At 36.4% G+C, this 243,088-nt stretch overlaps 19 protein-coding genes and 1 non-coding gene across 57 annotated transcripts in view; 8 read left to right on the plus strand and 12 right to left on the minus strand.

Moving 5' to 3' along the window:
- plaat1l (phospholipase A and acyltransferase 1-like) overlaps positions 1-12,431 on the plus strand; it is a 15,647-nt gene extending 3,216 nt beyond the window's left edge. Inside the window, exons 2-7 of one of the 6 annotated variants that reach the window (XM_022673023.2) lie at positions 3,079-3,172; positions 3,500-3,599; positions 4,870-5,076; positions 7,695-7,824; positions 9,131-9,384; positions 10,903-12,431. In XM_022673023.2, the coding sequence (XP_022528744.1) occupies positions 5,062-5,076; positions 7,695-7,824; positions 9,131-9,384; positions 10,903-10,968 (465 nt within the window). In that variant the 5' untranslated portion in view covers positions 3,079-3,172; positions 3,500-3,599; positions 4,870-5,061 and the 3' untranslated portion in view covers positions 10,969-12,431. Of the gene's footprint in view, positions 1-3,005; positions 3,173-3,499; positions 3,600-4,869; positions 5,077-5,213; positions 6,549-7,694; positions 7,825-9,130; positions 9,385-10,902 lie in introns of those variants that run through there. The other 5 variants (XM_022673024.2, XM_022673025.2, XM_049464199.1 and 2 more) reach the window with 5 other exon arrangements.
- A 19,266-nt stretch (positions 12,432-31,697) lies between these two features.
- On the minus strand, positions 31,698-57,336 carry ephx2 (epoxide hydrolase 2, cytoplasmic). 2 transcript variants are annotated; one of them, XM_007252027.4, is made up of 19 exons: positions 57,123-57,335; positions 56,955-57,039; positions 56,623-56,779; positions 54,923-55,113; positions 54,562-54,684; positions 51,334-51,402; positions 50,481-50,576; positions 50,262-50,340; positions 47,962-47,996; positions 47,836-47,862; positions 42,922-43,007; positions 42,520-42,631; positions 41,476-41,550; positions 38,950-38,989; positions 38,330-38,432; positions 37,162-37,231; positions 36,654-36,734; positions 36,457-36,515; positions 31,698-32,014 (listed from the first exon to the last, which is right to left on the minus strand). In XM_007252027.4, the coding sequence occupies exons 1-19, from the start codon at positions 57,218-57,220 to the stop codon at positions 31,930-31,932; spliced, it is 1,671 nt and encodes a 556-aa protein (XP_007252089.2). In that variant the 5' UTR covers positions 57,221-57,335; the 3' UTR covers positions 31,698-31,929. The 2 variants fall into 2 exon arrangements, with proteins under 2 accessions (XP_007252089.2, XP_049319925.1); XM_049463968.1 differs by lacking the exons at positions 31,698-32,014; positions 36,457-36,515; positions 36,654-36,734; positions 37,162-37,231 and adding an exon at positions 37,453-37,604 and having other exon boundaries at positions 57,123-57,336.
- A 4,179-nt stretch (positions 57,337-61,515) lies between these two features.
- Positions 61,516-69,573, plus strand: chrna2a (cholinergic receptor, nicotinic, alpha 2a (neuronal)). The gene is made up of 6 exons (XM_007252026.4): positions 61,516-61,847; positions 63,533-63,675; positions 64,180-64,224; positions 64,626-64,735; positions 65,589-66,696; positions 67,253-69,573. Exons 1-6 carry the CDS (start codon positions 61,778-61,780, stop codon positions 67,376-67,378), a joined length of 1,602 nt encoding a protein of 533 aa, XP_007252088.1. The 5' UTR covers positions 61,516-61,777; the 3' UTR covers positions 67,379-69,573.
- Positions 69,574-69,897: 324 nt separating this feature from the next.
- On the minus strand, positions 69,898-104,251 carry ptk2ba (protein tyrosine kinase 2 beta, a). 3 transcript variants are annotated; one of them, XM_007252023.4, is made up of 31 exons: positions 104,089-104,251; positions 94,107-94,328; positions 93,011-93,186; positions 92,826-92,913; positions 91,876-91,955; positions 91,703-91,765; positions 91,507-91,561; positions 90,252-90,392; positions 87,487-87,561; positions 87,115-87,216; positions 86,486-86,603; positions 86,162-86,201; positions 85,788-85,822; positions 85,614-85,664; positions 85,398-85,492; positions 84,483-84,564; positions 84,293-84,393; positions 83,827-83,942; positions 81,681-81,781; positions 81,223-81,312; positions 80,629-80,833; positions 78,388-78,481; positions 78,225-78,272; positions 76,747-76,866; positions 75,483-75,632; positions 75,254-75,289; positions 75,123-75,147; positions 74,066-74,112; positions 73,308-73,442; positions 73,080-73,160; positions 69,898-70,544 (listed from the first exon to the last, which is right to left on the minus strand). In XM_007252023.4, the coding sequence occupies exons 2-31, from the start codon at positions 94,296-94,298 to the stop codon at positions 70,314-70,316; spliced, it is 2,973 nt and encodes a 990-aa protein (XP_007252085.2). In that variant the 5' UTR covers positions 94,299-94,328; positions 104,089-104,251; the 3' UTR covers positions 69,898-70,313. The 3 variants fall into 3 exon arrangements, with proteins under 3 accessions (XP_007252085.2, XP_007252086.2, XP_007252087.2); XM_007252024.4 differs by having other exon boundaries at positions 75,123-75,144; positions 104,089-104,220; XM_007252025.4 differs by lacking the exon at positions 76,747-76,866 and having other exon boundaries at positions 104,089-104,220.
- A 3,587-nt stretch (positions 104,252-107,838) lies between these two features.
- Positions 107,839-122,722, plus strand: LOC103035024 (transcriptional-regulating factor 1). 3 transcript variants are annotated; one of them, XM_022673018.2, is made up of 17 exons: positions 107,839-107,993; positions 108,126-108,178; positions 113,087-113,244; positions 113,673-115,180; positions 116,440-116,486; positions 116,592-116,739; positions 117,425-117,607; positions 117,722-118,016; positions 118,334-118,394; positions 118,920-119,056; positions 119,179-119,282; positions 119,387-119,462; positions 120,051-120,139; positions 120,252-120,365; positions 121,432-121,563; positions 121,790-121,974; positions 122,091-122,722. In XM_022673018.2, exons 4-17 carry the CDS (start codon positions 113,900-113,902, stop codon positions 122,359-122,361), a joined length of 3,123 nt encoding a protein of 1,040 aa, XP_022528739.2. In that variant the 5' UTR covers positions 107,839-107,993; positions 108,126-108,178; positions 113,087-113,244; positions 113,673-113,899; the 3' UTR covers positions 122,362-122,722. The 3 variants fall into 3 exon arrangements, with proteins under 3 accessions (XP_022528739.2, XP_015461984.3, XP_049320001.1); XM_015606498.3 differs by having other exon boundaries at positions 113,087-113,231; XM_049464044.1 differs by having other exon boundaries at positions 113,087-115,180.
- A 2,255-nt stretch (positions 122,723-124,977) lies between these two features.
- On the plus strand, positions 124,978-127,528 carry dusp23b (dual specificity phosphatase 23b). Of its 3 annotated transcripts, none has more exons than XM_007252019.4 (3): positions 124,978-125,064; positions 126,937-127,215; positions 127,315-127,528. In XM_007252019.4, exons 2-3 carry the CDS (start codon positions 126,946-126,948, stop codon positions 127,498-127,500), a joined length of 456 nt encoding a protein of 151 aa, XP_007252081.2. In that variant the 5' UTR covers positions 124,978-125,064; positions 126,937-126,945; the 3' UTR covers positions 127,501-127,528. The 3 variants fall into 3 exon arrangements, with proteins under 3 accessions (XP_007252081.2, XP_022528742.2, XP_007252080.2); XM_022673021.2 differs by lacking the exon at positions 124,978-125,064 and adding an exon at positions 125,980-126,087; XM_007252018.4 differs by lacking the exon at positions 124,978-125,064 and adding an exon at positions 126,216-126,428.
- Positions 125,936-126,018, minus strand: trnal-cag (transfer RNA leucine (anticodon CAG)). Its single transcript has one exon. It is a non-coding gene; the product is annotated as a tRNA-Leu (tRNA).
- LOC103046279 (afadin) lies at positions 127,246-138,758 on the minus strand. Of its 6 annotated transcripts, none has more exons than XM_049464040.1 (26): positions 138,440-138,758; positions 137,460-137,613; positions 137,220-137,332; positions 136,931-137,085; positions 136,710-136,819; positions 136,580-136,623; positions 135,575-135,678; positions 135,420-135,484; positions 135,132-135,337; positions 134,880-135,025; positions 134,666-134,757; positions 133,361-133,629; positions 133,114-133,257; positions 132,831-133,029; positions 131,931-132,025; positions 131,710-131,784; positions 131,522-131,587; positions 131,339-131,412; positions 131,141-131,259; positions 130,791-131,003; positions 130,620-130,711; positions 130,256-130,420; positions 128,817-129,671; positions 128,267-128,369; positions 128,116-128,176; positions 127,246-127,930 (listed from the first exon to the last, which is right to left on the minus strand). In XM_049464040.1, the coding sequence occupies exons 1-26, from the start codon at positions 138,587-138,589 to the stop codon at positions 127,813-127,815; spliced, it is 3,987 nt and encodes a 1,328-aa protein (XP_049319997.1). In that variant the 5' UTR covers positions 138,590-138,758; the 3' UTR covers positions 127,246-127,812. The 6 variants fall into 6 exon arrangements, with proteins under 6 accessions (XP_049319997.1, XP_049319995.1, XP_049319999.1 ...); XM_049464038.1 differs by having other exon boundaries at positions 130,256-130,414; positions 137,460-137,652; XM_049464042.1 differs by having other exon boundaries at positions 128,817-129,677; positions 130,337-130,420; positions 137,460-137,652.
- Positions 138,759-139,157: 399 nt separating this feature from the next.
- Positions 139,158-145,587, minus strand: slc22a3 (solute carrier family 22 member 3). The gene is made up of 12 exons (XM_007252011.4): positions 145,474-145,587; positions 143,644-144,192; positions 142,893-142,996; positions 142,647-142,801; positions 141,786-141,954; positions 141,527-141,644; positions 141,219-141,325; positions 140,725-140,939; positions 140,517-140,625; positions 140,283-140,395; positions 140,080-140,176; positions 139,158-139,913 (listed from the first exon to the last, which is right to left on the minus strand). Exons 2-12 carry the CDS (start codon positions 144,043-144,045, stop codon positions 139,850-139,852), a joined length of 1,653 nt encoding a protein of 550 aa, XP_007252073.3. The 5' UTR covers positions 144,046-144,192; positions 145,474-145,587; the 3' UTR covers positions 139,158-139,849.
- A 2,536-nt stretch (positions 145,588-148,123) lies between these two features.
- On the minus strand, positions 148,124-154,459 carry txlnbb (taxilin beta b). Of its 2 annotated transcripts, none has more exons than XM_007252013.4 (10): positions 154,355-154,459; positions 151,948-152,176; positions 151,753-151,844; positions 151,416-151,586; positions 150,334-150,528; positions 149,875-149,994; positions 149,696-149,770; positions 149,520-149,612; positions 149,275-149,370; positions 148,124-148,764 (listed from the first exon to the last, which is right to left on the minus strand). In XM_007252013.4, exons 2-10 carry the CDS (start codon positions 152,159-152,161, stop codon positions 148,159-148,161), a joined length of 1,662 nt encoding a protein of 553 aa, XP_007252075.3. In that variant the 5' UTR covers positions 152,162-152,176; positions 154,355-154,459; the 3' UTR covers positions 148,124-148,158. The 2 variants fall into 2 exon arrangements, with proteins under 2 accessions (XP_007252075.3, XP_007252076.3); XM_007252014.4 differs by having other exon boundaries at positions 151,948-152,173; positions 154,355-154,456.
- A 1,876-nt stretch (positions 154,460-156,335) lies between these two features.
- On the plus strand, positions 156,336-158,900 carry LOC103033209 (gap junction epsilon-1 protein). 2 transcript variants are annotated; one of them, XM_007252010.4, is made up of 3 exons: positions 156,336-156,676; positions 157,564-157,746; positions 157,846-158,900. In XM_007252010.4, the coding sequence occupies exons 1-3, from the start codon at positions 156,638-156,640 to the stop codon at positions 158,239-158,241; spliced, it is 618 nt and encodes a 205-aa protein (XP_007252072.1). In that variant the 5' UTR covers positions 156,336-156,637; the 3' UTR covers positions 158,242-158,900. The 2 variants fall into 2 exon arrangements, with proteins under 2 accessions (XP_007252072.1, XP_022528738.1); XM_022673017.2 differs by lacking the exon at positions 156,336-156,676 and adding an exon at positions 156,866-157,274.
- Positions 158,901-158,955: 55 nt separating this feature from the next.
- Positions 158,956-181,693, minus strand: hivep2b (HIVEP zinc finger 2b). 2 transcript variants are annotated; one of them, XM_007252008.4, is made up of 8 exons: positions 179,751-181,693; positions 169,575-169,672; positions 165,201-169,474; positions 164,946-165,097; positions 164,460-164,635; positions 164,275-164,370; positions 163,455-164,173; positions 158,956-162,321 (listed from the first exon to the last, which is right to left on the minus strand). In XM_007252008.4, the coding sequence occupies exons 3-8, from the start codon at positions 169,239-169,241 to the stop codon at positions 161,887-161,889; spliced, it is 5,619 nt and encodes a 1,872-aa protein (XP_007252070.3). In that variant the 5' UTR covers positions 169,242-169,474; positions 169,575-169,672; positions 179,751-181,693; the 3' UTR covers positions 158,956-161,886. The 2 variants fall into 2 exon arrangements, with proteins under 2 accessions (XP_007252070.3, XP_007252069.3); XM_007252007.4 differs by lacking the exon at positions 179,751-181,693 and adding an exon at positions 172,488-172,722.
- Positions 181,694-182,336: 643 nt separating this feature from the next.
- fuca2 (alpha-L-fucosidase 2) lies at positions 182,337-187,453 on the minus strand. The gene is made up of 7 exons (XM_015606544.3): positions 187,057-187,453; positions 185,401-185,588; positions 184,412-184,751; positions 184,090-184,300; positions 183,369-183,559; positions 183,050-183,155; positions 182,337-182,936 (listed from the first exon to the last, which is right to left on the minus strand). The coding sequence occupies exons 1-7, from the start codon at positions 187,242-187,244 to the stop codon at positions 182,799-182,801; spliced, it is 1,362 nt and encodes a 453-aa protein (XP_015462030.2). The 5' UTR covers positions 187,245-187,453; the 3' UTR covers positions 182,337-182,798.
- A 1,487-nt stretch (positions 187,454-188,940) lies between these two features.
- LOC103031209 (putative deoxyribonuclease TATDN3) lies at positions 188,941-192,314 on the plus strand. Of its 6 annotated transcripts, none has more exons than XM_022673013.2 (10): positions 188,941-189,185; positions 189,379-189,411; positions 189,629-189,702; positions 190,020-190,104; positions 190,203-190,265; positions 190,608-190,717; positions 190,848-190,903; positions 191,020-191,132; positions 191,246-191,320; positions 191,432-192,314. In XM_022673013.2, the coding sequence occupies exons 1-10, from the start codon at positions 189,081-189,083 to the stop codon at positions 191,573-191,575; spliced, it is 858 nt and encodes a 285-aa protein (XP_022528734.2). In that variant the 5' UTR covers positions 188,941-189,080; the 3' UTR covers positions 191,576-192,314. The 6 variants fall into 6 exon arrangements, with proteins under 6 accessions (XP_022528734.2, XP_022528732.2, XP_022528733.2 ...); XM_022673011.2 differs by having other exon boundaries at positions 188,945-189,185; positions 191,240-191,320; XM_022673012.2 differs by having other exon boundaries at positions 188,946-189,185; positions 191,243-191,320.
- Positions 192,315-193,888: 1,574 nt separating this feature from the next.
- Positions 193,889-203,957, plus strand: coq8ab (coenzyme Q8A, genome duplicate b). The gene is made up of 15 exons (XM_007252000.4): positions 193,889-194,310; positions 194,450-194,587; positions 195,614-195,943; positions 196,128-196,194; positions 196,333-196,407; positions 196,688-196,813; positions 198,047-198,132; positions 198,267-198,407; positions 198,524-198,605; positions 198,721-198,814; positions 199,153-199,294; positions 201,471-201,578; positions 201,659-201,724; positions 201,846-201,932; positions 203,382-203,957. Exons 2-15 carry the CDS (start codon positions 194,474-194,476, stop codon positions 203,670-203,672), a joined length of 1,809 nt encoding a protein of 602 aa, XP_007252062.3. The 5' UTR covers positions 193,889-194,310; positions 194,450-194,473; the 3' UTR covers positions 203,673-203,957.
- Positions 203,958-204,061: 104 nt separating this feature from the next.
- LOC103045971 (zinc transporter 2-like) lies at positions 204,062-208,738 on the minus strand. Its single transcript, XM_022673010.2, has 8 exons — positions 208,451-208,738; positions 208,097-208,287; positions 207,493-207,639; positions 206,372-206,525; positions 206,094-206,244; positions 205,722-205,827; positions 205,486-205,620; positions 204,062-204,402 (listed from the first exon to the last, which is right to left on the minus strand). The coding sequence occupies exons 1-8, from the start codon at positions 208,513-208,515 to the stop codon at positions 204,257-204,259; spliced, it is 1,095 nt and encodes a 364-aa protein (XP_022528731.2). The 5' UTR covers positions 208,516-208,738; the 3' UTR covers positions 204,062-204,256.
- Positions 208,739-208,895: 157 nt separating this feature from the next.
- On the minus strand, positions 208,896-214,643 carry dnajc5gb (DnaJ (Hsp40) homolog, subfamily C, member 5 gamma b). Of its 2 annotated transcripts, XM_007251998.4 has the most exons (7): positions 214,463-214,643; positions 213,798-213,938; positions 211,924-212,137; positions 211,654-211,804; positions 211,358-211,414; positions 211,131-211,193; positions 208,896-209,982 (listed from the first exon to the last, which is right to left on the minus strand). In XM_007251998.4, exons 2-7 carry the CDS (start codon positions 213,908-213,910, stop codon positions 209,900-209,902), a joined length of 681 nt encoding a protein of 226 aa, XP_007252060.3. In that variant the 5' UTR covers positions 213,911-213,938; positions 214,463-214,643; the 3' UTR covers positions 208,896-209,899. The 2 variants fall into 2 exon arrangements, with proteins under 2 accessions (XP_007252060.3, XP_007252061.3); XM_007251999.4 differs by lacking the exon at positions 211,358-211,414.
- A 629-nt stretch (positions 214,644-215,272) lies between these two features.
- On the minus strand, positions 215,273-219,480 carry tp53i3 (tumor protein p53 inducible protein 3). The gene is given in 8 exon segments (XM_007251997.4): positions 215,273-215,711; positions 215,830-215,922; positions 215,924-216,027; positions 216,739-216,951; positions 217,443-217,710; positions 217,808-217,948; positions 218,072-218,128; positions 219,410-219,480. Coding segments are annotated over 7 exon segments (1,029 nt in total). The 5' UTR covers positions 218,099-218,128; positions 219,410-219,480; the 3' UTR covers positions 215,273-215,528.
- A 1,170-nt stretch (positions 219,481-220,650) lies between these two features.
- cenpo (centromere protein O) lies at positions 220,651-224,991 on the minus strand. The gene is made up of 6 exons (XM_007251994.4): positions 224,830-224,991; positions 223,410-223,558; positions 223,182-223,317; positions 222,793-223,061; positions 221,911-222,070; positions 220,651-221,742 (listed from the first exon to the last, which is right to left on the minus strand). Exons 1-6 carry the CDS (start codon positions 224,849-224,851, stop codon positions 221,633-221,635), a joined length of 846 nt encoding a protein of 281 aa, XP_007252056.1. The 5' UTR covers positions 224,852-224,991; the 3' UTR covers positions 220,651-221,632.
- Positions 224,992-225,059: 68 nt separating this feature from the next.
- On the plus strand, positions 225,060-237,862 carry slc5a6b (solute carrier family 5 member 6). Of its 12 annotated transcripts, none has more exons than XM_049463914.1 (16): positions 225,063-225,368; positions 226,181-226,632; positions 226,836-226,901; positions 227,006-227,057; positions 227,202-227,269; positions 227,371-227,525; positions 227,639-227,779; positions 230,154-230,283; positions 230,413-230,501; positions 233,024-233,136; positions 233,294-233,364; positions 233,518-233,604; positions 233,697-233,881; positions 236,778-236,884; positions 236,995-237,116; positions 237,239-237,862. In XM_049463914.1, exons 2-16 carry the CDS (start codon positions 226,285-226,287, stop codon positions 237,368-237,370), a joined length of 1,866 nt encoding a protein of 621 aa, XP_049319871.1. In that variant the 5' UTR covers positions 225,063-225,368; positions 226,181-226,284; the 3' UTR covers positions 237,371-237,862. The 12 variants fall into 12 exon arrangements, 7 of the variants coding, with proteins under 7 accessions (XP_049319873.1, XP_049319874.1, XP_049319875.1 ...); XM_049463915.1 differs by having other exon boundaries at positions 226,283-226,632; XM_049463916.1 differs by lacking the exons at positions 236,995-237,116; positions 237,239-237,862 and adding an exon at positions 235,257-235,294 and having other exon boundaries at positions 225,060-225,368; positions 236,778-236,864.
- The last annotated feature ends 5,226 nt before the right edge of the window (positions 237,863-243,088 follow it).

Here is a 243,088-nt window from a genome sequence, read left to right on the forward strand (position 1 = left end):
ATTGTCCCAGATTAGCATTGTTAGTGATACCAGTTGATAACAGTGCATTATTAGTATGTTCCACATCCATACACCATGTAAACATCTCCACAAATTGAAGTTAAATGACCGAATTAATGAGACATGCATAGATAACTTTGAAAAAACTGTATAATACTGCAGCTTTCACTACTCTCGATGTATGGTACAGCCATCTTGATTTCTTAATTTTGGGTTGGTAGATCTTAAAGATCTTAGGTCAAGTAGTAAATCTGGCTTGTGGGTTTGTTTCAGCTGAAATTTTAGTTCAAACGGAAGCATCTGACCATAAGGAAAACAAACACGAATTCAACTAGGCTAAATGCTAGATAAACAAAACTGGAGCTAATCACTTACCAAAACCGAAAATGTCTTAGTGGATATGAACACTATGCAAGACTCAGGAATAATTAGTGTTTTTGTTACTGTGTTAAAACTGTGGAATATTAACACAGCTTTTGTGAGCTGTTGGTGCCTAAAATAGCCATTTCACTGTATTTCATTCTGCGGCAAAATAACAGGGCTGTAAATGGACTTGACTTAACATTAACTAAATCCACACTTTATATTTGTACAATAAGAATAACTCTAACAATGTACTTTTAAAAAGTGCATTTGGGTCACTGTGTCTTTAATTACTGTGTCCTAGAAAACGATAATCATTGACCGCTACCATGTCTCTGGAGAAATTAGTCAATTGCAACTTGTCCATTTAAAAAAGTGAAATATTTCACAGATGACTTTCACAGAGCACACAGAATGTGTTTAGAATACAGAAGTTTGATTGTTTTAGAAACAGATTTCTTAAATGTATAGTTTAGTAGCCGCTTTGGTGACAGATCATCATAAAACTCTGTCACTGAGAAGGCCCCACCCTCCCCCATGCCACAGTTGAAGAGGCAGCTGGGGAACTGCCCCACCTCATTTAGGGAGCTACACATGGTCCTCAGAGCAGAGCAGAGCAGAGCAGGTGGAGCCTGAGCAGAGAACCGGCCTCCTACAGCAATGTCACCTCTCTCCAAGGCCAGGCTTTTCAGCTGGGGATGTGATTAGTGTTCGGGTCTCATGTGCCTCATCGCTTAAGTTCCTGCGAGCTTTGAGGGGCAGCAGACATGCGCATTTAGCACATTACCCAAATCTCTGGCATGCCATGCAGGCCCTACTGTTTGCTCTGGCCCACGACTGCTGTTTCTTCCCTTGGATACTTGATGACAGTTGTGAGGTCATTTGTTTTAAAAGACACATTAAACTGCATGGGCATGTGTTACGTGGATCTGTGGAGTGACAAAGCAAAATATTTGAGGCAACACAAGTTTTTTTTTTAAAAAGCTGCTAACTTGTAGCTAACTAGCAAGCTAAAATATCTGTCAGTAGGGGTTGACTGAGTGCATTATCTATGACATATTAAACTTCAAACCAAACTCCCTGCTGAACAATCCAGCTCAATACCAGCTGTTCTTAGTAGCCAGTTTCAGGTGGCCTAAGCTGGTCTTTGATAGTAAAGGTGGTTAAAAAGCTTGTCATACATGAGAAAACAGGGCTAGCTGGTTAACCAGCTCTTGACCAGTTTGGTGTATTTAGCATTTAGTAGTATTTGGTATTTCTGGTTTTCTGGTCGCGTTTTCATGCTGGTTGAACAACTTCTGAAGTCAAGCTTGGCCATACCGGTTGTCTGGTTTGGTCAGGTTGATCATGCTTGTAGAATAGATACACCATCAAACTCAGGCAAAAACATATGCTATGCTGGTTAATGCTAAGCTAGCCAACCATCTTAGAAATAGAAAAGAACAACAAACTGGAAAGTAAAATTAGTTTAGTAACTTTGAGTCATGCTTCTTCAATATAAACAACCTTTTTAGCTTCACATGTTTGAGAGTTGATGATAGAACCACTGACTTTACCAATCCTTTGAAGAACTGTATTTTTTTAAGAGTGTACACTGTAGCATGTGTAAGGCATAATTTGTTAAAGAGTAGTCATGATAATTTAGCCTTCTTTGTATGTTGATTCACCTATGAAACCTTGAAATGCCAGCTAGGAGTTAGGAGATTGAGCTGATATAGTTTTTCAGCAGAATTCTGTTTATAGGAATCTCAGACACAAAATAAAAAGGAGCATTTAAAGAAAAAAAATCTTTATCAAACCTATTATCCATACACTCTAAAAAACAGAGGTACGATATGAGTACTTTTTTGTACTCGAAGGTACACTCTTTATAATTGTACCCTCAAAGGTACAATATTGGTCTTTACGGGGTCAGATTTGTTCCCTCTGAAGTACAAAGTCATTTCTAACAGCAATAAGTACAAATTTGTACCATTTAACCAGCCAAAAGGTACATTCAGTATTCTGCATCACTGTACTAATGAACAATATATAGTTAAATAGCACATTTTTTATTTGAAAGCCAGACAATTTTGTATCATCAAGTTTTTGAGCCATATTTAGTTGATGATAACGTTTATAATCTTTATGATCTTTACTGCCACAAAAACCATGGGTACAAAAAAGGACTTTCACTGAAAGGAACTTTTTTGTGCCTCAATATAAGGTACAGCCCCAGCGACAAGCTTTGTACTCTTTTAAGTACAAATCTGTACTTATATTTCTTAGAGTGTAGAATAAAACAAGGATGTGTTTCCTTGATGTAAAATTGCTATATTTCTCTTGCTACCATCATAACCCTGGGTTCCCTTCACCACCACTTTACACAAAACCAGTCTGAATCACATTGTTTAAATCTTAACCAATGAACTGCCCTAATATTTGAAAATGTTAGTAACTGACTATGGGTGGTATCAAGGGGGTTGGTTGTCTTCCTTGGAGGACAGACACAGTATCAGCAGTGTATGTGCTTAGGAGATTGTGACAGAGATAAATGACTCTCAGACTTTCGCACAGTTGTGTGATTGACAGCTGCTACCATTAAGAAAGCCCATATCTGTTTACATCATTCTCAGTACATCTGAACATGTTACACACTGCCCTCTGTCACTCAGGTTCCAAACTTCTGTGCTTTCCCCTCACTGTCTCTCTCCCATTTGTATTAACCCACAACAGCCTTGAAGACTGCTGTGGGAAGGGCTTGATAGGTGGCAGAGACAGACCTGGGGTTCCATTCCCATTATTCTAACACACCTAACAGACTCTAACAGTAAGTTGTCTGACAGGTATTTAATTGTTTTTCTTTTTTAAGTTTAGTTCACAAAGGCAGTATCATGTATGTTAACTCCACTCTATGAAATGTAAATTTGTCATATACAATTTTAACAAATTTTATTTCCTTGCATAAAATGGCCCTTAATGGCTGATTCTGGGTAGAGTACCTCTTGGTGAGAGATTGCTCACTGCTTGATATTGTGGCCGAACATTAATAGGGTGGCACTCGTTGTACAGGAAGAAGCAGAATATGTATTTAATAAATAAATTGCCCCTCATCTAAGCCTTCCATCAACCAACCATTGTTGCCTTTCTTTTGCAGTGGAGCTGAGAATGAGAAACCTGGACTGCTCCATACAGGAACCATATCATCTTACTGACAAATCCAGGTTCTGTTTGGGATCCAACAGCGGCCAGTTTTGGTGAGCACTTAAATCTTTTGTATCCAAACACACATGCTTTCTCTCATTGCAGGGCTTCCGATCTGCATTTTTTGGCAAAATAATACTTGCCCACATACAGCAAAAAATTCCCAGAAATGTGTCCACCATACTTAAGCACTCCTTGGCCAGAGCGGTCACCAGATTTAACACCAGTTGAGCATTTATGGACCAGCTGACAGCACTGGACCTTTTTTCGTAGTCCAGCCCACTATATATTTTATACAAAACTAAAACACTAAGCTTTTCCCATTAGCTGCCCAATATGTTTAGTTACATGCATACATAAATGACCCTACATAAACTTTACTGAAGAATTTGCTAGTTTTTGTATAACTTCATTAAAGTTAATTAGAATAACCAGACACTATACTACTGGTACTGGTATTGTGTACTGGTACTATGGGTCTTTAATGCAATTTTTAATTAATACATTTATATGTATTAATTGGTCACATTTAAAAATTCAACAATGTCCATTATTTCTGGATTTTTTTAAAGAAATTATTTCATTTGGGTTTTCCCATTCTGTCTCAATAGACATTTACACACTGCTAGTAAAGTTTTAATTATCCTGCTTATCTGCGACAAATAAGTCAATGTGTCAGTCAATGTAGACAGATATTTCTGAATAGCAATAAGCATTCTCCTGAATTAAATTGTAATTTACAAGCATTGGCCAGAGCATTGATGATTTCTTTTTAGGAGCAGAGACTAAAGCAGAGGATGCAATCTGCATGAGGAAGACTAATATAAAGTTGAAATAATTTCAACATTTGTGTGCCATGCATCAGCTGATGTGCTGTCTCCAAATAGTCAGTAAACATATGCAGACATTCCCATGAGAGCACCTCTCACTTTTGCACCCAACAGCAAGTGCTGTGCATTCTCACAAGTGGTAATGACAGCGGCTTGCACGGATGTGTTTAGTTTAAAATAAGAAAAAAGGCTCTCTGAACACTACCTTTCCTGTGTTTGGACCGTGCTGTTCCTCACTCCAGAATCCCAAAAAAGTACATATTTCTTTGCCTTTTTAAAGTTTCTTATTTTTTATCAGGTGCCTGATTATGCCCTTTTGGATATTTTCTCTAATTACTAAACTCATGTGTTTTTATCTTTTGCTGTTGGTTTGTTTACATTGTATATTCTGGAAGTTGGCATATTTATGATTGGCTAATGGCCATGCCCTTTGGAAACTGCAGACCAGTGAACTCTGGTATTATTTTTTCCTTTTTAACACCTGCGCACAAAGTGGGACAACGATAATCACCTCTGTACTCCCTATGGCCGGTCTATCCCTAGCTGAACACCAGCTTCAGCAACTTATGTGTGTACAGGATCTACAGGCCCAGCAGCAACATCTGTAGGCAAATGTGCTGCATGACGCCATACTGAACCTGAATACATCCATTCCCAACCATGTCTCATCTTGTGTCCAGGCCAGATGTGTCCCAAAAAGGTACTGGAACCTCCTTTCAAATGTAAAGTTTTTGTTAGAAATGTGTCCTTTCGGTATAATATTGTAATCACTTAGATAATTATGTCATTCATTTCTGCATTGTAGATTAATACAAAAGTCATTCAAACTATGAAAAAAAACAAGGAATTATTTAATAAACAAAAAAGTTTAATGTGTTTGAGAGCATCAGTTGTGAAGTTGTGAAGAGGTAGAATTGGTATACAGTGAATAGCCCTATTTCAGTAATGTTCTAGTCCATATTATGACAAGAACAAGTAAACAAAAATACTTTAAGAAAAGGTCAGTAAACTTTAAATGTATTCTTAAGTATTATCAAAAAAATTAAAACAGGAAGACAAGGAGTTGCCTCTGTTACACTATCTATTCATCATAAGTTTACATATTATACAAGTTCATCAAAAACCGCAAGTTAAAAGCACCCCATATAAAAGAACACCTAAATGCTTCACAGAGTATTTTTCTTTGAAGTCAGCCACCGCTTCTTTTCGAGCTGCTTTGCCGAGCAGCCAGTGCGCTTAGAGGAAAGCCCAGCGACTCGGTTCCGATACATCAGTTCACAGACGCCCTGTGTTGTGGACATCACCCTTTGTGAGCGGGGGGTTCGAACCGGAGACCTCCCGCTCATAGTGGGAGCGCTTTAGACCGCTGGACCACTCGGCAGTTCTTTTAAGTCCCTTCATAGCCTGGATGACTGTGCCCAAACTTCTGACTGTTAGTGTATGTATATGTTCAGTTTTAATGTGCTTGCTCCATCAAAGGGCCCTTGTCCATATTTATAGAGCATCAGCTGATTGATCTTTTCTTAGGTATTCCTTCTTTTCAGGGTGAAAGGTTTAGTTACTTTATGTGTTCTATCAAGTCTGCCACATGAGTTATTTGCATAGTGGGTTTTGCCCATGTCAAGGCGACAAGCAGATGTTTCCTGATGAAAAGAGAAGTTTAAGCAGAAGAAAGTAGAGAAAGAGAAGATAGGGAGCTTCTATCACTAGTTTCATATGTAGGCTGGATATTATAGCTGCGGCCCTCATGTCCTTTGGGAAATTATTCAAACACCTGTTTTCTATGCGCACATCCTGTGTTAGGATTTTACAGCTTAGCCCAGTCAGTATCAGCAGCTCATCATTGTAGATGGATGTTGAAGCACAAGCCATGAGCAGCTATGAACCCCAATAAACAATGAGATTATTAGGCCATGGTTCCTGGGTGTAACTCTAAGGACATGGTCTGATAGTGTTGTACAAATGCATCATTGCATCAAATATTCCCCTGAGCGTCTACTGCTGTAATAGTTTCACGGTGGGGAGTAGCAACACCCCAAATGTAGCCATTGTCATTAATAACACCTCTCATCAATGCTTCATTGCCTTTGAGGACCTGAGCATGCCCCTGTGCATCAGTAGGGTCTCATAACACGGAAGAGGTCCACCACACAGCCAGCATAAATGGGTTTGGTGAGTTAAAGATTTTAGATTTAAGACAGTTTTATTTTGACTGTGGCTGCATAAAACTAAATAATACTAACAATATACACGCATTATAAGATATGTTTTTAAATCCCAGTCAAAACACACATAATGATTATCAGGACCAGGCTGATTCTTCTTGGCGTGTAAATGTAGGTGTGTAATTCTTACTGTAACATTGCTCTAGTCAATTAAAATTTTACTGATTTTAACTTAACTTAGTGAAAGTATTCACACTGAAACTAAATGGAGAGGTGGGTTTTAAAACATAGTCTATGCCATTTGTACCAGTTATGTTTGCTAGCAAAGTACATTATTGAGTGTGAGCTGTATTTAAACACACACTTTAATGCTATTTGTTGATTAATTTATTATTAACAGCTGTTACTGAAGAAAGTGAACTGAGAAAAATAGGTGTCGTTTATCGTGTTTGTTGTAGCTTTGCTTCTGTCTATTGAACAATATTTATCTCTTTTTAACTTTCAATGTAAGTCTGTTTTATTCTAGTTTATTTAGGTCATTTTGGATCATTTTTATTGGTCCATTCATCAAGACATTTTGACACAGTGTAAGGGACAGTTTTTGTAGTAAGCTAAACAAAAATAGAGATTGAAGAGCTACGTACAACCATGATTCACCTTCTCTTGAACTGAAATTTAACTTATTTTTTGGTTTCCTAAATATTTTGATATTATCCTAAATATCTTTAGAGAACCATTTTTACAAACTGTTCTTCTGTGTATAAAGAGCTGTGTTTATGACGGTAAACAGCAGCTTATTCCCCCCCCACAGCATTAAGAAAATTTAAATCTGAAAAATATCTAGATTTTTGAAAAAATACTAATAATATATTTATTTATGTATTTAATTATTTATTATTTTATTAAATTATTCACTGAAATGTTGTTTTTGAGTGCATTACAGACAGAAAACTGCATTTCTGTATATTTTTGATCATATATAATTCAGGTCGAAAGGGTTTAAATACAGGTTCTATACCTATTGTCACTCCTTGCTAGAAAAAAATGATCAAACCATAGAAGCTTTATTTTCAAGAATGTGCATAAAAATATAAGAAGATGCTATGAGAGGTTTTTGTCTGTTCGCTGAAGTAATCCAGTTCTTGACTTTTAGAAAAACTCACGCCCAAAGCTCTACCCTGGAGACATTATTGAATTCCCTCGATGCAAGTACTTCTCCCACTTTGGAGTTTACTATGGAGAGAGGGATGGAGTTCCTTATGTTGCTCATTTGACATGCAGGGGTAAGTTTGTATAGAATTTTGGTAACACTTAACAATTAACAGTACGTATGCCACAATAAACAGGACGTATGACAGTAATAAACATTATTAAATGTTAAACAAATTAATTAATGTACCCTTATTGTAAAGTGATACCATAATTTTAAAATATACAATACCTATATATAAACACACAAGTATTGATTTACGCTCTGCACTGTAAATTTGTACCAGCATGTTTTGGCCCTTTTATTAGATGCCTCTACCCTGTAAATGCAGTTTGTTCTTAAAATATATATTCATTTTCATAATTTGTCAGCTATTTATTCATATTGTCAGAACAATACTGCTTGAAAAATGCTGCTTGAAATATTATGAATATAATTTTTCCTCAACCTAGAACCTCACTTTGCTGCAATAACTGTTATAAATGACCATCATTTCATATAGTTTTACAATTCATAACCTTTTTCATAATTGTTATATAATAATTTTCTTGTTCCACTGTTGTTGTTTTAGTGTTTATGATTATTGCTCTGCTAAAAGTGAAGGTAAAGTTTTCCAAGCTGTATTGTATTCACATTATTATTATTATTATTATTATTATTATTATTATTATTATTATTATTAATGTATTCATGTAGCACCATTCAAACGTCAACAATGCGGCTGAACATCATTTCCAGTACAAAGTTAAATAGCTAAAAAAATGTGACAAGTACATAATACCAAATTCAAAACAAAAAATAAGTAAATAAATAAATAAATAAATAAATAAAAACAAAACTGCATGAGAATAAATTATCAATAAAGAAGAATAAGAATAAAAGGGAATGTATGAATAGAATTGCTTAAAAATAAATACATTTTATAACGTAATAAAACAATAAGAGAACAAATAATACAAATGTCTAGATAGTTATAATATTGATTAAAGAGAATTATTTATGGTTTTATTTTTTTATTTTTTTTATAAGTGAGTCCACTTGTGTAACACAATTAAGTTTAGAGGACCTAACAGCTTGTGATCGGCAAAAACTCTACAATATAAAAGATTCTGAACCATTTAGAGCTTTATAGACAGGAAGAATGACTTCATAATAATGTGTATATGATACGGGAATGGGGGGTTCAGGTTGGCACTGGCTCTGAGTGGGATTGTACATATTCTGCAGCCCACCTTAACTCCAAGTAGGTCCCCTTTAGGCCCACTGTGCAGTCTACAACCCAAATAGGACCCATCTTTAAGTGTCAAAACCTTGAGTTCAAACTCAAGGAGTTTACTGTGTGTATTTTAATTGGATCACATTCTTGAAAAATCTTTCAGATTCGGAAACAAAAATCCTTCTCTTCGGCCGGGCCTTGAACTCCTCTGTAAAACTGGAGCCACTTGATGTTGTTGGGAAAAAATACAAGGTGAATAATTACCTGGATGAAAAACACCCACCTCGAGACTTCTACTCTCACATCAAATCTGAGATTGAAGAGGCCATGACTAAACCCATCACCTTCGATATCCTGTTCCACAACAGCGAACACCAAGCAACCCTGTTACGCTACGGCGTCAAGAAGTCAGAGCAGGTAAGATAATTATTTTACACTAAATATTAACAAAACATATATAGAGACTTGTGTACACTTTATTCAGTGTCTTATATACTTATTATCACATGCTGAAATATTTGTTTTTATTTATGTTTGCACAAACAAGAAACAACAGATACAAACTGCAAATAGCAATAAAATACAGTGCAGGGCACTAAATAAAGCCTCTACCTTAATAATATAAAAGATATATTATAACGAACATAACATCAACAAATAATATCACATTCCAGCTATATAACCCAAAAAAACAAGAACAGTGAATTTTTATACAAAAAATAATCACAATTCATTAATCAAAGGACCTTTTAAACATATTTTATAATGTTTTATGGATGAACATTCTTTTTGCCAAATGGTTAAAATCATTCCACAGTTTTGACCCCCTATAATCTCCTATAAAAGAGAAAAATTTAGGAAGATGAAGATCTAAAGACTGGCGAGTTGAATATTTATGAATCTCTGCATTTCTAATAAAGTAATTTATGGATACTGGGATATTTTTAAAATGTATTAATAAAAATACATATTTTAAATATATTAATATTAAAAATGGAGATAATTTGAAGTTTCTGAAATAGAGGACCAACGCGAACAAATCATTTCTTAAGAATCAGAATTTTATTAAGACTAGTAAAAAATTTACTTCCCCAAACTATGTTACAGTATGAAAGATATGGATAAATAAGACTATAATAAAGAGTAAGAAGATATTGTGTGTTAACCAGATAACTCCCCCTCCTTATTATACCAGTTGATGTATTTACTTTCCTACTAACCCCGTCTATTTGCTCTTTCCATATTAAATTTTCATCAATAATGATTCCCAAAAACTTTTAATTTTTACTTTAGGCAATGCCACAGATTCAATTGTAATTTATGATCTGCTTTTAGAGTACATTTTTTACCACTAAAAATAATGTAATTTTACTTGTTTATATTTAAGTTTTTTTTATTTAAACCAGGTTGCATAAGTAGCTAAACCAGTATTTATATCCTTAATCAATTAATTAAAACTTGAATGCCAATTTATTAGACTTATATCATCTGCAAAAATTATTGGGGTAAAATATGAAATATTAGACGAGTCATTATTATAAATAAGAAATAATAAAATCAGCTTACCATCTACACAAACAAACTGCCTTCTATCTGAGATGTAGCTTTTTAATAGATTATACTTAGTATCCTGAAAACTATATTTATGTAACTTTTCTAATATATGATGGTTAACGGTATTAAATGGTATTCAAAAAATATATATACTACAAACAAATGTATTTTTTTAAGTGCAGAGGTAATTAATGAAAAAACTCCAGTCAATTTGATCTCAGAATCCACACCGACATATTACTAGACCAGCCCAGACTTTACACATGCATAATATTCATTCAGTACTATTCATTTTCAACAGCATTCACCTTTACTAGACGTTTTGTTTTTAGATTAACCCCAACATCTAATTCTTTCAAACTCATTCTTTCTTTCTTCTAGATTGAAAAAGTCTACTCAAAGATTGTTCCCACCTGGCGTCAAGCATTTGAGAAGAAAATGTTTTGATTTTTAAAAATAAGTTTATCTTGTTCTGAACCTTCTGAACAGATCACTTACATTTGACTACTGACTTCTTCTTTTTTAACTTTATCATAATAAAGATGCAGTAAGAATGTAAGATCTTCCTCTTTATAAGATCAGAACGATACTGTAAGGCTTAGAATTAGGACTCTGTTCTAATTCATGTTTTAGCATGCATATATGCCTCCACTTGGGGGCACCATTGGGACATTCATGACTGTTCTATGGGAGAAGTTACCATGTATATATAAATATAACAGAAAAGTATTTTCTGAAATTACTATCCAGCTCTGAAGCTCTTAACATCTCAACATCTTTACAATGCTCTCATGACTGCTAAGTATGGCACTATTAAAACAAATCATTATTTTGGAAGGGGGGATTAATTATACAATTGGCCATAGCATATAATAAAATGATTTTGGACAATTTGTTGTTTGTAAAAACAAGAAGGACAGCTGCATATGCATAAAAATAAAGGGAAAAGGAAAATTATGATTTTTTGATAGTTATGCATATTGGTGGTTATATATGGATTATGATACATTAAGCTACGAGACTTCTCTATATCTATTCTCTATTATTAAATTTTGTATAAACATGTTTTCTGTATAGCTTAAAATAAAGTATCTCAGAACACAAACGCTATAATACTTACAGAGATGTTTAAAAATTATTATTGCTTTTGTTTGTTATTATGTTCTTTCAAATTGTAACCCACTGTAAATCATTTTTGTAAGCAAAATTGGAATATAGATGATATAAATGTGGGAAAAAATCGGATGTCTTGTAAATGAATTTATATATTTTTATAGATGAAACAGTGATATAATAAATACAATCTAAAGTGACTTAAATCTTGTGATTTTGGTACTATTTAACTCTAATTCTTACATTTTACACCTGTAAAATCTAAACCAACAACTTGAATTGAACTGGTAGTAGTTGAAAGCTTACTAATTATTTGCCATAAACCACAATATAAAAGGAAACACCATAAATCTTCCTAAAAATGATGCTCAATTATTTTCACTAAATTTAAATGACTAATCATTTATCTGAACCTAAATCCATTTTGGTTGAATAATTTGTTTTAACAAGAATTGTTAAAATTGCTTTTTTTCATGTGGAAAAGTATTTTGTCCTTTCAACCAAATATATCTGACCAGTGTTCAATATGTGTTCAGTGAAATATACCTCTTCTCAAATACTCCTTCTGTCCTCCTGTTTTCCATTATTAAACACAGAGAACAACATTCTAACATTCTAGAATTGCATTTCTGGTCCTCCAGATAATGCTTTTGTTGTATTTCCAAGAAACAGTATTAAATATTAAGTTGAATCAACTATGATTTTGAATAAAACATTTAATTACATTGATTCTCACCATTAATAATGATTGATGTACTTAACTTTTTTATTTATTTATTCACTCAATATTAACTAAATTTCTACTATTACGACTCCGGAAGCAAATTTAGTTAGTTGAATTATTTAATGTTTGAACAAAATATTTGTAGGCGAAACAAGTACACGTATATGTTCGTGAAAGTCGTATAGAAACAATTTCATGTATTAGAGTCTTTGGCGTAGGCCCGTCATCGGCCCAGGGCTTGATACATCTGGGCTCTGCAGATCCTGTCGTACACTGAAGACAGGGCGGAGCCAACCCCCGGGCAACCAAACGGGACCAACCTGGAGGCGGCGGGGAGGGAGGAGGGGAAGAGCGACCAACAGCGTCTGAAATGCAGCAAGGTACTGAATGAGTGATCGTTATTTAAAGCAGAAGAGAAAATCTGATTGGATAGGTAATTAGGTGACGTAGCATTGGAGTCTATAGTAGAACTTACGCTGCGCTTTCATTTCTACTATTACGACTCCGGAAGCAAATTTAGTTAGTTGAATTATTTAATGTTTGAACAAAATATTTGTAGGCGAAACAAGTACACGTATATGTTCGTGAAAGTCGTATAGAAACAATTTCATGTATTAGAGTCTTTGGCGTAGGCCCGTCATCGGCCCAGGGCTTGATACATCTGGGCTCTGCAGATCCTGTCGTACACTGAAGACAGGGCGGAGCCAACCCCAAAAGTATAAATTATAAATATACCCACCGCAGATCTTTACCTGGTTTCTACTTCCTGTAATAGAAAAAAAAATGTTTAATTAATAATAGCATAATACAATGTTACGATTTTATGTTGCACCGAGATTGTGGACAGTGGTGTGTTTTATTTATACCATGAATATCCCCATGCATGAGTGAGTTTATTTATCATTTAACTTGTGAATTGCGTAATGTGAGCACATGCTGGATGCATCTAAATGTGGGTGTTCTGTGCAATAACAAGCAGAGTTAACATGAGTGTAGTGCCCAGTGATGCGCTTGATCGCGCCAACTTTCCATGCTGTTAGTATGGGCCGATGCCCTCGTTCATACATGCGCTTGCTGCGAGCCTTGAGCGGGGAGCGCCCCCGAAGCGCAAGGGCGCGAGCCCTCTTCCATACTCTAGATACTAGCTCGAGCGGGGTGCGCCCCCGAGGGCGTGAGCCCTTATAATTCATTCATTTCATCTTTCGTTATTCTTTTATGCGTAGAGGACGTCCCCAAAAAACATACGGTAGCATGCCTTCTTTCAGTCTTTCGTTCATTCATTGTATTCATCCGATCATACGCGGGGAATGCCACAAATATGTAGGCTGCGTGCCTACCTCATTCTTTTATTTATTTCGTTCATTCTGTATTCATCGATCATAATATTACCTTGCATTAAATTACGTTTAGCCGACTTTTTGTCTGAAGCGACTAAGATACAGCACAAATATGTTATAAGATAAATACGGAAATAGTAGAAGGAAAACATTATACAATAGGGCCTAAAGGAGGTCAGAGGGAAATAACGGGATAGAGGAGCGAAGGAGGAGAGAAGGAAAATGAGGTTAGAAAGAAAGAGAAGAGGTTATGCGAGGGGTGCGCCCTCGAGCAGTCGAGCCACGGGCTCTACATTCATACACTTGGGCGTCGAGCCCGAAAAGCATGCATTGCTGTTAGTGAGGGCCAAGGGCCAAAACATGCATCTAGGTTGGGCGTTGAGCCCTCATGCGCGGGGACCGCCCCCAAAGCATGCGTTGCTGTTAGTAACGGGCTGCGCGTCCTGTAAAACGCTGAGCGCGGGGTTCGACCCCTGAAAAAACATGCTGTTAGTAACATGCAATAATCCTCATGTCATGTCGTCTGGGCTGTGAGCCCAAGATAAAGAGGAGATTGTCTCCTGGCATGTGTTGATGTAAATGACCACGGGCCATAATGCATTAAGCTATAGGTATAGACATGAGATAATCAGCAGTGTTGGGAGAGCATCACAGATCGTTTTAATACTGGTTAATACTGTTAGTGAAGCATTGAAACAAAAGCAAATGTTGATGTATAATAGATCATTTAAATCGCCGGATTGATGCACAAATTAACATACTCTAAAGTATGTAGTACTTCCACCGCCTCCAGTGTTTGCTTATAAATAATACTTACTTAGACAGTGTTGAATGAGCTTGCTGAGCGTTCAGCAGTAGGTCCAGTTCTGGTCTAAGTGTGTGACAGGTGTGCTGAAATTACCCGTCTTCTTCAAGTAGCAAAATGGTGACGTCAGCTTCGCTGAGGATGTGGCTGCGTCGTTCCTAAAGAGAGCGACCAGCGTAGCAGGATGGAGATGGTCAGCGTTTCCTATAATTGACATTTGACAGGTGAAATCTGACCACTGTTTCGCCATAGGGTAGCTATTAGGTGAAACCAAACAGAGGCGCATAAAGTTTAGAAGAGCGTGAAAGCAGATAGCTGCCCCAGAAATGTAAAGACAGAAATCGGAGTGCACTTTTAGTATTTTAATTGTAAAACAGGGCCCTGTTATCTGCAACAGAATGTTTCGCGCAAACAGAAATGAAGGAAGGAGTAGAGCTTAAATCAGACAGCGTGAGGCATTGAACTGATCAAATAAATATTGTCGGCGCGCGCTCGTGAAATGCCTGTGCGCTTAAATCCATAAAAGCTGCCGTATGCAGTGGAAACATAGGGAGAATATATAAGACTTGTAAATTAGATTTATTTCTGTAAATGGCAAGCTATATTAAATTGAGGAAGAGGATTTTTGCAATGCCTTTGAGGAGTAAGCATATAGCTGGATTAGAAAACGAACTCGGATAATCTGACTATTACGACGTTCCTTATTAATTGGCATCAATAATTTTGTAGAGAGAAAGTTTGTTACCAATTATGAAATTAATTTATAATTACTGAGTCCCAGGTAATTAAATTGAGCAATGACATAATCGGAGTGCAGAAAGAACAACTTAAATGAGGATCGTGATCACAGCTTCGCGGTCACAACGTATTTTATTAATAATTTCAGAGAAAATAAAAAGTAATGAAACGCACGCGATCACCCCGATCATTTCGTACAGAACTGAGAGGCAGATCCAGGGGCGAGGTCAAATTAATAGCCAACAGTCGGCAAACTATCGCCCTTGGAAATAAATACCCAAAACCGACAAACAGAGCGGCGCTCGCACCGAGCGCAGCCGAAGAAACGGCGCCGAGGAGAACAATGAGAAATACCGGACCACAACCAAGAAAGCGAGACTAGAAAAGCCACGAACGACACAGCAAACAGAGAACACACGAAAAGCACCCAAGCGAAATCGCGAACCCAGAGACAGATAAAGATACAGATACATAGATATTAAATAGCCCTAAGGAAATGTAGACATCCAGCAGCAACAGCACGATTCATAAGAAATAAAGAACAGTAAGAATAAAGAAACACACTATATACGGATCAAAACACAGAACAGAAAAGATATAAGAAGATTAAATAGAAAAGAAAAGGTAAGAAGAAGAGAAGCCGGGAAGCAGGTCAGCAGCAAACAGTTTTAAAACGCAGAGGAAGACATATTCCTTTAAACTAAGCTTTAACAACTAATCCATTTTACAGGTACAATAATTCGTAAGAGTATCAGCAGTACCATTATTATTATTATTATTATCATTATGTATGGTTTATATAAATAAATATACCAATAAATAATATACTACAGTTGGACAATTTATTGTACATCAGTTCGTATTCTAGCATTATGTCTAATTAGTACTAGCACCACTAGCATTATTATGAACCAATACATATTTATTTTTCGTGCTTATTCTATGTACAGCACACGATGAGCTGCATTGTAACGTATGAAGGTGCTACAAAATAAAGAGTAACATCGGCATCATTATTATCAATATCACTATTACTAGTACTAATATTACTACCATTATCACTATTAGTACTATCAATATTATTACCATTATGAATACCGTAAACTAGGCAGAGCAGTAGATGTTGCCAACTGCCATCAAATAATTTACGGAGCAAAGTGCAAGGAGCAATGACATGGAACGCAAGAGACTGAAAGCACTGAGAAACACAAACATGCACATGATACAAAATATGACGAAGAAGCGAATACGTGAAAACCCAATCACGAGTAACTGCACGTGACAGTAAGGGAGGCGAGGTCGGGGAAGAGACGACGGAAGAAGGAAGCAGTGAGCGGTAGAATGTTAGAATGCAGTCAAAAGTCCGGAAAATCAACAGAACAGCGAACAGAAGACAGAACAGAAAAAAGAAAAAAGAAAAGAGGTAGAAGAGCGGCCAGCCATAAGGTCAAAAGACCGCGAAGAGGACCATCCACGCGCCGGGGGCAAACGGGCTTCGGAAGGAAGGCAAAAGAAGAACCTTACCTTGTAGGATGACAGCACGCAAGCGCGGGGAAAACCATAGCAGCATCAGCAGAAACAAACGGCCTACCAAAAGCCGGGCCAGGCACGGCAGCAGCTAAACAGGAGGAGGAAGAGGCCAAGCAGCAGAGGACCCAGGCAGAAACACACGCGGCAGCGCAGCAGCAGATCCAGCAGAAGCGCCAGGTAGGGCAGTAGCAGCAGCAGCAGCAGAGCTGGCAGAAGCGCCAGGTAGGGCAGTAGCAGCAGCAGCAGCAGATCCGGCAGAAGCTCCAGGTAGGGCAGTAGCAGCAGCAGCAGCAGATCCGGCAGAAGCTCCAGGTAGGGCAGTAGCAGCAGCAGCAGCAGCAGATCCGATAGAAGCGCACCGGCAGCGCAGTAGCAGCAGCAGCAGATCCGACAGAAGCGCACCAGCAGCGCAGTAGCGGCGAACGAACCAGGAGCGCGCTAGGCAGCACAGCAACATTAGAAGATCCAGGCAGGAGCGCGCCAGTCAGCTCAGCAAAAGTCAAAGTTCCAGGGAGAGCGCGCCAGAAGGAGAAAGATACGGGCAGGTCCGCGCCAGCCGCAGCAGCAGCAGAGGCCAGGGGAGGCGGAGCGAAGGCAGAGGGGCCGGGTGAACCGGTGCTCAGTTACAACTTGCCACCCTATCGAACCGCGCTATTCTAGTACACAAATAAAGTAAAAACGCTAGAAAAAGCCCCATAGTCAAACATGCTTCAGCAGGAATACAATAAAGCCGAAACAAAATATCGGAGGACAGTTAAGAGTAAGGAGGGGAGACCACAACTTAACAGAAAACCACGAAATAAGAAAACAAACAAAGGCCCCGCGCATGGGCACTGGCGTCGAGAAGCACATCACGACGGGTTGCACAATACGACAGAACACTGCGTTACAGGGAGAGGCAACCCGGAAGCAGATCCACAGCGCTCTTCGACAGCGACCAAACCAGAGTCCGAACTCCACGCCGAGACAGCGACCGCCCGAAGGACCGGGACAGCCGGGGCTTATCTCCGACAGTGGGCTGGGGCGGCGGCGGGACAGAGCAGGAGGGGGTAGAGTAGCGGGCCGCCAGCCAACGGCGCGGCGCGTGGCAAGCAGATTGCGTCTTCCGTGCACAGCCGACCGGACGTGGGGAGCAGCAGCCGTCAGCAGGAGCGGGAGGCGTCCGACGACAAAGCGGCCAGCAGTAGGAGGTTAGCAACAGGAGGCCAACACGAGACGCCGGTCGGACACACTAGAAGCGAGAACGGGACATAAGCGAGAGAACTGCGGACAACGTCAGGAAGAGCGACCAACAGCGTCTGAAATGCAGCAAGGTACTGAATGAGTGATCGTTATTTAAAGCAGAAGAGAAAATCTGATTGGATAGGTAATTAGGTGACGTAGCATTGGAGTCTATAGTAGAACTTACGCTGCGCTTTCATGACTCCTAGCCCACACGTACTTCACTGTCTTCACTTCCTAATTTATACAGTTGACATTCAATAATAACATTAAATTACATCGAATTTTGTAATTTATTGTATTTTCTGTAAAATATATATTATTTAAATAGTTAAAAATATATATTTTTTCTATCTGTCCCAGTGTTCTGTCAATTCTGTTACCTCTGTTTTAAAACTGGATATAATCTGCAGAAAATTATAATACAAAATGTGGGACCTGCACTTAATGATGTCATTTCCTCTGGCGGGAACCATGAGATAGCATGTTGAGGATACACCTTTTTTTGTGATATCAAGTACATCTCTTTTTTTCATTAACATTGTGATAAAATCCAAATCTTTAAAATTGTGAAAATGTATATTCTGTTGCATTTTTAATAGTTTCTGATTTAATAGTAACATAGTTGACTGATAAATATTTCTATATTTGAAATGTACCCACAGTTGTTGAATGGGTCACATAACAATGGGTGTTTCCGTCACTGAATCCGCACCCTGTATTTTTCACTAGGCCTGCAAACATGTTTTTCAGATAAATGGAAGAACATTCTCACCAGAGAATCTGCTCTTTACTCACAGTACTAGATGTAAGAGGAAATGATACATAATGAAAATGAATCTGGCCTGGTCATGAAGCTTGTCAGGGGAAGCTCCAAACAAGCATTAGTAAAAGCCAGGTAATACAAGACCTTCAGTGCAGACAGCAGGAGACAGACACCGGCTTTAGACCACTGACATTCAGCGCCTGAGTGATTATTGATCTTTCTGGTTTGTGGCATGACTAAGGATTGCGTAAGACATGGGAGGTTTAGGGTGATGTATGGTCTGATTATTTCCTCAGGCTGGGGGAGGCAGAACCGCTTTAGAATGTAACACACACACATATACATACATACATACAACACACTTACACACAAATAACACACACACTAAATTAAGGAAAGCGTTCACTACAAGCCTCAATTTAATTACACATTAAACTCTGGCAGCTGCAGAGCAAAGAGGCATATCACATTTAGGATACCATTACAAAAAGGCATCAAATGAGCATAAAAAAAGCCCTGAACAAATATTTATCATTATAATGCCATAGAAACACTGATCAAACAGTATATGTAAAATACTAATAAACTAATAAACATACTAATACTAATAAACACTGTTGAAGACCCCTCTCCAGGGAAACCTGACAAACGCATCTTAGTATTCTTTATTTACTTTACTGGGTATTTGAATAAGGCATACATTTTAAACTTAATGTCCATCCACTAAATCAAATTAACTGACAGCTGTATATGGTGAACTGTATGAAATTTACTAATGTTAAACCTGTAAACCCTTCCTTCTACTCAGACTCACTCGCCCATGTTTAGCTACATAATGTTCACAAGGGGGAGCTATTAGCTCTCTGGTCCGCTCTTAGGGAGGGTTCTGCAAGGGCCCTTTAGTAAAAAATGATGATTTTAGTTGTAGATGTTTCTATGCATCTATAGTACTGAAAAAATATTAAGACATCACTCAAATAATGCAAAGAAAACAAGTTCATATTCATGACGTTTTAAGAGTTCAGAAATCAATATTTGGTGGAATAACCCTGGTTTTTAATCAAAGTTTTCATGCAGCTTGGCATGCTCTCCTTCATCATTCTTACACACTGCTTTTGGATAACTTCACGCCACTCCTGGTGCAAACATTCAGGCAGTTCAACTTGGTTTGATGGCTTTTGATCATTTATCTTCCTCTTGATTATATTCCAGAGGTTTTCAATTTGGTAACATCAAAGAAACTCATATTTTTTAAATGGTCTTTTATTATTTTTCCAGAGCTGTATATATAGGTTTGGGACGAGTTGAAGCGCAGAGTGAAGGAAAATCTCAGCACTTCTAGAACTCCTTTAAGACAGTTGGAGGACTAATCCAGGTTCTACCTCATGAAGTCAACTGAGGGAATAATGCCAAGAGTGGGCAAAGCTGGCATTAAAGGACATTCAATCTTTATCATGATAACTAGAAAAGACAAAAAGACACAGCTAGGTAACTATTAAAATGATACGTCTTTCTTTTAGAGACACCTTTAAAAGACTCTTTAAAACACCAGTATCCAATGCCTTCATAATGTTCCACATTCTGAAGTTGGCTGCTTGAGATGGTCAACAGTGTATTCCATTTCAAAAGACAGTCAAGCCATATAGGCACTTCACAATGATTTGCATAATTTGCTTAACTACGCTAAATCTCATGGCCATGTCGCTATTTGAGGAAGTTAATTGGTTTAGGCACAGTCACAGTGCAGAGCATTTAAGAGCCTCCCTCCATAATGAGCCGGCAGTAATGCAACTGTCCTGCTGTATTAAGTGTGACACTTCACCAAGTCGCAATCTTTTAGACCAATCTGAACTTTAATCACTGCTCTCACAGACAACTCCTCTCATCAAGTCTTCTTCACTATTTAATCCCCCAACCTGACAATCACTGATGACAACAGAGGCTGTATTAAAACCCTCAGTCAATCAAACACAGACAGTGTGATCAGCTTGATTTTACCAGTCTGATTCTCTCTCTTCTGTGCCCAAAATGCTCAGAGCCTTTATGAAGGCAAGGCAAGGCAAGGCAAGTTTATTTATATAGCACCTTTCATACACAACGGTCATTCAAAGTGCTTTACAAGTTAGAAAATACACAGAGAAATCAAATAAAAAAAAACATGTAAAAGATTAACAGTAAAAATGGAAATAAAAACTAAAATAAGAATAAAGCATGAATAAAACATAATATAAAAGTGCCGTTACAGAATAAAAGTGTGTGGAGCTGCAGTGTTTTAAGCTGAGCTGAAAGCCTGATCAAACATGTAGGTTTTCAGTCTGGATTTAAACATGTTTAGTGTTGGAGCTCTTCTAATGCTCTCTGTTAACTGGTTCCATTTAAGAGCAGCGTAGTAGCTAAACGCTGCCTCTCCGTGTTTAGTTTTTAATTTAGGCGGCTCTAACTGAGCAGTTCCTGATGATCTGAGAGTTCTGCTCGGCTCATACTGCTGGAGCACATCAGATAAATTTATACACCAGTAACAGAACCTTAAAGTCTATTCTGTAACATACTGGTATCCAGTGCAGGGATTTAAGGATGGGGGTGATGTGCTCCCTTCTTTTACTCCTAGTCAGAACTCTGGCTGCTGAATTCTGAATCAGCTGAAGCTGTTTGATGGTCTTTTTTGGGAGTCCAGTTAGGAGTCCATTACAGTAATCAATCCTACTAGAAATAGAGGCGTGGATGAGTTTCTCCAGGTCTGATTTAGACAGAAAATTTCTGATCTTATTTATGTTCTTGAGGTGATACAATGCTGATTTGGTGACTGCTTTGACATGACTGTTAAAAGTGAGATCAGAGTCCATTTGTACACCAAGATTACGCACTAGTTCTTTAGATTTCAGGCTTTTTGAATCCAGATAGGCAGCTAGTCTGTGCCTCTCATTACTATTCCCAAATAAAATAATCTCTGTTTTATCTTTATTTAATTGCAGAAAGTTCTGTCCCATCCATTTATTTATCTGCTCAAGGCATTTACACAGTGAGTCAATGGGACCATAGTTGTTTGGGCAGAGGGCCATGTAGATCTGAGTGTCATCTGCATAGCTGTGGTAAGATATCCCATAGTCACGCATGATTTCCCCCAGAGGAATCATATATAAATTAAATAAGAGTGGCCCAAGAATTGAACCCTGGGGTACACCACAGGTCACTGGCACAGTCTCAGAAACATTATTTTCCATTTCCACAAAGTATTTCCTTCCTTGAAGGTATGAACTGAACCATTTTAGGACAGTTCTGAAAGCTCCGCGTAGGTTCTAGCGGGAAACTCGAAATCACGCCACTTTTCTCAGCCAATCACCAACTCCCACCTGTCCTTAAAAGACCTCCCTCATACCTGTTCTCCCCTGCTTGCAGACGCTGACATACGTTTTCACCCTCCTCCTTCCCCACCGCCTCCAGTTCGGTCCCGCCGGTTGCCCAGGGGATAGGCTCCGCCCCCGCCGTACAAGTACGGCAGGATCTGCGAGGTTCCAGACGCTGCGGACCTGGGCTTCGACGGGGCTTTCGCCAAAGACTCTATATACACTATATTCACTATTACTAATTGTCATACGTGTTTATTGGGATTAAATCTTTCTGCTGCACTTTGTTTCTAGAGTTTTCCTGCTAGAACCAGAAATTCCAACCCGGTTCTCAAGTCTATCTATGAGAATGTTGTGGTCTGCTAAATACCATAAATGTCAATGGTATCAAAAGCAGCAATTCAATTATTTTTCCAATGAATGGTAGATTAGAGATTGGTCTGTAATTGTTCAATAAGTTTGTATATATTTTTTTCTTTTTTAAGAGAGGCTTCACAACGGCTGTTTTTAATGCATTTGGGAAAACACCTGACATGAGTGAGGTATTTACAATTTGAAGAATGTCTTCTGATATTGAGTAAAAAACATTCTTTAAAAACTTGGTTGGTAATGTATCAAGACTGCAGGTGGATGATTTGAGGTGACTCACTGTATCAATTAAAACTTCTTCATTAATAGTGCTAAACTGGCACATGTTGACTATGATGCTTTTGCATGGTTTTGGAGAGCACATGGGCTCCTTGGTGGATAAAGATGTACTGATGGCTTGTCTGATATTGTGGATTTTAGTATTAAAAAATTTAGCAAACTCATTACATCTCTCAGTTGAAACTAGCTCAGGGGTCATATATATAGGTGAGTTAGTTAGTCTGTCAACCACAGTGAAAAGAACTTTGCTATTGTTAATATTATTGTTAATAATGCTGGAGAAGTAGGTTTGTCTACATGTGCACATTATTTTATTGTAATCACGCAGTCTATCTTAAAAAAATTCTTTGTGAATGTGAAGCTTGGTTTTACGCCATCTGCGCTCAGCCTTTCTGCATTCTTTCTTTTGGAGCTGAACTGCAGCATCATTTCTCCATGGTGCTTTCTGCTTGCATGGCATGGTTTTAACTCTAACTGGTGCAATCTCATCTAAAACTCTAGCAGTTTAAAAACAGAGTTAAAACTATCCAGCAGAGTATCTACAGAGTCTGATGGTTTGCATGGTGCAGAGCACACTTTGCTCACAAAAAGTTCAGCTGTCATGTCATTTATCTGCCTTTTCTTGTACCTAATCTGTCTGGTTTCACTGTGTATTGAAGTCCACATTTCAAAGAAGACACAGTAGTGATCTGACAGTGCAACATCCTTAATAGAAGCTGATATGTTGAGACCCTTCGAAATAACCAAATCCAGGGTGTGACCATGTGTGTGCTTCCAGTCACATGCTGAGAGAGTTCAAAAGAGTCAAATACATCATAGAGTTATCTGGCATAATTATCCTTGGAATTATCAATATGAATGTTAAAATCACCAGCAATAATAAAATGATCAAATTCAGTAGAAATAAAAGACAGCATATCTGTAAAATCATCAATAAAATCAGCATTGTACCTTGGAGGCCTGTAGACAATTATTAGTAATATTCTTGGTGTCCCTTTTAAAACTGCACCTAAATATTCAAAAGATGTGAAGTCACCAAGTGATAACTGCTTGCATTGGAAAGTATCATCAAACAGCATAGCTACACCTCCACCTTTCTTGCTGGTACGTGAGACATTTAAAAAGTTAAAGTTTGGTGGAGCCGACTCAATTAATACACTTTCAGCACTACAAGAATTTAACCATGTCTCTGTTAAAAACAGAAAATCAAGCCCATAATTTGTAATAAAATCATTAATTAGATAGGACTTGTTTGTAAGAGATCTGATATTTAGTAGAGCTAACTTAATAACCTGTGCATTTTGTTCCAAAGACTGTGGGTTACAATTTATATACTGCAAGTTGGATATATTCACATTATGTGACCTATACTCTCTGTTCTTTCTGCTTCTGATAAGAACTGGAATGGGGGAGATAACTGGCACACAGGGTCCGTACTTGTTTTGAAAACATGTACTGCTGACTTCACCATTGTAGCAGCACGGACCCAAAATATATCAGTTTGCTGGATTACTTGTGGCGGCCTCTTCCCTTATGGTGGAGGGAGGTGGGAGGGGCTCCTGCTGGTGAAGAAGTCGAGAGCGGAGCTGTCTGTCCGGTGGTTTAGGAGCTTGTCTCTTCTTTTTGGGTTGTGGGGGGAGTTTGTTTAATACTTCCTCATGTTCATGTTCACTGGGCTTCATTTTGGTCCCCTTTTCTAACTCCTTGATTGGGGATTGTAGTGGTGGTGAGGATGGGGGTTGCTGGGTCCGTGAGGCAGTAGGTGACTGTGGAGGAGAAGTTTTGCTGATTTTCCGCTGTACCTGAGGACTCGCTGACAGAGAAAGCGTCAGTCTTATCCCTGCAGATACCAGCTTCTCCATGGTTGCTGGGAAGTTCAGGTGGGGTGATGATGGGGTGGAGATGGAGGATGATGATGATGAGGTGGAGATGGAGGATGGTGTGGAGTGTTCATGCAGTTGCGGTGTTTCCGGCAGCTGATACAGCAGAACATGGCTCCCGTCCGATAACTCCGCAGTCTCTGTGGGGGGAGGATGTTGTGTCTCTGTAGTGCAGACAGTGTCCTTGGGTGTTAAAGCTGACGTGTCTTCACCAGTGGGAACAGAGAAGTTGCACAGAGAAAAAATGAAGTTCTCTGACAGGAATTTGACTCCCCTCTTGTTGGTGTGCAGTCCATCTCTCCTGAAAAACTCTCTCTTCCCAAAAAACAGATTGAAATTGTCAATGAAGTTCAGTCCGTTTGAAGTCAAATTCAGAACTAAAATGAACATTTGCTGATGTTCTTCTCTTTAAACTCTTATAACTTTAAGGCATACTACTAAGGGTGAGAATCCCAGGACATATCATGATAAGATATTATTAATGAATCACAAATAAAAATATGATATTGATATTTGTCCCACCCCTACTTACTACACACTAAAACATATTATTTAATAACTACAGGGACTTCTGTGCCAATAGAGTGGGGGCATTCCTCAGTTATAGAAGTGTGTATTGACACATTTGGCCCAGTGATGGTCAATGGCTTGTTTATAGGGTTTTTAAATTCTCCTAAAATATACTATGCTATGAAGGGTTCTTTAGGCAATATCATTAAAACAGCTATTAGTTTCTTAAAGAACCATTTCCACTTCTTTAGACCTTTAAAAAAAGTCACATTCATATATTTTCAGAAAATGGTTCATTAACCTCCTGAGACCCAGCAATTCATTCTTGTTCATCAGAGGCAGATTCATGCTGTTTGAAGGGCAGAGGCACAGAATGAAAAGGGCATTTACTGAATAACATGGGGCCTGTACATTTTAGAGGGGTTGTGGGTAGGAAGGGTCTTTTTAAAGGTTTTGCAATCATTGACAACAATTTACTTTGTATTAAACCATCAACTTCATTTTTATCATTGCATTGTGAACCTATAGAGACCAACACACATTTAATCTACTAGCATGGCACTTCTTTATTAGAGGATCACTGAACCCTTTTCATCTGTGTGGGAGAATCCCATGCAGCTCTGCATCCCATTTTTGTAGAGCAGCATTTGGGAAACTCTAGTTAGGAAGGCACAGAAGGCCATCTTTTCTGACAAGGAAGACAAATACTGTATTCCACAAAGGGGCACCCAATCCTATTTTTACGATAAATTGCACATTTTCATTTTCTAATGTGTGTTTTGGGAACTGACCTTTCAAATTGGATAGTTGATAAATATGAGTAAAACCAAATCAGAAAGGTCAAAAAGAAAAAAAGGTATTATGTGGTGACCTGATGGTTTAAGCTACAGGTTTGTGATCCAGTCTGTCAGGGTTTAAGTCTTGAGAGAGGCATTTTGGCATTCAAATCTGAGCTATAAATGTTCAAAAATCAAATAAAGCAATTGGGGAATCTTGTGGCTTAGTGGTAGCCACTATGCCTCGTGATTAAAAGGTTTTTAAAACCGCAGATGATATGAGTCAGTGATTTAAACTATCAAAATTACATAAGGCAACTGTAGGATCAGAAGACGCTATGCTATAATATCAGTTTGAGAATTATCAGGATCTCCACAATGTGTGGGAATGGAGTCAGGGAAACCAGAACTGTCTTGGGGGAAAAATTTAAAGCAGTTCTTGAAATGTTAGATACGTAAATTTCAGTTAAATAAATTCATGTAGCAAAAAATATTCAGGGATAAAAATGCAAATAAAAAAACGTTTGAGGTACTCGGAATGAGCATACATAGATCTTATCAAAATTGCAACTGGCCAATCACAAAATAGCTCTGAGGTGAGTGGGAGGGGCCAGGTGTTTGGTGCCAGGTGCGTTTTGATGGAGGTGTTTGAAGGAGCGATGGCAGGAGAAGTTTTTTCCAGTTGTAAATAGTTTAACATTTTTCGTCGTGTGAAAGTATTTTATGCTAATGTTTATTGCTGTATCGGTCGTTGGTTTGTGGAGAATCCAAGTTTGTTTTTTTTGGGCGGACATTTGTAGCTCAGTGAAAGCGGCTCAGGGGGCAAGTTATGTCGACCTTACACGGGATAAAATCACAGTTGTGGTTGCATCATCTCAATTAAGTAAGGTGTTCAGGACTAAAACCTTTTTTTTGTAGTTGTATTTCAAAATTTTCTCAATTTTCTCCCCAATTTTGCTCAACTAATAACCCATCCCACTCATTAGGACTCCCCCTATCACTAGTAATGCCCCAACACCAGAAGGATAAAGACTAGCACATGCCTCCTCCGATACATGTGAAGCCAGCCACTGCTTCTTTTCGAGCTGCTGCTGCTGATGCAGCATTACCGAGTAGCATCACAGAGCACTCGGAAGGAAAGCGCAGCCACTTGGTTCTGATACATCAGCTTACAGACACCTTGTGCTGCGGACATCACCCATCACGCCAGCAGCTGATGGCAAATCAAATCAACCCTGTTTAATATTATCGTAATTCTTGAGACTTGCCTCACGCAATATACTATATTATTTTATTTAGCTCCATTTGGTCTTATTGTGCAGTGTTAGTTTTGATACGAACAAGTTTAATACATAAACATTTTGCAAGAAAAATATACTTTTTGCATTAGTTCTATCTAAAACAATGGCAAATGTATAGCAACACAGAACAATTGGCAGAACAATAAACTGTTGATGTTACAGAAACCGTGCTCTATATTTTGTAGTGATGTTTGAAATCAACAGTACATAGTTTTATATTTTTTATTTTTGATACATACTTAAACCATCTAAACAATCCGCATATCAAAACTTCTGTTCTGGATCTTGTGAGCACATGAAACCAAAACATGATACTTCTGTGAAAATTTATTTGGTTGAAGAACGATTTGAAGCGCAGTCATGTGTATGAAGTGTAGGACTGTAGGAAAATGAAATGAATCTGAGGAATAAATGATTACACAAATGCTGCTTTTATTTATATATTTGTTTCTTGGCTTTGGAAAAGAAAATCCCTTAGGGAAATAAAACGGAAAATCACTCTGAACAAAGCCACTGAATCGGAACAGTAATTTCATCTGTTAAGGCTCATTCTCTATTGTGTGCTGTGCGGATGGTAGATTAAATTGTGTAATAAACTCATTGAGGGAGTGCATTGCATGTAGGAATGCAGCTGAGAGCTTAGCTGAGACTCTAATGGCGGTTTTATAAACTGGACAGCATTTGGAAAACTTTCCTGAATTGAATTATTAGTCAGTAAACTGCTACAGATGAGCACATGTGCCTGTTTTTGCAGAATGAATTATACGCACACTGAAAGCTTTTATTTTTAAATAAATGTATATGTTTGATTTAATGGTGTACAAATGTAACATTAGCCATACTTTAATTTAAGTAGGCTATATCTGTAAGTTTTCCACTTATGAAAGAAAGAAACCATGAAACCATGGCTACTGCAACAAGAAGAAGCTGCAGACCACACAGACACTTCCTTGTACTTTTGTCTTAATGGTTCCAAATAGTGTCCTACGATTATCCCTCCCATATATCTTGAAATATTTTACTGATTTTTCTACAGATTTTGTGATGGGGTGGAGTGTTGAGTGTTTCAATCAGGTATAGGTCTGGAAAAGTGACTGGCCATGGCATAGTGTCTGTGTCCTCAAGGCAAGCTTGTGGAGATGGCAGCAGTATGTAGACAAGCATTGTCCTGTTGGAATAGTACACTGGAGTGTGTGTACAGAAAGAGTAATGCTGCAGGAGTGATACAAAACCCTTATTCTCTGCAGTGAAATAACTTATGCACATTCTGAACATTTGAGGGCTTTGAAATCTCCTACAGGACACTTGGAGAAGCTGCCTGTTTTTTCTCTACTCCACTTAATAATTTCAGATCAGTAACAGGATTCAACCTAAAATTCTGCATGATTAAAAACTAGACAAACATAGCTAAACTAAAGGTTTGGAGGACATGAACTGATTGATTTGCATTTAGGAAAATACTGGTTCAGAAAAGTTCAGGATTGAGCCAATGTTATGATTTAATTCCTTATATTTTGACATTAGCAGATTTTGTTTTCTATTACAATTACAATTATGCTTTTCAATAATGTTCCTTATCAAACATGAAAGCTTTTAATGTAATGCTTGATTAGAAAAAACTCAAGATTTAGTGGTGTAATGTGAGGCAGACAATTGACAAAAATCCTGGCCAGTAAAGGGGTTAAAGAAATGTTAGGCTGTTATATAATAAAGACAGAAGGTGATCAGGCATTGTACGAAATTACACCTCATAACCAGGCACCAGACACCAGGCTTTCTAGAAACACGATGTGTGACAATTAAAACCCTTTATCTGGTGCCTCAATACAGCAGTCATTGATTTCATTGGAATTGTATTAATTAAACTCTTACATGATGATTCTGCTTTAGTTTTCAATAAAAAAACAATATTTGTCTGTAAAGTGACCATGCTAACATTGATATGCAGACTGTATGTGCAGTTTTATTCCACCTCTGTAAATGGTAAATGTAATTTATCTGTATTCCCTGCTTGATTTCAGAATTACATACCAACTCAACTCCATATGGGTAAACTGCATGATACAGCAGTTAGCAGTTAGCATGCATACATGTGTAAAAACACATAGTCGCCCAGTTAACTTCAATTTGGATCACAATGGCAAGAAGAAAAGAGACCCAAGAGAGTCATTATTGAGACAAGGACTGCAGGAGCCTCAGGCAGTGTTTCAAACTAATGTGACATCTGCATTGATCTGAGGGAAAGACATCAGTAAATAGGGTTGTAAATTGTGATCATGATGTTCAGGCATTAGAGTGACATTAGCTTTTCCCTAAGTGACTGAGAACGTCAGTGCAGGATGTGATCAAGCTGTAATATTAAACATACATGTGGATTTAACTGCATATCATCTCTCTGAAATCTGTAATCTAGAAGTAAGCAATTCTAACGAATTCATAACTTACTGCGCTTTACTTCTATCTATCTGGTAGACTTTCATTCTCTTCTGTTGACCAGCTCTGTCACCATCTGTCCAGCTAGTGACTGACAGGTCTTCCATCCCCTGGACAGTGCTGCATAGAATCAATGGCCATGGCTTGCAGGTCTGATATGGCTTTAGCAGGGCTGGTGTTCTGTGTGAGACACTGCTCACTTTGACCCTGCGGAGCGTCCCATGAGAGCGGTTAACCTTGCTGAACAAGCCTCAAAGAGGATCCAGTATGTCAGGATTGCCTTGCTTCTGTTCCGTCAGGAAAGGGCTTGCAGTAATAAAATCAACCCAATCAATAATTACAGAAAGTAAGATTCTGTTATATCACAGAATAAAAGATCAAATGTTTTATTTTTTTAATGTAACCTTTATTTAACCAGGAGGTCCCTTGAGATTAACCTCTCATTAGCATCTCATTTTCAAGTATGTGTAGACAGAGGCTGATGGTAGTAATGTGTTGTAAAAATGGGTTTTTACAGCAAAAGGGCCTCCTGTACAGTCATGTCTGTCTGTCAGTCATTTTTAATCATATGCTAAGACATTTTAACAATGAAACACAGTGTCACTGAGGTAAAGCACCAGCTGCAGTATTTGCTGTTGTTCTTTGCTGTTCGAGCAGGTATTGAAACTGTTGCTTTTATTTCAGTAATGTAATTTAGCTTAGATTTACCTGAAAGAACTTTACTTTTACCTGAATATGGATTTAGGCTAATTATTAAAAATAAAAAAGGATCTGTAAAAGATTATTTCATAAATGCTATTTAAGAACCCCACTGGGCTCCATAAAGACATTTTGTAATAGAGATGTGTGTATGAAAAACAAAATGTCAACTGGTAAAAACAAAACTAAACAAAATTTTACATACACATATCTTAAAAAAAAAAAATGAAACCAAGTGTTTTTTTAATGGTGCCTTCCTGAGTCATAACAAATGATTGGGAGAAGGACCACGCCCGAACTCCAGGCTCCGTATCAATCAACCGCCCTACAAACACCTGCTCTAACTAACTACCTTTCGTGACAAAAGTTTACAACCCACCTCCTTCACAACAACCCCTTCTTCTACTCTACCACTTCTTATATTAAAATAAAAATGGGGGGATATAACTGCACGCTCCTTCAGCAAGCAGTTCAGAACTATAGCCCAAATTCCCATGAGTTCCCTCCCCTTTTTTCTTCTTCTCTCAGGGGTGGTCCGCACTTAGCAAAACTACATTTACAAAGCAAAAAAGGCTAAGAATGGTTCGACAGATTTCATATGTATGTCGTTTGACTGTTTTATGTTAAATGTAAAGTGACTCTGAGTAACTTGAAATACATCTCTTAAAAAAAATGGAAGCATCTTTTAAGAGAACAGAATATATGAAATCATTTGCATGAATGTTCTATGTAGTTTTTAAGTAAAAAAAAAACAAAAAAACGACCATGCTAACTTTCTTACACAGACTGTCTTATCTGCCTGATTTCAGAATCACAGACCAGCTCATCCTGGTTCACTGACACAGCATATTAAGTATTTGAAAATACAAACATAACACGACCATGACATTATTAAGTGACCCATTCAGTCACAACCCCCGTGCTAAACTTTGAGCTTCAGTCTGGAAGGATCTCCTGTTTTAAATGGAAGAGACAGGGCGTGCTGTTTCTAGTGCCCCTGCTCTGCCTTTTTCTCCTCAGCTGATTAAAAAGAGACAGACTCAGGTCACAGTAATCAAGTTGCCTTAACAAAGAGACCTGCACTGTGTTCTTAGGGGCTGGTTTCCATGACTGTAATCAAAGCTACACCTCAGGAAATGACAGCTAGCGTCTTGTTTCCAATCTTGATAACAGTGAAAGCTTTGAATGGGTTGATTACTGGCTGTGAGGAGCTAGTGCTGTACTGCGGAGTTGGAACAGGATTATTGTTTCCGCTGAGAGTCCCTATAAAAGAAGGTGATATACATTTCTCAAGCGGTGTTCAGTGCACACAGCGATGAAGATGCAGTTAATTAAAAGACACACATGGCCATTTATTGTTTTGCAATGCACAAAGCTTTTAATAAAATGTGTGGTTTGAAATTTAAAATGCATAATTTAAAGTTCATTTTAAAAGTAAACTAATATCATGTGGAGAAGTAATGCAGTGCTTTATTAGTGCATAGTACTGTAAAAAGCAGAAAATGATTACTGAATATGAAGGGCTGCTGTATCCAAGCTGAGGTTGTCTGTTCCCAAACTTCATTTCCAAATAAAGAGTCATCTCACAGTTTTGGAGAGAATGATATGGATGCTTTCTCATGGGTGTCTTTCAGCCAAGAGATGATGATTTTATTGAGTTCAGCTGGCCTGATGATCACAAGAAAAATTAATAAAAACACTTTATTATGTGCTTCAGAACAAATTGTAATTAAGTACATGTATCAGCATCAGTCAGTCATATCTTTCACCTGTTTAACTTCCACATATACTTATTTTAAAATGCAGTTACTGCATTCCAGTTGTTACATACTTGCTGCGTTTGTGAAACACTTACTGCAATCATAATGAACACGGTTTATGATGATACAGTCACAACTCACTTGATACAGTCGCAACTCATGATACAGTTGCAACAACTTTGGATAGAGTCCCTTTGGCCTCCTTTAGGCCCTGCTAAAAATGTTTTTGCCTTAAACTTCTATGTCCTCTGTTGCTAAATGTACATCATTATTTGTAAGTTGCTTTGAATAAAAGTGTCTTCCAAATGTAATGTAATGTTATGTAATGACTCAAAATATACAGTCCTAAATCACTTGATACAGTCGCAACATCATCTATAAAAGTCACAACTCACTTGATACAGTCATTGTGCATTTCACCATTTTAATGCACTTGATAGAGTAGTTGATAAACTCACGACAGACTTGACACAGTGGTAACACACTTTAATACAGCCGCAACATGCTTCTTACGGTCATAACTCAATAGATATATTGAGTTGTCATACATCACTTGATACAGTCGTAACTCACTCTGTACAGTCACACCTCAATTGATAGTCATACCGTAATTGATATAGTCGTAACTCATTTGATACTGTCACATCTCACTTGATACAGTTGTAACTCACTTAAAACCAGTAACAACATCCCTTTTACAGTTACAACTCAATTGAAAGTCATGCCTCACTTGATACAGTCGTAACTCACTTAAAACAAGTCCCAACGTCTTTGTTACAGTCACAACTCAACTGTCTCTACAACACAACTCTACTGTCACATCTCACTTGATACAGTCACAACATCCTTGTTACAATCACAACTGATACACAGTTGATAGTCATACCTATTTTGATACAGTCGTAACTCACTTGATACAGTCATAACTCACGTAAAACAAGTTGCAACATCCTAGTTACAGTAACAACTCAACTGTCTCTATAACAACACAACTCTACTGTCACATCTCACCTGATACAGTCGTAACTCATTTGATACAGTTGCAACATCCTTGTTACAGTAACAACTCAGTTGATATTCATACCTTTTTGATACAGTTGTAACTCACTTGATACAGTCACATCTCACTTGATACAGTTAACAGCCACAACATCCTTCTTACAGTCTGAACTAAATTGATAGTCATTCCTCATTTGCTAGTCACAACATCCTTGTTACACTCAACTCATTTGATAAAGTCGTAACTCACTTGGTACAATCGCAACATCCTCATAACTTTGTAACACACTAACTATGTATTTTACACAGTTGTAATGCACTAGATGCAGTTGTCCTAATGTACCACTGGTACAAACGATGGTCATAACATACTCACTATGATCATAACAGTCAGGGTTTCCGCCACGTTCATTTCAGTGCGGCGGTCCGCCACGCCTTCGTTCTTCCCCGCCACCCTTCGTGAAAATTCGGAGCCCGGCGTTTTTCCCGCGCTTGATCAGCGTTGCCCCGCCCTCTCTCGTTTCTGACACTGGAATTTGATCATCTCGACAGGACACCGGCTGTCAAACTGGACAACTGAATCCGAGGTATGTGGCGCTGAAATGATGTTTTTTTATATTTGTGAACAAGTTGTTGAACATTGTTCAAGGGTTATATCGGTAATATGTTGTAGACGTAGCCTACACAACACGGCTGGTTTCGCATGTTGCATCTATTTCGGGAGGCTACAGGTGAGGGCTTCTCTAGCCGTAATTCCTAAACGCACAGCTGTGTTCCAGTCCTGCACATGTAGCAGGGTGGCCGCGGGTCCTTAAAAAGTCTTAAATGGTATTAAATTTCATTTTTGTCAAATAAGGCCTTGAAAAGTCTTATTTTGTCTTAAAATTTCAACCAAAATGTCTTAAATTTGCCGGAGCTAAATTTAGGGGGGAATAATTCCGTCAGCCATGTGTTGAACTTCGGGGGTGGAAATCGGTAGTTAGTCATGCAGTGCCAACATAACGCGCGCGCGAGAGAGAGAGTGTGAGTATAGGACACAACGAGAGAGAGAGACTGAAACATAACGCGAGAGAGAGAGAGAGAGAGAGAGCGAGAGCGCGCCTGTAAATAGCGAGAGAGAGAGACTGAAACATAATGCGAGAGAGAGAGAGAGAGAGAGAGAGAGAGAGAGAGAGAGACTGAAACATAATGCGCGCGCGCGAGAGAGAGATGAATTAAACAGTGATTAAACAGCTTCAACTTACGCAGGTGTCCACTCAGGCTCACTCACCTGGTGGAGTGAAAATCACGCTATGTTTCTGTTTCTGGAGCTGTCATAAAGCAAGGATGTAGGGCCCTAGAATAGAGGCACCCTAGAACAGCTCTGTGATGCATTTGTTTTCACGGTCCAGTAAACATTTTATTGTAATTAAATTAAAGATTAAAGATATTATTTGTCTGTTTTAATAAGCACAATTTTTAATTAAATTCAATAATATTTTTTATTTTATTTACTCATTCTCACATTTAAAATACCTAATACAGATAAGAGCGAATAAATAATACATATATATTAAATAATCGTGATATCATTAACGTGATATAAATTATCGGTTCCCAACCGGGGGTCCTGCCACCGCACCTTCAAGGAAATCCTGGGGGAAACCCTGTAACATACTAATGTTACTACTGTACTGCTGTTACTACTATAATACTATATCATTGTATATTCAGTGCTCCCACTGACCTAAATTCTTACAAAATTAAGGTCCCCAAATTGATTAAAAGAGAGGCTATTTGGGCAATGACACAAAATAAATAGCTACTGGTTTATGGATTTTTTTTAATGGAGTGCATCATTTTTGGAAGGTTCACAACGTCAAAGGCCTCTTAATAATCAATGTCCTCAGAACAGAATGGATGTTGAGGTTGAGACACTGCGAGACACTTAGAGGTTGTGCTTTATGGTCTTTTAGTGCTGGCTTAATAAGATGACATATTTAGACATATGGCTGGGTTATTATTATGGAATGCCTTGTATTGCTCGTAAAATGTAAAAATAAAAATAGTAGGTAACCCGTAAGTAATTCAGAACTGCATCCCTTAAACAGAAATGCATTAGGTTCAGCCATAGATTTAATACTCTAGAAGAAGAGGTGTATTACATGCTTTCGACCTGTTTAGACCTCGTAAAAGATGGATGCAGTTCCCCCTCCCTTTCACTACAGTGTATGACAAGGTGCCTGCAACTGCCGTCATCTGTCACTGTTGTGTCACTATAATAGTGAAGGAGGCCGGGGTAGCTGCGACCAAAAGCATGGATTATTTCCATCAATATGACTTTTTTTACACTGTACTGCAGTGTGCATCTACCATATTCTTATCAAAATAAAGCTTTCTGGGTTAATTTGCAATTCACTTTCACTACATTATATGAGTGCCATGTATTGATCATGCGGCATTCACATTCACATTCACCCCACTATAAAACAATTTATTTTATTTTACCCTTGTAATCAACTAACAACAATAAATATCAGTCCAACATGAATTAACTGCAGTGTTTCAGTCTTTTAAAAGAACTAGGAGCTTAATGGTGAGGTAGCTCCATCAGACTGAATTCCTATTAAATTGCTACTAAAAGGTGTTAGGGTAATGCCACACGGAAAAAAACACTATTAATTCCCTAACCTGTCTTTAAATGGGTGTTTTTCTTTAAAAATACAGAAATGAAACTTCTCAATACGAAAGGTTATTTGAGGAACCAAAAGAGGTTCAGGAAATGCATGAAACTTTATTTTGGAGACCGTCAATGTGTATTAAACCTCGTATGGTGTACAATCTATTTAAAATAAGTTTTTATTATTATTTTTTTTTAATTATGTTACTAGGCTGAAGTGACTCAAATTCAGGTTTCTGTATTAATGTAACACAGATCTGATTTCTTTTACAGCAGTGTTGAATCAAATTTTGGAATCATATTTTTACTCAATTTCATATTAGGTCATAGATAGAACACATATAGTCCCCTTATTACCTTTAAGAAATTATTGAAGACAGAGCTCTCCAAAAAGCACTTACTCTCCTAACAACTACTTCTAACCTTATTCCCTTCTTTCCCTCCTTTCCTCCTCTATTCCACTATTCTCCTTTCGGACCTGTCAAAATGTTTTAGCCTTTATCTTCTATGTCCTTCAGTGTCTTGATAATGTACATCATTGTTTATAAGTTACTTTAGATACAAGGGTCCGCTAAATGTAATGTAATGTAATATGTTTTGATAACAAATTGAATGGTCTCTGGATGACCAACCAGATAAATAATAATGTGACCTAGACATTTACACTGCTGCATACACAGATTTTTACATACCTCTCCATCTGGGTCCAGTGTCCACATTCTTCAATATGGCCTCTAGTTAAATTAGGAATCTTCAAAATACAACACACTGAATCAGCTTGAGTGACACATATTTCATTGTTTTTAAATGATACAGTGTTAAATGTTAAATTATTTAAAAAACTGTCAAATTAAAATATTGTATATGTGGACAGTGTGGACAGACTTACCATGTTCTCCATGCCAGTGCTGAAGCTGGGCAGAAGCACTTTATCTTTCCCTGCAGTCACCATCAGCGCTGGCATCAGGATCTGCTTGATGCAACAGAAAAAGAGACAGTGATGATATTTTCTGTACTATCAACACTAAACCATACTGCAAACGACCAGTTCCAACCCGATAAGTACAACAACAAGAGCAGAAATTTGTTCATTTATAGCAGGCAACTGAAAAGGAAAGCCACTGAGGAGCAGAACCCAGCACTTAGAGAGAGGCTTGGTTGTGCTCTACATCCACTGCATAAAGAAACATGTTTATCATCGGATGCAACAGAGCACTTCAAGTCTGGCCTCTCAAGAGCAGATGTGAGGGAATAAGCAGCGGAGGCCATCTGTTGTGTGCAGTGTGCATGATTGTGCTTAATGCCGTGCGAGTTTGCTGAAGTACGGGCTCTGGGGTGTTTTTGACAGTGATGGTGTCAGAGCTGGAGCAGAGCTGGAGAAGCTGGAGCACACTTGCCTTGCCCCTTGGCCTTGAGCACAGCCAGCGCCAGTTCCTCTCCACATTTCGATACCAGTTGAGAGGACCCCTTTGGAACAAAAAAGCATTTGCTCATTACAAAAAGAACACATTTTGATTATTAAATGTGTGTACATGCATAATCGCAGCACAAATGATAACTTTAAGATTTAAAAAAAAAAAAGGGGGGGGGGCAAAAATGCATTTTAAATCCAATTTTACATAATCACAAAAATGCTATCTGCCTTTAATATTACAACAAATTAACTAATATAAACTGTTAAAAATTACTGAAAGATATCCTTGTACATTAAAAGAGAACACCCGTACTTCGACCAGTATGTTCTTCTTTAAACTGTCCAATACAGAGCAGAAATTTGTTTGTGTTTTAGCCTCTGATCCCGCTCACTCCCTATTCTCCAGTCTTATTTCCACACCCCGGGCTGCCAAGTATGGAACACAATAGAAGTCAAACACAGCTTGCTGCAACCTTTTCATCCTCATAAAGAGCTCCATCATTAATAGATGAAGACAGGTTGGCGCCCAGAAGCAGTAAAAGGATGTCAAGATTCTAATTTTCTCATTAAAAGGTAATCAATGAGCTTCAGCTAAAGTTAGCTAACCACAGCTAGGTTATTAAGTATTTAATTATCAAATTGAGAGGCAAACTGATATAGACTAGTGTTTGCTAACACTGGCATGCTAATACATGCTAATGTGAAATGCTATCAGTCACAACAGAGGAGCAGAAAGGCCACAGCTGTTTACAATCTTGGTAGCACCAAGTCTGACAGAAATATACAACAGAAACCCCAATTTGACTTTATTTATTTTAGCTATGAATGTCATTATACTTTGTCACTGAAAAACTTCTTCAACTTAACTTGCGTTCATTTTTGTAGGTTCAGTGTCCTCAATTTGGCAACAGCCGTTAATTTTGTAACTAGGGAGGTAAAACTTTTCCAGTAGATTAAAATTGGACTATGGTAGTAATTTTACATGCTTTGTTTCTTTTAATGTCCATTTTTCAAATTTTTTGTTGTTAAATTACATTTTTAGTAAAATAAGCCTTTGTTACAACATCTACTAAAATAAGACAAATACAAGTAATATTCAACAGTAAGTTTAGAGGACATGATGCAAATTGAAGTTTTTAGTCTCTGTTTACCTGAAGCCACTCTTACTGAACTGCTGCATATAGTACTGCAGATCCTCCTCACTTAGCATGGAGCTTCTGGGGACATCCTCTGGTGACCCAACAAACAACCCCCCTGAAAGCAACAGAAAAGTACATTCACAAAAAGAAAGCAAAAGACTTTGCAATGTGCCTTTTCTAATTCAAATACAAATTTCTTGCTTAAGAAAATTAACCAACGTTATTTGAGAGAGTAGAAACTATTAAAGGGCTGCTTAATATTGGGTGTCTTGTGCAGGTTCTGTCTTGTTCTAAACCCTAGGCTACAGTTAAGGTTGGGTGGGCCCTTGGTAGGACTAACATATAAAGAATACTTCTTACTAGCCTGTTGGTGGAACAGTTAAACAAGTGGAACCGGAACAAGACATCACGATGATATCACCACAAAGATCCCAGCTCCTTCAATTGCAGCATGAAACTTGTGTGTTCCTTTTTTGTGTGGAATTATAAAAACTATCATGTTAAAACAAACTCTGCTCTGAAGGCTTATTTTTTTGTGTTTTTTTCTGTTATATATTTGCCCACTTTTTACATTTGTTATTGCACCTGTGTAAAAAGGTTTAAATAAAATTCCATATTTTCCTTCTTCTCACCTCTTTTACAGACTCCAGCAGTGCCCCCTTTCAGAAGGCCCTGTGACAGAGATATCATCAGATATCACACATATCAAAACTTCACAAAATAAAAACACTAAATATGATGGGTTGGTATCCTATTCAGGAGTTAAAGCCTAGTTCTCAACACCACACCAAACTCTTTAATGCAGCATTCACATGAATTTGTTTTTATAAGCAAAAGCATTCACAAGCTTTAACTTGTGTGTGTGTGTCACTGGGAAACATGCCAAAAATAACCTGCAGCTTTTTCCACTTAACATTTTTTTTCTAACATGAATATATCCTGAGCTCCATATTAAATGATTGCTAACCGTTATTAAATATTGGGCTGATAAAAGATCTCAGGATTTAATTAGCTCTTACAGATACCATCTCTCGAGTGCCTGTTTGAGTATTTCTTAAATTGGCTGCTACACTCTGAGTGAGATGCTATCAAATCTGTCCCACCTTTGCCCTGCTTATAACGGCTTGGAACTTCAGCCGCAGTAATAATGTCACCACACACCTTTGTAGAGCAAATGGCATTTGTGGGTGCAGTCTGTGTGTGTGTGTGTCTGTGTGGGAGGAACGAATGGTTGCAGTAATTATTGTGGCGCATTCCTGCGAGGTCTTGCCCCTCAGTGAGCGGATGATATCCTCCATTTGACAGGGGCAAGTGTGGAGATAAAAGGGTGCCATCAGAGAGCAGAATCCCTGGCCTGGCCCCTCCGCCGCTGGCCCACGCGCTCATTAGGATGCGCTGCGGCTGTCTTGGCCTGGCTGAGTGATGGCCTGGCTGGTCAGTAGTGACTCATTACACCAGCAGTGAAGGCCTGGATGGAGGCCTTTATGTGGCCCTCATTACAATGCCAAGTCACTCAGCTACAGCATCACAGCCTGCTGTTTGATCTCCATCAGCGCTGTTTTCTGATGGCCACGATAAAGCTTGTAAATATGGAAAGCCAGCCGGCCGACGCCACCTGTGATAAAAGCAGAGTTCTGCATGTGCTCGTAACAGATCAGGAGGAGAGTTAGCAGGCATGTAAAGCAGACAGCTTTTATTGCCCCCTTCACACTGCTTTCATCTTCAATTTCTGGTGCTATTCTGAGATAGCAGCAAGATTAAGGCTCTAGGGCATATCTGTATTTTGTTCAATTTAAGTAAAAGTGCTTCGACAGCAAAAGCCCTACAGAAGGACTTCTCTGACTAAGCGATATTTAGTGCATGTCTCTTTGTGCAGAGTCTCATAAGCTCTCTCACAGATTAACTGAGTACCTAAGAAAAGAGGGGGCTGAATTAAGAACTGGGATTTGTGGTGTGGAACTGACTTCTAACCATCAGCAAATTCTATGTGCTGTTTGCTTGATTCACTGCAATGTCCATAAGAGCTGAGAACACTGAGCTGGTCTGTTAAGAGCAACTATTCAACAATCCCAGATAACAAAACTTTTCCAAATTATTATCTGCACATCACAGTTTATGGTATCAACATATTTAGTAAAGATTGGTTGGGTTGTTTTCTTGCGCAGGAATTAAGCCTAGTCTTGGATTATACAGCACTCTAAATAGAGATTATTTATTAAAAGCGATATGTAGTCCATGACTACTCTTAATTCCTGTACAGGAAACCAACCCTCTGTGTTGTGTTTAAACACCAGTCGTCAGATAGCAGTGTTGAACTCTGTTGTTTGATCCCACTGTACTGACTGCATAAAATTAAACTTTTCTTTTACTCAGATTTTATAAATATAATGGTGTGTTTTTATATTATGATTGTTTTTTAAAAAGAATCACACTATATAGCATTGATAATATATTGATATATATTGATTATATCATATGACCATGTTTATGCTAATACACAGACCTAGTACATACATGACCACCACATTACTGATTTACTGTTTTGGAATAAGAATGTTTTTTTCCTTGGTATAGTTAGGTTATGAGAGTTAGATTAGGTGGACTGCCAAAATAACAAGGTTGTAACTGGAATATTATTGCAAATAATATATATATACCACATAAACCAACATCTCCAACCTTATCAAGGAAGAACCTGAAATACTGTTTTACATAAAAACATAAAAAATGTTTTTTGCCACCCTGCAATTTTGTAGGGAAGTGATATTCAGTCTAAAATGCATTACTACGAGGCCTTCTTAATAAGCTCCAAAGTTAGCTGGGTGGAATAAAGAGGAAGAGGCAAGAGCAGACCTCTAAACATTGCCCCTTTATATTTAAGGAGGATTATATTTGTCAAGAACAAAAAAATATACCAGTTTTTTCCAGTAATCCCAGTGAAAATTGTACCTGCCTCAAGCTGACTAACGGACACTTTTTTTTTAAGTTTCTGCTTTAACTTCTGTATCAGTTCTTACTTTATTCTAGTGCGACTTCAAGTGTATTTTAATTCGTACAATAACTACAAAAACAATTAAAAGTACTTCAATATCAGTGTTCAATAGAAAATAGCTTTTTTTAATTTCAGAGATGAAGCGCATATCAAAAATTAGACCTACTTTTTCACTACTAGCAGTGAACATCAGTTTAAAAGTCCTGGCCAGGTTTCTCTCCAGCTCAGCCTCCGCCACACCCTGCTCAGACAGACACAAAGAACATGCTGTTCGTATATGATTTCTGTGTGTTTTTCCTCTTAACGTAAAATATGTTAAATAACCTTTGTGTGTAACATTTATTTTTACAAATAATATTTCCTTGTCCTGACATTTGCATTATTCAGATAATATAGTGTTTGCTAAAATAATTCCAACTCTGCTGTATTAGACAGGACCTATTTACATCTGCGTAAGCCCTAAATATTTGATGATGTTTCTCAACATGAACTGATCATCTAATCTGATAAGAAAATTTGATTAGACAGAACCCTCAAAAGCAGAAGTGAATGTTATTTTAGCACAAAATGAGTCTTTCTATATACAGTAAACACCATGAGATATACAGAATACATATATACATTCATGTAGCAGTAGCATAAAAGCAGTTTGTAAATTTAGCATAAAGAAAAAGGCCTTACAGGGTGGCATGGAAATGCCTACACCAAAATAAGTTGTGAGATGTTATCTTGTGAGTCTGAATGCTGGCCAATGAACTCATGGCAAAGCAACGTAAAATATCAGAGTTTGTGCAAAGTCTGAAAGTAGAGCAGAAATGAACCGTTCCATTTCTGAAGTTTTGTGGGCATTTAAATCAACTCGATCCACAGTATCACATGTGTACCACAAACAGGAACAAATCGGAAAAGGCATTACCACCCACAGTGGGCAGTGCAGTTGGTGGTAATTATTGTGACCAGTGGCATCTGGCTAGAATTGTCAGTGTGAACTCCAGCAGATCAGTGCAGAAATCTTTAGCCTCCATGAGACAGTGGCAAAAGTTATGGGACAAGATACACGTTCCTGTCCCTTGACATTTGGCATGTAAGTGTGTATAAAGACAGTTTGTCTTTAACATTTCGGACACCAAACCAGACAAAATATAATCCATGGTTATATAACCCTAATTTGAATAATTTATGTACACATAAGGTACAGTATATTACTCACAGGCTCCTGAAAGTATATTTGATAGTCAAAAATGGGCATAGCCTTCAGTCGTTCCATTGGATTTGTGTCTGGATCAACACGAAATAGAGGAGTGTTGAGAGAAGCAACAGCCCTTGAGGAAAAACAAACAAACAAACAATCAGGAAAAAACTAATCTGAATGTCCAGATGAAGAGCTTGTTTGGAAAGACAAAACACTGGCCTGACCATCTAAAGACAACAAACACATAAAAACACAATTTTATCAATTTTTTACTACACAGTCAACTTTTACACCGGAGTTCTCCTTTAATCTAATCTAATTTTACATGTTGTTGATATGTTACTACAATTCTGATAATTGTTTTTTTTTTTCTTCAAATAAAAAGGACTATTCCAAATAAAGTTTTACCAAACTCCATACCTCAGTCTCTCTGGATGACACTGAGCCATGTTCCAAGCCACCGAACCACCCCAGTCGTGCCCAAACAGAGTAACCTGAGCAAGACCCTGGATTTAAAAAAGAAGACATATAGTATTAAATACTCCTCAGACTGCTGACATTCTCCTGGAACAAACTGGTCAATAAGAAATATGAAAAATAAATAAAAGGCTAAAACAGTATTTTAGACATTGTAGATTTACAGTACTTTGTAGAAAACCCTTCTAATGAATAAACCCTGCTAACTTGATTTGCGCACAATCAAAAGATCAAAAGATGTCAGCCCATGTCGAGAAGTCCTGCCAGGTGAGGGCTAGAGGGTTATTAAGCCCCAGCAGTGAGCTGTGGAGCAGTGGAACTGTGTTCTCTGGAATGGAATGATGGTGCTCAATCCAATTATTTTGTGTAGAGTTAGAAATGTGGTGGGTCCAGGAATGCAATCAAATCCTCACAGAAATGTACCTATTTTATCTAGAAGAAAGCTTTCACTGGACATTAGAGACAATTACTTAAACGAAAGCAAGATAAACTCTTAAACCTGGTTTTCAGAAGGAAAAATAATTAAACAGGTGTTTTGTTTACATAGTGTATATTATTACCTACGTACCAATCCAGATCTAAACACTAACATATTTTGATGAAATAGCCCCTTTTTTCTTACTCTGAAACTATACTCAGCTATATGACTGTTTAACAATATAATAACCGTTTACATGTGCTGCCTTGACTCTGCTGATTGACACTGTCCATTTCTAAACGCCAAAACAATTACAGTTCACATTATCCTCTGCTTCTCTCTGAGGAGTCGACTCCACTCCAGCCAAAACCTCCCAAATCAAAACAATCACTTCCAACACCAGCATAATTCACTTTACTCTAAACAATATTTACTTGATTAGACTGCCAACAGCAGCGGCTAATTAGAGAATAATTACTGTCCTCAGAATAGGGTGACGGTCTCGCCTCCACCCCCTTCCCCCTCCATCCTGCACCACTGTTATTCGCTGAGAGTAAATTACATCCGTTCACGCTCAGCCCTACCATTTAATTTCACATCTTTACACTCTGTAATCTGTTGCAATGGTAAACTGCATTTAAATACCACAAACAGAAACAATATCACAATGTGATATATCACAGTGACAGTAAATATTATAATAATATCTTCCATACACTGTAGAAACGAACTGAAACATAGTCAGAAATCACTGGAATCCTTGAAGGTATTTAGTAACTAAAACCTTAAAAATGGACATGTCATTTTTTGTACGCTGCTGCTCTGACAGTAAACATAGTGCTTGGGCTTGCTTTTCACTTCTTACATTTTGATATGAGTAAAAAAATTACAATAATTAAACATAAACTTGTAGTAGTAGTCCGGTCAAAGTAAAAAGCTGCACAAAATGAAATTATCACACTTTTGTCCTGTTTTTACCTTTCCTGCTCTGTCTCTGTGTTTTTGTCATAGTTCTGCTAAATTAACTCACCATATGATCCTTAGTGCAAGGCTTGTTTTGTTTCTGCATTGTCTCCTCCCTTGTCTCTGCTCTAGCCCCGCCTAGTCACTAGTGTTTCCACCTGTGTCTTATTTGTCGACCAGCCCAAACCTTGTTTTCAACAAAGGATTTGCATTTATGTTCGCCTCTGCCTCCAAACTCTTGCAGAAACAGTAACATTACCATAAAATATGCACACAAAAGTACTTAAATACAGTAACTAATGAATTATTATTTATTTTTGCTACTGTCCAACAGTGGAATAGAAAAAAAAAAAAAAGACAATACATATTTCAGAATAAGCAGAAATGGGCGTATATTTCTCTACTGGTACCTTAATATGATACCAAATCCACCTGCCATTGTGCACAATGAGAGCCAGTGCAGCTAGAGCAGTGCAGATGCTGGCTGCATGTTTGGGTCATCAGGTCTTCTAAACATGATAAGCTGGTCACACTGTGCCAACAAGCTGTTTTAGGTTTCATCTCTAGACTCAGAAAACCATGAAATGAGTGGAACTGGACCGGATGAACGAAAAATAACTTTCTGAGAAAAACAGACACGAGAAAGGACTGTGAAGGGAACTGTGATTGATGGCTTGTAAACCTTAGCTTATAAGCTTAAGCTAATGCATGATATCTTCACTCTTAGAAGACAAAATTGCAGTGAAAAAGTACTTTAAAGATCCTTTGGATCATAACAAAACTATTTCCACAGTTTGAAAAATGCTACAATGTAATATATATATAGAATTGTCAAAGGAGGCCAGTGGGTCCAGGGGTCTAAAGCGCTGCCACTATAAGCGGGAGGTCGCAGGTTTGAGCCGCCGGCGCTCAGAGGAAGCGCAATTGGCCCTGCTCCCTCTGGGTGGGTAGATGGCGCTCTCTCCCCACATCACTCCTAGGGTGATGTCAGCAGCACAGGGCGTCTGTAAGCTGATGTACCGGAGCTGAACCGCTATGCTTTCCTCTGAGCGCTGTGATGCTACTCGGAAATGCTGCATCAGCAGCAGCTCGAAAAGAAGCGGCTGGCTTCACATGTATCGGAGGAAGCATGTGTTAGTCTTCGCCCTCCTGGTGTGTTGGGGCATTACTAGTGATAGGGGGAGTCCTAATGAGTGGGTTGGGTAATTGGCTGTGTAAATTGGGGAGAAAATGGGAAAAAAAAAAAAAAGAATTGTCAGTGGATCAGGAAAATGACCCAAAGCATCCCTCTAAAATAAGAAATGTCCACAAGACAAGATGAAGATAAAAAAGTGTTTAAAAAAGACAGATTCTTTTTTTTTTCTTTTACACAAATGGGGAAAATAAAATGAGCTGTACTACCTAGTGTTACTAGATATCACTATTTCAATTGTGCTGAATTGGGGTTCTTACTATTGAAGAACATGGTAGCCTGTGACAAAAAGCCACAAACTGAGAAGTCTCCACTGTTTCAGAGTCATTCAAGATGATGTAGTCATAGTATTTTGCTATGGTAGTGGAAAAAGAACCAGGTAAGCTAATTAGGAGTCAAGTTGTGTTGCTGGAAAAGAACCACATTATAAAACATTTGGGCCAGATTCAAATGTTTTAAAAAGAACATACTTAACCTGAATAAGACATTTTAAGACAATATTTAAGACATTTGTTTTAAATATTGAGGTAAATGTGATAAATCTCCAGTCTTTACTGACCAAAACTGAAAGGATTAGTGTTAAATAGTGTTAAATAATTAAGTGCCCTCCAAGGTCCACCCTATATATATGCTAAAGCTGCAAACATCCTGCCATCACCTGAGGTGAAAGATTCAATTCTTGTTACACAGGTCAACCATGACTCTTAAATAAGAATTAAATGCACTGTAACACTGGAGGGGATGTGAGTCAGCACTGTAAGGCTGAGGGGATATTTGTGATAGTGGGCCAAAAAGTGAGCTGCTCTCAAACATCTTTTCATGCCTTCTGGCCTGAACAGAAAGAGGACAATTTTTGACCCTACAAAATACAGTTGCAAGAAAAAGTATGTGAACCCTTTGGGATTGCTTTGATTTCTGCATAAATTGGTCATTAAATGTGTTCTGATCTTCATCTAAGTTACAACAATAGACAAACACAGTCTGCTTAAACTAATACCACACAAAAATGATATGTTTTCATGGTTTTATAGAACACAGCATATTAACAGAGGATGGATGATGCAACAGGACAGCGACCCAAAACATAGACGCAAATCAACAACCGAATGGCTTCAACAGAAGAAAATACGCCTTCTGGAGAGTCCTGACCTAAACCCAATTGAGATGCTGTGGCATCGTGATCTCAAGAGAGCGATTCACACCAGATATCCCAAGAATATTGCTGAACTGAAACAGTTTTGTGAAGAGGAATGATCCAAAATTCTTCCTGACCGTTGTGCAGGTCTGATCTGCAACTACAGGAAACGTTTGGTTGAGGTTTTTGCTGCCAAAGGAGGGTCAACCAGTTATTAAATCCAAATGTTTACATACTTTTTTCACCCTGTAACTGTGAATGTTAACATGTTGTGTTCAATAAAACCATGCAAACATATAATTTGCAGACTGTGTTTGTCTATTGATGTGATCAGAACACATTTAATGACCAATTCATGCAAAAATCCAAGTAATCCCAAAAGGTTCACATACTTTTTCTATTAAGTAATTGGTTTAAGTAGGCACTTACTGAAGATCCAGTATTTTGAGAGGCTAAATCTTGCTGATTTAGTTGTTACATTTTTTACAAAAAAAAAATTTTTTGGGCAGATTTATCCTTGTTTCTTCACCTATTGTCCACTTTTTATATCTGCTGAGCATACAGTATAGGAGAAATTTGTAATGAATACAAATCGGCATAATCTTGTGTCATCCTTTCACCTTGTTTTTTTCAGTGTTCAAGACACCACATGACAACCACAGCTATTATTTGAGTGGTGGATCAATTTAAGAACTGCAGTGACACTGATGTGGTATTGATATGAGCAGATTAGACACAGCAGTGCTGCTGGAGTTTTTAAACACTATGTTCACCCACTGTCTGCTCTATTAGAAACTCCTACCAAGCTACTCCTACTTGTAGATGCAAACTCAGAGAGAGAAGGAAGCATATCTGTTGCTGCAGAGTTTATTTTGGTCAGCTTCTAGTTCTTTATAAGTAAAAAAAAAATACTTAGCTATTTGGTTGGGTCGTAAGTATGGACTATAATGTATAGACAAAATGGACTTGATTTGCTAAGTTTTAGATTCATTAAAAGAGTTTAACAAAAATATTGCATTAATTACCATTTTTGTAGAATATGCTGCTCAGGTATCCCTGAGAAATTGTGGCATTGTCTGAATACTTACAAGCTGGCTGTACATGTGTTAGGAAATATATGTGTATAGGAGTAAAACCAGTAATACATACCAACTTATCCATGAACGTCACCAGATCCTACAGACAACAAGATATTAAAATGACTTTAATGTATTTTCCTGTATTTTATTTCTGAATGTATTCATGTATATTTTAGGTGCAAGTCTGTTGGTCTACCTTTACAATATTTTCTTGTGAATATTCCTCAATATCTGCAAATAGATTAAAGGATAACAGTCAGACCTGCTTGGATTAACTCTTCATATCCGATCAAAATAAAGCAACACAGAAACCAATATCCGAGTGTAAGCTGTCCCACAGAACACTTCCACCCAGAGTCCCAAAAGATAGAAAACACTCTACATGTACGGTATTAAAGCACTACTCTTCTTATTTTCAGTCCCAGCATGGTTCCCAAATCACAATTTAACATAAACTGAGCAGAAATACAGCTGTTACACTTACCTGGAAATTCATGCTGCTTTTTTAAATTGAGTGTGTGACACATGGCAGTATCACCAATATAGAAATCTCAAAGAAAAGCCACATGACATCTGATACATGGGGATTTAATGCATTTGGGTGAAAAAAAATATTTAAACATAAAAAGACCAATAATTCGGATTTTAGCTGAATTATTACTTACTGATATGTAATTTTGGATCATTTTCATTAACAAGTAACTGACCTAGTTTAATATTTTGTCTTATTATGTAGAAATAATAATGTTTTGAATGTACATCACATTTGTATTGTGTTTACTGCACTGGATACCAGTCTGTTACAGAATAGACTTTAAGGTTCTGTTACTGGTCTATAAATGTCTTAATGGTGCAGGACCAGCATATTTATCTGATGTGCTCCAGCAGTATGAGCCGAGCAGAACTCTCAGATCATCAGGAACTGCTCAGTTAGAGCTGCCTAAAGTAAAAACTAAACACGGAGAGGCAGCGTTTAGCTACTACGCTGCTCTTAAATGGAACCAGTTAACAGAGAGCATTAGAAGAGCCCCAACAATAAACATGTTTAAATCCAGACTGAAAACCTACATGTTTGATCAGGCCTTTAGCTCAGCTTAAAACACTGCAGCTCCGCCCACTTTTATTCTGTAACGGCACTTTTATATTATGTTTTATTCATGCTTTATTCTTATTAATTCCTTGTTGTTCTTTTACATGTTTTTAATTTAATTCTCTTTGTTTTAATCATGTTTTAATCAATCATGCTTTATTCTTATTTTAGTTTTTATTTCCATTTTTACTGTTAATCTTTTACATGTTTTTTTATTTTTATTTTTTATTTGATTTCTGTGTATTTTCTAATTTGTAAAGCACTTTGAATGACCGTTGTGTATGAAAGGTGCTATATAAATAAACTTGCCTTGCCTTGCCTTGCCTTAACATTGTGCTGTACTGCTTGTAATAAGTTCAGCCCCGAACATGCAATGACTGATGGTATCTACAGCTTCCTGTTTAATGATAAATCATTACTTACTACTCCTTACTATACAGTTTTAAGATACCTGTGAGCTAAATACATTAATTCCAAATTATGTCCAAATTTCCTCTGCATTCTACCTCACAGGGAAATACTGAAGTGACTGGAAGGCACCTCTTGTGTTACTGGCATTTTGAAAAGACACAGTGGCCTGTATTGTAGAAACATGTGCAAGTATTGTGTGATGTGGATTTCCCAGTGAGTGGAGAACCAATATAGTCCTAATTTAAAGTAACTGTGAAGTTGTTATTAAAAAAGCAGAAGTAAAGTAAGTAGAAAGCAATGTGATCTGACTCACTGTTAATTTGATTTATCACTGGTAATTTGTAGGATGGTAGCTTTCATTATCAAAATCTTATAATTTCTTTTTCATCATCAGCCTGATTTGTCTTTATTAATTTTGTATCATTTTGAAATATAACATTACATATCATAACATTTCTCTTATTAAACGGTAAGTCATATAAAACTTGTGCAAATACATACTTGTGGCATTGCTCATCTTGATACTTGAAGTGCTTTGATTGAACTTTGAACATAAATTCAACATATATTGCCTCTTTTCTTCCTCTGAAAGTGGTCCTTAAACAAGAGCTCTACATTTTACAATTTTCCAAAGGGAAGATAGTTTAAGTTTGAAAGAGCTGGACTAGGATTAAAACGCCACTAAAGACGGTCTGGTTCACACTTCAAAGGCCTTACTGGTTTGAAATTCAGAGGGCATTGATCAGAAGGATGAGAGTGAATGGCAGAACTGAACTTATAGGGTGCCACATTTCCAATATGACCATGAACTTTCAGTAGCTTCATAAAAAACGTGATTTTTTTCCAATCTCTCTTCTAAGTGCTCTGTGCTGTGATGCCCAAGTTCTTGGAAACAGGGTAGAATATAGATAAACTGTGAGGAGATATGGTGGAAGAGGGGCAAACTGTGAGAAGAAAGGAAACAATTAACAAAGTTCATTATAATGCGGACTGACCTGCTGGAGCAGAGGAGTCACCATAGCCTTTCATGTCAGGAGCAATAACCCTGAACCCCGCATCAGCCAAAGCTGGAATCTGGCAGAGGCAGAATTATTGGTCATTAATAGCTACACACTTGATAAAGTATGCTGCCTCATTAAAAAAGCAAAAAGTACGACTACTTGCGGCAGGTTTTCAGGTTATAATGAGCTTGGACTTCCTTGGCATTTTCTTACCTGGTACCTCCAGGAATACCAGCTTTCAGGGAACCCATGGCAAAGCAGAACAGGAGGCCCATCCCCCATCTCCACATAATGGATCTTCACCCCAGGCTAAAAGAGGTGGAGAGACTATAACTCTTTCTGCTACTAATAAACAGCATTGACATCAACAACACAGGGTCTAAAACTTAATGTTCATTTAAAAAAATAATAATTATTATTTAAACATTTCTAACTAACCCCAAAATTACCCAGTCCTCATTTATATAAACCCCCCATTACTAGTAATGCCCCCAATATTAGAAGGGTAAAGACCAAAACATGCCCCGACCATTTCATATTTCCGCTGAATTGAAGGAAAGTGCCAGCTCCAACAACAGCTTAAAGCCTGAGATAACCAACTTCATCACACTGAGAGCAATGTGAAAAAATTGGCATGGCCAATTATGCTCTCTCAGACTCCTGATGGCAGGTAGCACAATCCAAGATTCCAACCAACAATACTGTATCACAATTAACTATCAACTGAAACAGAACCAATAGATTAAAATATAATATTTTATATTACATAGGGTATAACAGATTAGACTGTAAGTAAATATCAATATATATATATATATATATATATATATATATATATATATATATATATATATATATATATATATATATATATATATAGTGTTATTACTTTCCAGTACTCTTTTGATTATTAAAAAGCATTTAGTATTGTATTGTTTTGTTCACAACATTGCAATATATTGCAACATATCAAATGGTAACCCCTGCCAATACATTGCCCTATTAACTTCTCACAATCTGAAAACACAAGATTACACTGACATCATGATGCCACATATTTTATTACCTTGACAGTAACATATCCATGGCTGACTTTCTCAGCATCACAAGCACGTGGCAACTGCTCAACTGTAAGCTGTAAAAAATGACAAAACATCACAAGTAATTTGAACATCTAACATGCAATTGTGAAGTAAAAATGCAATTTTAAAGAAACTAACAAAGTATGGAAACCATGTACTTCCACACCTTGTAGCACAACTAATAACCCCTACTTCACTTTTTTAATTAAGCGCACTAAACCTTTAAATGGAAAATTATCACCTTTAAAGCAGACAATAATAGTTGCAATAATAAGTCAGTAAAGTTTCTGGCACATACATTACGATTTATTACTTGGTTATATTTTACTGAATGTTTTGTGCACGGTGTGAACACACTGAAAAAACGTGTCCATATGGGACACTGGATGATGACCAGAGTAACATGTGTAGGTGCAGTAAAGTGGGTTGTAACCACTATGTTTGTGTTCTTGCCAAACTAATAATGCCTACACTTACACTGGCATTTGATGTCACATTTTTTACATCAACAGCAAATTGTCCTTAACTGACTTCTTCAGAACAAGGCTCACTTCACACACTTGTGAGGTAAATTATACCTCACAGTAATGTATAAAAAAAGCCTCCACTGAGCCTGACATAGCATAGCACATCTGATCTACGTCTTAAGACATTACTTTATCTCTCATTGCTATCTTCTTATGCCTCATTCTAAAAGAAATTGTCATGATTACTGGATGTCTACATCATTTATTTTAAGTCACATAAGCTTATATGGTATATGAAATAAGTCTGCGTATCACTCATCAGGCTTGTGGTCTAATAGGAGTCAATATGTCTGGCAATGCACAGCATGTGGTTTGTGGCTTTCACAATTTGTAAAAAAAAAAAGCATGCTGCAGCATTGCAAAAAAGATTCTTCGCTTCATAATGATCACAGGACATAAAGAACATCATCATTTTAAACGAATGACTGTCAGAAACTAAATAGTAAGAGAGTAAGAGGTAACAAAGTGTAAGAATATGAAATTGGTTGTCATGTTGCGCTTTTTTCCTTAAACAAATGTAGCAACCCAGTTATTTAACCCTTGAGTAGTCTTAACATTCTGTATACTCCCCTGTCCTTAGAGTAAAAAAAATTCCCAATCTGAGTCAGTCTATTTACTCTGGTGATGTAAAGCTTTCATGGCAATATGAAAAAATGCAAGGTTTAATTTTCTGTAATGCTGCGCTCAATTTTGGGAAAAAGTAGCAGTAACACGGTCTGTCCTAACACTGCTCTACTACAGACAAAGTGATTGTAAACTGCCGTTTTTTCCCTTTTATTTTTAAATTTTAATTTACTTTAAAGTTTTTCTTACAATCCCTGGCAGTTTACTGTTAACTTTCGTACCATTTCAGGTTATTCAGTGGACATGAATTTAATTGGCAAAAATAAACAGGAAAAACCTGGGGGTGTTCTAAATCTTTTGGCCAGTAGTGTCCATAGAGTTTTCAGAATATTTGTTACATCATGTACATCCTGTTTTTTAGGTCTATTAATTGAAATCTAAAAAGCATTTTGAGTATTTTAAATATATATTTTTATTTTTAATATTTGCATGTACAGTTTGTGTTTAATTGCCTTTAAGCCATTTTTCAGTGGTCTATTTCTGAACACAGCAACATAAATTACGCCATAAACTCCAGCTAGTTCAGAATGCAGCCGCAAGAGTGCTTACCAGAGCTAGAAAGTTCGATCACATTACACCTATTCTTTCATCTCTACATTGGCTACCTGTTAGATTTCGTATAGATTATAAAATACTTCTCCTGACGTATAAATCCCTTAATGGTCTGGCCCCGCATTATCTACAGGAACTCCTTACTCCTTACAATCCGCCGCGTTCACTCTGCTCCCAAGACGCTGGCCTGTTATTAGTCCCGCGCATTAGAAAAAACTATGCAGGAGGAAGAGCGTTCTTTTATAAAGCTCCCCAACTTTGGAATAGCCTCCCTATTAATATACGGGACTCAGACACACTCTCAATCTTTAAATCTAGACTCAAAACATTTCTATTTGCTCAAGCTTTTGAGTAATGTCTCATTACAATTTTCTTCCTCTTACAGCTTATCCAGCAAATATAAACCCTGTCCTAATCATCTGCTTTCTCTTTCTCTCCCCATGTCCTGAGCTGCTGCTACCAGTGCCCATCCCACTCCAGCAGAGTTTTATAAAACCATTCTAACCCCTTTCTCTTCCCTCCCCTCTCTGTTCTCTATCTCTATATTTCTCACATGTGCTGAGACGCCTGGCCGGCCGGTCTTCCTGGATGTGTCCGTCTGTGGTTCCAGCTTTCAGGAATCAGCCCTGTCCTTCTATTCATCAGAGTTATTACACAGCCCTTCTAACTCCTGCTTTTTTTTTCTCTTCCTTTCCTTTCTGTTTTCTCTATCTATCTCTTTTACATGTATGGAGATGCCCTGTTCCTGATGTTCCCAGCCTGGCTCTCCACTGCCCGCTGTGTTGTTCTCCGGCTCTGCAACCCTGCAGCTCTGCACTGATTACCATTAACACACTCAGTATCTGTTTCTGTATTAGCCATAGCTCTATAGTTTGTGCCCATCACATTCTTATATTCATAAATTAGTACCTGTTATATTAGCCATAGTTCACATTAATTCTCTGTACTGTTTTGTTCTGTTATTTGTTTGTTGTTTGTTGTTTGTTTGTACTGAGCGGGTCAACCCGAGTAGGATGGGTTCCTCGGACTGAGTCTTGGTTCCTTCCAAGGTTTCTTCCTCTTAAAGGGAGTTTTTCCTTGCCACTGTGTCACCATAAAATTGGAATCTCTGTGGTGCTGCTCATAAGAGGCGTGGACCTGTTTTTCCTGTAAAGCGGCTTTGTGACAACCTTTGTTGTAAAAAGCGCTATATAAATAAAATTGAATTGAATTGAATTGAATTGAGCAATGCTGTTAGGTTGGTAAACTATGCTCACCTGAGGAGTGACATTAAGATTTTAAGGTTTAAAATGTCACAATACTGTGCCTGGTGATCTTGTCAAAGCACAACACACACTAGTATAATGCCACTGCAATGCTGTGCTGATAACATCCCACCAACCACATCATATCTGGTGCAGTTGTGCTGTGCTGTGCTGTGCGGTGTGTGTGTGTGTGTGTGTGTAGGCTGCAGCAGCATGTAAGTAAACAAGTGGTTTAATACTGTTGATTAGAGAACAGGTTCATTACCTTTATCCCAGTAAGTGTTTCCATCTTCTTCACTGCTTCACTGATCTCAGTTATGTGAACAGCAGCCATGCCCAAGCTCTCAGCTGTCTTCACACTTTCCTCAGATACATCCAACCAGAGAGCCTGAACAGGAAGTAATGTAATATATGTTTTCGTTATATTAATCAAAATATCAACAAATATGAATAATACTAGTAGTCATACTGAAATAAAATGAGTCTAATAATCGAATAATTCTAATAATACATTTAACAGAGTCATAGCAAGGATTTTGAGGTAAGTTATTATTCAAAGCTTGGCCTAAAAGTGCAAAACTAAAATACATTTTGTTTAAGACTCAATGCAGGTACAACATTTCTACCTCTTTGGGTTTAACATGCAATTGATCCAAGGCCGACTGGAACACAGCAGCTTCAGGGAGCTTTGCCCCAATTTGGCTGGATCGCACCACCAGATCAAAGCGGTTTTCCAAGACATGGAGAATTTTAGCAATACTGTCCCTCTGAGGGCTGTCATCAATCCACATATTGGCCAGGACACAGGTTCTTATGCCTTAACAACAATGAGGAAAAGAATCAATCAGAATCTATCACTACAAGCCTTTGCATTACCATTATTGTATATTCCCTCAATTGGTGATGGCATTTTATTTATAATCCTACTGATAATCTTAACACTAAAATCCAGAATATGATTCTTTATCTAATGAAGGGCTGATGTTAGCACCGTTTGGTGATTTCAATACTGAAAACATGTACTGTATGTCCATGTAATTGTGGACACTCCCCCGTATTAATGCCTTTCTGATGCAAATGCAGACACAAAGTGCTGATGGGGTCCCCCAGCAAAAAGTCTCCCAGCATCAGCGATTATCCAAGATCTTTGAGCTCACTAATGCTCTTGTTACTAACTGCAAATGGTGCAAATTCTCGCAACAATGCTCCAAAATTTTGTAGAAAGCTGTCCCTGGACAGTAGGGACTCAAACAACTCAAACAAAAGCTGTGTAAACTCAAATACCCTTTATTTTCACAGCACTTTAGCTCTGTAGATTATTTATTGGCAAATAATTAAGTAACAGATGTGTTGTGTTTGAGCATGGCAATCACCAAACTGATGCTTCCAGGCCAGAAATAAATATAATATCATTTACATTGTTGGATTCAGGTTAGATTAGGATTTCTGCTAGGGCTGGACACTAAATCAACTAAAATATATATACACGCTTTTTTTTTTTTGTAAAACACACATTTTGGGTATTTTAATGTACATTATTCACAGCTAGGGCTAGAGGTATTGTTTTAAAATTTTCTATGTCGGTACCGATACAATACTTTAAAATCAGTACCGATAACCAAACAATACTTTTTTCCCAATACCTTTTTTTTTATTGTAACCAAAAAAACAATAATTATCATTGCAGAACGTATTTATTTATCAGCCGATATGAGTAATTTCATTCTCATACTGTCACCATGAGAGACTCCATCTTTTTGGGTCTTGTTGGAACAAAATCCAAAGCATGATTGTGGCACATTATTAAGAACACAAATCATTTGATTTACTTATAAAATGCTGCCTTTTTGGTATCGAACTTCGATAAACAGCCCTAGTTGCAGCATCTGACACTTACATTTATTGTAGGGCACAGTGCATTAATTGGCAAATTTATTTTTTATAAGTTTGTAGTAACAGACGTCCATTCTTGGAGCATTCTTGTTATTTGTTCTGATATTCTATTTGTTTGTTTGTTTATATTTATATCTATACCAAATGTAAGAAATATAGTGTGGTACAATTCCTGGCAAATATAACTTAATGGTGGCATTGTTGCAAGTAAAAAAAATGAAAGTAATTCAAAACTTTCCCCAAATAATGGGGACAAAAACATGAAATAAACCATTTCCTACCTCTGTTCCTAAACCTAATCCAGGCCCTAAGATTTACCAGATATATGAGCAGAATGGTCAGAATATCTGTATATAATATAACCTACAAACAATGTGGGACCCAGGCCTTTCTGTAAAACTGTAATAATGCATCCTGTAATTCTGCTACCCACCCTGGCGCTGAAGAGTGGCAGCAGCATCCAGCAGCGGCCCGTTGAACTCCACCTGAACCACCTCATCAAAGAGCTTCTGGGCTGAGAAGTGGGCAGGCAGAGAGAGTCCCTGACTGGCAGCTTCCTTCTGACACTCAGCCTCCAGCTCAGGGAACATCTTTACGCAGTGGACCAAGAGAAAAAATCACAATCAATAACGAAGCCCAAAGCTTCTCGAAAGCTCTGACATATTTCAATATTGTATAAAAAAAGTCTCAGTGTCCTAAACAAACAGCAGACATCAAGGATTGAACTTTGTCCCCAGTGCAGTCACTGGCAGGGTAAAGTTTTACCTGTGTAAGGGTGAGCTTTCCTCGGTCAGCTCGAAACACAGCACCCTCACTCCCTGCCTTCAGAATGGTGTTCAGAATGAAATCCCTGCAGGAAATTCAATATAAAACATGCTTTAATCTCAAACCGGGCTTCTTTATGACTCAGAGAAAGAGAAGTTTCTATCTTACCTTGGCAGTTTGAGAGCGTTTTCCACTTTACGGAAAGCCAGCAGCGGGTGAGGGGTGACCACCCCACCCCACAGCCCGAAAAACACAGCCTTAAACATTGAGCTTTAACCCCGAGGAGAAAGTTTGTGAATGCCGAGGCTGTGCGGTAAAGAATAAGTGACAGAAAGTCACCTTATAAACTTGTTTAATATAGAGCAGAGTTTAGAGGGAAGGCTAATGTTTTGTCATGGGGCTACAAAAACAGCGGAGAGCCAATCAAAACCCACGAAGAGCATAGCTCAGAGGGCGGAGCTTGAAAACAAATCTAAAAACAAGTACAGAGTTACAAGTTTAGTTAGGATCTAAATATGAATAAACAGGGTTGTGAAAAGGTATTTATTTTGTTTTTGCTTTTTTATCATACATTTTTTCAGATTAACAAACACATTTTAATAGATGATATATTAGCAGTTTTAAATGATAAGATTCAAGATTGTTATTGTCACATCACAGAGTACAGGTGTACATGTGAGAGAAAAACTTGGGTTCAGGTTCCCACTAGTGTGCAGAGAACAATACATACAACACGTAGAATAATAAAATAAAATAAAATAGTACACACAATAACTTACACTACAGAGATACTGACATATGGCATTGCATGGAAATATGTTAAGTATGATGAAAATGAAAAAAAAAACTGCAATGTAGCATTTGTGATAACTGTCTTTTACATCTCTGTGGAGGAATTTTTTAGCCCACTCTTCTCTGTAGATTCATTCAGAGGTGAAAATGCTGGTGTGCTTAATATTAATTTCAAACTGATCACAAACTGATCATTCATTTTTTCATTAAAATCCATTCCACACAGCAAGTTGTCCAGGTCCTGAAGCAGAAAAGCAACCTAAGGCTTTGTAACTGTTTGCAGACTGATAGATGTCAACAACATTGTTTTTGAATTTCTTCAGATCTGGGCATAATGTGTTGCTTTTGAGATTTTTTTTATTTTGTTTTATGGTGTCAGACAGGTTCTCTTGAAATTGTTTCTTAATTTTACAGGTCTGGCAGTAATCAGGCCTGGTTGTGGCTAGTGAAATTGCTTTCCAAAAAATAAAAATAATTTTCCCTAAATAAATTAAATAATAATGAAAATGAATGAAATTTTTGTATTTACTCAGATTATCTTTGTCTGATATAAAATGTTCGATAATCTGAAAAATGTAAGTATGACAAAAAAAGTCTAACATGTCTCATGAGCATCACAAAAAGGAAGGGGGCTTGGGGGGGGGGGGGGTGGGCCATACCAACGGAAAATGCGGTGTGAATTCATATCTGACAAACAGTGTGAGACACATTTAATAAAAGTTAATTTTCTCAGTCTAAGATGTGAAGAAACAAAATTGAACATGGAACAGAATGTGTCAAGGAGTCCGGGAAAGTATCGATAAAAAAACAAAAAAACAGGCCAACTTGTGAAGAAACACTATTAACATTATAACAAGATAACACTAATGAGAGTAGATGTGAGAAACGAATAATGTTATATATTCAAATTATTTAATCCATGACTGACTCCATGGCCTAATGCACATATTCTTAAAAGATTTTTTTTATTGGACACAGTCAAAATATATGGACCATGCATGTATTTTTTTTATCGTTTGAAAATATGTACATCAATGAGCCACAATGTTAACATTACATGTCTAATATAAATTCAGCCTATTTATTAGCTTTCACATGCCCACATTTTTATGCCTACTGGATTTTGTGGTTTCCTAAAGCCCCATTTGTTAAAGATGTGAGCTGTTTATAAATGATTACACAGTTTTAATCCAACCTGTATACTTGCACGCAGTGTTTATCTAGCAGAAGTTAAACAGAAAATTTATAGTAAGAGTGGGCTACATGACTATAACCTGTTCGATAGCTGATATCAAATGAAAAATATTATGACAAATAATAGCTTATTTATTAGTAATGCCAAAAGGTTGGCAAAGAAATATTGAGTGATGCCATAGAAGATTGGTTTGTGAATGGGATCAACATTTGATTTAAGAACGTCACATAATGTATTGGTTCTTTTCCAATGTAAGAGTTCTTTATATAAACCCTTCAAAAAAGAAAGTGCTCAGGTTCTATACAGAAAATATTTTTTTGACAATTCTCCCCCATGGTCGATATAAACTCAAATAGCTTGGTGAATGTGAATGTCTCGATAGACACGAGTGTAAATAAGCTTTTTATTTATTTAGTCCTTTCAGGTAATAGCATGCCCATGCTGAACACCCACTGTTTAAAAAAAATCCTTAGTGGCTATATTAAGTGGTCCAGGCCTGTGCATAACATTACTAATGTCTTGATTGTCAAGTTTGGCTTTTAAGTCACTCATCAGATCTATGTGGTATATTTTTGAAAAAACAAAATCTTAACCATATTTGTTATTGTCATAGAGTACAACAACATGTTTATCATTATTTAAAGCATGATTATACATCATTATAAAAGTGACTCAAATACAAATAGCTGTAAAATAAGAGGAATAGTGGAAATGTATGTACTTGTTTGCATTGTGTTACTTTGGCTGTTGAGTGAGGCCAACAGTTAAATACTGAGAAATATGGTGTGAATTTATATCTGAGAAACGGAAGGAGACACGTTTAATTAAAAAAAACTACAAATGTGTCAAAAGTACTTGTAAGAGAACATGGAAAAAATGTGCCAAAGAGTCCAGTTTATGGCTGAGCCAACTTTTAAAGAAACATTATTAAAACATTACAGTGCAACAATATACATTATTAACAAATCAATAAGATAATATTGTTTCTTATACATTAAACCTATTTAACCCATGAATTTCACTATATATAAAATATATTTTAAATATATATATATATATATATATATATATATATATATATATATATATATATATATATATATATATATATATATATATATTTAAAAACTGTGCCATTGTGACTCAGAGCAGCTAAAAAATATGTACACTAATCAGTCACAACATTATTAACTGCAGATCCTTAAATCATTAGGTCAGATCCATAACTCATTAGACCTATATGGATGTATAATGATTTTGTATCACTAATTTATAGGTAGTCTGACCAGAGGAGGAGTGCCCCCCCTATATATGAGTCTTGGTTCCTCACAGGGTTTCTTTCTTCAGCTTTAATGGAGCTTTTTTTGCCACTATGGCTCACTGGGGTTTTTATGTTTATATTTTTAAATGATTCTGTATCCTGCTACCAGCTTTGCGACACCAGTTGTACAAAAATTGTATTAAAAAAATTATCTATGTTTTTGGTGTTTTATGGTTTAAGTCCTGTAAGCTGTGAGGTTGGGCCTAAAACCTAAACCTAAACCTAAAGCCTAAAAAGTTCTGACAACCAGTCCAGTCAACCAACCACCACAATCTAGTGCACAAAAAATGTGTTAATTCAACACATCTCCATAAAGAACATACTGTTAAATTTCTGCCTAATATTATTAAATCACTCATTGCCCATTGCCCCCTGGTGTGCAAAAGTATCACTACTATTAAGTAGTCGTGCAAGGATCTTATTATGATTACCGTAACTAATAAGCCAGCTAAATTCAGTCAGATTATTATTATTATTTTTTTAACAGCTAATGATTAAATTTGAATTTGAATTTCATAGAAGGCTATAAGTAACGCTCAACCATACAAGTCTGGAAAAAATAAGACACCTCTTAAAAATGATGAGTTTCTTTGATTGAAAACCTCTGAAATATAATCAAGAGAAAGAAGGATGATCACAAACCATCAAATCAAGCTAATCTGTTTGAATGTTTGCACCAGGAGTAAAGGCATAAAGTTATCCAAAAGCAGCGTGTAAGACTGAGGGAGGAGAACATGCCAAGATGCATGAAACCTGTGATTAAAAATCAGGATTATTCCACCAAATATAGATTTTATTTAACATTATTTAAGGTCTGAAAGCTCTGTTATTTTCCTCTAAATTACAATATTTTTATTTGGAATTTGGGAGAAATGTTGTCTGTAGTTTATAGAATAAAACAATGTTCATTTTACTCGAACATATACCTATAAATAGCAAAATCAGAGAAACTAATTCAGAAACTGAAGTGGTCTCTTCCAAAAGCTGTATACCAGAAATAGTGCCTCCTCACCTAGTATAGTTTTAAATATGTATATATAAGACTTCATTGCTTTGGTGGAAGATCACGGTATCAAACAGGTTCAACATCAGAATTTTTTTTATCCCACCCACAATAAGACATGCCCCGCCCCATCGTCCCTCAGCCTATAGTATCCAGCCTCCTATTTTCTGATTGGGTAACATTCATCATCAGCTCTCCTACTACAGTAGGGTTCGCCTGAATACGGGTGAATAAAGGAAATACCGCTAAACAGAAAGCTGATGATCCAGCCCATGAATCACAACCAGCACATGGAGACGCGCTCCTTCTCTATTGGTCCAGAATTCCCAGTGGGACCAGACTGATTCCAAACCCGCACCAGCAGCAGCCGAGACTCAGAGCGCTCACTCACACTGACCAACACCAGCCAGCAACACTCCAACTAACTCCAGCTAAAGATGAGCTACACCATTTAAATCAGGATATTCTTCATTGCTTCCCACTGGACCCTGGCGTTTTCCATACATAAGGATATGGGACGAGATCTAATACTGGTCTTAATGAAGACTTCTTTTCTCTGCTGTGTTTGTTTTTGCGAGGCTGGTAAGAGAACAGTATTTAACATATTTATATATAAGGATTATTATTATAATACTGTGCTTTTTGACGTATCATAACTTACAAAAATAAAAACGTATTTTCTATGTGTCATATTTATCAAACTCCAGAGAAAACTCCACAGAAATCATATTTTCTCACTTTAATTACTTTTTTATTTTGGCTTTTTATTTTCTGTAACACATGCGTCCACCCTGTCATGGCAAGCTGCAGGACAGGGTCAACAATCTTACTGAAAATTTACAGGCATTGTATAAAAATTGTGTGAAAACTTTGTTTAAAATATATTTAGCCTTTCTTAAATTATTTTATTTACCATAATATTTTACCACAACAGTGTGGACAGCTTTTCCTCATCTTAGATCAAAGTCAATATTATAAATATTGGGTGCAATTAATAATATTAATTACTGGACATGCATCAAGTGTTTCAGTCCCTTGAAAAGCCAATAATATGGAGGTTTCTTTTATTTATTATGTTTAAATAGCTTGATATTTGTAACTCTTCAATAAAACATATTTAAAAAAATATTTTGAAAAAAATGTGTTATTTAAAAGAATCATTTAACTTCATCAATCAGTACTATGGACATGGAAAAAACCCACAATCACATGAAAAAAAACTATATAATGTGTACAGAAGGTATTTTTAAAGTGCAGGTTAACATTCCTTTCTATTTGTAATAGAGAGATTTGTAATTTGTAACCTTAAAATATTGTATGAAATTTAAACAACTATGCTGCAGATACAAAAAGCACATTATACTATTTGAGACTAATATTTGCACCTAAACTATAGTCTTTCCATGCTGTTACACAGTTATGATAATGCAATTTACTGAATTCTGCTTGCAAACCAGTTTAGGGTCTAAAACAGAGATGTACACAGTAGATCTAGTGAAATTTCACATTACACTTTATTTTTAACTTAAAGTGACAGTCCGTTAGACTTTGGACAACGCATTCTTAATCATACTTTTAAAACTACTTTTAATACTTTTAAAACTTCAGAGCAGATAAATCTAGGGATTTTAGTGAGAACTCTGTCTCTCTTTTTTAGCTTCCAGCTCTCATCAGTTCTAATTACGTGTTTCTTTGGTTTAACAATGTGTGAATGAGCAGCTATTGTGTAAGTGCCATTAGCAGTGCTGAGGTTGCTCAGGTAAATAGAAAATGCTGTAAAAAATAGCTGAAAAACAACCTGGGACCTACTAGACACCTTGTTTTTAAATGTCCTTTATTATAATATTTTGTACCTTTCCCACTGACAAATACTATTGTGTGTAATTAAAAATGAAATAAGGACTGCTGCTTTAAATGTAAACTGTTGTAAGGTTTCTCTCTGCATGAATTAAAAAGAAAGTTGAGACTTCAGTCATGGATATAAAGCCTGTCTGATATCTGATATTTAACGCCAAATATTTTTTGATCATTTAAAAAATATTATTTAAAATTTTAAGAATGCTAAAGAACAACCACTTGAGGTTCCTAAAATAACCATGTTAGAAATATCTGTTTGTAAGTATGTAAAGCATTATTAAGGTCAAAAAGGTTCTGAGACAGTTCTCCACCAGGGGGCGCTATGCAGTTATTTTTATTGCTTGGCAATCAATGAGTTTTTGTTAGGTACCATTGTAAACAGGCTAAGGATTGATTTACTCTTTTTCCAGGTGATTGGACCCATGCCCATGCTGAAGACCAGCTGTTTAAAAAGCTCTTTAGTGGCTATAATAAGTGGTCCAGGCCTGTGCGCAACATCACTGATGTCGTAATTGTCAAGTTTGGCCTCTCAATAGCCCAGCTGATTGATGTGGTATGTTTTTTTTTTTGTTTTGTTTTTTGCCTACAAAAATGTTGAAAAATTAACATAGAGTGTGTTAGAATTCAACCCTCACATTTATAATTTAACATTAGCGATGTTGATTTAACACTGATACATTTGCTGTGTAGAGTATTTCTAATATAGTGAAAATGCCCCCATATGTTATAATTATTAATCAGTATTAATGAGTTACTTATACTCATTTATTGCACAATTATATGTGTAAATTGAAGTAGACCAGATAGTGACTCAAAAACAAATGTTGCTGTAAAATGTATTCTTTTTATAAACTCAAGTGTGATTATTTAAAACCTGTGCTGTAAATTTAGTAAGTTACTGAGCTAAGAAAGAGTAGGTTATAACATATTAAAGAAATAAATTAATATTAAGGTTTTCCTTTGGCTTAAGAATTGTATGATCTTAGTATGATTCATAATTTTATTGTAATGACATTCTTGACTGATATAAACTCTGTCTTTTGTCATTTCTCGGCAGGATGAGAAGAATCAAATGATGACGACCAATGTATGGCTTAAGCAGGTTGTACACCTCACATGTGACTCCATAGTATTTTCCGGTTTTTTAAGATATACTCAAAACTACAAGTATGATGTATGGAAATAAGTCAAAACTCTGCATTTTATTTTTCATTAGTGGCGTGAATTGAATGTCACAGATGTTGTAAAAATTCTATCAAGATCAGACCAATGCTCCAAAATGACTTAAATAAAGGGAAAATCATTGTATGTTGACTTCCATTGGATGTCTATTGAAATTCATTGCATTTCCTATATAACTGTAATTTTAGAGATACAGGTTTTTGTGTGACTTATATGAAAGCTTAGATTACATCCATTTTACAAATACAGTATTGTACATTTTTTCAAACCCATTAGCTGAAGTGTGGCTTTAACCCCTTCTTTTCTCGTGAACCCCTGTAGGAGTGGAATGACTATAAATTACGCTGGAAACCCTCTGATTATGACAATGTAACATCCATTAGGGTGCCATCTGAGCTGATCTGGGTGCCTGACATTGTCCTGTATAATAAGTGAGTGTTATTTTTATCCTTTAAAAAGCTGAAAAATGACATTGTGTGTGACATATTGTGGTGAAAGGATTTTACCAGAGAGCATCAATGTTCCTGAAAAAAAATAGCCTCTATTTTTTTGTAGATATTTTTGTATTGTGTGCCATGCTTTTATTTAGCCAATACCCCACATTTATTTGCTGCAGATATAAAAGTCCAATATTTAATGAATGATAGTGGATGATAGTAGAATGATAGTCATATCATAATGGTTTTAATTGGTATGGGCCTGCGAGTGGATATCATCTCACAACTTGTATCTGTTTTGTCATCTGGTGCCTTTGTTGAAGGTTAATATGTGAAATCAAACAGACATGCCATAAAGTAAGATGTTAAACACTTTTGTAGATATTACAGCAACTACGCACATCTCAAGCTCCTAATGAAAAATTAAATGACATGTCTATTTGAGGAGCCACTGCCTTTATCTGTAAGGCATATCTGCTCTCATGATAACAAAAGGAAAATTGATGTGCTCTTACGTCAGACTCCTGAAGAAAAATGAGAATCTTTCCTGTAGAAAAGTTGGAAATAATAATAGCATCAACCACAGTGTATCTTGCCTGGAGCATGGTGAAATTAACACCAAACAGATCAAAGAGATGCTATATTTTATTCCTTTTTATAACAGAGAGCCTTTTATAAGTGAATTGCTTGATTTGCATGGTTATATTTTGGGATTTCACACTGCATAAATTTATTTTTGGGTTTCTAATCTAGGATAGAGAGGACCAGCAATTGCTTATAATTGAAGGTGCAGTGTTACCTCGGGCGCATTGCCTCTAATTTCCTCTAATGTGATTTCTTCTCTCAGTGCAGATGGTGAGTTTGCTGTGACCCACATGACCAAAGCCCACCTGTTCCACACTGGGAAGGTGCTCTGGGTGCCTCCAGCCATCTACAAGAGCTCCTGCAGCATTGATGTCACGTTCTTCCCCTTTGATCAGCAGAACTGCAAGATGAAATTTGGCTCTTGGACCTACGACAAAGCCAAGATTGACCTGGAGCGCATTGAGAACACTGTGGATCTGAAGGACTATTGGGAGAGTGGGGAATGGGCTATTGTCAACGCTGTGGGGACATATAACACGAAAAAATATGACTGCTGCCATGAAATCTACCCAGACATCACCTACTTCTTTATCATTCGCCGTCTTCCGCTCTTCTACACTATCAACCTCATCATCCCCTGCCTGCTCATCTCCTGCCTGACCGTGCTGGTGTTCTACCTGCCCTCAGACTGTGGCGAGAAGATCACACTGTGCATCTCTGTCCTCCTATCACTGACTGTCTTCCTCCTGCTCATCACAGAGATCATCCCTTCCACCTCACTGGTCATCCCACTCATTGGCGAGTATCTTCTCTTCACCATGATCTTTGTCACACTCTCCATTGTCATCACTGTGTTTGTGTTAAACGTCCACCATCGCTCTCCAAGCACCCACAAGATGCCAGGCTGGGTTCAGTCCATATTCTTGGGCTTCATCCCCCGTTGGCTCTTCATGAAGCGTCCAGCTCCTGACCAGACACGTCGGCGGCTGCTGCTTAATGCACAAGAGAAGAAGCAAGTTCCAAACCAAACGTCCAACCTCAGCACCTCCAGGAGCAGCTGGCTGCAGCAGGAGACAGATGTGGACATTGGAAGGTATCAGGATAGTAATGGTAGAGCAGGAATGGGTATTCCAGCTAGTTTCTCCTTCCCTACAGCTACGTCTCTACACCTGTCTGAGTCTGAGCCCCTGCTTCAGAGCTTGTACGACCTGCAGCAGCTAGGACACAGGATCAACCTCAATTCACGGCCAGTCAATCTCAGCAATCTGGAACCCGAGCCCAGACTGCCCTTCTCTCACAGTGTCATGCAGGCCCTGGAGGGGGTGCAGTACATCGCTGATCACCTGCGTGCAGAAGATGCAGATTTCTCAGTGAGTGAAACCTAAATGTTAGTTTCCAATGATTTGAGCTTCCAATGATTTACTACAGCCAAGTGTTTACAATTACAAATGTTACCCAAGTCTGTGGTTGCATGCTCTCTTCTGCACTGAAACCAAGGATAAACAGCCAATAGGAAAACACAGTTTACATGAGCACAGATCTCTTATTTCCGGTACCAGGGTCTATTTTTGCAGATGCTCAGACAGAGAAATCTGAGAATATGCAGATTAAAAATGTACACGCACTGAGAAATAATATTACTGAGCTAAAATACAGCTTCTTAATCATATTAATTAAATAATCACATTATTGCATTACGTGCAGGTAAATAAACTCATAGATTTAGAATTTTCTTCCTTTGGAATTTGAATGTATTTACAACTCAGTGGTGTAATTGTCAAAAGAAGCATTAGCTCTGGAAATTACTTAAAATGAGTAACATACAAAACTTCTTTTCTACCTAATCTCTTCCTTTTTATTATCTGTCATGCTGACCATGTTATCTTACCAAGTGGGATTATTTTTTGTGTTTTTGTTCTGTCATAGGTCAAGGAGGACTGGAAATACGTCGCGATGGTGATTGACCGTATCTTCCTTTGGATGTTCATCATTGTATGCCTGCTGGGGACAGTTGGCCTCTTCCTGCCTCCCTGGCTCTCAGGGATGATCTAGCGGTTTGCCCTGGGCTTACAGATACAGACATCAAGCTCCAGAGTAACTGGAAAGTAAGTGTGATGGACCCAGGACCTCCCCTAGAGAAACCAGCAGGAAATTATACTTTTTAAATGAAAGGACAGGTGTCCTTAGTGCTTTTGGTCTCGGCACCTACACAGGGTTAAATGGCTATGAATTTTAATAGCAGCCTTGCTGCCCAGACCTTTCCTGCACTGAGGTGTCTTGGGTACAGTGTTGGTGATGTAATGTGTGTGGGTGAGAGCATATCAGTTCACTCAGGGATTACCTGGGGTCACAGTTCATTGTCACAATAGTTCAGATCTTCTCAGCCGTGACTTCACCCATCAGTCCTGTGTGAGAAACACTCGTCACCTCTCGACAAATGCACTGACATTTCCTGCTATCATTCTGCCATCCGAGCCCATTCACTTCCACATGCATATAAAGCCAGCCCCGGCCGACGTAATATGCAAAATTAACCTTTATGAAAGAGGCGAGGGATATGTGACCCTGACTGGGACCAGTTCAGTTCAATTTCCACTTTATCCTACTATTAAATGAGTCAGAGACGCCTTTTTACTCTCAACAGCAATTACCCAGCAGGTCAAAAGTCCTCCTTCTTTCATGGCCGCAAAGTTTTGAAGAGCCACTGAAGAAGCAAAGCTTCAGATTTTATGTGGGTTGTGTAATTAAGTTGCAATCACGGCGCATTCCATCATTTTAGAAAAATATGATCTCTTAAAATAAACGGAACAGATGTACAGTCATTCGTCTGATCATTATTTTAGTACAGTGCTCATGTAAAAGAGGAGATTAAAGAACTGTGACTGAAAATGATCTGCTTCCATAATCAAAACTGAATCAGGCCGAGGTTGTTGCTTTGATTTAATTAGGAACATGCTTCCTAAGTGATGTTTTAATTCCAGGGATTGATGATACACTGTGAGTTGGTTTCCCAGACATGGATTAAGCCTAGTCCTATATTTTCCTTTCAATTAAAAATCAAATTTCAGGCCTAATCTCTGTTGGGAAATCTGCCCCTATGTATCAAATTGTTTGTGGACACCCCTTTTAATGAATGTATTCAGCTACATTAAGTTGCACTCACTATTAACACAGATGAGCAAATGCACACACTTGGCAGCTTGTCTAGGCCCTACAAAGAAGTTTTACCAAATTAATAGTTTATCTGGAATAGATACATTTAAGTGTATTAGCACCATGCTTAATGCCAGGTGTTTGTAAGAGGACTATAACCCCCCTAGCATTGAGCTGTGGTGCACTGGAATTGTGTTCTCTGGAATGATGGTGCTCCATTTGATACCTTTGAGATGAGTGTGGGAGTTGGGGATGGTGAGGTGGAGTGGTGATCATCCAACATCCTGACCTCACTAACGGTGGGTGCTCTTGTTGCTGAATTACAATCAACACTCCTCACAGCAATGCTCCACAATCCAGTAGAAAGCCTCCAACAAAATCAGGAAGTTAATCATTACAGAGTTAAATAAAAGCAAAAAATGTGGATAATTTCCCTTTTTTCAATTTGTAACCAAATTTGTAAGCAAATATCATCTTGCAGGCCTTCATCAAGGTTAGATTGGACCAAGGAATGGAATTGTTCATTGTTGTTGGGATTTTTAATGTCTCTTAAATGCAAAAAGACATCTATATAAGGTTTCTTTGAGAAACAATATATGAAAAATTAAATTTGGACTGGAGTTCAGGAGGTTTCTGCTTGTCCTTGGAAGCCAATCTTGTTGTGAACATGAAAGCAAGTTAGATGTGTTTATAGATTGTTAGACTGGGAGGAGGGGCTTCAGCCACGTTCATCGTAAAACTGTTGTAATAACACATCCAAATAAGCCAATTTTGTTTATTTCCAATGTTGGCTGAAAATCGCATACAATTCTGGTCCTGGAGGGACGAATTCCCGCAGTTTTTAGCTTTTCCTGCTCAGCACTCCTGAATCGACTCACCTGTTACTTGCCAGGTTTAGTAGGTCTGTTAAAGCAGAGCAATCAGAAACCTGTGTTAGACTCCATTCCCTGTTGCCCATGCTTGCTGTATGGTATATCATCAAAAAAGAAATAATTACCATTTAAAACATATGAAAAAAAAACTGTTCATACCCTGATAAAGGCCAACAAGAAGAAATGCACTAGTTGTAAATAAAGTGTAGAAATCTTCAGTCATTAAGTGTTGCTGGTTTTACTCTTTTTAAAAATAAAGAATATTACAGTAACTCATCCAGAGCTTTCCCTGATGGAGAGACATTTGAGATAACTCTTGTGTTGTGTAACGCTCCCTCTGCTGGTTATCAGTGCAGCAGTCTCTTTTGTTTGAAAGGTCAAAGCTGAGTGTATGTGGCCCGCTTGCACAGGTCTGTACGGTCGAAGAAGCAATATTTAATTGCTTGTCATGGGCCCAGAATCATTTCAAAATGATTTCCGGTAGGAAATGAATCCAGGCTCAAACGTCAAGATATCACATTAAAATACAACACAAACACATCAGACTTATAGTTAGAGAGACAAAAATAACACTGACTTTTTAATTTAAAATATTTTTTGTTTGTTTTTGAGAAAAGACAATCAAACTGTTTTCAGAAATGCTGCACATTTTCTGTAAATCTGTAGAAGTGGCATCTTAAATGTGCTAAAACATCTCAATATCATTCAGGTGCTAAAAACCTTTAAAAACCTATAAGCAGTTATCTAGGTTTGAAAATAAAAATAAAAGGCAATATATAAAAATGATTCGGTACAGAAAGCACAGCTTTCATTTCTAAACATAAATAAGGTAAGGGTGAACCACAACATGGTAAGAGACAATGTTCCATATGCTCAAATCTTGTTCTGGTATCTAGCAAGAGATATGCTTTAGACAAGGCTAATCTACAGACCCTGTACCAGCTTGTTGTCATAGCATGGCTCTACGACTGCGCCTCAGAATCAGGTTTAGGTTTAGCAACGTTGGCTCGGACGCGGGCCTGGTCCACGGCGTCCAGAAGGTTTTTAGAGTCCATGGCCATGGTGTGAGCCGCTGCTAGCATCTGCTTCTTGCACTCGTCTTTCAGAGAGGTGATGGCGTTCTGCTGGGCCAGCCGCATCTTACTGATCAACTCTGCCATGTCCTTATTCAGCAGCTTCTGAGTGCCTTCAATCTAAAATATCAATACAATGGAGAATAAGTGTCAGGTTATTGTTGCATCTCAAATGTACAGCATACCGTATTGTCTAAACATACATAGCAGATGCTTTCTACTGGCAACTTGATTCAAATAAACGGTCTGTCAAAAAAAAAAAAACATAATAAGGCCTGTCAGAAAAATGCTTAATGTTTTTTTATTGTCCCAGAAGGTTTTGAAATAAATTATATTAGACATTTTAAGACCATTTTATGCCACTAATATAATGATCATATAATAGCACAATACTGCAAATTCAATTTGTTTATAAAGCAGTAAGCTTTTAATTCCTAATAAATTTCAGACAATATATATGAAATATTACATAAAAAAGAACCAATAATAATAAATAAATAATAATAATAAAAAATAATAAAACAAAACCAATGCTTTTAAACAATGTTAACCTACTGGCTCATTTATGTTAAAGGTTTTTCTCACTCAATAAACACAATAAGCAATAAAAAAGCAAAAATTAATAAGGATATGTCCATATATTCTATGATAAGTAAAAAACATAATTATTGTAAAAGTCATAAACACAATTTACCCTTTATCCTAAATGTATTTGAGCACTCAGGATATTTTTAATGCTCAAACATTACTCCATAAGTTTTTGCACTTTTCCTACAAGGTTAATAATGCTAATGAGTATGGGAGACATCCATCAGTTGGCACTGTACATAATGCTCTAGCGCCATCACACACATCTCTAAAACCATGTCAAGGTGTAACAACAATTTGGTAATGTGTTTTATGACACTGTATGACACACTCTTATCTATTTTTAGCTATGCGACAAATATTTCTGATCCTGTATGACATATTGTCATGATAGCTGTGTCTAAAACCGGATATAGTAAGCTATAGTGTAGTATAGTAATCTTCATGCTTATATCAGAAGACAGTGTAGTGGAGAAGGTCTCAAATCAAATCACAAAGGCAACAACTGTAGCACTGATTGGTTTGGGGAAACAGACATTAACCATTCTGGCATTTTTGGGGAAACAGAGATTAACCATTCTGGCATGCATTTCTTACACGTGAGACACAGCCACAGTAACAAAAAATATGATGTACATATACAGTATATACCTGCTCAGGAGGCAAGTGTGTGAGATTGCACAATCTTAACTTGTGGCTAACATTAATTAGTCCAGTGTACCAAACATGCTAATTGATTAAAGAAGTTTTAAGTAGCTCTTGACTTGCAGACTTGCCAAAAAAATTCCATTAATATAGAACATGGTTGCCCAATCATAGACAGGCCTGGATCTAATATTAGAAAGACCCTAAGGGCCCTCGTTACCTGCATCCAACGTGTGACATTAGATTTAAAGGGGTATGGAAAGCTTTATACCAGAATTGGCCACTCCAGGTTTAGAACTTTTCTATATGGACAAATATATTGGGATATCTAATATTTATTGTTTATTTACAAGGGTATTATATAGTTTATGCTACTTTGGTTTCGAGTAACTTTCTCAATTTTCCAAGAGAGCTTTCTACTACTTTGCTGTGAGAATTGAATTGCATTTAGCAATGTCAGCAATGGGTGCATCTTAAAATAGTTGAATGAATTCATTATAAGAGGTGTCTGTAAACATTTAGGGCCCTATCTTACACCCCGCGAACAGGCTATTTTCACAACTAGTGCCCGCACCATTTAAATAGCAAAGGAGCTTACAAATATATCTGTACTGATGGGCGTGGTGGTCTGAAAGTGATGTGTGTTGAGGTACATTTCTCGCAATATTGCTATGTTGGCAATGGAAAACACAAATGTGCCACTGATTGATTTAACCTTGATAACAGTCAAATGTCAGATGTTCATTGCTATCTTGGCAACGCAGATGTGCCAAGCTCGCTCAACACGCATACACCCCTGCTAATTACACACACACAGACTTGCCACACCACAAACCCAACTTTTACAACAACAATAAACAGAATCTAAAAATAAAATAACTTTGCTGTTTTCATAAATTACCTGCTTGAGCACCTTTACAGTCTGAACAAGCAGATTTGTTTCCTCTGCTGAAAAGCACTGAAGTGCTGTGCCATTAAAATATCAAATGTCAGAGCACACCTGACTCTTAAAGGGAGGGAATGGCAAGTGACAAACTGATTGAAAAAAACACACTCAAGATTAATTATATGAATTATTACATGCCTTTTGTGCATTTCGAGCAGCGCAAGGCGTATTTTTACCTTTTTCGTATTTTTATTTTTTTATATTTTGTATTCTAAATCACGCTGCACGGTGCATGGTTGAAGGCTCATCTACAGATTGCTTAAATACGACCCTTGGACATACAGTGTATTTAATTTGAAAAAAAGGTTCTGCAAAGAACATTTCATAAATGTCTTTCCTGAAGTACTATAATATTCTATGGCCCTGTTCCATTGTGACCAGTATTTTTTTTTTTTTTTAATGCACATTTTGAAATTAGATTTTTGTCCAAACCATTAATTTAAGGTTAACACTTGATGTTCTGTGCAGCAGATTACCTCAGTCCTGATTGACTCATGGAGGCTTGGTAGGACCTCATCTACGCTGTGAATCAGATTGCGCAGCGTCAGTCCCACTGCCTGGTAACAGAGAGTGAAATGGTTATGGCAAGTACAGCCTACATGTTTGTACTGTAACTGTTGCAACACTCTATGAGAATCTTTGACGCCTTCGCTTTGAACATCAGTCTGGCTTATTTGTGCTTTTTCTAAGCAAACACTTCTCACCTTCACCACACCGACATACTCAGAGGGTGGAAGCGTATTGACATCGTTCTTGAGCTTCACCACCACTTTGACCATCTCCATCACATTATGATACACCTGATCCTCAGAGCGATCAAGTTCTGCTGTGGGGACCGGCTGTAAACCACAGGAAACAGCAGTGTTAACAGTGAGTGCATTTACATGAACTAGAAACTTATGATAAACTAATTTCTGCAGTTATCTAAATAAATCAAGTAGTCAGTCATGTAAATAGCACACTTTTTTCTTCTCATTCCTTAGACTGGATCAAGATATAAATATCCAAATGTGAAATACGATATTTTTTATTTTTTTTTAAGTTTAGTAATTGTATTTCTTAGTCCATTTATACTCTACAGCAGAGTAAGAAAACAGGCCGTGTTCATGTAAACACGCTGATCATACTGCTGAAAAATTGAAGTGCATGTGAATGTACTCAATGTGATGCTTAACTACCACTCAATCAGTGGAGCCTTAAAACCCAAGATAAAAGAAAGATTCTTAACTCAATCTAAAGTTAATCAGTAAACACACTCTATGTTCTGCCTATGCATTTTCTTTGCGAAGCAGCAGACTGGAAGCTCCAGGCTCACAGAGAGGTTGTTACAGAGCTCTGGGTTAAACCCTGCTGCTTTGATTGTTGCCAGCTGCTCGTTCACAAACTTTCAAAGGACAGCTTCAAAGGGCTCTGCAGGCGATGCTGCCGTCCACCGTGCTAGCTGGATTAACAGTGCAATTACCTGCGCGGTCAGTCTGGGAGGCTTCTCCGGGGGACTTCGAAACTGAGCTGAGAGAGAGAGAGAGATACACTGTGACTCCCGGTGGAAAAATAAATTTTAGAAGTGTTATGGAAGCTCAGGTAACAGCTTTGCACATAGTTAAATTGCTACATATTGCTGGAAAAATGTAATAAAACTAGAATCACAGATAACTTAGACTCTAGACTGTAGCCATGTACATAACAAATTACACACAGAACTTTAAGCTACTGTCGTGTGAAAAAAATTAAGACATATTAACATATTTAAACAAATGTGCACATGAATCTTCATTTAAAAATAACAATATAAACATTTTAAAACTATGTGTACAATAAAATGAACAGAAAAGCAATAATCTTGTGGGAAAAATGTTAAGACAACCCTACATTTAATATTTTTAAAAATACCATGATTTTCAAGATAACACCTGGACAATTATAAAAATATAGATGTCATCAAAACATTGCAGATTAATTACATTTTTACCAATTATTAAAAAACTATATTCAGTTGTATATATATTTATTTACAGTAATATGCCAAAAGTCTTGGAACAGCAATATGTAAATTGACAATAGTGTGTTTTTTCTTTACTGGATGACTTGGGAACACCCACACCTGTATAAGTTGTGAGGTGTTATCCTGTGAATGAGGTTGAACACTGGCCAGTGTGCTCAGGGGAAGGCGATATGAATTAATGGGGTTCTAGTAAGGCCACATTGTGTCATGTGTAAACAGGGAATATGTCACAGCAGGCATTACCACCCACAGTGGACAGCACACCAGGTAGTAAAGATTGTGACTGGTGGAGTCTGGCTAAAATTGTCCACAGTCAACACCACAAACAAATCAACACAAAATTCTTTGGCTTCCATGGGATGTGCCAAAAGTCATGGTGAACACAATACTAGTTCATGTCCACTGGCTTTTTGCATGTCATTTGCATGTCAAATACTAATACCTTTCAATATTGTTTAAATGTAGCTTTTATTCAAAGATTATTCTTTAACATAAAGTCAATTAAATGTTAACTTACCATAGCCTGTCTCCATTTCAGGCTGCTACAGTTGCAAACACAAAGTAAAAAAAAAAGAGAAAGAGAAAAATTAACTAAAAAAATCTTGAAAAAAAAAAATCTAGAAATTAAAATAAAAGGTAAAATGTTACCGTTTTCGCTTTTGCATCATCTGGAATCGCTGGATCCTATTAGGAATAAATGTAATAATGTGAAGTTAAATTAACGAACATTATCAACATTATTAACATTTCACTTATACAATCTAGCAGTTTGTACAGATACCAGACACAAACGTTTACTGATCTAGCGTCAGTTATTGTTCAGCAATGGTAAACACTAACCCAGACCTGACAGTAGCTGTTTCATTTGATGACTCACCAGCTGCTTCTCTTCTTTCTCCCGCCACTGATTGTCCTCAAGCATCTCCTGTTTCTGCCTCCTCAGAGTCTCCTGAATTGACATTTTCTCAAAATCCCACAGCTGCTGAGCATCCTCTTTACTGGATGGCTCACCAATAAAGTCCCTTTCCTTGTAAAAGCAAAAGACATGCAGACATGTAATCTAGCAGCATTTAAGTCAGGGGACGTGAGCTGATTTCAACCCAAGGAGTGCATTTCTAAGAGGGCAAAAGTCTATGTTTTTGGTTGGGTGAAGAAAAGAAATAAGCAACCAATGGCATAAACAAAAGAACAAAGCACAATCAGTTTAACCCTTTAACAGACACTGCAACTGCATATTAGGTCTTTTTTTGCAATCAATGTTTTTCAATAAAAATGTATGCTTCAAAACCTGTCTGTGGCTGTTTGGCCTTATTCCTCCAACATATTGGTTATAGACATTGGAGGGCAATATTGTAAAAGGATAACACTAAGTGTGTTTACATGCAGTTAAAAAATATTGTATAATCTGATTACTGCAGTGATCTAATTATTTATTATTCATGTAAATGGCATACTTGGAATTGATGAAAAAAGCTTAGTTATCATGTTTTTCATTCCATGTATCTTTTTAATTTGAGTATTCTTCAAGTCTTAAATCAGACTGTGGTACCAGAAATATGAGAAAAGACCTTAAAATGACAACCACAAGCTGCCGACAATACACTTCACAGTTACACTTCTAGCTGTGTTAATATTGTGGCTCAATGTGTTAAAAAAGCTGAAGTTTGGGTTTTACATGACAATTATTTAATGACTTATTCTGTGGTTTGATTGGTTCATTGCAAAGCATACATCTACTGTCTTATGTAAACCTTCACTTTTCCCATGGTCTAATTACCCCAATTTTGAACATATTATTATTTTTTATGTTTATGCTATCATTATTAAGTTTATGTTATTCTTGAATAGTCTTGATTAGTCTTGAATTACTCTAACTGGGTGCAACTGGGTGTGTGTCTGTTTTCTGAACTGGTCATCTGAAAAAAAAGCTGCTAATTAAGGATCCAGGAACATAATTTTACAGATAAACATATTTCACAATTGTGATTTTGTTATATTGTGTGACTGTTAAAGGGTTAAAGTCATTACATTTCACTCAAACAAGACTCATCTCAAAGGTTTTAAATGAGTGAAACACACAGTAGGTTTGCTGGCCTTTTGTACGTTTAGGCTGTTGCTGTTCTGTGCAGACAGACTCTTACCCCCATGCTGCTGCGTCGCGGGGACAGAGGCAGGGTCAGTGTTCTGTTGGAGATGGGAGTTGATCGGTAACCTGGTGGGCTAGCTAGGGCAGGCGAACTGGCACACATATATGGGGGGAGCTGAGGAGTCGGCAGCAAAAGCATTAACACACACACATGTGCATTGCATTGCCCCCCACCATACACATACATACATATACACACACACAAGAAAATAGCTGTTGTCTATGTTGACATTCACACCAACATATAACATGTTTATTAAAGATTTTTATGCTTTTAGTTCTTTGTTAAATTGTAGTTGAATTCCATACAATAGGCTGCTATTGTGGTGTGAACTCACATAAACACACTTGCACTACATAAACTCACTGCTAGAAGCACAAATGCAGTGGTGCACAGCAGATGTAAACCACACAGGAAATACTAAAATGACCTGAGCAAGACGTGTATCATACACTTCTCCAGATTGCTATTAGCTCTGTAATAAGCACTGTACTTCCAAAACTGCTTAGCCATTTGCAGTTAGGGCAGTGTGATATATCACATGTTTAAAATATATTTAAAACGATACAAAATTAGGCAACATTGTGATCATTTGGTGATTGTATTGTTTTGAAGGTTTAACTGAAACAAAGCATTATAACATTATTTAAATTTAATTAGAAACACTTTGTATAGCTCTGTGTTTACAGATGTCATTCATTAGTGTATCAATTGATCAAAAAATGTATCAGAACAGAATTCTGTGAAAGTTTATTTTTATTAGTAGGGTCTATCACTTTAAAGAAGAATGGAATTAATAAAAATATTCTGTGATTTAATCATGATTCAAAACACTGACACTTCATGTTTTTTGGGAAGGGGATAGATATAATAGTGTGATGTTGTGTGTCTGTATCTCAGGGTAGTTTTACTGAGTTACTGAGTTCAACGTTAGAGCTTTAATGGAGGAAATAAATGCTAGTGTAGCTCCAACACTCTACCTTTAACAACTTGGTAAGAGGAAATGTGCAATCAGCTGAGTTTGTGTGTAAGTGTTTGTGGGTTTGTGTGTGCAAGAATGAGAGAGAGAGAGAGAGAGAGAAAAAGAGGATTTCAGTAATTTTAGTAAAAAAAAAATCTAGATTTTTTATGATATCTATATCATATCGCTAAATAAAACAGTGTTCATATTGATGTTTTATTTAGCGATATAATATAGATACAATAAAATAATGTTGAATGCTTTTTAGTTATGCTAAATATTACTTCCTAAACCAGTGTTTATACACTAATATGTCAGTAGGCTCTGTAAACTCTGTCATGTGATTAACTCACATTAAAAAAAGATAAAGGTTAGGGATTAATCATGCATGTTTTTTAATTACCAAAGGGCTGAAAAATATTGAAATCTACAGGAACCACACTGTGGGGGTCTGTTTATCTGAATGTACTAATAAGCAGTGGCCAGTATAGCACGTAAGAGAGCAGTCTACCTGCATATGCAGTCCTGGGCCAATGGGGTGGGATCTCTGTCTCGATGGCTAGACAAAAAACAAGAACAGGAAACCAGAAGGGTTAACCACTTTTTTTCTCTAAACAGAAGTGCTCGAGCAAATGTGCAGTCAGATTAAAACGAAAATGTAAAAAAATAAATACTTTTGGAGGAGGCTCAGCGAAGGGGGCCCTTAAAGAACGTGTTCTGTCCCTTTTTTGCTCTACCTCCTGCTCCCGCTCCATCTTGTAAACGGCGCTGCCAAATACACAGAAACATGAGGGTCTGAGCTTCTCATGCTCTTCAAAAGCCAACATGCCATAATTTACATGCACTGAGAGATACATTAAATATAAATTAATATTTCCTTTGAAAACTAAAGGTGCCGAATTGTAAGCATTGCTTTAGTAATAGAATTGAGTCATGGGCTAACCAATATGAGTGCCCACTCTTTGGAGAAATCCTTTTGTGTAAACAAGATGTGTGGTTGTGAAACATTGTGAAACATTTTAAAAGGCTTAAGAACCACCACATACATTGAAGGTTCTAGAAGGAACCCAAAAATTGGCACAGAATGTTATTTGTATGTTATGTGAAGGTTATAAAACCTCTAACCCTGCGTTCACACCCCAAGCAATAAAACTCACTCACTGCTACCCTTGCAGTCTCTGGTATGCGGGTCACTATTATAGTTTTTCTTAGTCGATTTGGTACATTTTTCACATCATGATTTATATTGGCATCACAACAAGTGCATTTCTCAAAACAGTTAGTGCAAACAGCAAAACTCAATGAAATACCTGCAAAAGCACGTACCTCACTCACAATTCTTTGTTTTTACTTCAAAAGCAAATATTAATTTCAATCACTTTGTCAGTGCCATCAGAATGTCTAGTATGTGTGTCATTGCCAATGAACGAGGCACTCAAAATACTTAGTCATGTTATCAACAGTGCAACAGCATAAGTATATTCTGATGGAAACAACTTTTTATTCGAATCATATCAATTAAAACTGTATGTGTTACACAAAATACACAAAATATAGTTAATCATGATTGTATTTGGGAGATTGACAGCAAGAAATTGGACTGTAATTAAACATTTTGAGTAATATTCTTTTACTGTATTGTTTGCACTTCAATTTGCTGACAAAAAATTGACAGAAATTTAGGAAAGACAGACAATGTTTGCGATCCCTTGCAATGTTTTTGAACGATCGGAGACACAGTTGTTCTTCCAATATTTGGCTGCACCCGGCGAACAGATTCAGCCATTGTAAGACCAGGATTTTACCAACTTTACCAACAAAGTTTTATAGAAATGTAAAAATTATGCCTGAGAGATTATGATAACATGTTCAGCACTTTTGCATGCTCATTTTGATGAGCACAACATAAGCAATGGATAATGCAAAAAAACTGCTGAAAATTGTACAGGTCCATTTGCATGAATGACAAATGCATTTGCAAAAGTTGAAAAAGAATGAGAAATGCAACTGTGAAGTGCACAAGTTATACGGAAATGTGGAGATTGAATGAACTGTTTTGAGAATTTTATTTTGATCTGAAAAATTTACCAAACCAACTGAGAAAAACTGTAACTAGGCAGGCTGCATGTTGGACTGAACTGTGTTGTAGGATTTATTTTATCACTAAAGGTTCAGAATTCTGACAGTAAACATATTTATGGTACATTTATAAAAAGTAATAGTAATGTCTAATGAGAGAAATAATAAAAATATAATTAATAAAAATATAAAAATGTATTGTTTTGAGAGAAAAAGGAAACCTGTTTTCTGACTGTTAGTCACTGCAGTGTAGGGATGCACGGAAATTTTTACATTGCAAATATATATCTATATATATCACAATATTAAAAAATGCAGGGCCCATGATGTCACCAGCCCCACAGCCCCACACCCCCCCACACGCCTGGACCAATCAAGATCTGAGTCAGCGCCGAGCACTCAAAACCCGAGGAAAACAGCAAAGCAACAGTAATTGGCCCTTTAATCAGGCATTTAAATGGCTTTTTAAAAGGTTTTAATATGAGCGTTTTTTTGGGATTAAAAGCGTAAATTCAGCTGTAACTGGAAATATCTAACTGTGCTGGACTGAGGTGCACAGCTTTTGACACGTGCGTTTACAAGCACATGCCCAACCATGTGGATGGAGGCCATGCGGTTACCTCCTGTTTACTTCTGACTTCTGGTCACTGTGTTGCTTTTGTTGCTTTTGGTGTGCAAACACTTATACATCTGTGTCATACATGGGGAACCATTAGGGATTTGTTGTGTAGTTAAGTCAAATGGGTACATAAATTGTAAATTAATAAAACATTTAGAAAGGTAACTGAATTGATTTCTCATGGATAGTCAGGCAAATAGAGTATAATAGAGCTCACCCCAGACTGCACACCAGCTCTGTGAAGCGAGGTCTTTCTCTGGGGTCGTAGGTCCAGCACCGGGTCATGAGTGAATAGAGGGTGGGAGGGCATTGCTCTGGCTTGGGCAGCCGCACACCCTGCTCCAGCTGGTTGATGACATCTTTGTTCTCCAACCAGAAGAACGGCTGCTGTCCCCAGTTCATGATTTCCCACATACACACGGCTGGTCAACAGACAGATCCACATAAACAGCTCAGGTAATGCTCCCAATGACCCAATGTTTACAACCACGATTCATAATCTTTTAGACTGATGCTAACAAGTCATGTGGAACATGCACACAATTATGGTTCCTTTTAAAAAAAAAAACAGCCACAAAATCACTGAGGCTAATTTAACTGAAAGGGACTGTTGGAAGGAAACTGTTGTTTTGTAATAGCTTTTCCCTAAGAAAGACAAAATTGATTTTGACTGTTTAATTTATGCAATGGTAAAAAGTGGCAAAATAAATGACAATCATTACATTTTTTTTGCTTCAGACCAAACTTAATTTTTTGTGCATTTCTAGTTTACAGTATGTCCAGTGTTATGTGTTTAAGTGAAGTAACTAACCAAACATCCAAACGTCACTGGCTGATGTAAATCGTCTGAAGTTGATGGACTCAGGAGCCATCCATTTTATAGGCAGTCGACTCACAGAGGCTTCAACAAGAGACAGAACAAATATGAATTTATTAACAATAAACAATGACATGATTAGTGAAACAGAATGCATTTTTATTTTAGAGCAGATGAACAATTGCCTTAAATAAGCCGCACACAAGAAGTGCAACTGGGTTCCTGGGTTTCCCATAGAGTCAAAAAGTGTATTTTGCACTTTTAACCACATCTAGTAGCCACGCTTTACATATGCATTTTTGGACAAGCTGAGAGATACAGTACCATCACTTATAGTCCCAGCACGTAAATAATAAAGGTGCTATGAAACTGTGAGTTTAATTCCAGATTCTACTGTAAAATAATGTAATGCCTGAATGTATTCAATGGTGTAAAAAGTTATTAGAGCTTGCCTTTGTAGTATTCTTCCTCCTCTATGTATCTCGATAATCCAAAGTCACCCAGCTTCACGCAGTCCGGTTTGGCAACCAAAACATTTCTTACAGCAATATCTCTAAAGCCACAGAAACAGAAGGAACACTGGTTTCATAATGGGAAAGCATTTGCTCATTTTCTAAAGCTCTACAATATCAAAAGAAAACTAAAACCAAGGCCAGCAGAAGTTACATTTTATAGTTATGGTTAAAACAAAACAAATATAAGGCAAAGCCAGCTTATGAAAGCATGTCGGGTTCAATTTAACAGAATATATGAGGAACATACTACACAGATTCACACCAGCTGAATTTACACCATGGCAAAAAAAAAAAAAAAACGTTTAACAAATTTACCACTGTGAGTGGGTTGCTGTTATGCTACTCGGGTCTAACACAGAACTGGTGATAACTTCTCACCGCACTATAATCAATAGTCAAATTTCACATAATACTGCAAAGATCTGCGTATTCTGAAATGAAATCCTCTTATTTTATCTTATTTATATAAAATAGTTGCTTGTTGAAAAATATCAATAAAGGAGCATTTACTTTATTTCTTGTATTTTATTTTTTCCTTGAGACTCATTGAAACTGGGAACCTGTATTATCAGTGTACAGTAATGTGACAGCTGTGTCAAAATATCTAACAATCTAAAACAAATTGCAACTTTACAGGAGAAGCAAAAATCTTTCACATATTTTGGAGCATTTATATTGATCTATTCAGCATAAAATATTTACAAAAAGTAATAAAAGACAGTGGTGTGTTTAAAGTATGTGGAAAACAGAGGTTTAAACATGCCAGCAATCAAATGCAGTAAAATAAACAAAACACAAATATAAATAGTTTAACAGTGAACCAGCCTTTTCTAAATATTCGGTAGTTTAATTAAAACGCAGAAGGAAGACAGAGAAAGAATGTTTTTTTATCTTTCTACAAGGTTGCACGCTTAAATGTTCCACACTTAAATAAAATAGTGAACTTTCCTGTACCATATTTCTCTCTCTCTCTTTCTTTCTCTCTCTAACGTTAGAGAGTCAGTCTGGTAAGTGTACCTAGTGTGTAGAAAAGCCACAGTTCTACCCACAACAATTACCATTCCACTATGAACTCTGAACAGTGTAAATGGTGGAAAGTCAACCATTTTAAGGTATGAATTAATGTGGCAAAGTGCAGCTCCATCCTCCAACTCAACCCTCAGTCCTTGTAACATCCTTCTTGTTTTAGTTTAAAAAGGAAACATGAACAGAATTAAAATAGTTTATACAGCCATTAATTTAAATGAATTAACAAAACAGTTGTACTGTAAAAAATACTGTAAACAGCATTTATGTGTACAATTTAATGCCTACCTGTCATCACATGGGCTGCAACTAATGATTATGTTTTTATTAGTCTACCAATGTAATGAGTATTTCTTTAATTAGTTGACTAGTCAGCACTTATTTCTGTCATACAGTCATACATACCAAATTCTGGTATTTTCAGGAGATCTTATGTTACTCAAATACGTCTTTATTTGAATTTTCAAAAAAAAAAAATATTTGTATGAATTTTGACCATGTTCTTATGAAGAATATATTGTGTGATGATTTATTTGTATTTTACTCTCAGGGACATTTATAATAAGTACTTCAAAATACAGAACAATACATGTCATTGATTATTTGTATATTATTTTGTATTTATTATACCTTCAGCTTTAGTATTAGTATTATTTTTTTTAGTATCTGTCCTTTAGTATTCGTTTTTTTTTTCTTCCCTTTTTTTCTGTGTAGCACTATTTCTGGGCCAGTCATGTGATCCTGTGATTTAGTGAGTAAAGCTGTAGAGCTGTTGTTTTTGGGCACTTTTGGAGACACAGAGTGTGAGTTAAGTGTTAACTGTGTGAACGAGAAGCTGTTACCTCTCTCTATGTTTGAGTACACAGACAGGCAGCAGTCCAATTACAGTTATCATTGAATGTGCAGTCTTAATTAAAAAGTCTAAAGTTTAAATTGAATATCTCATTTCCTTATTAACAAGAATTTAAAATGCTTAAAATGTGTGTTTTGAGTGTGCATTAGCTTTGTGTAACAAACAACTGCATTTCTGTAGCATATGTGTGTTATCTGTTCATACCTGTGCACCATATTTATACCTTCCAGATAAGCCAGGGCTTTGCAGATTTGTAAGCTATACAGGACGAGGTTAACGTTGGTCAGTTTTTGCTGGTTTTCAACCAGGTATTGTCCTAGCTGTAGAAAACACACACAAAAAGCTGTGTTATGGGCAAGTTATGGACTATTTACATTGTTCCATTATTATACAGATAAGGTTTAAACAAAACTCAGCTGTCAAATTTCATTCTTGTGCTGGGGACAGAAGAAATTGTGCCCTCCGCCTTTAACCCATTCGTGCAGTCGACACTTACACTATTAGTCTATAAGCACACACTGAGCACACATGCCCTGAGCAGTGGGCAGGCATTGCTGTGGTGCACAGGGAGAACTGAGGGTTATGGACCCTGCTCAGTGCATCAAACCTGGGTATTAAAGCCACAACCCTGTCCAGTGAACCACCATGCAAAAAGGTCATTTTCCCTCACCTCCCCATGCTGGTAAAGCTCCATAACGATCCACACTGGATCCTCTTCAATGATCCCAACAAGACACACAATGTGAGGGTGGTCAAGCTTCTTCATGATCACTAATATAAAAGAGTGTGAGACATGTTTTAGTAAAGAAGATGAAGATATTAGAATTTACTTCACACTGTCAGAATGTGAAAGGTCTTACCAGCTTCACTCATAAACTTTTCTTTGACATCAGCTGTGCAGTCCTTACACGTCTTCACTGCAACACTCACTCTTTCCCCTGTCTGTATTACAACATAACATTGAGAAATTCACTTTAACATTCAGTGCTAAACTTATTTCATTGTACAAATTTATTTGTAAAACAAATTTTGTCAATCGGTCAAACTGCATTGGTCATCAATATAATGAATACAATAATATGTTTTTAATGCATAAAAAGTGCATTTTAAATCAGAAACTGCTTTCTTTGCTCTAATGATGGTTTTCTATGCCTCTGTGCCGCTGCAAGCAGCTGTTAGTTTAGAAAGAAGGATTCCGCCATGCATGACGAACACTTTCCGCAAAAAAGCTGTTTTTAGAAACCTGAAAGGGAAATTGAGTGTTATTTCAACGAAACTATCGGAACTGGTCTGACCTCTGAAGAAATGAACGAAATTTAGGGTGCAGCCACACCATTATGGCTTCAAAAAGTGCTGGTAGTGCTGGTAATTTTTTTTCTTTATTTCGTAGCACACATATTTTTTGTCATGAAAGCCAGAAATCTTAAATACTTTGATCTCCATCACTAACTACAGTACTGTGCTAAAAGCCCACCTGTTAAAATAAGAACAATAAGCAGTTCCTGTAACACTTTAAACACTTAATGCTGAGACTAATCCTTTCAATTAAACTATAACTAAAAATATCAGTAAAACATTTTTAACATCATCAAAAATGTAAATACATCAATATATATTATTATATATATTATCTATTAAACAGGCCCAATTGTAGGCCCAATACTTTTAATGAGCAGTGTAAATAAATAACCTCAAATAACCCTTAACTCTTGAATTTTTAAGTGGTAGTGAAATATGACTGTAATATTACTTTGATTCATATAAAAGCTACACACCCTGCTTTTGTAAACTCCTTCATGAACCTCTCCAAAGAAACCCTCACCCAGGATCCGGCCAAGGACAATGTCATCTCTGGAAAGGCTGTGCCTGACTGAATAAATAAACAAATCCAACAACGAGGTGAGTAATTTATAGCACAGCCACACTAAATATTTACTGCTGGGGAAACCCCTGCTCTGATCTGAGATAGTGAGCCTAAAATGATCACTTACATGCATCTGGCTTTTCTTCTGCATCTGGTATCTCAGCATATATGTCTGAGTCTGTATGATAAAAAAAATCAGTTTGTTATTTTAATCAACAAAAATACAAACATTTAATTATATAATTTATATTTACTATATATTTATTTTTAAACATTTTTGAAAATGGGAAAATAAACATACTCATGCTCAATCGACAGGAAGAGAGATGTGATTTACTGAAAAGAAATGATTAAATAAGTCGTGAGGAGAACTTTTACAGAGGAAAACATGAAAGGTGATTGTTAAGCTTTTTTGTATAAAATAATTAAAAATATCTTTCAATGGATTTTAAAGTAGAGCGACTAGTGTCGGCCAATTGCAGCAGTGCAGTCAGTAGAGTCGCTTGGTCCTTTTCCAGCATAAAATAAATACGTCAGCAAGTCTTGCTTTGAAATATCAGCCAAATTATCCAATACCAATAAATAAAAAAAAATATTGCCTGTTAGCGGTATTATTCCGATATACATGCATCACTATTTTTTTGTCTTTTAATTAAGAAAGTTAAAATCACTCACCTTTTAGGAACGGGAGGTAGAGAAATTCTGTTTTCTTTTTCTGGGAAAGAGCAATGTAGCACACTACTTATTATGGTAACAATAAGGTAATAACACAGCAATAACACAGCAGCATTTTGTCAGGAAATGGAAAAAGCGTGACATGCACAGACAAAACTTTTCTTGAAAATGCAAAATATATATTAAATCAGTACCTAAACACTAATAAAACAGTAATTGTAATTGTATTCATGTGGAAAATATGAACACATTTCAAATAAACTGTACAAATGATTTCGATCAATGTCTCCACTATTATAATGAGTGGTAGAGAAAACATCATACCTTTTTTTGGTTTAATCATCAAAGATGTGTCATTTCCACTCTCTAAACGACAGTGACCATCTATTAAATCCGCCATGTTCTCTGCAGTGGCTACTGAGGCTGTGTTTACGGTCAAAGGCTGTAGATTTAACACAATTATTTAAAGGTTTAAATTAAAAACTTTAATTCAATGGATAATGTAAAAAATTATTTGCACGTTGTCTCTGTATAAAAACATGTTCATTCATTTTGTTTCTTTACATAGTTTGAACACAGAAGTTGCTCTTTACATTTGCATAAGAAATTGCAATATTTCTTTTCTTAATTTACATATTCTGCCTTCTCTTGCTAAGTTTACCATTATGCACAGCAACAACAAGTAGAAACATTTCTATAGGTGGACTAAAAGATAAAGGGCTTAGCTTGCTATTATTGTACCCTGACTGTTTTCTATTTTTCACAGTGCATAAATATTTTCAGGGTGTGTAGCATCTCTTGGATCACATAATGAATCTTTGTTTATATGTCCAAATAACGCTAAGTTAATTTGTCCTGAAAGAACAAGTGTATAAAAGATACAGTAACACTTGCATAAACATACAGATCAAGAGTAATGATCCTTCGATAATTCGATAACTTCGATAACTTACCAGCGTAGCACCTTTAATGTCTACGTATAGCAGACCCTTTCCATCATTCTGAAGGGAGCATTTGATTCTTTGAACTTGTGAGAAAGTAGCGAGGCACACAGGCTAAGATAAAGTAGAGAATGTGTAATTAATAGACCACTTCGTGAAACTGAATACAATTCACTGCAAAGCCACAGAAACAAGAATATGGTTAAAATTAGTGCACGGCTACATGTGAGTGTAAAGTATAAGTGTAGAAAGTAAAGACATTTTCCATTGACAGGCTAAACAAAATATGTGCAGAACAAAACAGTCATCTATGCGCCTCTGAACCACACCAAAAGAGGTGTTGGAGTTGGTGTGAGGGCTTCTGTTGCTGAATATAACACTCACCACAGAATTTTTGTCAGTGCGCTGACAAATGCCTTTAGGGCCTATTACGAGGTCTACAGACAAACTCCATCCTTGCTGCACACAGAAAAACATCAATTATGCACAATAACACACCATTATATATCCTGGTGTGCCACAGAATATGTCTGATAAACATCCAGTTTATTAGAGATTATAATGGGCTTCAAATAAAACAAGTTATTTAATTTAATTTAATATATTAACAGCAGTAATAATCAGTAGTATAAAAGCCTGAACACTCTAATTGTCACGAAGTGACCCAGGCAGGGAGACGAGGAGGCGGACACAGGTGCAGGTAGGAGCGATATAAATAAATAATTTATTAAATAAATAACAAAGAAACACAAAGAAACAAGTAAACACGTAACAAGGATAATCAAATCACAAAGAACACGTAATAATAAAGTAAACCAAAACAAACGAGAGGAACTAGTGAACATAAACTCAACAAACAAGAAGTACTAAATATATATACAGTGAGTCCAAGAAGTATTTGATCCCTTGTTGATTTCCTTTGTTTGCCCACTAATAAAGACACTATCCTTCTGCACTTTTAATGGTAGATATATTCTAACATGGAGAGACAGAATATCAAGACAAAAATCCAGAATATAATTTTAAAGAATATATTTTAATTAATTTGTATTTCAATGAGGAAAATAAGTATTTGATCCCTCTTGCCAAACACACTCAATACTTAGTGGCAAAGCCTTTGTTTGCAAGCACAGCGGTGAGACGTTTGTTGTAGTTAACCACAAGTTTAGCACACACACCAGGGGGAATTTTGGCCCACTCTTCTTTGCAGATCCTCTCTAAATCATGAAGGTTGGTGGGCTGTCGCTTGGCAACTCTGACCTTCAGCTCCCTCCATAGATTTTCGATCGGATTGAGGTCTGGCGACTGGCTGGGCCACTCCATGACCTTAATGTGATTTTTCTTGAGCCAATCCTTTGTTGCCTTTGCTGTATGTTTAGGGTCGTTATCATGTTGGAAGACCCAACCACGGCCCATTTTCAGATCCCTGGCAGAGGGGAGGAGGTTGTCCCTCAGGATTGTGCGGTACATGGCTCCATCCATCTTCCCAGTGATGCGGTGAAGTAGCCCTGTACCCTTGGCAGAGAAACACCCCCAAAACATTATGCTTCCACCTCCATGCTTGACGGTGGGCACAGTGTTCTTGGGGTCATAGGCAGCATTTTTCTTCCTCCACACATGGCGGGTGGAGTTGAGGCCAAAAAGTTCAATTTTGGTCTCGTCTGACCACAAAACCTTCTCCCAATAACTTGGTTCATCTTTCAAATGATCATTGGCATACTTGAGGCGCGCCTCCACATGTGGTCTTTTCAGCAGGGGTACCTTTCGGGCACTGCAGGATGTGAATCCATTGTTGCGCAAAGTGTTGCCAATTGTTTCCTTGCAAACTGTGGTCCCAGCTGCCTTCAGGTCATTTGCTAACTCCTGCCGAGTGGTTGCAGGACGATTTCTGACCGTTCTCAGCATCATTGCCACCCCACGAGGCGAAATCTTCTTTGGAGCACCGGGCCGAGGTCTGTTGACTGTCATGTTATACTCTTTAAACTTTCTGATAATTGCACCAATAGTTGTTACTTTCACATCCAACACCTTACTAATCTTTTTGTAGCCCATTCCAGCTTTGTGAAGGTCAACAATTCTGACTCTGAGGTCCTGTGACAGCTCTTTGGTTTTACCCATGTTGGAGACTTGAAATCTGTGTGATCTGTCTGATTCTGTGGACAGGTGTTTTTCACACAAGTGATTAGTGAGAACAGGTGGCTTCAGGTCAGGTAACAAGTTGATTGGGAGTGTCTAACTGGTCTGTAAAAGCCAGAACTGCTAATGAATACTAAGGGATCAAATACTTATTTCACTCCATGAAATACAAATCAATTAATATATATTCCTTAGATTTATTTTCTGAATTTTCTTTTTAATATTCTGTCTCTCCATGTAAGAATACATCTACCATTAAAAGTATAGAATGATCATGTCTTTATTAGTGGGCCAACGAAGAAAATCAGCAAGGGATCAAATACTTCTTGGACTCACTGTATATAAACAGGGAGTAAATAAACAAAGAAACAAACAAAGCTAAGAACATAAACAAGGAATAAACAAGAAACTAGAAACTACCAAAAATAACCAAGAAATAACCAAAACTAAACAGGGCAGGGATATATATAAATAGACAAGGAATATACTAGAAACAAAAACAAAGCAGGGTATATACAGGGAGCTAGGGAACACGGAGCTAAACAAGAAACTAGAAAAAAAACAAACAAGAAATAAACAGAGGACAAGGGCTAAAGCTAAGAAAACGAGGGCTAGGCTAGAAAACACGAGAATGACAAAACAACAGAGGAAGGTGCAAAGACCGACGGAGACAAAGTGGTAGACGAGGGCTATTTAAAGAAACAGGAAACACTAGATTAGAAACACCTGGGGAAGGGGCGGAGCTACAAATGAGAAACACATGGAAAAGTACTGAGACAGGAGACACAGGGGAGCACAGGTCACGTGGGACACACACAGAGACATGAAACAGGGCTAAGACCTGACACTAATGGCACATTTATCTCTAAGAAAGCACCTCAGCAAAGAAAACCCAGGGGTCTCTGACTCACGGTTGTCCATCAGAATAAAAGATATGAGGGCAGAAATTGATGAAAAGTTCAAGAACAATAGATATGTTAATAAATAAACAGACCGTAATGATGTGGACTTACCACTAGCTCACAGGGGAAAACTTCTTCATCAAAACTGGAGAAGACTGAGAACGTCTCAAAGAACTTAAAAATGCACTGCTCCTCCTTCAGAGATGAATACTGCTGGAATGTTTGCTGAATCAATTTCTTCAGTTGCTTTGGCTGTTTCCCACAAGAAAACCAGCATTAGTGTGCATGACTCAATCAATCCAAAACATAGGCACATTCAGAATAAATCCTAAAATGGTTTAGTTCAATCCTGCAAAGAAAAGCTTTTGTTATGTCAGTGACCTGTGGTATCCCACAAGATTTGCTTGTTGGGCCACTCTAATTTAATAAAAAATACGCTGTGAGCACATCAATAACAAGATGGGACAAAACTTTGTAGTTGAATATAGCAGAAAACAGGATTATACTTTATTCAAAAACAGCAAAAAGAGGCATACTGTGCGGGAAACTGAGAGCCCTTAATAAAGTCTAAAGAACTAGTTAACAATGGAAATTTTATTTCAGTTTTAGTAATCATGCCAATACGGTTTCCAAATCAGCCTCCTATCACAAGCAAAATCACAAAAAAATGACCTGGATAAACTCATCCATGCCTTTATTTATTTATTTTAGTCTCCTAACAACAGAAAGCTACAGTATGCTACAGAACATAAAAGGAGAAATTTGATGTGAAATAGACCTGGGTTGTGATGAAACATGATAATGAGTACACACTTTTAACAAATAGCCCACCTCCGTTTGCCCCCAGCATTCCAAAATACTTTTAGCTGATGCTCCCAATAGGCTCATAATGCTAGTAATAGGGGCATAGCATATTTATCTGATATGCTGCAGTGATATGAGCCAAGCTGAACTGTCCAATCATTAGGGACTAGGACGTTCCTTCTAAACATGGAGAAGAGGTGTTTAGCTACAATGCTGATAAAATGCTGAAATAATAGTTCCTATAGTAAAAACACCTTTTCAAATGCAGGTTGAAATGTTCCTGTTCCGAGCAGGCTTATCAATCTGTTTGGAAAACTGTCAGCTTTTATAATTTGATAATTTTTGAATAATATATTTTTTAAGTTTTATTTCAATTCTCCTTCTTTAAAAAATATAATCATAATTATTCTTGTGTTTTCTCATTTGTAAAGCACTTTGAATGACTGCATTGTATGAAATGTGCCATACACTGTAAATAAACTTCCGTTGCCTTGTCCTGTCTAAGATCAGTTGACCTACACATGTGAAACCCTTTTTAACGAACATGAAACAAACACTCTACCTTCATACTGCTAATCAGTTCCTGGGGAAAGAATAGGTCAAGGCCCACATCTTTCCTGATGAGAACAAAAATACAAAAGGTGGTGGTGATGGTGATTTTTTCTACCATGTCATTTTATGGGGTGTGTATTCACATGTGCTAATGTTAGAGTTACGAGCAGGAATATACATGCATTGATATTATGCATTTTACTTACTCCAGCAGGTCAAAATTAGATTTTTTGTCCAATCCGTTGGCGTTCATATCTTTATAAAATCTCCTGTTGATTTACATGAGCTTGTGAGTGACATTTTGTAAAAAACTTAAAGTGACTTTATATATAAATATATAAAATATAACAGCAGTGCACATGAAACAGTATGCTTATACCTGATCTCCAGGCAGCCCAACTGTAAAGCCATGCCATCACTGACTTTGCTGGCACAGTGCTGCATGTAGTCACTGCGAACCTATGGAATACCAGTAAGGAAAAAATAAAGTAGTATATGTACCTTTAGAATCTCTGTATCACTTAGCACTGTAGGTACACTTTTTTCTAGAGATGCATCAAAATGAAATAAAAAAAATGTAATAATAATTTTACATTTGACAAAGGCAGAATATTTGCAAGTTATATTAATTTTGCATCTTTTTATTACTATTGCACAATTAAAATAGCTTTATCTTTTTTAAAGCCATTATAAATCTACAATTTAAAAGTATTTGTTGACACTGAACTCCCAGCAGAAATATCTAGTGTTCCTAATACATGCAAGTTCAGTAGCTACTTCAGAGATTTTACCATCAAAATAATTACTCTGCAGAGTTATATCCCGTAAATTGAGGGATATAAAACAAAGGCTGCTCTTCTTCAACAGAGAAAAGGAGAGAAGATAGAAACAAAAATTAAACCAAGTTAGCTAGCTAACTATGCTAAACTAGCTAGTCACCTAACTATGCTACTTTGACTATAATTAAAGCCCTGTTTAGATTGATCAGAGTGCCACAGCATGCTACAATACTACATTTAATTTAAGTTATATTGACACCACAGAAAAGAGAAAAAGGCAGCCAGTCCTTTGGTAAACAAACTAATGCTTATCTAGCATTACTATCCAAGCCCAGTACAGCTATGATCTGTTAACTGGACGACAGCCAGTTTGTAAGGTTGTAAGTATGTAGGTTAGTGAACTGAATAAACTGAATAAATGCAATAGAGTGTAAAAATGTCTTTTCACTATCCAAAAATAATAAAAGTGTTTTTGGTGGTCTGCTGAATACTTTCAGTTGGAAACAAATTGGTGCATCCCTACTTTTCTCCTAAGAATTTCCACACTAACCTGCTGGTAGAAATAGAGCATGGTGGTTTTGTCTTCTTTTAACTTCGACAGGAAATCAGTGGGGATGTACCGGATTCTCAGATCATATCTGTTATTTTTTCGGGACACAATACATTTAGGAAAAAAAACAATATCACTGAAAAAACAGCTCTGCAACAGGACTAGGATAGGTAAACAACCCACACCTCCACTCTGCCTCCACGTGTTGTGAATACTTCTGCTCCATTTCCCCCACCGTCAGGTTAGGATGGAGCCAGTGCACCTCATCTGATTTGAGGTGTTTCAGTCGCAACCCGTAGCAGCCAGGGAACTTGATGTTTGGACCAAGCCGTCCACTCTCCAAGATAGACTGAACGATGGACTGAGTGAAAAAGAATACTTATATATATATATATTTCCAAAATTACATTATTTATAATTTCCACTCACTAGCTATGACTTTCTTATCACATGATGCTACAAATGTTGTAAAGTTAAAGGCCAGCATAAAGGCTAGCATGTGATTACTCTAAGTCACATGCTTCCACCAAGTCACTGGAGAGCTTAATACACCATAAGAAGAGTTATTACCTAATGTCAGTTTTGGTCCATTCTGAACTCAAAGACCACATACTGGTTAGTATAATGTTGAGGAAATGGTGGTGATAGAAGACCACACAGAGACAATGAGGCTATTTGCACTCTCTTTAATGCCCTTACAGCCAATTCTCATTTGGGCCTTGCATGGGTGGAGGGTGGGCAATGTGGGTTCCAGGTAGACATGTGTTCTGAGTGGGTCTGGGGTTTCCAATTGGGCCTCTTTATTTAGCCCACGAAAGCCATGGACAAAATGTTCTAATTCCCACTTGGGCTTTCCAAACAGGCCCAACAATAACATGTTGTCTGGGCTACTACAAATGGCTGTGACACCAATAGGTATTAATCACAATAATTCCATATGATGCAAACAATGCATTGATTGCTACACCATTCAGTGTAGCCCAAGAAGACCCCTAAATGAATTTGGTTTAATCTGGATTTGTTGTACCTTTTTAATTTATATATTATTTGCTGGTAATACCCACAGAAAATCTAACTCAAATTCTAGTGGAAAATTAATTACATTTTTAAAGTTTCATTTTTTAAATAAACTTCTTTAATATGCAAGTTAGGTGTACTTAAATTATATTTGGAGTATGCTGACAAATCACATCCTCTGATTAAAAGTACATGCATTTACAAGTGATGCTTACCTTAAACAATACAACAAAGTAGCAAAATATTGATCAAAGCTACACTTACCTTGATTTCCCATGAGCTGTCGCATTTTACAAGCTTAAAGTTCTTGCCCAGGTTAGAGCTGTTGCTAATAAAGCACACTTTGAGAATCCTCACACCTCCTGCATTCTCCACTGGTATTTCAGAGTGACGTCTTAACACCGTCTGATTTCCAGCAGGCGGTGCGTTCCCAGACATCTCCACATAGGCTGTCATGACACGGACATCCTCATCTTAGCATCAAGTCTGAAATAAACAGTATAGCTGTGATGTAAAGAATACTATACCCATGGAAATATCTGCCTCATCTGAGATACTGCACTTATATCTGAAGCTAATCAGAGTAACTAAACTAGAAGAGGAAACAGCAGTATTGGTACCACAGAGCAAAAAGTCCTTTCACAACGTTCACACAAGCAAACTGAGGGAGTGGCATTTCTCCAACCACACTAAGTGGTAGTGCGTACACAAGTGTTGCCTCACAAATTCTTACACTACCAAGTTCATTTCATTACCAGGCTCACTGACACAAAGCCTAATATTCCAACATGTCTGTACACGATTGACTGCGGAAACACATCCGACCTTTACATGTAGAATTCCCGCATGGGAATTTACCAATTAGCATTTTTACATATGAGACTGGCATGTGGTCTTTCATAAGTGGCCACAGACACTGTTCACAGGACACTGGCCACAGGATGCTGCTTACAGGATACTGCCCACAGGACTCTGCCCACAGGACACTGCCCACAGGACACTGCCCACAGGACTCAGGACTCTGTTTGTAGACTATTCAGTAGTGAAATCTCTGACAGCACTGCTCTGTCTCATCCACTGATACCACAACAACACACACTAACACACCATCACCATGCCAGTATCACTCCAGTGCTGAGAATAACCCACCACCCAAATAATAGCTGCTCTGTGTGGTTCCTGTTGGGTCCTGACCACTGAAGAACAAGTTTAAAGGAGAATAATAAATCTGACATAAGTTCTTTTATACCCTTTTTCACAGAAAAGAGAAGCTGTTCATTACCTTTTTATTATAATATATATATATATATATATATATATATATATATATATATATATATATATATATATATATATATATATATTATAATGTTATATCTGTTATAATGAAATGATAAGAAAACAATTAAGAACTACACATAATGAGAAATAGAGTAAACATATTATGCACTACAGGGTTTAAGAAACGTTTCTTCTGTAATTGTTATTTAGCAAAGATTGGAGTGAGATGCTTAAGCAATAGTACACAAAAGGGAGTGCTATAACACGCTGTTTATTAAAAGATTAAAAGAGAAGAAGTTAAAAAACAATCTGTTTGGGTACAAAAACTATGCAAGTTAAAATAGTTCCACTATTTTCCACTATATAGCTTTGGTTACAGTGCATTACTGGCTGATAACGGCACTCGTAAAATGCCTCTCGGCCAGAACTAACTGTTGTATAATTAAGAATAAGCAATTGTTGAGACCATATTTTAAAAAAGAGCTGAATTTCAGAGACATTAAAAAAATACCTTTAAACTCATTTAAAACAAAACAGAATCACTGGTAGGATGAGGTTCTGGGTTTAAGAGAATATTTGATTTCTAATGTTTAATTGTTTCAGCATTTTCATTGCATTGTGCTCATATGCAATAGGCACATAACAGAATGTGCAATATCACTTAAAGCCAAATCAATCAAATACAACAAAAAGGATTACGAATTTAAAAAATGCTATTTTTTAAAAAATACCTACATTTTTTAATAGTTCAATATATTTCACGAAACAATAAAATGTTGCAACGTCAATTTTATCGTAAAATTGTGCAGTCCCACTTTAAACACTGCAGTGCAAAAGGCCAAGAGTTTCAGTATTGTCATGAGTCAGGTATCGCCTTTTTTGTACAATATAGAACCCAGGTTCTGGTTAGAGCGGAGCGCAGCAGTTTGTTTTAAAAAGAGCTCTGTTTATACCACAGCGCTTAAAAAGGTCTGATGGGGTTTTAGTGGTAACAGAGTCAATGAAATGTGATAAACCCACCGATGTGTATTAGGCACAACCTATATAAAGTATTTTAGGTCAGCTTGTTCTCTTTTATAGGGCAGACCTTGCTAGACGATTTTTAAATAGTGGTCAACAACGCAACACTGTGAGACTATTAACAATGCTACCACCTTTTAAAGCACTTGAATTTTTAATAGTGTAAACAATAATGTAACAGACTTAAGTGTAAACTATGGTCCAATTTTTAGTAACAAAAACTGTATTCAAATTATCTGTGGGTCTAAACTAAACCTGTCAGGATAAGTACTATGTATTGGATATATATATATATATATATATATATATATATATATATATATATATATATATATATATATATATATATATATATATATATATATACCATGTTCCAGAATTATTGCGTTAAACTATATAAACTATATATAATATTTAAATTGCAATGTTTAAATGCCTAAATGTCCTAAATAAGTAAGCACAAATAAAAAGTGCTTTCAAACAACGTCAATATCACCTTATTTAAGTTAATAAGTTAACGCAATAAGGAATATTAAGGTTTGGAAAAATAATTGAGGATTATTATGATAAGTAGGGGTGGGCAATATTATATTGTATACAATATATCGTGACACAGAAATATCATGATATTAAAAATACATATCGTGATAATAGAGATGTTCTGTCTATTATTTACTGTGAAGCTTTAGGTGTATTTATTGTATAATTGTTTTAGTTTGCAGTTTATATGCATGCACTAAATATTCTGCAATATTTTTTGCTGCATTATATTTTTTATGCTATATTATTTATTTTGCCACATTATGATTATGCTGTTATACTCTTATACTATATTCCTGAAATTAATTAATTATTTTTCTGTTTTCTTATATCGGCAAGTATATCGTTATTGCAAAAATACCCTGAAATATCGTGATATCTTTTTAGAGCCATATCGCCCACCCCTAATGATAAGTAAATTGTGCAGAAATGGAAGGCCAGCTTTATTTATCTGTTAAGGTAAAAAAGCTAGCTGATGGGAAATAACCAAATATTTCATTAGACATCTACTGACAGCTGATATTTTACTAATATTAGCATTTTTTTATTATTACTACTGTGCTCATTTTAACATCAACAGATGGGACTCCGCTATAGATGCACTCTGGATTTTACATCTGCCTTCTTAATTTCTCTCTCCTCTGTCTTTCAGACTGTGACTAACCGATCTTAGCTCACTTCCTAAAAGACATTTCAATTCTTATGAAAATGTCCAGAGGAACTGAGGAGAGAGGAGGGAGGAGGCATCCCAGTCGAGGAAACACTCATTTGGACTTCTGTAGCACCAACTCCACCGCCACCCCCACCCTGTGTTTTTATTGGAGGTTTACTGTTAATGGGGTGAAAGTTTGAATTTAACTTTCAAACTTAACTACAAGCTGCTCATGTAGAATGTCACTTAACAACAGGATATAAAAGCCACATGTGATGAAAGTGATAACTCATTTGGTAAAGCGGTGAAGAATGTTTTACTTGGTAAATGTGTTTGGTGTCGATTCCTCTTTGCAACATAAACTCTAGCCTTTGTGTCTTCCAAAGGAACATGTAAGACCAAATAAAGGGCACTTAAATGTTTGATATCTACTCATAGTCTATGGGCAGATTCTTTGTATCTGACAATAGATGAAGTGTTTCTGTAAGAAGTGCAGGCCTGTAAACATAACTATGTTTTTGGGGAACTATACTGTCTCTAAATAATGTCCCTGATAGTTTGTTAGCATAATAACTCTGGGAGGGGCATATTATATTATAAGCAATAATATTGCAAAAATGCTTGACACAATAAAAAAACTCCATATCATGATAACAGTGATTTTTTCTTGAAAGCATTTTCTATATTGTATTACTTTTGCTATAAACTGAACTTACTTTTAATTTCACATTTTTTTGTGGTTACATTACTTTATTCTGTTGCACTTTTTTATTTTGTTACACTACTATTATTTAATACAAAATTAGGATATTAATAAGTTAATTTAATAAACGTCTATAGATTTTTAGTTTTTTTATTATCTACTGTTGCAGTAGTATATTTTAAAAATAATCTATGTTTTGCCACATCCCTGCAAAAATACCCTGAAATATTGTGATACTCTTTTAGTGCTGTATCACCCTCCTCTAAGGGACCCCTTTGTCCATATATTTAACAATAAATTAAGAGCAAAAATATTGTGAATGAAGGTAAATGTATGTTTTTGTTAGCTCTTTTAAAATGAATGTCTGAAAAATTACTTGCAAGTTGTTGTAAGAAACATCAAGTTTTATTCTGAGATGTTCGGATGTCGTATAGCCGAAGCAGCCTCTTCACCTCGTTTAAATCGCCTTACTTTTTTCTGTTTGGAACCACGAGTTAGTTTGTTTTACTTTATCATTATTGTGGTGGTGATGTTAATGAGCGATATTTACAACACAATTTCCACTGCTGTTGTTTAGGTCTGAATATTTTATCCGTGACTCTGTGATGTTAAGTATGAGAAGTGCGTTATCGTGAGTCATCTGTACAATATGAGCTCTGACTCGTTAGGCCAAGGGCATCCAACTGGGCTCTTTGCAGACCTGCACAGTCTTTTAAACAGTCTACACTCAACTCACGAAGGCGAGTTTAATGAGACAGAAAGTTAAATGTAGAGAGCGGTAACCCAAGAAGGACCTTAGTTTGACACCCCTGCATTATGCAATGTAGTCATGCAATGTGAGAGACTGTCAGATGCTAATATTTATTTTTTTCACAGAAACTGGCATTTCTTCATCAGTACTTCTTTCATACTTCTTGGCGACATTTCATACCCACTTGTTTACTTTATTTTCCTTGGTAAAAAAGGGAGGTAACTTTGTTTTGTGCTTTGTGTTAAAATTTACATTTGTATTGGCAGTGCTAGGCTAAAAAAATTACAGTTGTAATTCTTTTCTGCAGAATTAAACACCTGCATCCGCAATAGGTGCTCCTTAAAACAGCTCAGTTATTAAAAGAAATAGGCTGGGAAATTTAGTAATTTATTTCCTTTCAACAGGAAGTCCGTGGTTTGGGTCTGGCTATGAAAATACCACAGGTTTCTCCTAAGAGAAACTCTTGTGAAATAGCTGTTCAAATAAAACTCATCATCATATGTGCTACGACAACAGTTAACAGTTCATGCACCATGTGACTCGATTGAAGATGACACTGCAAAACATGGTGAAACAAGTAAGAGGAAACGCAGACAGGTGATTCCTCACTTATAGAACACTGTTTCTATTTCAGCGGTATATTAAAAATGATTGTGAAAAAGCTTACTGCTGCAATAATATGTATATTAATGTATATTATAAACGATTAGTATTTGTATTAGTATTAGTAGTTATTGTTGTATATACCCTTCATACACAAAAGAGCAAAAATATTCTGGTATAAAGTATTTGATAATTCTCCAAACAATATGATAACAATAGGATAATACCCTTCTAATATTATTAATGGTATAGATATATAATAATCCAAAATTACAATACATTTTATTTTTGTATCAAACAAATTTTAGCATGACATGCATTATTTAATTTGCCTTATCCTTATGAGACACTGCACATCCTACAATGTGACAGCTGCACATCCCCAACTTGTGATGACAAAGCTAAAACTACATGCTGCATAGCCCACTTATTCATAATATACAGACTATAGTAATATTCTCATGCTTGTGGTCAGTTAAAACATTTTTCCATTCTTCATCAGAACAAATAAATAAGACCTTTGATATGATTGTAAACCAGGAAAGACTTAAGAGAGAAATAAATAATGAAAAACAGTCTGGCTGCTTACAATCTACCAAACCACACACTTTTCTTCCTGCCTAAATGCTCTGAATATTTATCTGTATCTGTATAAACCTACAATGATAACATCCAATTTGTGATTTCTCATGCTGACAATGTTTTAGATTGTAAGATTGTTGTTTTTTTTCTTTTTTCAGTTTTTAAGAACACGAGAAAATTCCAATCTAAACACACATTAGATTGAATAATCAAGACAAAATAAAGCTAATAAATGTATATTCATAATTTCATCAACTGATTTTAATGGTTGTATTCTAGTAGTGTACCACATTAAAATTAAGCGATATCTTTAGAACTACGCACTCTTTCACCAATGTGTGTAAAATCAGACAGAAGGTGTGTCCTTATTATGTATCGGAACCTAGCCACTGTGCTTTTCCCCGAGCGCGCTAGCCGTTCAGGCAATGATTTAAAAAAAAGGGGTGACTGACTTCACATGTATCGGAGGAGGCGTGTGCTCGTCCACATCCTCCTAGGGTCGCCTGTTGACTGGTGATGGCGACGCACAAAGGGGTGGGAGAATCGGATATCCAAATTGGGAGAAAATGGGAAAAAAAAAAAAAAGAATTTGCTATTTTTACACCATTAACAAGCTCAAAATAATTCCACACTTCATTGGTAGAATTATGAGGCCCCTGAAGGAGGTACTAAAAGTAAGAGCTTTGAAAGTGAAAAGGAGGTTTATCAAAAAACACTGTTTATACACACAGTACCTTTAGGTAGTTCTCCAGGAACTGCCATCTTGAAATTAAGTTGAATAAACAAAACTACACTGGTGCAGCACGCCCTCTAATGTTATGGAAGGTAAAATAAAGCTAGTAATTTCATTTGTACATCTAAGGGCATTTTAACTTTCCTTGTTAAAATCTATTTTTAACAGCTATTTTTAAAGTACACAAAGAAATGTGATTAGGGGCAGCTATTTTCGTATCCCACACACACACACACACACACACTGAGCTCACTCACACTTCCACATTTCTATAGGTACACGTACATGACAACACTACAGCAGACATCCATGTTTCCCTGCTGTCTTTTTTCGAAAAAACTAAATACGGTCACCCATATTCACAGCTTATATGAAAAGCGAGATTTAGCGGTCATCGTACATCTACAGTTAGGACTGCACGTGGCACAGTGCACCACCGCACTGGGTATCGGGGTAAAAATGGATTTAGATTTCGCACAACAGAAGCCTGGTGTTTGTGTCGCTAGTGCTCTTTCTCCTGTGTAGATATATCACATATTTTACTAGCTGTATAACATTTGTGCATATTTTGCATGTTTTCTACGCATTTTATTTTTGTCTGAATTAAGCCATAAAGCCTTAAATCAGCATTTACCTGTCACTGCGTGCATTTACAATCAGTTATAGTACAAAATTATGTCCAGCTATAGTTCAAACTGAAACTCCAGTCGGAGTAGGACCCCATGCAGCCAGCTAGCTAACCCAAAGTGACCTGATAGATCTGTCCAAATATTACATTATGTTTTTTAAAACAAATAGCTTTTGGTAAATAAACAGAAATCTTCTGGTAATTTATTTTTCCAAAACTTATCCAGGTCTCGAAATTTCAGGTTTTTAATGTTTTTACAAAAAATTCCAAAGTGCATCGACTTGAACAAACAATCCATAAATACATTGAAAAAAATAAGATAATTGATTACATTGAATTGACTTGTTTCCATCAGTCTCACACAAATACATAACGTCACCAACGAAAATAAATAGAGAGAGGCCAGTCAAGATAACTTTTTTTGGATGATACATCATCCCAGAAATTAATTGCAATAATTGTTTTTTTAACAACAATAAACTTTTAATTAATCATAGTTTGGGAACTGCCAAAGTTTTGCTGCATATTTCAAGTTTTTTATTTCCCTTATTCTTATATAAATACAAGCAATCGAGGTCAAGATCATATGATAATTATCACCCAATATATATGCAGATAGTAATTAAGTAATTATTGTGCTGATGTAATTTACATTGAACTGATTATTTGTTCCATTGCAGAGGCTTAACATTTGTATGTATGTGTTCTTCATTCCCGAATACAGCTGAAACAAACTTATTTATGGGTTCTAACCAGATACAATGAGCTGCTAGTTTTCTAGCGCACAAAATGCGCACAAAATGAAATCAAGTCATTTTATACAGTTTTCTTCTATGTTAGGGCTGGGAGTTTGCTACGTCTGCTGTGCTGCCCGGTTAAGTTGAATAATTCTTTTAAGGGGTTAACTCACAGAATTTTAGGAAACCTTGGATAATTAATTTTTTTTATTAGATTATGCCCCAAAAAATTCCCTGTACACTATTGTTATCTGAATTCACAATGCTGAATGTTCAGCAATTAATAGTATTCATTTTACCTAATACTTCTCATATTGTCTATATATATATACATGTGAAATAAAGATACAATGAATCGTTTAATACGTTTGCAACTGTTGTGCAACTATGTTTTATCAGATGCCAACTGTCCCTAAATTGTCCACTCTGTTGTGTAGCTTGCTGTGACAGTGTGGACAAATGCATGCAAGTGAAAAAAATGTGATAGAGCGTGGAAGATATGATATCTGTATATTCAGAAGTAGGGCTGGGCAATATTGATTTTTTTTTCGATATTTCTCGAATATATATATATAAGCAATTCTTCATTCTACATTACGATTTTTAGTTAATTATAACCAGTTTTATGTTTTTCAGTTTTAATTATAAACAGACAGCACAATTTAAACTGATGAACAAGCTACATTTTCCTTTACAATTATTTTTTTTTCAGGAATAGTAAGAAGGCCCTTACATTCAGCTTTTATATTAAATGCAGTGTAAATATAACATTGTTGTGTTTCAGGAAGAAAAAAAGTGTAAAATATGAAAATTACTGCCACATACAGCTCTGGAAAAAAGTAAGAAATCACTTTAGTTTCTGAATTAGTTTCTCTGATTTTGCTATTTATTGGTAAATGTTTGAGTAAAATGAACATTGTTGTTTTATTCTATAAACTACAGTCAACATTTCGCCCAAATTACAAATAGAAATATTGACGTTTAGAGCATTTATTTGCAGAAAATGAGAAATGTTTGAAATAACAAAGAAGATGCAGAGCTTTAAGACCTCAAATAATGCAAAGAAAACAAGTTCATATTCATATGAACAAGTTTTAAGAGTACTGAAATCAATATTTGGTGGAATAACTCTGGTTTTCAATCAAAGTTTTCATGCATCTTGGCATGTTCTCCTCCATCAGTCTTACACACTGCTTTTGGATAACTTTATGCCACTCCTGGATTCACAATTCAAGCAGTTCAGCTTAGTTTGATGACTTGTGATCATCCATCTTCCTCTTGTTTCTATTCCAGAAGTTTTTAATTTGGTAAAATCAAAGAAACTCATCATTTTAAGTGGTCTCTTATTTTTTCCAGGGTTCTTTAGAGGTTTCTGACAGAAACACAAGCCTACCCACTCTGGCAGTTTCTATATGTAAAGATGTACATTCTCGATTATCCTATTAAAAATTATAATTTAATTAATACATTATAATATATAATAAAGCCCTAGTCTGAAGTCTTATACATATAATAACTGAACAAATAAAAACGTTAAAATTAAAGTTCTCTGAACGTTTTGAGGGACAAAAGCCTCTCAGAGTATTGTTATAATGACCCAACTCTGTGTTGAAACTTTCCACAAACAGCCTAGCTACATCTGCTGGGGATGAATGACACACACACACACACACACAGACAGAGAGAGAGAGAGAGAGAGAGAGAGAGAGAGAGAGAGAGAGAGAGAGAGAGAGAGAGAAGAGAGAGAGGCCTGCGTAAAAAAATATTAAACGCCTTTAACTCATCCAAAAAGCTCTACATATGAAGAAAAAGTGTGTTTTCCTCGTTTGTGGGGGTAATAAAAGTGTGTGAGAGACCTCAGGGTGAGCACGAGCACGAGCACAGTTACATACAGAGTTTACAGCCTCCTCACAACTTCCTGTAATTAGGGGCAGGTTGTGCCCCATCTAAATAATTAATGACAGCTCAAATTTACCACACAAACTAAAGTAAACGGTGTGAATGACAATGACCGACCTGTCTGAAGCTGTCCTGGTGGCCGGCTTCTCCTTTATCTCCTTGTTTTTCTGCCCTGTTTCTCTAAAGCGCAGGTGGCTGCCAGTTTCGAGTCTTGTCTGGGGAAGGTAGCGGAGAGACCAGGCCCCGCCCCCTTCCTGATTTCTGTGTAGTTTCTGGGTGTGAGAGCCTGTTGCTCATACATCCCTCACACTTCACTGCTTCTGCACAGATCATGCAGGGCAGCTTACCTTACTGTACCTTTTCTTATCTTTACTTAGGTCTGCTGTTTTTTGTTTTTTTGTGACAATATTTTTATTTGGAATTTGGGAGTAATGTTGTCCGCAGTTTATAGAATAAAACAACAATGATCATTTTACTCAAACATATACCTATAAATAGCAAAATTAGAGAAACTAATTCAGAAACTAAAGTGGTCACCTATTGTTTTCCAGAGCTCTATTTTATCCTATAGCTAACAAGCAGTTTGGTGGGTCAAAAACTGTTGTGTTTTAAGAGTTTAAGGTTAACGCTTTTTGCTTTTATATAGATCAATCAACACTGACTGACACTACAGTCCCAAACTAAACTTGTGCAGTAGCCGAGACTGTCCCCTCTTCACTATTTCTACATGTGAAAACTCATAACCTATACAATGCACTATTATACAAAACAGAATTACAACCCGAGATGAGTGTAGTAACAAAAGAGAACTACTTCATTTCTGTACTTTAGTATAGAAGTAAAATGCTGTATCTGTATCTACTGGAGTACTTTTTTTACACTTTCACTTTTACTTTACTACATATTTTAGATGAGTTTATTACCTTTAGCCTGATATTTTTTTATGTCCTGCATCGTTACTCGTTACAATTATAAAAATGTTATATATATGAATCATTCCAAACCCACATTCTCACTACCAGTCCAGTAGTGACCAGTATGCACTGTCACCAGATTTAATGAAAATGCTCATCAATGAGCAAATCAAGTGATCAAGCTAATTTTATAAGAAAAGTCACTGCTGCTGTTCTGTTTTTCACTCTGAGAACTTTCCACTGCTTTCTGAAATAACAACATAACAAAAGTAATTTACTTTTACTTTCAGTACTTGAGAAATGCATTTATAAACTAATAAACTACTTGCAATACTTAAGTAAAACAACATATTCAATACTTTAATGCTTCCACTCCAAGTATGGAACTTAAAGAACACTACAACTTCTACTCAAAGTCACTTTTTTGAAAGAGCACTTGAAGTTTTAGTCAAGTCTAAGTACTTTAGTACTTTATACTTCTCTGATTATAGCTGATGTTGCAAAACAGCTTTACAGAAATCGGGTAGCAGGACAGAGAATCAAAAGCAACATAAAACATAAAACCCCAGTGAGCAACAAAGGCAAGAAAAAAACTCCCACAGAGCTGGAACAAGAAACCTTGGGATAACCAAGGCTCACAAGGGGGGGCGCATCATCCTCTGATCAGGCCACTTATTAATTATTGATAAAAAAAATCACTATACAGCCACATAAGTCTTATATGTTCAGGTATACTTTTATAGTTGAAGTATTGGTGATTTAATTAATGAAAGTAGTATTGATCGTTTAATTATAGCACTAAGATTTTTTAGACAGAACTAAAGAATGTCATAACCCCAAAAAGGAGAGCACTGTACAGGGCACAGCTACATCTCCACATCGCTGGAACATGGGCTAGGTAGGTTCCAGGTGGGTACGGGTTTTATGTTGGTTTGTACACATGCTGTTACTGGGATCCAGTTAAGCGTCCAAAATAGACCCCATCATTACAACCCACCTTAATCACACATCGGTTCCATCTATGTGCCATATGCAATGTAAAACCCACACGGGGCCCGTCTTTACTGCCCCCTGGTCCAATCAGTGATGGTGGCCCAACACCCATGTAAAACCAGTGAACAAAATTTTCTGGTTGCAGTTGGGCTGCCTATACAGGTCCCAGGTTAGAATGTTATCTAGGAAATCTGCCATAGTGTTCCTGTAAATCATTTATACTGAATGACATGGGTTTCACTTTGTTTCCACGTTTCATCACATCAGCATAATAATAATAGTAATATTCCATGAGGTGGATGCTGGAACAAATAGCAAAGTAATTTGTGCCAAAAGGTTCGACATGATCTTAACAATAAGTTCCTGACAACAAACCAGCTCACCAGCTTTGTTTCCAGACATATGAGTGGAAAAATATTATTTTTATCCTGTCTATGTTTTTGTTAACAGTTGGGCACTTATGTTTGACCTCTGGAAGGTTTATCATAGTCTAACAGGACATATCTTTATATATATTTATATTTCAAAGTCATATTTCATTACTGAACAACTATAACTCAGACTAACATGATCTTACTGTTCTCATCAGGCTTGCTTTTATGTTGTAATGCCACCATGTGGGCTAATGATGAGCTACAAGCGTTTTGACTGGTCACAAATAATTATAATACTTGACAAAACAGAAGAGACACTGACAAAACCTGAGGCACAAACCCCAATCACAGACATTAGACATTATCTTAATTAAATAACTAGCCATTTTTAAGCTTAATTGTTGTTCTATTTATGAATCCCAAAGTCACCCTGTAATGTCCAAAGATAAAATATTGCAGAAAATCCTGAAATTTCCATTATTATTTTGGAAATAAAAACAGGAAATAAAACAATTTGTATTCTGAGATTTATCACAAGCTGTCTCAGGTTACGCCATTATTTTATATTAATTATTAATATTAACATAAATTTCAGAAAATTTCACTGCATTTTCACTTGCATTTCCGATTATCAGAATAGTTTCTAGGATGAGTGCATCTAAAATCACTTTAAACATACTAAAATCTACCACACCAGTTTATTTATATTCAGTGACTTAAAGTGTTGCAGTGTAGTGATGAGCCACAGGAAGTGCTGTGGGAGTGAAGTATTGCTATACACAACTTCCCCAAATGTGCACTCATAACTCAAAACTAGATGGTAACTATGGACATTTTATATTTAGCAAAGAAGATCTTGGCTTAAAATAAAAAATATACAACACAATGAAAAAAAATACGATGAGAAATTTCTGCGGCAATTCAGTTACAAAATCTTGCCGGTTGGCAGGTGTGATTACTTTGATCAGATAAAAAATTAGCAGGATGTGCGATGCAGTGCTGCTTCAATTCTCATTTCTAAGTAAACATGTAGTTGAATACTCATTTCTGAAACATATAGGCTACAGAATATAAAAACAAAAACTATGAGAGTGGACTGGAATGACTTCCTGCCACACTGATGAACATGTGAAGTCAACAACAATCTTTCAGTAAAAATGCTCTTAGATTAGCATAACTTCCTGTTAGTCCCACTTTTCACTAGGGCCAGTTATTGACCAGTGGTATTGCACTTGCCTGATTCATTATGATGATGATTGAAGCACTATCTTGTTCTATTTTATACTTTTTTTTTACAATATAAATTCGTTTTTTTATTTTTTCAGGTTAGTTATGATCTTTAGAAAGACCCATTTTTAATCTAATTAATTTGGGCAATTATTTAGGTTGATTTGCCTTGTGCATAAAACGGTTGACCTCCTTATTTTAACAATGTGAATGTGAATGCATATGGCGGTTTAATCTTGTCATTGTAGCGTTCGTGTATGGTTCCTGGCAAAGCTGAGAAAAGTACAGTAATATAACTTTGTCCACAGCTCTCATAATTCAGGTTTCCAGGCGGGGCTTGAGCAGCACTTGTAGCACATTTGACAGGTTGAGAAAATAGTTTGCGGTTGTGCTCAGGAAGCCTCACAGCATAGAAAGAAATAAGTCTGCATTTCCTGAACTTCCTTGAACCCCTGAAGGCCATCAGAAATAGCAGTTACTATAAGAGGAGATGTGCAGAATTCCTTACTCAGCAGTAAGTATGTTGAGTTCCCTGTTTGGCCAATGTCCTAACAAGATTTTCAGTCTTTGCACGCTTCAGTATTTTCTTAGATGATGTGTGCATGCTGGTTGTGTTTATCTGTTCACTGTATTGTGTTTACTGCAGCACTTCTACTGACCTTGCTAAAGAGTGGACCACACATTTAGAACAAAAAAGAGGTAAGACTTGTTACTTATCATTTGTGCTCTGTAAACTGCAATAGTACAGTTATATAATCATTAATAACTAGTTATGATCAATAGTACAACAGTACATGTACACGCTAAAACCCTAAACAGTTAAAGCTGCAATTTACCCATTGATATGGTGGACATACCGCATATAGCCCTTAATGTTTATCATTTATTTAGAAGCAATTCAGTATTTTAAAAATGTATTTCATAATTAATAGTCCAGTTCATAATTACTAATTACTTGACCTAGATATTAATTAATATCATATTTAGGTTAATGCACTGGGCCCTCCTAACAACATTGCTTTTTTAAAGTTAAACAAATTTAACTTTAACTAATATTTACATTAACAAATAATACAAATTGTACAATTTTATTCAACCATTTAAAATATTTATATGTGCACAATTACTGTATATTTAATTCACAAGTAAATACCAAAAAATCGTAATTGTGGAAAATACAAACACCACTCTAGGTGGAAAGTTTTGTAACTATGTACAACCCTCAATAAAGAAAAGGTATGCTTACAAAGAGGAAGGGAATTATATAAAAACTTCCAGCACGCAATATTTACTGACTGAAAGGTCATAAAGAAACTCCAGTTAAGGGGAACTGTCAAAGCAAGATCTGCATCACCAAGAAAACACTCTGAGAGAAGGGCTCAAACGAAGTGGTGATACACTATTCTACTGTGCAGTGTTGCTTAAACAAAAATGACCTATGTATACTGAATTCAATCAGTATGTACAGTAAATAAACAAGGTCATGGTACCCCAGCTCATGGCTTTGGTTGTGAGGTAATTTCTTGTGAATGAGGCTGAACACTGGTTAATAAGCTCATGCCACGTATGGTTAAAACTGTCCATACAAACAGACAAGCATCTCCGGCAGAAATCACATTCACATCAATTGCAGGAGACCTCACACAGAAATCCTGTAGGTCAGTGAAGCTTTCTTTAGCTTCTGTGGAACCTGGAAAAAGTCATGAGGCACAACAGTAGACTTTGGGCATGCCACTGAAGGAATTATCTGAAGGAAACTTGTGAGTGAGACGTTTTTAAAACGGACCCTTTTACTTACAGTCTCAAAAGAAGCAGAATTTGATTAAATGAACCCCTTTTCAACTGTCAAGCATGAATCTGGATCTCTTAAGGGTTGGGTGGTATGGCAGCCAGTGGTACACTATACACTGCACAGTTTATGGAAAAATGGATTCCACTAAATATCAGCAAACTCTACACACAAATATTTACACTGTCAAAAAACTAAAGCTAAAAGTGTATGAAATGGACATCATTAAAAAAAGGTGGTGAACAACTTTAATCTGTGCCACAGTTTTTTTTTTCAAATCTGAGTGTATAAAATAATGAAAAACAATATACATTTTATTCTAGTATTTAAATTATACAAATACAAAGAACAGCACATCAACATTTGTGGCAAAAATGTATTACAGTAGCTTGCTTGCAATAGTTTTTTTTTTTTCAAGCAAAATGTTTCATTTGAAGAAATGTACCCATACTACTTTTAAACATACCTTTATCTATTTTTTGCTAATTAACTATTAATATATACACATTACTGTACAAAAGCCACCTGAGAACTATGTTATTTAGTTTAAGTATTTAGTATAATGCTTCATAGGCAAAATAAAAAAAATGACTTAATTAATTGACCTGTATCCATAAGAAATCATTTCTGATTATGCACTTTAGTTAATGTGTTTATATACACTTGTGGTATATAGTTTTATAAGTAATTGTTATCTTTAATTATCATTATGTTCATATGCTGAACGTTTGTATGGCCAGTGAAAGGTTCTCATCAGGCATTTCACGCTGGGAAAAAAAAATAAAACTTAAAGACTTAAAAACTCTAAATTAATGAAGCTTGGATGTCTCAGGGTGCATTCCATCTGCGTAGTAATTACTATAAACTAATGTTAACTAGTCTTTGTGTATGAACTGTAGACAAAAGTGTAAACATTTACTCAAATATCCACAATGAATAGCCAAAGCCTCTATTTTTTTAATGTAGTTATGATGGGCACTACTATCCCACAATGCAATGAGAAGAGGAAAGGGGGGATCTACTTACTTCTGAAACAACATTAGGAAAAATGGCAGTGATGAGGAAAGTGCAGCAGCAATGGCGTCTGGAAATCTTGCAGTGATGTATGTTGGCGTAGCAAAGGCTCCATTAATTCCTTTTGGTACAAAAAGCTAAAGCATTAATATTTTGTATATTAACCTGCCAAACTTGCATTATTAATATTATTTTACTAGGGATGCAATTGGGATGCAGTCTCTTACTAAATATACTGGGGTAATAAAAACTGTAAATAAACTACTGTACTGTACAGAGTAAACCAACAGGTTTAATTGCGGACATTCAGCAAGCAGTGATGCCCTCCATGAGTCATCCTGTTAGTGTCAGCACCCTTGGCAGACGGCTGCACAATGCAGAACGACATGCATGCAGACCATTACGATGACTGCCCTTAACACCCATGTCAACATCTCAGAAGACTGCAATGATGTCATGCCAGATTGTCATGAAGTGACTCAAAATAGCACTGTATCATCAAAACAAAACAAACAAACAATCCGCGTGTGGGTAGGCACTGTGGTCAGTGCAAAGATGCACAATTTGTTGTTACAAGTCACATGTCCAGAGGGCCTGGGAACTGGTGTTATTGAGTGGGGTGCACATTCAAATGATTTCAGATCACCTTTGGTCTTTATTACAGACACTTTGATAGAACAATAAGTTTAGCAGTTAATAAGGTCCTGCAGCCTGTGGTCAACCTTTTTTGAATGCACACTCTGGTGCACTACTCCAACAGGGCAATGTTTATCCTCACAATGCAGACGTCTCAAAAGCTCGCCCTGACGACACAGATCCTTTGCCATGGCCAGACCTATTCCTGATTAAAAATGTGTGTGATGCTCTTGGGCGCATTATTAACTCTCCAATCTACTGCAAAATCTGCAAAAAAATGTGGACGAATATTTGAGCTGCATGGGATGGAAAATTGCCGTTTTTTTGTGATAGAGTATACAATCATTAACAAAAATATTGTTACACCCAGAAAAAATTGTCGCATTGCAATGTTATTAGGGAGAAAAGTACAGTTGCACTCATCATCAACGGTGATGATTAATTCTACATAGTTTGATGTTTGCAGACACTTGCTCCACCAGAGTTGCTTTTGGAGTCAACTGTGCTAAAATAAGGGTGCTAATGGATGATTAATTATGGTTTAAGACATATCCTTAAGACATTGGCTGAAGCTCCAGCACTCCACAGCTGTTTTACAGCATGTTTAGAATCTGATCACAACTCCACTTGTGGATACTTTTAAAATTCATAAAAAAGTTTAGACTGACTGACCTTCATTACTTTTATTCTTTACTTAGTTGAGTAGTTTTTGCCATAACATGGATTAAAACATTACACAAATAGAGCTATTTACTACCTCTTCACAACCTCTACAACTGATCCTCTTAAACACATTAAGAGAGCAATATATTCAAGTAATTAACTCTTGACAAGTTAACTGTTAACTGAAAGCCATTCCAGGCGACTCTTTCTCATGAAACTGGCTAAGAAAATGAAGAATCCAAAATATAAAATTTATTCTGGTTTGTTTAACCCTTTTTTATTTTTGGTCTATATACTGTATATATATATATACACACACATATATATATATATGTGTGTGTATATATATATATATATATATACACACATATATATATATGTGTGTATATATATATATATATATATATATATATATATACGTATATATATATATATATCTATATATATATATATATACGTATATATATATATATACATATATATATATACGTATATATATACGTATATATATATATATATATATATATATATCAGCAAAATGAGTGTTTTTACCTGAAAAATGCAACACATATGATTTGAACAGATGCAAATATACATAGATACAGTAAAACGTAACAAGGAATCTATTAAACTCAGATGAGAAGAGATAAAAATATGTTTTAAGAAAAACAATGCTGTAAAAGCACTGCTTTTTGTAAAATTGCTGCTTGTATTTATTGTAATATATATCTATATAGGTCAGTTGGAACGGTTGCTTTTATACTAACTGGTTGAAGGCAATGACATTCATTTAGTCACTCACCAGAGCGAGTTGAGGATGGAAACTCTCAAAACCACAAAGGCCACTTGAGTTTCTGACACTCACTTTATATCTGATTCACACCACAGCCCAATAACACTCAATAACTTATACGTTATTCACCTTGTTCTAAATCCAGTGTTGGAACTTCTACTAAGAAGAATCTAATAATCTAATATTCAAAAATATGTTAGACTGTATACTGATCACTAAAAGTGGAGGGTATAAGAAATTAAACATTAAATAATTCATGCTGGACACTAATAACTAAAATGCATATGACAAGCTTTCAAAACCTTATTGGTGGTTTGTTTACGGTATACAATAAGGCCTGTGAACATTGATGAACATATACTTTATCTTTTTTTCTTTTTTCGAAGAAGGCTAGATAAAAAAAGTGGCAGGCCACTATGAAAACAGCTCATGTGACAGGAAATGATAAGATGGCGCATAGCTGAATTACATACATATTCTAGAGTGTGGGTGAGAGAGGAAGTCTCAGACTGAGTCATGGTGTGACTTTACTGAATGTGTTTAAGGGACCAGCATACAGCATTAAAGTTCATTTTGGACGTCCACAAAAGGATTTGTCTCTGTTTCAAGAATTTCTCCTCTTCTTTGATGTTGAAAAGTCTGGTCGGACCATTGTGATTTTCTTTTAACATAAATTAATTCTTATTTTTTTGCCAAACCATCGACTGCTTAGAAAGTACAAGTTTGGTGGAAGACTCTTTGTGATTGGTGGGACAGTTTGTGCTCCTGTAGCAACAGAGGTCTACGGACATCAACATCAACCCTAAGAATAGTGCTAGAAGACTACACCTTCTGAAGAAATGTGGATATGGTCTACGGTGAGTCGTCATGGTAATTGCAACTATTATTGTACAAACACTCTAAACGCTTGTTTAGTTTCATGTAATTTTGTTTTGCATTGTTTTAATGGGACGAGATGTGAGTGATGTGTCTTGGAACGTTGTGCATTTTAATAAGACCAATCATTTTTACCTGATGCATTTTTACCTGAGCAGTTCAATGAGATGTGCCCATAGTAGACATAAAAAGCTAATTGTGACCAATATGATAAGTAAAAAGATTCTATCCGCAAGAAAATTCCAATTATCATTATCAATGCTTGTTTAGGATGTCTTTGGTGCTCTTTTATGCATTGTTTATCTATGTGATTATGCTATGCATAGCTACATTTTACCGCCAGAATATTGTTCTGCTTTTTGCACAGAATGCTTATGCTTTTCTTCTTATTCTGTCTAAGGAACTTCTATTCCTCTCTACAGGAATAACTCATTCATGATGAGCAGCATGTCAGCTGAACTCTGATTCCACAGCCAGCATTCCACAGTTACCCTAAACATGACTGGAAAAAGACTGTTTACTGTCCTATATCACCATCTTCCTTACTTTGTTGGTTCTGCTGTTCATTCAAATTAGCTAATTAGCAACCTAGAGTAATATATTAACACACAGTAAAGAAGAAGCTCTGATTACTGTAATTCTTTCCAAAATGACAGAGAACCTCTATGACAGTAATGGAGCCTATTCATTTCAGAACAGTCTATCAGCATCGCCTGCTTATGGTTTCCCTACTGCAAGCTCATTACAAACTTGTCCATTGTCTCCACATGTTAACCAAAAGCATACATTATCACCCGCCACGCCACAGAATGAGCCTTCTCTACTATTTGACATACAACACAGTGGAGGATGCTGGGATTATAATCCACTGGAGAAGTCTGCATCTAGTTTGTGGGGCTCCTCATCTAAAGATGAAGTGACAGAGGCAATGGGTTCCCATTTTGTCTACCCCTTCAGTGTCATCCCTCACAGCAATGCTGGACTGGCTAGCAAGTTTAATGCCAGTGCTCTGCAAAGGCTAGATTCCTTTTCCAAAGCCTTTTCCATGAAAATCCCAAACATGGCTTTTGTCAACAGTGTAGGTGAAAAAAGCTTGGAGGACACTCAAGTACCAGAGATTTTGCTCTCACCTCAAAGTGCAACACCCTCGGATGGGTCAGATCGAGAGCCATTTAGTCCAGTAGCCATGCAGAGTCAGCAAGGCCATAACAAACAATCATATCCTCCAATAAACAGCCAACATATGACTGACAACCTCTACCAAAACCATCAGCAATATCATTATGGATATCAGCAGAACAAACAACAGCTCAGGGAAAGCCAACCAGAGCAGGTATACAAGTTACCCCCTTACAAGTCCCAGAACCTGTATCCTTTCCAGCACCAAGGGATGCAAACCAGCCAAAATCAGCTCACAAATTATTCATTAACCCCACAAAAGCAAGAGCAGAGAGGGCACTACATTCAGCAATCTCCACTCGAAGGCCCACAGTCTGCAGGATCACCAACCTTTGGCTACCCCGAGGACTATAAAGCACCTGAACAACCAGCTTTCCAAATTGGTCAAGGATTGCCACTGCAGTCTCCTCACTTCAAGGAACCACAGCACTTTCATCCATTCCCCAACCAGAGTGAAATGTACCAGCACCAGCAACATCACGAGCAAGCACACCCAGCACACTTACTGTCTTTCAAGCAAAATGCCTCTTTTGGAGACAACCCCCTGGCATCACTCAACACCATGCCTGGATTTCCTGGTCTGAAAGAGGAGGCCTGTATGGATTTACATCATCCTGAAAAAAGGAAGGGTCTCTGCAGCTCCCATTATCAAAGCGCTGGGTCAGGGGTCAATCAGACAGCAGCTCAGTCAGCAGCTCTGAGGGGAGGAGTGCTTCATCACATCAATTCCTACAGACAGCAGTGGACACAGGTAGGTTATTGATTTTATCAACACATTTTCAACAATCGATTAAGTGACAATCTGTAAATTTTGAGGATTCAAGGATTCAAAGAGGCTTTACTCCCATTCACATCACATGTGGTACATGAGGTGAAACGAAATTGTGATCTCACGGTCCAGTTTACACCCAAGAGCAATTGGTAAAATTGACTAAAAAGATAAATAAGATAAAATGAAGAAGGATTAAAAAATAAAATAGAATAGAATAAAATAGAATAGAATGAAATAGATCAAGATAAATACACAAAATAGGGAGAGTAGGCAGGTAGCAGCAACATGAAGTCCAGAATGCAAGTTTTGCTATAGCAGCATGATAGTTTGAATTAAGAGCAAGTAAAAGTGTTTTTTGTAAAAAGTAATTGTCAGTGGTGTGAAAATGTACTGTCCACCTTACAGATTACTTTTATTTTTGCATTTTTGTCATACATACATTTTAGATGATAAACCAAACTTTCATATCAGACAAATATAACCTGAATAAATGTAATATAAATGTTTATTAAGGGAAAAAACTATCCAAACCAATCTAGCTCTTTGTGAAAATGTGTTTTTCTGTATAATTAATAAATCACTTAAATAGAACCTGTCTGAATATGGAATGCTGGTGAACCTTCCCAGGAGTGACCGGCCGACCAAAATTATTCCAAAAGGGCATGAACAACTCATCCAGGAGGTCACAAAAGAACCCAGAATAACATTTAAAGAACTGCAGGTCTTATTTGCCTCAGTTAAGGTCATTGTTAATGATTTAATAAAAAGAAAGAGACTGCTGACCAAAAAGAACACAACAGCGTGGCTAAATGTGGCTAAATTTAAACAACTTTGTGGGCCAACATTTATCCTCAAAGATGTGAAAGACTTGTTGCCAGTTATCTGTAAAGCTTGATTGCAATTGTTGTTGCTAATGATGGCACAACCAAGTTTTTAGGTTTAGGGGCAAACACACCAGGGCTAGAATGTTTTGGATTTTTTTTTCCTTTAATAAATAAAATTAGCATTAAAAAGGGCGTTTTATATTTACTCAGTTTAAAATACAAAAATATCAGTATGACAAAAAAGCAAAAACTTTGTTTTTGCTTTGTAGGGGGCAAATACTTTTTCATGCCTCTGTATATATATATATATATATATATATATATATATAACTAATTCCCTCACAACCCTGGAATACTACTGCTTTTAATTTAAAAGTTGTTGTAACACTTACCCATTTCTTCTTTCTCCTAAAGATTCACTCACCTGATATTCCAGATGACCAGATTTCAACTGTCTACAGGTGGGATGTCTACGGTTCTGTAGTGATTCATCATTACTATTTTATAATTATTTTATTATTTTTTTATTATATTTTTAACAAAGTTGATTTTGGCCATGTTTATAGGAAGGAAATGGGGATGGTGAGGGACAAAGGGTCCAGTACCAAGCTGAAGTGCATCGTCTGTCAAAGAGAGTTTAAAAGTTTGCCAGCCCTTAATGGCCACATGCGTTCCCATGGGGGATTCAGGACACATCCAACAGCCTTCAAAACTGTAAGAAGATCTCAAAAATAGTGACTAAACCTTTAGAAGCAAACGTTTGAAAAGAGTTGGGCCAGCATATCATTATTTAGAACAGAAGTACTGAAACACCTGCTCATCTTTTTCAGTATTCTTTTTCAAAAAAGGTGTTATCCTGCTTTTGTTGTAGTTACTGTCTCTACTGTCTAGGAAAGGCTTTCTACTAGATTCTGAAGCTCTGATGTGAAGATTTGAGTGTCTTCAGTGACAAGAGTTTTAGTCAGGTCAGAATGTTAGATGATCACATCCACTTCTCAAACTACTATTCCAGAAAGGACGGTTCCACTGCTCCACAGCTTAATGTTGGGGGACCTTGTGACCTTCTTGTCAATAGTTCATGTTTAGCAATCACGTTTATCTATTCAATCTGCAATACTTTTTTTTACAGGGACTGGTCAAGCAGTGTGTATGTCTGTGTCAACAATAGGTGCAAAGCTGAATGCCTTTATTAGAAGGGTGTCCTCAAACAAATAGTGTTGGTTTTCTAAATGTCAGGAAATTGCTATATGGTACATTTTGCACTTCCCTACTAAAAGGTCTAACCTTCACCAGGAACAAATGTTAATATATAGCTTTAGACATGGCCTCTACACTTTTAACATTTAAGAATTTATGCTTCTAATTGACAAATAAATGTCTATTTAATCCTTTTTTATAGAGTGATGGCCAAATTCAGCTTGACCCCATGGTGTTACCTGTATCTGTTCCTGTAAAGGATTACCAAACTCCCTCCAAGCTGCCAAATTCCCTTCATCACCCAAGACAAAGAGATCTTATTGACACAGTTAAGGCTTGTTCACCGCAACCAGGCCCTACACCAAAGAATTCACAGTCATTATGTGTAAGTTACATTGCACTATTTTTTTCTCTTAAAACGTTTATATGTTCTTATATGTTCTTGAAATTATAAGGCATATTTAATTTATAATTGTATAACAGTATAAACCATTTGTAGGTGAACAGTACTGCAGGTGTGGGAGAAAATACGGAAAAGCAAGTGAAAAAAAGGTACCGCCACTACCTGGTGCCTCTTGTAATTTCCCCACATAAGGCTGGCCTGGAGTCCAGAGGACCAGTGCTTTTTAAAAGCCAACTGCGTTCTCCAGGAAGCTGTGGAGATAATGTTCCCTACACTCCTCCACCCATGCTCAGCCCTGTCCGTCCAGGCTCCGGTCTCTTCAGCAGTTTTCATGCAGGGTCTCACTGCACTGGAACACAGAACGTCCAACGAGTTCATCTCTGCAAGGACAGTAAGTTTTACCACATGGACATTATGTAAGGTATAGAAATGGTGCACAAAGAAGTAAAAGCATAATGTCAGTGTCCAATGAAAAAGATGTATCTTAGAAACTGAGACTTTACAAGTGAACAAAGATAACTTAGCTTTAATGGGAAGTCAGTCTGGGAAGATTTTATCCCAAATCATTCAGGAGCATTAATGTTGGTCCAATAACCAAAAACAGTTACTGCATTCAAACATAATGTAGAAAACTAAAATGTTTTTCATGAGACAAGAGCTAGACAAGGAACAGTTCCCATGCATATTATGTGTATCTTTCATTCATAGGTGATGTGGATAACAGTATTACCACGCTGGATGCAGAAGACAAATCAAGCAGCATGAAACCGTAAGACAAAAAGATGAATAAACTGATCTGTATTAAAAACACTATATTAGATATTAGAGGAACAGTATGATAACCAATTTTATATGCAATTTATAAATTCTAGAAAGTGTTTTAATAAATAAATGAAGATCTTGTTTTAAAGCTTTAGTAGTATTTTTAACTATATGAGATTTGCATCATCTACTCAAGAAGTCAATAAAATGATGGTAACAGAAAAGAATAGGTGCCCTTTAAATAATAATTGCCAGAAGAAAATGTGACTATTAGTTTATACTAAATATGTACACAGGAAATTTGGCAGTGTTAAATCAACACTGTTAGTGCTAAATTAACACTGAGAGTGTAAAGTTTAACACTAATAAGTGTTGATTTAACACTAACAGTGTTGATTTAACACTGCCAAATTTCCTGTGTAGGTACTGACAGCAGAACAGAAAAGTAGTATCATTATGCCATCTTAAATGTTCGTGCTGCAGCAAAGTTAATGCTGTAAATGTCTAATTTGTGCATTTGTACATTTTAAAGGCGGATCAATATTGGTCTAGATTTTCAAGCAGAGCTCCCAGATATTCAGAGCCACTCTAAAGTAGCAGATGATGTCCATAAAGCTACTTTACTCTGGACACCATACCACCTGGATAACCCAGACAACCAGCAAAGAGGTAATGTCATTTCAATGAATAATATCAGTTTTTTAATGCATTGTTTGTCATGATTGCAATTAAACGACAAAAAATAAAATAAAATGTTCTGATGGCCATTTGAATTTCTTCTATGATCAAAGTGGACGATCTTCTGAAAATGGCCTGCTCCAGTGCGCTGCCAGGAGGAGGGACTAACACAGAATATGCCCTCCATTGTTTCTTCGAGTGTAGAGGAGATGTTATGGTGAGGGGCACTTCTGCTTAAGTTCCTGTTATATAAATTATAATAAAACGTTAATAAAGGTTTCATTAACCTCTGATCTCTTGCATGTGGTCTTCTCCCACCAGATAACGCTTGAGAAACTTCTCTCCATGAAGCCTTTGAAATGCACATCCACCCTTCAAACAAACTACCACTATGCAGGTGTGTAACTGACTTAGAGCCTTTTTGTATGAGAAACTCTATTGTGGCTTATTGCATAATATTCTTAAAAATATTTAATGCCCACTATTTATTTCTAAGAATAGATGCTGCATTAACATGCTATTGATATTATGGTTAATATGAAGTCCCGACTTGAAAGTTAATGTGACATTCAATCTTTTAAGATGGCAGAGAAAAGACAGAAGTATTGGACAGTGAATATAATTGTATATTTTAAACAGTGCAGTGTTTGCAGGGACTGTATAGGTATCTCAACAGGGAACCAGAAAGTTTTGTCCTTGGGTTCCTTGTTGCCCCCACATATAGATGCCAGTAAAGGCCCCATCAAGGTGAATGAAGGGACCAGGAGAGGTCAAACATGGGCTGCATCTGGTTTTTATACTGTGATTAAGCTGCACTGTAATAATAACGTCTATTTGGGAACCACCTGGTTCCCTATACAAACCCACTATTTGCAGCAAAATAATAATACTACAGAGGTGTTGCTTAGTAAAAGTTAAATTCTGTATGTTTCTTTGTTGTTGTTGTTTTTTTTTTTTTTGCTTCACACCCAAATTAATCCACTAGGATCAGATAAATGGACCCTGCAAGAGAAGAGGCAACTAAACAAGGGCCTGGTCCTTTACAACAAGGATTTTCACTTCATTCAAAAAATGGTAAATATTCATATCACATAAGTATCCTCATAATTTGTTTTAATGCTAATTTCTTCAGATTAGACTATACCATGTAGTGTTAATGTGCTTAAGCAGTGTGTTTAAATCCTAGGTAAAGACAAAGTCAGTTTCTCAGTGTGTTGAATACTACTGCACATGGAAGGAGAGACTCCGACTGGGCAAGAAACTCAGCTCAGGCCCTGCAACACCAGGTCCAGAGAAAGAGGTGAGATGTGAATCTCTACTTGCCCTACATGCTTTTTCCTAGTCGACTACATTCTAAATACACTTCAAGCTGTATTATGCATGGATTAGCATTTTTTGCTTTTGGCCTCCCCTTACAGTTGTGGATTGCAATTCCCTTGCAACACCAGCTTCTTAAATACTAATCACACTTTGTGTTGGTGACAGAAGGCGTATTCACACTGGAAAGTCAAGTAAAACAAAGTAAAGTAAAACAAAGGTCATGTTTTAGTTACAAAGAACACATTTACACTGAATAGTTTTGCTTTCACACTGCAGTTTATCAAGGGCTTAAAAGCTTTGCTATATTTGGTTTTGTAATCATTTACAATGATTGGTTTGTCATACGTTGTGTGTCTGTGTCAGAAATCCACATGATGTCAGTTTGGAATTTGTCGAGTTGTCCTTCCAGGTGTTATGCATAAACCTCTTTGAGTATATGTGTGTCACAAAAACAGAACAGACATTAACAGATTTTTCCCATTACAGTTTGGCAAAAAGGATTAATCTACAGTTACAGTAGATACAGGAATCACCAACGTAATCTGTTGCGCCCATTCAGCTGCACCCTGTGCCTGCATTCTTTTTTTGGTCAATGGGAAACGATAGCCTGCCTCAACTTCCTGTAATTGGTTCAAAAGTCAAACCATCTAAAAGTGTTTTCACACTGCAAACAAACCAATCTCCCTATTACAATTTAGTGTACCGTCAAAATGATTTTAAAGCTGTTGCTTTAAGGTGAGGTTGCAGGTTGCAGAGACATATTGCTGCATTGCTTCGTATGGAGCATTTGTACAGTCCACATGCTTGTTTCACTTTCAATGCAGTTTTGTAACTCTTAGCTTCTTTAAATGCATATGTTACATAATAGGAAGCTCAAGGTGTGATTTGTTTTTACTGCAGTGTAGTAAATGTGAGTTACACTTCTCAAATGTGAGGAAACCCAACTCATCTCTAACTTTTCAGTGATCCATAAATTTAAATGTTCTTGTGTGGAACTTCAGTCGTCTTTGTGAATATTCTCATATGATTTTTTTCTTTTAAATCAGGGTGAATTAAAGAGAAGCAATACAAAACTACTGAACCATGTCGCCAAGAACCAGACCAAAGGCCTGGAGTTCTCTGACCTTTCTGACAAATCCTGTGCTGCGGTTGTCTGTGATTTACCAAGCAGTGGGCCTGTAAGTGTATATGTCCTGGAAACTAGCTCATAAGGTTATTTATAAACTTCATATGACTTTACAATTCAATTCAATTTCACTACTTTATCTCAGAAACAGACTGACCTTGTTAAGTCTTCTGTGCTTGTTTAACATTTTATCAGTATAAGATTGGCAGAATTTGTTTTACTGAGTTAGTTGTGGTGGGTATAGTTAATTTAAATGTACTATTGGTTTTTTTTTTTAGATGTTCACTGAAGATGACTGGAACCAGATCAGTCTTAGTGGACTGAATACTCCACTGGCTGAATACTCCAGACCAAAATCAGCTCAGCAGTTAGTTAGCGGTTCTGTGAAAAGCTCTCCATCAAACAGTACCACCAGTGGAGAAACTGACTCAACTCTCATTTTCCCCTGCACTGAATGTGGAAAGTAAGACACAACTGAAACACATTTGTATCACATTTGGTAATGTGGCATGCGTTATCTCTCCATCAAGGTGCTTCTTTATTGTTGATCTAATCTACTAAACCATCTCATTTCTGCAGAGTGTTTTTTAAGGTCAAGAGTCGCAATGCCCACATGAAGACCCACAGACAGCAAGACGATCCACAGTTCTGGCAGCTTCATGCATTTCCTGAACAGGAAAACCAGACTGTCACACCTGTCAACCCTTCTGTTACACCACTTCAGCTACCCACAACTCCTCAGTCTTTACCCTGCAGCAGAGGAGAAGATGAGAAAACTCTGACCAATAATGATGCAGAAACGCAACAACAAGCACAGTGCATCTTGAAGAGGCAGAATTTTAAAAAGTGATTTCACAAACATTGCTGAACTTGCTAGAACTGGGTGGTGCTTGATTATTTAAAAAAATGTAATGTTTTTTTTTAATTAGGCAATGTGGAATGAAACGATATGCAATAAAAACGTGAAAGGCTGTAAACGATGAACTGTACAAATGATGTAGAACGATCTGATGCCATGAAATACAGCTAATGACAAAATGTTGCACTTGCTTTGTTTTAATCATTACAATGCCATTGTAAAGTTATGTTTTATTAAACTGTTAAAAGTAACTCAAAGTGGTAAATATTAGGACAATGAAATACACTATATGCCCTGTGAAATTGAATCGCCTTACATATTCAATTAAAATATTACTACAGACATTGGGATGGTTAAGTCATTTAATTTAATATTGGTTAAGATACACACTCTGTTTATTAATATAAATGTGGTGTTGGTGTTCTTTAAGTTTAAGATATAATGATTGCAGAATGAAATATGGTGACCTTCAGGGTTTTATTTGGGTAGTGCAACTTTAAAGTTAAAGTTTAAAGTGAACAAAGATGGGACCCACTTTTTATCATGGAAAATAAAATGGATACTTTAAAAGTTTTTTTTTTTTTTTCAAATAATGCCTTACAATTACAGACTTTGTATTTCTCCTGCGAGTCACAGGATTTTTCTGCATATTGATAGTGTCTCCCTGAAACTTGCAAGTCATCTACAATTTCCAGCACATCAGAATGTTGTTTATGGGGCTGATTATCAGTGTGCTCTGTAAATGGATTTACACTCAACCTCTCTCTTTGACTGCAGCACAGTGTTGAGTGTAACTGTAAATGCAGGGTATATATAATGCACTGCTTCTGCCTGTATTGCCCTGAATTTGTCTGTACTGTAGGCACATTGCACGTTAAAGTAATTTTACAGGTGGGATTATTTCACTGATCTTATACTAGCTAATACATACTGTAACAACACCAGGGGCAGTGAGACCATGCCAGACCATAGTCTCATTAAGCAATGTTATTATCTGGGAGAAAACATAAAAATAAAAGCAGTGAGCATAAAACTAAGAGCAGTGGTTCTTTATTTAAATGGACCTCATCTGCCCTCTGCCCCAACCAATCAGGAGGGTAAAGAACAAGTTTGAAATATCAGCATGAAGTTATTCAAGCGACAAACTGTATTTTAGTGTTCTGTAAAACTTCTTTACAACAATTAATCCAGATGGAACAAATCCATTTTACAGGCCAATTATGGTGTTACTAGACTCTGAGTGGCAGTGTGTTCTTTGATAGAAGTGCCTCTTCACTGTAAATACGAGGTTCCAGCAGAACTTGCTTTAATACAGCATCAATGTTAGAGACCCTGGAAACATTAAAGATCATTTACAGGAGATGATAGACAAAGCACAACCAAGCATGCAGGTAAATTTGGTTCAAGTGGGGTTAATAGAGAGGGCTGCTTTAAAAATAATCAGCCCCTGAAGCCCAAGGATCAAGCGTGGACCAGTTTAGAAAGACCTTAAAAGAAGCAAAGGCACAGATTAGAAAGAGAGAAACCAGCAGTCTGAGAAAGAGGGAGGCAGATAGTAAGAGAATGAGACTAAAAGTTTTTACTAATGTGTTTGTGTTTGGATCTGTTTAGTGTTGTATGAAGCGCTGGTGTTTTACTTTTTTGAGAATATGCATTAGCTTGGTGTTTCGTTCAGTTTTAAAAAACAGTTTAATGTTCGTGAAATGTTCAATTCAATACGCAGTGTTTACTCAGTGTAGCATTATATTGCTTTGTGTGCTGATAGACAGTCTAGTAATAGTAAAGTTAACTGTCTATATTTTATTATCAGCTACTTTGCTAGGACAGTTGTGAGATATATTTTATTAGTTATTGTATAGTAGTTAAACCTTACCAGTTATTTTGCTTATTCTACATTATTTATACCTTACATAGCATAATCAGGCTTTATTTTGTTTTAGTGCTATATTAGTGGGAAGTGCATTTAAACTTGTTTATGTCCTGTTAATTTCTGTTCCTAGAAACCACGCACACATACTGTCACGTCCTTGCCCTGTTTCCTGTCTGTTGTCATTTTCTCTGTTTATTTACCTGTTCCTCGTGCCTCTGTCTCCCACGTGACCTGTGCTCCTCTGTGTTTCTTCCCCAGTGATTTTCCACTTACCTGTGTTCATTTGTAGCCCCGCTCCTTAGTCCCAGGTGTTTCCTGTTTCCCGTTTGTGTCCACCGCTATTTATTATTATTTTATTACTTTACGTCTGTTAGTGGTCCTCGTGGTTTTCTGTTTATGCTCAGTTCTGTTTTCTTTGTTAAGTTTATGTTTATTTTGTGTTTGTTTACGTTATTAAATTTGTGTGTAGTTTGCGTTTGCGTCCGCCTCCTCGTCCTTCCCGCACCCTACCTGACACGTACTGTAGCGAATGCGGTAATATGAGCATTTATTTTTGTGTAAATATTTATTTAATGTTTTATTTAACTTTATTTTATGATGTCCATTTTATATGTCTTGATTATTATGTGTATACTTCAGGATATTGTTTAATTAAAATCATCTGACCACGTCAGCAGTTAGTTCATCAGTTGGTCACATGGTGCACTTTGGGAAAAAATGAGTTTCGTTTATAGTCAGTCGGCGTGTGCAAGCGGTCTAAAAGACAAAGGGCTGTGAAGTAGGAAGAAATGGACTTCTAGCAATGCCTAATCTTCTGGTTTGAGGTGCACATGGTATAGTAACTTAAGTGAAATATTCTTGTGTTTGTATGTGTGTAAATTATGTTTGAGAGCATTCAAGTTTTATGTAGTAATTTTCAGTTAAACAATGCATAGACTGGAACATGGCGGTTTTACTGATGTGTATTTGCCACTGTGTATTGAACCATCAGTCGGAGCGCGGCACTTTTATCAACCAGTTAATAAAAGGTTGGGAGCAGCTATACATACAAACAAGTTATGTCAAATGTAGAGTGGCATGTTCATAAAAGTGTGTGAATAGACCGTTTTGGAATGAACATCTTATTCTTGTCGCACAACCTGAGGCGATCGACTGTTTGTTGTTTAGAATAAAACCTTAAGCTGCACCAGACCTTTATAGATGAGATTGGAAACCACTGGAATAGGTACATACACTTTATTAAAGCAGAATGCAAACCATCTGATGCTGCTGTGTATTTGGAACATAATAAATTTGTATATAGAAAAATATGTTTAAATGCTAATCCTGATTTACCTTTTGATAGTGAATTTCTTATAAATCTATATCTTTACCGTGATACTGGGCCTGTCCAAGGCCTTGTACCAGCAGCTAATAGTGAGTAGGGTGAGATGATGGGCCTATGTATGAAACCGTTCTGGACAACAACATGAATATGTTGTTCTGATCATTTTAGTTTCAAATCACTCCAGGTTACATAAGTATTATTATGCTAACACATTTACAACAAATTATGTCTGAACCATATTGTTTTCAGTGTGCTGTTTTCTGAGTTTGAGATGATTTATAATAGTAATCGTCCTTGCTTTAAGTCACCCTTAGTAAAAAAAATTAATTAAATTTTTGAACTATTATTAATTAAAAATAGAAAAGTGTTGTCAGAAGTGGGATTCGAACCCACGCCTCCAGAGGAGACTGCGACCTGAACGCAGCGCCTTAGACCGCTCGGCCATCCTGACTGAGACATCTCGGTGATCAGCGGCGCTTATAATCTGATGACACATAAACGTAGATGAAATGTTGAAATTGTGAGTAAAATGTATATTTACAGAATATTTGAAACAGTAGAGTCTTTATTTGTTGCTGAACCGTGACTAAGACTTAAAGACAGACTGTTGTAGTCGTTTAAAATTAGACAATCGGCCAGCTAGCCAGTTTCGGTTCCAACATGCTAAGCTAGTGGTAATTATAGAAACATGCTAACGCTAGCTAGCTTACAGTATTCTACCGGCTACAAATAGACTGAGCAGCTGCTGAACTCCATAGATGTGCTCAGTTTAGTTTGCGTGTTTTTATTGTTCAATATGTAACTTAGCTAGAAATTGACGGATTTGTCAACGCAACTGTTTGTATTCAGGGACCGATTCCGGTGAGTTAGCTAGTCTAGCTTGCTGGCTAACAGCTGGTCTTCAAGTCAACGTTATTAACATTATTTAACCACTAGCTGTTATGTTAGCAAACATTGCTAGGTTAACTAGCTTAAGTAGCTAACAGTTTAACGATATTACCCATTACTGTAACTTACTAACTTACACAGTGGGTGTCTGCAGAGTTAACCCTGTAAATATTTAACCTATATCTAACCTATATATAACCTATTTTTATATAATGTTGCATGCAATATATATATATGTCCAATACAACGAGGTGTACAAGTGGGTCATACATAAAAATATGTAACTTATCAATGCAAGAATATTTTAACATTATATTTGGCTGTGTATATCCTTGTTAGATTGTTCCTTAGACTTTAAGTTCCTGAAACAATGTTTTTGGTATATTGGGTGCCTTGTGTAATTTGCTAGATCACACACTAATATGTGTATGTAACATTATGACATATATAGCTGTTCAACCAGTGTCATTCTGTTTGACAGGTAGCTACAATGGCATCAGAAGCACCTCACAACTTTTCCTGGCTTGAACCTCACAAATTGGCTGGGCTGGCAATGCCAAGAATGCCTGGCCATTACCAGTACCTGGTGAATAATGGTATCAAACATTTAGTCACTTTGTCTGAGAGAAAGCCTCCGTATCATGACACTTGCCCCGAACTGACTTTGCATCACATCAGAATACACGACTTCTGTGCTCCAACATTTGATCAAATCAAACGCTTCCTGACTATAGTGGAAGAAGCCAATACAAAAGGAGAGGTAAAGAAAAAAACACATCTCTGCCTGTCAGCGATTTACATGGTCACATGTGTATTATTTGCATACAAAACAGTATACATTTGATCTTGTCTGTTTCAGGGTGTTGCAGTGCACTGTTTGCATGGCTATGGAAGAACTGGGACAATGCTGGCCTGTTACTTGGTGAAAAGTAGAAAACTCAGCGGGATTGATGCTATTAATGAAATTAGACGGATACGGCATGGATCCATTGAAACACGAGAACAGGAACAAATGGTAGTACAGTTTTACCAGCAAATTAAGTAATGAAATAAAGTTAAATAATTAAAATAAACTGTACAGTTTCATTTATTAACCTTTCATTTATTCATTTTATTCTAGCTTCATTAAACAAACCTGCATTTTGCGCAAATGATATATATTTTTACTTAAAAGACAGCGTTGTCAAAACTTAATGGGTCATTTTAAAATTAAAAAAGACTTGTGTACATTTAAGATCATTAGTATACATAAAAAAAGTGTTCACTGTGCCAAGTACTTTTGTGCCATACTATGATATCAACGTTTACGAATATATTTAAGAACACAAACACTGCAATGTGGAACACAGGAGCATGTTTATGATATTTTGACCTTGTTTGGTTCATTCATGGTCAAGGAGAAAAGCTGTTGTCGTTCTCTGAAGGTCAGATTTTCTGGAGCTTTTGTATTCTTGAAGTTCTTGTGATTGAGTTGGCTACAAATGATAAAGAATATATACAGTTGCAGTTATTTACAATAAATAAAATCACCATTAAATTGAATTTCAGTACATTAAGCACAACAAAGATGATGACACATAACTGAAAATAAACTGTGAATTAACTTCTAGTTGATACTGGGATGCTTTATGTTAAAAAACCTTCAAATAAGGAAGCTTACCCGAAATAAACACTGACACGCTGAGTCTTGTTAGTTTCAGAGGAACCACCAGGGCCTGCATCTGCAATTACAATTGAGACATTTACAGCTACACGAATCTCACAGCATGTCTTTTCACAGTATTTGGTTTTCACACATCCTCTGCAAGTACCTTTGAGGCAGTCCTCTTCAGTCTGTTGACATTTCTGTTGCAGTGGTAGTTGATTCTGTCGCTCACTCAACTGTTGTCCATTATACAAATCTGCTGCATTAGGCTGGAACAGTGATTAAGATCAGGATTTTGGTTTGACAAACTGTATGATCCACTTAGTTGTTGTACAGTCAGTTGTGTGTTCTAAATTAATATAACGGATTTTGTTTTTCTTATAACAGCTATTATAGAGTATGTTAGAACCAAATGACTATATGAGCATGGACAGCAAAATGTTCCTCAGGAGCTAATTATGATATATAACTTCACACATCTGCATATGTAATGCAAACTCAAATTTAAATGTATTAATCTGGTGGATATTTTGGACTTTGTTTCTATAGAACAGAAGTGAATGGAACCATGCTCATATACAGTTATAGGTTAAATATATACATTATAAATATACTGTTAAACAGGCATAAATATTATAAAACTATGTTGAAGCCAAAGTTAATTCTCAGCAAGACAAATACCAACTCGAAAACTATGTGCTTAATTGCGGGCCCACCTGCTCATTGCTCTGTGGCTCAAGCTGCTGCATTATAACAGCACTGTTGTGTTCATCTTCCTCCTCATCATTGTCCTCTCCATTCTGTTGAAAATCCTGTAGCCTCTTCTGAAACTGCCATTCAAGAGAGAGCCTTCGCAGACGCTCACTCTCCTCCAGGGTCCGTTCCATTTTACCCTGCAGCTGCAACATTTCTTGCCCCAGCAGATCCACTGCCAGATGCCTTTGCTGCTTCTTCAACTGCTCCTGAGCCTCCCGCTTCCAAATGTCTGGGGAAAGGCCCTGCACATCACCTTTCATAACAGGCTTGTAACTGTGTGGCTCTGTAGTGTCACTCAGTTGTGAGGAGCTTATCTTGCTTTTCTTGTCATGAGATTTAGAGAAAGACTGACATACAACAGCTTGAGATTTTTCACAAAACTTATCAAGTTTAGGTTTCTGAGGTGAGACGCGAGACTGAACAAGCTGTTTGGATGCTAGTGCTGAACCTGTGTATTGTTCCAAATGGTAGCAACCTGGTGCAGAGGTGCGCTGTGGGTTCCTGACTTGGCCATATGTGTTAGTTGTAGATGACAAGCTGGTATTGGTCGTGTCTGCTCTGAGAACAGGCTGCTGGGACATGCCAAATGGAAAAGCATTGGTTGGATGAGACACAGGAACATCTATCCGCTTTGGTTGTGACACATGCAAAGAATGACCGGAAATCTCCCACTGTCCATCTTTGCTTCTTCTCTCTTGTCCAGAAAAGTTTGAATCCACAGATTGGCTACTCCATGAATCAAAATACAGAGGTCTGTCCACAAGGGGGCCTCCTTTATCCATAGATGGAAGGGTTTCTTGAGAATGTGCCAGTTTCTGCATGTGAATAAAACAAGATGTGTCAGTCAATATACTTTATTAAAATGTATGATTGATTAAGAAATGTAGATATGTGAACCCGGTTTGCAATGATATGGCCAATATGTTGTTGATTACCCAACAATTTGTTGTGCAGAATCTGTTCACTAATGACCACAATTAATACAATGGCAGTGTGTAAATTGATCATGTTATTCCAGGAAATGGCTTGGAAACACCCACATCTTTATATGTTGTGAGGTGTTGTCTTGTGAGTGAGTTTGTAAATTTGCCAGCATGCTCATGGCAAGGTGAGGTGAATTATTGAATTATCAAATGAGGTCTTATAGTCGATTCCACATGGATTAGGCATTCTATTCACAAAGTTTTGAAGGCATTTAACATCATACGCCATAGAAGGCATTACAGTTTCTTAGACATTTTTATTATATTATAATTTCTGTATATATTTTATTTAATATATAATTTTTATATTTTACTTATTTTGCTTTTTATTTAATGATTATTTGATATCTGTTATATCCTTATAATTGATATATTCTCTCTTATATTTTATTGTTACATGTAATGTTAATGCATACCACAGAGGGGTCATGACAGTGGGAGACAGTAGAGAAGAGATGAGCCTGTTCAGCAGTTCTTGACTCTTTACTCGCCTGAAGTCTAGACACTGGCAAGGTTGAATATTCCCTGTATGATCCAGTCTGACCAGGGTTTAGGGTTGAAAGGCCAGATTCAGGCTGCCCCTTAGGAAAATTGAAATGCATACACAGTACATGCATGTTAGTCATTCTAATACTACACCAACTGTTTAATATAAGGACTTTTATTTATCATGCAGTCATCCAGCTATGTCTTTTGTAGGATAACTTAGATGCTTCTGGTCTATAAAGTACTATTATCGTCATATATTTAAAACAAGAAAAATTACAATTGGAAACTCACACCAGCAATAAGATTGTCAGTGGAGACTGAGGTGAATATCTGATTGTGTGTGAATGAATCAACAGACATTTCCATGGTCGTTTGAAAAGGATCTGTGAGAGAAGACAAAGGTTTAAAATTTATCAGAAAATACTGCAAAGATTTTATGATACAAAGTCTTGGGATACTTACAAGCCAAGTTGGGGTTTGAGCGATATTCCAGTCTGTGCTTAAGCCATTGCTGGTCTTGCCTTCTGATTGGTCTCTTGACTGTGTGGTAGCTCCCCTTTGTGCTAGGTATTGTTGAAGGGGCACAAACAATCTGCCCTGAGATTTCACTCATATCAAGGCCACTGGATGGCTGTGTGGCTTGTTCAGCAATATCACCATCTGTTAAATACAATTCTAGTTGGGTTCAGGCCAAAAAATTAAAGTAATTGAAGTATGAAATAGCTATAACGTTTTAATATGCTGTTCAATACACTGTGTGAAACATGGGACTTGATTAATATTTGAGCTCAGGTTATTTCTTAAATATATACCTCTAAATCTTGATTGGGATGGTTGGTTCAACACCTCTTCCAGACCATAGTAAACAGCTGCTAACTTGGCAATCTCCAGAGTTACAGATGATCCAGTGCACAACATTATCTCTGCAGCCCTGTTGCAGATAATTTGATAGTTAATCACCTATTTATAATGTAACATGAAAAAATATACATATTAAATGTTAAAATCACCGTTCTTGTGACATTCCAATAAGACTTTTGCCCTGCACACTAAGCAACTGATCCCCTGGAGTCAGTCTGCCATCCTAAAGTAGGTGTACATGAACAGAAACAGCAACAGAGAGTTGATGTTATTCGATGTAATGTTATCAGTATTTAACATTGTTTATTCGTCATCTTTATAACCAGACTAACCACATCTGCTGCTCCCCCTCGGACGACAGATTTGATAAAGATTCCCAGCTTTTCTTGTCCAGCTCCCTGCAAGACAAAGATAATGAATTTTTTTATTTAAAAGAAAAAAAAACATTTTTAATTTACAAAAAAGCTGAAGCAACTATGAGACAAAGTGCAAATGTGATGCTTCAAGCTTCAAGCTTCACCTTAGCTGCTACGATGCTTATGCCCATTCCACTTTGCGAAGGTTTCTTCAGTGTAATTTTCACAATGGCTGGTTTCTGATAATAAAACACAAAATAAAAAATAAATAAAAAAATACATTTACAATAAAAAACTATTGGTCTATTACAAACATTTCATCATAATTTTGAGAAAGTTCTGCAAGCTACTACAGTTCTCATTGTGTATGAATGTAAGAACTTACACATTTTACCCTGTTTCCAGGGGATAAGTCTGAGGTCTGAAAGTGCACAGTCCAAGACCCAAGAGAAAGCTGGTGAGGGATTAGTGTACAAAGTCCTACAGGCAGTGCAAGCACACAGACCAGTGAGAGTGGGACAGAGAATAAAACCACATGCTGCAAACAGACTTTTTGAAGACATTATTTAAATAGGTACAATCTGTTGGTCAGACATACAGGATGTTTTAGTAACTTAAAAGGGGTTTAGAAAAAGGGAAACATTGCAGACATGAAATTCTGTGCCTGTGGCAAGCAGCACAACCTAGCATAAAAAATACCAATGAATCCTGTGTGAATACCAATGAAGTGCTCCCCCAAAAGCCGCTGTGAATGGTATCTATTTGCTACACAGGAACATTAACGGTAGTAGGTTTCCTTTGATCATGCTTTTGAGTTTTTGAATGAAAAATGTATCAAATAAAAAAAAATACATCAACCAGATACTGTGAAAAGTTTTTTTTTAAGCTAGGATAAGGTGGAAAACTTAGAATATCATTCTGAAATTCCAAATCCAACATTCCTCGTTAAATAAATGTCTCTACATTGCTCTTCCTGAACTGTGCCTTTGGGCTTCCAGAGGTGTGGTGTACAGTATTGGGGGGGTTTCAACTCTCATTAGGTGGCCCACTGCTGATCAGGGCCCCTGGGTCTCTGCACTAAACTAGCTATAAAAGACTGTAAATGTCTGTAAAGATGATTCTGCTAAAATGTCTCCATTCTGCATTGGTCTTCAAAATTGAAATATGGCTCTTTTCTTACATCTTTATACATATTTGTCTATTTCCAGAGAGCTTAAATATCTAAAAGAAATAAGGTCTCCTTAGTGAAACTGATATGGTAAGATAAAGGTTTGGGACCATTTACCTTTCTGGCAGATTGGCTCTAGAAACTCTCTAAAGCCCTGTGGAACACCTTGCAGAATCTCACATGAATAGCCCTCCTCAGGCAGCAGAAAAGGCAAGTGAAGCTGTAGGTCTTCCTCTATTTTAATCTCTGTGCCTTCTTTCTCCAGCACATCCTTTTCTTCACTCTCTGCCATTGCCACCACACTCTCTATCAGATCCTGGAATGCCCAAGGACAGTTTTTCACAATTACAACATTTCACACATGAGGACAGTCTGAATATATAGTACTTTTTTTACTTACATGTGGAATGTGAGGTTGCTTGGGTGCATATTGATACTTGGTCATTAATGCCCGCAGCTGCAATGAGTTCAGCTTGAAGCAAACAGAATGAACTTTCTCAGCATTTTTAACACCATAGCTGTTCAGGGTCAACAGAGTTGTCGCCTAAAGGAAAAGTAAATGCTGATCATGTTTGGGAAGCCAGTGGAAATTTTGGAATGCATTATAACCTTTAAAATTCCTGATCTATTGAACAATTTTCCCATACCTGAATAATGCGGCTCAGGTGGCAGTCAGCAGCCAGCTCCAGTCCCTGTCTCTCTGCCCAGGCCTCCACGTGATTTAGCCGCTGGCGCAAGGTCATGCCCCAGTAGTGTGAGCACAGATTGGAGCCCGAGGCAGCTACAGTGAGTCTGTTCAGGAGCCATGCCCCCATAAAATGGAAGAGCTGAGAAAAGAGCTGGATGCTGAGAGCAGGGTTGACCCGAAATCTGCGCAATAAAGTCATAGCCCTGGAGAAACTGGCCAACACACTGTCTAAACACCATGAAGACAAAAGGACAAAACCTATGTTACCATTTGCTCACCCAGCTAACAAAAACGCTTTATTAAAATTTACCAATGTTTGGACAAGGTTCCAGGAAACATTTCTGAAAACATGTGACATAATAATGGTTTCTGTCACAACGTGTTCCCAGCTAAACAATACTAACATTATAGAAACGTTACATTCCCAAAACTAAAAATGAAAACATTGATACAAGGGACATTGCAACAACATCAAAAGAACATTTATAAGTGTTATTTTTTTTTAGGAACATCCAGAAAATCTGATGCATTGACCATACTAAAAACGTTAAATGTAATGTTTAGAAAAAAGTTCTACTAACCAAAAATTGTTTCCTTGGTAATTAATTCTTTGCAATTCTTTTCATTTGAAAAAACATATTTGCATCAAATTTGCACATTGGCATCTACATTCATACAAGCTTATCACATGTCAAAAGTCATGGAACAGCAGTATGCAAAGTGATTGTGAACTGTAACCCCCGAAACACCAATCCTTTAATAAGCTGTGAGGTGTTTTTATCTTGTGAGTGAGGCTGAACTCTGTTGCTCATGGCAAGGTAGTGTCAATTATCAGAGTTCGAATAAAGCCTGATAGTGAAGTGGGTATTATGTGCAGTGGGATAATGAGTGTGAATAGCTGTGTCTCGTAATAACGCTCCATACAAAAAGTGACAGAAATCACATGTACATTTAATGCAGGAGGCCCCACATCCATATTATTGAGGCCAGTGCTGCATATTTTATCTTCCATGGGACATCTTTTCCATTTTTGTTTTTCTTTTTTTACACAATATAATTCTGAATGTGGTAATTTACAATATGTCAAAATGTATTGATAAAATGACAAATGAAATGCTCCATAATAGCTTGCAATAAAATATTTTTACATTGTCTTCCACTGAAAATAATAAAGGCCTTTTTTTCCTGCTGATATTTTGGAAATGCAAGGGGTTTGACTGACAATATAATGGTTGTCAAGCAAATTGTAAAGAAATCTTTTTACCTATCCCTGCCTGGGTTGTCTCATCTCCAGCATCAGTGACAAATCCAGGCAGATGACTCTCAAGGTCAGCCAGGAGACGATTTGAAAGGTACCTACAGACGGATAAAGGTATAATTTAAAGCGGGTTTTCCACATGTAGATTAGGTTTTTAAGCTTAGTCATTTAGTTTATCAAGATAAGCGATACACAAGTTCAGACTTTTAGGATATCATACTTGAAAGCCTTTTGAACCAGTTGACCCAGAGCATTCTGAGAGCTGATGGTGATGTTGGCCAGATCACTGTCCTGCCTGATGAAGTTCAGGAACTCGGAGGCATTAGCCATCCAGAATGTAAGAGCCACAGTAATGCTTCTCTGTTTCTAAAAAAAAAAAAAGGAAAAATAAAAAGCAAACTCACCACATCTAGAGTAAATATATGAAGATATCAGTAATAATATACGTGTAAAACTTAGACTGTAAGCCTACCTGAATAACATTGTCCATCAGACGCACAATCTTGTTAACAATGGTAGAAATTCTCTGTGCTGTCTTTTTAGGATTTTTGTTCCTCTCCTCACTTTGAGTGAGCACAAATCGGCATGCCAAATAAAAGGCATAGGCCAGAGAGAGCTTAAAGTGAACCGTGGAGCTGTTGGTGTAGTTCACTACAGCAAGCAAGAAGGCTTCTTCTTCTGCAATGGTGAAGAAGGTTAATGCAATTTACCAAAAACAATACTGAGAGCCTCTAATGGGAGAGAAAAGAATCCTACTTACTTTTTTCTTCCAGCTTTATGCTTAGTGGTAGATTCCATTTTGGCACAGAGTTTTCTGGTACAGTGCTGTCATAAAGAAAAATAACTTGTGAAGAAAGAAAAAAATAACTAATGATTACTTTGAATAATTAATTTAAATTAGTACAGTGTTTTTACCTTCCATTTGAGCCATTCCAAGACTCAGAAGTCTGCTCCCGCTTTTGAGTAATGTACTCTAACAATCTTCTCTTGTTGGATTGCTCACTACAGACCACTTTGCCCTGAAAATAAACAGGGGAATTTTTTTTTTCTATCCATCAGTAGTGGGAGCTATTTAGAATCACTGGGTGAATGCAGGCACAGGTTCTGATTCACACAAACTGAACGAAGCAGATTCATTAACAGCAGCATAAGCAGTTAGCTGCCTGATTAGAAACTGCATGAAGATTAATAGAAGATGGAAGACTGCCTATTAAGAGAGGTCATCTGATGTTTAGAAGGACGTAATTAATTAATGACTGAATTAATCATTAATAAGTTAACAGTCAGAGTTCAACAGAATGTGTTGTTTGCCTCCATCTGTAAGCATTACTCATGCAGTATGCTTAACTAAAAAAATGTATAATAAACAAAAAACAAGGGCGGAGAAACGAAAACAGGTGGGAACATATGGAGCTCCGAAAACAGGTGAAAAATGAAAACGCTTGGAAACACGAAAATGTGTAGAGTCCCCAAAAAGGGTGAAAAACGAAAACAGTGGAAATGCGAAAACGGTGGAGTTCCCAAAACGAGTGGCAAGCCAAAGCAGATGGAAATGCGAAAACAGGTGGAAAACAAAAACGAGTGGAAACGCTGGTATCAAAATTGGTATCATGAATTGTGTTTTAAAAAATACATTTTAGGCCAAACTATCATAAAATAACAATAATCTCCACCACCAGGCATCACAATTATAATCGTGCTATAGATTTCTGTAAAGTAGCTTTTAGATTAACTACACTCTTCAAATATCTGCTTCATTTAATTTAAAGTGCTACAGTAAAGTTATTGAAGTGAAGTTAAAAAGTACAGGTGTTTATTGTAAAATGAAGGGAGTACAAGTAAAAATGTTCCTGATTCATTCCTGATTCACAAGCCGCCTTGTGATGGCACATTAAACCTTAGTCATATGACATAACTTACAGCTGGTCTGACTGTGCTGCTTGATGGCTTTCGGTTGCTGTGTTCTGTAACATATGAAAGATCATTTGAGATGAATGAATTCCACTTCATACTACAGATGAACATTTTGATGAGTGTCATTCACTTCTACCTGACTTAATTTCCTCATTCCTCAGTTCAAAACATTCCGGATCTGCTGGATTCATCCCCGCCTTAAGATCATCAACCAACGTTCTTTTCTCTTGTTCATGACTGTTCTTGCTTGAAGACAGATTTAATAAGACATAAATAGAAGACAAAGACTGGCAAAGAAACTCATTTTAAACATGTGTCTCCTATGTTTTCTGTACACTGATTATGTGACAAACTCACCAATTAATGCCATCACTAGGCAGATCCCCTGTCTCTATGCAATGGCTGTCGAGATTCTCTTTTTTCTTCTGTTTATTTGTTTTATGCTTTTTTGACAGGGTCCTCTTGAAGTTTTGTAGCACTCCCACTTTTTCTTTGCCATCTACGCCATTATTCTAAAAAGAGACAGATCTGAACAATTTTAACACAACTGACAGAACAGTTATGATAATATGTATGAGGTATTTATTTGCAACACTTTAGAAAAGGAAAACAGATTAATATTCCTTTTTATAGGCAGATAACTCACCTGCAAATTTGTGTTACCATCCTTTTTCAATATGAAGCGGCCTTCAATAGTATCTTTATTCCAGCTAAGCTGAACCATCAAGGGCTGTTCATGAAGATCCAATCGTCTTCCTTCTGGACTCCCAAAAGATCAAAAGCATTTTGCACACATTCAGAATATAAAATGCTTTTACTGACTATTAAAAGCCTAAATCAAATAAAATCAAAAGGTATGCTATGATAACATACTGTATAAACCAACCTTTATCTCCAGAGACCTCATACATAAAATATGGATCAGCTTCAGCTTTGATATCAAGCTTGAATTTCTCAAGCAGAGTGGCAATAATCTCCTGTGTGGTAGAAGTGCTGGAGACACGAATGCATTTGGTTGAGAAGTTCCCTGTGATGTGGTCCTGAAGGTAAAATCGCATAACCCCATGAAAATTCAGGTCCTGAAATGTAAAACCTGGTTATTGGAATTCTGTAATAAAACAAAATCTATTAATTTAACATAAATTAACGTATAATTTTATTCATTGTATTATTTTATTTAATTTTATTTAACATTTAATATTTGTTTTTTGTTATATCTGATACCTACTTGTACAACAGTCAGTGTACAAAAATTATGGTGCCAATTGAGAAAAAAGAATCAGATTTAAGACTAAGCTTGTAATAATGGGTATTTAAATGTAAGAAGAATCAGTGTTAGACTGGAAAAAAATGATTAGATTCATATCACTGTTGTCATTCATTAAAAAAAACAATTGCATTAAATAATTAAAATCATGAAAGAGAGAGAGGGAAAGCCTTAATTTGAGAATAAATAAAAGGTTATGTACCTTCTGTAAGTGACACTGTGTTATATTGCTAAATTAAACCTTGAATGTCACCAGACTCTGTAAAATTTGCAATTCTGTTAAACCAGACACACACAGACTTGATTACTGTCAGCTATTTTGTAAGACCAAAACCATGACATATCAAGTCTGAGTAAAGATTGAGACCTTTTTATACACTATGTCAATTAATAAATAATACACCATTTAATTATATCTTAATATATAACATTAATTATAATTATTACTGTATTGTAATTTTAGGCAATGTGACTTTTAGGCACAAATTATATTAATGATTCTGTGTCCCTGCTTCTTTAAAACTTAATCAGAAGTGTCTCCACACAAATATAAACAATTTGAACTAATGTTCTCCTAGCTCCTGGCTGTGGGTTTTTACCTCATCAGGTTGACTGATCTCGAACAGGTCCAGTCTCTCAGAGTTCCACTGATCAATGATGGTCTGAAGTCTCTCTCGATCCAGAGTCTGGCAAGCTTTGCTAAAAACACTACGATCATTCAAGGAAACAAAACCTGAGACACGAGCCATTTTCTATACCTCCAAAAACACCTCAGGTCTTTACCCACAGAGTTTCTGAAGAGTCACTGGCGTCTGAACACCAGCTATTCTACACACAGGGAAATACTTAGTGATCAACAGATAATAACATAATAACAATGAAGCCCTCAGCTCCTCTTTTCCCACACTATTAACACTAAAACCAGCCTGATCTGTCCTGGTTTTTCTATCATAATGTGGAGGCCTACCCTGACCTTAACAAGATTATAGCCAACAAGAGGGTATTGTTCTTGCCCAAACAGCCATAAACTGGCCAGACCATTTATAGATAGCCTCTTATGCAAATTCTATGGCTAATCAACATAACTGTATGTAATTATCTGTACTCTGACAATGACATACATAAACATGCTTTAGCAGCACGCCTATATCTTAGCATATATGGTAATACACAGTAGCCAAATGTACTTAACTGTGCTAATGTGTGTGAGAAGGTTTCTTCAAAATCAGTGATTAAATTATGAAAACTTGTAAATTATTTTAAGAATATTCTTTTGATATGTAAAACTTATTAAATAACTTGCACAAAACGCCATAATTTGAACAAATAATTTATTGTTTTAGTCTTTTAATTGTTGACTTACACAAAGTAATTTACAGCACATGCAAATTAATTGGGTACAGTAATAGATGATTATTAACAAAAGACTATTGTCTTTAAAAGCATATGAAAAAGCACAATAGTTTAAAGCTTCTACAAAGTCTGGATTTCAATCATTTCACACATGGCTGGATGTGAAAGTGTCATTTTAATACAGGCCAAAGCCACACGCTATAATGCATAATAGATGCAATTATACACAATAAATATTTTGCCTGTCTCACTTTGTCCTTTTGAAGGGTAGGAAAATAGCATTTTATTGCCACCAAAAAGTGTAATACTTTTTAGTCATAATAGTCATAATAGTGCAAAAGCAGCAGCAACAACACAACAAGCAACGGTAATAATAAAAATATATACTAAAATAAACACGAATAAAGAAATATTGTTTTGAGGTACAGGACAATTTCCAAAAAAAATAAAAAATAAAATATAATAATATTAATAATAATAATAATATATATATATATATATTTTTTTTTAGGCTTGCAATCAGATGGTTTGTAAAAAAAGGTACCTGTAGCTCCAAAGCTCTATAATTCTAATGAATTATGAAATATATAATCATATAGCACATTTTTGCGTACTATGTGATGTAATAATCACACAATACCAGCTTTCACAGATTCTCACATACTTCCATCACCAGGATTATATTTCATTGCTAGGTTTTTCTTTTTAGCGTCTTCTTTTCTAAAAAAAAAAAAAAAAAAAAAACAAAAACGAAATTAGGGATTGAATCAAAGCATTTTCTTTATTTCGTATAGATGTTCATTTATTGTCATTTATTAAGTATGTTTCCAATTACCATGTAAACACAGTCAACCACTGAGAGAGAAGATTATTTTATATGTCTTACCCTCTGTTCTCCACATCATCTATGGTCTCAGGAAGATCAACACCTTTCATTTCTGGCAACATTGTAACCAGTCCACTATATACCAGAGACATAACACCTGCAGAAGATCAACCAGCAACCACAGACAAAAAAAAACAACACTTTAGTTTAACAGAGTTACGTGTATTGTGTCATGGTTGCAGCAGTGTAAATCATTCTCTTACCATACAGAAAGAGGGGCAGCTCTTGCCAAATACTGGCTAATCTGTAGAGAAGAAACGGTGCTGCCACTGCTCCGATATCACTGGCTGAGGAGCAGACGGACACACCCAGATTTCTGAAAAAGTTAAAAACATTTGCAGGTTCTTACTACAATAATTATGATTTAAATATTTAGATGATCCACAGTTTTCACTTCATTTTTATATTTTTGTTCCATCTTCAGAACACTCAATTACCTTAAGGGAGTGGGATAAAGCTCTGAGTTGGCAAAATTGACTGTTTCAAATCCAATGGCAACAGCAAGTCTTCCTATTATTGCGATGATTCTCCTCAGCCAGGAGATGTCTTGAGACAGAGAAAGATCAATGTGTGATTCAAACATAATCCAGATTTAGTAATATTCAATATTTTATAAATGTATACATAAAAATAAAATGAACATACTCTGTGTAACAAAAGGCACAATCAAGCAAGCAAGTCCTGCAACTAAATTTGCAGTTGCTATAAGAGGACGCCTGCCCACTCTGTCCACCAACAGATAAAATATGAGACCAGTAGGCAGTTCCACCACGGCTGAGATGAAGAAATCCAAAAACAGATTATCGCCTGTGATCCCTAGACGTAGTAATAATCCTTGAAATACTACTGTACTTGTAAACCTTAAAGAAAGATAAAGGTAGGTAAGTACACAATATAATAAATCACAAACCATATCAAATATTAACAAATTAATTATTCACTGTAAAGACTAATTTGGACTACAATTAAGTCCAGAGTCAATGTGAGGACAACTGTAATATATATTAAAACAAATAAAATGAAGATCATAAAAACACGTTTTGCATGTAATATTAAAAAGTTAAATTATCTTGAAAATAATCCAAGACCTAGGATACTAGATTAAACTTCATGATTACACATTAAAACGCCATTGTTACCATGCATAAATCAAGATGATGGTGTGTTTCCTCATTTTAGGTGTTCTGAACAAATCTTTAAAAGATGGATGAACAATTTCCTGCTGTTGTTCCACAAGTAGATCCATCTGTCAAACAAACATGAAATCACCAGATACAGTGTAGTTCAAAATATAATATTCTACAGGTTTTGTTGATTTATAAAAAAGCCAATTGAAGACATTTTTTTTTATAAAACAATAAACAATTTGCCTTTTTATTTTATTATTTTATTTAAATTTTATTATTTTATTTAAATTTTATTATTTTATTTAAATTTTACAAATGACCTCTTGAAAGTCTGCAGGAACGGATCTTTTATTGCACTTTGCAATGTTCTGGATAACAATCATGGCCTCTTTCGTCCTCTTTTGTGACAGCAGCCATCTGGGAGATTCAGGAATAGCCCTAAACATTTTTCTTCATCAGTACAAATTACACCATAATTGCACATTTCAAATGGAATAAATAATTAGAGTACTAGCAGATACAACTATATTGTGCATAAATGTTTCTTTTATCTGTTAGGTACCATGTTTTTGAACTTACCAGTAATAGACCAGAAAGATAAAGATCGGGAGCGTCATGGTCAGTTGGAGATATTTCCAAGAATGGATGTAATAAGCTAGGCCAGGAATGAGAACCATACCAGTAGAGTACAGGGTACGGGTCATGACTGAAACAAATTTCCTGTTGTTTGATCCAAAGAATTCAATAACTGTTTTGAAAAAAGAACAAAAACAAGATTGACATTAAACAAAAACAATCTAATCGATGTCTTACCAAAAACCCAACAAAAGAATAATAGTGTATTTTGAGTTTACGCAAAAGCAACGACACCCGTTTTGAGAAAAATAAAATGTTGCCGTAAAGTGCAAATTCAGATTCATTTGAGAGTAACACTTTTATAAAGTCAGTTGTTAACTCATATGCTACCACTGAAAACATTATTATATGTTACATCAACTAGATGCAAAATGGTGGATTTGGAAATTTTATCTGCTATTTCATGGATTTTCAGTGACTAGAACATGGATTAATATTTAAAAGACATATTAGAAATACTGAAAAAATAAACATTATTTTCATTTTAAAGTGTATTATGTTAGTTTTGTCTTATAAGTAAAAAGAGTGAAATAATCACTATGCAGATATTTGTACATCCCAAGACATAGTTCTCAGGAAGATTTTGCCATGGTCTTGCAATCATGGTTATGAAAGGTCAAATGATGCACATTTCCACATTTTATAAATACTTTTCAAATCAAATCTTTAAGCATAGAAGCAGATGACAGCATGCAATTTTTAAGTAGCTCACAGTTAATAGGTCCAGGTTAGGGTGAGGACTAGAAGAGAACTCATCCTGGTTGTTAAAAAGGCAAATCAACCCATAGTACAGTCTTTACCTACCCAGCACATATGTGGTTGTCCATGCTCCTTTTGCAAAAAAACCCTGCAAACATCTAAAGACCAGGAACAAGGGATAATTAGGCGAAATGATGAGGCATATCCCTGACACTCCGAGGCCGAGCATTGAGCCAATGAAGCATAACTTTCTTCCAAACCTGTAAAAAAGAATGAAAAAATAAAATAGGTGGTGAATCTCACAGTTAATCTGTTCTTACAAGACAAAAACAGTACAAAAACTGATCAAACCTGTCAGCTATGTATCCAGAGACAAAGGCTCCTATGAAAAACCCAGCAGCTAAGGTTGCCTGGTTCAAATCAGCAAGCCAGGAACGATCACACACCAACACAAACTTTAAAGAGAAAGAAAAAAATAAGCATTCAACACTTACTGGAGTTTTTCTTATGTTGTGTTCTTAAAACAATTTCAGACATGGAATGGGTATGGAATTTTCAAAAAATAATCTACATAAAGAAGGTTATCTGAATATAAGTAAAAAAATGTATTTCCAAAAAACAAGTTCTAGCAATCATGAGAAAACTAGCTGTTAAATAAAGGTTGTCACTAACATTATAATTAGTTAATAAATAATAAACCTTAAAGTTTGGGCTTAGAAAATAATAAAATCCAGTACAGTAAGGGATTACAAAATATGCACTGTGTAATTACTTTTAAATCAAATGTAAAAAATCAGTGTTTTTCACTCCTGTAGTTCGTTTCTCTGGTCCGAATAAGTTGACAAATTTGAGTGTTTTGCCCCTTGGTTTGGATTTACACAAGAATACATGCATACGAATGCAACAAAATACATCACAAGTAACTATGTGAGCACGCTGTCTCCACTTATTTGTCAAACCTGTCTGGGGGTGGGATCTGGAAAGTAAATACTCTCCTGTTTCCAGATCAGAAGGTTAATCCTTATCCAGATATGTGCTTGATACTCAACATGCCTCAAGATTTAAACAAGTTCCAAAAAAACTGCATCTGCATCACAATCACCTCTGTTACAACGGTAGTCCAAGTCAGATCAAACGTCCATCCCTCATCACAGGAAGTCAGTGGTGTGGTATTGGTGGGTATGGACCCCAGTCCCAGGTCACTGCAGTTCGCCGTGCTAAAGTTCCAGACCAAATCAAACCTATCACACCTACTGTGAGAGCCATGTGGACCAGTGTAAGGAACAGTGAGGTTCCAGATCTCCTCCACAGAGGTTCCACAATCCTCTCGAACACGTGCAGCGCCCGCAATTTTGCACCAGTGATCTGGTGTATTTCCAATAAACACAACTCCAACTAGCACATATGCAAATAATAAAATGGGTAAAGATCCTAAAAAAGCTATCCTTTTCTGGTAGGGCCCAAAGTCCCCAACATAATGAAGAAGATCATCAAAGTTTACCATTTCGTTAATGAAGAGACAGAGGATACTGTTTGCAGTGTCAGGTGTTAACACTTGAAGTTAGAGATTGATTCAAAGTCCATTTAAGTCACGGCAGGACGGGGGCGCCTTATATGAAAATAGTATGGCAAAGCTCCATGGCAGGTGTGGCTGTAGATTAAAATGAAGAAAGAAAAAAAATCTGTTTACTTTTATTTACTTGTTTTTCTATCTAGAAAATCTCAAACAAAACTCATATACATTTGACAAACCACCTATACCTATATCTAAATCTGTAAGTTCGTCACTTGAGGAAAAGTCATAAACACAAAACAAAATGAAACTAAAATTTACACTGTACAGATTATCATGCATGCCTTCACACATGAGGGATAGTTCGCTTGTTTTACAGCCTTATTGAACAAATAATATGCGTATATTAATTTTGAGAACAAGGTGGCATGCAATAATAATGGACTAATATAAGTAATAGAAGTAATACAATATAATAGCAGTTTTTTCCTTTATGATAAAATATTTTTATTAACAAAAAACAATCCCCTGATACATGTTTTAACAAATCTCATGTTCACTTGATGCAACATCACAGACTATATACAACAGACAACGGGTGCATACTTAGTTCTGTTTACTCAGTTCTAAATACACAAGTAAAATTCAGATAGTATTCAGTATTTTCATATTACAATATTGTTCGCAGGTATTTTGTGATAAAATACATTAATTAATAATACATATATTAATAAATTTAACTAACATTTAGCATGTTTATTAAATCATTTTTAGGTTCACCTAAAGCTCACAAGAGCTTTTCTGCTTTCTTGAGAGCTGAGCTTTAGCATTTTATTTTAGATAAAGAGCGCATCAAAACGAGATGCACCTTGCTAATAGACTTCTGTTCCTATGCTTGTACATACAGCTCTAGAAAAAATAAGAGACTACTTAAAAATTATGAGTTTCTTTGATTTTACCAACTTGAAAATCTCTGCAATATAATCAAGAGGAAGATGGATGATCACAAGCCATCAAATCAAACTGAACTGCTTGGATTTTGCACCAGGAGTGGCATAAAGTTATCCAAAAGCAGTGTGTAAGACTGGTGGAGGAGAACATGCCAAAATTCAGAAACTTAAGTCTCTTTTTTTTTTTTTTTACATTTTTTTTACATTATTTATCTTAATTTACAAAACTTGGCCCTGACTTCAGTAGCCACCTCAACCCATTAGCACTATTAGCATTACAGTCTACTAAATAATGTGAAATAAGTTCCTCTTATGTAACTTAATCACAGTAACCACAGTCCTGAACTGAACCTTATTTAAGTTTTTTAGAGTGCTGGGACTTAGTTAGCTTTAGCCAAAAGTAACTATAGCACAGAAGTACAGAATACAGAGCAATAAGTCAGATAATAACGCTTCCAGCAGGACTCACCGCTCTCACAGCTCTGCTGAAAGCCGCTGGGTCTACACTGAAGTGGCGCTCGGTGAACTGGGGTCTCTGAGTCGTGGGCATGTCTGAAGGAAGCGGGTGAGTTGAAAGCATGGCTCCGATTAAGGTGAAGGTTCTGAGGTAAGAGAGCTGTGCTGAAGCCTTATTGGTGGAAAGAGGCAGGGGGCGGGGCTTTATACTCCTTTAGTTGCCCACAGGCAGAGTCAGGAAGATCAGGTAGAGTTATATCTATATTTGATAATAGTAATAAAATAGATTATAAAAGAAAGAAACAGTGGTTGGAATTGTCTGCATAAAAAAAACTTTTCAAAAATATTCAAATCTTTTTGGAAACTGATTTGGATTATTTCATAATATGCATTTTGTTTTTTACTTTTTATTTGGAAAGTAATTTAAATTACTTTTCAGAACACTCAAATTAAAAATTGCCCTTTTAGAAATGAATTTGTGACCAGTGCCATCTAACACGGATGTAACCCTGCAAATTTCTAATTTTGATAATGATATTGTTAATGTTTATGACGATGCCACATGATTATGACAATGATATTGATGATGCTTTTGCTGCTGATGCTGTGAATAATAGCGATGCTAATGATAAAGATGATGCTGATAATGCTGACGCTGACAATGCAAAATGGTGATTATGATAATGAGGTTAATGATGATGTAAATGATCATTGATTAAACTAATTCTGATGCTGGACATGTTGTGTTTGGGGTCATTGCTGTTAACTTTTGGGTCCTCTAACAGAATCAATTTGAGTTTGAATGATTATTGTAATTGTGTAGACAGTTTCACAGAATCATTGTGCAATCTGTGCAAATATGGGGTTTGTGGTATCAAAGGCATGGAATAGTTAAACCTTAAACTTCCAACCTTAAATGTAATATTAACATGTAAGAGCTACATTATCCGAAGGTCTTCTGTTGACTTTATTACAATGTTACAAATTTTAATAACTCCATTTCATATATAGAGCTGTAAATTGGATCTTGTTTTACAAGCAGCTAACAAATGTTTGATGATCTTTTAACAATATTGATTTGCACGTCACCACTATTCTGTTTATCAGCTTCTGAATCACAGACTTAACTCAAACTGATTTATTTTTGCCAGTCTCAGGCAGATTTTACAAACATAAAGATCAATTCACATCCAGAGGAGTCACCATCTCAGACATTATTCTGCTTATACTGTATGTGTGACAAGTGTATGGTCGCCGAATAATATCCTTTGCCACATCTACAAAACTTGACACTCAATGCTATGCCAAGCAGGTTCAGGGTGTAGCTTGCATGCTTGACAAGAGGCCCGTTAATTACATTATTTGCCTAACTAGCCGTGTACACATTAAAATGTTGAATGAAACCGGATTAGCTTGTTCCTATAGGATGATTCAGGTAGCATAGTGACGTATGTTCCTGAACAAAATTTGGATTAAGATAGGCCAGTCACATGGTCATATGCAAGTTAAACTTCATTGCATTGAATCCCATAATACATCAGACTCTTACCTCATGCTGCCTTCAAGTCATGTCGGAAATATCGTATTTAAAAGAGAGCACATGAACGCCAACACAAACTCATATTTGCCAGTGGGAAACTCTGATTTTAGATAAGCCCAGAGTTTCCTGTGTCAGTAACAGGTAACAAGAGGTTATGGCGACTGCTAGTATGGATCCTGCTCCTACAGTAAAAGGTAAAACTTGAGTTGTTCCTGAGTTAAGCTTTGCACTAATGCTATTAAGGATTAGCAACAAAGCTATTTAGAAGGACACAAAAAGTGTTGCCTGGTGTGCGTATATTGATTTTATGTGTGAATATTTTTAAGCAGCAACCTGCTTCACATATAATATATTGGTGGTTCTTTATACCTCCTGTTTTTATGATAATAGACCAAAGTATAAACAAAATGATTTTCCTAATGGCGTCCATTTCCACCCGACCAAAAAACACTTGAACACATGTCAAGTCGTATTTACTACCTCCAACCTCGTAAATAGAAATTTTAGAGGAGTCACATGACACCCAGATCCAGATCAGCTGACTTTTAAATGTTTTTTGTGTCTTGGAAGCTTGTTTTGCTATTATTTTGAAGCTGTTTGTTTATCCCATTGTGAGGGCACCCATTCATCATTATAGAAGCACCTAACCGGACACTTCATCATGTTTTTTCACCTATTAGTAATCCTATTCAGTCCCATTTTCTCTACTGCAGAGGGCACCCTTTGGGACACTGTCTAGTAGAGTTGGCATAGAAGGTACTTCACAATGGCACCATTTTCTACAAGGAGGGCAGAATGGACCCATAGATGGGCACTGATTAAGACATATTTTCAAAATTCTTTAGTCTAGTGGTGGCATCATCATTATAATTTATTGCAAAAAAAGCTATCCCAACTGGCACTCAAAAAATGCAACAAATAGAGGAATTTGTCTTTATATGGCTTTTCAACCATAGGGGGCCAAGGAGTGCAGTTTACCCCATGCCTCCCCCTAAAATCAGTGGGTGTTTGTTTACTCTTCATGGTAATGGAAATGTGGGGAAAATAACAGCAAGATAACATAACAAATATGTAATGATTAATGATGAGGTTTGTTTGATAAATGATGACAACTTGTTCAACATGTTGTGTAAAACATTTTATTGACATTCAATATATTCAGTCAACTGTCTCCATTTCTTTGTCTCTGGTTTCTTGATTTTCATCACACCATGCTTCTGTAGAGAGGCTGAGCGCTTCATTGAGCTGAGACTCCAGATCAGCGAGATCATCGATGGCCTCTGTAGGGTCCTCAGGCCCCTGCACAGAGTCTGTGGTCTCAGAGTGTTCAGAAACACTGCAGGCCTCTGCAAGCAGAGCAGGCTGTTCAGGTACGTTAGAGATGTTAAAAGATGTCGCTATCTCTTCAAGTCTGGCCTTTTCTGCCTTCAGATTATTCAGCTTTTTGGTAAGGGGGGTTGCAACTTTAGGAGGGTCATTTAGCACTTCTTTAGGGGTGTTTGGATCTGAATGGACCACTTTTGTTTCCTCTGCCACCACATTTTTGGTTTCTTCTTCTGCTTTAGGTTTCTGGGCCTCCAAACTTCCATCACTGCCCCCTAAGGGCTCCTGAAGGTCCAGGTTGTCAGATTCAGTTCCAGGCAGCTGGTTTTGCTGAAGCTTCTGATAAAGATTTTTCCTCTCGTCCTGCAATGCCCTGCAAAGCTTCTCCAGGTTTTGGTTTTTGAGTGTGAAGAGCTCAAATTCTTTCTCCTTCAACACTTTCTGCAAAAGGCAAGAACAAACCAGGGTAACAGGTGAGTTTACAAAAATGGACTGATTATCAGATATTGGTATGTTAAAGTATTTGAAAACACAACAACATTATGAAATGATAATGACAATAAAGATAATCCAGGTTGTGTCTGTCTTGTAAGCCTGTTTTGCTATTATTTTAAATCTTTAAGAGTATTTTTTGCATAAATATTTATGTTGGGAGTTTGTATGCATGAAATAAATACTCTTTAGTACTTTATGTTACATAATATTGTTGCTACATTATTATAGTATTATTATTATTATTAGTAGTAGTAGTAGTAGTAGTACTATATTTTATAATCATCTTTTTTTGTTTCAACAACATTTTTGTAACTATAATACTAAACCAAACATTTATTTTGTTGCATTCTTGTGTGTTTGAATATAAACTATTATTTTTCTGTGTTTTGTCATATCGCACAATTTACATTTTATAGTACTATTATAAATGTTTATATGATGAAATAAGCGTCTTACGTCTGCAACCATTTCAACAAGAGATTTATTGCATGCTTCAAATCGTGATTTCCATCCATTGGCCTCTTTCTCCAGCTTCTTCATCTTCTTTGACATCTGCAATCGAGAAATTATGGTCTTATAAATGCGAAGCAAATCATTTCGGTACATGGAAAGGCACTATATTGGAAGATTGTAGTGTAAAATACTTTGACGAGTTTAATGTAATATTCTACATTCTAAGATTTTTATTTAAATTTACTTACTTTATCTATGTCTTGCTTGAAGCTGGCATACACACCACTGCTCTTTGACACAGTTCCTTTGAATTCGTCAAACTTCTCAGAATACATAGCAAGCTGCCAAGAGAGTTTCAACTTATTAAAAACAAGCTGTGATGTACGAAACAGCTGGAAAAGCTTCATAATTGATCCAGTTTTACCTGGGCCTTCATGTCCATCTCTTGTTCCTTCATTAGTGTCACTTGAAGTTTGGCCTCAGCAGCTTCCTTTAGCAACTGGTCAGGAAATAAATAGTAATTGATATAAGGCATATGATGAATTTTTGTATTTGTAAAGCTAAATTTTTGTTTACTGGATTACCTGAAACCATAAAACTCACATGCGCTTTCTCCAACTTGTGCTTCTCTTCCGCATCCTTTATTATCACATTTGCCTGAGCAAGTTTTGTCTCCAACAGCTTCTGCTGTAGGTCTCTGTGCTTAAACACTTTTTCAAGATTCTGCAAGAGTGAGAATACATAGCAAAATGTAAAAAGATCAAATAGTTAAAATTATTAGATAATCTATTGTTTCTTCTGTATTTCTGTATGGTCTTTTAACCCTTTAAGTGTTATATTCCCTTATATATTAGCAAATGTGTGACTGTGATCACATATAGACAATCAGTACTGAGCCTTTAAAATGCAAATCCAAATATCAACTTATTTACTTTTTTACTATTAAAAAAACTAAAATGTGTTTAATTAGCCTTAGATTTATTTTTAAAAATTGGTTGGGTGATATATAGTTATTCATAGAAAGGACTAATGTGATTAAAATATGCTTTAGTAGTCCCATACCGCCTCTCGCTGGTCATATTTGGAAATGAGGCCTTTGAGTTTCTCAGCTAGGTCACTGTTCTCCTGGCACAGTTTGTTGTTGCGATTGCTGTGCTCCTCAATCTGGACCTGGATGTCTGTAAGGGTGTTCTGGAAGTGAGTGGTGATCTCCTTCCTTTTCAGGTCATCTTCACGACATCTTTGAAGGGTCTCCTCCTGACAAAAAAATGTAAGAGGCCATAATTCATCAAATGAATTTTCATACTCTTGCACAATACACCTTCCAGTACACCAGACATGCCAAACATCATGGGACAGGAAGAAGTATTGTGTCTCGTGACTAATGTAATGATCCATGGAAGCTAAAGAATGCTGCTTGTGGGAACTCTAGCATTTAATATTGATGTGAATGTGGATTTCGCCACAGTTGCTTGTCTGTTTGAACAGATAATTCTAGCCAGATGCCTCCGGTTACCAAAGGTTGATCTTGTTTTTTATGTATGCCTAGTAGAGACATGGAATGTATTGTCCAGCTGGCACCAAAATCAGGCATCAGTCAAACTTTAATAAATCACAAACTGTCTGTTATGCTAACACTTCATAATTAATTTATATATATATATATATATATATATATATATATATATATATATATATATATATATATATATATATATATATGGCTTTTTCCTATGAATTTTGGCAGTATACATAGTGTAGCAAGTTTGAATTTAAAAAATCTTAAAGTGTGCATGGTAACTGATATATCTGACTTCTAGATTTGTGCTAAATCCAGTCTTGTACATTATGTAGCAATATGTTTTTTTTTTTTTTTTCATAAGAAAGACATACAGTAGGTTCACCTTTACAAAGCAGAACATTTTAATCAAGCAAAAAGTTAGACATGGTTCTAACTTTATATATACAAAGAGTAACTGTCCAAAGAAAGATTAATAGACCAATAGAAATGCTCCAAAATCCTCAGAATAAAATCATTTTACGTGGGTGTTCACTTATAAGGTACAAGTTACAAGTTATAAGGTCATTTTTCCTTCTCTTATGAAGTAGCTAGGTTATGATTGGACATTGAAGATGGGTAATACCTTGAGGGTCTTGTTGTGTCTCTGCAGTTCCCTGCAAAGCCCCTCGAGTTTACTGCGGGCCAGTACTGCTCTGCTGTGCTCACTCTGAAGCTGGTCTTTCTCCTTCATCACCTGCAGCAGTTTCTTCTGTAGCATCTTCAACTGTTTGTGGTCTGAGCGATGCTCTTCCAGCTACAGAGAGCAGACACAAAAGATTTTATATGTTTATTACCCAGAGCCATATTTTCCAAAGACAGCACTATCAGCAATAACCACAATATTTAAACTTGTCTTAGATTTTGAAAGAACACATCAGCCACAGCCCACATCATGTGGAAATCATCTGTAATCTTCTCACCAACTCTGCATGCTTCTTGATGAGGGCTTCCAGTTTCACCTCTGGGGAACCAAGCTTGTTCAGGCTTTGCATCAGAAGTGTGGCCTCCTTGCCTACAGTGACACACACCATAATTCTATCAGACCCTCCAATAGCACAATCAAGATGAAAATCTGAGATGTTCTTCAATTAATGTTCAGAAATGTTAATATTTACCAAGGCCTTTAAGCATTTTCTTTTCGAGCTTCTGATCCTTGGCCTTGCCAGGCTCTTTTATTTCTGTGAGTGGCTCCTCCTCTGGCTCTTCAGTCTCAGGCGGCTTCTCTGTGTCCTGAAAGGTGCTGATGATATCCTCTAATTGTTTACTCAGGTCTTCAGTGAGGTCACTCTTAGGGGCCTGTAGATCTACAGGTTGGCTGCAACTCTCCATTCTTAGAAAATACTACTGAGAAGACATGAAAGAAACCATTTAAATAATTTGACAACTTTTTTTTCTGTATGTTGCCAATGATATATTCTGCATATTCACATGCTAATAGAAACTGGTAATTAGTTTATGATGTAGCATTACACTAATATTTGAATTACCTTCACCTTTTTTAATTAATTTTCCTTCAATAAGGGTGCTCCAAGACTATGTTTTATGTGCATTTTGTTTCTTTAACATGAAATACGCTAAATATGTTGCATTGTTGTATGTTGCAAATATGCTGTATTGTATACTGGCAATAAGGCATTCCACATATTTAATAATTATGACATATCTCCAGATCTGGACAGTATTACTTCCAGAATAATGATGTAAGTATGTATATATGATTTGTCACATTTAGTGCCAGGTCAAATAAGCTCATTCCCACATGTTCATTTCAGAGGGCCACAGTGTCGGGGGTGCGCTGTGGGAGCTTACTGATGGGTCATGCCACATGCTAAAAACAGGTGGAAAAACAACTGGCAGCTGTGAGTTCAGCAAATTGCCTAAAACACAATAGAAACTCACCCAACAAACACTACTATCTAAAAAGTTAAGCACCGGATATAACAACATGGTTCTTGTGGATGCACTGAGATCATTAAATATGCTAGCCTTTTTAATGTTACATGCCACAGATTGAATAGTGGCAATCAGAACATATTTGAAATTAGCTGTTATTTGATTATTCATAAAGACTATTCACTTGATTTTGTGATCATAGATATCATTTAATAATGTGTTTTTTAAGCCCAGGTTAGCTGAAAAAAGGTCTGTGCTATAGTTTTTAGCCTGCTTATAACTTATCACTTGACACATTTGGACTTTATGTCGTCTCAATATCACCAGAACATAAATGTTAATACAGGAGCTGAATTGTTAGATCTGAAAAAAAAAATGGTCATTTTCATTTAAACATTTATTGTTTTTTCTTACCCATATTTGAGTGGGTTCTGTAGTGAACACAATGTTATTGTCTAATGCTAAATATAACTAGCTTCTCCATCCTAATTCACAGCAGTTAAACATTTTCTACAGTTGTCAGAAAAAAAGGTTTAACATTTAGTAAATGGTTGATTTAAAACTGGACCCTTTTTTGATTTAGTTGGTGACCCTGTGAGCAATTTGAAATTTATTTGATAATTTCTCAAGTTAGAAATAACATAGGAAGGAAGCCACATGGACATTGGCCAATCTACACCACTTATGCTACTGCCCAGCCAATGGTAATAGAGTTTACTGTGGTAATAGTATGAAAATGGCCTAACCATTTGGAGTAACACCTAACACAAAATATTGAGATTAAGCTTTAAACACACAAGAAATGTCAGCGTTAGAACCATGCTCTATGACACATAACACACAACTCAGTCGTCCTGGAATTAGCTTTGAGTTCACTTACAGTAAATCTGTTATAGGTATGTATTGTTTTAGGGCACAGTGTACAGGGAAGACATATTTTGTAAGAGCAGTAAAACTGGGCCAACAAGTTACAGAAATTCCCAACTAAGGCTTTCTGTTTACGTGACATTTAAATTATAGGTCTACACTTGGAGGTTGTTTACCCTTGGAGCCACGCTGCCTATCTCCACTGTTCAACTGGTTAAATTTAGCCTCTGTTCAGGCTGATCACCCCCCTTCTTACACATAGCACATGGCACCTGTTCTAGGCCACTGGTCTATTTTAGGTATTGCTTAATATGGTCAACTTATTTATGAATCCTTTGCATATTTCAATTCATGCCAATAATTGCATTTCTTAGTTGGTACTTTTAAACACAGCTGTTTTTAAACTTGATTTTTAAAGCTGCAATGTTTTTTTAAACACCATAACTTTTGCCTGTCTGTTAAGCGAGGCTGACTTAAGTTACAGTTTGAGGTGCTGGTGGTTTCTGTAGTTCTGCATATGTCTCATATCTTGATAATTAGTCCTTAAACCATGAACTATACAAGCACAGCACACACACTTGCATGCAAACAGAATTTCTAATCCAGCCAGGCTTTGGTGTATTGTGGACCAATGCATTCCATACAACAGAGACAGAAACCTTACAACCCAGCAAAACATAATGCACATTAGAAATAATAGTGTAAATAGGCAAACACTATTCGGAGTCGTGAGATTAAAAAGAGAAAAGAGCTAGCACTTACCGACAGCACTACTGAAGAAGACAGACGAGGAGTGAAGAGGGGCTCTGTGTGGCTGCTCCTGCAAAAAACAGCAGCTGTGATGGGCAGACCTCAAAATAATCTGGTTGGGGGGTCCATTCAGATCCTCAATAGAGCACTCAAAGCACTGAGTCTCTTGTCCTGTAAAACAGCTTTCACGTGCATCCTTATATATCCTGGTTATCTTTTAAAGTCTTAAAATAGTTTTAAAGATTTTAAAAGACAGTAGTATAAAACATTGGGAATATATATATACTATATATATATATATATATATATATATATATATATATATATATATATATATATATATATATATATATATATACATATATATAGAGTGTGACAGATTGTACCATATTTATATCAATTGTATTAATTAAATACATGACGTATACTGTAAAAAGATCACGGTGACATTTACTTGCTGGCAGCAATTAGCAATTTATTGTACGTTTGTACGTTTTATGGTATGCATCCTTACATTTATTCACAGTTTCTAAAAAATACTGTGGTAATTATATACTGTAATTATAAACTGTTAATATGCTGCTAACCCAGCTAGCTAGTGATATAGCCATAAATACTCACACACACAGACACAAGCTTATCAGGTATTGTTAGTTACTGATAATGTTATCAACTATATTTCGCCATATAACAAAATGTATTATAATTTCATATACAAATTGTGTTAATAGACAGGTTGTACAATATGCTTACTAAAAATAAGTTGTGCCAGAAACAGTTGCCTTTGTTTTTGAAAAAACAGCTTCCTATCTGTTGGAATGGGTAAAGACCAACATATTGTTATCTGATTAAAACTGACAAAAACCCAATTAATTTTGTAATGTTTGGCTCAAAATGCACAAAAAAAGAGCCAACATCTCAGTTTTACCTCTCCAGCGTTACTCTCTTCTAGTGTATTATGTAGTGATAGCTGTGTAGCTAGCTGTTAGCTATTTTATCACAGCATGACTTGGATAAAGCTTGGATGTGAGAACTCCCAGTCCTACAGAATGTTACAATATCAGAATGTAAGTTAATGTGACCAGGAGTAAAAGTTTAGAATTTAAAATATATTAAAGCATTATAGGTATATAAACAAACATAAATAAAGAGATCGAGTAGAAAAGAGTTTAGGTACATCAATGGTATATGTCAACACGTTGTATATGTCTCGATAGGTTAACACTATCGAGAATCTAGGTTAGAGAGGGAGTACAATGCTGGAAAATCTTTTTTTTTTTCAATTATTTATCTAAACTTTTCTATCTTTCTACTTTAGTCCAAATGTACACCAATAACAAGACATATTGGGTTGATTGGGCTGAGGGAGTTTTGGAACAGAACAGTGAATCAACCAGCCTTTTAACATGCTGCTAAATTCTAGACTAGCCTCTGGGTTTAGCCAATCAGTGGCAGCAAACACACACACAGAGACACACTCACACACAGAAGGGATTGGGGGACAGTTAGTAAACATGTCTTAATGAATTGGAAACAATTTTTGCTCAGGTTTTTGCTCACAATTTTGAGGATGAGCACAATGTCTTCATTCCCTCAGCATCCTGCCAGTCTGGGGAATTTAACTTGTGACCTTCTGCTTCTCTATCTGTTGGCCATGACTCTCACCAGCATTCATGTAATGGTTGTTTTTTTAAGGATTATTAAACAGAAAAGTATTTTTAATCCTAGCATTTGAAGTGACCCCAAAAGTATCACCCATATTAGGGTGTTTTCTCTTCAACCACTGCTTCCCCATAAACAAACCCAACTAATACTTCATTGGCCTCTATTGTAGCTCTTTGCTCCACTCACATAATTATTTATATTGAGCATTTTGTTGTCTTTACATTTGTGATCTACATTCATGAAGGTGATTCTAAAGTAATATCTGAAATTATGTTTAATCAAATGCTGACATTGATACCAGCTACTAAAGTGTCTTCATTGTTGCCATTTTTACCTACACAGCATTAGCTTCAGCGTGAAAAGACCTTTTGATGAAGCATGGTTCACCCCTCTCTCTGGGTGGGATGCTTTCACAGTGTGGATGTGTGCTTGCGTGGTTGTGCCGGTGGCCTCTGAAGCCAGAACAATAGACTTATCTACCACTTCTATACCAGACCACGGATGAGCATGGCAGCTCCACTCATGGAACCTTAAACTTTCACTGAGTGACAGGCGTTGGAAAAAGAACGCATTGTGAACTTTGATTTGGATTATACATTTTTCTGATGTATTATGGAGATCTTAAGCTGAATGGGGCGACCAAATAATTCTCCACCTGGACTCGGGCTGGTAAGATTTTAGCTAATTTTTTAGCTAATGTGTAGCTGCTGAATTTATGTTTTGGTATCAGATGATTTATTTATTTATTTATTCTTATTTATGTTTGTTATTATTTAGTATGAACAGAGCTATGTATACAGTATCTGAGTGAAGTTCTGATTAAAAAAAATTGGAAAAGGAAATCAAATCTTTTACAGTTTTACAGTTATTAGCCTAAAATATATTCTTTCCTCAAATGTGTTGTAGATTGGCTGTCTATTTTCAGCCATCGTGCACAGTGTGGTGCAAAGGGGCTGTTTTTTTTTTCTTTTTGCTGACAGTGTTGAATGGGGATTATGTGTAGACCACATGTCCAGCCCTTTTGTTGAACCTTTTTGTTGTCTTTTTGTACCTCGTGAGTAAATCGATGTAGGTACTACAGTTGAAAGGGAAATATGCATTGACAGGGGCTTTTCTCCAAAGCAAAGGTCACCCAGAGCAGCAGAGTTTTAGTCTGGTCTGTACAGAAGCCACAGGTTGGCAATGAGGGCCAAGCACCACAGCGTAGTTGAACCTATAGAGCCAAGCCATGTCATTAAACTACATAAAGAACTTCTATGAGGGATTTGTAAGTAAGCCAACGCCAGTGTGCTTTTAATATTTTCTTTTTGATTTCTATTCTGAAACTGTTTTTACATTTATTTCTTTATTTTTTAATGTTTATAACATGATTGAGAGCCTGTTTCCAAGGCCATAACATAGTTTTAATTTTTAAACAGAGTTTTAATCACGTGTGTACTACTGACTTTAGAGTAATGTTTGATTTTTGTTTATTATTTCAAAATTTTTTAGCATTTTCTTACACAAATGTACCAAGCATTTTTTTTGTCTGCATGTCTGTTTGTACTATGTGTTAGCTCCGGCCGCCGACTGTGATTGGTCAGTTCCACACCCTGTTCTTTGGGTCCGTGCGTATGTTTTTCCTGGGGGTTCTGGGATTTGCAGTTTACGGCAATGAGGCCCTCCACTTTAGCTGTGATCCTGACAGAAGGGAACTGAACCTATTTTGTTACAACCAGTTTCGACCGATAACACCTCAGGTACAGCTCAGAATGTTTGTTTTGATGTTTTGTACATATTTACTGTATCTACTGTATATTATGTATTATATATTATATTATTTTGTGCTTTTTCTCCAGGTATTTTGGGCCTTACAGCTTGTGACTGTTCTGGTACCAGGGGCTGTGTTCCATCTCTATGCAGCATGTAAAAACATAGACCAGGAGGATATTCTTGAGAAACCTATCTACACAGTCTTTTACATCATCTCTGTTCTTTTGCGAATCGTCCTGGAGGTGGCAGCATTTTGGCTGCAGAGTCATCTCTTTGGCTTTCTGGTTCACCCTCTGTACTTCTGTGACGCCAGCTCACTGGAAAAGGCCTTCAACTTCACTAAGTGTATGGTCCCAGAGCATTTTGAAAAGACTATCTTTCTCAGTGCCATGTACTTATTCACCATCATCACTGTGGTTTTGTGTATTGCGGAGATTTTCGAAATCCTCGGTAGAAGGTTGGGCTACTTGAGCAACCAATGACACCTTCTGACCATCTTGTAAAATGTTATGTAAAATGTCTTAGGGGGTTCTTTTATTTTCATATTTTAATGATCGTTAAACATCCATCCAGCTGTTCCTCTGTAATTTCATATAAAGCATATTGAGCATTTAATCTCAGGTAGAATGGAATGTGACTGTGAAATGTACTTAACTTGAGTCTTTATTTAGTTACAAAATATTAACAAGCACTAATATAGTTTTAGCTTCTAATAATTAGTTGCTAATATAGCAACTAATATACTAATATAGTTGCTATTGGTCCTTTGTGTGATGAAGAACCACTTTTTGCTCTAAAACTTTTTTATGCTAATAAAAAAAAAAATCTCTAAATGCAAACATAATTTACCACGTTTACCAAGTCTCTGTAACATAAATTGTTTTTTATGGAACCAAAAGAGGTATACTCTTTTGTTCTGACAGACATCTATGTCCTTCTGATCTATAATGTCATGGAATTTTGCTTTTCCATACTGTTACAGGAGCACGTCTTCATATTAAACATTTTTAAACCAGTGTCACAAATGATTCCTAAGTGTCTGTAAATGCTGTCCTCTGCAAATTATTATGTATACAAAGAATGTTAAGAGGAAACTGTATTGCTGTTGTCTCTAATGAAAGCATGATGTTAACATAAAGTATTTTCAAGGTGAGAAGAGAAGCTAAAAAGTGTACGTTTTCAGTAAATCAAGCAAGTATCGCTCACTTTTTCTTTATTAAACTTTTATTTGTAAATAATTTGAGGTAAGAGCATTGGTGACAAATGCTTATTATAGAACTTTAATATACCTTTTCCCATTGCTAATGGACATCTTGTAATCAGAAGAGAAACAACAACAAAAAAGTCAATATCACAGAGAGATCAGCTGCCTTTATGGGCAATAAATAAATATATTTCTGAATATTCATGAATGATGTCCGTGTTATACATATACATAGTCCAGTTGGAATATTATGATCACCTGCTTGTTTCTATCCTCACTGTCCATTTCATCAGCTCCCCTGATCATATAAGAGCAGTTTGTAGGTATATAATTACAATCTGTAGTTTCTTTGCATTCTTTTTCAACTTGTTTAACAACAGTCTGTACCCCACAGGTGAGACCACCACAAAGTTGGTATTATTTAGGTGGTCGGTCATTCTCAGTACTGCAGTGACACTGGTATCCATCCAGCCAAAAGCACCCTGTGGGCAGCGCCATGTGATCACTGATGAACACAGTGTTTAAAAACGCCAGCAGCACATCTGTGTCTAATCCAATCTTACCAGCACAACACACACGGTTATACATACTACTATAGTGTTTTCCCATATGTCCCATATGGGCTGAAAAAATGGACAAGGAATGTAAAACAAAGAGGTGGTCATAATATTCTGACCGGAATGTATATATTTCAAACATTTGCGATATACCAAACTATTCAAACTATCGAAATAAAATACTTCATCAATTATAATGTAAACATGACATGAAACACCCTTCATGTAACTAACTTTGTCATGATATCAGTGTTATTAACACCCCAACAATGAATATAAATTCCACTTATAGCCTATTGTAAGTGAACACCGAAAAGGAGCATTAAGCTGATCTTGTCCCAAAATATTTGATCATGCTACTAGACTTCCCCTCTAGGTCTAATACAAGATACCAATAATACTTCCCTTCTGAGACATTTAATAACAAGTTCACCTTTAAACTGTATACAATCAAGCATAGTCCAACAGACACACTGTTCAGCTCATTAGATGGCAAGAGAAACCTGTAAAGACAGCAAACCTCTTGTCCAACAGTTTTCACACAAGACACGCTAGAAAAAAAGTAATTACAGTACATCATTGTGTGTGTATGTGTTTGTGTGTATGTGTGTGTGTGTGTGTGTGAGAGAGAGAGAGAGAGAGAGACAGACAGAGAGAAAGAGAGAGAAGGTAAGAAAGAGAGAGAGAGAGAGAGAGAGAGAGAGAGAGAGAGAGAGAGAGTGGTGTTGGGCAGATTACTTAGAAAATGTAATCAGGCACTGATTATAAATATTAATTCGGGAAAATCTTAATCAAAAAGTGCAATCTGATCATTACTGGATTACTGTTAGTTTCATTACACAGGTATAATTCTGTACTGGGAGGCATTCTCAAAAATATTTAACCAAAACATGTTTAATGCCAGTGAAAATACTAAATGTACATAAGTCAGTTACATCATTGGTATGTATGATTTCAGTGACTTACTATGTGCAAAAAATGTAAACATACTGTATTTAGATTAATGAACATATGCTTGATTGTTATCTCAGTAAATGCTGAGATGTTTAAAAAGGTAGGCCATAATAAAATCACATGTAAGAAACATGTATGTTTTCATGACTGAATGCATAATCAAGTCCAGAGTGTTCTCAAGCTCAGTCTTGGGGAGCTCACACTGTGCACATATGTGCTTTCCCTCAGTGTAGGGACAAACTGTGCAGAGCATTAGGTCCCAAGAACTGTCTTTGGGACTCCCTGATCTAGGTTATAAGTAATGATAAATAATCCATCATTTTCATAAACTGAATACATCATCTAATAAATATGTAATCCGTGACTATCCAACACTGTATGTATATTTATGTGCATATAATTGACTTACAATTGGCTGGAATGTTGTGCCATTTGTTGAAATCAATCATACATTGACTCCAAATAGCCCACATATCAACTGCACAGCATCAGTCAGTTACTTCTTAAGAAAGTGCTTTAAATAGTAATCTAAATGCATAACATTTACTAATTACTTTAGGTTATCATAGCAATAATATGTTGTCATAAGATAAACTACATGAACAACATCTACAGATTTCACTTTGTTGCATAAGTGCTAAACAGTATAAGGTTAAACAAGGGGAAATGTGTACAACTTTAAGAAATGCTAAAGGTTTTAAATAAAAACAAATATATATTATTTCACATTCCAAAATTAAAAAGCTCAATTACACAAATATGTAACTAACATACTAGCAAACATAACATGTACAACTATACTAAGCAATATCATAGCACTGCTGAATGCAATATTCAAACGGTAAAATGTAAATTAAGTGCAATTTCAAAAGCATTGACAGTTCCTCTGCTCACTTTTACTTTACACTATATTTCACTGCATTGACAATACATCCAACAATTCTGTCTCACTGAGGCATAGGCAAATAATTCTAAAAAGGCACAAGCCGATCAGATGGGGTGACTTCCATGATAGTCATGATCACTAAAGTTTACGGCTGTCGACTTGGAAAGTAAAGGTACTTTTTAGTTGTTGAAAAAATAGAAATAGTTTACAAAATGCAGTTTCTGCAATTTAAATGCATTTTTGAAATACTGCTGTCAAGTTCTGTATCTGTGGTCTGCATATGTATGTTTTGCATGGCCTTACTATATATGCATACATGGATACAATGACTTCAATGGAAATCTGAGACTAATATGGCAGCCTGACCTAATATGTGTTGTGCATTTGTTTGCAAAAATTTGTGTGCATATACTCATCATTCGTTTCTGCCATTTATTGCACCTTATCAAAACTTTAGCTTCTCTAAGTCATCCTCTGAGCTTTGTTCACGCTTAACATAATAAAAGATTTTCCAAAGCTGTCTGAATCAGCTTTTTGGAGGATTTTCCTCTGAAGTGATCCTGAGGGAGGCAATTGCCTGTGCACAGATCTGAACACTCTCCTCTTGCTTCTTGTCCCTACTGGCAAGACCAGTGGCAGAGGTTGGTTTCTCCATCTTTTGGGATGAGATGCTTGTCCCAGGTCCGGGAACAGGGACTGATGTCTGGCTGGAATTAGATCCCTCTGATATGTCTCCCTCTGGTAGTGACTGAGAGTGTCTGTCCACAGAAGCACCACATGGTGGTACAGAGGGCATTCTTAACCCTCCAACAGGAACCATTGGGATGGGAGTTGGAACCTGCCACTGGGAGTGCAAAGGCAAGTGGCTGAAGATGTCCCGATGGGGAAGAGTGGATGCATCATATTTACCTCGTAGGCAGTCACTGACATAAAGGCTTTGAAAACCGCTCTCTCGCTGATCCTGCAATAATCATTGTTATAGGAAAGTTAGTTCATGGCATTGTGACTATATGAATAAATATAGATCATGTTATATGTTAATAATTAACAACTTTATGTTAAAAGCTATTAATTACCACATTGTAACACATTTCATGTAACTGTTTTCATGGCACACAGCCTTTGCTAATGGTACAGTCTCCATAATTTCCATTATTACTCAGATTTCACTAGTTTTCATTATCATGCAGACAAAAGGACACCTTTATATACTCTATTAGTGTCTACAGACAGAGGAAGGCAGACAGTCTTTTAGCTTATCAGATGTATGCAAGTGGTCAGTTACCTCAGCTTGCTAATGTTACACACGTCTTTTTTCAGCTTGTACCTTTTAAATGTCTGAAATGCTTTGTTTCCGTTAATATATAACTGAACTTGGTGTTTATTGGCTCACTGCAGCCATTCTATGGTACTGCTCCGCTACATAATGCTAGATACACTGCACTGTGCAAGAGAGAGAGGCACAGCTTCCTTAGCCAATAAGCATATCATTGATCATTTGTCAACAATATAAACAATTACAAGAAATTTTTAATGAGATCTAGTGATATTTAGTTGATAATGCCCTCAGTTTAGTGTAGGAGTAACATTACTGGAAAACATTTGTGTCTGCCCGCGTATAGCTCGCAAGCTAGTTACATTTGTTGGTTGTGCACTAGCCAGCTAACCTTGCAAGCTCCATTTGGTTTAGTTCACAAATATTTTTCTCTTGCCAGATTTTATGTTTTTTTGCAGGCTATTAGTTAAACGCTTCTGTTTATGTTATTTTTTGTTTGTTTGGATAGCAGTGAAGGTTTACAAAATGAAGCCACAAAATGAAATGTATTATTAGCTATGAACTATGTTGACAATTATACAATAAAAATATACGAAATTAATAAAATATATGAAACAAATACTGTATTTTGACAGTGCATAATTATTTTACTGTTTCTAATTTACTAAGTACTGTGTTTAAATGTACAGTATACATGTCAAATTTACTACAGCTCACTTACGACCTACTTGCTGCCAGCAAGTTGCTATACATTTTACAGTGTTCTTTTTACAATGTACAAGTGTCCTCCACTCTGAACTTTTCAGTGTAATACATACCATTTCTGGGCGCAGTCCAATGGTTTGTCTTAAGGAAGAGGCTTCAAATCTCATGCCTCTGCCCTGATCCATGTAGGCTCTGTGCTGGTAGGACCCCCTGCGTGGGGAAGCAGCCCTGAGCATGCCCCTGTGCCGGCCTCGTGGGGAGGGTGCTCGATGCCTGGACACGTCTGTCCCCGGTGATATGGGTCTCACAGGCGAAAGCTGGCGATTAGGTGACAGATCTCCTCTGATATTTAAATCCCTCCTTGGTGAGATGGCCCTCAACGGGGATGTGTCCCTTCCTGGAGACAGATGACCTTGTGGTGACAGATCCCCCCTTGGGCACATGTACCTTTGATGAGGTGAATCCCAACAAGGAGAAAGCAGATGAGGTGGGCAGGGATCAAACGAGCTGCTTGCTTGCTCCAGAGAAAAATCATCCTCATTACTGAGAGAGGAGGCCTCAAACCTGTCCCTAGGAGTGTTTCCTGAATCTGAGCTCCTAGTGAAACAGCTGGAGGGAAACGTATTGTTTACTGCGCAAGGCTGAGGGCTCGTGCTCCTGGAGAGGGTTCTTGGTGTAGAGTCACCATCATATTCATCATCCTCTTCATCGTCTGGTTCTTCTCCATCTTCATCTCCACCGTCAGAATCATCTGCGTCCGAGAACTGATGTTTGATGGTTGTACCAACTGCCACTCTGATATCTGAGGATTTCTGGACATCATCTTCATGATCTGTCATAAAAGAACAGCAATAATGACAGAATTGAATGAAATGTCCTCTTAAAAAAACAGATAAAAAAGATATATAAATTAGAAAAAAAGAGTATTCATACCAGCATCATCTGTATTGTCCATTGCCATAGGTGAAACCCCAAGCTCCAGGCATTTTTTCATGTGAGCTTTTGACTTCATATGCTTGGTGAGATTCCCTTTGTAAAGAAAATACACAGTTTAACCTTACTAACCTAAAAACTACACTATATTTATTATACTGTTATTGAAACACAGTAAAACCAACCTTTAGTTTTAAAGGCAAAGTTGCAGCACTTGCAGACATAAGGCCTTACATCTGTGTGAGTACGGATATGTTTCTTCAGCATGCTAGGCTTTTTACAACGAATACCACACTCTTCACAAATATATTTCCCTCGTCCACGGCCTCTAACATATACATATTCCTCATTTGATTTGTACCTGAGTAATAAAAACAAAGACTTCATTAGCAAAGTAAAGTAATACCCCCAACATTAGGAGGGTAAAGAGTAGCACACAGGTCATCCGGCACATATGAAAAAAAGTCACCGCCTCTTTTTGAACTGGGTAGCATCACAAGCGCAGTGACCCAGCTCTGATACATTAGCTAGCTGACGTCTGTGCTGACTACATCACAGTAGGAGTGATGAAGGGAGACAGCAAGGCCAATTGTGCACTCTCGGACTCCGGCTGCTGATGGAAACCAGAATGATCTGGAATTCGAACCAGTGATTTTATGGATGCTACTTACCCTCCTTCAAATATCTTAATTCGAACAGATTCTGTTTGCTTCACAGATGTTTCAGTCTCTTTGCTATTCTCACGCAAACATTTGTTCTTTTGTTTAACACTTTTCATTGGAGTGTCATATTGTATATCATCCCCTCGCTTGTCCACAATTCCCTGAAAAATAATAAAACAGATATTTTTAAAAATTAGTACACTTGTATACATTGTAATAATATGCAAGTTACTGGGAAGTTATTAGAATACAAAAAACACTAACCAGCTCCAGTTTCTGATTCCACAAAGCTGAGGTAACAAGTACTCCAGGCTGATTAATAGCTGCAATTGTATATGTGGCATTTTGGCTCCTCTGTTTGGACCGGAGAAGAGCAAGAACCATTCCAGTGCTAAGAGTGGGTGGATTTGGGTTATGGGATCTTACAAACCAAGTGGCATACACTGAGAAATGAGTGGATGTTTGAGCACTGTTTGGTTTTGTAGAATTGAGATAACACCAGCTCACACATGTTGTAGTGTGAAGACTTGGAAACTGTGACAGAATCCAAGCATGGGCAATATCTCTGGGCAGTGCAGCTACGGCATGACTTTGACTGGTTGAGGTCCTGACTGGCACTGGCAAATTGCTTACTGCTTCTTGTAAAACATTGCTGGACAAAGGCAACTCTGTCTTATGGCAAAGATCTGCACTGGAGTCGTCTATGTCTATCTCCTCCACAATCATAGATGAGTCCTGAAGGTCAGATGTACTCTCCTGGACATTTCTTTCTATTCTGGATTCTCTTCCACCATCAGGATGTCCTAATTCTACAGCACTCAGTTCTTCTACAATCTGGCCATACATTTTCTCATCTTTGACACGTTTTTGTTGCTTTGCTTCAATGAAGAGCTCAATGCTACTTGCAGGAGAAAGCATACGCTTGTGAGCTCCAACACTGGGAGCCTCTGTGGTTGAGATGGTTCTGGAGGTCAAGGAAAGAGGTATGCCTGTATTAAGCTTTGCAGGTGATAACGGTGGGTTGTTCAGCAGTCCTCTGGATTGTCCTGATTGTTGTGAAAGATCAGAAGTTACTCTATTCTGAGCTGTGATACCTACAGGTGGACTTGTGACGTATCTGTTTCCTATGTTTGGGGTATTCATAGAATCCAGAATGTGAGATATACTTGTGTATGTCATATTTCCATAGCACGGCACTTGCATCTGAATTCTGACAGGAACCAACAAACTGCAAAATCTCTGACTGGCTAAAGCAGGCTTAGCTTGAGAAAGAACTGCTATTGTTGACAAAACATTTGAGACACTGGGTGGCTGATCTTTTGGTAGATCCATCAGGGCAATTCTGTGCTCCTCAATTGGATTTAAATCTTCAGGATCTTTCTCTGTTTTCTGCTTTAGACTGCGGATGAAAGTCTGAGGATGAAAAATTTGTTTCTGGCATGAGATTTGCACTGGTGGGATTTGTGCTGTATTTAGCTGCTGTGTAGAGACACCTCCAAACATCAAAGACTGTTTCATCTTCTCAATGCCAAAAGAGGATCCTTCTAAGAAAAACTGTACATCAGGTGAAGATACTCTTTTGCTTATTTCAACTGTATCTGAGCCACCATGAGCAAGATTGTGCTCCAAAGATCTGTCATGTGTGACAGTTTCTGGATCCCCAGTCAAAGAGGCCTGTCTGACCAAGTAGCCCCTTCGTCGCTCCTGATATCCACTTGCACTGGCATAAATGTCACTTTGCATAGAACTGGTTGAAGAAGAAAGGTAGCCATAGTCAAAGGACTTGCTTCTAAATTCTGGTAACTCCAGGGGTACATTGCAGGGTGCCTGTTCTGATGCAGAGCGCCTCATCTCTCTATGATGACTAAGTGAGCCCCCTGGCACTGCAAGGAACTCAAGAGGCTTACTCAGTTCTTCCGATTTAGCTGGGGATGCAACATTAACACTGTCTTCTCTGTCAAGTGATTGAGAGAAACTTGAGCTGTGAGATAAATTACTGTCTTGACTTGGGCTTCTAGAGAGACTAGTACAAGCAGATTCAAAGCTGGATTCACCAGAGGAACATTCCATTTCAGCTAATCGTAAGCGCTTCTTTTTTGGAGGTAGCTTTTCAACTGGGAATTTTGACAAGGTTTCACTCCTCTGAGGCCACTGGAATTCCTCACCATGTTTTTCCTTTGGCCTCACCTGAACATTCTCTGGTTTGTCTGGCTCTTCAGTAACTCTTATCTCAGGGACCTGGATTCCTGACTGAGATGCAAGTTGTTTGGATGGGTATGACCTCTGGTATAGTACATTACTGCCACCCCACTGTTTTTCAATTTTACTGGATTTAATGAGGAGATCTGTTTTGTGTCTTTCCTTGATTAGTTCCTTTTCTGGTATATGGTAAACAGTACTTTTATCGAACTGAAGAGACTCAAAGTCAATGAGCTTCTCTGCAGAGCTTAGTCTGCTTAATGAGTTTGTGTGCTGAATTACAGAGATAACATTGCTGCCAGCCCTTCTGTCTGTATCAGTATATTGTGCCTCTTGTATGTTTTGTTTTGTATCAAGGTCTCCTGAGACTTCAGGCAGTCCTGATGGCTTATTTTGGGTCAGGAAATCTTCGCCTTCCATGACATTCTTTCCTTTTCTACGTTTCCTTGTGGCATTTTCCACCATATGGCCTTGAAATATAAGTGATCGCTCAAATTCTGGACAACTCTCGATTCCAAATTTAGAGTCTTCAACTCTGTGAATTTTCACCTCTGATTTCAGGCCACACACCACTGAAGCATGACTATCTGACTCTGTGTGCCCTTCATGTGCAGAGTGCTCGAAAGCAGCCTGTCTCATAAGCTTTCTCATGCCTACTGAGCCACGATAGGCAGCGTCATCGTTTGTCATCCTTTCATCAAAAGAATTACTACTTCGTAGTGCTTGTGGTGCATTCAAGGTGGAATCAGTTGGGGTTGGAAGGGAGTTGCTTCGTAAAAGTAAACCACTTTCTGGTGGGGTTTCCAGAAGTTCAGTACTACCCTGAAACATTTCAGGGACCTCTTGATAGTCTTCTACTTGAAAAGAATCTGATTCGATTTTGATTGATCTGACCAGGTCCTTTTTACGCCTGTGCAAATGGGATGTAGCTTCCCCGGGCAGCATGCCTTTGGTCAATTTAATCATGAAACTCGATGAAGTCTCATTTATGTCTGTCATACAGGTCTGTACAGTGATTGATTGCCTTGGCTTGGAGCTCGGTCTATAACACTTCCCAAACATAATTTCTTGGTATGACTTGGCACTTGCACTTGGTTGATTGACCTGCTGTTCTGCACTCTCTGAGCGTGAAAAATAACCAGAGTCGGTGCTGCCTTTGCTGTACGAACTGGGAAGGGAGAGAGACTGGTCTGATTCCTGGCTCTTTTTCTCTGAAAGCCTAAGTGCAAGTCTTTGCTTGATGGTGGAGGTCTCAATCTCTTGGTCCACCTGAGTGACAACTGCAGGTGGCATCATTTCTCTGAACTGCCATAAAGATATTTTTCCTGAAGGTGACAGTGTGTCCTTTTTCAAAGAGCTCTCAGAAAAGCTTATCATAGGCTTGTTTTGCATGAGTTTACCAGATTCTTCCAGTGCAATGTCCTCTCTGCCTTTCACATGGATGGAAGTTTCTTCTATCAGCTCCTCATCCGTGTCAGTGCTCTGCTCAGCATCCGACTGCATCTCCCCTTCTCCAATTCCTAATTCTTCATCCATAGCCAAACGCTTACTGTCGTGTTCTGAAAATGGAATCAGACCTGCTTTGACAGCATGTGTGTGAGACTTTCTGTGTTTGTACAAATTACTTTTAGTTTTAAAGGAGAATCCACACGGAACACAAGGATAAGGTCGCTCACCGGTGTGAGAACGAATGTGCTTCTTTAGGACACTGGGTTTTGCACAAGCTCTCCCGCAATAATGGCAAACATACTTTCCTGTCTTCTTTGGTTTCTGCTCTTTTTTGTGCAGACCCTCTGACAGCAAGTCAACCTTTAATTGAATCCCTCGTTTTCCAGGAGGAGGGATAATGTGCGTCTTACTCCAGCTGTGGATTGGATATTGCTCACTGGGTTGTAACGTGGGACAAGCTTCAGACCCCACCGTCTTTATCTCTGAACTAGAACATGGCCTTAACTCTCCTGCCTGGGGTTTCTCTGTTAGTCCTACTTCACCTTCAGTGTCAGAAATATGGCCTTTTTGGGTCATTTTAGGATTAGACTTAGTCTCTTCTCCTGAAGCTCCTTGTTGGGAACATCTCGCACCAACAGAAGGTTCAGAAGTATCCATGACGCAAATGTTATTATGTGTTTATGACCAGGATTTACGTTTGCTACATTTTTGCTACTCCATCTTGTCATATAAAGCATCAGATTCCTAAGGTTCCTTTGAATAGATGTAGTATTCAGTTTGATGTAGTGGAGAGTTTCCGTTCCAACATAATCATGTCAGAAAATGTTCATAAACATAAACAGCCTTTAGTTCACTGAGCAATGAGGCCTGCATAACAGCTCCAAGTTGATCTAGAGAAAAATATAACAGTATATCAGTCTTTTTCTCATGCAACATTTTGTTGTTTAGTATGTGTAATACAAAAAGGACAGAAAGAAAACAAAAACTCACCAAGGCCATATCAGTTAGTTGTTCTGGATCATCTGTAGAAATCACCTCTGTCATTTTTTTTTTCAGATTTAATAATATCACAAGATGCTCCATTGGAACTGCAAAATCAAGAAAATCTTTGGTAAGGGGTTTGCACTTGTGCCACAAACAGAAATGTTTAAATCTATACTATTAACCAGTATGAGATCTATAAAACTACAGGGTGAGTCAATTTTGCAGCACATGCTTTTATTTCACAAAAGAAAAGAGAAAATTACATTTCTGAATACCCCAGCAAGTAATGGGTGAGGGGGGCCTATCTTTAAGGCTAAGTCTGGAACATTGTCACCATCCTGAAAGCCACAATATTTTGTTTCTGAAACAAAAGGGTGTCCTGTGACTCATCCTATACAATACTACTTATCAAAATTAAACCTAATTAGTAGTAGAATCAAAATCCTGAGGTCTTTGCACAGCTAGACAGACTACATGTGTTGGCTATTTTCCTAAGGTGTATTGGTACTCATGGGACAGGTATGATGCTGGTATGATGGTACAGGTATATTTCTGAAGTGGCTCAACTTATAAAAAACATATTAAACAAGCTGAGTAATAAATATGTAATATATATTTGATTTCATGTACATACACTGATATGCTGCATGTCATTGGACAGGAAACAGTACCATGTCCCATGACATTTGTCATGTCCCATAAAAGTAATAAAATACTGCGCTTGATGTGGATGTGATTACCGCGGGTCACGATTATTACCACCCACTGTGCTGTCCACTGTGGGTGGTAATGCCTTCCGTGACTGTAATGAAATTACTAGTTTATTCCTGGCCTGTACAACTCCAGAATAAAAAGTCACATGCATCTAGATTTTATTATCAAGCTTCAGTCGAAACTCATGTCATAATTTGCATCATTTTGCCTTTAACACCCTGGACAGTGTTTAATCTTATGTACAAGATAACACCTGACAACTTATTCAGGTGTGGCCATTCCCAAACTGTCTCCTGAGGTAACAATTCAGATCAATCTACATACTGCTTAATACAGTGACATTTGGCATGTCAGCATATTAAATAATCTGACTGACTAATCAGATGTCCACAATAGTAGTCATTAGGTGTAGCAGCATAATGTCCATTGAAAATGACTGGAAAGGAAAACTTCCTGTTTAGACTGGCAGTGCATCTGGAGAACTAGTACAGAGCAGTATAATCTTGCTAAGAAAAATGTTTCAGCAAAGTCTTAAGAGAACAATGTTTGTAAAAGCAGTTAGTATGAACATAGAGTTTTCCTTTACAGAGCCTTGTGATCTATGAATCCCCCTTTAAAAATTTGCAAAACAGTTCCAATACCTTTGGAACCTTCAGGAACCAGATCCTAACACAACAAAACAAAAGCCCAACCATCAGTGACCTGTTAATTGGTAAAGAAAATTCACATCAGTACTTCTACAAACATTTAAATGATTCATCAAACATGTCATTGTTAACAAAAATCAAAAAATGACAAAAAAAACTTCTGTATGCAATATACAGAGTCACAGAGTCTGTACACATGGACAATTCTAACCAGATACCGCTGGTCCCAATCATTACTATCCACTGCGCTGTCCACTGTGGGTGGTTTCGTCTTCTATGACGTATTCTTAATTCATAAACTACACTATGGATTGAGGAATGTTAACTTTTAAAGAACTGTTCCTTTCATTGCCCACATAACAGTGATGTGAAAATGCAGACAGTGTACACTTCTGACCCGGGGTTACATCTGAAATCAGCCAAGGCTACTGTATGCATTCACTTCAATAGCGGAGCAGAAAACAAAACACAATTGTGCAATATGAGAAACTGTGCTATTTTCTGTGCTACAATATCTGAGCTTAAATTATCCTTGTTGGCATATCAGGAAAGCATTTTCAAGAGAGTTCATGTTCACATGTAACTCATCTCCTCACATATCACAATGTGACTTTAATGAGGTTATATAACATTATCTGGTTCAGACCTCTGAGCTCATCTTAATTAGGACATCCGAAGACTTCTCTGCATTATATCGGAAAAGAAATGTGAAGCACGTACTTCAGTCTACTTTGAGGCACCCTCACTGTGCTAGTCCACTGGATAGAAGTACTTTTCAAATGTCCAGCATGAATATACACAAGCAAAATGGGAACTGGGGTGTCTAGAAACGAGGGGTGACAGGAGACAGCAGTCAGAGTACATTTGCCCCTCTCAAGGTCACTCCGTCCTCATTCTTGGGTTTCCCTCTGTACTGGAGGATGAATGAGATGAATGAGTGAGTGGACAAATGAGTGAAGATGATGACAGAGGTGTGTCAGTGTTCTCTCACAAACAATGAACAGCTTTGAAGCACAGAAAGACAGAGATATTCTAAGTACAGAGGGATGAACTATGAATGAGGCACAACCACAGTTCAGTGATTTGTTCAGAGTTTATTTCATTCTGGATGACAACATCTAAACCCATTACGGAGGCATTCTGAGAGTTGATGTGTGGAGGATGTAAAAGTTTGACCAACTGTTATGGCTGTGTCTTCGGGCAGCATTCCCACACATATGCATGATCCCCACCGGCAAGTTGACCACATGAAGAGTGAAACAAGCAACAGCAAGTCACAGGAAAATATTTCCAGACTTAGAGGGAATGTCATTACGTCATGTTTCAGCCCCCCCACCATATCAGTGGCCACAAGATCCATAGCCTGGCAACTCATAAAATAGAGCAGTCGTGCAGCTGAGAACTACAGAGGCATATCACCCCTGAAAGAACCGCATGATGGGTCATTACACGAAGAGTAAGAGCAGAGCAGTCAAGGGCAGACTCCAGCCGGCGAGTCACCCTCCAGCAAGCACAGATAAAACATCAAACATAAAGATTACCATCAAGCTACACAAACCTGGTGCTCAAACACAGCATTGTCCAGTCTCTCCATTCATATCCAGCTGCCCCCATATATCCTGGCTGTCATATTCCAGCACATCATCCACGGGAAGAGCATTTGTAAAGCCAAACAGGTATAAATCCAAATACATATCCCATTAATGCTCCACGTCTTGCTTTTTGAGAGTACACTATAAGACCTACTGATGTAAGCGAGTCACCACAGAAAATACCTCACTAAGACGTGTATCCAGGAACAAAAATAGCAAAGGGGCCCTGTGAAGGGTTATGCAACAGCCCACATTGGAGGCCACTTTTCAAGCAGCAGAAAGCAGTGCACACAGACCACCTCACTCACCCAGTGCTCCCTATGCAGATAAGCCTTCACATCTAGCCTTTACATGAAGCCTTTACCCTGGACCTTTCTTGATACAGTAAATATATACATATATACACAAAATGAAGCCAGAAAAATCACACATCATACATATAAAAAAAATCATCCACCTCATGTAAACCACTATCAGTTGTACTCCAGTCACTTAACATGACCACTATGAAACCCTCAACGACAAGCGTGCACCCCAAATGAAGACTTCTCTGTGTGGTCTCCTCATTTCACATTAATCCAGCATGCACTGGCAAGCTCTTAACACAGCAATTATAAGGCAAGTACATTTTGCATCATTTAATCTGACCATCATTATAATTTGCACCCCATCTTTGACCTTGACTTTTGAACACAATACAGTTTACACTACTAAAAATATTTGACCCGCTGTGACCACCATCTTAAGTTTCAATGAGGAAAAACAACTGGGTGCTTCTACAGTTAAGAGGGATTAAGATAATATGATCTGATGCAGATGCTGTGCGTATGCTGTATGCAAGTCTGTTAACATTAGGCCCCTCAGGTAACATTAAACCCCCAAGGTAACATTAGACCCTTCTAATATAACAAAAGCTTGTCTCATTTTTTTGCAGTCCCTGTTCCGTAATGTTTCGACATGAGATTTGGCCAAATATATGTAGAAAAAAAAGGGAATTTTCTAGGCATTTGCAAAAGCATTATTTAATATTTGTAGCAAGCCTCAAATGAAAATGTAACTTTGGACAATCATTCTTTTAGATGATTCCAATGACTTGAATTATTTGCTTAAATTAAATACTGTACAATTTTACAAACAGAGGTAATTTCAAACTTTCAATGTGGCTGGCTGAGAGATGCCCTATGAACGCTAATTTTGCAAAATAATGGCAAAATGATCCTCAGAATCTCGTGATGGTGCCAGCAGGGGAAATATTCCTACAACACAGTAACACTGTTCAAACTGCAAGTTTTCATCTAAACAAGCCTCATACATTTTGAAACATGTTCTGTGGACTAATTAAGGTTGAATATATAATGTTCTGGCCACAGAACCTTAAAAGTATGTTTGGTGAATATAGATTTTGAGGTATAGTGCTACAGCCAGTGGCACAGAAATTAATAGAATAAATGTAATTCAATATCATCAAATTCAGCAAGGAAACATATCACCATAAAAATTTAGAAAGTGAAAAGAGGATGGCTTCTGTGGATAACGATCCAAAAACACCTCAAAACCCACAATGGCCTTTATAGTGCCCTGACCTATAAGTTAATAGGTCAAAAGCACAGTGCCTGAAAGACAGCTCAGTACAAGAAGTTCTTCCTTTTGCAAGGAGGAATGATACAAATTCCCCCAAAACAAGAACCGAAAGATACTTAGCTGGCTGCAAAAAGAAAATCACAAGCTGTGATACTAGCCACAGGGGGTGTTACCAAGTACTGAATGTGCAGGGCTCTTTTACCCATAGCTACGGTGGCCGAGAAAGCCCACCGCAGTGCAAATTGAAAAGCGCTGCAAAAGCACAAAACACATCCATCAAAATTACAACACAGGCACAGCAAATAGAAAAACGCGCTGCAAATAGAAAAACGCTCTGCAAATAGAACCACAACACAACGGAAGTGAGTCACAACACAACGGAATTTTCCCGGGGGACCTTAAAAGATGCTGTACCAGCTAAGCTGCGTCTTCAGTAACGTCTCGGACTTCACTATGTGTACAAAGGAAAATAAGTGGCAAACAAGGCGTTTTGTGAAGCAGAACTTTTAATAATATGCACACAACCGTGGTAATCACAGGTAATAAACATAACTTACTTTTCAGAAGCTTGTTTTGTGTTTGTGCTGTGACTCACTTCCGTTGTGTTGTGGTTCTATTTGCAGCGCGTTTTTCTATTTGCAGCACGTTTTTCTATTTGCTGCGCCTGTGTTGTAATTTTGATGGATGTGTTTTGTGCTTTTGCAGCGCTTTTCAATTTTTATTTCAATGGGCTTTCTCGGCCACCGTACATAGCTGTTTAGAGTAAAAATATTTTTATCAAACTTCTGCACGTCATTGTGTGTGTATATATTTGATATTTCACCTACAAGAGTATAAGGTAAAATTTTCAAATAATGCATCATGTGTTTATACAGGGATATAAATATCCTAACACTGTTAAAACTAACCAAACCAGACAGAGGCTGTAACTATTGCTACGTGCAATTTTCCAATGTGAGTTGGTTACATGCTTTAAATCAGTTAAAAACAATATTAATTAAAATGCATGGCTGAGAGTGATGATATAATACAATCATGAAAGCCTGTGACCAGAAGTATGTAGTTCTTGAACCTGTTTAACTACACTGAAAGATCTTTGTTACAAATCACCTCTCTGTAGGTTGTGGCCTGATCCTGTCAGCTGCAGATTCTGACAAATTAGCTAAAAATACCTTTTTTCCTGTTTAGTACCACTTTTACAGTAAGGAAGATTATAGTGTGAATATGCATGATACTGTCTATTTAAATGGAAATACCAATGATTAAATAAGTTAAAAGTTAGTAAAGATTTAGTTTTCTTAAGATTAGTATAAGAGAACAGGCAATACGTGCATGAACTCAAAGCAACAAACAAGGAATCAAAGCGCAGGTGTCGACAGATTTAATGCTGCAGTAAAGTGGTTCTTGGCTCTATAGTATTGGGTTTGTGGAGGGATTGCCCTGAAATGGCTGATCCTCAATGAGCAGTGAAGGTCAAGCCTCTCGTCTCTCTCTATAAATATGATGGTCTGTCCCACTGGATCTGCCTCACCGCCCGGCTTTTCCACTGTCTCAGGCACACCACATTGCTGCTGACCATTTACATGTGATTTGATATCACTCTCTCTCTCCCTCTCTAGCTCTCTTTCTCGCTCGCTCTCTTTACACACACACAAGACAAAGCTTGATTTTTACGGTTTTATGGTAAGAGCCACACTGCTAATAGATTAAAACATGTTCGCAACATATGCCATTACTAATTTTCAGTGCTTATATAGTCCTTTATTCTTTGTATTCAGATGTTTTTTAATGTTCCACTTTTTATGCACAAAAGTACTCAGCCATGAATCTGCTGAGTAATAGTAAACATTACTGTGCTTCTTAACATGCCGTGAGAGGGTGTGGATTCCAATAAAACTCAACTGCTAACAGTTACAAAACATCGAAGAGCTAGACGAAGTAAAAAAGAAAAGTAAATTAAAAACACCCAGAATGGTTAAACTCAGCTGGCCACCAATTAATGTATGGTTTGACTTTGAGTAATCAAAATTGAATGTTGTTTAGGTAACCAAAATCAAACATCTTCCAAATATCATGTCAATGTCATACTGATGCTAATGCTTGATGTCAAACCATTCAAGGTTGTTTTTTTGACAGATCTGTGACAAACGCTGAATGCCTATACAACGTATCACATCTGTGACTCTATTTAGATTAATGTTTGTCTGTTACAGTTCAACACCTTTGTGACGATTGATTTTTTGTAAAAAAAAATTACTTTGATTTAAGAAATGGACAAAATGATCTCCAAAGTCTATTATAAAATGTTCAAAGTAAAGAAGGCTGAGAAAGGCTTAGAGGCGTTTATTTTAGCATTATATGGACCTTCATGTTTTCATACAGATCTATCTGTAAAAAGTACATATATACGTATATATGTGTATGTACTGTATATCATGTTTGAAAGAGCTTTAATTGCATCTAAATGTAGACAAAGCAGATAGCCTCCATGATCTCTCTATTATACTGTAAATGCCATTCATCCGGTGGAGCCAAGAAATGAGAAATGTTCCCATGGCAACAAAATGCCTATTTCTGCTGTATTTCATATGCTTTTGTCTCATCTAGTGGGTACTCACGGATCAAACCATGCTGCTGAACTACTGAATGAAGCACATTCGAGTACTCTGGGCTTCATCTGTCAGTGTCACCATAAATGTTCTCAGTACCCGTTCAGCAGGACACACTCAGGAACATCCGGTCAGTGTATGGAAGTAGGATAGGTTGAAGATTTTTACTCCAGTCTCTGTAGGTATTTTACTGTATGAGAAGGTCAAGAAAATGAATATGAAAATGCCTTCGGGTGCTGGACGTCATCTGGCACAACAGTTCACTGATTGCCATGGCAACACACAAAGCCTTTACCACAGAGCTGGAGTTCTACGTCCTCAGGTCCTGCAGGCAAAACTGTATAGTACAACTAAATAGTTACAATATGTTCTTTACATTAATGTATGAAGCTGGAGGTTGCCTTCAATATACTCAAGTTAATACACTGCAGACTGAAAGACTTGTCCTGATATACATATACTGCCACACATTTCTGTATTTTTTACAGTATTGGGTCAGCATAACATTTATTAGTTCAATTTTCTGACCGTGTGAGGCTAAATACGTAAAATTGAAAATTAGGAGTAGACTTGATTTTTTTATTTTTATTTTTCCTTTGGTGTAATATAGAACATAAGTGTTTTATTAATTTCCCCAGTTTTACCATCACAATCTTAATTTCAGGTGGCATACAAAAATCTTTACTCCACTCTCTAATTTTCCATTTTTATTGTGCATCTTGTAACAAAAGTTGGATGGTTGGATTGTACCATCAGACTGTCGGAGAAAATTAAGCAAAGAACAATTTTTTATAGTTTAAGACATTTGTGGGTGAAAAAATAGAAAATTGGAAAAAAACAAATCAATTTCTTTGTTACTATACAATTTAGAAACGATAAAATAATTAATTTTACACCTATACTGAAATAGAAAGTCAGAAAACTGACTGCATTGCTACTGTATAATAAAGGAAATCTTTCCTGTAAAACGTGTATTTAGCATGCTACAGATCTGTAAAGCAACGTGGTTGAAATTTAGTGGACGGTAAAATCTACAGTAAACATATTTCTTTTGTGACTCACATTACAATTACATTACAACTATGGAGTTAGTCTATTTTTCAATAGTTAAACAAGAATCAGTCTTTGCTAATGGCACATTGTCTATTATTGCCAACTCATGCAGACAAAAGTACATCTTTATATACAATATAATTGTATTCATACACACAAAGGTACAGCATAATTAGCTGAAATATACAAAGAAATGGCGGCAGTTTTTAAACCTAACCGACATATGCTAGTGGTCTGTTACCTCAGCATGCTGAGGTTAACTGAGCCCTTTTTATCTTGTATTTTTCATGATAGCTCAATGCTAAACAGTCAGTCTGTGTCTTTAAAAAAACTAATTACTAATACCTAGCATCAAAAGTGCCAATAAAAGCTTTATTTCCTCTACTTCTATGGTACTGCTCTGCTAGCTACATAGTTAGCGCTAGCTACACTGTACTGAGAAATGGAGCACCTACCTCTAGTTAGTAAGCATAGTATTAAAAAAATAAACAATTTGTGCATGGAATTTTAATATAGTTTGTTACCTGGTGATATTAAGTGGATAGCGTCATCAGTTTGATGTAGAAATAACATAAACCTTTGTGGGTTCACCCATGAATATCAATGACCTAACTAAGATAGCTTGTTACATATTGCTCTAATTAGCTAGCTAGCTAGCTAGGTTAGCTTACTTAGCTAGCTAGCTTCATTTAATGAAGCTTGTCTCTGGCTTTGCCAGCTTATTTGATTATTTGCATGCTGCAATGTTTCTTTTTATGACAGCAGTGGTTCTATTATACAAAAAAAATTTTTTTGTACCTGTGTACTTAATAAATATCTGTGACAAAAACAGTGTTTTCCTTTTACAGTATAGAATTAGTTACTGTTCAAATTTCCCACTGTTAAATTGAATGCAGTGATTCTATTATTATTATCAAAATTCAGCAGCCTGACTATATAGATAATATTTTGCAACTGTTTTGGGTGTGTTTGAAGGAATCTTTTCTTATCATGGTGGATAATCACAAAATAGAATTTGGGACAATGACCACAGTTAAAGCTCATTCTCCACCCAATCTACTGCAAAATAAATGTACCATCTCTTCTCACAATAACAACCACATATTGAAGATGTGGTCTGAATGATCACAAAATGAGTAAAAAAAAAACCCCAAAAGGCAATGAAAGGTGCCACACCACTCATCACTAAGAACATAAAGAATGGGTTGAGAAGGGCTGACAAGGAGCTGTCAGTACATTAGTAGTCAAAACTACCAACCAGGTATTTAGAGTTCCCTACAACACATTATTTACCAAATAGACAATGCAACACCACTTATCAAGAGAGACAGAGTGTTTTAAAAAGTGAAGAAGTTAAATTGACGGCCAAGGCCAACACAATCACCAGATTAATGAGATATCCAACCATCTGTGGTCAGCAGTGAAGAAAGTGTGGGATGCCATTCATGTAGATAATTTCACAGACACACATTTTTTTTCACTGTACATGTCTTGTTGCCAAAATGGCAACAAAAGCGATTAATGTAAAAACATTTTAAAACAAGACATTTTTGAGGATGAGGATTCTTTGTTCATATTACTATGACTCAATGTTGACAGAACATAAAGGACTGAAAGATTCAGTCTTTGTAACAAAAAATGTTAATAAAAAGTTTTTGCATTTTTGCGATGAAACAATCAAAACAACAAAAACAAAAATACAGCATGTAAAAAACACAAGCGTTTTGGGCATTCAGAACAAAAAGCATTAATAAGTCATTAGAATGTCATAGCATCCTCATACCTGTATTAATCACCACCTGACATGTCTTCTAAATGTTACGTGACTAAGGCCTCGTATATTTCAGCAGAAACATTAACCCAAAATAATCCTCCTAAAAAGTCCCCCTATTGTATCTTAATGTCTCTAGACAATAAATGTAACTCATCTGATAAAGCTGCTTTTCTACAGCCATACCTCGAAACCCGGTTTATCTTCCCCCTCACCTTGATAGATCCACTCAGTTCAGTTCCCTCCTCCAAGGCTGAACACTGCATTTCCCATCATCAGAGTGCCACTGCCAAGGGTTCTATTTTTCAGTGTGCTCCTCACTGGGCTCTGCTACTAATCCCTTACTCTCATACAAGAGGAGTGGGAAGGAAATGGAAAATGATCATGTTTCTTGGCATAAACACCTGGTGTGTTGATTGGCTGAGGGAGGCTGGTGGAGATGTCTATCACTGTGACAACGCTATGCTTGCTGGCAGCAGCCAGAGGAGAATATACAGGGACAGAAATAGACTTCGGCTTGCTCTGGAGCTGCACAATCCCGTCACAGAGGAAGGGAGGGAAGGCCAAGGGGAATGCGAGATGAAAGATGAATACAGCTATGAGAAAAGATGAATACAGCTATGGGAAAGCAAGGACATTAGTTTAGAATATCACAGCTGCATCTATGCTGTGGAGTGGCTGGTGAGTGCTGAAGTGTCTGTAACTATGGGTTACGTCTGCCACATATACAGCCTCTCTTTTTAGACTGCTATAACTGCACTAGATGAACATGGCATACAGCCCACAATTTACACAGTCATATCAGAATATAATGACCACCTGATGGTACTACATCCATTATCCATTTTCTCAGCTCCTCCGAGCATCTAGGAGTCACTGGTAGTTCTGTAATCAAATACTGTAGTCCTTCTATTTCACTGCATACTTTATTATTCTCCTTTCACCCTGTTTCTTCTTCAACAGTAAATCTCAAAACTCAAGTCTACTCTATTAGACACTTCTAGTCCACTACCTTGTATATGTAAACTCAGAGACAGAAGCTCTGTAATCTGTTGCTGCACAGACAGTGTTGATCATCCTCTAGATGATCATGGAACACTGTAGGCACTGTGGGCAGACCTCTGTTGTCTGGGTATTTCCTATTGGTGGACTATTCTCAGTCCAGCAGTGACACTAAGGTGCATAAAAACTTCAGCAACACTGCTGTGTCTGATCCACTTGTACCAGCAAAACATTAAAGAATCAAATCAAATTTATTTGTATAGCACTTTTTACAACTGGTGTTGGCACAAAGCAGCTTTACAGAGACGTGATCACAGGACAAAGAATCAGGCAAAACATTAAACATAGAAAATACAGAATACAGAACCCCCAGTGAGCGCGGGGTGAAGAACAGGGTGAAAGGAGGTTAACAAAGTGTGCTGATAAACAGATGGACTAGCATCTGTAAGTTCTCCTATTTGTTCAACGGAGCAGAAAAAGTGGCCAAGGAGTGTAAAAAATGGATTATTAATATTTTGATTTGACTGTGTAGTAATAAAATGATTAAAACCTGGAGGAATGATACTGTATCTATACACAGGGCTGCCATTTTGAAGATGGGCTAACTGCAGCTCCTGCATTTCCAGCATCCTGATTATTCCTGTCAAGAAGATGAACGCAGCTGTGGTTTAATAGCCAGCATCATAACTCTCTGTTTGCAGACAGCCACCCTGAAGCTGGCAGAACTGATAGTGGCCCAAATGACCCTGAAACTCATTTATTACCCTGCAATGTGTCGCTGAGACTGCAGAAGGGCAGCATTGTTATTAAACTAAGGTATTAGTTTATGTTTAGGCATAGAATGAGTGTGCATGTTTATATGGTACCAATAATATATATTTTGCTGAAAACTCTTAGATAGGCAGTTCTATTAGAATGTTTTGCAGGACTCTTTAAGTGGACTGCGCTGCTGACGTTCACAGGGGACACAAAAAAAAAGCCTGGTTCATAGCCGCCTGTTCAGGAAATGGTTCTGCTTCCAAAGAAAACCTTCAGCAGTGTGCACTTCTCTCTCTTCTCGCTTTTTAAAATGCTGTCCTCCCTGCAATGTGTCATATTTATATTTATATTTATATATATATATATATATATATATATATATATATATATATATATATATATATATATATATATATATATATATATACATATATATATACATACATACATACATATATATATATATATGAGTGTTTTTTCCTGCACTTATTGACACCATGTCCTGCCTAAGCTGAAGGTGAAATGTGAAACAGCAGGTCTGTCTTCAGCAAAGAATATACTGTAGGTAGAAACTGCACTGTATTGTTCATTCAAACGCTTTAACCCCAGCTTAAGTTGAAGGGGCCTGTGATCTGCATAAACAGTGCAGTGCTATTCTTGGCACGGCTGTCCTGAATAACTCAGATAGGGAGTTTCTGGGGGGCGGGGGGTTGGTTGGGTGGGGGGTGCTTTAAGCACGTGTGTCTTGGTGTGGCATGTGACGCTCTCGGATTCCCAGTCCTTTCGTAAGTCTACTATGGCAGATATTTTAGCCAGCTGCCCCCCCACACACACACACAAGTCTATTCAAATTAACTTGTTTATGTTGTTTTTAAGATTTTTTCTTGAACATACAAAGTCACTGACAATGTTCAGATTGGTATATCTACAATTCTAAGCAAGGCCTCTCATTTAGCAACAAAGTTTGAATCAAACACTGCTGATTTGTAGTACTTATAACTGCAATGCTATTTAATTTTTAAAAAGCTGAAAAACACAGATTTAAAGAACGTTTCCCATTTTATTTGGTGTAAATTAAGTGCAATGCTTTAAAAAAAGGCAATTTTCAAGTATTCAGAATTTTCCTTTTTAAAAAACATAAGTCACATTTACTCTGTTAGATACACATCTCATTTAAAATGAAGCTACATTTCCCTTTACATCATCCCAAAAAAAGAAAAACAGTGCAAATAGAATGGCCAATATAAAATCATTAATTAGCTCCCTGCATAAACTCTGACAAACTGAAACCTACAGCATTTTATAAAATACAATGTAAGTAGAAAGAAACCTTCAAGATTATCATAAAATCTTTGTGCAAAAATAAAACAAATCAAAAACAGATTTCATATACTCACAGAATAAAAAAAAAGATTTATATGTACCCTTATTACCACACGATTAATCTAAAAAAAATGATCTCCTGGGAATTTAACTGTTAAAAAGCGTCCTAAACTATGTGACTAAGCTATACCAGTCAGTCGTAGGGTCCAGGCCCAGGAGCAAGGCATCTCATTAGGGGTCAGAGTGGGCAGGTAAACCTGCAGACCAGTGGGTTTTAGCACGTCAAACTTCAATGGTTTATTGCCCACCAACACCACCTGATTTGAAGAGCAAAGATTTACAACAATTTTTTTTATTGGTTCTGTATGAAGGGAGAAAACATACAACATTATGGTGGATGATACAGCAATAAAATAATAAACATAGTTACCTGTGTACTAGCTGACACAATAGGATCGGCCAGAACAACAGATCCTTTATCTGGCCATGAAAGCAAGAACGCATAGACTGCCTTATCCTGTGGCTTCGATGTATACCTTATGGAAGATTAAAAACATGCATAACAAAGACTTAAATACATAGCAAAAAATGACTGTGTAATTTTTGGATAATAACTTATGCATAATGTTTCAAACATTTTGCATATGCATTTTACTTAAGATAACATAATTTAATGCCAGACATGTATTCACAAAAATTGATCTGTGGAGTTTTATTTACAATAAAATTGCACTGATAAAGGAACTCACCAGACTCCAGGTGTGACGCTATCATTCTGAACTCTCCATGCAGTGGTATTGTAGATTCCTTCTCCATTGACCTTCAGCCACTGTCCCATCTGTCGAAGTCTCTCCTCAAATACAGGAACGATGCGACCATCGTGTGTTGGACCCACATTCATCAGCAGGTTCCCCCCACATGACACGGTCTCTATAAAGCTCTTAAAAGCAAGAAGAGGAACATGCATGTTATACAGATGTAATTCTTATTAAATCACATGGACAACAAATACAATATTCAAATTTAAAGTCTTAATTCTCAGTAATGCTAAACGATATTGGTCAGTTGTTTTGATCATCGATTAAAGTGGCTGTCTGTAAGATTTGTAAATTTGAAAATGGTGAGCATATTTAGCATGTGAGAAAGTACTTTTAATGCAGATTATTTGTAAATAATTTGCTGTGTGGGATAATGTTTTTTTTTCCTATTGTTCTTAACCTGTTAAAATATAAAAGCAATTATATTAAACAACCCTAGGAGGTCACTCAGTTTTTAGAATAAATATATATTAGATGATGCAGGATGGTCAAATAAGAACCCTGAAAACAATAATTAGAACATTTTATCACCCCTTAACTCAGGAATACTACTGCTTTCAGTTAAAAAGTAAAACAGTCTATGGGACTACTACTTCAATAGATATTATTACATTTTACACACATTTTAGTGTATTACTACGACTGAATTTACCTTAAGCAGCTCCTCAATAGTAAGGTAGTCACTGAGTGCAGCTTCTCTTCTAAAGCCCCAAGAACGCTTGTCAATGGACATGCAGCTCTCCCACTTGTGCTTCAGCAGATGTCCAGGGCTGTACCGATCAGTGCAGGTGTAATATCCACCGTGTGTACAAATACTACCCTTTCCCCACCGATCATTAGTTACAATTGTCTCACGAACAGGGCTGCAAATATAGAGTAAAAATACTGTTTAATATGTACAATTACATTTCAGCACAAACACTAGTACAGAGTATTTTTTACTAAGACTTTGACAAAGCAAATAATATCTTCACCTCTCATTGTACAGCCATGCTAGGAACCCAGTACTGTTCCAGTATTGGTCAGGGGCATCTCCATCTCCATCAGACCACAGTAGTTCAGGTTTGTATTTATTTATTAGTTCATAAAGCTCAGGCAGGGACTTCTCAGTTGCGAAAACATTGGTTTTGAAATTATTGGCAGCATCTGCTCTGAAAAGAGGGTGAAACCACTCAAACTGAGAGTGGTAGAGCCCAAGGCGTAAGTCAGTGTTCTTCCGCAGGGCGGTAGCTATCTCATCCACCAGATCTCGCTTTGGTCCAACATCCACTGCATTCCAGTTCCATGAGTACTTTGAGCCCCAAAGGGTGTAACCTGAGAAATTAAGAAAATTTAGAGGTTTAGTCCAACAATGCTAACAGAGCAATTTAATCTGTTTCATACTATCGCAACACTGACATTTTTTAGGTTTTATAAAACCACATATATGTAATCTTCCCTTTAACTGTTTAGAAAAGAAGCAGAAAAATGAACAACAAATCAATCTGTATAAATGCTGTAGGAAGTGAAACATTTGTGTTTCCTGCACATATGCAGAACAAAAAAATCTACATCAGCAGAAATGGAGGATTTCTCTTATGGGTCATGGTGGTAGTGCATGACTGTGCAATATAACAATAAAATTGTACTGTTATTGAAGTACAAATATAGATAAGATGTCTTATATAACTGTATGTTGCCCTGGTCTAAAAGATGACCACAGTATTACTTAAATGCATGTGCTATAAAAGATTCACTTTAGTCATAAACAGTACTAAAATGTCCTTATTTCACTGTTCACAATAAACTTCACTGTTTTGAAATTTACATAAATAAAAAAAGATCACCAGCAACAATAATTATGTTAATAAGCAAAGGTTTTACACCATCTGCTGGACTCAAGCAGTCATTACAGCACCTACAGTGTTGCTATTTTTTTACTTTCTATTAAGTTGCTTTCTTTCATGAATATAATTACACCCACCTTCATGATGTTTAGATGTGAGGACGATATACTTTGCTCCTGATGCTGAAAAGATGTCCATCCACTGCTTCGGATCAAAGAACTCAGCGGTAAACTTTGGTGCAAAGTCTTGATACTGGAATCCAGGGGCAAAGTTTTTTGTCATAAATGACACATAGTCAGGTATTTTCCGGCCTTGCCAATACCACCTGTAGATAAAAGTTTATTTAATGCAATTTAAACTTATTGATATAGCGCTTTATACAGCAAATGTTGTCACAAAGCAGCTTTGTAGAGACACAGGTCCAAGCCACAGTGATTGTGCCAACAGATTGTGCCAACAAAAAGAGGAAGAAACCTTGGAGGAACCCAACCTTCTCTGGTCAAACCAGACAGCACAAACAAATAACATAATAAAAACAACTCAACAAAGAGATAATGGTGAGCTCCAGCTAATGCAGAAACATCTTACGAATTATATATGCAAATATAATAAATGTGAGTAGGTGCTGGAAACATGCTCAGTGTTAATGTTAAAGTCCAAGTTTATCTTTATCCCATTCAGTAAGTCCTGTACAAAACTATATCGCGATTTGCTGTATAATCCTTTTTTAAAAATCTGAAATCACCTTCAACGATAGTATCCTAACTATTTTAATTTGTAATGACTTATAATATTATTATAAAATAGTGTTGATATTCCTGTATCTTTAGTATTATGTGTGTGTTTTATTAGGTAAAGAATACATGGTTTTCTATTGAGTAAGTGGGGTTTATACGACTCATACTGCAGTCATTAAAATTATTACTTCAATTGTGAGACTCGAATGAGAATAACGGCACTAAGGTGTTTTGCTGTCTCTTAAACTAGCTGTCTGGAGTTTAGTTGCACTTGTTCCTGCTGAAAAATCCAGCTCAAGACCAGCTTTGCTGGTAGCTGGTTACAGATGGTGCAAGCTGGTCTTCGGTGGTGAAAGTGGTTGAAAAGCTGGTAAAGTAGTTGGTTAACAAACCAGCTGTTAACCAGCGAATGTTACATTTGATGTTTTGAGGCCTTGCTGGTCATGCTGATCATACTGGTAATCTAGCTCGGTCAGGTTGTTTATGCTTGTATAACCTGCATAGGCAATAAGCTAAGCCGGTTAACGAGTTCAACCAGCTTGATCAACCTGAGCAAGTTTTTTTTTCTTTCTTTCTTTTCTCTGGGCTACAAGTGTAGATAAACGTAATAATTCAGATCAGGAAGAGGAATCAAACCCAAATTGTTACATTTGAAAATAGACATAAAAAATAAACAATCATAACACAACGAAAGGTTTGGGGGACATGACATGTTTGATTTGTATTCATAAAAATATTGACTTTAAACATTGATTCTAATGATTTTGTTTAATTACATTTTACAATTAGAATTTTTAGTAATGTTTCGTTTCATAAATGAAACCAAAATTACTGTTGAATAAAAATCCTCAAGATTTACACGTGTAATATCAGGTGGAAATTTGACAAAAATGCTGGCCTGTTAGCAGGGTTATTGCCTAATATGATTATAGGGCTTTTTTAGTAGAATATTTAAATCTGACTGACTTATAGCTGTTCATAGCAATTCATTGTTACTGCAGCTATTGAACATACTTAACTCGAGCTCGTATCACATAAAAAGAAAACTTAACTTACCAGAACCACTCGCTTCCGTAGCTGGGGACAGAAAACACACCCCAGTGTATAAAGATCCCAAGCTTGGCCTGATCAAACCATTCAGGCACAGGTCTGGAATCTATGGAGTCCCAGTTAGGTTGATACTGACAGAGGCAGCTTCCCATCAACAGAAACAGGGAGAGAACACACAGGTTTCCAGCCCCCATGTTTCTGCACTCGCCCGCTCTAGAGTGAGGAAAGCTCTCCAGTGGTTAAACCCTGTGCAGATCACACGATATATCACCTGCAACTAGCTCATGTGACTATCCAAAAAAAAAACAACAATGCTGAACTTCCTCCTTAACCAAACTGTACCTGATAGGTTGCCAGAACAACCGGGTTGAAGGAGAGCTGCAGACCTCGTGCACTTCCTGTTCCTCACATTCAACAAAAAACACTGAACAGCGTACCTGCGCCACCAGGGGGCTCAAGAGAGTCAGGCTGTGATCGAATAGGCTCCCTATCCCCTCATTAGGAATAGACTATGTAGTCGAAAACGAGTGAATTCGGGCACTCCCTCATTAGTTACACGCGCCCGCTCTGGTCACATATACAGACGCGTGAATGGACTGAACTGTGTCTGTGACCGAAATGGCTTCCTATTATTATTTAGGACACTAGTCGGTCATTTTTCTCTGAGCATGTGACCTTATTAGTGTTGCGCTAAATAGGGAGACACTATGTAGGTCACTAAGTAAGGGTATAAAACAGTAGTGAATTTGGACACTCCCATCATTATCACGCGCCCGCTCTGCTCGAACATCTGAACACCTGAACTATGTTTAAAACTCCATAAACACAAACACTGAGATCTGAATTAAAGTTAGTAGCTCTGAGCAGAGTAATCTCTGACTGTTATATTTACACTGTTCACAAACCCTCACATTAATGAACTAACGTTACATGGAGAGACATCTGACATTTACAGCGCGCACCGGCTCGTGGTGTTGCCAGTTTGAGTAGTTTCATGCTAAATGTCGAGTTGTGTCTGAAATTGACTGGAGGAAACGGTGTGCTTTGACGGGTGGACAAAACTACCAAGTGTTAAGAGTTGGGAAATTTAACTGAGCAGTGTTGAGGATACTGTAGGTAACCTGGTAGAGACAGAGCTTTTAGTTCTGCTGATGGAAATTTGAATAAGCATTGTTTGTATAGGTTATTATATATCAGTATTTACTTATTTCATTGCTTGTGAGTTTATTTGTATGTGCTGTAATTACTTTGTTTTGGTTAGTGTGTCCTATCATACAATGCACAAAACACATTTATAATACAAACATACACATAAAATAAGTGTAAATATCGTTGTTGTTTTTTGTAATTGGTGATATATAAGATAAGATATTTCATGTATTTTATTTAGGATCATGTTGGAATAAACCCTGTTGATATGCTAAACATCAGCTGTTTGGATGGTTTTCTATTCATGTATGCGAATTTTAAACACGTTTTACCCAGTGACTTGATTTTATATAAATCCCACCTTAAGTATCTGGCAACCCTGATGGTTCCGCGTCCTCTCGGTTTGTTTGGTCTGTTGCTTAGTAACGAGACTCGCAATTTTCAGCTCGCGAAATAAGGAGCGATGTTTACTATAAATCCTGGTACATTATGAAAGTTTTTATAGTGCCTCAAAATAACGCGGCAATTCCACTTTACGACTCGGACACTCAGAGAAAATGTCCGACGTACTCAATAGTGCCCTAGATAGTAAATAGGGAGCTTAAACTTCCTTATTTTTTTCACTGCTGCTGTTTAAATGAAACAGTTAACTCATTAAAGTATAACTATTTCTTTATTTATTTTAAATACATCCATTTGATTTAAGGTGTGTCTAAACTTTTGACTGATACTGTATATCTTGTAATATATCGTATTAAAACACATGATGCTAGTTGTGCATGTGTTGATAATAGTGATCAATAGCTGAATGTGGGAGATGTGCTTCAAAAAACGGACTGTAGGCGGAGTGATCTCTACATCATACGAAAGCGGGTCGGGGAATGATTTGTAGATCAGCGAAGCTGCGCAGATTTGCGCACCATGTGCTTTGTGTCATATCCGGGGGAGAAAACTCTGCTCTAATAGCTGCTAGCTGCCAGTTTAAGGTGTAGATATTAAATAACTCTTTTTGTGAGCGGTTTATCTAACCAGCGGTTCATGCAAGGGTATATTGATTGTCACTGTCATATCTCTGCTGGAGATTTTGATGACGTAAGATGTTGATCAGTACTTTTGTTTACTCTACTTTACAACACTCCTAAATCTGAACCTGTCTTTATCCTTATTTCCCCACAAAAGGACATCGATGATGTTATTGCTCAGGCAAAAAAGGTAATTGCATTTAATAGCTGGCTACCTGCCTTTGCTACCTGCATTGCTTATCTTGTCATGAGCAGCTTATTTAAGAGATTTCTTGAAGAGGCTGAACTTGAGAAAATGCTAAATTTAAGAAAATCTTTCTTAGTGATCAGTATATCAGTGTTCAGAAACAATATATGCTGGTTTATGCTTTTTTATGTTTATGGCATATTTGTTTTATTTTTTTCAGTCAGGAGTTCTGGCTCTTCTTGCGGTGGCAGAACACGCTGATGAGTTTGAGAAAATCATTCAGCTGTCACACAGGTAAGCTCAGCTACACTTCTTGCATACACCTGTTTGTAATAGCATGTTACTGTAGCTACATAACTCATTATGCACATTGTCTTCAACATACACATATTCAGAGAGTACAGTGTCAGCTTTGTGCTGTCCCGTCTGTTATTTGTCTTTGTGCCATATGTATCATATCTATTGTGTTGTTCTAGTTTTATGTTTGCACCTGATGTAATCTGTATTGTACTGTTTCTTCCATGTTGACCATAAAAAAACATTGACTTGTGTTCAGGCAGATATGTGTGCAGTTAATTAATTCTATTTTACATGGTTTCTTTTTCTTTCAGGTTTCCTGGTTTTGTGATGCCTTGCCTTGGAGTTCACCCTGTTCAAGGCCAAGACCCAGACCACCCCAGAGGGGCGTTACTAGAGGTTTGAGCTCTGTAGTCTGTGACAAGATGCAAAGATGTATTAGTGTATGATTTCACTTTAGAGCTTTCTGTTTAATAGATTGTGTTTGTTCTTCACAGGATCTAGATTCAGCCTTACCATTAATTGAAAAATTTAAAGAGCACATTGTGGCTATTGGTGAGGTAAGTCATGTAGTACAGTATATGGTGTGCCTTTCTGGTGCCTTTCTGAGCATATAATTAATACCATTTTTGCCAACTTTATGCTGAATGCAACATTAAATCATTAACTGAATATCAAACAACATGCTACTGTATATTTGTTTTAATTGTATTTTGTGTATGTGGTACTAACCAGTGCATTTCAATTTCAGTGTTACATATCATTATCATATCATGTATTGTGATAGCAGTATATATTGTACATTATACAAAGTTGATTTGTTACATTTTGTTGATTATACTCTTTTTTTAAGAATAATTTGCCTCACAGTTAAAAAAAAAAAACATTTGTTTTTGTTGCAGGTTGGCCTTGACTTCACACCTCGGGTGGTTAACAGTGATGCAGGGAAAGAAAGCCAGAGACAAGTGCTCATTCGTCAAGCAGAGATCGCAAAGCAGCTAAATCTACCTCTGTATGTCTCAAGTGGATCATTCTGATACATCCAATCCATGAGTAGTTTAAAACAAAGATCTATCTATCTAACATATATTTTTTTTTGCTTGAAATAGAAACGTATGAAAGTAAACACCTCTATTTGTCAGGAATGTTCACTCCAGATCTGCTGGAAGACCTACCATTCATCTTTTAAAGGAACTAGGTAATGTGTTCTTTTTACTGCTCTAATGGATCTTCCAGACACATACCTTGAGTTAGAGATATGTATTTTATATTATTCACTGTAAACTTGACTACTTTTTTTTTTGTAAAAACCAGGTGTAGAAAATGTCCTTCTTCATGCTTTTGATGGAAAACCCTCAGTTGCAATGGAGGGTGTCCGTGCAGGATATTTTTTTTCTATACCGCCATCAATTGTAAGAAGTGAACAGGTAATCGTCTAGAAGAAATTATTTATTATCTATAAATTAAAATTTCTGTATTATAAAATCTAGTATTTACCATCAATGAGGTCATATGTTTGTGCTCCTTTGCTAAGAAGCAGAAACTGGTGAAACAGTTGCCGCTGGAGAATATGTGTCTGGAGACAGATTCACCAGCTCTTGGACCAGAGAAACAGGTTCAGCTGCAATTAGATTAATACCAGTTCTGTAATAAAGTCATACTTCTTTGTTTTAGTGGCTTGGATGGTTTGGTTTATGACTGTTTTTTGGTTTGTTCTGGTCTGTAGGTGAGAAATGAGCCGAAGAATATCGCTGTCAGTGCAGAGTACATTGCTAAAACCAAAGGAATTCCGTTGGAAAAGGTCATGGAAATCACTACACAAAATGCCCTTCGTCTCTTCCCAAAGTTGAAGACATTAATCAAAATGTGACCTTGATACAATAACAATAACAGTACAGTCTGCAAAACATCTTGTATTTAAACAGTGTAAACCACATGGGGCTATATTGGAAATTTCAAGCTTTATATATGGATTAATTTTACTGTATGGAGCTTCACCTTACAGCAGGACAGTGACTTGAACTGCCTGACTGAAGCAACTGTGGAGATTTCAGGACAGAACATTGAATGTGCTGGAGAGAATTATTGAACTGAAATCATTCAGCATCTAGCAATATTTACGGATCAATTGACTTAGGTTTGTCTAAATTCTCTTGGTCTCCTCAAATAGGAAGTGTGTTTGCACTGGATGGTTGCTTCCTGTATGGTACATATATTAAACATTTCCTCATATTAAATCAGGCATTGCAGATTTTAGCATTATTATAATCACTCATCAAACCTAATGTGCTGAAGGGGAAGAAATCATGTACAATGTTCACATTTATGATCTGACAGCATCGATTTAGTTGCAGTTTTCCAGACAGGGACTAAGCCTAGTCCTGGACTACACATCCCAATTCAATTGAGAATTTCCATTCATATTGCTGTATGGTCAATGAACAGGCTTAAGCCTTGTTCAGGAAACCAACACCACTAGCTTCAGAAGAACACAAATATTAAAAGTGGATGTGGCTTCAATAGAATTTCTCCAAGTATGTATGTGTTTCTCTCTGTAAATAAACCAGACTACATCATTTAAAGATAAAATAAAGCCTCGTGAATAACAAGTTAAGAATTCAATTGCTTTTTTAATATTTAACAATAAAGAAAATAGTGTTTAGATTCAAATTTCCAGTAAATTGTTCCAGTGTAGGCATTGATTTGGAATGCATATGTCCAATCTGTTCATACTGCTCTTCTGTTTACCTCTGCAGTAAAACAATCTGAAGACATTCATGAAACAGGTTCTCGAACGCAAAAGTGATTATAAACAATCATTGTCAGCACAATAAAATCAGACAGCCTAAATCTAATATGTCATTTTATTTAATCACAAACTAAATCACATGCTGCAGTACATTTCTTGCACTTGATCAGTTAATAATCAATAATAGTCCTGGATTGTGTCACAGAAGAGTAAAGTCCTGACACATAGATGCAAACTATTGTTCTCTACTCATGTTCACATACCTTTACACTGAATGCACATTGAAATACTAACACATTTTAATCAGGCCTGTGACATTCGCTGAGATGCCAAAAAGTCGTGGGATAGCAATAGGTAAACTGGTCATAAGGAATTACCTCAAAAGATGGCTTGGGAACACCCACACCTATAAAAGTTGTGAGGTGTTGTGTTGTGGGTGAGGTTGAACAATGGCCAGAGTGCTTATGACCAGCATGATCTGCTGCATCCATTACAATGGACATGTATTTTCTTTTTTTTTCTTTTTTTGCACATAACACTGTTTGAACCAGCCAATGAACAAGTTTATAAACCAATTAAACAGTAACTTGGCCCAGCCCAATGCACTGGAAAAACAGTTGTACTAGAGCCATTGAAGCAAAGTAACAGCTAATTTTTACTAATTTAATGTGATTTAAAACACCTTTTAATCATGCTTTTTTTACTGTTTATGGATGGTTTACAAAATAAAAAAATGTCAAAATAAATTATATATCACACAGGCTTCCAATGCAATGGGAAAAAATAAATAAAAATTGTACTTAACTGGATTTGCTATACAGATTTTCTTCTGTGCATTACAGACAGAAACAGCATTCTTACAATTTTTTTCAATCACTAGAAATAATTCAGGTCTGAAAGGGTTAGCTGAGCAAGTGCCTGGCAAACATGGTTACACTGTGACAGACTATTACTTTGGCTCCAAAATGTTGTGTGCTTGGTGCTCTCTACATTGTCACAAAATTTAAAGGAAGTGAAAGAATGTACTAATAGGAATAATAACAATATTATTGTGATAAAAGTACTAATTTAATAATATTTTTTAAATTACTATATGGTATAATTTTTAGGTGTTCCCTGGTAACAATGTATAAATATACAATACAATGATTTTGTTTGTTTCTTTGTTTTTCTCATAAGATATAGACATATAACATAACATAACAGAACTGGAATTATAAAAAGTTGATAATGATTGAAAGTTATATTAATAAAACCCAAGCTAATGGTTCAGTAGAAACCTCTGAACATTATATTTATTTTTTTTTAAAGCGCATCATATTAATACTAATAAATATTAATACAATATTAAGACAAATACTATTAATTATTTCCATTATATATTTATTGTAATATTAATAAAACTAATATTATTTGTTCTAAGACTAATAAAATATTAATCTGCTGTATTATCCACCCACACTACTAGTGATGCAGCAGGGTGTGTAATAATGTATATTAGGTAGGAGAACCGCTAGGTGGGAGCAGCGCTGCATGTAAGTGGCTTTTTTTTAGGCTCTGAGTAAAGTCAGGGCTTTTCCACGCCTCCTGCGTTACCGACACGTCCCCGGGTTTCAGCAGAAGACTGAGGATGTCTTGAATGGCTTTGTTTTGCTCTGACGGTATTGGTGAATCTTCAGCTTGCATACAAAGCAAGATCTCCAAGGATGACACTGGAGGTGCTATTGGCTAGACGGGGCAGCAGCTGTGATTAAATCATCCTGATAATGAAGTTAGTTTAGTTACTCTACCTCTACAAAAGCTCATCAGTGTTAGCATCAGAAAAGTCTCAACAAGGGTTCAGACGCCTGTGGGAGGTAAGAAATGTTACTAGCTATGGAGCTGTTAAATATATATATAGAACATTTGATGGAATAACAGATTACATGGCTAACGCTTATATCTCAGCATTTCCTTGACTTTGATATTTTTTTCTGATCTACAAATAAAAAAAAGGGCCAGGCCTGCAAAGGGAAAATCATGGCAGCTGATCTCTTACTCATGAGAAGACTCACCAGCCTCAGACAAGTGCCTTACCAAAGTGTTCAGATGAGATCCAGCGTGGGTCTCAGAGAGAGCTATCTAAAAGATCAGGTAAGCTTGTTTGATTTCTCTTCAGCAGCTCTTACAACTAATCTGTTAAAATAACCGCTGAATATCAACTTTATCCAAATTGTATCCACATTATACAAAGTGTGGTTAAAAAGACTATTATTCCAAAACACACTTGTTAACTAAAAAGCCTTTTTTTTTATTTTTTTTTTTTATAAATCTTGGGCTATTTTGGCTTTATAGCTTCACTCAACCTCACTCACCAAAGCTTGTCTTGGTCAGTGGTGGAAAAATTATCCTTGCATTAAATAACCTTCCCAAGGTACAACATTACTCGAGAGAAAAGTTTAGAAGTCTCCCCTTTAGACTTAAACTTGAGTAAAAGTATGAAACAATGTTTCTTCATAAATGTACATTTCAGTAGAATGTCACTAATTAGTCTGACACTAAAGTATTTTACAGTTATCAAAAACACCAAACGCTCAAGGCAAAAAAATACAATAAGTAGAACCAAGTAGCTAGAAATAACTTGTAAACAAGGAACATTTCAGTTTAAGATATTTGCAACTTAGGTACACATTTAAGCTTAATAAAAGCTTGCTTTAAATAATAAGTTTTCCACCAGTTATGTTGGTAAAGGCACTGCAAAAATGTTAGGTTGTTGCACTGATGTTGAACCGTGTGCTTGCACTGGGTGACTACATCCAACACGTCAAAACAAGTTTAAAACAAATGCTGTGACTTGACTGCTAGGTATTCTTCATGCTTCTTCTATTTTGATGTTTTTATTAGCACATAATCCAAACACATTTATAGATTTTGCATAATGTAGTGTTAAAGAGTTAAAGTAAACATTCATAGGAATACTTAAGTAAAGTACAGATAATTTTTTTTTATTCTCTCTAATTTAAAGTATTTTATGTTCAAAAGTACTAAAGTGGGGCTCTTCACATGTACAGACACAAGTAATTAGCAGAAAATTCTCAAATTGAACTGTAAGCATGCCCTTGTCACGTGTTACATTACTGTGTAGAGATCTGATTTATATCTTTTGATTGTTTTTTGCAGAAGTACAGAGATGATTCAGGTGTCTGTGTTTTGGATTCTCCCCATAATTACTCTCACGTCAGCAAAGGATTGAGCAATGCTGAACGTGCCAAGACTCTCAACCGGTTGAAGGATGCAAAGGGCAGTGATGCGGTCAACATTTATAGCCATAAATGTTTGGGAAAATCCAGATACAAGTTGTTTGGAGGGCATACTCAGTCACGAATGCTGGTCTACGCACAAACCTGTTTGTTCCATCAAGATCACTCTCACTTCAGTGATGTGAAAAAAGAAAGGGACGAGGCAAGCAAAGGTGCCAGAAGAATTGACCCCAAAAAACACACACAAATGGTACAGTGACAATGACTTAAATATTGTGATATTACATTACTGTTTTATCTTTTTGCTCTAAGATCTTTGTATGTCATTTAAAGATAGATCGCAGTGAAGTGTTATTTCTAAAGATAACCTATTTGATGTGATTTTAATGTTAACACATTATCATAGTTCAGAAGTCTTCCCTCTTTTATCTTAGCTCAGTGAAAGTGCCAGGGAGCGCAAAGTACCAGTTACAAGATTGGGACGCTTGGTAAATTTTGGAGGTAGGCCAGCCTCTACATTTCTTTCACACCTTTTCTGGGTTACAGTCTGTTTCGATATGTGCAAAGTAATGATGTAAAATGGAGCGATGTGTTAACCTTAACAAGAAGAATGTAAAGAATATTCTGTATACATTACAGGCTTGGCAGTGGGACTCGGCTTTGGAGCAATTGCTGAAGTGGCAAAAAAGAGCTTTAGATCTGAAGAGAAAAAAGGTGTGTTGAAATTGTTGTCAAAATATACACAATATTTGTGTCCTTTGACATTTAGAATGATTTGTGTTAATGCAACTGTAATGGTTGTGAATGAGAATTTGAATGGAAAGGTAAATATCTCAAAGCTTTGGGTAAAGTCAGGAAGCAAAATCGTTGTATTTTTTTAACTGGGTAAATCATACAGATTACATGTTGCTAGTACCACCAAAGAATTGAAAAATTCCTTTCAGTGGAAGTTTAATTTAATGCTGTTTTTTTTTTTTTTAATAAATTTATACAGGTCAAAAGAAAGCTATCCTTGACTCCAACCCATTTGTCTCTGAGGCCAATGCTGAAAGAGTTGTTCGCACTCTGTGCAAAGTGCGAGGAGCTGCTCTTAAACTTGGGCAGATGCTGAGCATTCAAGGTAAGAAATTACAATTTTTTTCATCGACAAATTGTAAGAAAATAATACAAGTTAAGTTCATTGTTTAAAATGTGTAATTTGTTATTTATATTTCAGCCATTTTTTCACTAGTATATTTTCAACATTCTGTGCTTCTATTCTTCTTGTTCTGCTTACCTTTTTGTTAGTTAGCATTGTTGCTCAGGCAGCGCTGTTTATTCTGGGTTTACCTTTGTTTTCCTTCACCACTTCCATGGCCTGCCCTTGACACTGACTCAGTATATACTGCCCCTATTGACTGCACACGGGTGTGTTTATTCCTGCTAGGAATGTGGCAGCGTGCATGGCACAAATGTCATGCTGAACTTTCATTAGCAACACCTCATCCCCAACCCCCTCCCATCCCAGGCATCGTAGCAGCTATGCCAAGAAGTTTCTGTATTTGCCAACCAGTAAAGCAAAGCTTTTTTAAGTGACTGTGAGGGGACCTGCCTTCTCCTTTTAGCTTTGTAAATAGAGAAAGACACAGCATTGTTATTGAATAACATTGTGTACTCTGTAATAGAACAGTGATATACTTAATGCCAGGCTGTGAGAGATGAGTATCTGTACAATACTACTGAAAATAGCTGCCTGAAATGTGCTTTGCCCCAAAAACACAACCTACATCCCACAATATTAATTTGAGATAATTTGTTTAATCTTATGTGAAAGACATGTTTTATTTTGAAGCAATAATTCGGACTACTGCTTTGATATTTTCAAATTGAAAGCGGTTGTAATTCTGAGTTCGGAGGGAGCAGAATATTAGTAGCATTAACGTGCTTCTGTTACCATTACTGCAATGCCTAATATAATCATTCTAAAAACAGAGTTTTTTTAGGAGTTTTTTGGGCACATCATGTCTTTCCAACAGCTTTTGCTGGTTAACCAAGCAACTACTAATCACAAGCAGAACAGTGTGAATATGGAGATATCAGAACAACAGTGTCTGTACCTACTTATCCATACGTTGATGAACAAAAGAAATAAAAGATGGCAAGCTAAAAAAATGAGATTTAATCACTCTAAATAGAGACCAAAATATGCACTTTAAAAGTACTGTACTGCATGCTTGGTGCATTTACACATTGTCACTAGAAAGGTCTCTAAATGCCCAAGTGTAAAGACTATTTAAGCTTGCAATACCTTTGACTGGATCTTCTTTTTCAAGCACATTCTTATAGTCGCAATCTTTTTTTTTTATTCTTCTAGATGACGCTTTCATCAATCCTCAGCTTGCAAAGATCTTTGAGCGTGTTCGACAAAGCGCTGACTTCATGCCCACCAAACAAATGATGGTATAGTCTCAAATGTGAGAGTTTTTTCATGTTGAGAAGACAAAAGTGCCACAAATGATACATTTTCAGTACAGTATGGCACTGCATTAGATATTTCTTCTGTCAGTAATTTCTCTTTACTTTTTGTTTGACAGAAAGTAATCAGCAGTGACCTGGGCCCAAACTGGCGAGATAGACTGGAGTTCTTCGAGGAGAAGCCCTTTGCTGCTGCCTCCATTGGTCAGGTGCACCTGGCTAGGATGAAGGATGGTAGAGAAGTAGCTATGAAGATCCAGGTAGGAGAAACATGTTAACTGAGTAAAATAATGAATTTAGGCATGCTGTTGTGATTTATAACTTTTCTTTAACTAACAGTATTTGATGGCGTGAAATGTTACCTGTGTTTTCTCAGTACCCTGGTGTAGCCAAAAGTATCAGCAGTGACGTCAAGAACTTAATCACTGTCCTGAGCATGAGCAATGCATTACCTGAAGGTATGAATTCTGTGAAAACTTTATAAAAAAATTAATCTTACTCCTAATGATAATGTAGTCCTTATGAAGTGTAAATTCTCAGACATTGTTCTCTCCATGTTGCATTGTCATGCAGGACTGTTTCCAGAGCACCTGATCGAGGTTATGAGCAGGGAACTGGCTCTAGAATGTGATTATGTGAGGGAAGCTGAATGTGGCAAAAAATTCCAGTAAGTGTGTTAACCTAATTTTTGTGAATATACTAACTTATTGTTATTACGTTTTCAAACTTGATCTGTTGTTCTGTCACTTGGCAGTTTTAGACAAAAGCTACATTCATACAAAGGCGTCGTTTTTCTCAGAGCAGTAATGAGTTACACACAGCTTACGTTTCTTATACCAAGAATGCACTGAGTAGATAATTAAAGGTTTGAGGTGTAGAGGTTATTTAATTTTATTTTGTTCATTTGTTTAGTAGTTGGGAGTACTACTTTGATATAAATTAAAGAATAGTAGGCTAAGCACAATCATGAATACCTTAACTGATTTTTAAACTATTTTTCTACAGAGAATTATTAAAGGATCACCCATACTTCTATGTGCCAAGTGTGATAGATGAACTAAGCAACCAGCATGTCCTCACCACAGAGCTGGTGTACGGTTTCCCTCTGGATAAAGTTGATGAATTTCCACAGGAGCTCAAGAATGAGGTAAGCCTTTCTGTATATTAGCATTTTAGGTATAATGGGTAGAACAAATTTTATGGTATGATTTTTTTTTTTTTTTTTTCTCCTGCACAGATTTTCACTCTTCATTTTACTTTAGGTCCTTGTAGTCAGTAGCCAGTGAAATGCAGATACAGAGATACTACATATACACAGTGTTGGGCACGTTACTTTGAAAAAGTAATTAGTTATAGTTACTCCTTACTTCTCCAAAAAAGTAACTGAGTTACTAACGGAGTTACTCCACTTTAAAAGTAACTGGTTACCGTTACTTTAATTATTCGCCCGTCAAAAAAAGGAAATGAATTATGTATTGACTATTATTATTAGAAAAATAACAAACGAAAATAAACCCAAAATGTTGACAAAAATATAATCTAACGAATTTCAAAAAAACAAAACGAAATTCTCCACACAACCAAAGAAAATTACTAAAACATATAATACTGAAAAAAACGGAAAAAACAGAAAAACGCGTCTGGGGATGGAGTTAAACAAACCAAGCCACACTCAAAGGAAATATCTATATATAAACAAAACAAAATAATGGACAAAAACAACAATCTAGTGACCGTTAAAATAGTATTAATATAACAGTTTCACCAAAAGATAATAGAGCTTAGATCGGCCCAAAAAATCCGACCAGACCCAGCCGGAGCCCGTGCACGTTCTGCCCAAGCCCGAACCATGAACTGTCATTATGAGCCCGAGCCAACCCAAACCATAAACTGTCTGTTTTCGGGCTGATTGAATGAGCGAAATATAATCAGAATTATGTTAATTATATTAATTTAATAGCATAAAACTATTATTTAATTAAAATTATTTTTAAGAACAGCTACACACAGTGCTGCAAGTCAAACGCGGAGGCGTTCACGTGCGCCCAGAGCTACGTGATTACATTTTTCATTTTATTATAGTTTAATTCAGTAAGTTTTAATTTGTTTTTAGGGTGGGCTTGCTAGTTTTTATTCGTTTTCACACATCTCATCAGAGAGATCAATCTAATAAACGTGTGAGAGAGAGAGAGAGAGAGAGAGAGAGAGAGAGAGAGAGAGAGAGAGAGAGAGAGAGAGAGAGAGAGAGAGAGAGAGAGAGAGAGAGAGAGAGAGAGAGAGATTTGCTTGTTCTGGAATGAGCTACTCACAGGTAAAGGTTCTCACACACTGTATCTCCTGTTTCTCTTTCATCTGCCTGCCGCTCATATTGTAATCCCATACATAGTTCTGCAGTTTCTCAGTGTTTTCTGTCGTATTTTGCGGCTAGCGCGAGCGCTTTACACAAGAACTAACGCCACAGACCACAACACCGCCCACTGTACAACTCCGCTGTACAACAGCTCTTATAAATAAATTAAACACGAAAATTCAGTAATTTTATTTCGTTTTAGTTAGTTTTATAAACACAAAATACAGTTCGAGATAGTTATGTTTTTTCCTTTTAATTACTGTTTTTATTAGTTTCAGTTAACACAAATGTTTTTTCACTTTCAGTTTTCGCTATTTCGTTCGCTTTAGTGAACAATAATAATTGGTTACTTAGCAACATTGTGATTATCACACCAGAGCTAAAGAGAGATAAAATAAAAATAGGAGCCCGATTTTGGGACTGTCTTTGGGTCAGGTCGGGTTCGGGCAGAGAATCTAAGCTCTAAAAGAGAAAGCAGCAGCACCACAAAAAACAGAGCAGCTAAAAAAAGCTTAACGTCCTTAAATCGGAACTTGGGCTGTCCACGGCAATCACTGAATTAATTAGAGCATGCAAATCGTCACAATTGTGCCTCACTTCACCACGCCACCCCACAGGCACAGTGGCCAGAAGCTCAAGTTCACCGGAAAGAAGAGGGGTTAACCAGGGCAAAGCAAAGTTACAACAAAAAAAAAGTTCATAGAGCGGCTAAAGTAACGTGCAGTAACGGGGTGTGGGAAATGGTAACGGCGTTATAGTTACAGTCAGAGTAATTAGTTAGATTACTCGTTACTGAAAAAAGTAACGGCGTTAGTAACGCCGTTAGTTTTAACGCCGTTACTCCCAACACTGCATATACACTCACTGATTTGAGCTCTTATTCAGAATGTTTATATATATATATTTTTTTTATAATGTATTCTTTTGAAAATAAATATTAATAAATCTTAATGGGATGATTGTTTCTCTACAGATCTGTGAGCAGATCTTGATTCTTTGCTTGAGAGAGCTCTTTGAGTTTCGATATATGCAGACGGATCCAAACTGGTCCAATTTTTTCTTTGACCCTCAAATACACAAGGTATATATTTTTCATTATTTCATTATTAAAGCAATTATTTTCCCTTATCTCACATTTTAATGCTTATACTTGTTTTTCAGGTTGCACTGTTGGATTTCGGAGCGACTAGAGGTTTTGATGCATGCTTTACAGATACATACATTGAGGTAAAGAGTTCCACGTTTCCCATATTTTTTTATTTTGTATTTCTATTAATCTCAGTTCTATATAGTCCTGAAACTTTACTTTATGCACTGTTGTGTTTTTTTATTCTTTTTATTTTTTAAGATAATCAAGGCTGCAGCAGACAAAAACCGAGAGGGAGTTTTGCAGCAGTCAATTGAGATGAAATTTTTGACTGGTTACGAGTCAAAGGTACTGAGCATCACTGGGCAATGGCCCTAAATTTATATTTAAGTAATATATATATATATATATATATATATATATATATATATATATATATATATATATATATATATATATATATATATATTATATTATTTTTTTTTTATTTATTTAGTTAATTTATTTATTTATTTTATTTTTATTATTATATTTTATTAATGTATTTGTTTTAGCTTAACTACCTTAAACTAGTCCAGTAACAATAAGCCTCAGCTTACCATCAAAATATATTACTAATTTTATTTATTTACACTATGACAAGACACTGATGTATATCTAAACTCTGTTCTGAATGTATTTTGGCTCATTCAACATTGTCCCCCTTTTAAGCCTGATCACTTAATTATGATTTCATATTACTATTATTTAGATTGTATCCTGATAATATTTAATCCACTTAAATTTAAACTTTGTGACCAAATGGGTCTTTATTTAATCAGGCTAAAATCCAATCGCTGTGTGTATTAATATATGTAAATCCAGTCGTCAAGTGGGAACCAGTTGTTTATCCGTTTCAGCACAGCTTGAATTTTTACATGCTGTCATGCATTTCTTTAAAATTCTTGCAAGGCAACAGGTGCTTCAAATGCATCTCATGAATCAGTTTGTATGATTTGGGTCTGTATGTTTCAAATGTGTTTCTGGTGTGTTTACATTGTGTTATATATTTAGATATAAATAACTGGTATATAGGGCTGCAACCAGTATTCAGAATAATCGACAATGTCAATTATTTAAAATTGTCGACGACAAATTTCATTGTCGACGAATCGTTATTTGTAACAGTACCGCATTACACAAAGGGCTGAATGGGAGATGGGTAACTCAGTCACACTCAGTCACACAGGTTACACTCAAAATAGTCTTTGTCCCCAAAAGTACTACAAATGGCATATTTACTTACTAAATAATCAGTACTTACTATTTGACTAATCGAAAAAAATAATCATCAGATTCAGTCAACTACCAAAATAGTCATCAGTTGCGGCCCTACTGGCACAGTATAAAAACAGTAGCATTTTTTCATTCCTAGTAAAACAGCTATCAGGGGCAGGGGGTTAAACACAGCACTAAACTAAATTACTGGCTGACTTTAATCTTTACATATTAAAGCTTATAATTAAAATAAGCAACATTGACTTTTTCTTACACTCCTAAGTAACCTGGTGTAAACCTCATCTTTATGCGTGAATAGGTGGGCTAACATGCTCTGCTTTGCTTGTGCTCATGTAATTTATGCAGATGGAATCCTGGAATTTGAGAACAATAGCAAAAACAATCCAAATTGTACATTTTTAACTATATTTTCTTTACATGGATCTTGATATAGGCCCTTTAAGAATTTTAAGTAATGCTCATTGTAAGAATGAGTGCTCTGTATGTGCTGCTTTTCCTCATGAAAGCATTCTTGTGCAGGCCATGATGAACGCCCATGTGGATGCAGTCATGATCCTTGGCGAGGCCTTTGCCTCAGAAGAGCCCTTTGACTTTGGCACTCAGAGTACAACAGAGCGGATCCACAGCCTCATTCCGGTCATGCTGAAGCAGCGTCTCACCCCTCCCCCGGAAGAGACCTACTCCTTGCACCGCAAGATGGGAGGCTCCTTCCTGATCTGCTCCCGACTCAAAGCTAAGCTGTGCTGTAAGAACATGTTTCAGGAGGCCTATGATAAATACTGGAGAGATCACAGAAAAGCCAAAGAGTGAAGAATAATGGGAGAGGTGAACTGCTATTGAGAGTGCACTTTATCTTACTTATACCCTTAAACCTAACCTGATATAAAAGATTGTGCCCAAAAGATTTCTACATTTATATGACTGCGAGTATGGATAGATGTGTTGTGAATAGAGGAAGCTTGTATGTAATGGTGTAACATGTTGCTGATGATGCAGTCTGGATTATACTACACATGACAATATTGTGCAACTTAAGCCAGTTACTGTATTCTGAATATTTAATGAACTGAAGTAAAATATTATGAATTTGCACAATTTGATTACAAAGGTGATTGATTTTCAGACTGATCCCACATATTTCCAGGCAAATCCATAACAACACTGCTCTTAGTACTATTAGTATTATTCATTATTTGACATTTATTGGTGTAAATTAGTCTAAACTGACAATTAGCAGAGAAAGCGGGTGCACTGAAAATCAAGCTCTGAAAGGTAACTGCTCTGAACACCATGTTTTGCATCGTTTAAGTTAAGTTATACAGTTCATACAAACACAATGTTGGAGCTTCATTGTTGAAATGTAGATGTCCTGTCTGTCCTTCAACTTCAGTAGTTCAGTCAATGGGGTCCTGGCACTCTCTACAGTGAGCTGCATTATTTGAGTATGTCTCTATTTGAATGGTGATGTTGTGGAAGTTAAAATCAGACTGGAGCATCTCTGTCAGATCCAAGAGGACAGTCTGTGGACTGGTCTGCTCATCTGCAATGAAATTACATTTATACAAAAACCCCAAATCAGAACAACTTCATTTAATTGGTTCATAAACACTTATTCCTGCATTAACGAGGTAAACAAAAATATTGATGTGAAGTCAACAGGTGATTTGTAATCATGATTTGGTACAAAAGCACTATCTCTATAGAATCTGTGAAGAAAATGTTAAACTTCTCCCTCCACTGTGCATAACATCATTCAATGATGTAAGAATTTGGGAGACATTATAGTGTTTTTAAAGGGCAAGTGCTCATACCTTATCTGAATGCACATATCCTTAAAACAGCACTGTATCAAGAACCATCAATTAACAACAGCTAATGGAACCACATGGGCAAGGAATGACTTTGGCTAACCTTTATCAAGCACTAGAATAAATAATAAACATTTAACAAATAAGAAAAAACATCCATTGTGCAAAACCGAAACCTTATGTTAATCATCTCCAGAAGTGGCATTGACTTTTCAGGGCTTAAAAGGATCTGGTATGAACCATCACACAATGGAAATATATTGTGACTAGACAAATCAGTATGCAGTATTTTGTTTTTGTTTTTTTTGCCCTTTTAAAACAAGATAATGCAAAACCACATGCTGCACATGTCAAAAAGGCATGGCTAAATACATGAGTGCAGGCACTGGGTTCCTTTCTGTACTGAACTAGACCCTGTAGAGAATGTGAGGCAAATAGTGAAATGAAAAATGCGAAAGTGGTGACTCTGTACTGTTGCATAATTGGAATGTGCTGTACTGTCGCAACTTTTTTTTGGAATGTGTTGCAGGCCTGAAATACAGAAATGAGTGCATATTAACTAAAATAAAAATATGCTTACTAGAAAACATATTATGGACAATGACATAAATAGCATAAAACTAGAAACAAAATTCATAATATCTAAAAAAAAATAATAATAAATGAAAAACCCTGATTCAGGGTTATAGAACACATAATTAATGCTGCTTAGTAGCCACTAGTCCTTCTGATAGTTTGTAACCCATTATTCCACCAGTAATGCTGCAGTGTTAAACTAATTACTTAATTTAACTCCTACAGTTTTGGTATCTTACCAATCACTGTGTGGACAGATATCTGAGGTTGGCTCATGGTCAGCGCCCAGAGATGGAGACTGTGTATAGATTTGACGCCTCTGACTGAGAGCAGAGCTTCTTTCACAAAATCAAAGTCTATTCCATGTGGTGTTCCTTGAGACAAACATTGAGACAAGAGTTGCTTCATAAAATATTTGTTAAAAAAAAAAAAAAAATCAGTTTAACTATAATTAATATTTTGGTTGACTTCTTACCTTCCATGAGTACTTTGAAGATGTCTTTCAGAATTGTGGATGTTGTAGCGAGAATAAGTATGGAAAATAAAAAAGTACAAACAGGATCCGCCATTTTCCATTCAGGCTGGAAGGAGAGTTGAGTATATTATTATTATTATTATTATTATTATTATTATTATTATTATTATTATTATTATTATTATTATTATTATTAGTTTTTTTTATAAACAACATTTAAACCTGGACAAAGTTACACTCTTAAAAATGAATGTAATTAATTTGGTCAGAATAGAAAATCCATGTTTGTGAATGAGATGTGTTAGTGTAAGGAACTTTAAACTTACAAAATATATAAGTTTTAAAAGTGCCAGTTCATTATAACAAACTAACCCAAAAGTAGATGATTGTGGCAGCTAGCGCAACACCCAGGCTCTGCAGCAAATCTCCCACCACATGGATGAAAGCAGCCCTCACGCTGGTGTTACTGTGACCATGGCTGTGACCATGATGTGCTGGAGACTGATGGAGAATTAGGGCCATTCTGGTACAAAAAATAAAAAAATATAGATCCATTTATACATATAAATACCAAACACTAGCATTTATTTTTTCTACATTTAGGTACAGTGCATTATAGCATTAACATACCAAAAAAATCTAACACTCACAAGATGTTAACTATGACAGCACAACCCGAGGTGATGAGCATGGCACCGCTGTGAATCTCGTAGTCATTTTGGAGGATCCTCTGAATGGCAATGAATACCAGCACAGCAGTCACAGCCCAAATGGACAGCACAGACAAAAGACCGCCCAGAACCTCTGCACAAAATAAACTGACAGCTGTATACAAGCATAACATTATCACCACCTCCTTGTTTCTACACCTATTATTTATTTATCTTTCAGCTCCACTAATTATATACGACACTTTGTAATACTATGTATTGTAATTACAGACTGATGTCCTTCTATTACCCTTTTTTACTTTGTTCTTTAATGGTCAGGACCCCACAGGACCACCACAGAGCAGGTTTTATTTGAGTGGTGGGTGAATCATCCTCAGCACTGCAGTGACACTGACTTGGTACTGTGTTAGTGTGTGTTGTAGTGGAGAGATCAGACACAGCTGTCCTGCTGGAGATGCGGGGAGGGGAACTGTGTTGCTTGGGGTACCGTTCAGAACAGCTTGAGACGGTTCTCAAGCCAGGTCCCCCCCGCAGCTAGGTGAGTAATGAAGATGAGTGATAAAGACTAGGGTGGTGATGGGGTGGAGGCGGGTGCGAGTTCGAAAGTCACGTAGGTGAGCACCTGGGAGGTATATATATATATATATATATATATATATATATATATATATATATATATATATATATATATATATATATATATATATAGGACCAGGGGGAGGAGCTCGGGAAATTGAGGCGTGGTTTATATCCCAAAATTTTGTTAATTCTTAACAACACTTATCATCAAACTAGCTAGACTCAGATTTAAATATCCAAATGTTGTCCAATGACAAACGTGTATGTCCATTTTGTCTATTTTAATTTACTACATTATTTTAACCCAAGCTGCATTACATTACATTACATTAGCATAAAGTTTTCTTTCTCATGTAAAGTTCCTGTGTTCAGGTTATACATGTTTTTCTTTAGATAGTGATGCTATAAATGTAAACCACTACTTCAATAGGACACAGCACACATAAATACCCACAGATCTGAGCACAGAACAATTGCGATAAGCAAAATAAATTGGTTTGTAAATATCAGCTGATAGTAACCTGATCGATGCCACCCATATGTCATGGTTTTGGAAGCAGGTCTTGAGGAGATCCACAGGGAGAAGAGGCTGATCAGGATGCTGCCAAAGTCGGTGAGAAGATGAGCAGCATCAGTCATTACAGCAAGACTGTGGGCAGCATAACCACCTACAGTATTAGAGGAAAAATGTTTTGAATGTATCTGAGATCAGTTGGAGGAACGTATATATATATATATATATATATATATATATATATATATATATATATATATATATATATATATATATATATATTTCTTATATTTCTCCATACTAAGCTGAGCTCAAATTTCTTTTTTTTTTTTGCTCCAAAAGGCAGAGTATTTTGACCTATTTACATTTATGAAAAATTCTACTAAATTAGTTAACCTAGCATTAGCCGATTGGGAGCTATTTGTAAATGTTATATATATATTTAACCAAACTAAAATAGTATCGGAGTTGCCTTGGATAGCAACAGGATAAAACAACAAATGGCACTAAATCTATGAATATGCTAAATAATTAAATTTTTTTTAGTTGCCAGGACATTGGGCTGTAGTCATATTTATTTTGTTTTTTAGAATAATCCAGGATATTCTTACCAATTACTTCTCCAATCATAAAGACCAAACACAAAATGGATGTGATTAACAGCTTCCTCCAAGCACCCGATTTCTCCTCGTTTTGGGCCCAGGCTGCTCTGCTGTTATGGCAGTGAAAAGCTGCTGCTCTGGTCCCACATCCTTCCTCAAACTCAGTGCATAGGTAATCATCCTTTAAATCATCAGGTAGACTGAAGACAACAATAAGCTGTATTTAGAAAATCACTATAGCTAGTGGAAATATTGCTATTTGATACTAAATAACTGAACTTATTGTTAAATCTGCATTGTCATTAATACATAAATGATTAAAAAGATACTAAACTGAACATGGTAATTAATTAAACACCTTACCTCTGAACAGGAGAATATGGATTATTTTCCTGTCTGGTGAGACAAAGTTTTTCTAAATTCACCATGGCTATAGTACTAAACGCCTTGTACCAAAAGAACTACCAAATAACTTAACACGATTTCTCCACTGCACAGAGTATTTCCAATTATCATTACATTAATAAAAACCTACAATATAATAAAATACCCTCAATATTTTTAACTAGACAGTCCTGCATTAAAAAAATCTCCAGACAGCGAAGTGGCATATGCTGCTTCTCATGCTTTCCTTTCACGGTTACGCAACACGTAAAAAATTATCAGCTCACCAGCATTTTTGAAAGATAATCAGACTAAAAAAAGAATTATTTCCAAGGTCACACCCAAAAGCTTAAAAACTTAGCCAAAACCAAAAAAGATAACTGCAATTCATACAGCTTTACTTACAAAAACACACACAATTACATAAAGCTATGCAGTCTCATTTATTTTTGTGTCACATTTAGCAACAAAAACTGAATTAGGTGTACTTACATCCAGACACCCAGGTCATGAAAATATAAACAGATATCAGAAGTTTGCTTGATGTTACTGATAACTTTCTTGCGATACTCAAAATATGCTTAAATATTCCAAAGCACTGTAATTACGATTGTAATTTATTTTATATAATTTTGTTTATTCCTTAAAATCAATGCTGAATTTAAAATTCCTATAAATATAACAAAAAAAAAAACTCCTTCAAAGTGTGTTCTGTAGGAAACCAGATAAAATATAAACCCCTATGTACATACAGATATCAAAAACTAATATTTACTCACATTTTTGTCACAGTACAGTCTCAGGCTTGGCAACAAATCAGCTTCATTATAAAAAAGAAAAAAAAAACACCTTTGTGCTCCTATATTCATTTATAGTTCAAATGGTTATCAGTGTATATTGTGTAAAAAGACCCACAGTAAAGACTTTTAAATGAAAAAAGGCAAGTTATGACTACAATGTAAGTGCCAATGTTGTTTAAGATTATTTATTCTTTTTTGGCATTTAGTCTTATTTAAATTATTATTTAATTCACCCAGATTAACTTTTTCTGCATCAACCTTTAAATAACTAATTTGAAACAAGCTCTGGTTCTGATCTGTTCATAAGATTAAACTTACATTGGTTTTTGTCAGTCTATATGGAACATTAGCCTGTTTCATTTGGTTGGAGATGCCTATTTCTTAGAACTGTCACTAAAAATCTCTCAACCATGCATAAATAAAGGCATCTCATCTTAGAGAAGCTGGCACAGTGAAGGTAATCAGAATACATGTAAACAATGTGCAATACATTCAGAATTAAAATCAAACGTTTACAATCCACAATGATCATGTGCAATTCCCAGCCCCTCAAATATCAATCAGTCACTACAGGGCTCCCCCTTACCAACAGCAATTCAAACATGGAAACATATCAGTGTTTTGCTGGTCATGAGTTTAGTCGCTCATAGGCAAAAGGATCATTGACCTCCATGAAGGCAGCAGGTTGTACGGTAATGGTTTCGTCTCCACCTAGAGGACAAAATAACAAGGTCAAATCAAGTACAGCACAAGAGAACAGGCAACATATTCCTGCTATTGTTCACATTTGGACATAATTTGAGTTATTTAGTTGTTCTTTATATTGTGTCAACATTAATTAATTTATACTGGTCATAATGAACAGACTAATTCTCTGAAATTACATAAAATAAAATCTATTTACACTGACTTCAACTAAAGGTTAATGAGGCTTACTATTTCTCTTATAAAGCCTTCCCTCTAAAATATAAGGTTTTTGATCGACAGCAACAGCAACTTACTAAGCATACTAAACACTGATCACATCTAATTACCTTCGATAACCCATGGTTCTTGGTAAAGTGGAGGGGATTAACTTATTTAATTAAATCCAGGGCAAAATGACCTTAAATTAATATAAAAATGATTTAACATTTTACCCTGATTATGATAAATGAACTATTTTTAACCATTATTAAGTGACAAACGTTGCTCAGCTCGCTCGGTTTTAGAGTGCTCCCTTTATGTTGCTTCCATGTCACAGACTGTAAAGGGTGAAGTCACATGATCACACTCACAGTGGAATGTTTTTTAAGGGCAAAGTATTTACAGAATAGAAGTAAATAAAAAACAGAGGTTTAAAGGGTTTAAATTCATGTTTGATTAATTGCCCACTCCCAATTTAATTATTAATTGTTTGTATTTTTTTGTAAAGAACTGTAGAAGTTAAGTGCTTAGTATTCACATGGACAATGGTTTTAATATATCTGTTATCTGTCTAGGTATCTTTATATTGCACTGAAAAGTTATTAATGAACTATGTGCCAAAATCCTAGATATTGACAACAGGTTCAGACCAGACCCAGGGGTTTAATGTAAAACCAGCATGTTTTGGGGACCATTTCTTTTAGCAGAATTCAGTAAGATAATCTGAAATCTCAAAACAGACCCTATAATATCAATCCTACTTTAAAACGCTTTGTGAGTACAGGTTCTGGTCTCACACAAATGAGTTCAGTAGACAATTATTTATATGAAACATTTTTACAAACACCGGAACACTACTTGTCAATTTACTTTATTTGTACTTTTTTTTACGAAAATACATCAATATCCATGTAAACAAGCAATGTTCTAGGTTACAGCACTGTGTAATTCACCTGCATTTGAGCTCATGGGGTCTGGACTAGGCACTGGCATGCCAATAATCACAGTGCTTGATGCTGTAAAGCAGAAGAAAAAGAATAAGGCACATAAGGAACACACACACACACATCATATATATAATGTTTCCCCCTCAAGTGTCTATCAGTATGGAGATGTGATTTATCCAATTCCACCAAGTGCTCATTGAATAGCAAGACAGTGTAGTACGCCAAATGATCACCTGAATTTCCAGGAGCTGAAGAGGGAATAGGCTGCCCTATAATAGCCGGTTCATTGGCTGTAAAGCAAAGGAAACCACCTTAAGAATCATTAGACCAGCTGATGAAAATAATTGTAGAGCCTTAAACGATTTAGCTCCCTGAGCTCTGTTATTATTAACAAGCTCAAGTGCAACCCATAAAATGAATCAAAGCAAATTGTAAAGAATTTAGATATAAGATTAAATGATTTCAAGCAAAATCAACCAATGATCAATCCATAATCATGCTTGCCACTTTCAGAGACGCTTTACTTCACCTGTGTTTTGCTCTTCAAACATTTGAGCTTCCAGCTGCTCCGGATCGATATAAAACTCCTCTTCCTCCTTTGTTCCACACTTTCCACAGCAGAAACAGCAACAGCAGAAGCAGCAGCAGCAAGTAAAGATCATACCGCAGACTACAAGTGTCTGAAAAGGCAGGAGAAAAAATAATGTAACATTAAACTGACCATTGAGTAAAAAAACTATATTAAATTCTAATTTGTTTATGCAGAAAAAGAAACAGAGACCCCAAATGAGTCACGCACCTTGAACCAACACTTTGACATGAGGAAGTAGTATTTGACACTGTCATCCCCGAACTGGTCTGCAATATAGAGGCCCATGGAGCCATATTCATCATAGATCTGCCGTTTGTGCTCATCGTTAAGAATGGTGTTGGCATTGTTGATTTCTTTAAACCTTTCAGCAGCTTCTGGGTTGTCTGGGTTTTTGTCTGGATGATAGCGCAGTGCTAGTTTCCTTAAGGAAAAAGATTAATCATTCCATTAACCGTAAGCATTTTATAAAGAGTCTTATTTGATATACAGTGTGAATAGGAATCAATCACTACTACTGACTGAGCAATTTCAGTCTAGTATATAATAAACAAAGTTTATTATAGTGAAAATAGGGATACACACCAAAATGTAGTAGATAGCAAATTCTTGATTTCTGACTGGTTGTCTAAATTGCATTCAATATTAATATCAACATTTTCTTTGTTTATTTTATAGGATACATGGAGTGCAAGCGTAAAACTACAACCAAATTAGAGCCAATGGTTTATTTCATCCTGCATACTTAATATCAGTATTTCTAAATGTCTGCATATTGTCATTTTTATCACTATGCAACCTAATAATATATTCTGTCAGTGTAATATGTTCTGTTCAGTTTTAAAGTCAAAGCATATATATTAATTGTAGGAATAAAAAGTACATACAGTTGCATAGGTGGTGCAATGCAAACCATTTAATAATAATGATAAATTATAAATCTATTTTTTTGGGTCTACTTTATTAAACATGATCATAATAAAAGATGAACTACGTATTGCTTCAAATGCATACAGAGATTTTACTAAAAGTACTTCTCAATACTGTATTTTTGTTTCTATCCATTTGATAGCAAAACATATTAATGTTATCTCATAATTTGTATACAGTGGAATAGTCTACAAATAAATAGATTTTGAATGTTGATATATATGCTACAATTTTTTTTAATTTATTTTGGGCTCAATATTTACAAGTGCATGTCTAGAAAGCATACCTATGAGGGGCCTGTATGATAAGCCTATCCCAGCAAGTTGTCTATGCCCATGGGTTTCCTGAGCAGTAATGACAGGGCCCATTTAGAAGGCCGAACTGGGTCCCAGTATCAACACATGTACACACCCATGGGAGTCCACATTTCACACACATTAGACTGTTTTAAAATATTTCAATAAATACTAGGCTTGCACAATGAAATACGAATTATACTAATATTGAATGATAATTGCCTTATCGGCATTAGCCAATATGGCCAATATTTATGGCTAGTATTTATTGTATGCTGGAAAAGGATCTAGCTACACAACAACAATTGGTCAACACTGGCCATGCTACTTTTTATTAGTTTTTTTTATAAAGTTATACCAGGGTGTCTCTCTCTGTAAGCTATAAATATGTATTGGCATTGGGAAATGTACCAGTCCAAGTTTAACCTTTATTAATTTATTATTTTTCTACATTGTAGATTTATGTTAAAGATATACAAACAACTAAGGTAAACATAAAAAAAAGATTTTGGTTTTCAGACCTCCCTGACCTAAAACCAAACAAGAGTGTGCAAATCTGTCATCAAAGCTAAATGTGGCTACTTAGAAAAATTCTGGTTTGTTTAACGCTTTTTGTTCAACATGTCATCAATATTAAATTTACAATGTAAAAAAATATATATAATAAAAGAAAGAAAACACATTGAATGAGGTGAGTCCAGAATTCCCACATTGGTGCATCCTTAATAAAAGCTTAATCTTCATACAAAAGGAAGTCAAAGCACTTTTTGGCAAAGCATTGTTTTAGTATTGAGATTTGTGATACTACACTTGGTATTGGTTATTATAAATTTATTTTATGTCTCCTGACAACCCTACCTGTAAGACTTTTTAATTTCTTCTGATGAAGCTCCCTTCTCCAATCCTAATGTCTTGTATAGGCTGTCCCCAGATGTGGATAGCTTGCGTGAAGCCTTATTTGGATCAGTCATTTTCAAATTCTTCTCGAAATAAGAGGATCTGATTGAAACAAAAGATCAAATGAAACACACAGAGAGATGCCTATCTGTCTGAAAAAGCAAAGTTCACCTGTGTCCATGTGACATGGTTAAAGCACGTTTCCTATAACGTGCTTAAACGACTGACAGTAAATGAGATGCTGTTTTTACCTTAAAATGTCAAGTGAAAAAGACAAACATTTACGTTTCAGTGTACTACAAGTAGCCTATACACTGGAAGCAAAGAAAGGCGAGGTCACTGAAACATCGCATCAGGTGATAAACACTTGACCACCAGGTGCTCTATAAAATATTACATCCATATAAATACGCATTTTAGAAGTATTTTTAAGTAGCTAATGTAAAAAGGGATTAAAACTTGGGTTTTAAAATATTAAATCAGTCCAAACTGGCATATAAACTGTCTGGGTCTGATATTTCACAGATAAATCCAGTAAACCCAAGAGAAATGTAGCTTAAAAGTCTGTAAGCTAAACTGAAACTTTTCACAAACGTGTAAAATCCAAACCTGCCGCATCGACTCACCTGTACTTCTGTCTTTTCGTCAGATCAGGGTTTAATCATGTTGGTCTAGATCCGAACACTTTTATGTATTCAATTTCATTGTATATTAGCTGAAAAACGTTGTCTAAAAGGTTTTCCAGTATTTAAACTCGCTGTCAAGAAACTAAAAGGCGAGAAAAAGGGTTGGACCAGGAAGTGTGTGCGTTGTTCCGGAGTGCACATCAAGTCAGTCAACATGTGAGGAAAAGTGAAACTCACTCCTTTACAATTACACTAAATACCTGCTATTTGCCCTCAGATTACCATTCATTCTATTCATATGTTTATGCCAGTGCTGTCTCCTTCAGCAGTCTATATGCTGTAATATTTTCTTTCACTGATTATTCCTGCTGTTGGGCTCAGTCTTTTAACAGGCAATATAGCATTACTGTAATTATTAATACTTAATTAAATGTACACAATACAGCATATGTCACATTTTCTCCTGATACACCATAAGCTAAGATGGGCATAAAAGAGCCAGTGTTGGTCAATAAAAATACTATCCTTGTATAAATATTTTTCAATGTGTCACACCTTACTTTCCATGTGTTGTCATTGGTTGCAAAGTAAATGTTATTGGCGACCTCTGTTGGATTAACCATGTAATAGCACTGGGAGTTAAAAACCTTCTTAACATTCAATGGACGTCCATGTAAAAAGAACAAGAGTTTATTTCAGGTAATTTTGAAGAATTTCTATTGATCCATACATCAAGAAATATTGACACAGTCTAAGGGACAAATTATGTGTTTAAATTATTGTTATGTAGTCAATAAAAAACAACAAAAATGAAGATAATTGTTTTTTATTAGACAATGTAGATATGTAATATTTATATACATGAATAGACATGACTTTTTAAAGATGTGTCTCTCAGAATGTGATGGAAAAATTATTTATGAAACTGACGTTTGATCTGTATGGTGTTCTTTCATATAAAAAAGCTTCTGAATGTTTAGTATTTGCATGAATGTTAAAATCTGAAACATGGCATGTAAATAATCATAATAAAATAGATCTGCTTGTGTTGTTGCATAGGTCATGTTTAAGAAATTTTCATTATGATTTTTCCAATGTTTTTGTTGGCCTCCATATGCCTGTGTGCATCAGCAATATCATCCATGGTGAACACACTGTCGATAATAGGCCTCAGTGACGTACTCTGATCTGCTGACTGGAAGTGTGTCAACGCCTCTTCAGTGAAGCTTCTGACCAGTTCTGCTTTATACTAAAAACAAAGGTGAAGACAGTTGTCAGTTGCTGTGTTGTAACAAATGACTAAATTACCACTACTGAACCACGCAAAATTTTATCATGAGGTTTATATTTACTATACTAACCCTTACCTGTAGACTTCGAGACCTGAGAAGACTGCTGAGAATGTGGCCTCGCTTAAACAGTAGCTTCCCAAGCAAATCCCCCCCCACTGATTTCCCCCCCCATCACACCATAGAGCACCCATCTTCCATCCATAGCCAAGCTACGAACATTCTTTTCCCAACAGGATCCACCTATGCAGTCTAGGATGACGTCAACCCCTCTGCCTGCAAGACCCAACAACACGTTAGCAATTTATTTTATGGAACTGCTTCGATGCAAAGACTTTCTCATAAAACCTTATTTCTACAATTTTGGGAAGGTAAAGGCTGTATGTTCAAAATGTTACATTAATAATTATTACCGGCCTGTCTGTACTGCTTTTTTCATACATATATGACATAGTAAAGTCTAGCCTCAGAAGCTCTTTGAAAGCATGTGTACAATTTAATATTGATGCAGTGGTTCTTTTAAATAAATAATTACTTGCCAAGATTCATATAAGCAAATGCATACAGTGGTCCCTGAAATTTTGGAAAAGTTTAGAATCTAGATTTTTGTATGAATTTGATCTAAAACTTCACCAGTCCTGAAGCAGGACAAGTAAATGAAACAATTTGCTATTTATTTTCCAAAATGAACACTGTTGTTTTTATTACTTTGTTCGCATTCCAATATTTTAATTATTATTATTGATAATTTTATTAGAATAATTTTCAAACTTCTGTGTATTTTAGAATAATTATGCATTAATGGTGTTTATGCACATGCCTTGTGCATACCCTAATAATAAAAGTGCATTGTAAGCTCTTTCTATATGCACTGCAGACATAAATTTACCTACCCATTTTGAATTAGGAACTTAATTTGATTAGTAATATTTACATACTGATGTGGCTAGTGAAGTTAGCTAAGTACCTTGCTTAGCATTGACTCACCTTCTGTAAACTGCAAAATTCCATCGGAGAAATCACCCTCTTTGTAATTGAACCCAGCAGCAGCTCCCAGTTTCGATGCAATCTTTAATTTCTCAGGGCTCCCGGCAGTTACTACTGGAATGGCACAACTCAAACGAGCAAGCTGAATGGCAGCAGTGCCAACTCCACTTGCTCCAGCATGAATCAACACAGACTCTCCTTGCTTAACTCGGCCTACAACAAAACAATATATTAAATAGTCTTAGCTTTAATAAATTCATGAATTTATACTACAGTCACACTGTATGTTTAGATTAAGCATATGCTCTGGTTATATATTTGTTTAGGTCTTACAAATTAAAATAGTATTTTATTAATATTTCATTGTATTAATGTAATTTGTCTGATGGACCTACAGCAAGTGTAGAAGGGGTAGTGAAAGAACACTGCCTTCTCCTCCCTCAACACTGGGGAAAACACTTTTAAAACACCCTAAATTCCTCTCTCGACACTGAGGCGTCTTCCCAGTTTGTGAGTGTGTGTTTTCAGCAATTCACAATTCAAGATTTAATGTAACCCAATTCTGAGAAACCATCACTACTGTGCAATATGTATATTCTCTATAATTGTCCTCTATATTTTTATTTTTACATTTGACCTTCAAGCAAGCCAGAAGGAATATCTACTGTAAGATAATAGCTAATTAACAAATTGAATAAAAATACCTATAAAGTGTAAAAGCTGGTAGGCAGTCAGCCAGGCTTCTGGGATTGCTGCAGCTTCCTCAAGGGATATGTGTGGAGGGACGGGCATGAGGAGTTCCTCAGGCACAGCAACATACTGTGCATATCCTCCTCCAGAAAGCAAAGCCATTACTTTATCTCCTGGGCTAAAATTCTTCTTGACTCCAGGACCAAGGCCAGCTATTACACCAGCAGCCTCCAGACCAAGGATCTCACTCTCACCAGGAGGAGCTGGGTAGATACCTTTCCTCTGTCACAGGAAACATGATTTACTGAACAGTATTCACTAATTTACCTGAATAATATTCTTAAGTAAATACATGTAGAATACATATAGATGTTCATACTTGTAACAGGTCTGCCCGATTTAAAGCTGTTGCATTGACTTTGATGAGGACTTCCCCATCTTTAGGTTTAGGTCTGGGAACTTCTCCCACACACAGATTCTCTGGACCACCTGGTTCTTTCACACACACTGCCAGCATCGACTGCAAAAATAAGACACTGAAAAAACTGCTCAAATGCACAGGAACACATTTAGCTATGTGATATTTAGCTAAGTTTAGCTAAGCTAATTGTTTTATAGTTACGTGTCTGCAGGTTAAACTCACAGTTTCTCCATCTGTATGCTGAAGCATGGTTAAAACACTAGTGATTTACAAACAGCCCTGTATAAAAGAGAAACAATATTTCAGTTTGAACAGAAGGCCACAGAATTTTGCATACATACATACATAATAAATTAATAAAAAGCACATTCAGTGGTTTTAAAAATGTATAGCAACAAAAATCAGGGAACTGTGTAATACAAATGATCAAGCAAACAAAATATTTTTGCCTTTGAAAGAAAGATGGCAAATTACCTTATCCTTTTTTAAGTTCCTTACAGTACTAAACTTACTTTTAACTAATGGAATCCCTATGTGATACATATTGAAAATCACGTATAATGTAATTGCAGCAATTGGTCACATAAGGATCATAAAATGTTAAATGTTTTATGTTCGGTATATAACTAGTTCTGACACAATTTATAGAATAAAGTGTTAAATTATAAGCTATGAAATTGCTATTGAGTTTAATTTAGATCAGGATTTTAAGCTTAAAATATTTACAGTCATGATCACACAATAAGTAATAAACATAAAAGAGCTGTGTACTACTGTAAAATGTAGTGCAGTAAAAGTAAAGAAAACTATTGACAAACACACAAAAAATGTAAATAAAGTAACAAATAATTGTTATTTATTCCACTGCAGCCAACATAATTCATAAAATATACGAGCACAATTTTGTTTAACATTTATTTAAGAGCCTACACATTTAATTCATACAAATATTTAGATTGAGACAGACCTTTAGTAATAGGTCTAGTGCAGTAAGCATTGGTAATGTCTCTAATATTGAATGACACACTGTATATAACTCAGTATGTAAATGTTAAAATATATGAATTTTTTGTATCATGGTATATTATGATTTTAACTTCAAAAATGTTACAGGCATGTGCCCACAATAAGAAAAAAAATCATAAATGAATTAATTAAACTGAATTAATCTGACTTAGTTTTTACATTTAGTTTTAATATTTAGAAGTGGGTCTGGGCTCTTATGGGATAAGGGCACTGCGCGATGTCTGCGCACACTTGACGCGCTCAGTTCAACTAGTACAGTTCAAAGTCCGATATAAATTATATAGTTAAAAACTTCCAAAAAAAAAAGTAATATGCAAAAAATATGATTAACCGCGGTTTAACCTGATTACAAACATATTTACACCAAGCACAAGTGTTTTAAATGTATGAACGGAATGTAAACGTATTTAGTTAATGATATTTCAGTGTATTTCAGTGTAAGGTTTTCCCACCTCAGAACCGCTTCATAAAATCATTTGCTATGATAATTACGGTAAATAATAAAGAGTTAAGGGTTAATATATCATATCTTACCTGTGAAATCGGGGACCTGACTTGGTTTACCAACGTCTCTGCTTTACCTGTAATATTAATTTGCTGCCGCTAGTGGGCGCCAGACTCCACATCATAGAGCTATAGCTAAACAATATAATGTAAAACAATGTAATTATAAATGTAAAACAGAATTGAATTAATAAAATAAATAAATATAAATAAAAAAGGGAAAAATAAACGACAAATTTATAACCTGTATTTAAATATTTTGTTCTAGATATATAGAACCTAAAACATTTCATTAAAACATTGGATTGTTAAAATCGTTGGGACAGAGCTGTAGAAGCTAAAATACATTTTTAAAATGTATTAAGACATTTTTATTTATTAAGGTACATCTTTTAAAAGGCATGTGACATATATCACAATAGGCTTTTTTGGGTAGAAATACCCATGGTGCAATATCACTCAAAAATCTTTTTTTAGCCCACCATCTGTTTGAAAATAGTAAAGTATTTGCCTTTAAATGATGTCTCTTAAAATGATCATAAACACAATACAAAAATTCCCATTCTGTAAAATCAATTACTCTACATTTACTGGAAAGAACCAAGTGGCTCTGTAATAACAATTTGCCTATAAATAAGTTTAAATTAAATAGAAATGTGTTTTTAAAAACAGGTTTGGGTTTGTTATAGTTTACTACATTCTATTCATATATTCTACCCCCAAAATTTTATGCTGTTTCACCGATGTAGAACTGTTGCTATTCACTGGGTAGCTATGTCAACAGATCAAAACAAGTGTTAGCTGTGCCATGATTGGTGTGCTGGCTTTTCTTTATGGTTACATTTTTATTCACACATAAAACAACTTTTTCTTTCTTTTTTTATTAACTTAAGTGCCTGCACATTTTATACATAAAAATATTTTATAATATAAGACAGATTTCAATTAATATGACCGGCTCAGCATGCATTGATAATGCTTAGTGATGATATAATGACATACTCTATATTCACAAGTCAGAATCATTTTGCCGGTTATACTAATTATTTGTCTTTATCAAAGTCTTTTGGATGTTTGAAAGGATAAAGCTTTAATTGAACATTGCCCAGATACGAGAAACCCCTTTGGTAAAATACCTGCCCACCTGAAAACTGGTTAGACCAATTTTCACTGTTTACAAATCCAAGTATCATAGCAGCACTTTCAGTGTGTCTCTCTCTCTATGTCATCTGTACAATGAAACAGGACAAACTATTACAAACAATGGAAAGTCGAGGTATTTACATCGATTTATTATGTATTTGCATATTGCAGAATTTTTTAAAAAGTGATTTTAATACATAAAAGTTAATTGACAGTGCCATTAAGCTAAAATCTTAAATTACTATTCTTGTTTTTTATGTATTATATAAATAGGACAGCATATCTACGTGACAACAAGGTCAAACTTTAAAGGACCTTTGCTCTACACGGATGTGAGACTAATGAATCACAAAGAAGACACTCATCTTTTGTGGACACTGGAACAAATTAACAGAAAACACAGATTACACCTCAAACTGCTCTATCAAGAAAGGGAATTACTGCTACTGGAACACAAAAAGTTGCTGAATTTGAGAGTCTGTGAACCCTACGCAACAATTAACAATACAATGAGAACCATATCAGAAACAAAAACAACAAACAACGATCTGCAACATATTCGCCATTCAAGATCAGCTCCAGCTGCTAGAGAAATGCTTTCAACTGAATTTCTTCCAAATGAAAAAGATCGTCTCAGAAGAATGAGATCTTCAAAATCAGCATCATCTGCCCTGCCACAAGGTTCTGCCTCCTCTCTAAAACCAACCTTTAGAGGAAAGGCTTCAGAAACTGGTCTGTTATCCATCATGCAACTAAAGGAAATATCTTTAATTGACAGCATTTCCCAAAAAGAGTTGGCAAACCGAGAAGAAGAGGAGAAACAAAGTAGAGAAAATTTCAAAAATATCCATAGACAAAAACTTCAACAGAAAATACATATTTTCTTAAAAACTTTGGAGACCATTTGAAAATATGTGTATAGAATTTAATACAGGATCTGTCTGCTCTCCTTCTATTTTACACATGAATGCTGGTATGTAATCCATAAAGTGTTTAGTTTATGCTGGTATTACTAATAGGCATGCTGCAGGAAATGGGGCTAAATATCAATATGTTTAAAACCTTTTTTAAAAGACTTAAGCATTTAAAAAATATATATAGCTTCTTTATTCACACAATGCTTCCCATTTTCCTTAATGTCAAAAGTGCAATGTGTACTGGAGACTCCATAAGCAACGCTTGGTTTTTCTTCCATTGTGGAGATTCAGCAAGGGTTGTATCTATAAAAAAAAGTGATGATATTATTTGATTAACTTGTAAGAACATTAACACTATTACACACAAACTAATGCATTTAAAGTTGATTAATCTTAATGCTTTAAAAGCTTTTGCATTTTTGATTTGCAGTAAAGTTTTATTTTAGACAAAGCAATAAAAAGGAGTCTTACCTTTGCTCTGGATAGTAACACGAGTCGGCAAACACTTGGTGAGATCACTGTATTCCAGCGTGCACAGAATGGCTGCTTCACTCTCTTGTGCTTTGCACATGAGGACGAGAAAGTTGCAGAGTTGATTTTTCTCAATAACCTCTACTGTCCCAACAAGTTCCTGTAAATAAAAATGGACAGATTAGGACAAATTTAAATAGTTATGTATGTGGTGCTTGAAAGTTTTTAAAAGCTTTATTCCAGAGAAGGTGGCAGCATTTCTGGATCATGTTGTCATATGCTTCTTCATTGCATGATACAGCTTTAACTTTTATTTGTGGATTGTACTGTGAACTGTGTGTGATTACTGAAAGTACTCCTGAGCCCATGCAGTGATTTCTATTATAGAATTATGTTTATTTTTAATGTATTGGCGCATTAAAGGGTTCAAAGCTCACCAGCATCCAGTACTGCCCACTGGCCCTTTCCCTTGCACACAGGGATTTCTCCAGATTTTCTCACCATGATATTATGTACTGTACACTGTATATTTTATGCTAAGAAACATTTTCTATTTTTTCCCCCATTGATGCAAGTGATCTTATTGCAGGTGTTAGCATATTAGCATAACTTGCCCATTTACAGCTTTATTTTGTGTTCTATCTTTGTGGATCTGTTGGTTTATTTACTTCTTTTTTAAATCAAAGTTGTAATATTGGATAATTTACCTCAATAAATAAATAACCAACATTAAAATTTCTGTTGCATTTGATTGATTTGGCTCTCCTTACAATTATTTAAAAATACAGATTAAAAAAATACTACAGTATTCAAACATTTTTTAGGCACCAAGTTAACCAGAGTAAGTGTAATAACTCAGCAACCAAGACCTGTGGGTCATACCTTAATGAGTGAAATCTGCTGCTTGCGTCCAGCTAAAGCATTGAGATGCAGGCTTAGCGTTTCAAGGAAGGCTTTAAAATCAGTCTGTAGATTCTCCTTGGCGAGTTTGTCTAATGGAATACATGGAGGGATGTTATGACGACTGATTTGCACTGTACGTCTAAGGTCCATTTCCAAATTAAAGGTTTCCAAGTACATGTCCCCATAAGCAGTGCAAAATGAGACACATATACTTTTGCCTTGTTTATTCTCAATCAGATTATAACCACCTGAGAGAGAGAGAGAGAGAGAGAGAAAGAGAGAGAGAGAAAATATTAATGTCATTACAAACAAACAACTGATCAAATACCATAGACAATGTTCTTCTGATACTTCTTGTTTGTTTTTACCAATAAGGTGATAGGCCGTTTGAAGGTCCTTCAGCTGCATTAGCCTGGACTTAAGCAGAAATTGATCAAGTTGCATTAAGTCATCAGCCTCATCAACTTCCAGTGGCTGGCCTTGGTCAAGTTTGTTTTGTAGACTCTGAAATGACAGCACAAAGAACAAGACTTAGCTATTAAAAATGACTAGAAACCCTATAAAGCTATAAAAGTGATGTTTTCTCTTGGTTGTACCTTTAATGCTGCGGTTTCAGCACTAAGTCGGTCTCTTTTTGCACGGAGTGTTACTATTGTAGAACGAAGCTCATCCAAACGGTCTTGTTTTTGCTTTTCTTGGCCTGTTGTTCCGGCCTTCTCTAACACCATAAGGTGATCAAAGACACCTAATGAATGGGAGGTAATACATTTATTTTAGGGTTAATTAACAGCATGACAATAAACACTGACACTACTATTACTTAAGAAAAAACAGTTTATTCAAAGTTTAATAAACCATGACAATATTTTGCAAGGTCAACAATGTGGGTTTTTTTTTTCATATTCTTTTTTCAACCCAATAAGAACTTTTAATGCATTAGAGTAAACCCTTAAACCATTTAGGTCCTCTGTGTCAATGTATTGCATCTGACCATTTAAAGCCAAGTGTCTCATATTTGATACATACTTTAGCTTTTAACGAGCGTTGAATGGAGAGTCAACATTAAAAGGAAAATACAGTCTATGGCTAGGCTAAATCCTTGTCTAGAACCTGACCCATATGTCTTTTTTGTTTACTGCTGCAAGTAACACATTCTGATTCATTCTGATTTTTACTGCAAAATTTTGTGATCCTATTATAGAAGCTCTGGGATGAGAAACCTTTAACATTTTATGGTGAGAATAACATGAAAAAGAAGAAGATTATGAAGAACAGTAAGTTGGTTTCCATAGCCAACTTAATAAGAAGATAATTATAAACAGTAAGTTCATAAAAAAAAACTAAGCTAGCTAATAAAAAACTAATACAAAAATAAGAGACAACTTAAAAATGACGAGTTCCTTTGATTTTATCAAATTGAAAACCTCTGGAATATAATCAAGAGGAAGATGGAAGATCACAAGCCATCAAACCAAGCTGAACTGCTTGAATGTTTCCACCAGGAGTGGCATAAAGTTATCCAAAAGCAGTGTGTAAGACTGATGGAGGATGACATGCCAAGATGCAAAAAAATTAGAGCTATTCCACCAAATATTGATTTCTGAACTACTTAAACTTTATGAATATAAACTTGTATTATTTCAGGCCTGAAAGCTCTGCATCTTCTTTGTTACTTCAGACATTTCTCATTTTCTGCAAATAAATGCTCTAAATGACAAGATTTTTATTTGGAATTTAGAGAAATGTGATCCGTAGTTTATAGAATAAAACAACAATGTTCATTTTACTCAAATATATACCTATAAATAGCAAACTCAGAGAAACTGATTCAGAAACTGAAGTGGTCTCTTATTTTTTTCCAGAGCTGTAGGTTATATTAGTTAACCTAGCTAACAGTCGGGAGACCCAAGCTAATTAGCCTCTCTTGCTATCTCGATAACTATTTAGCCTGTGATTGGTTTTAAGTCTATCAGTCTGAGAAAGCTACATTATAAGTAAATAGTAGTGTAAAATCACCTTGTTTTCTCACTATGTCCATTTTAGTTTCTGATCAGTGACTCCGCTCCGTTCAAATCCGGCGCTTTCTGGCTTTTCCGCGGTCTCCGCAGCTCGCGATAACACGGACGTGAGGTCAGAGCGACGTCAGATGTAAACATCGCCGCGGAGGACATCAGCCCTGAGCGCGGTTTGCGCAGAGGCGCTGCAGAAAGCGCGTGCGGTATAAACGCGTTTAAATGTGATTTATTGGGCAGAGCTGCAGGTCACTGCGCTCGTGTGAACCACGGTAAACATGTAGAGAAACAGAGCCGGGGGTCTGTCAGAATGACGGTCGCGATAAAGAACAGTGAATCAGACCATCAGGCTGAGCGTGTGGATTGTGAAGCTGCAGCATGGTGGAGCTTTTCTCTCCTCCTCTCAGTTTGTTGTGGTTCGGGTCGGACGGGGACGCGCTGCAGCGCTGTAAAATGCTGGATGTGGATTACCAGATAAAACACATGTGAACAAGGAAGTGCTGGGTGTAGATGTCACGCTGTGTGTAGTAGCCAGTTGCAAAGGTAAGTCAGCCTACAAGTTTACCTAGAGGTTATTTACTTTAATATTAATAAAAGTAAATTACACATAACTTACTTTACCAGGGGCTGTATTTAATTCAATGTTAGGTAAGTTAGGTTAATATCTTTGGCCACGCACGTGGAACCTGCAATGTTATGATAATAAAAGATTTGCTGTTTTTATTTAGAATGTCTATCTTTATATATACAAAATAGCAAACTGTATGAGTTTTCTGTGAAGTAATTAGCTAAATATGAATAAAGCCTAAAATATATGCCGCAATATAATACCTACATTTATTAGTTAGTCCTAACATAATGTATAACAAAATAACAAAAATATCAATAATAATAATGCTATGTACTGTGTAACTTTGTAAACTGTATTACTGTACTACTCAAATAATAATAACAATAATTTTTAACTTTGTTCTAGTGCTGTTTTATAGCAGCTTAATGTTTAAGAATTGGATCCTGCATAATACTGTAATAATTTCTATTGTAAAAAGTTGTAAAAGTAAACAATTCTACTCAGTTAATAAGAAATACCTCTAAAATTGTAAAACTAGCCTATGTTAAATTTAATGCTAAAATGCTTGCACAAAAATGCAATAATACAATGTTTTAGATAAATACTAGAATACTTTCATTGTCATTTTTCATAGTTTTGCATTGGTTATTAGCTTTTATTCATAATAGAGATTTTATTTTTGCTTGAGTAGTGTTCTAAAGAATACTAGTAAATACAAAAACATATTTTGTTTTTCAGTGTTCAGTATACATTTATTGATCTAACTAATTATATTTTGTTGTAGTTGCAGGTCCTTATTATTCCAGAAGGATGACTGCAATCAAATCCATTGTTCTGTGAGAACCTGTTGGTTCAGCTTGTAACGAACTAACACTCCTGTCGACAGGTATGGATGTCCCTGGACAGAAGTACTTCACTACTATTGACTTTGTACTGTTTGCCCTCCTTCTTGTGGCCTCCATGGCCATAGGGGTCTACTATGCCCTCTCTGGAGGACGGCAGAGAACCACTCAAGAATTCCTGTTGGCTGACCGGAGCATGAAGTGCCTGCCCCTTTCACTGTCTCTCATGGCCACTTTCCAGTCAGCTGTCGCTATAGTCGGCACACCAGCTGAAGTGTACACCAATGGCACGCAGTACTGGTTCATAGGCTGCTCCTACATTCTGGGACTCCTCATACCTGCCCACATTTTCATTCCAGTATTTTACAGACTGAATCTCACAAGTGCTTACCAGGTATACTGCCACTAATCAAACCTTTCTCACTAATATGACTTAGTCAGAAGCATAGGAGTATTGTACTTTAATGAACGTAAACAGAACTTTTTTAACGGTAGAAGAAAACTGTATCTCTGAGGAACATACGCAACATATATATTTTGAGGCATAAACTCAGAGTACTGTTTAATGGGAGTTATTTTGTTTCTTCTGCCTCACAGTATCTGGAACTACGTTTTTGTAAAACGGTTCGTATCTGTGGAACAGTTACATTTATTTTTCAAATGGTAAGTTCAAGTTTAGTACAAGCATATGTCCCCTTATTATAACACCTACAGATGATTGTATCAACATAATACATATTCATTCATTCATTATTTGGTTGTGGCAGGTCATTTACATGGGTGTTGGTGTATATACCCCTGCCCTTGCACTACATGCAGGTAATTTTTTTATTTATTTAATATGACAAAGACAAGAACTTGCTGGTTGTCTAAATGTTCATTATTTCTAATAATATTAATAGAGTGAATAATTATAATTAAGAGTGTATTTTTTTCATGTCTGTTTTGCAATTTCTCCTGTAGTAACTGGTTTTCACTTATGGGGAGCAGTGTTAGCAACTGGACTAGTGTGCACAGTGTACACAGCCCTGGTAAATGCTATGATTTTTATTCTATTTTAAATATTTGCATTTTTTTCTAAACCACGTACAACCTTTAAATGGCATTTGTGATATTTTGAATTGTTTTGTAGGGTGGATTGAAGGCAGTGATCTGGACAGATGTGTTTCAGACAGTGGTGATGTTCACAGGCCAGATGGCTGTCATCATAGTGGGTGTGCACCAAGTGGGTGGTTTTTCAGATTTTTGGAGGAAAGTCACAGACGGAGGCCGCATCTCAGGCATTGAGTGAGGAAACCTTTTTGTTGATCTTACTCATTGTGAGCATTCTGTGTAACTGTTTAGAGCATCTTAACTTGAGATCAGTGGCCAATGCTCTGTTTTGTTTTTTTGCTTTCAAGCCTAAATCCAGACCCAACAGTGAGGCACACCTTTTGGACATTGGCGGTTGGTGGAGTGTTTCTGATGCTGTCTTTGTATGGAGTGAACCAGGCACAAGTGCAGAGATACCTCAGCTCTCGGACTGAGAAAGAGGCTATAATGTAAGTGTCCTTATAACAGACAGTGTTAGATTCCAGTATTGGAAAACTACTGTTCGGAAGAGTTTAGCATTCTGCCTTATTTAACACATATATAAACTAATTACTTCCACTACTTTACCAAGGCTTGGTTAGCCTACAAATTATAGCCCTGTCTATTTTTACTAAAGCTAAAAGGAGTGTTTTAGCCCAAATTGATTTTTAAAAAAGGCGTAAAATAGCGTAGCCAGTCAGAACTAAGCCCTTGTACACATAGTGTTTCTATTTTAGGGGTGGAAAGTATCAGGTAGCACAAAACATAATAAATGATGGATGTTTACAAGGCGAACATATTTAACATGACTTTTGAGAATGAAGAATAAATAGATTTGCTGTTTTTATTTATAATGTCTATCTTTATATATACAGTTGTGGTCAAAAGTTTACATACACTTGTAAAAAAACATAATGTTATGGCTGTCTTGAGTTTTCAATAAGTTCTACAACTCTTATTTTTCTGTGATAGAGTGATCGGAACACATACATGTTTGTCACAAAAAACAGTCATAAAATTTGGTTCTTTCATAAATTTATTATGGGTCTGCTGAAAATGTCACCAAATCTGCTGGGTCAAAAATATACATACAGCAACAAAATTTGTCAATTTTGGTGATGTAGCGAGTTGTGTCAATCAAATTAGCTTCATGTCATGGCCTCTTCACTTCTTGTAAGTGATTCTGATTGACTACAGCTGTTGACTTCTCATGAGCCCATTTAAATAGGGCTCATTTGACCCAGTGATTAGACTCAGCTACAAAAGCTACAATGGGAAAGTCAAAGGAACTCAGTGTGGATCTGAAAAAGCGAATTATTGACTTGAACAAGTCAGGGAAGTCACTTGGAGCCATTTCAAAGCAGCTACAGGTCCCAAGAGCAACTGTGCAGACAATTATACGCAAGTATAAAGTGCATGGAACAGTTGTGTCACTGCCACGATCAGGAAGAAAACGCAAGCTATCACATGCTGCCGAGAGGAGATTGGTCAGGATGGTCAAGAGTCAACCAAGAATCACCAAGAAGCAGGTCTACAAGGATTTGGAAGCTGATGGAACACAGGTGTCAGTCTCCACAGTCAAGCGTGTTTTACATCGCCATGGACTGAGAGGCTGCCGTGCAAGAAAGAAGCCCTTGCTCCAGAAAAGGCACCTTAAGACTCGGCTGAAGTTTGCTGCTGATCACATGGACAAAGATAAAACCTTCTGGAGGAAAGTTCTCTGGTCAGACGAAACAAAAATTGAGCTGTTTGGCCACAACACCCAGCAATATGTTTGGAGGAGAAAAGGTGAGGCCTTTAATCCCAGGAACACCATGCCTACTGTCAAGCATGGTGGTGGTAGTATTATGCTCTGGGGATGTTTTGCTGCCAGTGGAACTGGTTCTTTGCAGAAAGTAAATGGGATAATGAAGAAGGAGGATTACCTCCAAATTCTGCAGGAAAACTTAAAACCATCAGCCCGAAGGTTGGGTCTTGGGCGCAGTTGGGTGTTCCAACAAGACAATGACCCAAAACACACATCAAAAGTGGTAAAGGAATGGCTAAACCAGGCTAGAATTAAGGTTTTAGAATGGCCTTCCCAAAGTCCTGACTTAAACCCCATTGAGAACATGTGGACAGTGCTAAAGAAACGGGTTCATGCAAGAAAACCATCACATTTAGCTGAACTGCACCAATTCTGTCAAGAAGAGTGGTCAAACATTCGACCTGAAGCTTGCCAGGAGCTTGTGGATGGCTACCAAAAGCGCCTAGTTGCCGTGAAAATGGCCAAGGGACATGTAACCAAATACTAATGTTGCTGTATGTATATTTTTGACCCAGCAGATTTGGTGACATTTTCAGCAGACCCATAATAAATTTATGAAAGAACCAAATTTTATGACTGTTTTTTGTGACAAACATGTATGTGTTCCGATCACTCTATCACAGAAAAATAAGAGTTGTAGAACTTATTGAAAACTCAAGACAGCCATAACATTATGTTTTTTTACAAGTGTATGTAAACTTTTGACCACAACTGTACATAATAGCAAACTGTATAGGCCTATTCTCCTCAATGTTTTTTCTTAATGTTTAACAAATTAGACCATTTTTACATGTTAACACTGACTTGATTAACTGGTCATAACTGTTAATATCATAGCTTTTTTGTGCAAAGTCAAGTCTCAGAAGGCCCAAAACTGGACATGTGTTGGCAGGTGAAAAGTGTGTTTTGCATATAGACCCTCAACAAGTATTACAAATCTACAAAGTTTGTTTTTTATTAGTGGTAAAGTTGTAATTAAAACTGGATGCTCTTCTTGTTCTATTGCTTACATTAACGGCTCTTATGCTGTCTTGCAGGTCATGCTACATGGCATTTCCTTGTCTTCAGATTGCGTTGGGTCTAAGCTGCCTAATGGGCCTTGTTATGTTTGCATGTTATGGTGATATCAACCTTGTAGACCAACAGTACATCAAATCTAAAGACCAGGTCAGGGCCAGGTCATTGTTTTTTTTCCCAGCATACATGACTTATCTAAAATGTTATTATGGAAGCTAAAGAGAAATGTTATGTAAATAATCTTTCCACATAATTTATACATGTAATATTGCATTTTAGATGGTCCTGTACTTTGTCATGGATATGCTGCAGGACTTCCCTGGACTGCCTGGATTGTTTGTTGCTTGCTTATTCAGTGCATCTTTAAGGTATGGCTAAGTTATTAGATTGTTGTATGGAATATTTTTAGTACATGTTTTTTTTTTTTTGCGCTCAGGGCTATTATTGTGTCTAAAAACGCATACAAAGTTAGGGTTATTAACCTTGGAGTATTTGAGGCACTAACTGTGGTGTATCTTTTATTGCTTAATGTGTATTGTGAAACACATTTAATATTGTGAAAGATGTTTTCTGTAGTGGATTCACTATATATGCCACATATAATTCCTGGGCAAAAGTACAAAGTATTTTTGTGAAAATCCAGGTCCAATATTGAAAAAGTTTGGATAATGGTGCATTGAAAGATAGCCGAGATTTCCCTTGCCAAATTAATTTTGATATCTTTATAAGTAGGGTTTAATAAGTTGGTAATGTTTTTTATTAGTGAAACATTTTCCATTAAATTTTTGAACTGACCATAGATTACAATGAATGGAGTGGATAAATAAAGATAAAGCAGTACACATAAAAAAGCATGTTCAAGACAATTAATTACTGATTATTGATAAAATATCAGCACTTTCTAATATTAATTATCAGCCCAGGTCTAACACAATAAGAAATAGGACTCTCAGTTTAGAGAACAAAAATGAAGCGAGGCTAAATCAGGTTCTACGGGATTGGCCTTGCAGGAGACTGGGTGAAAGGACAAAGTTGTTATCTGACCCACTTCAGCTAAAAACAATAAAGGCTCCAGTCTGAGGCCTTCGAACATTCATATATACAGCAGTATTATTAATGGGAGGGAATATGTGCCAATGTATCAAAACCGGACCAATACCAAGACTGAACAAACTAAAACTTAAGTAACTGGGCTTCTACTCATCATTACAATTCAGTGCATAAATATCTGTGGTTATTTAATGAAATATAGTAGTTACTCAGTATATTATAACTATGAGAAGAGTTTAAAGGACTTAAAAAAAAAAAAGCTTGCTCTGTAGCTAGACACAGCTGGTGGGTCTCATATCTTAAGTCTGAGGATACAGAGAAATGATGCAAGGACAACAGACAAGGCTCCAAAACTTGTTTATTAGATGATATGTCCTTCACTGGGTTGAACTGATATGCTAATATTAAACACATACACAGATTAGACTTATGATCAGAGCAGCAAATCTAGTACCAAAATGTTAACAACAGAATCCTGAAAGTTTCATGGTGGAATGCAGCCCAGGCACCATCATTAAATGCTTCTATGTCTCCATAGAAGCTCCATTATTCCTTTTGTTGGTTTTGTCAAACTGAATAGCCAATAGGACTTGTGTGCCCAACACTTTTGCGCTTGTGTGTATTTTGTCCTTTCTCAGACCACTGTGTGGTCTACCATTTACCATTAAACTTGTATCTTAAATCTTGAAATTTACAATATGGATCTACTGTATTCACTAAATCTAAATGGTTATAGCATTTTGTATTGATTTTAATTGTATTTTAACATGAAAATGATTTTAGTGAAATATTGATACAGTCAAAAATGTACAGATATCCTTTCACAATAATATCCTATTTATTGTAATTATGTTATGCAAACACAGCATAGAAATAGTAACCTGAAGACCTACCATTAAATCTTTCACATAAAATCTTCATAATCTCTTTGAGGACCATTCAGTGAGCTGGCATGGAATTTAAGTTTCAACATTAGATAAGAATTCAAATGCAAAGGCTGAAAGGTGTTTGTATGGCATTTTGGTAAAACATGTCCTAAGTATGTTAACTAATTTACTCATTTGCACAAATTAGTTGTACCCAAAAGGTTGCAGTGCCATTTAGAAGGAAGATAAAGATATCAATAAACAATACATTATTAATTTAGACTGATATGGGCAACTCTTGGTCATATTTGTTGAGCTACACATACAGAAGTAGTGTGTAGTGCATGTGTAATGCATCTGTAGGGCATGTGTAATGCAACATGCCAGATGTTTTGTTTTTACATAATAATCCATACCAGGCACCTTGAATATTCATGCAGTTTCTGCAAAGTTTGCAGCAGGTGTGGACTGTTGATAGCACATCCAACAGCATCCCACACATTTTCAATCTGAGAAGATCTTGTAATGCAGCTGACCATGGCATATCTGTATATTCAAGGCAAGCTCTTGAGATGGCAGCAGTATATGGACAAGCATTGTTCGGTTGGATAAGTGCACCAGAGTGTGTGTTCAGAAAAAGTAGGGCTACTGGTTTTAGGACATCAGTAATACAACATTGGGCTGTCAAAGTGTCTGTAATGAAGAACAAAGTTCAATCAGACATTGTATAAACATTGGACCCCCACACCATGACACCAGGCCTTCTGGACATGTGAGGAGTAACTGAAGATGACCTGCATTCCATTCTGAATCATTTCATGACAGTCTGGTGCAGCTACCCTCCAAACTATTTTTTATGTGTATTTCACAAAAAGGAATCATACAGTAAAATATGAATATATTTCAGTGGAAATACAGACTTTCTATGCTTATATACTGTTGTGAAATAATTTATGAATGTTATTCTCTTTAAGCACAATATCTTCAGCTTTCAATTCCTTGGCCACAGTAACAATGGAGGACCTGATCAAGCCAAATTATCCTTCTATAACAGATTCTAGAGCCACCTTACTGTCCAAGATACTTGGTGAGTCTTTATTAACAGCTGTTTTGATTATTTAATAGTTAGACAATTTACAGTGGCTGTGATTATTCACAGAGAAAACAGATTTTAATGTGACATACACACACAAACGAAACAGATTACTAATGTGTGATCATTTTTGTCTGTATTTGTAATCTAGCTTTTTCATATGGACTTGTCTGTCTTGCTATGGCCTACATTGTCCATTTGATGAACAGTTCTGTTTTGCAGGTGAGGATTATTTGCTTGGTCACAAATTAAGTTAACTTTTTATCCAATTAAACAAACAAGTTAAAAGAGACACATTCATTTCTGAAATATAATGACATAATTTGGTGCTGTTTATATTCTGAGTAAAGTGTATCTCCTAATACTCATTTCCAGGCAGCACTCAGTATCTTCGGTATGCTAGGAGGACCCTTGCTGGGTCTCTTCTGTCTTGGGATATTTTTCCCTTGGGCCAACAGCTCTGTAAGTATCTTTGGCAGATAATGGTTTTAATAAACAGTAAACAGTGTCCGAGACCTGTCCACTATATCTTTTTGATTGTATTTTTTTTGCAGGGTGCTGTGACGGGCCTGATTGCTGGTCTGGTCATGGCGTTCTGGGTTGGCATTGGTGGATTTGTGGCTCAGATGTCAAGCAGTGTCACTGTTTGTCCCCATAACTGCACTGATACAGTAGCAACAAAAAATCTTACCATGGCTACAGTGACCGCTATCATGACTCCAGTCACCAATAAACCAAGGTAACACACAGACACAATAAACCAAGTAACACACAGACACAATAACCCAAGTAACACACAGACACAATAAACCAAGGCAACACACAGACACAATAAACCAAGGTAACACACAGACACAATAAACCAAGTAACACACAGACACAATAACCCAAGTAACACACAGACACAATAAACCAAGGCAACACACAGACACAATAAACCAAGGTAACACACAGACACAATAAACCAAAGTAACACACAGACACAATAACCCGAGGTAACACACAACCCTGATTACTTCTGCTCTGAAATCTGTGACCAGTAATAAAGATTTACTGAAAACAGTAAAAAATAATAAGTAAGTAAAATAAATATTAAACAAATACTTATAGAATAAAGAAAGAAAGGCTTACCATGGTACTAATGGCATGTAAGGTGTATTAAACCCAATGATTTTAAAATAATGCTATTGCTGTGTCCAGTGTGCCATAAGAGGGCAGTATTACCACAATTTGCAAATGACTGTAAATCTGTGAATCCAGGATCCAAAACCATAATAAAAAAAAAAATAGCTCTAAGTTTATTTTTAAAACTTTAACTTACAACACAGTTACTGTTAATAACTTTTATTTGAATCATTATTTAATTTAAACTGTTGTTGAATCCTTACCTTAGATTTGAACATTCTCAATAAAAATGTAAAAATAAACTTTGCTTTTTTTTAAATTCATTAATACACTACAATACTCATATTTGTTAAATACTTAATCTGTAAATTCCCTATGATAAACTAAGGCCAAATAAAGTTAGGCTAATATTAACAAATAGAGTAGAGGATAGCGGAAAAAAGATCCAGTATTCAAAACAGGAACAAATCCCCCACCAAACAGCAGAATTACAATAAACAAATAGTTATGCAAAGTATGACCAAAGACACAGCAGCATTTAGATGGTGGATAGAGAGTTTTTTAGTAATATAAAATCATACAGCAGCACTGGCCCTTTTGTTAATAAAATTGGACAAAATGTTCAATGTGTCATGTATATTTATAAGACAAGTGTGCCAGAAGCACATACATCGTTCATGCAAGGGTTGAATTTTTCTTAAATATGTTGGGGGAAATGATGATTGACTGGTCATATGCATTTAATAAATATCTAGACTTGAGAACTCAGTTTTAAAAAATGGCATTGGGTAATAAAAGTTTAATATTTTACCCTAGTTTTAGTCCTATTTGTGAAATACTTTGCCTGTTCTATTTTTTTTTTTTTGTATTTGTGGTATTTTTGTCATTTTCATATAAGTTGGCTTTTCCAGCTCTTGCTTCTGAGTGGGATGCTGATTTCTGTTGTAAAGGGACACGACAGCAACTTTTTGTACCACGTTTTTTTCTAGATGTTTATACAATGAACAGAAATAAGAAACATAAGCTGGTAAATATTTCATCCACCCACTGTTTATCTCACTGTTTCATCAATATAACGTTTCCTCTTCACCTGGCAGCTCAGTGTAGAGGCTGTGTTGTGATGACATATTATTTGGTTCCATTTACTGACCTCTGACATTTTATGCCTATTTTTAGATCTTTATTGAGACCTTTTAGTATAATTTGTGCTCTCCTGATCTGAACCTTGTCAATATACATTTTTTATACCCTCTGTGAACCTAAATCCAAACTTTATTTCTTCTTGTTATTATCTGACTTTCTATGGGCCACAGTGTAACTATACAAAAAATGTGTTGTGAATATATTCCCAAAATCAAATTATTGTCTGCTGTATTTCACCTGTATTGCTGTATTGTAACTTAATATGGGTCAATCACAATGTTAACATGGCTCTGCAGTCTCTTTGAGGCTCTTGAGCAACCTGGCGGGTTAAAGTTAAATCTAAAGTTAAACCTGTTCAAAGAGGTTTTATGCATTTTGGCATTTTTGTATTATGTATTTAAAAAAATATTGGTGAACACTACACATAACACAACTCTAGTATTCTAAAAATAAAACTTCTAAATAAGATAAATATATCAAAATGTGTTCCAGATGCTCGAACTCCATCTCGCTTTAAATACATTTTGGTCATTAGGTTGATCAGTTTACTGCCTACCAAAATGATCCTTACAACTGCAGTTATTTTAAAATGCAACCCTGTTGATTAATTGATCAGATACTCTAAAGGAACTTATGGGTAACATTTTTATTGGTTTATATGTTTTTATTTTATAAGCTTTAAAGGCATGTAATAATTTTGAAGAAACTCCTAACATGGGCATGATGCAAAAATGTTTGTAGGACAAGTACCAGGTTTGGAATATTTACCTTTTACATATTAGTGTCAATATTGGCATCTGCATACATTTTTCTTATTGAGAGAAACTGCTTAGACAAGATGTTTTACTATTAGTTATTAGTTATTATTTTTCCTTTTTTTACCTATACTTTTTCACAGATTGATGAGCCTTTATCCATCAATACTTTTGTCTCTCTAAAAAGCTGTTTTCATAACCAGACATGTGAGTTAGTTGCAATTAACTGCTCATATTTCAGCTGTTTTCATTAGTATTTTTTCAGTCATTTGTTGCAATTTCTTTCACAAACGAATCCCAGATGCTGCCATCAAGTTCCAAATTAAATAATAGTTTTTCGTGGAAAAATGTTTTACTTTCAACATCTTCCATGTGTTTTCTGGTCTATTGTAAATGAAAAAAGGGTCTGTGCTTTTTGCAAATTATTGCATTTTGTTTTTATTTACATTTAACAAAGCATCCTAGCTTTTTTCGAAATTGGGGTTGCACTTTTAAACAATGCTTTGAGTATGGGACACTAAGATTGCTTTGTTTAGGTTTTTTAATGTTTTTGTCTGATTTAAAATCATTTGTGCTGTCTCATTATCTTCTTATCTTCTCTTTTTCTTTTAGTAAACCTGTTGCCCATCATGGCCTCTATTCACTTTCATACATGTGGTACAGTGCTTTCAACTCTTCTGTTGTGGTTCTTATTGGGCTTTTTGTCAGTCTCATCACAGGTACAGATTCATACATTTTTGAAGACACACAATATTATGTGCTGTAATAATCATTGGATCTTGTAGTGGCATGAAAACAACTTGCTTAAATGTTGTATTTGCTTCATTAGGGCCAATGAAAGAAAGAGACGTAACAACAGGCACAGTGTATCCTCTTATGGATAAGATACATTCTTTACTGCAAATTCTAGTAAAACCCAAGGCTTGTATGGGCTCATCTCCAGAACACAGGGTAATATTAAGAACTAGTCAGTCCTTAAATGTTATTAAACTGTCTTACACATCGAGAAGTATTCTTTTGCTTGGTAAAAAGTAAACTGCACTATATTTATATTTATATTTATGTGTTTATAGGAAACTGATACAACACATCAGCAAATAAATGGCATTTCCCATACAGAAAACAATACTGGAATGGCGGACGAAAGAGAGACTTTTTTACCATCAGACCAAACATCTTATTTGGAGCAGGAAACATCTGTATGATGCACCATTTTTAAAGTATATAAGGTGTATGTATGGGTATTATGATTATGGAAGCATAATAGCAATTCAGCAGTATTACAGTATGGTATTAAATTGCTTTGTTTAGAAAAATGATGTTTCTTTTTATTTTTATACAGTTTATACAGTGAAACAAATGGTTTGTGTGATAACCATAGCAAAATAATTTTAGTACTGTACCATGTCAGTGTTGACACTGTAACTTGACACTGTAATTTCAGTATTTACTAAGCTTGCAGATTTGAATACCACAATAAGACGTCATTAATGACAGATACAAGGTGTGCCTATCTTACAGTCCTAGCCAAAGGTAAGGAACAGATAAGTCATAGCTGCCAGTTATGCTTTATATTTGAGTACTTGCACTGACTTTGTAAAAGAAAAATATAAGGCAAAATAATCACTGGAAATAATCATTTGAGGTAAAATGAATTCAATTTTGTGTGGAAGAAAAGCGCATTCTCATAAAACTACTAGTTATATAGTAATAATATAGTATAGTATAAAAGGTACTGTTGGGTTAATATTTTCTGTGCATGTTATATCTGCATTAAGCTTTTAAAACACTGGCACAAATTTCTGGAGTCAGTATACATGAGTCTTTCAAAAATTTAAAAAAATATATATACCAGGTGCTCTTCCATATGAAACACTGAGATAAGATGAAATAAAAGAAATCTACTGAACAGCACTAAATTTAAAAAAGAAAAAGAAAAATGTATATGCATTGCATCAAAACAGTTTAACCCATTAAACCATGGGTTAATAATTCCGTTACTAACCCTAAAGCTATTATGGAGTTCATTTCTAGGGCCTGTATGAATGATGTAAAATATAATTGTAATAAAGTGTGGGTCTTTGCAAGACCTGTACTTCAGCCTTGTATTTGTTGAACTGGAATCTGAATCTGAAAAAATGGTGCAGATGATAATCAATTTTTGAATGTACTGTACATTTATTTTTTAAAGCCAAAGGAAATGTTTTGTACTGCCGTGATCAAGATGTATCTAAGAAAAATAAATAAAATTAGTTTTGTAAACCTTTCAAAACAAAGTGTTTTCTGTATTAATCACTGTTTTATAACATTTTCCATGTTGTAAGTTTAATAATTCTTCATACCTACAATACAGGTGCGCTATTCTTTTCTTTTGAACTTTTTATCCATCAGAGCTGTGATACTTTCAGTCAAAAATGCCTTGATATTGTTGTCTAAAATAAAATTCAGCAAGGAGCGTAAAAATGTCAGAGGAAAGAAGAGAAACAATGTGATGCTGTTCTTATGCAAATACTTTCTCCATGTTTCACGTAGTATAGATAATATCTCTGCACTGCGGACCAAACTTACTGATATCATCTGAAGTAATTTAAATGTGTAAATGAGGGACCTGCCTACAGGGTCAGCTTTCAGGAAAACAAGTTCTGGCTTACTCTTTAAATAGTACATAAAATAAATCATGAGTAACCGAATGTATTGATTACTTCTGGACATTAACACTTTTTTTTCAAAATGTTGGGAAAGGTGATACGCAAGTAATCTGAAGAATGGCAAACATGCAGAAAGTGCCACCTAAAAAAGTTAATCCAAAAAATCGAAATAAATTGTGAGCTAGGGATTGCATGACTAGTCATTTTTACTAGTTAAAAAGTAATTCAAAAAAGTAGTTAACTGGTTGACTAGTCCTAACTTCTATAGCAAACCATCAAGCAAAAAGATACTCAGAAGGTTTAAATTTTTCTTTTTTTTTTTTTTTAAAGTTAGTGCTGTTTAATGCTGACTAATAACAGCAACAAATGTGTCAAATTGTAAGTCAAATAACAGCTAAGCACAGGCTGTAAATGAAACTTCCACATTTAGTGCTCTATAGGCTACACTTTTAAGAAAGGAAAATAAACTCCTCCACATTTAAATTATCTTCTTATGCAGTCAACACATATACTTCACTTACTTTCAATGTCCTCACAGTTATATAGTGCAATATGATTATAGATCAGTAGTGAGTAAGACACTATGACCTTTCATAGGGGTGTCCAAACTACCCGCGAGGTATTTTAGAAATAGAATGAAAGTTGGCCCGCTGTTAAGCAGGTTTTTATAATGTGAGATTAAAAGTTTGAACGCTAGGTATCAGAAACGGGCCAAAGAGTCTAAAAGCGGCGAGAGTAAAGTTTTAGCGCAGAAAAACAGGCCAAAGAGTCTGAAAGCGGAGAGGGTGCGCATTTCTAGCGCAAAAAAACGACCAAAGAGTCTAAAAGCGGCGAGAGTAAAGTTTTAGCGCAGAAAAACGGGCCAAAGAGTCTGAAAGCGGAGAGGGTGCGCATTTCTAGCACAGAAAAACAGGGCAAAAGAGCCTAAAAGCGGAGAGGGTGCGCATTTCTAGCACAGAAAAACGGGGCAAAAGAGCCTAAAAGCGGAGAGGGTGCGCAGTTTTAGCGCAGAAAAACGGGGCAAAAGAGTCTAAAAGTTGCCGTAATTAAGGAGTTTAATATAAAGAGACATCATGAAATGAAACATCAATTTGAAAAAACCTTAGTTTACACAACACTGTCAAAGATAAAGATAGTAAGTCAAGTAAAATGGTATGTAAATGAAAGCACTCAGGAAAATGTATTTTTTAAAGTGGTATATTTCATTATTTGTTTTATTACAGAGTCTTTGGCCCGTGACTTCAAATATATTTCTCCTTCTGGCCCTCAACAAAAAAAGTTTGGACACCCCTGGTATAGTAGTTTTGTAGTAGCTTGTCTTAAACAAGTGAAACAAGTGAATTGCTGCTGGTTTTCTCCTTTCCACTAGTCAGTAGCTGCCAACTGACACTCGTGAACTGGTAAATTAGTCTGTGCAAACCCTATAATGAGCAGAGAATAAGGTGGGAAGCAAATTGAAAGAAAGGAAGAAAAAGGACTGCTAAACTGGTGGGCACACCAGAACACAGATACTAACTTGTGTTTCAATGTCAGCAATACCAGGGTGTTTTTTAGTGTCTCCAATAACTAATCTCAAGCCTTATTATTATTATCCACCAACTTTCCTGGATCCATGGTTTAATAATGACATGCCAGCTCCAGGCAGATTCTGGACTCTGAACTCTAGTTGATTTAACACCTAAAAATTTGGTTCAGCTAATGGAAATAGCTGTTTTCAACTGTTTTCAGCTGTTTAGTTTCTTGTATTTAGTTATTTATTTGTGTAACTACATAACCTTTTTTTTAATCATTGCTATATTCTCTGGTCTTGTGATGAATGAATAAGAAATTTGGCCTGTGTGTCACCAGTGTGTTTGCAGTTTAATTGATTATTCCCTGCGTGTAAGGGAGGCTGGGTTAAATATATTCTTAATACTGTTTTGATAACAGCTTTGGTAACCTTGTGCTTAATAGACATTGTTGATTTAAGGTCTTAATTCAGGTGTGGTTTTAGGTTAGTTAAGGTGTGATATCCAGGGGTGTGGCTAACAGCCTGCATTTGAAGATAAATTAAGTGTGTATCTTATATGCCGTGTCTGTAGCAGTTTGTGTGTGGACTTCTTTTTCAAGTACATTTTTTTCTAAAGTATAATTTGATCTTTCACAATGTGCTTTCCAACTCCTGTCCACACCTCCTGCAACACCCGCAGACACAGGCACCAGGGCAGAAACTGTCATCTCATTAACCTGGTGTACCCATTTTGTTGGTCACTATCTCAGGTGATGGTGATATATATAGGTGATATATACAATATAACTTGACTAATCTCCTCCTTACTAAATATTAATAGTGATGGATATGATTCCTGAGGGAGACCAATTGTTTTTTTCCTTTGTTTTCTTTGTATCAATAATAAGAGTCCTTAATTACACCAGTCCACCAATATTTTTACACATCCTTGCAAAGCATTACTTGTTTTACTCCCTTTTTCCAAGGCTAACAATGTTGAATCAGCTGAAAATGTTTAAATAAATTGATTTGATTGATGAGCAATGCAGTCATTAGAATATAGGGTAAATAAAAATGAAGAACTAACACATTCTTGCGATGATCTGACATTTGTAATAATAGAAAATGATTCAACATTGTTTACCTTCACTCTTTAGAAGAATTTTTAGAATTCAGTCATTTTTATCATATAAAATATGTCAGTCCCATTTTTAGAAGCTCTGAGGACGTCTCAAGGACTATAATTTGGAATATTTTGAGAGTCAAATAAATGTACAATACAAAACAGTGTTGCTGGTATAAGCTTGTTGTTGTAACCTGATTGTAATTTGATAATGCATGTAAATTTCTTTGTGTATTATTCTTGGTGTCAATGTTCTGTGATGGTCAGACTCGGTCAGACCTTGAGCCCTCTTACATCGTCTGACAAGCATCTTACTTCTGTGGTTTGTTTTTGTAAAGAGTACTTCTAGAGTTCTATGCTGTTTTTTTGCTACAATGTGACACATCATATTGAGTATTGCCTTTTTTATGTGATTGTTTTTGTGACAAAAGAAAGAATTGTTGTGCAAGGTAAGATATTTTTTTCTATTTAAGAACTCAAACCACTTGATCCATTGCAAAGCCAAAGGAAGGGGCTTAATGAAGGCTGTGTTGCTCACATTAACCTGCAGTTTGTGTAAGAACAAGTTGCTAATATTTTTTCATTTTTCATTTTTGTTTCCATAAATTTGGCTTATAATTATGTTTCTGTTTAGATCTGTATGCTTTTATACCTAAACTTGCTATCTAAAGGCATGCACTGTTTTAAAGAGAAAGTACATAGGCCTACAATTTTAGCCCCCAAAAACAGACGAAAAGTAGTTTTTGTGTAAATGAAAAGAAAGTCTTAATAGACACTATTTTTTATTCATTTGACTATATTTAATAATTTTGTCTAATTGTTTACACTTTTAATTAGTTTCTAATCTAATTAGTTACACTTTTTGACAGAAATAGAATAGGAAATAAGGAATACTTATTCCAACATAGAATTAATTTTGAAGTTATAGATATCAATCAAGCATGAAACTGCAGAAAAATATCCATAGAGTAGCAATGACTTTTACAATGTAATTACACTGCAGTAGATACACATTATCAAGATAAAATTGTGCTTATAATATTATAATACTCTCTTGATCAGTGTAAATGTAATTGATCAATATGAATGTTTTAAAATGCATGTGCATTTGAACAATCTAGTGAATGCAAAGCACATACAAAGCAGAAATAATAGACAATTGATAGTTATTTTTATTAGTTAATACAACAGTCATTGTGGTTATAGATCATTTGCCTGACTGTGCTCTTCTCTACTGCAGAAATTCCTGCCCCGAAAATGAAATCCTGCACAGGGCTGATTCTTCTCTTGCTGGGATTGCTTGGGGTTGGTCCATCTTAACAGAACTCTATATAACAATAGTGGGATGTGCTTCAAATAACTGCACAACAAAATTCAGGAGGAGAATGAACAAAATAAACTATTTTTGTTCTATTCCAGTCAACTAAATACTGGGAGATGAAAAAATAAAATAAGAAAGCATTTAAAAAACTAAAAATGAGAATACATGTTTTTAACTGTACAGCCGCAAAATGCATCTGTGATTAGCAGCATAAAGAGTCGTGTCTGTAGAGATTTCTGAGCTGCTCTGCAAGGCTCCTCAGCATAGTCATGGTGTTCTAACAGCTTTATTTGAGATGATATATATATACTTGTTATAAAACAAGGATGTGTCCTACAACAC

Source organism: Astyanax mexicanus, chromosome 14 (assembly GCF_023375975.1).
Source record: "Astyanax mexicanus isolate ESR-SI-001 chromosome 14, AstMex3_surface, whole genome shotgun sequence".
NCBI lineage: Eukaryota > Metazoa > Chordata > Actinopteri > Characiformes > Acestrorhamphidae > Astyanax > Astyanax mexicanus.

Coding starts and splice junctions, on each gene's coding strand:
- ephx2 (XM_007252027.4), bottom strand. CDS start 57,220: ATGTTTAAGGCTGTGTTTTTCGGGCTGTGGGGTGGGGTGGTCACCCCT. Junction 55,114..56,622: donor TGCCACTCTTCAGCGCCAGG/GTGGGTAGCAGA, acceptor ATTGTTGTTAAG/GCATAAGAACCTGTGTCCTG. Junction 50,577..51,333: donor ATGGATATGTTACTGTCAAG/GTAATAAAATAT, acceptor CACCTCTTTTAG/CCTGGGGTGAAGATCCATTA.
- chrna2a (XM_007252026.4), top strand. CDS start 61,778: ATGGGACGAGATCTAATACTGGTCTTAATGAAGACTTCTTTTCTCTGC. Junction 64,225..64,625: donor CCAATGTATGGCTTAAGCAG/GTTGTACACCTC, acceptor GAACCCCTGTAG/GAGTGGAATGACTATAAATT. Junction 64,736..65,588: donor GACATTGTCCTGTATAATAA/GTGAGTGTTATT, acceptor TTCTTCTCTCAG/TGCAGATGGTGAGTTTGCTG.
- ptk2ba (XM_007252023.4), bottom strand. CDS start 94,298: ATGACAGCCTATGTGGAGATGTCTGGGAACGCACCGCCTGCTGGAAAT. Junction 87,562..90,251: donor TTTTCCCCTGTGAGCTAGTG/GTAAGTCCACAT, acceptor TTCTGTGTGCAG/CAAGGATGGAGTTTGTCTGT. Junction 81,782..83,826: donor GGTATAAATATGGTGCACAG/GTATGAACAGAT, acceptor CTGTGGCTTTAG/AGATATTGCTGTAAGAAATG.
- LOC103035024 (XM_049464044.1), top strand. CDS start 113,900: ATGACAGAGAACCTCTATGACAGTAATGGAGCCTATTCATTTCAGAAC. Junction 117,608..117,721: donor AGAATTCACAGTCATTATGT/GTAAGTTACATT, acceptor AACCATTTGTAG/GTGAACAGTACTGCAGGTGT. Junction 119,057..119,178: donor CCCAGACAACCAGCAAAGAG/GTAATGTCATTT, acceptor CTATGATCAAAG/TGGACGATCTTCTGAAAATG.
- dusp23b (XM_007252019.4), top strand. CDS start 126,946: ATGGCATCAGAAGCACCTCACAACTTTTCCTGGCTTGAACCTCACAAA. Junction 127,216..127,314: donor AAGCCAATACAAAAGGAGAG/GTAAAGAAAAAA, acceptor TGTCTGTTTCAG/GGTGTTGCAGTGCACTGTTT.
- LOC103046279 (XM_049464037.1), bottom strand. CDS start 138,589: ATGGCTCGTGTCTCAGGTTTTGTTTCCTTGAATGATCGTAGTGTTTTT. Junction 136,820..136,930: donor CCTAGTGATGGCATTAATTG/GTGAGTTTGTCA, acceptor TCTGTCTTCAAG/CAAGAACAGTCATGAACAAG. Junction 133,258..133,360: donor ACCTGAGCCGCATTATTCAG/GTATGGGAAAAT, acceptor CTTTTCCTTTAG/GCGACAACTCTGTTGACCCT.
- slc22a3 (XM_007252011.4), bottom strand. CDS start 144,045: ATGGTAAACTTTGATGATCTTCTTCATTATGTTGGGGACTTTGGGCCC. Junction 142,997..143,643: donor GGACTACCGTTGTAACAGAG/GTGATTGTGATG, acceptor TTCTCTTTAAAG/TTTGTGTTGGTGTGTGATCG. Junction 139,914..140,079: donor GATGATGTGGAGAACAGAGG/GTAAGACATATA, acceptor TTTTTTTTTTAG/AAAAGAAGACGCTAAAAAGA.
- txlnbb (XM_007252013.4), bottom strand. CDS start 152,161: ATGGAGAGTTGCAGCCAACCTGTAGATCTACAGGCCCCTAAGAGTGAC. Junction 149,995..150,333: donor AATATGACCAGCGAGAGGCG/GTATGGGACTAC, acceptor TCACTCTTGCAG/AATCTTGAAAAAGTGTTTAA. Junction 148,765..149,274: donor TTGTTGAAATGGTTGCAGAC/GTAAGACGCTTA, acceptor TGCCTTTTGCAG/AAAGTGTTGAAGGAGAAAGA.
- LOC103033209 (XM_007252010.4), top strand. CDS start 156,638: ATGGGGCGACCAAATAATTCTCCACCTGGACTCGGGCTG. Junction 156,677..157,563: donor CTCCACCTGGACTCGGGCTG/GTAAGATTTTAG, acceptor ACTATGTGTTAG/CTCCGGCCGCCGACTGTGAT. Junction 157,747..157,845: donor TTCGACCGATAACACCTCAG/GTACAGCTCAGA, acceptor CTTTTTCTCCAG/GTATTTTGGGCCTTACAGCT.
- hivep2b (XM_007252008.4), bottom strand. CDS start 169,241: ATGGATACTTCTGAACCTTCTGTTGGTGCGAGATGTTCCCAACAAGGA. Junction 164,636..164,945: donor ATTAAGATATTTGAAGGAGG/GTAAGTAGCATC, acceptor TTTATTACTCAG/GTACAAATCAAATGAGGAAT. Junction 164,174..164,274: donor GGACAATACAGATGATGCTG/GTATGAATACTC, acceptor CTTTTATGACAG/ATCATGAAGATGATGTCCAG.
- fuca2 (XM_015606544.3), bottom strand. CDS start 187,244: ATGGGGGCTGGAAACCTGTGTGTTCTCTCCCTGTTTCTGTTGATGGGA. Junction 185,589..187,056: donor TACGGAAGCGAGTGGTTCTG/GTAAGTTAAGTT, acceptor TTTTATCTACAG/GTGGTATTGGCAAGGCCGGA. Junction 184,301..184,411: donor GCATGGCTGTACAATGAGAG/GTGAAGATATTA, acceptor CTATATTTGCAG/CCCTGTTCGTGAGACAATTG.
- LOC103031209 (XM_022673011.2), top strand. CDS start 189,081: ATGATTTGTAGATCAGCGAAGCTGCGCAGATTTGCGCACCATGTGCTT. Junction 189,186..189,378: donor CTGCTAGCTGCCAGTTTAAG/GTGTAGATATTA, acceptor TCCCCACAAAAG/GACATCGATGATGTTATTGC. Junction 190,105..190,202: donor CCAGAGGGGCGTTACTAGAG/GTTTGAGCTCTG, acceptor TGTTCTTCACAG/GATCTAGATTCAGCCTTACC.
- coq8ab (XM_007252000.4), top strand. CDS start 194,474: ATGGCAGCTGATCTCTTACTCATGAGAAGACTCACCAGCCTCAGACAA. Junction 194,588..195,613: donor AGAGCTATCTAAAAGATCAG/GTAAGCTTGTTT, acceptor TGTTTTTTGCAG/AAGTACAGAGATGATTCAGG. Junction 198,408..198,523: donor AAGTAGCTATGAAGATCCAG/GTAGGAGAAACA, acceptor GTGTTTTCTCAG/TACCCTGGTGTAGCCAAAAG.
- LOC103045971 (XM_022673010.2), bottom strand. CDS start 208,515: ATGGTGAATTTAGAAAAACTTTGTCTCACCAGACAGGAAAATAATCCA. Junction 207,640..208,096: donor TATGATTGGAGAAGTAATTG/GTAAGAATATCC, acceptor CTAATACTGTAG/GTGGTTATGCTGCCCACAGT. Junction 205,828..206,093: donor CCACAATCATCTACTTTTGG/GTTAGTTTGTTA, acceptor CTCTCCTTCCAG/CCTGAATGGAAAATGGCGGA.
- dnajc5gb (XM_007251998.4), bottom strand. CDS start 213,910: ATGACTGATCCAAATAAGGCTTCACGCAAGCTATCCACATCTGGGGAC. Junction 211,194..211,357: donor TTCAGCTCCTGGAAATTCAG/GTGATCATTTGG, acceptor TCTGCTTTACAG/CATCAAGCACTGTGATTATT. Junction 209,983..211,130: donor CCCCATGAGCTCAAATGCAG/GTGAATTACACA, acceptor TTTGTCCTCTAG/GTGGAGACGAAACCATTACC.
- cenpo (XM_007251994.4), bottom strand. CDS start 224,851: ATGGACATAGTGAGAAAACAAG. Junction 223,318..223,409: donor CTGAAACCGCAGCATTAAAG/GTACAACCAAGA, acceptor CTGTCATTTCAG/AGTCTACAAAACAAACTTGA. Junction 222,071..222,792: donor AGCAGATTTCACTCATTAAG/GTATGACCCACA, acceptor TTTTATTTACAG/GAACTTGTTGGGACAGTAGA.
- slc5a6b (XM_049463914.1), top strand. CDS start 226,285: ATGGATGTCCCTGGACAGAAGTACTTCACTACTATTGACTTTGTACTG. Junction 227,058..227,201: donor TGCCCTTGCACTACATGCAG/GTAATTTTTTTA, acceptor TTTCTCCTGTAG/TAACTGGTTTTCACTTATGG. Junction 233,882..236,777: donor CCAGTCACCAATAAACCAAG/GTAACACACAGA, acceptor TTTTTCTTTTAG/TAAACCTGTTGCCCATCATG.